This window comes from Narcine bancroftii, chromosome 13 (assembly GCF_036971445.1).
Source record: "Narcine bancroftii isolate sNarBan1 chromosome 13, sNarBan1.hap1, whole genome shotgun sequence".
Classification (NCBI taxonomy): domain Eukaryota; kingdom Metazoa; phylum Chordata; class Chondrichthyes; order Torpediniformes; family Narcinidae; genus Narcine; species Narcine bancroftii.
The window spans coordinates 26,083,649-26,372,006 of record NC_091481.1 but is presented as its reverse complement, the minus strand read 5'-3'; the positions used below and the strand labels follow the sequence as shown (position 1 = coordinate 26,372,006).

At 40.0% G+C, this 288,358-nt stretch overlaps 3 protein-coding genes and 2 long non-coding RNA genes across 13 annotated transcripts in view; 2 read left to right on the top strand and 3 right to left on the bottom strand.

Moving 5' to 3' along the window:
• Positions 1 to 18,747, top strand: part of LOC138749013 (regulator of DNA class I crossover intermediates 1) — a 37,769-nt gene extending 19,022 nt beyond the window's left edge. Inside the window, exons 6-10 of the mRNA XM_069910031.1 lie at positions 4,086 to 4,277; positions 5,822 to 5,940; positions 7,854 to 8,380; positions 12,868 to 12,953; positions 16,007 to 18,747. Of these exons, the coding sequence (XP_069766132.1) occupies positions 4,086 to 4,277; positions 5,822 to 5,940; positions 7,854 to 8,380; positions 12,868 to 12,953; positions 16,007 to 16,402 (1,320 nt within the window). The 3' untranslated portion in view covers positions 16,403 to 18,747. The remainder of the gene's footprint in view (positions 1 to 4,085; positions 4,278 to 5,821; positions 5,941 to 7,853; positions 8,381 to 12,867; positions 12,954 to 16,006) is intronic.
• Positions 18,687 to 98,874, bottom strand: LOC138749012 (proton myo-inositol cotransporter-like). Of its 6 annotated transcripts, XM_069910028.1 has the most exons (12): positions 98,272 to 98,874; positions 89,035 to 89,194; positions 62,284 to 62,492; positions 58,136 to 58,244; positions 41,003 to 41,166; positions 39,925 to 40,045; positions 35,894 to 36,019; positions 26,621 to 26,742; positions 23,294 to 23,446; positions 22,248 to 22,397; positions 21,927 to 21,983; positions 18,687 to 21,635 (listed from the first exon to the last, which is right to left on the bottom strand). In XM_069910028.1, exons 1-12 carry the CDS (start codon positions 98,789 to 98,791, stop codon positions 21,619 to 21,621), a joined length of 1,908 nt encoding a protein of 635 aa, XP_069766129.1. In that variant the 5' UTR covers positions 98,792 to 98,874; the 3' UTR covers positions 18,687 to 21,618. The 6 variants fall into 6 exon arrangements, 5 of the variants coding, with proteins under 5 accessions (XP_069766129.1, XP_069766127.1, XP_069766131.1 ...); XR_011348366.1 differs by having other exon boundaries at positions 21,927 to 22,397; XM_069910026.1 differs by having other exon boundaries at positions 18,687 to 21,983.
• Positions 66,677 to 82,094, bottom strand: LOC138749016 (uncharacterized). The gene is made up of 3 exons (XR_011348368.1): positions 82,053 to 82,094; positions 72,263 to 72,303; positions 66,677 to 71,313 (listed from the first exon to the last, which is right to left on the bottom strand). It is a non-coding gene; the product is annotated as an uncharacterized lncRNA (long non-coding RNA).
• A 23,635-nt stretch (positions 98,875 to 122,509) lies between the features above and the next one.
• On the top strand, positions 122,510 to 267,923 carry lrrk2 (leucine-rich repeat kinase 2). 4 transcript variants are annotated; one of them, XM_069910021.1, is made up of 52 exons: positions 122,510 to 123,189; positions 123,289 to 123,374; positions 125,991 to 126,100; positions 131,301 to 131,389; positions 133,746 to 133,880; positions 140,683 to 140,817; positions 141,069 to 141,200; positions 141,321 to 141,440; positions 142,991 to 143,100; positions 157,874 to 157,953; positions 158,068 to 158,174; positions 158,275 to 158,404; positions 162,201 to 162,325; positions 167,586 to 167,710; positions 170,154 to 170,295; positions 171,524 to 171,663; positions 179,721 to 179,837; positions 179,938 to 180,108; positions 184,658 to 184,916; positions 187,774 to 187,971; positions 188,514 to 188,605; positions 192,981 to 193,044; positions 193,609 to 193,826; positions 195,005 to 195,249; positions 196,468 to 196,616; positions 199,034 to 199,127; positions 204,521 to 204,707; positions 204,865 to 205,046; positions 208,917 to 209,009; positions 209,895 to 210,130; positions 212,607 to 212,734; positions 214,234 to 214,449; positions 217,369 to 217,570; positions 218,667 to 218,755; positions 219,691 to 219,878; positions 222,119 to 222,273; positions 223,907 to 224,059; positions 224,916 to 225,107; positions 238,855 to 239,001; positions 239,353 to 239,465; positions 243,440 to 243,630; positions 244,613 to 244,773; positions 245,944 to 246,114; positions 246,282 to 246,382; positions 247,278 to 247,472; positions 250,793 to 250,986; positions 254,069 to 254,141; positions 257,645 to 257,826; positions 260,308 to 260,457; positions 261,045 to 261,217; positions 261,968 to 262,048; positions 266,700 to 267,923. In XM_069910021.1, the coding sequence occupies exons 1-52, from the start codon at positions 123,054 to 123,056 to the stop codon at positions 266,819 to 266,821; spliced, it is 7,584 nt and encodes a 2,527-aa protein (XP_069766122.1). In that variant the 5' UTR covers positions 122,510 to 123,053; the 3' UTR covers positions 266,822 to 267,923. The 4 variants fall into 4 exon arrangements, with proteins under 4 accessions (XP_069766122.1, XP_069766125.1, XP_069766124.1 ...); XM_069910024.1 differs by lacking the exon at positions 187,774 to 187,971 and having other exon boundaries at positions 122,511 to 123,189; XM_069910023.1 differs by lacking the exon at positions 208,917 to 209,009 and having other exon boundaries at positions 122,511 to 123,189.
• Positions 184,189 to 189,974, bottom strand: LOC138749015 (uncharacterized). The gene is made up of 3 exons (XR_011348367.1): positions 189,818 to 189,974; positions 185,761 to 185,871; positions 184,189 to 184,573 (listed from the first exon to the last, which is right to left on the bottom strand). It is a non-coding gene; the product is annotated as an uncharacterized lncRNA (long non-coding RNA).
• Positions 267,924 to 288,358: the final 20,435 nt, after the last annotated feature.

Below are 288,358 nucleotides of genomic sequence, written 5' to 3'. Positions count from 1 at the left end.
TTAGGCCACAGCTCACGCCCCAGGCAACATGATGATATCACCGCCGTGCAGGGCAAAACTCCCACTGGCCTTAAAGGAGTGTGCATGAAATACAAATAAACAGTTCAACTGAAACCTCCACCGTGTCCTGCGGTGTGTTTCTGTATGTGTAGCAGCTGCTACATTGGTGACCCTGCAGAGCCCAGATGTTATCTTGTCTCCAACCATGGATTCATCGGCGATCAGCACTGTCTCCATGAATCTCCCCCCCCTCCCCCCCCACTTTGGACCCATCAATCTTGCACATGGTTCGGGCAGGCGGAGGCGCAGTTTCATCTTAGACAGATCATCTCTTACTCCTCGACGTGCCATGTGGTGAGAGCCTTTGATGAAGAAACCGCGGCCAGAGTGGACATGATCCACGATCCTCCAGAGGAAGGCAAGTATGTTGCCCTCAAAGCCCGCCTCCTCGGCACCTTCAGTCTCTCCCGTTGGCAGTGTGCGGCCAAGCTGATGCACCTCGATGGCCTGGGGGACCATGGTTGAAATGCTCGCACTGGCAGAAGGCCACAAACCCTGTCTGATGTTTGAGCAAGCCTTCCTGGAACAAATGCCGGAAGACATCCAGCTCCTACTAGCGGACAAGGACTTCTCCAACCCCTGGAAGGTCGCAGCCCACGCTGAAATGCTGTAGAGAACCAAATGGGAGAACAAGGCCGCCATGAATCAGGTCACTCGCCCTGGACCCCGCCGTCCACAGCCCGCCCCCAGGCAGAAACCGGAAGAGCACCAAACCACCTGGTGTTTCTACCACCAATGCTGGGTAGCCCAAGCCCGCAAATGCCGACATCCCTGCTCATACCAGGGAAATGATCAGGCCAGCCGCCGCTGTTGGCTACTGTGGCTGGCCACTCGAACAGCCTCTTGCACGTGGTCGACAAGACCAATGGACAGCGTTTCCTGGTGTACACTGGAGCGGAGTTAAAGCATGCTTCCCCTGACCACCCTCAAATCCCGCACAAGAGCATGAGCCTGACCCTGTGGGCAGCGAATAGCACTGACATCTGGAGCATTCAGGTACACCTCGGGCCAGACATGTACTGCTGGAAGTTCCTGCTAGCCACCAAGGCACTGCGCTGCTGGGAGCCGACTTCCTCTGGGCACATAGCCTGCTGGTCGACCTGAAAGGCAAGAGACTCGTACATGCCCGCACCTTCCAGACCCTCCAACTCGAGTCGACCAACACATGCGGCCCAGGGATAACCACCATCTGCACCCCCCAGAAATGAGTTCTCCACCATCCTACAGCCATAATTCATTGCCATCATGCCTCAGCCTGGCGTCCACCACCACATCGCCACACAGGGCCTTCCACACCAAGGCCAAACGACTGCTGCCGGAGAAGTTGCAGCTCACAAAAGAGTTCTTTCACCTCCAGGAACTCGGCATATCCGCAGGTCAGACAGTCCTTGGGCCTCTCCCCTGCACATGATCCCAAAGGACTCTGGGGGTTGGCGCCCATGTGGGGACTACCACTGGCTTAATGGCACAAACATGCCTGACCGATACCCCATCCCCCATATACAGAACTTCACGGCCAACCTGCATGGTGCCAGGGATTTTTCGAAGGTCGACTTGGTGAGGGGCTACCACCCTTACACCCAGATGATAGTGGCAAAACTGCCATCATCACCCCATTTGGCCTTTTCAAAATCCTGTGGATGCCTTTTGGCCTGAAGAATGCAGCCCAAACGTTCCAGCGGTTTATAGACACAGTGGATAGAGACCTGGACTTGGTGTTCATCTATCTCGACGATATTCTCATAACCAGTCGAGATCACAATGAGCACAAGACGTATCTCCGCACACTGTTCGCCCGCCTGGCAGAATTTGGCCTCATTGTCAATGTGGCCAAATGCCAGTTTGGGAAGGAGTCGCTACAGTTTCTGGGCTATACCATCACCTCGGATGGGGCAGCACCATCACAGGAAAGGTCAAGGCCATACAGCAGTTCCTCAAGCTGGACACCCTCTACCACTGCTTCATCCCAGGGGCCGCCTGTATAATGCGCCTACTGTTTGTCCTGATCTCAGTGAAACAAAAGACCCTCAAGTGGACGAAGGAGGCCGAAACAGCTTTCGCCCAAACCATAGCCACCCTCGCTAGCACCACTCTACTGACCTACCCACGGCCCGACACCCACACAGCACTCTTGGCGTCCGCCACAGCCATTGGGGGCGTCCTCGAGCAAGAAGTCAATGGACAGTGGCCCCCGCTAGCATTCTTCAGCCGGCACCTCCGACCTCCTGAGCTGAAATACAGTGCCTTCGACAGGGAGCTCCTGGCCCTATTCCTCTCTATCAGACACTTCTGCTACTTTCTGGAGGGCAGGTCTTTCACCACTTTCATGGACCATAAGCCACTCACTCAGGCCTTCGCCATGGCAAAGAACCCTTGGTCAGTGCGCCAGCAGCGGCACCTTTCCTACATCTCGGAGTTCACCACCGAGATTCGACACCAAGCGGGTAAGGACAATGTCGTTGCTGATGCGCTCTGCAGACCCACCATCCACAACTTGTCCTTTGGCCTGAACTACACCCAATTAACTCAGGCCCAGATGCAGGCCTTCTGAACTGCCATCACTGGCCTGTGCCTCGAGGACCTGAAGCTATCGGGCAGCCACAACATGATACTGTGCGACGTCTCGACTGGCTCGCCGTAGCCAGTAGTACACCCGCAATGGAGGCAGGAGGAATTCCAGATGGTTCACGACCTGGCCTACCCCTCCGTCAAGATCTCAGTACGTATGGTGGTGGAACGTTTCATCTGGCACGGATTGAAAAATCAAGTGGCCCCCATACAACATTTCGACATGCCAGCCAGAAGGTTCGACCATATCCACATCGACATAGTGGGCCCCCTACTGGTGTCCAGGGACACCCGCTACCTCCTGACTGTGGTCGACCGGATGATGAGGTGGTCGGAGCTATCCCCATCAGAAACACTTCTGCTGAGTCCTGCGCCAGACCCCTGCTCGCTAACTGAGTCGCCTGGTTTGGTGTCCAGCCCATATGACCAGCGACAGGGGCACCCAGTTCACCTCAGGCCTCTGGGCGCAACTGCCAAACTGCCTGGTGATCAAGTTCCACCACACCACAGCTTATCATCCCCAGGCGAACGGACTCATGGAATGCTTCCCTCGGCACATCAAGGCGGCTTTCATGGCATGGCTGAAAGGACCTAATTGGACAGACAAACTGCCATGGGTCCTGTTTGGCATTCGAACAGCTCCGAAGGAGGTCCTCCAGGTTTCATCTGTGGAACTCATCTACGGTGCACCATTGTCGCTGCCAGGAGAGTTCTTCGGGGCAGGTGCAGAATCCGAAGGTGAGAACCTCTGCAACAGGCTCGCCTTGCTGGCACTCCCATCACCAACCCACCATGGCAGACACCCAGCAAACATTCCCAAGGAGCTGGCCTCAGCGGAGTTCATGTTCGTCTGGCATGGCCTGCACCCTACCCCCCTGCAGTGCCCATACGAGGGCCCATACAAGGTCCTACACCGGTCGGGAAAGACTTTTACCCTGGACATTGGGGGCAGGGAGGAGTTATTCACGATCGACAGTCTGAAATCAGCGTACGTGGACTTAGATCAACCCGTGAGGACGGCCCAACTTAAGTGAAGGGGTCGGCCGCCCAAGTGGCGAGATGCGTAAGCCAGTTCTGGGGGGGTGAGGATTGTGTGCTGGCGCACATCTCTAGTAGCAAACCGGCCCCGCTTGTATCACCGCGCCGGCGGGGCTTACTGATTACCTCATTGCTTAGGCCACAGCTCGCGTCCTGGGCAACGTGATGACGTCACCGCCGTGCAGGGCGGAACCCCTATTGGCCTTAAAGGGGGATGCGCGCAAAATTCAAATAAACATTTCAACTGAAACTTCCACCGTGTCCTGTGGTGCGTTTCTATGTGTGTAGCAGCCGCAATAACACCATTTTTTCCAAACAGTATTTTGCCTCAATTCACATTTAGTAATTTATTTTTCTGATTGTATTTTTATTTGTCTTTTGAATGAGGTGATGAATATTCTTTTCCTTTTTTATCCTAGACTTCTCCTGTAATACATTCAAATTCTGTGGAATATGTTTCGAACAATTTGAATTCTTCAACAGATAAATTCAGTGGATTTCCATTGACAAATTCTTGGTCCTCTGCGAAAAACTGCCCTTTAGAAGAAAATCTACACACAAAATTCTTGACTGTGTGGGGGCCATCCAATGACAATCAGGAACTCTTTCAGGTTTTAAGGCCATTATAGATGCTTTTTTTGATATTTTTATTAATTGTCACTGATTTCAATATTCTAAGCATTTTCATTGTTAACAGGAAAGATAGCTACCCCATGTCATGAAAAGAAATGCTGTTGGAATAGAAATTCTAGATCTATGTAAATTAAACATTCAGATCAAAATGCTTGCTACTGTGCATTGAGATGCACATGGGATTAATCAGACCCAATTAATTGTCAGTAAAACACATTATTCAGAACCTTTATTTGTTTTCATTGCTCTCTTCTCCCATAAGCACTCATTCTTTGTAGGAACATTTCTTGAAGCTACTGCAAGTCTATGGACCACTTTTTACTGTAATGACAGTAACATTACAGTGGAACCCTATTATAATGCAATAGTTGGGGTCCAAAAAATCGCATCCCAATAAAGTGGGGTCGCGCTAAATCGGCATTGTTTACAATATATACATCGATTGTGGCAGCAACCCCAACCCCCCCCCCCCCCTTCCCCCCCCCACCCCTCCACCTTGTTCACCGTAGCACTCACCTTCCCTGTTCACAGCAGCACTCACTCCCCACCCTGCTCGTGGCAGTCTCAACCCCCTGTTCATGGCAGCACTCCAATTCGGGGCAGTACACACCACATCCCCACACCCTTCATCCATGCAATGAATTCCCCACCAAGATAAACATTATTTTATTTACCTTAATCATTAAGACATGCCATTTCTAAACATCCACTGCGCCGCAGGGTGGCCATCTCTGGTACTGCATCATTTAAATGGGCTCGCTTAACGTCCAATCTCAAAGAGAGGAACACAGACGTTAAGCGACACATACCATAATGACTCATCGCTTTATATCTGAATTTGTGTTTATTCTGGGCACTTTAAATCAGAGTGCAATAAAAAATGGGTGGTAAATGTTTATGAGTTAATTGGCCATGGAGGCAGGAATAATGCAGATTAATCCTGCCTTCAACTAACAAGTTGCTTCAATTCTCAAAAACAAAATAATAATGGTAGTCCTGTTCTGTTTCCTTCTGAACTCCGAGACGTGGAGGTCATTTGTAGTCATCTACCGGCATCTCATTTGTGACTAGACAAGGATGGAAAAAAAATGAATATTATTCTTTAGCTGAATACAAATTTTACTGAATAATTCTTCGAATTAATTGAGCGATAAAGTCACTTCATTGACTATTTCTTTTCCATTTGATGTAATTATTGCTCATCCTCATTCCCCTGCGAAGATGATAGGAGAAAAGTGGCTAATGATAACACTTTAGAGGAGACTAAAGTCATTCACAAAGAGACTAGAAGGCAACATTGATTAGACGCCAGGAATCTTAACATCTAATCCATGAAGGATTTCTATGAACTCAAGTATATGCCCAACTCTAGTAACTTTTATGGTCATTTTAATTTTCTATTTTTAGGCCTCAAAATATTGTGGCTCTCAAATAATGGACCTTATCAGTGTTGTAGGAAAATTTGTATTTGAAATTCAGAATATTCTAAAAGCAAAAAGACATTTTTGTATAAAATTTACAGGAACATTTTGTTCAAGATGGCATGACCCGAAGAACTAAGGTCAACGAACATGCTGGTCTTAACGACCATGAAAATTTGGTGACAAGTCGTACAAGTTTACCTGAAACATCGGATGCCAGGTCTGTATGAATAGTGATATGGAACAAGTCCTTGGAAGTCACACCATTATACATCAGTAGTCTACAGGCCAAACATATTGGAAAGTGTGAGAAACAGAAGTACCTTCACAGAATTTGCTCGAGACAAAAATTGAGAACAAAGAACTTTTATTATACAACAATGCAAAGTTGGGTGCTTCCCCTTACCCTGGGAATACACACAGATACTGGGGCTGACCCAACTTTTATACATTTCATTTCAGTACAGAGATACCTTCCCCCCAACATTCTTCTGCCTCCTGGATTGGTTTAGCATTAGGTAATTCTGCCCACGTGGATTCTAACTTCTTATCAGTTTATGTGTCTTCCTGCAAACTTGTTAGCCAGAGAAGTATCATGTCTTTGTTCTTCACTCATTAATCAATCCCTAAGACTTGCTAAAGCTATCTACTTGTTATCCTGTTTTGAAGATCCTTAGTCTATTACACTTTTACAACCCTTCCTCTCATTCCAGCATCCCTTCACCCTGATTTAACCCATAATACTTAATGTCTAATGAGCACTTGCTTGACTCCTCACATTCCAGTATCCCTTCACCTTAAATGAACCCATAATACTTAATCTCTAATGAGCACTTGCTTGACTCCTCACATTCCAGTATCCCTTCACCTTAAGTTAACCCATAATACTTTATTCTTAATTGGCACTTGCTTGACTCCTAACATTCCAGTATCCCTTCACCTTAAGTTAACCCATAATACTTTATTCTTAATTGGCACTTGCTTCCAGTATCTCTGGACTCCTAACATTCCAGTATCCCTCACAAAAGCTTGTTTTTTAACAAGCAAAATTTCAAAGGAAATTAGCTTTTCAATTAGAAGGGTATTTTTGGTGGTCATGATGTCTTCCATGAAAATGGTAACTTAGCCATAGGTAGCTGCATGATTGCTGTTTTTACAAGGGACTGAGATTGAAAACTAATTGAGTGACCCATATTGGCAACTGAGGAAGGAAAAGGATGTCTGCAAGTTGCCTATAAAAATGTGAATTGTTGGAGTTCCAGAGCATGGGAACAGGCCCTTCAATCCAACCTGTTCATGCTGACCAAGCTTGTCTCATTTGGCCCATATTCCTCTAACCTTGCCTATTCAAATATGAAAGTCTGCAGACGCTGTGATTATAGTAAAACGCCGAAATGCTGGGGGCACTCAGGAGGTCTTGCACCATCCATAGGAGGTAAAGGTATATGACCAGTGTTTTTGGCCTATCCTTTAAGATAGAATCTTGGCCACTTTTTTTTTCATATGTATCGGACAATATCCTTTGAATGTATCAGTGCTGATCACCTCAACCTCTGTCGTAGGAACAACTAAATGGGGTGTGCATGAAAGTGCTGGAGCCCGGAACTGCAATGCAAATTGAATGCCAATTTGGGTTTTTGTGTTTCCAAATTTCACAGAGCCATTATTGTGGAATGGCCCCCCCGCCCCGCCCCAGTAGAATAACAAGCATATTTGAAACCTGTACATTGTGAATCACAGAATGATACAACACAAAAAAAAAGTCACGCCAATGTTTTGCTGAGGAGTTTTCTTTCAACCCAATTCCTCTGCATTTTCCAGGCACTTTGAGAAAAATTTTCACCTTTATTTTTATCCATTTAGCTCTCAAAAGCGCAATACTTTCCTTCCTTATATGGTCTCTGGCTCTTTCTTCTGCCAAGCCCAAACAAATTTTAAATTATGGATTTGAATCAGTATTTTGGTGCTGAACATGTTTTCTATGGAGATTGCAGATTTTTGGAAATGAATGTAACTGGTGTCATTCGAAGATGTTAAGAAGTGGAAAAAATATAACAAATCTGTATTATTATAAATTATTATAAAGGGAGCCAGTATTTTAATGTCATTAATATTTTAATCCTTTAATTTTAGGATGTTGCAAAGTTCCTTGATAGAAAATGCAATTCATCATTTAAATAATGATGAAGAATATGTTTCCTTTTCTATGCAAGAGGCTGTTTCCTTACCACAGAACATTGCAACACAACTTGCAACTACCAGTAAGAAAATGACTTCTTATGGCAGAGATTTTCTTCCAGCTCAGTGCCACAGCATTGAGAGGATCCAACCAATGCATAGGTTTATCTGTCAGGAGAAATACATGCAAAGCCCTTTAATACCAATTAAAAGTGATTCTGATATAAATGTTCCTTGTAATAGAAAGGATATATCTCCAACATCAGATGAGAATAATCAGATTGTTGCTAAAGATACAATAAATGAATGTATTTTTACAAAGCCAAAATCCAGCTCATTTCAAGAAGCAATTGAGAAAGATTTTAGTGGAAATAATTTACTTGCTAAGCACTTTCAGGAAAACAGCTCAGAGGAGTTCAGCATTCAGAAAAATATTGTAGAGTCTGAGGAAACTTCAAGACACTTACACCACAGAAGAAAAGGTAGGCATTGTGAAGCACCATTTTGCAGACTTTTTTTTGAAGCTAGTTGCTTATACGTTCAGACCTCAATGGTTTTGTATTTCAAGGATGGTGCAGAGGTGTTGACCTTCCTGCCTACTGCACTTGGTTAAGTGTGGTAAACCACTGTATGTACATTTTTATCTGTTTGGGCACACCCATTGGCCAACTGTACCTGTGGCTCCTCCCACAGGCTCCAGAATAAAGGTGACTGTTCCACATCCCCCTCCCCAATGCAGAACAGTTGAGCAGCATGGATGTGCCTTTGTTTTAAAGCTAATAAAAGCCTATCATTTTTTGTAGTCAGTGATGGTGCATCAATTTTATTAGCTTTAGTTTTATAATGCAGCAGATCCTGAAGCCAGAGAAGCTGGAGATCAACCCTCAATCACATGAGGCATCGACCAACTTTGAACTCTGGCTACGCTGTGTCGAGTTATTCCACTGTGTGGTCAGAGTCCACCAAATTACAGGTACTGGACTCCTGGTGTACTCTATAATCAGGGACGTCATATCATTAGGCCATGGACATTCTAAAGGGTCAGTCCCTACGAAAGATTAACGGTCTCCATCTGGCATCTCCTAGTCACCCAAAAGCAGCGACCCGAGAGTCAAACGGCGAGTTCCTCCGGGCTTTGCAAACCCTCAGAAGGGCCTGTGAATGTAAGGCTGTGACGCTACAGAGTACACGGAAGACCTGATCAGGGATGCCTATGGTGCAGGGATCAGGTCGAACTACATTTGCCAAAGATTATTGGGTCAATGGGAGCTCAATCTGCTGAAAGCAGTTCAGCTGGCAGGTACACTGGAAATAGCCCTCCAGAATATGGAGGCCTACTCAACCAACAATGCGGCCATCTTGTGGTTGCCCCATGCACCACTATCTTGTGACCCACTACCACCCCCTCACCCTGCCTTCTATCACGACTGCCAGGTTCAGTCAATGACCCAACCATGGCCACTCTACTCCAGGAGCACCCGAAATACTATTTCTGCAGGTTGGCCAAGCACTCGAGGAAACACTGCCCAGTGAAAGACACGGTCTGCTCTAGCTGCAGGAAGAAGAGACACTACACTAAGGTGTGTAGACCTAAACCCCTTCCCAGCAGCGCCGCATGCAGATCATGAGGACTACCATCCTGGATGCCACCATCACTGGGAACTAGCAGTGCTACATGCGGGTCGCAGGGACTCCCATCTTGAGTGCAATCCTCGAGATTCATCAGCACTGTGCACGGACCGTGTTCTTTTGTCCATTGTGGCAGTGTAGCCTACAGTGTTTTTTATTGATCCACTCTTTTTATTCTTGCACTACCTGCCATACTACAATACATACTACAATACATACTGCCATACTACACTACAATACATCTTGGACACTGCTATCTTCCAAATCAGCACACCATCTGTCCACAGAAGCGACAAGCAAAGCTCCAACACTGGCCTCCATCACACTCGACCAAGACAGTCCACATCAACTCGCCAGGTCAATGATGGACATTCAGGTAAATGGCCATGTGATGAGTTTCATTCATCCCAACGCGGTGCAGCGCTACTCCCCCATGGTATGGCCAGTAAACCAAAAGGTCTCCTTGGCCTCAAGGTCACATACAGCATATGTCCATGGCTGCTGCGTCATGACTCTGACAGTGCAGGGTACAGAATATAAAGACTAAACTTTTGATGATGCTACAGCTCTGCGCTTCCATGCTACTAGGACTTGATTTTCAATATCACCTTAAAAGTGTGACAATGGAACTCGATGGACCCCATCCATCCCTCGAATCGCCCACTGTGCTCCACCCACCTTTCAGCCCCTCCCCATCGCACCCAGCCAGCAACCCAGTCGCTCATCATGCACGATCTGCAAACTCTCCATGCGCAAAATCACCCCTCCACCATTATTCACATTGCCACCAAAAGTAGGAGATACAGGGCCTTTGGGCGGAGGTGCAACAGATACTTAATGAGGGGATCATTGAGTGCAGCACCGTCCTTGAGAAATGGGGAGAAGAACAGGATGGTCATCGACAACAGTCAGACTATTAATAGGTACATACAAGTAGACGCATACCCCTCCCCCGAATATCCGATATGGTGAACCAAATTGCACAGTATCAGGTCTTTTCTACCATCAACGTGAAATCCGCATATCATCAGGTCCCTATCCGCCCAGAGGACCACCAATATACTTGGTTCGAGGTGAATGGCCACCTCTACAACTTCCTATGGGTCCCCTTGGGTGTCACCGATGATTCTCAGTCTTCCAGTGGGAGATGGACCACATGGTAGATCAGTACAAGCTGCAGGCCACATTCCCATATCTCGACAACACCACCATCTGTGGGCCATGACCTGCAGGACCACAACACCAACCTTCAAAAATTTATTGAAACTGCCAAACTCCTCAATCTCATGTACAATAAGGCCAAGTGCATATTTTGCACTACCCACCTTGCCATCCTTGGCTGTATCGATGAGAATGGTCATTGGTCCAGATCCTGGCCACATGAGCCTATTTCTGGAACTCCCACTCCCCCACAGCCTTAAGGCCCTAAAAAGGTGCCTGGGCATTTTCTCCTACTATGCTCAGTGGGTCTCTAACTATGCAGACAAGGTCCTCCCCCTTGTCAAATCCACCTCTTTCCCTCTGATACAAGAGGCCTGTGCAGCCTTCAGCCGCATCAAGGCAGATATTGCCAAGGCCACAATGCACACGCTGGACTAACCAGGCAGGCAGACCTGTTGCTTTCTTTTCCATTCCCTCCAGGGCCCCAAAATGCAACACTCCTCTGTCGAGAAGGAAGCCAAACCCATTGTCGAGGCACTATGGCACTAGAGACACAACCTGGCCGGTAAACGATTCACCCTGCTAACTGACCAATAGGCTGTTGCATTCATGTTCAATAATCAGAATGACAAGAAATTGAGGTGGAGAATCAAACTGTCCACATACAATGACAATATCCTGTTCCAGCCCAGGAAACTTAATGAGCCTTCTGACACCCTGTCTTGTGGAACCTGTGCCAGCAAACATATTGACCACTGCCACGAGGTTCTTCCACTTCATCAAAGCCCACAATCTGCCATACTCCATTGAAGATCAGGTCAATGACCAAAAACTCCCAGGTCTGCGCAGAGTGCAAACCACACTTCTACTGGCAAGAAAGAGCACAATTGATAAAGGCCACCCACCCCTTTGAATGCCAAAGTGTCAACTTCAAAGGACCCCTGCCTTTCATGGACTGCAATGTGTACTTCCTCAATGTTATTGATGAATACTCCTGTTTTCCATTTGCCATCCCCTGCTCTGACATGATAGCTTCCACAGCCATCAAGGCCCTGCACAGTCTCTTCACTCTCTTCGGCTTCCCCAGCTATATTCATAGTGATTAGGGGTCCTCTTTCATGAGCAACAAGTTGTGCCAGTACCTGCTGACCAGAGGCATTGCATGAGCCGAACCACCAGAGAATGGGCAAATAGGAGGAGATAATGCCATGGTCTGGAAGGCCATCCTCCTAGCCCTACATTCTAGGGGCCTTCCAATCTCCCTCTGGGAGGAGGACCTCCCAGAGGCGCTCCACTTTATCAGGTCTCTCCTATGTACTGCTTTGAATGCCACACTGCATGAACGTATGTTTTCATTTCCCAGGAAGTCTGTGACTGGGACCATGCTGCTGGGGCCAGTGCTACTCCGGAAATGTGAGGAGCCATAAGTCAAAAGGGTCCACCTCCTCCACACCAACCCCCAAAATGCCTACATGACGTACCCTGATGGGCATGAGGACACTTGTCTCTGTGATTTGGTGCCCTCAGCGGCTCTGGAGACTTTTACTGATTACTCCACACCATGATGCACAAGGGATATGGCACATTATCTCACCCCAACAGAGGAAATGCCAGACTCATTGCTGCATACCCAGCAGCCCAACGCCGATGATGACACAGGCCTCCCAGACTGCCCAGGACCGTGCAAACACAGCCTTAAAAAATCAAGGGTGAATGTGGTAAAAGCACTGCTTGTCTATATATGTTTGGGCACCCCCTTTGGCCGACTGTACCCGTGGCTCTTCCCACAGGCTCCAGAATAAAGATGACTGTTCCACACCCCCCTCCCAAGTCGAGCAGCATGGATGTGCCTTTGTTCCAAAGCTAATAAAAGCCTTCCGGTTTGTTCAACTTCAGTTTTTTGGAGTCATTGTTGGTGGACCAATAAGAAATCCCTGAACTTGTGTGTTGAATTGCTTCACGGTTGCAAGTTTTGCAGAAAACTTGCAGAAATGAGGTCTTGGAGACAAGAAACATTAATGTGAAAATGTGTGTGGAATGTGGGTATATGGGACTTGTTCTGAAGCTGAATGGGTTTTCACATCCTTTATTAATTCAAGCAGTGATTAACAGTAAACAAGCAATCCTTACTAATCAGAACACAATTCATTATTAATCAATTGATCATTTATTTTTGCAGTGTTCAATGATTCACTTGAAAGCAGTCAATCTCCCAGTTATTCTCCAAAAGAAACAGAGAGTTGCTGTAGTGCATTTTCTGATTTGGTGCGTATGTAGAAGTATCATCTGTTGTTAATTGACAATTATTTTCATCTAATCATAGTGATAGTCCACTGTGTTATGTAAAAAAAACAATGGCTAGGTGCAATATTCATGTTATTGAATTGTTTATTGTTAAATATACCAAGATACAGTGAAAGACTGTTTTGTGTGTGAGCTAAACAAGTCTACTTCTGTATTGCACAGCAAATAGTGAAGAATAATAAGTGTGACATTTTAAAAAAAGTATAGCCTACATTGGACAAAATAATAGTGTAATTTTGAAATGTTAGCTAACAGTGCAAGGCATCATCTTTTTGTAATGGGAAGTCCATTCAAAGATCTGACAACAAAAGATAAACAGTCCTTTAATCTGCATGCATCAAACTCGTGTACCTTCTGCTTGAATGTAAAGGGGTAGAAGAGTATGTGATTAAGATGGGATGTGTCTTTTAATATGTTGGCTGCTTCCTAAGGCAGCAGGAGGTGATGGCAATTTATGTGAGGTCTTGGGCTGTGTTCACCTCGCTGCAGTTTCTTGCAGTCTTGTGTTGAGCAGTTCCCATACTAAGTTTTGTTGCATCTAGATAGCATAATTTCTGTGGTGCATCTATAAAAAAATGTTAAAGGACATTGCGACACTGAATTTTCATAAATGCTTTTGAGAAAGTACAAATGTCGGAGTGCTTTCTTAACCATCGCATGGACCAGGACAGGTTATTTGTGATATTTAGTCTAAAAAAATTTAGTTTTTTTGGACTAAAAAACTCCATTGAGGATATCTACAAGTTGGTGTCTTAAAAAAGCAGCCTCTATCCTCAAGGACCCCCACCACCCAGGCCATGCCCTCTTCACTCTGCCACAATTGGGAGAAAGGTACAGGGGACTAAATACGAGCACTCGTCGGCACAAGGACAGCTTCTTCCCCACTGCCATCCGATTTCTGAATAATTAATGAGAAGAGACACTGCCTTACTTTAAGTGCACTACTATTTTTATTTTATTGTTGTAAGGTGGTTCATAATATGAATATTTGCACAATAATGCTGCCGCAAAACACCTAATTTCAGGACTTGTCCATGCCAAAAAAATTCTGATTCTGGTTAGTTGTCCACCATCCATCCACACTTCAGCACTGTTCATAGACAGGGGAATGTGCTCCACACTGGTTTCTGAAGTCAATGACCAGTTCCTTCATTGAGGGAGAGGTTGTTATCCTAATTCTCTTATCATATTCTATCTCTATCCCATACTCCATCTCACATTATTTGAGATATTCTTCAACAATTGTGTCATCTGAAAACTTTTAGATGGAGTTGAAGCAGTATTTGTCACAGTAATTCTCACATCGAGACCAATGAATGGTGATTTGAAAAGACATTCATAAGAGTACAAGAAAACGAGTAGAAACAGGAGTTGGCAATTTGGTCTCTCATGCCTGTTCCACCATTTATTGATTGTGGCTGATCTTTTACCCAATTGCTTGCTAGACCTGCATGTTAAGGGCAGCATGGTTTACACGAGTACAGATCCAGAAACTCAAGGTTCGAATTTGCACATTCTCCCCTTGATCTGTGAGTTTTTATTAAAAAAAGGTGCTCTGGTTTCCTCTCACCAAAATGTTTGGGGTTGGTGAGTTAATTTGGTGTAACAGGGCCTTCTACCGCGCTGTAATCATTGAAATTTTTAAAAATCCATCTTTCAATCATTGATGTGCAAAGACGTGAAGGAAACTGAACATCATTTTTCAATCACTTCCCATTTAAAAGAAAATATATTTTTAATCAAATGGATTATCTGTTTATTCCATTTGTAAATTCTTGCACACTCATTTAGCCAGCTAAACTACTCCTGAAGCCTTTTGGCACCCTCCTAACAGCCAACACTGTTCACAAAATTGAATAGATCATACTTAATCTCTTCATTCCATATCAATATATTGATCGTGCACATTTGAGTCACAAGGAGACAGCTTCTCAACCTGTAAACTTACCTACCAGTATTTATTAATTTTTGGTCATTTATAAAATACTGTACATCTAATTTTGTTAAATGTCTTATGCAGATAGATTAATAATGAAAGATCTGCATTGAGAAATTCCTATGACTGTAAGATTAAAAAAAACCCCAAGAACCTGATATCCTGCACCTTAGAGTTCTGAAGTTGTGAATGAATGGACAGCTTCCAAATGTCATTTTCTGTATTTTATTAAAGCTCCTTTTAAAATCTAAATATACCAGATCTACATCTTTCACCTTTATCTATTTTGATGATTACCAAAATTTATGAAACATTATTTCCTTTCATAAAGCAGTGTTTATCCTGCCAAACTACACCATTACCCCTTAATGATAGTGGAAAATACTGAAATTGATCTGGTTAACTGTTCAATGGCTCTTGTTTTCTTTCTACAATCAATTTTCAAATCTGTGGAAATAATTTTGACATTTTGGAGGATGACAGATTGAGTAGCCTCAAATGTTCAGTTTCCATCCTTGATACTGTGCAGCCTTCTCGAAAAGCAACATTATAAAGATATTAATCTATTTGCACACATACGAGGAAGGCTGATGACATGATCAGTGATGGTTATGAGTGAGAGCAGGGTGAAAAAAAGAGCATTCACAGTTGCTTTACAGAATGTGCATTGCAGATTTTTGATTTTGGAGATTGGCACACAACACAATGAATTATTGTTATTAGAACAATTGTTTCACACTAGAGGGAAGGAAGAATGTGGTGCTAACATTTATGACAATTTATTGGAATTATGGAAGTTATCCCCTCGTCAAGGACAGGAATTCTCAACTCCAAGAATTTATGTCCTAAAGTCTTCAATAAATTGTGGGAAAATGTATGTCATAAGTAAAAAAAAAAGATGCTGATTTATTCGATTTCACTGTGCTTGATCTCACATGGGGATATTGGCAGTTGTCAGTCATCATCTTCCAGAAACTTAACCATAAAATTCTTTACCATGATGCAGCATTTGACATTGTTTGTCGATTACAATCAAAAGGAATCATGTGATTTTGATTAATTAGTTTTCTTTTTCCAGTCCGAATTAGATGGTCAAAATGTGCAATTATATGCTTCAGTTATCAACAAAGATTGTGTACAGAAAAAACTTCTTGGTGACAAGCCTGTTGGAGAAAACTTTAAAGTCCAAAGTGTACCATTTAATGAAAGCTCCAGAGAAAACAGTACAAGGAAGTCAAGTATAGTTGATGATGAACAGAAGGAAAATCAATGTGTATCATCTTCAATGCATTACCTATCAGAGACTTGTGACTTTCAGCAAGATATTGTGCAAACTAAACCATTTCAGGGTCAAGATGCTTGGACGCAGACTGAATCTTCAGTGACAGATGTTGGATGGTCAGATGTTGCGATACAGTGCAACTTTGCAAATGCTGCAGAGGGTAGTTTTTTAAGCAAATCAGTGTGGAATTGAACCAAAATGATCTTGTGCAAACCACTAGGGGTCACTCCAGCCCATTAAATAAATAAAGACATTTACTGTTGGGAGAGAACCCCATTGAAGATTTGAATTTTGCCTATCAGATGGAAAAATGACACAAAATATTAAAGCCAAATGTGAAAACAGTAGTGGTTTGATCTTGATCTGAGTAGTTGCAGTACTTTGGAAATGCAAAATCCAGACTTTCAACAGATAAAGGAAATATTGTGATCTGAAAATTAAATTTGCAACTTTCTTGGCATTCAGAGTGCAATAAGACAACAGAAGATTTAACAAGTAATATCTCAAATAAATAAAATTTTACCTTTCAAGACAGACCCAAGGGACAGAAATTGTTCAATTTCACTATGCTCATTGGTACTTTGGGAGATGACAATTCTCTGTCCAAGTAATTTTCTTGAAGCTTTCAGCCACTAATGCACTTAAAAACTTAATGCTGCAAGTCATGAAGGTGGTTGTTTTGGTTTAACTTTTCCTGAGTTATTTTGATACAAAACAACTTGGTCACTGATAGCTTTGTGGGCAAACTGGTTGCCTTCTATAGCAGTTATACGGACCAGATAGATCCCAGTTTGAACCTTAGCCCAAATTAAATACAGAGTCAAATGTTAGTTAATTTCAGTTTTATCCATATCTGGTTAAAGTTTTCATGGATAAAAGGATTTTTCATGAATCGAAAACAAATTGCAAGGAGCACATTGGTCAGTGAGAAAAATAGTTCATATTTCGGGTCATCTAAATTGAAAAAGTAAACTGCAACTGTTAAGCTGCAGAGGAAGAGGTGCCAAGTCAGCACTTGGTCTATCCCCCTTCTTCAGAAACTTAATGCAGTTTTTCTCATTTTCCATCTGGTCATTGACCATGAATGTTGACTGTTTTTCCTCTCTATAGATCAAATTAAACCTGAACATTTCTGGCATTTTCAATATCTGTTTCAACTAGGCATCTAAAAGCTTTTTTAAAAAAAACGGAGTTATCTTGACAGGATCTTAATATGCTAGTGGAATCTAGATTTGGAATTGCTTGAGAAAGGGTGCTGATGTCTCTTAATGTATTATGAGCCTCTGCTTTCTGAAGCAAGGCGATTGGGAGAAAAATAAATGTATTTTCATCTGGTCTACATCATCCAGCTGCCATTTCTTTCCAGTAAATAGTTACTGCTTCCTTAACAGATAAATCTTATGTATATTGGCTACTTATGCTCTTAATTTCAGTTGGTGGAGAATGTTTTTTATATTCCTTTATTTTCACCCAATTGTTTTTAAACAATTACATAAAACCCTCTGTCAGGGCCTGCATTGCATGCGTTCATTGTTTTCAGCACGACACACTTGTTCACCTGCATCATTCTCAGACATTGATTTACTATATAATACTGTGTACAGTTCTTATGTGGTACCTCTCAGTGTAGCCTCCAAGTGCTGATCAGGTCTGCATGTGTCCCTTCAAACACCACTCATTCTTTGAACTTTGAGCATGATCTTTTTAAAGAAAAACTGAGTTTACAGTGCACTAAGGTAATACTAAGTTCTTAAAATGTAGGACTTCAGGGGATCATCACATGAACTGAGTTCAAAGAAAAATCTGCAGAAAGTTAGATCAACTAGATAGTAAAGATGTGGAATCTTTGTAATGCAATAGATACAGGTGGGCAGGAAAATGTCATTCATCAGTTATCATGCAGTTGCGTCAATGGTGTCTGATAGACTCTTGAAGCAGAAAGTAAATTTTAACACTGGAATCTAGAAGACAAATTAAATAGGTTGAATTTTGGAAGGAAGCAAAATTAGACTTACCTGGGTATTTCAATTGGTTACATGACTTCAAGAAAATCATACTTCCTGAAGTTTTGATGTTGCACCCATCTAAGCCAGTTACAGAAAAGGATGGTAAATTTCCAGGTGTCATCCAGGTGTTTTATTTGGTTTGAAGCCATTGCATCCAATAATACATATTAAATCTATTAGTAAATGGACTTGGTCTTTCTCATGAAGCAAATTGCACACCTGCTGGTTTTTGAATTGAAGTGAAATTTTCTAAATGGTGGATTTCACAGCAAAAATTCTCAAAATATTTCGTTTGGAGAGGAAATGTATAATCAACATGAATGTGAATATTGCAAACTTAGGAAAATTATTTTTCAACATATTTGCATTTGTCATTTCAAAAGTGTGGAATCTTATTCATCACAGTGCTGACATTGTGATGTTTGCATTGAAGTCTTCAGTACCAAATTAAATTTGAAGATAACACAAAGTGGCTGATCAATTAACATTTATTTTTTTTCCTTGACTGCTCATTTATTAGTCAACAATTTAATAACTAGACCTATATAATTTTATAGAAAGCATAACTATTAAAACATGTACAGTAACATTAACAAATCTGACATTAATATACAAATATTTCAGATTTTAATAAAGTTTAGATCTCCTGGACAATGTAGGTAACCCCCCCAATATCCACTTTAAAAATTGAATACTGTATCAGAATTGCCAAGGTATCTAAATATTGCATCTCATAATGATCTTTCACGTATATAAAATTTATACGTATTCTTTGAATTAATCCTTAGATTTGAATTAATTTGTTTTGAATGTTGCAAGTTTTTATAATGTAGTAAAATTCAAATTGTTTAATAAATAGTGAATCATTTCGGGTAATATCAACTAGAATATTAAAAGCAAGAAAAACAGAAAAATAGATCCTGATTTTGATTATTAATCAGCTTCACTGGCGCATTAGCTTTAGTGTTAAATTGTGCTATATAAATGTTTATAAATATCTTTATTACTTACTTTGTAAACATTACATTCATCATTTTTTTGTTGGTTATGATCACAATTCTTTTCAAAGCAGTTTTGGAACTTTGCAATGATTACCTTGGTAATCCCAATATATTCAATCACCGACACAAAGTACTCTTTCCAAAAATATTTACTGTTAGACATCCCTCATTTAAAAATGGTCCCCTCAGATACATTTTACATACTATTTAAAAACGATTGCAGCATTTTTGAAGTTATATTCTGAATTGGGAGATGTGCACAGCTCCTTATAGTGCATTAAAACAAATTTTAAAAATAAATTTAGTCCTAATTTATGATATATATATATATATATATATGTAATTCTGCATGAAAAATATACACTTAATTCTGGAATAGTCTCTTTCAGGTATCAATATTACAATTAGTCAATTTATATTAATAAAGTAAACAGAACAATCTGTCACATATAGAAATATACTGTTCCAACACAATTATTTCACAATTTTGATTTTTATGTAATGAGAGACAGTTGGAATACTACCGTGAAAATGAAACATTGACTGAATCTTAAAATATGAAAATTGAAACCATTGTAGTCATTCAATAAGCACACTTTGTTTAACTTTGTCAAATTACGGTCTCGTAAATCTGCAAGCAAATTTACTTCACCTGTTACTTTAAATAACTTGCTAATGCACACCTATTAGTTCATGTCTTCACTTATCGTGACAATGTCACTGATAAAACAATTCTTTTTCTATTTTCGGCAATTAGTGACCTGAGGCACTTTCTTAATAGCTATAGCAATATCGCAAAGTGTAACACTTTCCTTGGTACTTTCTTTGTTAATTTCAGGACACCTTGTCAGAATTTTAACTGACCTCCACAACTGAGAGAGAGAAAGAGAGAGTTTATGTGCACACATAGCAAATGAAAAAGTGGATGAATGTTGATATCACAGGGGAGAATCATTGGAGACACCCATTCCATTAGTCTGGGGCTCCAAGTTAGAGAGGGGTAAAGATCATCCCAATGTACCAAACTGTAACTCATAATTCTCATCAAGGTATTCATTATTATAAGGAATGACTGCAACCTGAAAGTAAGCATACTACATTTTAGGGACCAGAACGAAAACAAAATGAAGTTATTCTGACAGATGATGTGAAATAGTGTTTTTGCAATTTGTAACATTTATCAGTGTTTGTGTTCTTGTTTTATCTAACATGGACTTTTTATACATTGCAAACCACGGAGTTCTAGTACACATTATGTTCTGGGTGCATTATAAAACAATAACACATACATTGTTACTTCACACTGCAATGCATTTTTTTAAATGCTGCAGACAAACCATAATTTAGCAAATTAAGTAGGTGCGTACTGATGTACTGAAGTAACAGATTTAATATAAATTAAGTGGACGTTCAATTTGGTATGAATGTTTCCCTTCTGTGTTTAAGCACAGAAATCAAATAATATTTGGTTTTCATTGATATCTTTTAAACAAGTGCTGCATAATATTTTAGCGCACTAATTCAAACTTGATTCTTCTGCATGTTTTATTAAAAAAAACCCTTTGCCTCAAGATGTGGTGGCTACATTTTATTCCAAAAGAATGGACTTTTTTTCACATATACTTATTTATGGGGAAATAGTTTTCACCACAGGAGGGTCCAAACTCTCTTTGGTTACAATGATACTTATAGATGGCTCTCCACTATTTATATCAAAATAGGAATCTTTGAATTAGATTAGAGAAAATATTTGCCAAAAAATTCCCTTATCCAATTTTTTTCTGTTTTATCTTCTCCAGTTCCCACACAAAAAAATGATAACATGATCTATCATTAAAAACTGAAAATCAAAGACCATATGTTTGCCACTTAAAATTACAAATGGCCCCCCCACAAGCACATGTTAAAATAAACAAGGAAACTTGAAAAACAATTGTGCAACAAAGCCCCGTGTAGTATTCTTAAGTCAAAATTTATAATCCTGTGTTTTGGAATAAGTTAAATTGATTTGTGACTCAAAAGGTTGAAATGCATGTGACATGTGCATTATGTTTAATTGTTAAAGATTATACTTTGCAAGACTTGAGATGAACAGGATGCAGAGAAGTCTTGAAAGTTACTAAAAACAGTTCATAATGGGTGTCAAAATAATTATTCCACATGCAAATCCTTTTTTGAACTTTGTCAGTGGTGTTGGGTACCAGATAGAGATATATTTTCTATCCATAATTATTACCCTTTTAAACAATGCTTTTAATATTCCTTTCAAAGTTATTTCCCAAGAAATTTAGGCCTGATATAATTATCCAACATGCCAGTTAAGGAGGTTCCTCAAGAACTTTGTATCTGATAGCAAGAGTGTGTGCAAGATGGCAAAGAGTGATGTTGCTTGTGAGAATATTCAACTTCTTAGTTGATCTGAAGAAATAAAAATGTTTGCCACAAGACAAAATGAGTGGAAACATCCTGCATGATACAAACCATCTTGAATACACACCACCACCACACTACTTAGAATACTTTGTTAAGTATAACACATCAGAATACCAAAGCAGTTGTATTTTTTTTAAAAGATCATCGTTTTTGAATAAAAAGATAGGATAATGCCTATTTGCTACATCTTTTTATCTACATCACAATGACAGATGCAGAACAGACTCAGCAGTAAGTGCTGTCCGTAGGTGATTCAGAATACTTTTGATTGCCCACCTGTATACCATACAATGCCATCTTCATTTTCAGCTCTTTGAACAAGTGGACTAGAGGCTATAAAACAAAAATACAATGGTTTACAATGGCTACTGGACTTGGAGAAATTAAAAATTATGATTTAAAAAAAAAAATGAAGCAGCAGTATCCCAAGTGCAGAATCAGACACCAAGCAAGAAGCAGGGTAGATGGACACCAATAATCCTTGATTCTCAAGAGCAATCATAAAAGACACCACAGCTGATCATTCTACATCAGAAGTATCATTATCAGAAAGATGATAATTGCTTCCTTTCACCCGAATGTATTCAATGTGCCGACCTTCATCAGAATCCATGAGGCCACACGTGCATAGACGGTTCTCGAATAAGCTTTCAATTTCCTCTAGCTTTACTCCTTTAGTTTCTGGAAGGCAGCCATATATGAAAAACAAACCTACGCTAGCTAGTCCAGAATACAAGAAGAAAACACCTGCAATAGAAAAGTCAGAATATGTTTAGTCATTAACATGACCTTTCATAGGAAATTAGTGAATAGAGGCGAATTACAAAGAGTTTATTGAAATAATTTTACTCAGTGACAAAGAATCAATAAAAACACCTGACAGGGGTGAAAAGATTTCTACGTTCCAGTGAATCAAAAGCAAAAAAAAAGTTTAAGATGGAGAAATTTACTGAATTATTGAAATCTTAGTAAATTCTGAAGGTTTTCATGTTTTGTAAATGCATTAAATTTATATTAAACCCACACTGATACTGTAAATAAACAGCCTTTTAAGAATAACATTTTGCATTGATTACTCAGTTGATTAGGGTACAAAACACAAAAAAAATCTACTCTTTTGTTTAAAAAGAAATAAAATTTTATAATGATCAATTGGAGACTGCCGATTCAAATAATGCAAATTGGATCAAAACAAAAGCTCTGGGGTTAAGACTTTCTAGTAGTAAATAATCCTATTCAAATGACTTTACATCTGCTACCTAAATGGAAAAATAATTGGAACAGTTCTAATTAGGCTAAATCTTAGATTAAGGGAGAGATTATCACATACATTCCAACAATATATCATCTTCCAGTCGCATCAAAACACACTACATAGTAATTGAGCAGATTATATTCAAGCTCTGAATTTGCATTCTATTGAGTTCAATTAATTTCAGGCAGAATATCATGTGCTGACATACTGTATAAATGTGTTTAGTATCATCAATTATTGGTCGATGGTATCCTTGAAAATCCTGCCAACTTTCCTCTGCAACATTTGGTCCAGTGAACTTTAAATATGAAATTCTGTTAAAATTGTGCTCAAATTAAATTTCAACAATGATCAAATAAAAATTTTAAAAAGGAAATTAATCGCCTACCATAATATGAGAGATACTCTGCCAAATGTAAAAATGTCACTGATACAAGGACATTGAAAATCCAGTTGACTCCAGAAGACATTGCATTCCCTGTACTTCTTGCCCACATTGGATAAATTTCAGAATTTACTGTCCAAGGCATTGAACCCATTCCTAAAAAAGGTCCAAAATTAAGTTATTTTCAGATATGAATCTTCCCTTATAATGGATGATCATTTCTTGTCAAAATAATCCAAGGTGAAGGCTGCTCACAAGTATTCATGCAAATTCAACAGATTACTGATTTGCCATTAACTACGAGAATCTACAAGTTGCCTTTCACATAATGATGAAATTACACAGTGCTGGTTTGGCCATAACTGAATATCGACTTTGGAACCAGGCACCATACTTCAGGAGGACCGTGAAGACTTTAGAGGGTGTAGAAGATTTTTGTTGGAATAATTCCAAGGAAGTGAGGTTTTGGACAGGATGGAAAGGATTTGTTGATCTTCAAACTCAGATTCAAGCAAACCTGAAAGAGGTATTTTAAATCATGAACGATCTCGATAGAGTAAACCAAAAAAAGATTCCATTGTTAGTGCTGTCAAGAATCAAAAAACAATGAATGAAATTGACTGGCAAAAGACAAAAAGTCAGGAAAACATGTTTTTTTTAATATATATGTATACAAGTGGTTGGCACATGGTATGCAGTTTTGGAAGAGTAGATATAGATTAAATCATGATGTTCTAAAGATAACTAATTAAATACAAGAAAAATGTGTAACGATGGGAAAGTGGGAAGGATAACTGGAAATGGTAGGTTTTCCCTTGCATGGAGATTGCAGAGAATCAGTAGCCTAAATGGGTTCCCTCATGTTGAGGCCTTTAATTCTATGCTGACCATTTGCCACTCAAAAATAGTACTTCAATAATTCTTGAATGGAACAAATGCTGGGAAGTTTCTGTACCATTTTTAAATGACATAAAGTTAATTATTACCAAACAATCTCACTGGTATTGAGGCACAAACTATTTTAATTTGGGGGTAATTTTTGGAAATTTTTTTTCACCCATTTAATTTATTTTATTTGACTTTGATATTGTTATTCTAACTTGCTTGGTTCATACTTTATCCTCTTCCATTTATTATTGCTTCAGTCAGACTACATATTGCTCATTCTCTTATGCAAATCCCAAACCCTCTGCATAAATTGCTGAGGAGTGATTTCTCATCCCCCTTTCCCACTAAATAATTTTCAGTCCAAGCACTTCAGAAATTGTACAGGTGAAGGCAATTTGCATTATCTCTGAATGGCTCATAATTCATTAACTGGCTATTGGTTATTTTTGCTTGTTTCTCTAACGAAAGACATTGAAATCATGTGGCTTGGTCAACAAAGGTAAAAAAAAGCATCTTAAAAACAAGAGCAGAGCTAATCTCCATCAGTTAAAAATTGTCACGAAATAGCAAGCAAAATGCAGGACTCCAAAAGGCAATCTCTTTTATGTATTCTTTTCCCAAGAATCAAGCTTCATTGGCACAGAATTTGCGAAAAGAATAACTGATGCTATCAAAGTTCACTTTTATAACATAAAATTTGATAGCAAATTCTGGTGCAATGACACAGAAGTACAAAGACTGTTGACAAATATGTTGTTTTATCCAGAGCATTGCCACTGTCCCAGCTGATAAAGCCATCAAGAACAGTGAGAGTGTGAGAATCTAATCACCATCAAACAATATACCTAGTCTTCAATTTTTGATACATGCATGCTTTGATATTGGAAACTTAAAAATAAAATCTGCCTGCTTTCTCCACTTTTCAATCCTACCTGCCTTTCTCAATCTTTGTTTTCATTTTTTGTTTATTCAAATCTAATTTTTATTTTTTGATTTTGAGATTATTCCTGAATGGGGATTCCTCAAACTAATTGGTTGAAGGCGCATGCTGTACCCTGCAAAGGACTCAGTTTGATCAAATGCAAAACAAAGCTCGAAAAATAGCTCGAGATATTGTAAGCAAGTTGAATGGTGAGCACCACTTCTTTATGGTGAACTCCAAAGTCAGGGTCCTTTAGCTTGTAATCACACACATGCAAGGATCGACAATGAGATAGACAACAGACTCGCCAAGGCAAATAGCGCCTTTGGAAGACTACACAAAAGAGTCTGGAAAAACAACCAACTGAAAAACCTCACAAAGATAAGCGTATACAGAGCCGTTGTCATACCCACACTCCTGTTCGGCTCTGAATCATGGGTCCTCTACCGGCACCACCTACGGCTCCTAGAACGCTTCCACCAGCGTTGTCTCCGCTCCATCCTCAACATCCATTGGAGCGCTTACATCCCTAACGTCGAAGTACTCGAGATGGCAGAGGTCGACAGCATCGAGTCCATGCTGCTGAAGATCCAGCTGTGCTGGATGGGTCACGTCTCCAGAATGGAGGACCATCGCCTTCCCAAGATCGTGTTATATGGCGAGCTCTCCACTGGCCACCGTGACAGAGGTGCACCAAAGGTACAAGGACTGCCTAAAGAAATCTCTTGGTGCCTGCCACATTGACCACCGCCAGTGGGCTGATAACGCCTCAAACCGTGCATCTTGGCGCCTCACAGTTTGGCGGGCAGCAACCTCCTTTGAAGAAGACCGCAGAGCCCACCTCACTGACAAAAGGCAAAGGAGGAAAAACCCAACACCCAACCCCAACCAACCAATTTTCCCCTGCAACCGCTGCAACTGTGTCTGCTTGTCCCGCATCGGACTTGTCAGCCACAAACGAGCCTGCAGCTGACGTGGACTTTTTACCCCCTCCATAAATCTTCGTCCGCGAAGCCAAGCCAAAGAAAGACATACATCTTTACTTACCACTCTTTTCCTTATGCAAAAAAAAACTTTGGAAACAGGGTATACTCTTAAAAATTACATTTTTACTGTTTAAAACAAAGGCTACTTTGTAACCAATAAAATATATCAGTGACTAATAAGATCCACCCCACCCAGGGTGTGCACTTCTCTGCTGCTGTAATGAGGAGAGGAATAGGTGCCACAAGACATGGACCATCAGGTTCAGTTTCAATTACTTCTCCTTCACCATCAGACTACCAAACAATAAATTCACAGATTAATTTCAGCATTATCATTTTGGAGATTATCACTGAATATTTATCTTTTCTTGTTTTTTTTTTTGGTTAATTTCTTTCTTTTCTATACATGTCGCTTCTTTAGTACAGCTTCTTGCATAAGCGATGAGTAGAAATTCTGCCTGGACTGCCGGAAAAAGAATGTCAGGGTTGTATATGACGTCTGACAATAAATCTGAACTTTTAAATGTTTCATACCTGGTGCAAAAAAGATCAGATACAAGATAAGACCCAGTAATGCAGTCCAGGAATATTTTGTGGGGCAGAAGTTGAAGGCCCAGGACAAGCCTTCTTTCTTAAACTCCAACTCATTGCTGCACCTTCAAGACACAATAAGGATGGTTGCAATTGATAATGTAATATAATTACCAAAATAAACCTTGAAAAATATGTTAAAATGAGTCTTTCAGGCAAGACAAAGGGTATCGTTCCATTTCTACTTAAGATTTAGAAACATTTAAACCAGTAACAACCACAAATGCACTGCATCAGTTGAGACTGTGTGGATAGCCTTTAATGGAAGATTCTCAAATCTCAGCTGAATATGCACATGCGGAAATATTAATGGACATACTTTATTTCAAGGTATGAAAGAGAAAAATCTGTTTTTCTCCTATCAACAATTGTGGAAACGGAAATTGCCAAACCCTTTTTAGGTTTAAGTGAGACAACATCACAAGTTTTTTTTATAAACACAGAGTTGTGGTTGCCTGGAATGTCTTGCCACGGGTGGTGGTGGTGGCTGAAAAATTAGAGGCATCTAAGAGATTATTAGACAGGCATAGGGATGACAAAAAAATTGAGGCTTACAGTATGAGGTAGGAGAGATTTTGATAGGAATATAGTATAGTTCCAGATATCTGGAATTCAAGCAACTACAACATCAAGCAGTGTTAAAAAAAAAAATTGAGGAAACAAATTTAAAATTGATAAGAACAATAAAAATTTAAATAAAAGTTCTAAAAAAATAAACTGTTTACTCTTAATGCTAATGTTTCAGTTAGGCATTGTAAGGGTGTTTCAGGCAACCGGAAAATTCGCATATCTGGCATCCGCAATACCTGTGCTGTATACCGGGGGGGTTTTACTTTATGTTGGTTGGCACAATATCGAGGGCCAAAGGATCTGTACTGTGCTGTAGTGTTTTATGTTCCCTCTGATCTGAACATGCTTGACAAATTCTCTCCTTATTTCTTTCCTAAATTGCCTTGGTGATGATTTCAAGTGAAGAACCTCATCACTGAGTCCCCAACCAGAAACATTTCCTTTACCCATACAGTAACAGAACTCATAAACCAAATGTTTGGTTCAGATTTTGTGAAGTAAAACCTCTCTCATGCAGCTTCGTTACTTTACCATGTTAAAAGATGTCACATTAATGGTAGGTTATAGATTATTTTTTTGAATTCTCATAGCCATGACTCTTCTTTGAGAATAGATTTTTTCTTATTATTGGCACAGTTACAAGGAAGGATTAGTAAAGTTGAGTATAAAGCAAGAATACTTTCTGATCATTCACCACTTTTATCGTTATGTTCAACCGGAGAGGAAAAAATATACTTTAAAGGAGGTTTAATACTGCATTATTAAAAAGAGTAGATTTTTGTGGTTTTATATGAAAACATATAAAAAACATTTAAGAAGTGAATTTTAATTCAATAGATAATAAATGTATTATTTGGGATGCATTAAAAGCAGATACAAGAGGTCAAATAAATGACTCAGCTTAAATTAAAAAGAAATATATAAAAGAGACATCAATTAAAACAGGTCATAGGTAAATTAGAAAAAGATTTACAAAATAAATTCTTCTGAAGAAAAGAAAAAGTAATTAATTATTAAAATAAACTTCAATATAGCTCTATTCAGGCATATAGAACTGAAAAAAAAATTCAAAGAACTAAACAGAGATATTATGAATTAGGAGAAAGAGCATATAAAGTTTTAGCATGGCACCTAGATTGATTAATGCTGTTATAAACCACAAGAAATAAATGATGTATTCTGATTTATATCATTTGGAATTGGTATATAATGAAAATAAGATCTCAATTTACTTTACCTAGTCTGAAGGATAGGGAGCAGAAAGATTTGAATGCAGTAATTATGGCAAGGGAAATTAGTGAGGTAATGAGTTCATAATTTTATAAGAAAATTTATGGAGGTGTTAAATTATGCTGTGAGGATACACTCTCTGCTGGAATCCTTTTTAATTGCAATTATTATAGTAATTCCAAAAAAGATAGAGATCCAATTAAACCAGTATCTTATAGACCAGTTTCATGATTAAAAGTTGATTATAAAATATTAGCAAATAGATTGGCAAAGTATTTACTGAAATTAATACATATGGATATGTTAAGGGTCAGAAATCTGCAGATAATGTAGTGAGGGTTCTTAGTTTGATACAATGGATTCAAAAAAGTGGAGACCTGAGTATGGCAGTGACTTTGGATGTTGAAATGGCATTTGATAGATTAGAATGAGATGATCTCTTTAAAGTTTTAGAGAAATGTAGATTGGGTTACAATGTTGTATTAAAAAAACCTATTGCAAAAGTAGCGACAAATGGACAGATTTCAACATCTTTTGAACTAACGAGATTAAGTAAACAAGGTTGTCTATTGTCACCAGCCTTATTTGTTTTAGCAATAGAACTGTTAGCTGAATTAACAAGACAAGATTCAAAGACTGTGGGTATGAAGGTGAAGCAAGAAGAATACAAAATAAATTTATTTGCAGATCATGTTTTGATTTATTTAACAGATCCTTTAAATTCTTTGCAACAACTTAAAATTAGAATAAAAGAATATGGAGATATTTTGGGTTATAAAATTAATTGGGAGAAAACTGAAATTATGTCTTTAGTTAATGGAGATTATGAGAAATGTAAGGAAGTAATTGAATCTAGATGCCAGATCTTGGAATAAAATATTTATGTATTTGTGCGCAATCAGATTTGACAAAATTATTTAATTTAAATTATCTTAGAGGATTTAGAGAATTGGAATATGTAGATGGGTAGAGTAAATTGTGTTAAGATTAATGTTTTTAAAAAAAATCAAATTCAATACTTATTTCAATTGATTCCAATTTCAATTCCTCTAAATTTTTTAAGGAATTAAATGTGTTAGAAATTTTTTATGGAAAGGGAAAATGGCGAGGGTTTCTTTGGAGAAACTAATGTGGAAATATGATTTAGGAGGTTTACAGCTCCCCAATTTTATGAATTATTATAAAGCAGCACAATTGAGATTTACCAATGCATGTATGATTTAAAGAATGTTCCAGCATGGGTGACTATAGAACTTCATAAAATAGGAGAAACAGATTCACAACATTTTATTTATAAAAGCAGTGAAAGATTGTTAATAGCAAATAGAGAAACACCCATGCGGAAACATTTATTTGAACTTTTCAATAAAATTGATAAAGAGATTGGAGGAAAAGGTTTAATGTCTGGAAGAACACCTTTATTTCAAAACAGATATTCCATTTTCTATGGAAAATATATATATTTTTTAAATTGGCAAAATTGTAGTAGTATGAAAATTAAATATTGTTTTGAATCTGGGAAATGTATTACTTTTAGTAGAACTATTGAAAAATAGAACATTTTGTTATTAAGTGACTTTTTTGTGAAATGTTTGGTCAAGATTTAGTATTACCAGTAGAGACAGAAGTGGAATAATTATTATGTACTAGAGATGTAGAAATTTATTTCAGAGATGCATAATTATTACAAAATTAGGCTTAAAAAGGAGTTCATAAATCAAGACATAAATGGGAAGTAGATTTAAATAAGCAAACAGATGAACATAGATGGATTCAGGTATGTAGAGAGAGTATAAAAAGTACAATAAATGTGAGATATCAGTTAGTTCAATATAATTTTATATATCAGTTATATTAAATACCACAAAAATTACATAATATGAATTATATTTATTCAGATTTATGTTTTAGATGTGGACAAGAAGTTGGCACTTTTTTTTGCATTCAATTTGGCAGTGTTCCACAAATAAAACTTTTTGGTTTGAAATGGTTAATTTAGTAGAATGAATAACTGGAGTAAAATTCCCACAGGATCCAATGTTATTTTTACAGGGAAATATTGAAGGGATTAAAGCCAAATTAAAATTGAAAATGTATCAAGTAAAATTTGTTCAAATTGCCAAAGCAATAGCTAGAAAATGTATTGCTATAATTTGGAAGTCTGATATTGATTTGGGAATGGATAGATGGCATGCAGAAGTTCAGAATTGTATTCCACTTGAGAAAATTACTTATAATTTAAGAGATAAATATACATTTTGTAAAATATGGAGCCCATATTTACAAACTGTTGGTATTAAACATTCCCCTTCTCTTATAGGTCTCTGTAAATATTTATATATTTAAAAGTATCAGAAAGTGAATTATTCCTGTTGTGGTTTTCTTGTCCTCTTAGTTTGTAGGGAGTTGGGGATGGGTAGGTGATTAATAGGAGGTTTCTCTTTCTTTTGTATTTCTTTACTCTTTTTCTAAAATACCACATGTATTTGGATTAGGTTTGAAATATTGTAATATGTTTGCTGAGTGGTTTTATTTTAAATAAAGTTTTTAAAAAATGGTAGATTGTTTCCAGTGGAATCCAACGGGCCCAACACTGGTTCAAGTATAAATGGTTTATATTTTGATGAAAAAGCATTGTGACAAAAAGTTTGATGATGATAATAAAAATTAGCCATGTGGCAGATGACAAGTGGAAAGGTTAAGAAATCAGGAAGCAATCAGTGGACAAAAAAGTGGGAAAAGGAATTAATTCCAAAGAAGTAAAATACATTGCTGGAGAAACTCAGCTGATCAAACATTGTACTTTCTGAGTAAATATAAAGATATTTAACGAGTATTTTGGATTTGAGCACTTCATCAAAGTATAAAAAATATGTCAGCAGGAGCCTGAATAAAACGATAGTTGGTGTTTGGGGTAAAATTAATCAGCAGTAATGAATTGTTTTGAAAGGCTGGCGTTGAAGCATTATCTGCTCCTGCCAAAGCAGCAACATGAATCCGATCCAATTCACCTTGCGTTGCAACAGGTCTACGGTAGATGCCATCTCACTGGATCTAAACAAAGCTCTGGAACACCTGGACAGTGTCGATGAACACTGTACATCAGGATGCTCTCTCATCGACTACTGTTCGACATTTAACACCATCATCCTCTCAAAACTGATCAGTAAACTCCAAGACGTGGGACCCAACATCCCACTGTGTAACTTGATCCTTAATTTCCTCACCTACAAACCGCAATCATTGAGCTCTGGTAAGAACTCAATCTCCATCAGTTCTGGAGCACCGCAAACCTGCATTCTTAGCCCCCTGCCGTGCTTGCTTTACACCTATGACTGTGTGGCTCAGTACAATAACACCATCCACAAATTCACTGATGATATCTTGGTATTGGGTTGTATAAAAAGAGGCATTGAGTCAGCATAGAGGAGGGAGATTGAAAACTTGGCTGAATGGTGTGCCAACAATAGCCTCACACTCAATGTTGCCTTCAGGAAGAGAAAACTAGATGTGTACAATCCAGTGATCCTGGGGGGGGGGGGGTGGGGGAATAAGAGGTGGAAAGGGTGAGCAAATTTAAGTTCTTGGGAGTCACAGTGTCGGAGGATCTTTCCTGGAGCCAACACACCAATGGCATCATGACAAAGCATGACAGAGCTTCTACTTCCTCAGGAGTTTGCGGAGGTTTGGTATGACATTGGAAACCCTGGCAAATTTCCACAGATATGTAGCGGAAAGTATGCTCACTGACTGCAACACGGTCTGGTATGAGGACACCAATACGCCCGAGTGTAAACCCCTGCAGAAGATAGTGGACATAGCCCAAGATATCACAAACAAATCCCTTCCCACAATCGAGAACATCCACAGGGAACGCTGCCATTGGAGAGCAGCAGGAATCATCAAGGATCCACACCACCTAGCACATGCTCTGTTCTCACTGCTTCCATTAGGGAAGAGGTTTGGTGCCACAAGACTCGCACCACCTCAAAATTCAGGAACAGCTGCTTCTTCTCCACCATCAGACTCCTCAACAGCAAACTCAATCAGGGACTCATTTAAGGACTCTTACATTTGCACTTTGCTGTTTGCTCCCCCCCCCCCCCCCCACCCCCCTCTCTCTGTATTGCACAGTCAGTTGTTTACATGTGTACAGTTGTTTTTGCGCTACCAGTGATTCTGCCTGACCCTCCGGAAAAAAGAATCCCAGGGTTGTACTTGGTGTCATGTATGTACTCTGACATTAAGTCTGAAACCTGAAATCTTATCTTTGCTACATAAAGTACACTATTTGACCTGCTGAGTTTCTCCAGCATTTGTATTTTTACTTCCACCATGACTGTCTGCAGACTTTCATGTTTTACTTCATTCAAGAGAAGTGCTAGCAAGACCTTTGGGAAGAAGAAATAAGGCAAGCAACATGGGATCCTTGTCCCACCCCACCCACACTATCCTCTTTACACTGGCTTCTCTGCTATATCTCAACAGTCTCGATAAAGGGCTTCAGCTTGAAGTATCAACCATTCTTTTTTCTCCCACTGATGCTGAACTTCTGTGTTCTTGCTTCAGTGTGTGTTTAGCTTCAGGTTCCAGCATCTGCAGTCTCCTGTATGGCTCCACTTCATAGAACACTCATTAGGCCATATTGTGCACAATGTAGTGATGTAGCAGGAAAGAGAGGATTTGCAAGAGAACATACAGAAAGTTACGATACTTGGAAAATATTTCCTCATGATGAATTTTTTTTTGCTGATAAAAGGCTGAGAGGATATTAAATTAACATGCTTAAAATTATGAATGGACCTTGATCTAAAGTGAAGGATTAAAGAAGTGATGAGAAAATGTTAATTTTACCAGAGATGGTGGAGGTTTGAAACTGAGTGAAGGCAGAAATCCTCCACTCATAGCAAAAAACAAACTGCTGCAGAGATTCAGCAGGTCGCGCAGCATCTGTGAAAGGAAAAGAACTGTCAATGTTTCAGATCGAGACTCTCATCATTGCTGACAGTGAAAAGGGAAGGTCACTAGTATAGAGAGAAGTAAGTGTGAGTCAGATCCCTGTTGGTGGGTGAGGAATGATGGAGCCAGGTGGAAGGGAGAAAGTGAAATTTGGAGACATAGGCAGAGGGGTTACATGTGGTTACAAGGGTGACAAAGAGATGGGCAGATCAATCCAGGAAGGGTGGGAGTATAAAATTTCAAGAAGCCCTTAACAGTCTTCCCTTTCTACTTTCAATCCAGGCCCAATCTTCCCATTTTGTTCCCTTTCTCTTACCTTCCTTATTTATCAGCCTGTGTCACTGTTCATCACTCTCCAATCTCTGTCTGCATCTCCAGCCACCCTTCCACCTACCAAGCTCCATCTTTCACCTTTCCCTCACCACTTTATTCCTCTAACTTGCTTTCTTCGCAATAGTCCTGAGTTCATATTTGGAGTTGTTCTAAATTATTAACTTTTAATACGATCAACTCCTTCCAACATTGAACCACTCCTTTTAGTTTAATAGCCTGAATATGATTACGGGTCATTTTATATATAAATATGTTTTTCAAAGAGATAGATTGTGGGGGGGGGTTTAGTGTAGGTCACTTCAAAATCAGATACTTACACTTCACATCTCATTTAAAATGCAAGAGCTTTGCTGAAGCCAGACATTCAGGCACCAGTGGCTTTGCAAAAGTCAATGGAACTTCTTTGGAAGGAACTTCAGAAGTAGGTGCAAATGGAAGTGCCTGGGCTCGAGTGCTGATAAGGATCTTTCAAGGATTGGGTTTGGAGCCCTGTGAGAAGTCATTTGGTTTTTACAAGCAGAGAGAGGAAAAAACAAACAAACAGGTGATTTCTCTTTTGGGGGAAGAGAGATAAGTCAGTTCTGCAATTGAGGGTGCAACATGACCAGCTTGTTGAAAACCCCATCTTGAAGACGGGTTGTGAGTTCAGAGTTCAGCCTGTTCAAAAACCCTTGTAGTCCTTACAAGAGGAAATGGCTGGCTAGCGCGTTTCTCTTGAAATAAGGGAAACAAGAAGAACTCTTTGGTGACCTGGAAGAAGAGGTTATCATTTGGAAAATCCACGATGGGCCAGTTTCTTCGGCAAGACACTGAAGTGGCTGATCAGAGGAAATCAGTTTGTGTGTGTCCAATGAGCAACAAATCTCTCTCTGAAACCAACAAGAACGTTCCTGAGCAGTAACTATTTAACTTTAAGCACCAGAGCCTGGCGAAAATTCACAAATATTAAATTTTGTGCACAGTATAAGAATTGCCTGATACCGGTGAACTTGGAGAAGTGAATGATTGGACTATTAATGCAAAGAACTTTCCAGAACATATACACATTACATATACATGCACTTAGAATTAGAAGGGGGTTAAGTTAGGTTAAGTTAATAGTAAGAAGTTAAAGTATGATCCTGTTTCTTTTAATGTTTAAAGAAATTTAAAAGCAATTTTTGTTAAAGTAACCATTGTCTTGGTGAATTTCTATTGCTACTGGGTTTTGGGGTCCTCTGGGCTTGTAACAATAAGCATGAGATTGTCTGATCTCTAAAGCTAAGCAGGCTCAGGCCTGGACAGTTCTTGGAGGGGAAACCGCCTAGGAATATCAGGAGCTGTAGATTTCTGTGAGGGGCACTGGACAAAGTGGCGACGCTCTGTCTACCTTAAGGTAGACAAAAGTCAAAGAATTTCAAGAATGTTACTTGAAGTGTAGTGTTACGTGACAATAATGGAACCTTCACCTTCTTCCAAGGCCTACGAGATCCAAGGCCCGAGATCCGCGCTGCCGCTGGGAGCCCGAGGTCTCCACTGCTGCTGGCAGCCCGACGTCCCTGTTGCCACTGGCAGTGTCCGGTCAGTTCAGCTCCGGAAAAATTTTGGATATACGAGGATTTCTGATTTTTTTCCAATATCCTCATTTATTTAAAATTTAAAAAATTTAATCGGATAAATGAGAATTTTGGAGAATCCAATTTCAGATAATTGGAGTTGTACTGTATTTTAAATGCAATTTAGATTTACGCTCATCACATGTGCAAGCTTTTCAAAAGCCAAAAGTCATCAGTTCGAACAGGTAATATTTTTCCAGGAGGTAGATTTAAAGTGATATATTTTGCTGATCAAATTGTGGAATGGCACAAATCTCAATATTTTTTTTAACTTCGAATGATGTTTTAAAAAATGTAAAAGAAATAGATTTTCTTCCCAATTTTAAACATAGACTAAAGTAACAGAAATTATTGCAAAATATTATTTTTGGATGTATATTCTTTATCAAATACCACTTATCTGAGCAGTTGTCTGAGATGACAGGATACCTTTTCCCTTTTTGTCCCAGCATGCAATCTAGCTTCTCTGTCACTCCACATTTCTGAATGTAAAAACATTGAAAATACACAACTTGAGTGTTATATCTACCTGCCCCAGGCAGCAAAGGTATCAGATCTGTTGCTCACAGGTACACAGGATGTTTCTGTAACATTAGTTTGTTGCATTTTAAAACAGAAGCCACAGTTTGGATCCAACATACAACTGTCACAAAATCTAAAAAAAAAATAACATTTATGTTAATTTTGATCATCTCTAAAGTTATACTTTCTCAGAAATAATCAAAATGAAATAACTACTTCTGATTGTACATTTTTCATATTGTAATTCAGCAATTAAGTTCTGTTTTTCTGACGAAGCATATGCTAGAAAAGAAGTAGTCTTTTACAATATCATATTTTCATTTTGAGTGAAGCAATTATCACACTTTTATTTCATTCCTTTCATCTCATGGTTATAGAGCCCATCATCATTAAATCTGATCACAGTGAGAATAGAAGCACCAAAGCAAACTGGGTGGGTTGATAACTCCATTAACAGTTGAATCAAATTAAAAGTTGAATGAGACTTAACTGTTGAGTCAGATTGACTACCAATTTCATACGAACACATTGCAAATTTAACATTGTCATGTCAGAAATTCCTTTAAATCTCTTTCTATTAAAAGTTTGACGTTTTTTAAACTATCAATTGTTGGAGGAACTCCGCAGTTCAGACTGCATCTGTGGGTAGAAATATTCAGTTCAGCCTCAATAAAGGCTGACCTTAAACAATGGTGAACCATTTTGACCCATGGATGCAGTCTGACCTGTTGAGTTCCTTCAGCAATTTTTTGTTTGCTCAAGAATCCTGCCTTTGGAATCTTTGTGTCTCCTTGGTAAGCTTTGATTTGTCAGATGGTTACTTCACTTTGGCCTGCTCTGCAATTCTTTGTATATTGATTGTAGCAAAATGTTATAAACATCTAACACGGTCAAACCAACGTGAACTGGCAATGAAAGGAAAAGTCACTGGGAGGAAAATGGATGGAAAACAGTGGGAACAAACAAATCTGCATGGAAATGTTCTGAGGTGCCAAGGTATTCACAATCTTTGTCAATAATTGCACAAAGCAACTGAGTGTATCATAATCTATAATGTTGATATTATGCAGGGTGGCAATATGGCTTGTGAGGATGCAAAATAGCTGAAAGGAAAAACTGGCAGGACAGATGAACAGGTAAGGATAGAACAAAATGTGAAAAATTGAGTAGTTTAGTGGAAAAAGAGTATTCTCATTATTTTTTAAATGGTGATAATCTGTAAGTTGTTGGGTGTTCAGAAAAATTTTATTCAGAGATCCTATGTAGCTGCAGCAAACATGTAAACAGAAATGTCCTTTATTGCAAGAAGATTTGAATAAAAGGGTTAAAAAAAAGTCTTATTGCAACAAATAGCGGTCCTGCCGAGGCCGCATCTCACGTGTAGAATGTTATATATCAGCCGTATCTCCCAAAGGATATACAGACAACAGAGGAAGTCAGTAAATGTTCAAAGAATTAATTCCTGCAAAAGGCATGGGAGAATGGGGGTAGGGGGTAGTGAGGAAAAGGAAAGTGAGGTTGCCTTATTGGGACAGATTAAGCAGAACTGCAGCATGTGCTCAATGATCTCAACAAAACAAACAATTGTTTTGGGGCTTGACAGGGTATAGAAGCAAAGATGATGTTTTGCTTGGGTTGGAAGGAGTAGGGTGTGGTTAAGGGCCTGAATTCACAGTTTGGAAATTAACAAAATTCTGGTAAAAATCATGTCTCAACAATCAACCACAGATGAAAGAGTCCCAAATTTCCTTTCATCTCACAATGACGGCGATGACGCCGTCAGCCCGCAATCCATCTCCCTTCTCTCTCCCACCCACTCACCCCTCTCCCTCCAAGACCCCCTCAAGGCAGGGGTGGCAGGGAGGCCGTCAGGGCAGGAACGGCCAATGGGGGCCATCAGGACAGGGAAGGCAGCGGGAAATATCAGGGCAGGGGTGGCCGATGGGGGCCATTGGGGGTGGCCAGTGCGTGTGCACTCCGGCACCTCACCGGGCCGCTTCAGCCTTCGGGCTGCTCGTCAGCAGCTCAAAACGCGGCAAAGCAATGGCCATCTTCCCTTCCCATAATCCAACACACTGCTGAAACTGTTGCTCTGCCATATATTTATGATGAGTGGTACCACAGCACCAGTTGCCCTTCCACCATCAGCTCCAGAGGGCGCTATGAGGTCCTGCTCAACATAAATGCAACAGAAGAGGAGCCTTTTAGGGCTGCTCCATGAAAGGTTTTTATATTTTTCCCTCCATGCTATAAGCGGAGGCTTGGCACGAAAGGGTCTACTGCCTCATATTTAATTATCTAAATCATAAGATCATAAGATAAAGGCCATTTGGTCCATCAAGTCTGCTCTGCAAATCCACCCTGAGCTAAACTGTTCTCACTTCTCGATCCAATTTCCTGCCTTTTCTCCATATCCCTTGATACCTTGACTAATTAGTGATAGGTATCCTTTAAAATCCCCCAATGACTGAGGATCCTCAGCCGTATGTGGCAACAAACTCCACAAATCCACAAACCTTTGGCTAAAGAAATTTCTCCTCATATCAGTTTCAAATGGTTACCTTCTAATTCTAAGACCATGCCCACTTGTCCTGGATTAACCCACCAAGGGAAACATCCTACTCACATCTACTCTATCCAATCCATTCGATATGTTTCTATGAGATCTCCTCTCATTCTTCTATATTCCAATGAATATAATCCAGCCTCTAAACATTCCTCATATGTTAGCCCCTGCATTCCAGGAACCATCTGTACTCTCTCCAACATTATTACATCTCTTCTAAGATAAGGGGCCCAAAACTGCACACAGTACTCCAAGTGAGGAACCATAGAGCCTCATCAACACCTCTTTACTCTTTTACACTATTCTTCTTGAATCACCAAAGGACATAAGGCTATGGACCAAGGGTGAGTAAATAGGATTAGTGAAGATGGGTACTTATGATTGTCATGGCCATCTTGGCCCAGAGTCTGTTTCTGTGCTGTACACCTAGGATTCAAGTTGCACATTATCCCAAGCAATAAAGTTGGGATGAAACTCAGGGTGACACAGTGGCTTCAATAACCTTGGTTCAATCCAGACCTTAGATATTGTCTATGTGGAGCTTCCATATTTTCCCAATGACTACATTGTTTTTACTGGAGCTCTCATTCCCTCCCAGGTCCCAAAGATGTTGATCGGTTAATTGGCCACTGCCAACTATCCCTAATGCAGATGAGTGGCAGAGGGTGGAGTTGATGGGCAACAGAACACAAGAAAATAAATCATAGAATTAATTTGATGGAGTTATTCAAAGGTCCAGCACAGGAGATAACCATTTGGTCCACCAAGTCTATGTCATAAGAAAAAAATAAAATGGGACCAAAGAGGCAAAATAGCTGCCATTTGTAATTGATATACTGATACTTCAATTTACTCAGCGGTCTTAATAATGACTTACAACATATCATCAGTCTCATTGTGGAATAGAATTCATTCTCAATTGCAATTGGAAATTCCCCCATTTTGTGGACATCAATTTGAGATACTATCCTTCTCAATCTTTACATCTCGAGAAGACGTGCTTTCTGAGTCCCTCAGTCTTATTGTAAGCTGGGCAATTTCCATGTTCCATTTGTTAGTTTGAAGTCCAATTATTAACTTTAAACAAATTAGTTCACGGCTTCAATTTGTAATATCTGCTTTGGAAGAAAATACATTTGTGTCCAAACATATTGTTGGGCTCCCTTTATTTTGGAGAACTTATGTCATTATATTCAGGTTTGTGCTGCATGGAGGAGGATATTATTAAGGACATAAGAACCAAGTGCAGGAGAAAGCTATGTGGCTCTTCAAACCTGCCACTTGTAATCACCATCATTCCTGCTCAATTGCTCTTTGCTGATTTACAAATCTGTTGAAGTCCACAGGTGTAGTTTATCTTGCTCTTCATGTTCTTTAACCAATAAGTAACAGTAACAACCTGGCAATAATGGACTGTTGTGTGCCAAGCAATGAAACTAGTAGCTTGAATAAACAAAAAAGAGAATACTTACTTGTACTTAACACAGCTGTCATTATATCCTGAAGGGTCTACAGGGTGGAGAGTTATGGGTGGTGATGTTTGAGCTGATAATAAAAATCCAACTGCCAATATCACAAGGCTTATCGTTGTTCCTGGGAAAAAAAAGTCAGAATAATTGATTTTTTTTTAAAGGAATGAAGGTAAAAACTGCATCTCAAGTTCTTTCCTTGAGTGAGATATTCAGTAATTTTGCTTTCAAAACATAACTATTGTTGCATTACTTCCTAACACCCCAAGTACCACCTAAACAAAAGCTTTTAGAAAGAACGAGGCCATCTTGTTCATAATAAATGGTTGAATTTGTTGGTCCTCTTCAGGACACCAAATAGAAAAATGAAGACCCCAGAACATTATTACTCATTCCTCAGATATGGAGAACACACCATTTTTGTTTGCCTGACATTAATTGATCTTAAATAAAATGTCCTGCTCAGTCACTTCAGCTGCTGGAGTAACCTCTGTACACGAAGCCTGAATAGACAAGAGTTTGCATCATTTGCAGTTTGCTTCAGATCTCCAGATTTAAAGTTATTCTATTTTTGTTCCTGATAATACTAAAAAATTATTGTTGAAATGCTTATAGGCCAATCTCTGACTAATTTAGGGAATGAGTTGTGACAGTGGCAGCATAATGGGAACAAAATGCAACACTCAGCCACCATTAAACAAAACAGGGAGCAATATGAACACTAGTTTTCCTTACTGTTATTAGCTCTTCTAATACATCTCATTGCTTTCAGTTCAATCACTTTCAATCAAATAATCAGACAAGTTGCTGCAAAAATTCAGTTTTATTTTTCTCTCAAAATGCAACACCAAGTTTCAATATTCTGAGGTATCCGTAGAATGTAAATTGTAAAATTAGGGACTGCGTCTGGATATTTTACCTCCTCATCTTTGCAGAAATATTTCTATTGAGCATCAATCTTACCCAACTCAGAAATACAACTCGTATCGAGTCACATTTTGTTCAGCTGTGGCAAGGAAATAAATGCCATGTTTGGTGAGCATTTTAAGCAATGAACCCTTGCAGTAATTTTGATGCTAACCTGCAAGACTTGATAGGGTGAGCTTTCTGCGTCCAACTTTCTCAACCAGCCAAACTCCAACCATTGTGAAAATGAAGTTTGTTCCTGCTGTGACTGCTGCCAACCATATTGCCAGTCTATCATCTTGGACTCCAGACATCTGTAATATTGTAGCACTATAATACCTGGTGTGAACAGAGAGAGAGAGAGAGAGAGATAATGTGTTGAATTGAACAACCGTGCTGTAGTTCAAACTTTGTTTGCTTTCACTGCACGAGGGATAACAATGATGGATCTTTCAGCGTTAATAAATGAAAGAAGAATTGTAGGGAAGTTAAGAATTGCCCTCTTTTCAGACGGAAATATTTGCAAACATCAAAATCCCTTTATTCAGGTAATGTAATTATAAAATACTGCTACAGTCAAACTTACTTGCACCACAATCAGTAATCCGGCAAAGAGGCATCTTCAATATAAGCCTTGAACTGAATGACATCGAACCATTCTTTATTGAACTTTTCTTTCTCTTGCTTCTGATAACCAAGAGAGATTGAAATTCTCTTACCCTTAAAAACAGGAGCAGGGGGCGCTTAACACGAACAATCTTGTACTGATTGTTAGAATTTTGACATTATTAGAATCCTGAGCCACTGGAGTTCCAGACGTGAATAATAACTCCCACTAATTGGTAACATCACTTTTTCCAAATGACCATTGCATCTGCTGGCAGACAGTAAAGTGCATTTTCTACGAGGTCCAAACATGGCCACTCAGTGCAACCACAAGAATTGTCAAAGAGGTTGGTATTATCATACTGTGGAATGTAGACTGCAGTTAAGTGGGGTGAACTGTATAAATTGAGGCAAATACAAAATAGAGTACTGCTGTTGCCGTCTCCTCTTGTCGCGGCAAGTAAGTACTTTACCTCAATGGCCTTGGACTTTGGTAATATTTTCAACATCTTGACATCAGCCTCAGTGATGGAAAGATGAACTGAAGGTACAAGAAAGTAATGTCACTGGCAGTCTGTTACAATCAAACCATAGAGTTATTCTGTGCCCAGTTGATGTTCCTCATTGACTATAATTGATCTCTATGGCGCTTGTATCATGAAGAATCTTAAGTGCAATTTGTGTGACTTCCACTGAATGTGGATGCGTTTTACCAGACACAGGTGTGGCACTACAGTAATTTCCACTTGAAATTCAATTCCATACCTTGCAAATATGGGTGAGCAAATACCACTGGATTCGGAGTGCATCCAGTTAAGTTGCATCTCCAAGCTAGGTGATCCCTGACATTACATCTCAACTGGACCTTTCTTAAACATTATGTTGTCATTGTCCTCTTCCGTCACCTACTGCAAAAGGTGCATCTTCATAAGAGAGCATACCCCTACAATACAGAGGAAGTTCCTAGACATCCATCCACAATGCAAACCCTTCCCCTACCCCCCACACCCCACTGAATCCCACAATATGCATGAAGTTTATCCTCAACAGAAATGTTCCTACAAATGTGCAATCTATAGGTAAGGAAAGTTTGATTCTATTGAAGGCAGGGTTGTTGTTTTAATGATCTGGAAGTTGATTTTTACATCATTTTCTAATGTACCATTGTACAGGTATCAAAATGAAGTACAAGAAGGTCTGACAACATCTGCAGAGGCAAAGAGTAGGCCGACATTTTAGGTAGACACCCTCCATCAGGAGTTTGGAGCACATCAGAAACCTGATCAAGATGAGGAACCAAGGAAGATGTGGTGATTCTTGCCTGGCCAACACCAGTACACCATCTGGCAGAGCAGCTGAAATATACAGCTGGACTCCCCAAAATGAGATCATTGGATCAGTGCCATTGATCAAGGATTTCCACATCGTGATTGTGGTGCTGGCACTTGAGATTCACATGGGACCCTTGATTCAGATAGTGAGCTCAGAGGTGTCGCAGTTGCGTATTTACCTTCGTCATTAGCAATAACTGGCTGAAAGAAACGAGAGAGTGTATTCTTTATTTGTTTGTAAGCTGCAGTAAATCAGTGCCGGTACAGAGGAACACATGCAATTTATCAATCTATAATCCCCTGGGGAAACCTGTGATCATCAAGTCAATGAGTCATCAACAACCTGATGATGGTGATCATGTCCCACACCCCTTACTCCAGATATAAAGTGAATGATATTGTGATAGCCAATATTTTGTTGAGTATAACATATTGTAATTAGGAGAGAATTTTAATGTGAACTCGCTGCTTCTGTAAATGTTTTTTTGAAGCCATCATCTGTACAACAAAAATATTAATCAAGATTAAAAAGGGACTTAAGCATCTCTTGCATTGGTGAATCAAAGATATTTTTTATCTGAATGGTCCACTCAAAAGTTGACAAGAACCCATAGAATACAGAGGCAATGCAGCAGTTTCAGAGAACTGTGTAATGAGCACAAGACTGCCCCAATGGCACACAATGATGAGCGCAAATCATTTCCCAGAGGGAATGCTGACCATTCGAAACACAAGGTTATTTCAATAGCAAGTTCAAGCAAAGGGTTATCCTAAAATAACCAGCCTCTTGGTTGTTACAACAGAATCCCACTACCAGACACATCTTCCCCTCTCTGCATGCCATAGGGACCGCTCGCTCCATAACTCCCTCGTGCATTCATCCCTCCCCACTATTCACTCCCCTGTGGTTGCAGAACGTGGCACATTTCCACTCGCACCTACACATCCTCCTTCACCACAGTCCAGGGCCCTAAACAGGCCTTCCAAATAAAGCCACACTTCATTTGTGTATCCACAGGATTAATTTACTCTATTTGGTGCTCCCTTTGTGGCCTTCTCTACATTGGAGAGACAGGTATAGACTGGGAGCTCGCTTTGCTGAGCACTTTCGCTCTGTCTGCATCAGTGACAACTGTAGCCAACCATTTCAGTTCTGCATCACTCCCATAATCATATGTCTGTCCATGGTCTCATATCTTATCCCACCCGTAAATTGGAGGAGCAACACCACATTTTCCACGTGGGCACTCTTCAGCTGTATGGCATTAGATTTCAAATTTATTGTCAGAGTACATACTTGACATCACATAAAACCCTTCATCCTGCAGGCGCAGCAGATTTACCACTAATTGGTAGTGCAAAAATAAACCGTAAACATGTAAACAAAAGAACTGTAAGGAGATAATGAATGTAAACAAACTGTGCAATACAGAGAGCAAAAAAAATCAATAAAATGCATAAGTAAGTCCTTAAATGTGTCTCTGATTGACTTTATTGCTGAGGATTCTGATGGTAGAGGTGTAGCATCTATTCCTGAACCCAGTAGTGCGAGTCTTGTGACACCTTTACCTCTAACCTGAAGGCAGCAACGAGAACAGAGTGTGTGCTAGGTGGTGTGGGTCTTTGATAAATGCTGCTGCCCTCCTGCAGATGTACGCAACATGTGGAAAGGGTTTTGCCTGTAATGTCCTGGGCTCTGTTCACTACCTTTTGGAAGGCTTTACGCTCAGGGATATTGGTGTCCACATACTTGATCATGATGCAGCCGGTCAGCAACTTTCCACTACACCTCTGTCGAAATTTGCCAGGGTTTTTGGTGTCACACCAAACCTTGGCAAACTCCTGAGGAAGTCGAGGTGCTGACGAAATTTCTTCATGATGCCATTCATGTGTTGGGTCCAGGGAAGATCCGCAAGAAGTGACTCCCTATTAACATCGAATTTTCTGGTTTATGCAAACCTGCTCCCCTCTCCCCTCCCTACCCCCTGTCAGCTCTCCACCCCCCCTTTCCTCTTAATTTATTTAACCATCCCTCCCTCCCTTCTCTATCTTATTATCTCCTGACTTTGCAACCATGCCTCCCCTTTTTCCCTTTCATTCCAATGCTTGCTGACATTTTTCCATATCTTGAAGGGCTCAAACCTGAATTGTCAGTTATGTAATTTTATCTTTGCTATATAGAGGGTGCTGTTTGACCTGCTGAGTTTCTGCAGTATTGTATTTTTACTTCAACCACGATGTCCGGATACTTCAATGTTTTACTCTTGTTTTGTTAGAATTATATACCTCGTTAGTTTCCTTACACTAAGGAAAGGCCATTGATCTGAAACAGTTCATCCAGTTTGAGGCCTAGTTCTTTACTTCTTATATTACTTAGAAGAAAGATCTCTGGATTTTTTGATATGTTGCTTTTTGTGATTTTATTTAATACCTGATTTAGATCTTCCCAAAACTTTTCCACTTTCTCACATGCCCAAATTGCATGTACTGTTGTTCCCATTTCCTTCTTGCAGCGAAAACATCTATCTGATAATGTTGGATCCCACTTTTTTTAACTTTTGGGGCGTGACATATAACCTGCATAACCAATTTTCCTCTATCATGCGTCACCTTGTGTTTATTATATTCTTCATAGTTCCAGAACATAACTTTTCCAATATTTCATTTTTTATCTTTATGTTTAAATCTTTTTCCCACTTTTGTTTTGTTTTTAGATTATTTCATCATTTTCCTTCTCTTGCAGCTTGATGTACATGTTAGTTATAAATCTTTTTTATTATCATTGCTTCTGTAATCACATATTCAAAGCTGCTTCCTTCTGGTAATCTCAGCCTGCTTCCCAATTTGTCCTTTAAGTCAGCTTTCAGTTGATGGTAATGTAAACATTGTACCATGAGTTATTCCATATTTGTACTTCATTTGTTCAAATGATAATAAATTATTTCCCAAAAAACAATTTTCTATTATTTTAATTCCTTTTCTCTCCCATTCTCTAAAGGAAAGGTTATCTATTGTAAAAGGGATTAGTTGATTTTGCGTCAATAATAATAATTGGTAGTTGGTAATTTGTTTTTTCCTTTCTAAGTGAATCTTTTTCCATATATTGAGTAAATGATGCAGTACTGGTGAGCTTTTATATTGCACTAGCTTTTCATCCCACTTATAAAGTATATGTTCCGGTACCTTCTCCCCTATTTTATCTATCTCTTTCTTAGTCCAATCTGGTTTTTCCCTTGTCTGATAAAAATCTGATAAATACCTTAATTGTGCTGCTCTGTAATAATTTTTAAAGTTTGGTAACTGCAAACCACCTTAGTTGTACCTCTCTGTTAATTTATCTAATGCTATCCTCAGTTTCTCCTCCCCCCCCCTTCTTTCCATAAAAATTTCCTTATTATTCTCTTTAGTTCATAAAAGAATGTCTGTTAAGGGAATTGGTAACGATTGAAATAAGTATTGCATCTTTGGAAAGACATTCATTTTAAGTTTCCCAAGTGTGATCTCTTTAGTAATAGCTATTACATCCAGGTCCTCACCTCCTATCACGTCTCTAATATCTGTCTTTGGCATGTTCAACGAGTCCTCCACTATGAATACTGACACAAAATTGGTATTCAAAGCCTCAGCCATTTTCTCCTTATCCAATATCAATCTCCCTTTCTCATCTTCCAAGGGTCAAACCTTCACTTTAGCCACCTTTTTGCATTTTATCTAATTATAAAAAATGTTGCTGCCTTTTTTATATTTTGTGCTAATTTTTTTCCTGTCGTCTATCTCCCCTTTCTTTATTGCTTGCTTTGTGGTTCTTTGTTGCTTCTTAGAGTTTTCCAAATCTTTTAGTTTCCCACTGCTCTTGGCAACTTTGAGCTTTAAGTTTCATGCCTTCCTTGATCTCCTGAGGCACCCAGGGCTGGCTGGTCCAGTCTTACTATCCTTATCTTTAACTGGAATATTCTCTTGTTGATCACCAGGAAAAATCTCTGAAAGTCCTCCACTGGTCGCCAACTGCCTCTGCATACAGCCTCCATTCCCAGTCTAGCCTAGCTAACTCCTTCCTCATCCCCATGTAGTTTCCCTCATTGAGGCATAACACACTTCTTTTAGACCATTTGTATTGATAAACTCAAACTCTGATAACTCTTTCCAAGAGGATGCCCAACTACAAGATTGCTAATTTTACTTGTCTCATTGCAAAGGTCAGATCCAAGATAGCATGTTGCTTTGTAGGTTCAATAACACGCTGTTCAAGAAAGCAATCACATATGCATCCTATGAAGTTCTCCCCAAGATCGCCTCGACCAACCTACTGCTAATTCACCCAATCTATGTGCATGTTAATGTCCCCAAAAATTGCTGTTCCAACCTTGCACGCCTCCAATATTTCTTGGTTTTTGCCTGTGCCACTAATATTCCTTGGCTTGGCTTCGTGGACGAAGATTTATGGAGGGGGTAAATGTCCACGTCAACTGCAGGCTCGTTTGTGGCTGACAAGTCTGATGCGGGACAGGCAGACACGGTTGCAGCGGTTGCAGGGGAAAATTGGTTGGTTGGGGTTGGGTGTTGGGTTTTTCCTCCTTTGCCTTTTGTGGCCTATCCCCCTAGTGATTTTCACCTTTAGTCTTTTTAGATTTTGCTCATTTATTCTTGCATCATCTCTCACTAATGCCCTGATCTCATCTTTAACTAAGAGCACTACCTCAGCTCCTTTACCTTCCTGCCTGTCCTTTCATATTACCGGATGGATATTAAATTCCCATTCCTCTCTTCCTGGCAACCATGTTCTATAATGGCCACTAAATCATACCCCTTTGTATTGATAGTGCCACCAATTCACTGACCTTGTTTTGAATACTATGGGCATTCAGATAAAGTGCCCTGAAACTCTTTGTGTTTTTAAAATCGGTTAATCTTAACCTCCTTTGCACTTGACTTTTTATCCCCTCAACTCTTACTTTTTTTCTTTTTCACCTTTGCTTTTAGTTTTTTCACACTTCTCTTTGACTTTATCCATTCCTCTCTAATCTGTTGAACTCACCCCCTACTATTTAGTTTAAAGCCCTGTCCACAGTCACCAGAATCCAGGTCCCATCATAGTTCAGATGGAGCCTGTTCCCTTTGAACAGTTCCTTCATTCCCCAAAACTGGTGCCAATTTCCCATGAATTGGAACTCACTTCTCCTACACCAATCCTTGATCCACGCATTTAACTCTCTAATCTTCTGGACCTTGTGCCAATTTGCATGAGGCTCAGGTAGTAATCCAGAGGTTACCACCTTTTTGGTTCTGCTTTTCAATTTACCCTCTAGCTCCTCAAATTCCCTTAGCATAAACTCTTTCATTGTTCTACCTTCATCGTTGCTGCCCACATTGACCAGGACAACTTGATCTTTTCCCAACCTCGTTATGAATGTTGCATAACGAGCAACAATTGTCAATGAACCAGACAGTGTTTAATTTTATTTCTAACTCAAACTATTGTCTTAACTTTTAAACTATCCTTAACACTAAATGTGTGTCTCTGCCTGTGTGTGCGTGTGCGTCTCTGCCTGTGTGTGCGTGTGCGTCTCTGCCTGTGTGTGCGCGTGCGTCTCTGCCTGTGTGTGCGTGTGCGTCTCTGCCTGTGTGTGCGTGTGCATCTCTGCCTGTGTGTGTGTGTGTGTCTCTGCCTGTGTGCGTGTGTGTGCGTGTCTCTGCCTGTGTGTGTGTGTCTCTGCCTGCGTGTGTGTCTCTGCCTGTGTGTGTGTGCGTGTGTCTGCCTGTGTCTGTGCGTGTCTGCGTGATAAGAAGACTGGAGTTGTCGCTGCTACAGACTCACATATTCTCCCTGCGTTGCCTTTGAAGAAATGTCCATTAACATGAGCTGTGCTCACAACACTCTTGGTCCTTTTGTGGGCAAAACATTAACTGGGTGGCCTCCACGAAGCTTCCAAGACCCTGACACCGGTCTCTCCAAGTAACTTCATTGCTAGTCACACTTAAAATGAAGCAGTCTCTCCAAATAACCTCCACCGTTAGTCACAATCTAAATGAAGCACTTTGCTTCCCAAAAAGACCCTCCTGGCACAGGTCAATCCACTGAAAAGACCCAATCATTCACAGACCATGCTTTGCTCTGAATTCCACAAAAATGGATGGTCACAAGAGCAGCTTCAAAAAGCTGCTTTCTCTCCAGCAGCCTTGAAAAATCAGTATCTTTGCAAATGTATTGAATTCTGGAATCGACTGTGACAAACCTTCCCTCAGTTCTTCCAAAGTATCGAATTATTGCTGGGCTGTGAGTTAAATGTTAACTAACCATTCAGTCTATACTATCCCTTAGTGATAATCCCATTTTACTAAAACGGGAGCTTGTAAGTAAGTTAAAGTACCCCGAAAACTATCCCCAATTACCACACTTCTCTTTTCTTCACCCTCTTGAATGGCTTTCTGAACCACTGTGAGGTTTCTCATCCTTCCTGCAGCCAACACAAGGAGCAACTTTCTCAGATGTGAGACAAGATTAAGGGCTGAGGCTCTTCCAGCACTGCCTCTTGGATCCCACTACTTGCCTCACTTGCACTAACTCCTTCTAAGGCATCTATCTATTCTAATGAGTGTGACTGCCTCCTGAAATAAAGTGCACAGGTACCTCTTCCTCTCCTTGATGTCTTGCAGTGATTGAACCTCAGATTCCAGATCAACACTTGCTGCAGATGTTGTCATCAGGAACCACAATGGGGTCCATTACTCCTACATCATGCAGCTATAACACATCACCTAATCCTCAATGCCTACTTTATTTAATTAGCTCCAATTTAGTGACTTTTATTCAACCACTACCAAAAGAAAAGCTTTACTTATTCCTCACCTAAACCTATTTCACCAAAGCCTCTCGAGCCAAAGCCTCAAAATCCCACTCCTTCATTGTGCCACTCAAACTTTCTGCTCCTTACTTAATTTAAATAGCTACAGGAACTCAGCATATGAAATTCAGTTTTTAAAAATGTGCAGGCAACCCCTATATTATTGCAATTCTAGTTATGGATGTTTCCCTAAACAGAATTCACAAATCACTGCAGTTCTTCAAAAATCAGACCAATCTTTTTAAAAAACTCATTTCTTGACGTGCATGCGAATTATGGAACTTTTTAAAAAATGGGGTAGGCTCGTTTTGTTGTTCAGCAGTCTTGCACCTTCCACCCATCCCAACAACATTTTTCATATTATTTATTCTCAAGATCTCCAAACAGGACCAATAAGTTTGTGGAAGCCGTGAACCTAAACCACAGAATGTGAAACTTGGTATTTTATCAAGGCTTGATGCTGGAGAATAACTGTACAATCGCTAAAGTTACAGGCTTACTCCAGCATCTGCAGGAAAGCATTTCCACTTCTAAGATGAGATTCAAATGGAAAATAGGATCAGATTTTGAAAAATAAATTGTAATGCAGGAAGTTTTCTGCGGAAATACCCCTTTTCACAATGTAGGTATTACCAGCATAAAAAGTTTTACTTTACATATAAAATTTAATTTGAAGCAATTTATTCCAATTGTAAATGGCACAGCAAAAACTTTGCCATGTACTGGGAGATAATTGGTGTAAGCTTATTTAGTAATAAACAGAACCAGGCACTTAATGCTGCAAGGAAGATTTCATTTCCTTCTTTATTCATCAGCACTTTTTTCTTGCTTGCCTACAAGTGTGTGGACTCATTTTACTTGCTCAACAGCAAGAACTGGATCACATGTAGTTTCAACCTCAGTTAAAAACTAACAATAAAATGAGGTTCCACTGAGCATAACCTGGAGTCACATAAAAGAGCATGAGATTGGGTCAGTGGTGGATTCATTGATAAGAATTAGTTTATGCAAATAATTATTTTACCAGATGTGGAATGGAGAGAACCTTTGAGGAGAAAAACTTTTGAGAAAGATTCTCCATTGTCTTTCTCAATTGAGTGAATTACATTTTTTTCTCAGATTATCAAAAACCAATGCTGTTCCTATTTTTCTTGGAGCTGTTGCGCAGATAAAGTCATGCCCATTGTATTATTTGACAATCTGCACAGTGACTTCAAGAAAAGCTCTTTGGCCAGGAGGAAGAGGTTTATGAGGGGTCTTGTACTGATTTTACAGCAGATAAAGAAAACCCTCTGAAGTTATCACAATCAGATTTGGCTCTTTCCTGAAAGTTGCGCAAAATTACCACAAATCTAGTGTCATCAAGACGGCTCAAGCATACAACTCTTTTTTTAGACTTAAGAAATTAAACTATAAGTTCATTTCAGTAGTCTTTCTTTGCTTAGGTGTGAAGTCAGACATTTTTCTCCAGTGGACATTTTCAGCAAATGTGAGATTATTCTGCCAGTTTTTGTTTAACAACAATTGTCTTTAAAATAACTATTTTCCTCCAAGCTTATGCCCACCATGTGCTAATAACACAGTATTGCTTATGCATTCCCTCAATATTGATAAAACAGATCAAATCTGATTATTTGCAGTTATCCTTTGACAAATATAATCAGGAGATACTTCAGAATTAATCAGAAATTTGACCGAACTTTTGAATTAAACATTACAAATAAATTCACCTCCACAGCAATTGAAACAAGTGAATCAAGGCTTCGGGAACATACAATAAAACTCTGATAGACTGGCATCTTTGGGACATTGGGAATGCAAGTCTAGGAGATTTTCTAGGCTATCGGATGCCTCTCCAATTAATACCTTAACACTTTTTGCTTCAATTTAAAAAAAAACACTAATATAATATAATAAATACATCAATGAACCTAGTGGAGTTTAAAGGGAGGGAATGGGAAATATAATTGCACAAGACCCTGGCTTCAGCTGCAAAACTTCATGTCCAATTCTAGTTCCATCCATGTTTGTTCAGTCACATTCACTTGCACTCTGAATGTCTGGATCACATTCTGTATGATTAAGTCCAGGGCCAGGCCATCAGGATTTCTAAACAACCTTTTGCAGGATTATGAGGTTTACTGTATTTTATAACAAAAGCCTTTTGACACCAAACTTCGATCGACTTTTGAAGAAACAGCCAATTGATCACGTCAACAGTATGTCCCCTACCTCTCACTACCAAATTTATAGAAAATAATAACAATTGTGAAAAATATAGTTGTCTTCCTTTAATGTAGTAAAACAAAATACAATTTAATATTTCAGCTATATATATGTAAAATATAATTTGATTACACTTAACATTTCTATTTAAAAAATAGAACAAAAGGTGGCCTGATGGAGAGCAGATAAATGTTAGAGGAATTAATGTGCAAACATTCTCCTGTTTTTGACAGACATCATTTCCTCTCCCTGCCCCTTGATTTGAGACAGTTAATAGATCAATGTGTCATTAAGTTAAAACATTAACTGTGTCCATATTTTATCCACAAGACTACTGATGATATTTTGCTCATTGTTCAAGATTCTCGCATCTGCAGTTTGAGTTTTCCTTACTGATATTTACTGTGATACCAGAGAACAAGCATACCAAAGGGTTGGAGAAAAAGAGAAGCTGCATGACTGACAGACAATTTTTATATTTTTTTCCCTCAATCTGTTGACAGTAAATTTGTCAATTGTATCACCACTGAAATATTTCAATATCAAAATCAAGTTGAATTCTAATATATCCTTCAACAATAGAGAAAAGATGCCATACACTACTTCACAAAACAGTTATCATATTTTAGTTGCATTTGTAAGTGGATAAGGGTTGGAGAGAAGCTATATGAAAGACCAACATATTTTTAACTAAAATAACAAAAAAAAAGCCAGTTTCCACAATTCTAACAATATTAACTCTGGTTATGTCTCAGTTCACCTGTTGAGGGAACCAATACTCATGAAGAAAAATAAAAGTGAGCAAAAGAATGAATAAGCAAGTTCCTTCCCATTTCCAGGAAACATTCTGGGAGATTTTTCCTGAAAACCATGCTAGATAAGGGGTATCATGCATGACATAAACTTCAGAAATTCAAATTTAATGTCACATGTACTGAAATGTAGCAATAGAGCTTGTATTGCAAGAAGACCAGCTAGACTTCTCACATATATGGGCGGCACGGTTGGCGTAGTGGTCAGCGCAACGCCATTTCAGTGCCAATGATCGGGACTGGACCTGGGTTCTAATCCCATGCCGTCTGTAAGGAGTTTGTACATTCTCCCCATAATGCATGGGTTTTCTCTGGGGGTGGGGGGGATCCAGTTTACTCCCACCCTTCAAAAATATAGATGTAGGTTAATGGGGTGTAATTTGGGTGGCATGGACCCTCAGGGCCGAATTGGCCTGTTACAGTGCTGCATGTCTAATTAAAAAAAAAATTAAACATCATATTACAAGACAGACACAGAACAAAAGCACAGAAACTGAGAGATCAGTTCATGTGCAGCAAAAGAAAGAAAATTTCTTTGCATCTTGTGTGTGTGATCTCACATTTGTGAATCTTCACCTTGACAGGAGACTAAATGCAACTGAAAGCCAGACAAACTAATACTGATTATCAGAGAGATGTTCCTTCTGTGTGACATGCAAAAATATTGAGCAATATTTAAAAAAATAAATTAGACTTTACGAAGTGCCTGTTGTTTCATGGTCCTCCTCCACATTCCCAGTTCTATCCATAGCAAACCTACCCCTGAATAAGGTACATCATTTGATGGACCTATTTAAGATAAAATTGATTATTCACAGACCAATAATCTAGTCCAGAAGAGGAAATAGGAACTGGGGCCAGGGGATGCTCCAGGGCTCAAGACTTCACCAGGTTGAAGGAGCAAAGACTCATTTCAACAAAGAAAATCCAGTTCACCTCAAGGATATAATGAAGCAAGCTAGGTTCCATGCTATGCACCAATTTCTGTTCCACCGTGTTCTGTTCCTTTGTTGTTCAATCCATGATTGTAGTGACTTCTGTCGAAAAGAAAGAGCCACTTTCTCCAAAGTAATCAGGCTAGCATCACAGTTGTAACCTTGTGACCTTCAAGAGTGCATGAAGAGTATCAGCAGAAACCATCGGAAGATATCGTGGAAGAGCACAATTCTTCTTTTCTTTTCTTTGGCTTGGCTTCGCGGACGAAGATTTATGGAGGGGCAAATGTCCACGTCAGCTGCAGGCTCGTTTGTGGCTGACAAGTCCGATGCGGGACAGGCAGACACGGTTGCAGGGGAAAATTGGTTGGTTGGGGTTGGGTGTTGGGTTACAGCTGCCACTATTCAGCACAATGGCACCACACAGCACTCAAGTGACATTTCTGGGGATGAGCATGCAAATTGGATCAACTCCATGCTTTCTCTGGCTGAATGCCAGTTACATAAAGAAAACTCATTGGCCAGACAAATGTGAAAAACAAGTATGACTGGCAAGCTGAAAGACTGGAATGTTTATACAAGTTTTTACCCCAAAGAGAATATGTTTTTTTCTATTCCCCCACCACAGACCAATGTGCTTTATCTGCCCTGTACAATGTGGCAATAGGCCAGCTACTGAATAATTGGCAATTCAAGAGCAGAAGACAAAAGGTAGACGCCCCGCTGGTGGGTGAGCCAAATGATGGGATCGAGCATAAGAGCTCATGGCAGAGGGTGTCTTTTGTTTTCTGCAGTTCTCAAATGAGGAACATGAATGAAAACTACACCTTGTCATTGTATCCTGACACCCAATTATTGCTGGTAACCAATGTAAAAGGTGCTTGGTTACATTTTATTGTACAAAAAACAAATGGATTGTGTAGCTCAGTATGATATTATACATTAATACAAAAACACAGTTGCATTGTGTGGCTTGGTAAGGCAACACCATGTACATATTTGCGGATGACACGATTGTGGGTTGTATAAAAAGGCGCGATGATTCAGTAGACAAGAGGGAGACTGAAAACTTGACTGAATGGTGTACTAACAACAACCTCGCACTCAATGTCATCAAAGCCAAGGAGTTAGTTGGGGATTTCAGGAAAGGAAAACCAGAGATCATTGGTGGAGAGGGTGAGTAAATTTAAATTCCTGGGAGTTATTATCTTGGAGGATCCTTCCTGGAGCCAACACACTCGCATCCTTGTGAAGAAAGCATGTCAGCACCTTATTTGGGGTGGTTTGGTATGACATCAACAACCGTGGCAAACTTCTACAGATGAGTGGTAGTAAGTGTGCTGACTGGCTGAATCATGGACTGACGTGGTGGGCACCAATATCTTCAAGCAGAAAGTCCTGCAGAAGGTAGTAGACACAGCCAAGTACACGACAAGCAGAACTCTCCCCACCGTCGAAAAAAATCTACATGGAATGCTGCTGTCAGACAGCAGTAGCAATGATCAGATTTGACAACTCTATTTTCCATGACCTTGATATAACTTTTATTGTCAGAAGGCAATATGTTCCAGTAACACATGGCCAATCCTCTCATTCAAAGAAGAATTTGATAGGGTCTTGCAGCTTATCATCTAAACATGAACAAGCATGATCCACAATGGAGTTTGGATCACCTCTCTTCTGGAGTCCAGCCACCAAAGATTAAATAGATTCCTATTAACTTTCAACATCAATTTCACTGCTGTGAGATGTTTAATGAAGTTAAGATTCAACATAAATGACAAAAAAAATTGGAAAACTAATTGTTGGGGCAAAGATGCAAACTTGTTCAATACCAATCTTCATTGAGATTGGTTCTGTTGTAGACATACCGGTTAGAACTATGGCACATATATTGTCTTGGAGCAATATATTAGATGGAGTCACTTCTGCAGACAGCATCTTATTACAGCAGTTGGATTTGTCTAATTTCTTGAAGCTAGTTACAATTAAAGCATCTCTATATGAGCTATTCAATGTAGCCTACTGAAATAAATGAGCACATTCATACTGGTGGTGCTTGCCCAAGAAAGAATGCAAGAATTAATTTGCAGTGAATTTGTGGTAATTTTCCATTGTTTTGAGATGCATGCAGTGCATGAGAATGAGTGATGGGAGGCTACTGTCATATTCTTTTGTACAGATGGACCAAAATTCTTACTTTCTGCAGTCAAACAAGTATGCAACATATACCAATTGCAATAATTGAATTACCACAATATACCAAGACAGAAAAAGAGATCATAAATATAAAAGAATAGGTAAGTAAATATTCATCATGGCAGCTAGTGCAAAAAAAAGTGACATTTCAACATTGCTTCTGGCCTGCAGTACTGGACTACTGCAGTACAAAAACCAGGACTGCCAGGCTGGGAAACAACTTCTTTCTGCAGGTGGTGAGACTGTTGAACAATCTGGCCAACCTGCAAATTATTTTTTATTTACATTTATTTTGGATCGCTATGGATGTATGGTGTTGGTGTATGGGGTGTACGGTTTACTGCGTGTGCACTATGGTCCAGAAATACACTGTTTTGTCAGGTTGTCTGTTCAATCAGATGACAATAAACTTGAACTTGAGTTTTTAGTGGTTCCTGACTACTTTATGCTTATGGTTAGGTTTGTACCCAAGATGCTGACAGCTTTTGTTCTGATTAGAGAGCCAATGAGGATTCAGTTGCAAAAGGACAAAACAACCCCTTTGTTGGGAGTCTACATTTTGCAGATATGAAGGTGTTGAATGCCAAGCTATAGTTAATAAACAACAGCCTGGGATAGGTGATCTACACAGAGTGGAGGGGCAGTGAGGTGGTATTTGGTGATTTGCTGTGACAATAGACTGAACCGGAGACAGGCATTGATTTGGTTCCTCACAATCTCATAATTGAAGACATGTGCCACTAGCCAATAGCTGTGAGAGGAATGGGAGAAGAGGGTGTGGACTTCAGAATGTAGTAGTGAGGGGTTCATAAGCATAGAGGAGGCCAGGGTTGACTGCTGTCCCATAAAACAAGAGGCTATTTTTTGCAATATTTTAGGTCTATTTTTAAATATACTTTTCTTAAAAAGAACAAAGACTGTGGGCATATCAAAGTCAAATTTCATCATCAATATCTTTCTGGGCTGAGAAATGCTTTGTATCTCAGGAATCACTTTTCAGTTAAGGCAATTTCTCATCTCAACAAACATTTTTTGCTCCAACCACATTCCACATCCATGCATATTCATAATTTGTGAGCAGAATATACTGAGCTCATTTCAAAAATATCTCCAGCTAAGATGGGCTCTTCAGCTCCATTCCTTAGCTGTGCCAGTCAAGATGCTGCAAAATGGACCCTGAACAGTCACAACATTTTTAACATTTAAATATTCACATAAGAAAGGCAAAGGAGGAGGGAAAGACAAGTAGAGGCAGAATGAAAGTGAATTTAAAATTTTAGTTGCTTTCACAACCTCGTGCATTTATTAGGCACATCTATTTTAAATTTGATTTGCATCTTTAAATACAAAAATTTTGCTTTCAACATAGGCACAGCTTAAAAAGGGAACCATTTTTGGTGAGTTGATTATGTTTAAATAAAGACAGTTAAATTCACCATTGCATTTTAGAAAGAACAAGAAATAAAGCCTGATATTTCTGACCTGTGGCAATGTTATCAAGTTAATTAACTATTTTTGTTTGAAACAGGAGACAAACTATATTTCTAAATGTTCTGAAAATATCAGACGGACAAAAGTAATTTGCAAGTATGTGGAAATATTAAACAGAAATAGTCATCAACTTCCCTGAGCAATTTGATCAATATATAATATGCAAAGTGACCTCAAGAGGGTTATCAAACTAAGCAGTTGCTTCAGATTGGCACAATATAGCAGGCCAAGGCTGAAGTTCATCACAACCTTTCTCAATGATGAACTTCGGCAGCGATCCCAACACCATTTCCTCAGATTAACATCTACAGAAATAGATTAAGTCACTGAAATGTGTTGCCAGCTTACTTTTAATTATTGATATTTTAAATCACATTTATAAAAAGACAAGACAAGACTTCATCACAAATTGAAGAGGACTTTCTAAGTTCTTTCAGAAGGCTGCTTAGAATGAAATATTCTGTCACGGAGAGGTTAACAGTACCATGGAGCGAGTGCACAATGAATATACTTGAAAGGAAAAGGGAGATGCTTGATAAACTAAATAGAATGTTGCTAAAATCTAAAAAAATTGAATATTTCAAATTCAATCCCTCAAAATATTTTTAAGATGATACTTCAGCAATTCAATTCCACAGCAAAATAATTGTGAACTCAATTGAACAGTTAAAATAATTGTATAATACAGGACATGAAAAATTTTGCAGTTTTTTCTTAAAATCAGTTGTGGCACATCCTTTAACCAGGTGTGAAAAAATTTAACCCCAAATTATTATTATTTTCAACATGAAAAAAATCCAAATAATTTTAAAATCAGTAGACCAACATTGTGGTCACAAGATTCCTGAAAGGAACTAGATACATACATGACTGTGTTGATACCACAAAGTTGCTGAAAGAGTTGCAGTCCACATCCAACTATTAAAGCTCTGAAGGTTGGTGGGTAGTTTAACATCTTGCACAGCACGGTACCATCTATGACAAAAGAAGAATTTACATAATTTATCTGCAGACATCAAACTCATTTGAGGGGACCGTGGCTCACGCATGCTCCCACCCACCCCCACTACCCCCCCATGACACCAACCCTGTGTGAACATCTACAAATGAGAGGATTCAATTGTACTTTAGATATCAATCATCATGACCATATAAAAACAGCTATAGAAACTCTTCCTTTGATCAGAAACTGAGCAGAGGCAAGAGTCTCCAGACTACATTATAATCACATTGGGAAATTTATACAGAACTTGCTGATCATGCAACTACTTGCTTTGGATCATTAAGAGCAAACTGGCCCCCACTATGGTGGAACTGCTGTACTTGAAGCATTCTGGGAAGTTAGGTCCACCATTGCTTTTTCACCATTGCCTTTATAAATTGTGCGCTATAGCACTACCACTTTTCCCACGCTGTTTAAAAATTGTCCACTATTGCTATTTATTGCCTTTCTCTCTCTCCTGCTGAGACTTTACCATGGCAAAGTTTAAACCTTAATTTTAATCTTTTCTTTAAGTTCCTGCACTTGCGCAAAAACTTGGGTCATTTCAATCCCACAAAGCAATTATCCATTTCACACTTGCCTGATTGCAACAATGGCATCTGCAGCGGGGATTGTTCATTCCCAGAATGCCATACAGCAGAGAAACCCCTCCATGTCGATCCCCGGCATGAAATGATGTTGTCTGACACTGGCGTTGAGCTGATTTTGCTTTTACACTAGGAATTTTAAAGGCCAATTGGCGGTTAATTCCTGTGATCACTTGCAAGTGTGAAAGAGGCTAGTACCTCTCATTCTATGTGAGCTCAAATTCTTGTTTAACCAAGGCTTTCTTCCAACAATAAATCAATTGCATTGTCCATGCACTCCTTTATCCTATTGTACATGAAATATGATGTTCTTCCTTAAATTGCAGGCATGTCTTTCTTTATTTTAGGGGACTTGCAAGTAACTAAAATGTTGAACAAACAATATGTAATATCCTGTGCTACTTTGCATTCTGGTAGGTTATTTCTAGAAATAAAGAGACAAGTATACTTACTTAATGTGAATTCGCTTTTACGAAGTGCTATGGACCTTAACTATTTTGTTTTTTGACTGAGGACCGGACTGAATTTACTGCTGTAGTAGCACTAAGCTACCACTAGGAAATTCTGACAGCTGTCAAAGCACCAGAAGCACGCACTAGAAGTCTGTGGGCTCACAGGAAAGCGAGCCTGCTATTGCTAACCTTTCCACCAATGGGGAGAGCTGGAGGCAGCACTGGGCAGTTTAAAAAGCCCAGTGTGATAATTTTGAGAGTGGTTAGTTGGTGAAGTGCGCAGGACTAACCAGTGCTTCTCTTCCAAAGAAGAGGACTCATATGCCAGAAGGGCATTTGTGAACCCAAAGGAAGGCTTTTGAGGGTCAAAGAAGAGGACTTGCGTGCTGGAAGGGCACCTGTGAACCCTAAAGCAGGCTTCGGAGGTGTGAACCTCAGTGACCAGGAGGAAGTAAAAGGCAGTGGTAGTCCCATTCAAACCCCAAGGCAGTCTTGTGTTCCCCTGACAGAGTTGACATGACTGACATGGGGGTTTTTGGCTTTGTGGTTTATTTTTGGGAATTTTCATGATTTTTGGGGCATTTCAGCCTGGACTGTAATGGTCTGCAATTTTTCCCCCACATACACTGTTGTTGATACTAATTGCCATTAAGACCTAAGTTGATGGAAGGAGAAGGAAAGAAAAGAATGGACTCAGTAGAATTTCTGGTGTAATTTTGTTGAATGACAACATTGTCTGACTGGCTTAATGCAACCTAGATTGTATACCTAAAATGGATGAGGGGGGAGGTGGGGGGGTGGTTTGGGAGGAAAGGGGGGGGGGGGGAGAAAAAGTCACTGTATATGTGTGAAAAAGAAATAGTGTATATCATGGCTAATGTGATTTATGGTGTGAAAAATTAAAAAAAAAATTAAAAAAAAAGGCTGGTGTTCAGGTGTTAAGTTTATTGAGTTAATTCTATTATTGTTAAGTTTAACACAAAATTTATTAACCAAATTAACTCATTCGTTTGTGTGCCTCCTATTTGCTGTTGGGAAGTGTAACAGAAGAAACCAGTGTTCGCTATCTGAAAGAAATTTGAATGGGTTTTCACTTTCACGAAAATAGTCTTTCATAATAGTGAAATGGGTCTTCACTTTATGCCAATTCGGTTTAACGATGCTTTCATTCCTACTCTACATTTCCTGCCGATCAGTCAATGCTCTACCCATGCTTGTATTCTTCCTGTAATTCCATGGGCTCTTATCTTGTTTAACAGCCATATGCATGCCCAAATTCACAACATCCATTGCATCTCCCGTCTACCCTACTTGTGATCTCTTCAAAAAATTGCATTAGGTTTGTCAGGCATGATTTTCCCTGAAGGAAACCACGATGACTTGAGCCCATCTTTTCAGTCATTTCCAGGTATTCTGTAACCTTACCCTTGACAATTGACTCCAACAGCTTCCTCATCAGGCTAATAGGTCTAAAATTTCCCTTCTGCTGCTTCACTCCTTTCTTAAACAGTAGGGTGACATTTGCAATCCTCCAGTCCACCAGATTCATGCTAGGAACCATCGATTTCTGGGTGATCATTACCAATGCCTCCATAATCTCTCCAGCTACCTCTTTCAGACAAGGAGGGTGCATTCTATCCAGTCCAGGGTACTTATCCACCCTGAGACCATTTAGCTTCCAAAGAACCTTCTCTCTTGTGATCTTGTCTGCACTCATTTCTCTTCCCAGACACCCAAAAGAGTCCGATATGCTACTAATGTCTTCCACAGTGAAGACTGATCCAAAATATTCCACTGTATAATTGGATCATGGATTTCCTCACCTCCATACCACAATCAGTGAAAATTGGTAAGGACTTCTCCTCCACAATCTCTATCAGCACCAGAGGGCTGTATTCTTAGTCCCCTACTCTACTCACTTTACACTATTATTTGCTAACCTCCTTTCATAATTCATATTTTCCTTCTTAATTGTCTTCTCTAATTTTTTTTAAAGTTTTCCAGTCCTCTATCTTCACCCTTATTTTTGCTTTCTTAAATGCCCTCTCAGTCATAATAGTCTTATTTTTCCCCATTCACAAATTTATTTCTTTTTTGTTTGTAGCTATCCTGCACTTTCTTAATTTTTTGCCGAAACTCCAGCCATTGCTGATCTGCTGTCTTTCTTGTTTGTGCTTTTCCAATGGACTTTGGCCAGTTCCTCTCTCATGTGACTGTAATTCCCTTTACTCCACTAAAATACTGACACATCCGACTTTAGCCTTTCCTTTTCAAAGTTCAAAGTGAACTCAATCATATTGTGATCACTGCCTCCTAAATGTTCCTTTACCTTAACCCCTCTAATCACCTCTTGTTCATTACACATCAGCCAGTCCAGAACAGCCAATCCCCTAGCGGCCTCATCAACAAGCTGCTCTAAAAAGCCATCCTTAGGCTTTGCACAAAGTCTCTGTCTGGAAATCTTGTACTGATCTGACATTCCCAATCAACTTTCATGTTAAAATCCCCCAGGATTATCGTAACACAGTCCTTCTGACCAGTTGTATTTTGTAGTCCACATCCCAGCTACTGTTTGGAGGCCTGTATATAACTGTCACTAGTGTCCTTTTATTTTTAACCATTTTGTAACTTGACCCACAATGCGATTCTACTTTTCCTGATCGTATGCTCCTTCTTTCCAATGATTTAATATTGTTGCTTACCAGCCACCGTCTCTGCCTACCTGGCTATCCTTCTGATGCACTGTGTTTCCTTGGATAGTCAGTTTCCTATAACTTCCATCCTTTAGCCATGACTCAGTAATGGTCAGAACATCATACTCTACAAGTTGCAGCTGTATAGCAAGATTGTCCGACTTGTTTCTCATGCTGTGTGCATTGAAGCATAATACATTCAGAGCAGTTTTTGTATTCACTGTGTCGCTGTCATCCGTCCAGCTATTATTTTGTCTCACGAATAAGGAAATAGTTTACCTCCTCCTGCTTCTCGCTCTTCTTCCTCAATGCTATTTTTGATGGACTCATATTCATCATCAATATTTTGGGTGTTACGAATCCAAATCAGTGCTCTGCGTGCACTTTGAGTCTTGCCTTTCTGCATTAACCATCGTGGACTTTCTGGAAGGAAAAGGAATCCCACGAACTGAATAATACCTGGAATAGCTGAAAGCCCAAGCATATATCTGGAACAAAAATTACAATAAGACTAAATTAACATGTTAGCTTCTTAAAAGTAATCAGAAAAAGTGATAACTGTTATAAAACATGCTTTAATGTGTTGGACAAAAAACAATTTCAGCAGACAATACAAAAGCACCAAACCAACAGTAATGAACATAACTTTAAAAAAAAATCTTCGGCATTCATTTACCACATTGAGCAGAGGCCATGGTATTGATGGATTAATTACATGGAAAAAATATTGCTTACATTTTAGGTGGTTAGAATGAAGCCACTGATAGATTTGGGAATCAGATTTTGAATTGTGATGACGAGGACCTAAGTGAAGAGAGGAACAGGTCCTTTTGGCCCACTGACCTCCACCTCCGTATATTTTGGGAGGAAACCAGAACCCCTGTAGAAAACTCATGCAGAAAAACTCCTAACAGACAGCGCGGAATTCGAACCATGGTCCAGATTGCTGGCACTGTAAAAGTGTTGCGCTAACTGGTATGCCCACTGTGCCGCCCTTTTACAGGACACTCCCTTTTAGGGAGGAACAGGATTCCAGTTGGCACATAAGATAAAATTCACATAATTCTGTAGCCTGAAGAATTAATCACTGTAATCTGTGTTAATACAGAACCTGAAATATCGTAAGTCTCATTGTTACTGATGGATCGGCAAAACATGTTTCAGAGAAAGGAACAGACACGGACTCTCAACAATAAAAAAAGTTGAGGAAGAACCAGAGTGATAACTGAAACAAAGTGGATAGTTATTTTGGTCAGAGCAACAAATAATCTAGTTTTATTAAACTACACAATATTCTGGTTCATTCAGAATTTAATTGGACAGCATCATTAGTTGCAAGGAGTCAAAATAAAACTGGCTATAATTCACCATACATACAAGTTGGCTTTACGTCCAACAATAAGCTACTGTGGAATAGCAAGCAAGGTTCTGGATACAATAAAATGGTGGAGAAACTCAGCTTGTTAGACGTCGGTGACTAAACATCTTGTCATGGATATTCTTACAATAAAACAATCTCTAACTATATTAGTTTATGTCACAAAGTCACAGCCTTTAACGTACTTTTCTAACTACCTATGCAAACAAGATAACCTTATTCAATGCAAATTATGTTAGATAAACTGACATTGCCAGTAAAATTACTTAAGCCTCTTCATTGTAATGTTAAATACATACACTTTACAACTCCTCCATCTTGAATGTCATGTCATGGAAAAAGATAAAATTCAACATGGGGAAGATGGACAATGATTCAAATATTATCCATTAATGAAAACTGCTTGAGCAGCCATTCTTCTTTTGTTCCTGGTGACTTTTCCATTCACTCCCGATCCACGTTGATAATTTAAAATGACTCATCATGAATGATAATGTATTTTGGTTAGACCATGTTCTAGACGCTTGAAGCACATCAAATACAAAGAAATGTTGGAGGAACACAGCGGGTCAGACAGCATTCATAAGTAGAAATGGTCAATCAACATCTCAAGTCAGGGGCCCCTCATCAAGACTTGACTGACTGACCATTTCTACCCATGGATGCTGTTTAACTTGCTGAGTTCCTCCAACAATTCTTTGCTTGTTCAAGATTGCAGCATCTGCTACTTTTATATTCTTAAGGATTTTGGATAACCAGTTTGATGCTTCTGAAGAAGATCTGTTATTCTATAGAGCTGGAGACACCAATGAAAGTAAAGTTGGGATCATCGAGGTAATACATATCAATAATGTAATCAAGGAAGCAATAGTTAAATCTATTAAACCTCTCAGAGAATCAAGGTGGTACAATCAAAAGATGTAATTTACAATTTTTTTTTTCTCTGAAATAAGGGTTATGAACATCAAATGAAGGGAGTTTAATTCAACAAGACAGAATGCAAGTTGGAGGCTGCAAATTTGAAAGTCGGTAGGGAGAACCTGAGGGAGGGTCCTGTTGAGTGAGCTAACTGACAGCTCCAATATTCAAATGAACATGCAGGATTGGTCAAAAATCTCTGCAGTTTTGTAATCCAGGAGGTGAGATGACAGTAAGATTCAGAACATTTGGAATAACAAGGGCATTTAAACATAAACCATAAAGCCTGCCCTCTAAGATCTTGTGATTGTGGAGGATTACAGATCCTGAATCCCAGCAAACGAAACAAGCTCTTAATTTTCTTTGAAAAACTTTAATATCCAAACTCACTCCAATTCCAACCACTTCCCAAAATAAATTGCATGAAGATAAAAGACTGCATTCAATTAATGACTGACAAGTTATTTTAATTTGCAATCTTAAACTAGGGCAAGATTTGCATGATGAATGGCAAGGGCCTGGGGATTATTGTGTAACAAAAGGGCTTGGAATATACATGTACATAGTTACCTAATAATGGTGAGTTGCTGTGGACTGTGTGAAGAGGGAGTTAAGGCTCCTTGTTCATCTTGATCAGCAGTGTTACAGAGAACTCTCTCATTTACAGGTTGCTCCCAGGGACACACACAAAGACAGATTTCCAGTGTTGCTGGAAGTTCATCAACTCAGTGAAGGACTCTCTTTGGACTACCCAAAACATTGGTCTTGGGCACAGTGTGATGTCAGTGAAGAAATATTACAGATTGGCTCTTTCCAGGTGTAGGAATGAGTATTGATGGATACACTGAAGTTTGGTGCAGTCAATGCAAAGGCTCTGTGGAGAAGGACAATGTTTCTTCCCCTGCTGGGTATTGAGGGGCTGAGACTTGTAGCCCAGTGCTTTAAACAACTTCAGAGGAGTAACCCCAGCAGGCCACATTAGGAGTAGTGGAGCTAAGTAGTAGAATTAAAACTGCAAGGTACATTAACAAAATGCATATCAGCCTATGATAGGAAGAACGTAAGACTGCACTGTTAACATTTTTTTTTTACTGTGAATAAAAGTTAATTTTTAGAAATAAATGTTCTATTTCAATAATCATCACCTTGCATTGACTTCACCTTCAACAATGTCTATATACATTATGGACATGTCCAGATCTTGCTGCAATTGCATCCTGCAGAACTGTCAGCTAAAATTATTCCTGTTTACTTTTCCTACAAATCTGAATCATAAAAATTGCTTTCTTCAAGTTTTTATCTTGTCTTGCATACGTGTACACCAAAATGCATTTCATAGGTCAGGTAAATAAGAATATCTATTCATAGTATTCAGATAGAAATGCCTATTGCAGATGTGATCACACCAAATATGTTTGTCTACAACCTTTTCTCCCCAACACCAGTCAAATTTTTTAAACATACAATTGTTCTATCAATGGAACACATCACTGAGGCAACTATTCAAAAGAACTGTTCATTTGTCCGCATCTGCAGACAACAATGTATTCAATTTAAAATACATTTTTTTCCCCTTGTCGCTCAACCTAAAATCTTTCGCACTTCAGGCAAGATCATTTTTATTAAAATTTTGGACTTTAAAATCATAATTCTTGACAATATTGCATATGACCTCTCTCATGGGAATGGATGGTTACAATCAGATGTGGAAGAATAATGGCATCAAAACTGTTCATATTTCTCAAAGATGAAGAAAATATTCCGTTAGAGTAGAACAGTAAGCTTTATTCTTAGCAAGACACTTGCAGGAGATTAACAAAAAGGAAAGACAAAAATCTCTTCAAAAATAAATAACATGCTCTCTGCATTCAAATCAGCCATTAATAATACACCTGAGTGGCTAATTTTAAATATTCTCCATGACAATATGGTACAAAGTCAAAAATAATTCTGTGTCCCATCATTAGTTGCACAAGGTTAAATCTTCATGACTTGCACGTGGGGTTATTTTTCAGCTACCAAACATCAGCCTTGCCTCAGTGGCATTACCTTAAGCTCGTATTTAAGAACAGGTATCCTGATATCCTGGCCAACATTTGTCCATCAACCACAATCATTTCTTCAATATGGAACTTGGCTGTGTACAATAACCACCGTTTTTCACTCTATAACCACACTGACGTGCTATATTGGATATGAACCATTTCAGTCATTTATATTTGGAAACAAGTAGTAACATTGCAAGTGAGTTGAAATAAAAAAAAATTAGATATAGAAAGAAAGAAGAAAATACCTTATTGACATGTAAATAATACACAAAATGTCAACTTTTGCTTGCTTTAAAGACACTTAAAGAAGCACCACAAGCCCCGCAGCGCGCCCCCCCCCCCACCCCCTAACCAATATGGAGAAAGGTGAGCAAAACAGACTTCCTTTAAAAACATTGAGTCTGTGTGGATTTGCCTCCATCAGCGAATGTCCATGGTTTCCCTTTTATGCTCCCGCAACCTCAGCAGTTCCATGGCCAGTTCGATCCCGTAGTGAATTCAAACTTCTAATTCTGAAATTCCAATTTTATTCAAGAAGCTGTGAACACCAAAGGCCCTTCAGGAGCCCTGCTCAACATCAGCACCTGCACGACTCATGATCCCAATACCTGGTTGTCACGATCCAGTATCCAGCAGCCTGTTGCTTCAGGCTCCTCACCCTTTGCTGGTCCACTGCTGTAGTCACCTTCCATGCAGGGTCTTCCTCCAGACTACTCCTTCTCAGCAACAGGGTGCTCTCTCATTCTGGTGCTCTGCACCAGACCACTGCTTCCCCCAGAGCCTGCAACTCTGCTAAGAGTGGGTGTCACCATCTTCAACACGGACCACCGTGGGCTTATTGATGTTAAAACTTGCACAAGGCTATCAGTGTAACAATAGTCTCCTATTTGGCTCTTCATATGCTGGAACCTTCCTGCACTCAACCCACATCCCTCAATTTCCAAATACTGAAACTCTTAAAGTAATCGAATAACCTTTTGACCAAAATTAATGCACAGATTGCAATTCACCCACAATGACAACATAAAAACATTTTTAACTTGCAATATATTGATCCTAATACATTAAAATTGCTGTTTTAATTCATTAAACACATAGTGACGTGTAACTAGAAACTATATTCAGCTGCTCAGTTATTGCTTTGTTCTTGAGTTAGCACAGAATGGAACACCATAAAGGCAGGTCCTTCATTGTTTTCTATCCTTCACCCTAGTCACTGCCCATTAAATTTCAGATCTCTGCATAGCGTTCCAAGTTGCTACCTTCCATCACAACCATCTCCGCTATCCAACCACATCAGTCTCTTGATCCTGTCGTCAGCCCTAGGTGTCGCTTTACTTAATGCTACAGTTTTCAGAAAGTTCCTAAAACATTTAGGATGTATTTATTTCAGAAGTCATTGGATATTAATGGTCCAAAAAGAGAAGCTATTGTAGCAGTGACATATGCATCCATATATTCAACATTTTGGAAATTAGGAATTCTAGTTGGGTTGGAAAATGTGTTACAAGGTATGAATAGAGAACTCATTGCAATAATAAGCAAAATTTAAATGTATTATAAAAAATTTGCTTCCAAAATTCACCTTTAATAAGCTACATCAAATATTAATGTTAAAACAATTAAAAACTTTAGTTCACATAAAATTGGAAAACAAAATATAATCAGAAATACAGATCAAGAATGTGAGATTTGGAAAGATATTCCTGCACTTATTTAAGGAGTATTGCATCTATTCCAATGCAAGGAAAGGTGTCTAAATCAGGATTTAGCAGCTGCTACAACAAATACACATCTAACTGCTAATATTTGGAATAATTAAATTAGGTTAATCCAAATCTTCGTCCTCTGCCACATTGTGTTATTGTAGTGGAAATGCTCAGTCCCTCCAGGAAAAAGATTAAGCATTTAGAGTGCATAATGTATTGAGCAAAATAGTTCTGAGAAAAAACAGTTGTCCCAGATCAGGAATAAACAGTTCCAAAACTACTTTATCCAGAGTGCACAGAATCATAAAACTGTTACAGTATGTAATAAGGTCAGCAGCAAAGTTGGTGTGACTGAAAGCAAACAGAAGTAATGGAAATCCAAAGAAGGCAGTATAATGATTTGCAAAATCATGCAACAGACAAAACATTTTCTACCTGTGAAGAATAATCAATTCTGTGAGAAATTATTTTCACCAAGAGTCTTCCTGAAGGGAAAAGGAATATGGAGTAACTGGATGGCAATTAACCATTGCACAACACCGAAACAAACCCTTTGTCTCAACTTCCTAACCAACCATGTTGGCTATGCGAGCTAATCCCATTGGCCCACATGAGGGGCAATGTAACGGATTTGTGCTAATCTTTCGTTATAAAATTTAGATTTCTTAGGTTAATTTGTGGGCTAGATATAGGGTCACACACAGGTTACATTACATTTACAGAAACTCAGAGTTCATTTTCCGAGTCGATGCGTCTGGAAAAACAAAGCCATAAAGCTGAAGTAGTTTCTTAATTGAAAACACGAGTACGACATGTGGCTCCTAAAAGCATTTTTGTGTACATTCAGCATTATGCTGGCAGCCATTTCAAAATTCAAGTACCATTGGAATGACCTGTGTAGATTTCATGGAGTCACATAACCACAAACAGAGAGGAGGTCAGACGTTTGTGGATGTGAAGTAATAAGTTGTGTTTTGGACAGATATGAATCTGAAACAGTGGTGATGTTGTGTCACACGATTCCAGAGAAACATAAATGAAGACAGAGAGAGACATTTTGAAACCAGTTGGAAGAAACTGACTCTCCTGTGAAAGACACAGGATAAAATAGTAGTTTCTGGAGTGAGGAGATGCTGTTTTGTATTGTATTATCCTCATCATAGGAGATGCACAAAAAAAAAATCAGTGACTACAAAAAGAGTCACTTCACTGTCTCTTTGAATAAGGGGGACAGTTTCAGAATTGAAGATACAGTAACCAGAAAAGGTACTGTTGTGTTACTCCTGGAAAAAGGGAACACAAAACAAATGGTTGTAAATTAAGAAAGACCAGTTTGCTCTTGATTAAGAATGAATTCAGTGGAATACAGACTCCATAACAATTAGGCAAGAGGGAGTTTGTGAAATCACTTGGAGGAAGAAATACAACTTAAAAGACTCGCGAGTTTAAAGAGATCTAAAGACAATGTTTAAAAGTGCTCCATAATTAGTTCTGAACTGTAATTTAAAAATCTTCAAGCAAAACAAAAGATGCTCGATGCTGAAGTTTAAAATTGACTTTTCAGACTCAAGATTAAACTGTAATGTTTTGAATTTTGACACACATACCTACATTTGCACATAGTGGGAATTAAGTTTAGAGTTAAGAGCCCAGAGGACCCATAAACCCAACAGCAATAGATATTCACCAAGACAAATTGGTACTTAAAAGTTGCTTTTAATTATTTTAAACATGAAAACTGATTCATATTTTAACTTATCACTATTGATTTAACTAACCTAACTTGACCCCTTTCTATTTCTAAGCACATGTGTGTGTAAGTTCACAGTCCAATCTCACTTCTCATTCTTCCAAGTTTACTGGTTACAGGCAATTCTTATACTGTGCACAGAACTTAACATTTATGAAGTTCACCAGGTTTTGGTGCTTGAAAGGTAAATGGTTACCACTCAAGAAGGTTCTTGTCAGTTTTCAGAAAGAGATTTGTTGTTCCTTTTTAATCAGCCACTCTAGTGTCTTGCTGACAAAACTTGCCCCCTCAGGGTTCTCCAGATGATAATCTCTTTATTTCAGGTCACCACAGAGTTCCTCGTTTCTCTTATTCCAAGTGATACATTAGACAGCTAGACCTCTCCTCTTGTATGGACCACAAAAGCTTTGATCAGGCTGAATAAAGAACTCACAACCAGTCTTCCAAATGGGGCTTTCCACAAGCTTGCCAGCTTGTCCTGTTCCAGTCCCAGCTGCTTTTGCTGACTGTAACACTGTAGAAGTGGTGTGTGTGTGTGTGTGTGTGTGTGTGTGTGTGTGTGTGTGTGTGTGTGTGTGTGTGTGTGTGTGTGTGTGTGTGTGTGTGTGTGTGTGTGTGTGTGTGTGTGTGCCCGAGAGAAAGGCTGTTTGACTCTCTCTGCTTGCAACACCACATGGCCCTCTTAGAACAGCTCTAGACAATCGGCAACTCTGACAAGATCTTTCTTCTGTTTCCTTTTTGTAAACAATAATCCATTAGTGAAGTCTCTTGGGCATTATACAAGAGCCCCAGTATTTCAAATAAGATCTGTTTTAAAGTGTTTGTGTGTGACCAACTCAAACAAACCTTTCACAATTTATCTCCCAAAAACATTTTTATATACTTTGTCACATAAGTAAGAAATGTTATGTAATAATAGATTATTAAAAACTATTAATTTGAATTTTTCATTGTCTGGTGAATTTTTCATTGCTGTACCTTGGTTGGTACTAATAAAATGTTATTAGTTTTTAACAGGCATAGATAAGGTCATAGTCTGTTTTCCTAGAATAAGAGAGTCTAAAATTAAAGGGCACAAGTTTAGGATGAGGGAGAAAGATTTAAAATTAGACCTGATGGGTAATTTTTTTTGCACAGAGGTCTGTGTGCATATGCAACAAACTGCCAGAGGAAGTAGCAGAGGCAAGTAAAATGACAACATTTAAAAAGACTTTTGGACAGGTATAGGTAAATTACATGAGCTCAGATGGACAACTTGGGTTAAAAAGCCTATTTCCATGCTGTATTTCTCTAGGAATATGACTAAAATACATAATAACAAGTTTTGCTAAGCCAATATAATGTTCACACTTGAAATATTCAACTTACTTTGGTCTCTGGGGTTTTGGGTTGTGGAACAAGTACATGTTTACTCGAATGTGATTTAATATATGGAATTCAAGTTGCAATCAGAGACCCTTATTTGCATTATGAACTGGTATTTACAATAGGGCAAGTTGATGCAGCCTGTAGAACAAAATTGATTCCATTAAATGATGAGAATTTCTGAATGGGACCATCTTGCTTCGTATGAAGTAGTTCTACCCACAGAGGTAGTAGAAAAATAGAACTCATGCCCATAAAAGCAATTAATGGGAGGTAATATCCAAGTTTTAAATGTGGCACAAAATTTTGTAAGCAAGGACCTAATAGAAAAATCAGAAAAAGTGAAACAACTTTTACAGATCAACATGATCTCACTGAATACTAAAATTAGTTTATTGTGAAACCTTATACTTGCTTCTTTCCCTGCAGACTGAATAAAAGCAGCCAAATCTTGTTTAAGGATTCAAAAAAATGTTCAGATTTGCAACTTGCACAGAAAATTACAAAATATCATTACAGTTAGCCATCAAAAATCAGTAATATCAACCATGGTTGTTGGACAAATCTTTTGCCACCAGGTTATAAAATTCTATTTGCAAGAACAACCTTCTAAATAGTTTGTGCAACATTTTCGATTTATCTATGGAAAGTTAAGCCCCAGATAATTATTGATGTAACTTCAGTGAAATGATGGGAACGTCAGATCAAGAAAAATATGATCAACTTGAACAAACATGAAAAATAAGGCAAAAAGAAAACTCCAATAATGAGCATGCAGAAATTCAGCCAAAAAAGTTATTGAAAAGGTCTTGAAAAGCATCATTTCGCATTGAAAGTCATATATTCAAACTTCTTCAAAACTTTTCAATGGTATTTGCAACTGCTCCATTTTGATTAGAAAATAGGAATTCAGAACTGTATCTGCAGAAATCCAAATCTTCAAGAAACAACAAGTAATTAATTAGTTTGCTATAGGCAGTGAAATTGAATTCATTTTATTCTTTGTTGCATATACAACAATTAAGCCATTCATTTCTGCGTGGATCCTAGCAGCTAGCATTCTGGAAGAGGTCACGAACTGGTTCCCTACCTGCTCTCAGCCCATGTACATTTCATGGCAAAGAAGGAGACCTTAAAAAAAGGTAAAACAGAACAGAGTTTATACAGTAGCCAAATGAAATGCAAAACCAAAACAATGAATTGCACTTTCAATGTTGACAAGTTTCTATTAGCAGGAAAAATATTGTTGAATGATAACAGATGCCAGTCAGATTTCACAGTTAACAAATAAAAGAGCAACTGATAATTATCTCGAACTTAAATTGATACCATTCTAGGATCTATAAAGTCTTCTCCTATTCTCCTCTCCTTGCACACACCCCATTTTTCTTCTTCATTAGTATTGTGATCACTGGCCAATATTTTGGACTTTCTCCACGTTTAATTTTCTTGCTGAATCTTATCATCTTAAGTTTCATTTTTATCTATTTAGCATGTACAATGAAGGAAAATATTCAATAGAGCCTCAGGTATAGAAGCCAAAATAAAGTGGCACAGTCAACAATGAAATATTAGAAAGGGGCAACCAAATAATGTTTGATGAAATGCATTTTGAGCCATTATTAAATGCTGTAGGTTTGAGTTGAGACATGCTGCGGATTGCTGGAGACTGGCTTGAGACTGAAGGAGTACTAGGTTTCAGAACCGAGATGTGAGAAGGTGCCGAGGTCAGGAGGGACTCCTGGGGGCCTGGGATGCTGAAGGCTTCCTGACGAGGTTTGGATCTGGAGCGTGGGTTTCCAATGGTTTGAACTGAACTCTGTATAGCTGCAGAGACTACGGAAGTGCTGGAAGCAAATCCTCGGACAGTGATTCTGAAGGGACTCTCTTTTGCTTCTCTTTTTCTAATTGTAAGAGATGCTGGGCAATTTCTGCTGACGGCCAATTTTTATCTGCTTTACGTATTTTATTACATGACGATAAAAGAATCTTGAACACTCAGTGCTGAAAGAAGTGAACAGAGTTCATGCTGGAGAAATATTTCAAGAAGGAATGTTTGTAAAACTGTTGTCAGCTCCAGAGTTGGAGATGTGGAGAGGAAAGACTCCACAAATACTGTGAATGAGATTAAATTGGAGGGTTATTTTCTTGGAAGAAAACATGACCATGTCTTTGAGATACTCTGAAATTTAGACACGTGGAAAATGGAAGTATGGTCAGGAACCCAGCATGTTAAAAACTGAGAAAGACACCCAAGTCTGTGGTGGATGAATGAAATGAGAGGTCTCAGATGAGTGAAAATAGCAGCTCAATGCAGAATGGCCAGATTAAGCAAAAAGCCAAGGCTGTGCACCATCTTAGTCAATCAGAAGCAACAGGTGGGGCAGAGAATAATGAAAATGATGGGAATGTTATCACAGGCAATGCAGAGCCACAGAAAATAGGAATAGGTGCTGACTGAATATCTATTTTGATATTCTTTTTCTACTTTCAACCCCCATATCATTAGAAGCGACAAAATACAATTAATCCAAGATAAAAATCAGATCAGCAGAGGGACTGACATGATCAAGGGAAGTAGAGAACTGCAGAGATGAGATTTTAAAAAAAAAGCAGGCAACACTCTTCTCGAAAATTTTACCTATTGCCAGAGTTGAGAACTTTTCATTTCTTTCATCTTTTCCAAAACAACTTCTCCACTCCAACCCTTCCACAATTTATCAAATTCATGGCAGTCAATTCAGTTGAGACTTATCTGTTTTGATTCAGAACTCCATTCTACTATGGAAATCTCAGCTGCACATAATGTTAGTGGTTTACAGCCACTTTTTGAACTAACAATTGTTCCTAGGAACTGCTAAACTCTTGCCATGCAAATAAAGAGGATTCACACCATTTGTTTCAGCAAATAACCTTGTGTCATTTATTTGCCATTTTCTTCCATAACCTTCCAACTCCCAGTCTGCCCTTCTCTACCATCTCACATCCTGCATGATTCGCTCCTTCACCTCAGGTGACTGCAATGTTGCCCTTGATCCTATTGTTGGCCCACGCATGTGCGTTTTCGCACTTGAGCACCACCTCTATTGCGCCACCAGCAGTGACAAGCCCTATGCAAGGCCCACATTTGCGTGTGGCCACAATAGCATCCCCAGCTCCAAATAATGCGAGGGGGTGACTGTCTGGCTCTGTAGTGCCACATAATGGACTGGTGGATTGACTGTCTGGACTGATCTAGTCTGGCACTGAAGAGTTGACAAGTTGCGCTGAGGCCTTGTGCCTTCTCTAGTTTAGTGGGGTTGTAGTCAGTTGGTTCTTGACCTATGCTGGTTTTAAACAGTGAACAGATACAGTGTCAGTCTTTTCATTCCAATGGATCATGAAATTTTTGGGCTGGCACTGGATGACTTGGTAAGGGTCATCATAAACCTTCTGAAGTGGATAGTGAACAATGTCATGTTCAACCAAGACATGTGCAACGTCGTAGGTTGGCTAGAATGTTGACCATGGTGGCTGCTTGCTGTGTTGGTCTGATTGATTGCATGAATTGCCACTGACAGTTGACACAATTGGCAGGGCCTACTGGTCTAATTTTAGGAACAAGGTCGAGAAATTCCCCGGGAAGTATTTGGGTGGTGCCATAGACTATTTCCACTGTTGAACAACCTCAGTCTGCTTATATGTCTGTATGAATGCTGAGCAGGTCTCTGGGCAACCATTTGCTCCACTGGGATGCATTACCCCCAGCTAACAATGCTGTTTTTAGCTGATGGTGGAAACATTCGATGTGCCTGTGGACTGTAAGATCTTTACAGGCGAGCAAATAGGATTACCATCTTGATAGTGGGAGTGGATGTTCAAATGAGAATCTGGGACAAGAAAATCACTGTGTGTGATCTTAGTGGACCTTGGAAAACTGACAAGTAGGTCTCTGCCCATAGTGCTTAATATGTGGCCAGGTGAAACGTTCAGTAACCAGCTTGATTATCACTTTCTTGCTTAGATGAGAGAGGCTGTACAATGCATTGGACTTCCCAACACATCATTGCTGGCACAAAGGCTCTTGGCTTCTTGGTGAACATATTGTCCCACCTGAGTCGCCAATATACAAGTCTTCCAGTTTGAGACCTGTGTCATTCTGGCTGCACTGACTGAGCTTGGGATCAGTGCGTTGTGCCAAAGACATTGCATTGATATCAATAGTTGATGTGGTGTGCAAAGCCTTCACTTCCAGTATGGTTAGAGCATCAGCCATTAGATTTGATTTCCCTCAGATGTGCCTGATGTTACTGGAGAATAGCAGGACGAAATCCAAGTGGCATATTTCCCACGGTGAATGGAGCTGCGTGCTTCTGGAAAAGGTATGTGTAAGTGGCTGGTGGTCTGTTCGATAGGGAAGGGGTGATCTTCCAACAAATGGCAGAAATGCTTAATGGCAAGGTAGTTGGCCAGGAGTTCTCATCCGAACATTCTACATCTCATCTTAGAGGGCTCAGCTGAAAAAAAATGCCAGATCTCCAACCTGCCATTGACTCATTGCTCCAAAACGGCTCCCACCGTGTTGATAAGAGGCATCTGTGGTGAGTGAGAAGGCGCCATTGGGCTTTTGGTGGACAGTGTAAACTGTCTTCAGATTATTGAAAGCCTAAAGCACATCTCCACTTAAACACAAAGGTTTCTTGAAAGTTGATTTTTCTGGTTCTTTGATGGAAGTTGATTTTTCTGGTCCTTTGAGGAGGAAGAGGGACATGGCAGCATTGGGTAGAAATTCACAAAACAAACAAAATTAAAGAGTCAATAAAATACCAAAAGAAAACTACACGTTGTTACACCTTTCCTTCCTTTGGAAGAATCAACACATTATCAAATTCTACACTATTGTTTATAAATACAAAATTACACAGTGTGATCCTTAAAAGAAAAGTAGAAATCAGAAACAAAGAAAAAAAGAAAGACCTCCCTCCCCAAAGTAAAATGAATAAAGAGGTAATTCTCCCATATAATCTGATAAAATCATCTGCTTTCCAAAAGCATCGACATCCAGATGAAACATTGTGATTCATCCAGATCTTAACATGGACATCACTTGAGATAGTGGTATTGGAGACTGGAGTTGGTGGTGGGTGGGGGTGAAGGATAGAAATTTATCATCCCAAGAAAAAAAATCCCATAACTAGGTGAACTAAATGGGCATAGGGTAGTTTTGAATTTCCTGCACCTTTGGTGAGATGCTGTTCTTCATAACACAATGCCCCCAAAAAAGGAGCATTCACTGCCATTAAAAAAACATTTTTTTTTTCAGGTTGATTACAAACCCATACAGTACTTGTTGAGTCACTGGAACAGAGTCATGAAATGGTTCCTGAGCTCTGCTTTGTTCATGCTTGCCACCAGAATATCATTAATGTAAATATATTTGAAAGAGAGGTCGTAGGGTATGTGGTTCATAAATCACTGGAACAATTGAGCGGAGTTTCTCAAACCAAAATGCATCTGTAGGAATTCAAATGTACCAAAAAGTGTAATCATTGTTTTGGGAACATCTGCAGGCTCAACAAGGATTTGGTAATAGTCAGGTACAAAGACGATTCTCGTTACATCAGCTTGTTGAAGATTCACCAAGAAATCCTGCAAATTTAGGATGCTGTTCTGGTACGGGCTCATTCTGTTTATTCCCAGAAAAAGGGCTCAGGCTTGAAACGTCGGCAATAAATCTTTGCTTTTTAAGGACCGACTGAATTCCTCCAGCATTTTGGGTGAGTTTTTACTACAATCACAGCATCTGCAGACTTCCCTATTTCATATAATTAGCATTCCCATCAGTAGCTTCCCTCCACCAATTCTGAATTGAAGATATTTGCTGATGTCCAGAGTTTCAATTTCATTTGCATCTCCTCAGAAAATTAGTTGTCTGTGCCTTCATACAGCAGCAACTGGTAAATTATTCATAAGCTTCAATTGATACCATACAGTTGCCAGCCAATGACCATCTCCAAAAGAGATGGCTCAACCATTTCAATATGATTGATTGAATTTCTATTGCAAAGTCCCCATTATCAACATCTTTGAGATTATCACTGGAATTTAATTTGAAAAGGGCGGACAAATAATACGGTTTGCCTGTGACAAATAATTCATCCCTCCAAACCTTTTCTCAGCAAAGAGCGTCAGCAATCCTTTGTAATTCTATCCATATCTCAAGAGTGCAGTTCCAACAAAGTTCAAGAAGTTTTAACGCCATACTGGAGAAAATAGTATGCTTGTTTAGCATCTCTACCATCAGTTTGTTTGCTACTGGAGCCAGTGCAGTTACTTGCCAAAGCTGCTTCAACAGCACAGATTTTGTTTTTTCAACAGATACATTATCAACAGGTGGAAAGGAATACTAACAACTCCAATATTTCCTCAGTTATAAATATACATACTTTTTATTAAAAGAATTCCATAGCTAACAGCATTGGAGGAGTTGCTTCCACACAGACTGAAGCTATTCAAGTGAGGCAGCTCAGCAGAAACTTGGTGGATGAGGGAAAAAGCACCAATGCTGACCTTGCTCGAGAATCCAAGAATAGGATCATGGCGAGTTTAAAGGAATCATAGGATACAGACACCTGGTGAATCAGATGCCAATCACTGAAAGTTCCAACATTAGGATAGTTAAAGTTTTTTTTTAAATGGCATCAATTCATATGTCTTGTTACAGTGTGTTTTTGGATAAAGGGCTCAAGGTTTTGTCTCTTTCCCTTTTTTTCTGCAATGGCTAATTGCTTTTATGTTTTGATATGGTGTTGTTTCCTGACAGACTCTGGTCATCATTGTCTATTTTGCCAATCTGCTTTACTTTGCCTTTTCTTCTCAACATTCCCTTGACCAGAATCCTGTGTCAGACAACCCATGGGACTGTGGCCATGGAGGACCAGTGAGGGGGTTCTGTGGTCAGCTGCTGGCGACTTGACATGAGGAACCCACAGAAGTTGCGGGCTGCTGTTGGGAGACTCACGCTGGGCTGTGGATTGCTGGAGACTGGTTCGAACTGGTGGGAGGGGTATCAGGTATTGGAACATGGATACAAGGTCTTAAGGGTGCCAAAGGGTCCCTCACTGTGTCGGAGGTTTGGATCCGGAGCTCAGGTTGCCAATGGTTTGGACTGGACTTTGTGGCTGCAAAAGCACTGGAGGTGAATCTGCAGACACTCTGTGACTCTGGGGGCCTCTCTTTTGCTTCTATTTCTGATTGAAAGGAATGTAGGCAGTGCCTAGGCAATTCTTGCCAGTGCCAAATCTGTCTGCCTCGCAGCAGGGAAAAGGAAATTTCATGTGAAGGACACTGCTTTATTATTATAACAATAAATTGAATCTCATCTACAATTATTTAGTTCAACCACCAGTATCCACTAGGATACTGTCCCAATCCCAATTCAAGTGAAGCCTGCCCAATGGAACTAGCTCATTCTTTTTTCATTATTAGTCGCTTTCAGGTGGCCAGAATATCCGAATGTAAAGCTGCCTAAAGTACCCAAATGAGGCTGTTGGGAGGCCATCTGAAAGTGGAGAATCCAGCCCCGAGGAGCACTTACCTAACCCTCCTCAGGGAGGTATATTCTCCGCATCGGAGTGCTCCCCCTAGGCACCTGAAAGCAGCAAGGCAAAGTGGCTAGCAGCTTTCAGGTGCCTAGCAAGGGGCAGGCTGATGATAGTCAGCTGGCGACCCGCTGACAGCTACCCTCCACGCTGCCGACAGCCCCCCAGTGCGGGACTACGGGGCTGGAGTGACTGATGCTCCAGCCCCGTAGTCCCGCGCCAGCCACTCCAGCCCCGTAGTCCCATGCTGGGGGAAGGGGAGCTGTCAGGCAGCGGGGAGGGGAGCTGTCAGGCAGCGGGGAGGGGAGCTGTCAGGCAGCGGGGAGGGGAGCTGTCAGGCAGCGGGGAGGGGAGCTGTCAGGCGGCTGCCCCTGCCCCGACTCAGGAGCCAGCGTTTGCTCCGCAGTAATTTCCCCGCTGCAGACCTTTCAGGTGGCAGAACAGCACCTTCAGCGCTGCCACCTGAACGTCCCTTCGCAGGCACCCGCAGCCACTCCGGAGCCGCATTCTCCCGGCGATTCCACCTGAAAGTGGCTATTGATACTAGTGTCTCCTGAATTGAAACCTATTTCTCTTACTCCAATCTTTGAACCACACATTCAACTCTATTGACCAGATGCCAATTCACAGTTGTCTATAATAGTCCAGAAGTGATTACACTTTTGGGGGTGCTACTTTTTAAATTTGAATCCTCACTGAGAATATTCCTTCAATAGAACTTCTTTTCTTTTTAAATATTTTGAGAATTTTCAATCAACATGCAGTCAAAATGAAAAATAATCAAAAAGAAAAGCATCAATAATAAGAACAAAATAATACAAATTTCAATCCATATTTTGATATTAAAGAAAGAAAAAGTCAACATATGATTCATTTATCATAAAGAAAAATTACAATACTACAAAAACGCAAATTCAATGTCCATGATGAACCAAACAATAATAAAAAGATAATAGACAGAAAGAAGAACTAAATAATACAAACCTTCCCACCTGACAAAGTAACAAGAAGAAAAGAGAAAGAATAAGAAGGGATTGACTTCACCTAGGATAAACCTCACTCCCATAAAGGGACAATAATCTGACTTATCTAGGGTCCTCGGCATTTGAGGACTACAGGGAAGAGACAGAAGGGGTGAAATTTACCCTGATATACCTTAGGTATGAATTCCATATTCTTGAAAATACATCTTGCATGTTTCTGAGGTTATAGGTGATGTTCTCCAGGGGGGGCTAAACCTAATTAGGAATCAGATTTCCAAGTAACTGCTATGCATTTCCTGGTCTCTGCTAAAGCATGCATAACAAATTTTAATTGGTATTTTGACAGCCTCATTTTAGGTCTTACGACTTCTAAATTTCCCAATAAAAATAATTCCGGTACCTGAGGGTATTGAATTCCAGCAATTTTTTTTCCAGGAGAATTACCCACATCTTCCCAGAAAGGCCTCACTTTAGGGCACGTCTAGGTTGAATGCAAGAAAGTACCCGTTTCTCAAAATGGGGACAAGAGAGCAAGGGGTCCTTTCACCTAAAACATCCCTGACTCAAAATATGTTAATTCCATTAATGATTGATAATAAAATCCTGAACTCTTGGTCCCAGAAAGGAGTCAAGTGTATTGAGGATTGTTAAGAGCAGGGACAATTTATAACATTTGAGCAAGTTAGGAATAAATATGGAGTTTTAAATAAATCTTTTTTTCTGCTATCTTCACTCAAGATCTTATTTAAGGGACAAATTAGATCTAGTTCTAACCTTACCATAGTGTAATGAAATAGAGACTGGTTTGAAAAGGGAACACAAAAAAAATTATTTCAAAAATATATTCCTTACTACAGGTGGGAACCCCTAAACAAGGGCTTGATAAATCAAGACAAAAGGTGGGAATCAGATTTGGGTATAGAAATTGATATATTTTGCTTGTCTGACTTGTGTCGGGGAAGCATGATTAACACAATTAATATAAGGAATCGGCTGGTGTATTATAACTTCTTGCACCAACTGTACCCTACTCCACAAAAATTACACAAATTGAAATAAGAGATATCAGACCAATGTTTTCGGAAAAGAACTTCTTTTCTTGATTCTCACATCTATCTCATGCAGTTTTAAATATACTCAATAGCTGAGCATCCATAGCCCCAGATAGAAAATTCCAATCGGAATGCCTAAGTGTCATGCTTCCAGAAACTCTAGTTGGAGCAAGCCCCCTCCCAGAGTGTGACTGGGGCAGGAATCCAGACTGTGGGCCAGGTGTACAGCTGGAGCCAAGTGTGGGGCCCACAACACCAACAAGGTGGATCGGTTTGCAAATGCAGCCTTGGTATATTTCCTGTTCCCTTTAAATTAATGGGGACATTACAGTACTCTGCACAATGCAAAAAAAAAAACATAAAAGAATGTATGGGTATAAATAAGAGTACCATCCTATAGTCCAGAAAATATGTTGACCCAATACCCCGAGAGTGGTTAATTGTCAGAATATTACCCGTGCTGCCCAATTATGTACTGAGGATTATAGTGCAATTGACCTAACTTTTGAACAGTGGGTGAAACTGGTGGCTGGCATTGTAAGTATTGCGCTAACAAAAATCAGAATTGTCATGAGCAAGTCATGAAATTCAATGTTTTGCTGCAGCATCATTGTGCAAACATACATATAACCATCTTATATTACTATAAAAAATAAAATAATAATAGTACACAAAAAGTAAGGCAGTGTCTTTGCTTCATTGATTGCAGCGGGGAAGAAATAGTCCTTGTGCTGTTGAGTGTTCGTCTTTAGGTTCCTGTATCCTTTCCACAATGGTAGCAGTGTGAAGAGGGCATGGCCTGCGTAGTTTGGGGGGGTCTTTGAGGATAGAGGCTGCTTTTTTTTTTTAAAAAAAAACATCATGTACATATCCTCGATGGAGTGAAGTCTGGTGCCTGTAATGTTGCAGGCTGAGTTAACACCCCTTTGGAGTTAACCCACTACGCTAACCTAATTTTTGGCAATGTTCTGAACTTGTAAGGTTATACTATCCCAAATCTTTATTATCTGCCACATGTCGTTGTTTTCTTGTTCTATTTCATAATGGAATGTATATTCATTTTGAATATTTTGTCAAATATTACTTTTCTTGTTTAAATGGCAAACTTTATCCTATCCTAATGAGCCCATGCTTCTTAACATCTGCTTAATTAACCATGCTTAATTATCAAGTTGTAAACTGATTCAGATTTTCACAAATTGAAAACAAAACTCATTATTGCTTTTCCCTCAAAGACCTAACAATGAGACTTTTTGTGAACTTACCTCATTATCCCTAAAAAAAGGTGAAAAATAGATAGATCTGTAGTCGGCTCTAAGGCAATATATTCCTGCAAAGCAGGATGTCATAGTCTGCAGTCCATAAAGATCGCTGGCTGATTGCTCCTTTTAAACAGTTGCTCCATCAGAAATAGTGCACAAAATGAACCAACAACTGAAAGAGGAAATTTTAAGAACAAATGGTCATCTTAAAATCCACTGAAATCTATCATAATTACCTCTCTGCTCCTCCGCACTGCAATTCAATCCATCTCCCGGCAGAACAAAATTTTTTGAGCTTTTATTCTGAAGCTTTACAGCTGTTTTGAGACTCTTGCACGTTTTGTTCAACTGGTGTTAATGGTCAACTATTTCATAATTTTTGTTTCCATTAGATCCTATCCATTTTATAAGTTAGTTCCCATCATTAATTCTGCACATCCCATTTTTCTTTACAATTTTCCACCAAAGTAGCAGGCTTTCACTAACCCCCTCTCAACATTTTCTATTTTAAAATCTTAAATTTCTAGTCATACCCAATAATTCCAATATCAGGAATGACTACACTCTATATTCAAGCATAAAAAATGTTTTAAATGCACATGATTAATCCATTTTTTAATGACAACCTTTCTTGTTTAAAATCAGTTAGAAATAATGCCACCCATTATATTAATTGCAACCAGCCAGTTAGTAATATAGTAAAACACCTGGTATCCAGCACCTATGGGGATTGGCAGATGCCGGATAAGTGAATTTTCCAGTTGCTTGAGATTGCGTGTTCAGCATACTAATGTCGAGGCCCGCCAATTTTAAATTTCCGTATTTATTTTTTGCAATTATTTTGCCGGTTGCTTGAGGCTGCTGGTTGCTTGAATTTCTGATAATGGAGTTTTACTGTACAGGTGCTTCAACTTTTACCCCAAATACAAAAAACTGAACATTTTTTTCCATGGATGTCATCTATTCACTAAAGCTTGCATTTGTCACCAAACACGAGCCGATGTGACTCACACTCAACTTACGCGTGAATATTCCGTGTTGGTCCACATCGGTAATTAGTGGAATCCGAGGAAATCCTTACTTTATAAGCCTCCCCTCAGAGACTTTCAAAACAGGATGAGACTGTTTGATTGTTAAACAAGAAGGAACTACTTTTATGCACGTCATGATTTAATGTTCGTGATGATGACGGGGTGGAGGTTTGGCGTGTACCTTACCTTGCTTCTAGCCCTGGAGCAGTTATTTGTCGGTCGCAGGTCTGAACTCCCACGGGGCCCTCTCCTTCCATTCCCTTGGAGAGCATATGACCGAGTCAGAGATTACACTGCTGTCACTGGTAGTTCAGTCCCTCCGATTCCAGGGACAAGATGTCATGCCGACTGGAGCACATGGATGGCATGGAGTTGTGACGTTCCACACATCAAAAGTTATTTTTTTTTCTTTCTTTTCTTTGGCTTGGCTTCGCGGACGAAGATTTATGGAGGGGGTAAAAAGTCCACGTCAGCTGCAGGCTCGTCTGTGGCTGACAAGTCCGATGCGGGACAGGCAGACACGATTGCAGCGGTTGCAGGGGAAAATTGGTTGGTTGGGGTTGGGTGTTGGGTTTTTCCTCCTTTGCCTTTTGTCAGTGAGGTAGGCTCTGCGGTCTTCTTCAAAGGAGGTTGCTGCCCGCCAAACTGTGAGGCGCCAAGATGCACGGTTTGAGGCGATATCAGCCCATTGGCGGTGGTCAATGTGGCAGGCACCAAGAGATTTCTTTAGGCAGTCCTTGTACCTTTTCTTTGGTGCACCTCTGTCACGGTGGCCAGTGGAGAGCTCGCCATATAACACGATCTTGGGAAGGCGATGGTCCTCCATTCTGGAGACGTGACCCATCCAGCGCAGCTGGATCTTCAGCAGCGTGGACTCGATGCTGTCGACCTCTGCCATCTCGAGTACTTCGACGTTAGGGATGTAAGCGCTCCAATGGATGTTGAGGATGGAGCGGAGACAACGCTGGTGGAAGCGTTCTAGGAGCCGTAGGTGGTGCCGGTAGAGGACCCATGATTCGGAGCCGAACAGGAGTGTGGGTATGACAACGGCTCTGTATACGCTTATCTTTGTGAGGTTTTTCAGTTGGTTGTTTTTCCAGACTCTTTTGTGTAGTCTTCCAAAGGCGCTATTTGCCTTGGCGAGTCTGTTGTCTATCTCATTGTCGATCCTTGCATCTGATGAAATGGTGCAGCCGAGATAGGTAAACTGGTTGACCGTTTTGAGTTTTGTGTGCCCGATGGAGATGTGGTGGGGCTGGTAATCATGGTGGGGAGCTGGCTGATGGAGGACCTCAGTTTTCTTCAGGCTGACTTCCAGGCCAAACATTTTGGCAGTTTCCGCAAAGCAGGACGTCAAGCGCTGAAGAGCTGGCTCTGAATGGGCAACTAAAGCGGCATCGTCTGCCAAGAGTAGTTCACGGACAAGTTTCTCTTGTGTCTTGGTGTGACCTTGCAGGCGCCTCAGATTGAAGAGACTGCCATCCGTGCGGTACCGGATGTAAACAGCGTCTTCATTGTTGGGGTCTTTCATGGCTTGGTTCAGCATCATGCTGAAGAAGATTGAAAAGAGGGTTGGTGCCAGAACACAGCCTTGCTTCACGCCATTGTTAATGGAGAAGGGTTCAGAGAGCTCATTGCTGTATCTGACCCGACCTTGTTGGTTTTCGTGCAGTTGGATAATCATGTTGAGGAACTTTGGGGGACATCCGATGCGCTCTAGTATTTGCCAAAGCCCTTTCCTGCTCACGGTGTCGAAGGCTTTGGTGAGGTCAACAAAGGTGATGTAGAGTCCTTTGTTTTGTTCTCTGCATTTTTCTTGGAGCTGTCTGAGGGCAAAGACCATGTCAGTAGTTCCTCTGTTTGCGCGAAAGCCGCACTGTGATTCTGGGAGAATATTCTCGGCGACACTAGGTATTATTCTATTTAGTAGAATCCTAGCGAAGATTTTGCCTGCAATGGAGAGCAACGTGATTCCCCTGTAGTTTGAGCAGTCTGATTTCTCGCCTTTGTTTTTGTACAGGGTGATGATGGTGGCATCACGAAGATCCTGAGGCAGTTTACCTTGGTCCCAACAAAGCTTGAAAAACTCATGCAGTTTGGCATGCAGAGTTTTGCCGCCAGCCTTCCAGACTTCTGGGGGGATTCCATCCATACCTGCTGCTTTGCCACTTTTCAGTTGTTCGATTGCCTTATATGTCTCATCCAGGGTGGGAACCTCATCCAGCTCTAGCCTTAGGGGCTGTTGAGGGAGCTGGAGCAGGGCGGAATCTTGGACTGAGCGGTTGGCACTGAAAAGAGATTGGAAGTGTTCTGACCATCGGTTGAGGATGGAGATCTTGTCGCTGAGATCTTGTCGCAAAGTCCTCCTCAGCAAAAGTTATTATCTTACTTTCAAACGCACCTTCCACAGTGCAGAGCATGCCTCCGTATTTTTGCTGGGGGGTTTTGAGCTGTAGTACTCAGCCTGGCAGATAATCTTCCTTGTTCCAGTTTCTCTTTTCATCAGCCACGCTTTCCAGACAGGAACAACTCAAACTTGTCCAGTACTTCCACAAGATTGAAGACCACAACCAGCAGCTGACTGACAAGCTGAAAGTGCACAAGATGGGGGAGGGGGTGGGGGGGCAGCCACCTGGGCAGTAGAGGAAGCCAGAGTCAGCTAACTGCAGGAGGAGCTGAAGGCAGTACACTGCAGGTTAACGAGCTGAGCGGCAAGGTGATAAAATTGCAGTATGAAAATCACATGCTCATCTCCAACGTGGAGTGCTATGATCTGGCCTTGCACCTGGGCATGCGTATGGCCAGACCATATGAAAGAAATGCCAACAGTAACTTGGGCAAGAAGGAGAGTGATGGTGAGGACGGGCAGTCCTCAGTCCCTCAGCCCAAGAGGGAAGGCAACATTGGGGGAGTGAGAGATTCCGAAGAGATCTACAAAAATATGGCACATTGCAGCTTGGAGCTTCAGAGAAAGAAGGACAGCATCAAGCTCTTTGAAGAAAAGAGAAGAGGAAGCTGACAGCTCTACAAAGATAAGAATGCTACTATTTATGGTCCATCTTTATCTCACTCCCCCTGTCTAGCGCCACCGCGATCCCCTTCTCTCCGGAGACTCTTTGTTTTGCGTGAATCTGAAACAGTGCAATTACTTAAAAGTAAAATTATTCTATTATCTGAAAATTCCAAATTCCATGAAGTGTCTGGTCCCAGAGATTTTGGATAAAAGATTATGAACCTGTATAACATGTGGCAAACAAACTAATACTGCTACTATTTATTTCTGAAGATTGTAAACTGTATGAACGAAGCTGTCAAAGTTGGAACAAATTGTTAAAAAAGACATTGGATTAAAATCTCAGTGCACAACAATCATGATTTTCAGAGCAACGGCACAACTTGTACTAAAAAGATAAATGTAGCTCAATTGACCACATGGATGCAACGAAGTTGCATTCTTACTCTCGGCTCTCATTTTCCTTCATGTATGTTGTAGTTGTTCATTACAAGTTTACCAATAAGAACACCACTTTTTCCTCAGCAAGGAAATTAACAGATATGTTAAGTATTATAATCAGATCAAATTCGACCTACCATATATTTTGGCAAACAAGGGTTTTAAGGTATATCCAACATACAAGTCAACCCCAATTTTCTGACTGTTTGAGGTGCACTGTTGACTGGCGTACAAATTGACCACCAAAGCTCACAATGCCCAAGATGGTCTGTTGACTGGCGTATATATTGAACCCCATAGATAGCACGGATTGATCTACTGAGTGCTGGCTGGATGTGATTGGTATCGATGGAGGGTCCATTGACACAACGCGGCACGCATTGAAAATATGAAGCGAGCTTTAAATTGAAAGTGATAGAAAAAGAGAACCAACAACTGCACTACTGCAAAAAAATTTGATGTGCAAGAAAAGTTGGTAAGAGATTGGATGAAAAAAGATACTTTAAGAAACATACCAAAAAGGCAATGTTCTTTGAGAAAAGGAATCACTCGTCAGCCAGAGTTAGAAAATCTTGTTGTAGAATGGATATAGGAACAGAGGTAAGATTGCTACGTAGTCACCCAAAATAAAATAAGAACATTTGCACTGCAGTGGGCCAAGTCACACCCAGACCTCAGTGATGATTTGGAGGCTACAGTCGGCTGGTGCGATTGTTTCATGAACAGGAATAATTTGGCATTATGCCAAAAGGCAAAAAATGCACAGAAACTACCAAATGATTTTGATCATAAAGATGTAAGGTTTCACCAGTTTATTATACTGAACCGGCAGAAACACCAGTTTGCATTGGCAAATATCGGAAACATGAACAAGACCCCCATGAATTTTGACAAAATAGGCAATAGAACAATGGAATGGAAAGGTATTAAAACTGTGCAATCCAGAAGTACAGGCTATGAAAGGACCAGGTTAACTGTGGTGTTATCATACATGGACAAAGTTGAAACCCATGGTAATCTTCAAATGCAAAATTAAACCAAAAATGAAATTCCCTGCAGGTATTTTGTACATTTTCATGAGAAAGGCTGGATGAATGAAAATGATGTAAAACTATGTGTAAACAATATGTGGAACAGGCAGCCAGGCGGTTTACGCAAAGAACAGAGTTTGCTGGTCTGGGTTATGTTTCGTAGCCACTTAACTGAGAACACTAGAAGTAGATTAGCACTACATAATTCTTGCATGGCAGTTATCCCAGGTGGTTTGACACCTATATTGCAACCTCTCAATGTCTGCTTGAGCAAGCCATTCAAAGACCACATGTGCACGGAATGGAATACATGGATGTCGAGTGCAGAAATGTCATTTACAAAAGGCGGGGCTGTGTAATTTCGTGCTCAAGGCATGGGACAAAGTTAAACTAGAGACTATGATAAAATCATTTAAAAAGTGTGGTAAATCCTGTGCAATTGATAGTATGGAAGATGATTTATTGTCAAACACTGACAACGAAGCTGAAACCACCTCATTAGATACAAACTGGGGCCCACGTGATGACTGTTTAAACAGTGAGAGTATGGATGTGCTTGGTGCCATTTTTGCTTCAGATGATAACAAGAGTGATTTTGAAGGGTTCTAATTGTGTTGTTTTCAATAAAAATCTGCTGTAGTTGGTTTTTCGAGGGTAAACTTCTACGTTGGATCAGCGTGGATTGGATTTTGAGCTAAATTTAAGATCTCAAAAGTATATCCAGCGTACAAGTCGACCCCCATTTTTTGAGAGATTTTTTTGGTTTTACAACTGAATTTGTACAGTAATTGTACAAACCCTTGGTTTTGTGTTCAGCTCTGTCAAAGTACAGTCAGGTAAAGTCTACTTCACAACAATGTGATTGGGCACTTTTTGCAATTATGAGGACAGAAAGGCTTTTGCATTAATCAATTTAATATTAGATTTCAAATATATTAAGAGTACAAGTACTTAGAAATTAAATATTAATGATGCTTATTTTTAATGACAAAGTATTAAACAAATGTTATAAAATGCAATTCTCCCAAGACACTTTTAGTTAACAAATTGCATACAAACACTTAATAAAAATCAAATACTTGATAGCATAACATAATCATAATAATTGAAATCAACTCAAAATGCATTGCTGTCAGGAAACATTATGGTTTACAACTCAGGTTGAAAAATTAATATCAATTCACTCAACAGCTATGTGTATTCTTTCATTACAACTTAAACTGTAACAATTTTTCTTTCAGATTTAGGAGGATATTTGTCTGCTTAGGTTGGATTTTCAATCGTGTTCTTTTGATATGATTTTGGGTGTTTCAATTGACATTTATCTGAACACAATTGACATTTATCTGAAATGCAAATATTCAACCTTAAAATTATGAAACATTTTGTTTTTTTTCTTGCATGTACATTGGATAAGAAACTTTTTAAGAGCATGTGAAAAAAATACTGTTTAATTGAGCACTACATACCTCCAGCCATTTGTTTCAAGGTAACTAAATGCTCCATCAATAATACTTGCAAAACATTGTCCTCCAGTTATGAAAAGTGTGTTAATGGTAACTAATCTTCCTCTCATATGGAAAGGTGCAGCCTCTGCAATATATACTGTTACTGTCATGGAGGCCAGTCCTGGAAAAAAAAACGAACAAGCAGAACTGAACACATCTTATTTTTCAGTTTGCCGAAGTCATCTGAAGTAGAAAATAAGACGCTGTAGCAATGTACAGGGAAAACATATCCACCTGACAGTATAGTCTGTCAACTAAAAATGCACACTTAAATGCAGAAATCAGGAAACTTCAAACCAAAGACTTCGTATTTATCACTTTAACCTATTATTGAACACTGTAAAGTTAGTATGTTTAGCTCCTAGCGACAGAGTAAATAACTGAAGAACTTGGAACTCATCTATTCCAGTCTAAGTATCCCTTAAGCAGAATGATTTGCCTCAAGTATTACCAGATTGACATTTTCCAGGTTAGGCTCCATGTTGTTGATTAACAGTTATTCAGTTAAGATTTGTTCACAGATCATGGGAATGAACGTTATTCATAAATGCCTCCAATTCCAAACCCAATACGCTCGTGCATCCAAATACATCAATCATTTTGACAGATTCTACCAATTGAAGTGGTGAATACATTTTTATTTCACTTGATTCTGCATGGAGTCCAACAAGGAAATACAAATTTACTAATATTTCTCAGCACTGTTGGTGAAATTAGAGGATTCTAAATCAGGTGAAATTAGGGTGGCCATTTCAAACTTATCAAAATGAAGGATATGCAGGGTCAACGTCAGAAATTCTCTCAGCAGGGCTCGTCGAAAGAACCAAAGACTTGTTGATCCAAACCAAGGCTTTTATTAGCAAAAGACAGGAGCTCTTCACAGGTGGCCGACCAGTCCGGAATGATCCGACCTGGCTAGGGACACAACCCTTTAAGGCCCAGCCAATAGGCATGGCCTAGCTCTCAGCCAATCGCTGTAAGCACAGTCTAGATACAGTAACTATATACACTATGTACATTGGTGATAGATCTGTACTATCACACTGTATATGCCCTTCATTTTGATAAGTTCACTATCTGTGCTTCTCATACCTCTTAAAATCTATCTCCATTGGTCAATGCCTTTCTCATGAATCAGGTGCAAATTTAATTTACCACACACACACACACACACACACACACACACACACACACACACACACACACACACACACACACACACACACACACACACAAAAGATACGAGACATGCACTGACCAGCAACTTTAAAATGTAATGGAAGCAACCTACATCCAACAATATTCTTATGGTTATCACTGCAAGCCTATTCAATTTTTTAAAAATCTGTGAAAGGAGAGTAGACAACATATGACATACATAGCATGCTATTGTATGAAGAACAATCTCTCTAGTACAACAGTAAACAGTGAAGTGAAGTAAAAGTCCAAGGCAGAAGCAAAGTCAAAATGACGGTGACCTTTACCTGTCCAGGAACAGATGCATTTCTGAAAAAGTATCCATATAAAAGTTGCAGGGGCTAAAAGATAAAATTACTATATTACTGTAGTATATTTATGGTACTGTTGGTTTTGAATTTTTACTGTATTCTGTGAAGGTCATGGATTGGGACAGTTTTGAGAATCTGAAACAGGTGGGGTCAGTTTTCACTGTGGATCAAGCCAGAAGTCTTGGTTGATGGTGATAAGAAAATGCTTTGATAATGTTTTGTTGACCTCAAGCTATCACAAGCTAGCAAATAATTTCAATGAAGTACAATTATTAACAGATTAAATTTGTTTTTATGTTTCTACCACTGGAGAAATTGTATTCCATCAAGTATGAAATTCAACAATTTGAAATTGTATCTACACTAATAAACAACATTAAACTAAACTTATTGGTGGATAACATTTATGGAATTGAGAAGCATCAATGAACTAAGATAAGCATTTGGACATTTGAAGAGAATAGATAAAGAACTGAGGACTTTATTGTAGTCAGTAGAATTGATTTCAACAAAGGTGATACATCTATGTCATCACTAATTTTGTAAACCTCATCAAAATTGCACTTCTGTCTCTGGATCAGTTTACCCTGCACCTATTTATGAAGCACCTCCAAATATATTATAAGATAGTAAAAAAAATTGTTGCATCTGGCATATTTCTATATGCACATCAATGTATATCCCAATCATTGAACATTTAAAATGAAAGAGCCAAAATAAAGGACCCAGCCAGCTAACACGAGACATTAGTGCAATCCGGTCACAAGTTATTACACCATTCCATGATGCTGCAACGATAATTGCAAACTAAATTCGATATTTATCTTCAACTTCACTATATAGTGAACAAAAACTTTTTCAACAAATTCTTCAAAGAGTAGGGATTTCACCAAGTGTGATAAATCATATGTCCCATCTTAGATTAATCCATTAGTGTACAACTCTGAGGAAAGTTAACCATTTATGCACCTTACCATGCATGAAACCGGTTATCACGAGAAAACGTTGAGGTGTTTTGTAGCAAGATTCAATTTGCCATTAGGAACACTTCAGAAATATTCAAGGGGAAAGCAAGCAAATATTGCATATCACAAGATACTAAACTGTACATACATGCACAAGAATATTAACTTCTCCATGTAGCCCCCAATGCAATCAAATCAATTCCCTTGATCAAAAAAAACTAATTAGATAATTTCAATAAGCAAACAACACCTCTGTAAAAATAGATATATTATCAACAATATTTATACTCAGATTTCACATTAAGTGCCTCTGAAGTCATCTTTAGTCACACATGCCTGAACAACTTTTCTGATCCAACCTTTAGGAAATTGTCTTCCTTTGACCAACAATGAGTAACATCCAAAAAGAGTTATTAAAAAAATACTGAGCTACCAAACAAAAATACTCACTATAATTGACAGTGGACATCAATCAGCCTTCACAACAAAGTCTAATATTCAACTGCAAGGAGGAGATTATTTATACCATGCTGTACTACATAGGCCATTTCAGTTTAAACTTGTCGGCATGTGTGAGAAGCTAATATCAATGTCTGGGGATCCAATTGTAGTTGTTCTACATGTGTTCCATAATGAGAAACTGCACATATTAACAAAAAAATGTGCTTGAGTGCACATCTAAATATTCTAAAGTTTTAAATAATGGATGCAACAAACCCATCACTAAACTATTAAAATATCCCCAAAAATCTTAACCAACAAAATTACATTTTCCAAAATAAATGAAATTCTAATTTTGTTTTTTTCTGTCAATCTATGCGCTTGTAAAATAAGCACATTTTATGCCCAAGTTCAACTAGAGCTCCACAACAGATAAAAAGTACATGCCCTGCATGCAATTTTCCGCCAATGACACCAGCGCGGCTTTTCTGCAGTTAAACTGTCAAAAAAAAAATTTTACATCAGGGAGAGGAAGGAGAGAAAAGAAGAATTTAACAAGTCCATTTTCACAGGAAATGTCAACTGGCGAAATTCTGGGCAAAGGGCATTTCACTGATTTAAAAAAAACATTAATACTCTTATCTCTGATGTCAGAGAAAATCCTGCCAACTACTCGAATAAAAAAAGAATCTTTCCATATGCCTGCATTGACTCGATCTCCTCTCATACTAAATGTCAATCGAGTTACAAGGAGGCAAAAAAAGGAGCTGGATACCATTACAGTTCATTTGAAACCTAACACCATGCTTTCACATAATTCTTAAGCTTATGTTGACAGATCAGGAATAGAATGAACCAATCATAATTCAAGATGGTCACAAGGCAAGAGTACTGCAGAAGGAGGAAGAATGATAGCAAGCAAGAGCTTGACAATTGAGGGATGTTGGAGGAGAATAATGTGGTAAGCTTAAAGATTACATACTAATGATTGATAAAGTTAGTGAATCCACTGAGGCCACAATCAAATATGCTATTTTCTCATGACAAATTTGGACACAGAATTGGGAGATCCAGACAGGATTCACACAAACACGCCAGTGCCTCTACTTCTTCAGGAGTCTGCGCAGCTTTGTTATTATATTGGAAACGTTGGTAAATTTCTACAAATGTGTGGTGGAAGTTTGCTCACCAGCTGCACCACAGTCTGGTATGGAAACATCAATATCCTCAAATGTTAAGCTCTGAGAAAGGCATTGGATAGAACCAGGGACATCAATGGCAAAACCCTCCCAACCATCAATGTCTAGAGGGACTGCGACTTCTGCCATCAGGAAAGAGGTATAGCTGAGCAAGACTTACACCTCCAGGTTCAGGAAAAGCTTACCCCTACACCATCTGACTCAATCAGGGACTCATTTAAGGACAGTTACTTATGCACTTTATTGTTGGATTGTTTTTTTTCCTGTCAAATTTACGTGTACAATTTTTTTTGCACTACTATTAATTTTGCCTTGCTCGCCGGAAAACAAATCTCAGGGTTGTATGTGATCTCATGATCTCTGACAATAAACCTGAAATCTAAAATTCAAAGTTCAAATTGTTAATTGTATAACATGGAAGAATATAGAGCAAATTTCAATTTGAAACAAGCTCAATGTGTAACATTAGTTCAATGATTCCTAATCATTTCTTTAACTGAGTTTTCCTTTCCCTTGCATCTGTGCATCTTAAATGAAAATATCATGATAATTGTGACAAGATTATTAAGATCATCTTATTGAGCAGTTGGAATTTTAAACGTTGTATTCAATATTTAGAATCCCAACCACAAACATCTAGAAGTACTGTACAAGTTTCAGTGTATACTAAACTTAAACCAAGTCATTGGGAAAACAAATCCATCTTAATACAATATTTGAAAGATTTTCAAAGGACAACACCCAAATGAACATTCAAATCCAAAAGAAATTTTATGAAGTGCTTTGAATCAATTTATAATCAAACCCTAAAGTAATAATAAGTGAAGATCATGCTTTTCATATTTAGTATTAGGGAAAGAGAAAACACGTTTTTCAAATAATGCCACAGGATCTTGTTTTGCATTTGGCTTGGTTTGAAATTTCAACATCAAAATTACACTCCCTTATTTCTGCTCTAAATTAAGTACTCAACCAAAAGAAAGCAACACAAAGGTCTTGATTCAAAAGGAGGGAAAGCAATGTATTGCAAGATTTGGATAATATAGATAAAATTCCCTACTGAGAAGGGAATTTCCTAACGATACCACAGTAGTAGGTTGCATAAAGGAAGGGGATGAGTCAGCGTACATGGAGATTGAAAACTTGGCTGAATGATGCACCAACAACAATCTTGCACTCAATGTCACTAAAACTAAGGAGCTGATTGTTGACTTCAGGAAAGCCACAGGTATACAATCCAGTGATCATTGGGGGAGCAAATTTAGGTTCTTGGAAGTCACTATCCCAGAGGATCTTTCTTGGACCCAACACATCAATGACCTTGTCAGCACATCTTCTTCCTCTGAGTTTGTAGAGGTTTGGTATGACACCAGAAACCCTGGCAAATTCTACAGGTGTGTGGTGTAAAGTGTGCTGACCGGCTGCATCATAGTCTGGTATGGGAACACCAATACCCCCAAGCTTAAAGCTCTCTAAAAAGTTGTGGACACTGTCCAGGACATCACAGGCAAAACGTTCCCCACTATTGAATACGTCTACAGGGAATGCTGCTGTCAGAGGGCAGCAGCAATCATCAAAGACCCACACCAACCTGCACACACTGTTCTCACTGCTGCCATCAGGAAAGAGGTATAGGTGCCATAAGACTCACAACACCAGATTCAGGAACAGCTGCTACCCTTCCACCATCAGACTCCTTAACGACAAACTAAGAGACTCATTGAAGGACTCTTAATTGTGCACTTTATTGATTTTCTTTTGTTCTCTCTGCATCGCAAAGTTTGTTTACATTCATTATCTGTTTACATGTTTACGCTGTGTACATTTTTTTGTACTACTAATTAGTGGTAATTCTGCCATACCTGCTGGAAAAAAAAGGAATCTCAGGATTGTATGTGATGTCATGTACGTACTCTCACAATAAACCTGAAATGTGAAAAGCAAGTTTCTGATTTCAGCTGCAAGGATATACTGAGCAGAATAACAGTGAAGTTAGAATGGGAGGAACTGCTAAATTATTTTTCCCCCCCACCAAATTCACAATTCTAGAAAGTAAGTTTTAGAAGGAAATCACATTGATGTGGTGCCTGAGCAGCACAACATACTGACCTGCTGTTATTTTCTGACAGCATACTTGGAAGAGTGAAGTACATCTTTATTAATTTGGTTCACAAAGTGGTGAGCATTAAGGGGATAAAAGTATGATCGCATCACTACATTTGTAGCTATAGTGTGTGACAATCAAATAGACTGTTTCTTCCAGGATGTAATTATGCACCTTGAGAAGAATTGGAGCTCAACCAGCCAGACAAGTGGAGGGTATTTTCAGCTCTCTTGTGTCTTGTACCTTTCTGGTGCATGCTGGACTACACTAAATAAGCATTGAAGTTTGGCACAGAGAACATAGGGCCTGTACTTGGTGATCTTCGCCGTATGATGCTGAGTCGACCTAGAAATAACTCCCCACAAAGAAACTAAACTTTCCCTACCAAATAGACCTCTATTTTTGTTTCATCCATGTGCCTGTCTAAAAGACTCTTAAATGCACCTATTGTTCCAGCCTCCACCACCACCCCTAGCAATGCATTCCAAGCAACAACTCTGGTTAAAAAGGCTTGCCCATGTTTTCTCCCTGAACTTTCACAGATCTTCTGGTGTTTGTTACTCCCACCCTTACATTATGTATGTCTCTCATAATCTTGCAGATCCTTGTTAAATCACTTCTCATCCTTCTTCATTCCAAAAAGGACAACCCTAGCTCTGCTAACCTTGCCTCATCAGACATTTTCCAATCTAGGCAACATCCTGGTAAATCTTCTTTGGACCTTCTCCATAGCTTCCATATCTTTCCTGTAATGAGGTGACCAGATCTGAACACAATGTTCCAAGTGTAGTCTCATCAGAGATTTGTAGAGCTGCAATATGACCTCATCACACCCAAATTCAATCCCCTGACTTAATGAAGCCCAGTATACCATAGGCCTAGTTAACTATCCTATCAACCTGTACCCATTTGAACTTGGACGGGTCAGAAATATTGACTGTCCTCTTGTGGCATGGTTAGCGCAACACCTTTACAGTGACAACATCTGGGACTGAGGTTCACATCCCGTGCTCTCTGGAAGGAGTTTGTACATTCTCCCCATGTCTGCATGGGTTTTCCCGTCCTCTCACTATTCAAAATGTACCCGGGTTATAGGTCAATTGGATAGCACGGCTTGTGGGCCAAAAGTGGCCGTTACCATGTTGTATGTCTAAATTCCCATGAACACTCTGTGACCTGCCTAGTTTCCTCAGCACTTGTGTGCACTGCATTAGACCCCAGCATCTGCAGATTTTCTTCTTTAGCTCCTGGAATCATAATTATTCAAGCACCAGGATTCACTTATTCATGAGGAAAATAATTTCCACAACTGTATTGAGGCCTACACAGTATTTGTCATCAGGACAGTTTTAAATCTGAAGAACCATCCTTGAAATATGCAACTTCATTTTAAATCAAATTACAGAGATGCTGGAGAAACTCAGCAGGTCTTGCAGTATCCATACGAGGTAAAGATAGATTACAGACGTTTCGGGCCCGAACCCTTCAAGATATGGCAAAAAGCAGGCAGTGCCTGAATACAAGAAGTGGTCAAGGGAGAATTAGAAACCAACAAATAAATGGTAATAATTGGATATTGAGAGGAAAGGTGAGAATTGATTTTTGGAGGGGGAAAAAAAAGGGGTTCTGTAAATGCAGAACTGAGGTAAAGGAGACAGAGGGGAAAAGGAAGAGAGAGGGACAAAGCTACACAAAAGGTGATGGGGGTTGGGTGGCCAACAGAAACCTGAGAAGTAAATGTTAATGCCATCAGTTGTAGGTTGCCAAGACAGACTATGAGGTGTTGTTCCTCTAATTTGTGGGGGATCTCAAAAAGAGACCATGGACAGACATATCAGCAAGGGAATGAAGCAGTAAATTGAAATGGGTGGCCACTGGGAGATCCACACTATTGCGGTGGATGGAGCTGAGGTGCTCAGCCAATTTTTGTCCAATCTCTCCAATGTAGAAAAAACACAAAATGCTGGAGAAGCTCATCATGTCAAATAGTTTGATATTTTTATGTCAAATATTTCCTATTTGTAGCAAAGGTAAAAATACATAACCGATGGTTTGGGCTCGAGCCCTTTATCAAGGTATGAGACAATGCTGGCAGGTGACCGAACAAAAAGGTAGTGGGTGGGTGGTTGCTGCAAAAGCAGGTGATCGATAAATGAGGGGGAAGGAGGGATGGGTGGGGAGAAAAGGCAAGCAAGTTTAGCAGAAAGTAGAGAAGTCAATGTTGATGCCACCTGGTTGGAGAGTGCCCCGATGGAAAATCAGGTGTCCTTCCTCCAATCTGCAGGTGGCCAGGCTGGGATAGTACATGAGGCAATGATCAGACATGCGTGTCTGGGAACATGTCTTCAGAATTGAAATGGTGGTGGATTCATCTCATGGTTCTGACGCCTGCCCCATTCCCTCAAACCTTGATGAGGCTCAAGTCTGTGGTGAATTTTTTTGTTTTACCTTTGCTACATCATGGAGATTGTTTGACCTGCTGAGCTTCCCCAGCATTTTGTGTTTTTAGGTCAACCTGGTTTACCTTTTCAACCTCTCCGATGCACAGGATTCCACAACCATCAGATTTAGTCAAGGGTCTCTTCCCCACCTTCGAGAAACCTTTCTCTGATTCAGATGCTACCCGTTTATGCCCATTCCTTGAAGAGCTCATGTTCTCCACCTTGGAAGGAAGCTGGCTGGAGTGAGCCCCCGTGTTCTGACAACCACCACAGACTTTTGGGTCTCAAGACCATCTTTTAAAGCGACGTGAAGGGGAATTTAAAGATCCCGCAAGGTCATGGCGTCTTTCATCGCCTTTACATGAATGGAGATGCCGCTCACCCAGGCCGGCGAAGAGGATGGAGAATCCCCCCCCCCCCAAAACCTGGCTGGCACCAGTCTCTTCCCATCCCGTGCCACAGTCGGATCGGCTGAGGAGAAGCGACCCCCCCCCCCCCCCACCCACCCACCCAACCGCGCGCCGCGCGCGGGCGCCTTACCGATGCCGAAGCCCACGACGATCCGCCCGGCCAGCAAGGTGTAGCGGTCGTCGGCGGCCGTCATCATCAGGGCCCCCACCGTGAAGAGGCAGCTCGCCAAGAGGATGCAGGGTTTGCGGCCGAAGCAGCCGTTGAACACGCCGCCACTGAGCGCCGAGATGGCTGCTGCCCCCACCGTGGCCGAAACCACCAGTTCCTGCCACAGCTCGTTGAGGGCGAACTCCTTCTTGAGCAACAACAGGGCCCCGGACACGACGCCGGTGTCGTAGCCGAACAAGAAGCCGCCCAAAGCCGCGAAGGCGGACAGGATGTAGACGAACTTGGCGGTGTCGTCGCCTGCGAACTGGGGGGGGGCGGCCGCCCGCTCGGGGTCGCCCCCGGCCCCGGTTGCCATGGCCGCCGAGTGCCGACTGTTGCGACCGGGGTCGGGCGGTTTAATTCGACTGCGTTCGCCCACGACTTCCTCTCGACCACTCAGATCGCGCAGGATGTACTCGTTGTCGCTCGATTTGCGGGACATCAGGAACCCGGAGTCCCCGGCGACACCTAGTGTCGGCGAAATAGACAAGGGGATTTCTCCCCCTCCCCTTCCCCCTCCCGCTCCCCCTCCCGCCGCCGCCGCCGCAATGGGCCGGACCCCCCGCTCCTCGACTCGCTTCGGCAGCCCCACAGGGAAGGAGGCGCGTCACGTGCAGCTCGCCAAGTAAAGAAGGAGGTGAGCGTCCCCCCCCCCCCCACTCTCTCCCAAATATTGTCATCACCCCGCCTCCTTTTAAATGTCCACGTGTTTTCTCCCTCCATGTCAGCTGGAAAACTACTGGAAGCGGCTGTTTTTGAGTGAGGGGTGGCAAAGGTGGGATTGTTGACCGCAGACCTTGGCTTCGGGAGAGATCGGTCGCTTGTCAGCTTTTCCATCTTTCTTCCCCCGCCACCCGGCATTAATGAGCCGTGTATGTGCTGACAAAGCCCCAGATTTTGTGTGTGCAAAGACGTGTCGTTTTACGCCACAGCTGGCTTACAACAGTAAAGGGGGGGGGGGGGGGGGGGGGGGGAACCTGGGCCAGACATCAGGAAGCACTCAAGGAATTAAAATAAACATTGAATGTTCAATTTATCTTAAAAACTCTCAACCCCACCGAGAGAAATTAGATCCAACCAATTACAAACATCCTCCAATTTACGCCCCCTTTTCGCCCAGGGGTTTGGACTGAAAACAAGAGAGAGAGAAATACTGCCTCCTTGTTTCTTCTAAATTGACACAGACCCTGTATTTATGGTTAACGTTAGATTTAAAGTGTTACTACTTTCAGAATTAATGAGATCCATTATGGCTTCCGAACAATAAAATCTCCAAAACAAAACCCCACAATTTTATTTTGAAAAGCTGCATCTGCTTTTGAAACAGCCAAAATATTCCTAATCTTGATGTTGTAGCGGGGGCTCCCGACGGGTTGAACTCGGAGAGCAGACGAGTTTATTGCAGGCTGCTGGGGCTGCCCTTGTACACCCAGCCCGGACTTGGCTGAGAACCGCGCTGGAGGGTGCTGATGTCACCCAGGCAGGCTTCTGAGCTCTGTGCTGGGAGGAAGGGAAAACACCCGACGGCGTCATTTTGGCCGGCTGCCCCCCCCCACCCCTCCTCACTTCTTGCTCTGGGCTACGACCATGGGCTCGGTTGGATCGAGGTGCGCTGGCTTCAGCCTGTCCACGGTAAACAGTTCCCACCTGCCACCAATGTTAACGTGAAGCCAGATCGCTGTACAACCCTGTACGGCCCCTCGTACAGTCGGTGCAGGGGTGCCACTGTCGGGCCCCGCCGAATGAAAATGTACTTCGCGGAAAGCAGTTGGCCAGGAATGTGAGACGGGAGGGTGCCATGCCTGGGTGGTGGTGGGGGTTCAAACAAGTCCAAGAGTGCCCTGAGGTGAAGAAGTAGTTCATGTGGTGACCGCTGAGGATTGTGAGGTGCGGTGACGAACTCACCAGGTAGTGCGAGCTCAGCTGATGACGCCTGCAGATCTTCCTTGGGAGTGGAGTGGATGCCCAGGAGCACCCAAGGCAGTTCGTCCGCCCAGTCAGGAAAGGTGAGGCGGGCCACGAGTGTCGACTTAAGGTGGTGGTGCAGACGTTCGACCAGTCCATTGGCCTGCGGGTGGTAGGCCGTGGTGCAGTGTAGCTGTATCCCCAACCTGTTGGTGAGCTGTGCCCAGATATGAATTGGGCACACCGATCGCTGGTGAGGTGACCCGGGACGCCGAACCGGGCGACCCAACCATGCAACAGTGCTCGGGAGCAGGAGTCGGTGGAGGCGTCTGGTATCGGGATCGCTTCGGGCCAGCGAGTGGTGCGGTCCACCATCGTAAACAGGTAACGGTTACCCCAGGAATGGGTAAGGGCCAAACGATGTCCATGTGAATGTGGTTGAACCATTCTCGGACATGCTCAAACTCCTGTACGGGAGCCCTGGTGTGCCTGTGCACATTGGACATCTGGCAATAGGTGAATATTCTAGCCCACCCTCGATCTGCTTCTGCAACCCATGCCATATGAACCGTTCTGCCACCATCCGGACCGTGGACTTGATGTACAGATGTGAAAGGTTGTGGATGTGATGCAAGACCTGCCTGCGCAACGGCTGGGAGACCACTGGTCGTGGGGTGCCCATGGAGATATTGCACAGGATGGTGCCTTCACTGCTCGGGGTCGGGAGATCTTGGAACCATAGGCCGGTGATGGCGGTCTTGAAGGCCCTCATCTCCTCGTCAGACTACTGGTCCTGAGCGAGTTGGTCGATGTCAAGGCCAGGCGTCAGCGCGCAGATGGCCAGTTGTGAGAATGCATCAGTAACCACATTGTCCTTCCCCGCCTTGTGCCGAATGTCGGTGGTAAACTCTGACACGAAGGAGAGGTGATGCTGCTGGTGGGCTGACCAGTGATCCTTTGCCATCGTGAGCGCCTGGGTGAGGGGTTTGTGGTCGGTGAAGATGGTAAAAGTCCTCCCCTCCAAAAAATACTGGAAATGCCGCACCGCCAGGTACATGCCCAGTAACTTGTGGTCGAAGGCACTATACTTGCGTTCCGGCGGGTGGAGCAGGCGGCTGAAGAATGCCAACGGCTTCCAATGTCCATTCACCTGCTTCTCCAGGACGGCACCAATGGCTGTGGCAGAGGCATCGACCGAGAATGCCATTTGCAGGTTGGTGTGCATGTGGGCGAGCATGGTGGCCTTCGCGAGGGTGTCCTTGGTGGCCTCGAATGCGGTTCAGGATTCTGAGTTCCAAACGAGCATTTTGTGTTTGGCTGCAATGAAGGCGAATAGCGACTGCATGATGCGCGCAGCTCCCAGGATGAAGCGTTTGTAAAAGTTGACCATACCCGAAAACTGCTTTAGCCCCTTGAGGCTGTCCGGATGTGGGAAGTCCCTGATAGCGGCAACCTTCGGAGCGGCGGGCTTGGCTCCTTCAGCCTTGATGGTATGGCCTAGGAACTGCATGGACTCTTTCCTGAACTGGGACTTGGCCGGGTTGATGGTAAGGCTGAAATCAACCAGCCGGGATAAAAGGGCGTGTAGGTGGGTCTTTTGTTGCGCCTTGTCCTTGCTGGCGATGAGGATGTCATCCAAATAAATAAAGACGAAATCCAAGTCCCTGCCCACAGAGTCCATGAGGCGCTGGAAGGTCTGAGCGGCGTTCTTGAGCCCGAACGGCATGCTCAGGAATTCGAAGAAGCAAAGGGGGTGATGATGGCCGTCTTGGGTATGTCCTCAGGGTGCACCGGGATCTGGTGATATCCACGCACCAGGTCAACCTTGGAGAAAACCTTTGCACTGTGCAGGTTGGCCGTAAAGTCTTGGATGTGAGGAATGGGGTAATGGTCAGGAACTGTTGTCTCGTTGAGCCGTTGATAGTCCCCGCAGGGACACCAGCCGCCGAGGCTTTCAGGACCAGGTGGGGCGGCGAGGCCCACGGGCTGTCAGACCGCTGAATGATCCCCAGTTCAAAAGGTGCGAAAACTCCTCCTTCGCCACCTGGAGCTTGTCAGGCGGGAGCCAGCGTGCCTTGGCATGAACTGGTGGATCCTGGGTAGGGATCTGGTGGAACACTCCGTGGCGCAGCGAGGCAATAGAGAACTGTGGCTTGAGGAGTGTTGGGAATTCATCCAGGACTCGTTGGAACTCGTCTCTGGGCGCGCTGATCGTGACCATCTGTGGTTGCTCTGAGCGGGAGGCGTTGAGGCGAATGGCCTGGAAGGTATGGGTGTCCACCAGGCATCTACCTCGAATGTCTACCAGAAGCCCATGTGTGAGGAGGAAGTCTGCACCCTGGATGGCAGTCAGGAGGGACGAGATGGTGAACCTCCACGCGAAATTTCATTGGCCGATCTGGAAGTGAACTGTCTTGTCTCCATATGTCTGGGTTTTTTGTTGCATTGGGCGCATGGAGGGGAGGTCCACGAGATCGTTTCCTGGACTCAACAGCCATGGCTGGAATGGCGCATAACTGGGCTCCAGTGTCAATGAGGAACTGCCGGCCGCTGACTGAGTCCCGCAGGTAGAGGAGGCTGTGCCGTTGGCCAGCCGCTGCAGCCATTAACAGCGGCCGGCCTGGTCGTTTCCCTGGAATAAGCAGGGCTGACAACACTTCCGAGCCTGGGCTCCCCAGCGCTGGTGGTAGAAGCAGAGGCCTGGACCGGATGCTATGGCCTTGGTTATGCTCCTGAGGGCCCCTGCAGGAACCGGGTGCTCTACCGCAGCACTAGGGGCGGGCTTGGTGTGGTCGTGCCCTTGCCCGTGTCTCATGACCTGCTGGACCACTGAGCCTTTCGAGAATTGTGCAAGCCATAGCTCTTGGGCCTTCTGGGCAACCTTCCTCGGGTCAGTGAAGTTCTCCTGAACCAGCAGCGGGCGGATGTCCCCCGGCATATATTCAAGGAAGATGCGCTCAAAAAGTGGCCAGTTGGTGTGCTCACCCATGAGCGCGAGCATCTCGTCCATCAGCTCCATCGGGGACCTGTACCCCAGGACGTCGAGGTGCAGCATTCGAGTGGCACATTGGTGTCTGGATAGTCCGAGGGACCCGGTAAGCACTCGCTTGATGGTCTCATATTTGTCTTCGGCAGGTGGGTGCTGAACAAGGTGCAGTACGTGTCTGGTGGTGGCCTGGTCCGGGGCAGCGACCACATGGTAGAATTTGGTCATGTCAGACGAAATATGGCACAGGTGAAACTGAGCTTCCGCGTGGGCGAACCAGGTCTCCGGCTCCTGAACCCAGAATTCAAGCAGTTTCATGGCTATAGCGCTGATCCCAGGCTCACTCATGATGGGTTCAAAGATGTTTCAACCAGTTGGGGTCACCAATTGTGGTGGCAGCTCCACTGCTCCTGCAATAACACAGCAACCAGATGGGTTGAGCTCATTGAGCAGACTAGTTTATTGCAGGCTGCTGGGCCGCACTTGTACTCTCAGCCCGGACCTGGCTAAGAACCGCGCTGGAGGGCGCTGACTTCACCCAGGCGTCACGTGATCCCCCAGCGCGGGCTTCTGAGCCCTATGCTGGAAGGAAGAGAAAACCCCCGATGGCGCCATTTTGGCCGGCTGCCTCGCCGCATGGCTTACAAGCAGGGCCAGTTCGCCTGCCTAGTGGTGAGCCGCCACAATGTATGCAAATGTTAAAAGTTGTCATGTAACAAAGATTATTATTCAATTTCACAGCTGTGTGGTGTGATGAACCATTTACGATGCAAGAACTCAACCGAAGTAATATCTTTAACTGTAATCTGTGAGAAATGCTTAAAAAAATATAGCCTCATTCAAGGCATATGAGCCAAATGTTCTGATTATTACCATTGTTGATCAGAGTTTTAGTTTCTCAAAATCATGCTTTACTTTCTAGGTTTATTGTAGACAGCTGGAATAGTTAAATATCTTGTACTGTTGTGTGACTTAAAATGGTTTAATAATTATTTAATGAAGTTCTGTTCATTTGTAACTCCTAAGTGATGGGGATTATCCTTTATGATTAACTTGATAGCCTCTTCTATTATCTCAGTGGGAAAAATAAGTCAACTGTTCCTATTTTTATATGTTAGAATTAGGGGCAGGACATAACTTGAAATTTGCTACCTTTTGGAATGGCATCGTATTCCAGAGTCAAATGATCCCCAGAAATGATTACAATCACAGAATTGTATCATTGAACTAAATCTTTGGCTTGGCTTCGCGGACGAAGATTTATGGAGGGGGTAAAAAGTCCACGTCAGCTGCAGGCTCGTTTGTGGCTGACCAGTCCGATGCGGGACAGGCAGACACGATTGCAGCGGTTGCAAGGGAAAATTGGTTGGTTGGGGTTGGGTGTTGGGTTTTTCCTCCTTTGCCTTTTGTCAGTGAGGTGGGCTCTGCGGTCTTCTTCAAAGGAGGCTGCTGCCCGCCAAACTGTGAGGCGCCAAGATGCACGGTTTGAGGCGTTATCAGCCCACTGGCGGTGGTCAATGTGGCAGGCACCAAGAGATTTCTTTAGGCAGTCCTTGTACCTTTTCTTTGGTGCACCTCTGTCACGGTGGCCAGTGGAGAGCTCGCCATATAATACGATCTTGGGAAGGCGATGGTCCTCCATTCTGGAGACGTGACCCATCCAGCGCAGCTGGATCTTCAGCAGCGTGGACTCGATGCTGTCGACCTCTGCCATCTCGAGTACCACGACGTTAGGGGTGTGAGCGCTCCAATGGATGTTGAGGATGGAGCGGAGACAACGCTGGTGGAAGCGTTCTAGGAGCCGTAGGTGGACCCATCTATCTCTCTTCTTGAAAAAAAATCAATATGAGTTGAGACACAGTGTATAACACAGCCATTCTCAATCTTTTTTTTTGTTATAGCCCTGTTTGGACTCTGCTCAAAGTTTATGAGCCCCGTTTCCCTGTGAAGCATACTTCTTTGACCAAAAATAAATCAGACTGCCTCCCTGTTCTTAAATGTGCTGTGGCCCCCATTGAGTGTGGCTGGTATAAAGCTGGAATCAGAATATGTAGTCATGAAATTTGGTGTTTTGTGACACCATCATAGTGTAAGCATTCATATTATAACCATCCTAAGACGTTATTATATAAAATAAAAATAATAGTGCACAAAAAGTAAGGCCGTGTCTTTGGTTCATTGATTATTCAGGAATCTGTTGGCAGTGGGGAAGAAGCTGCCCTTGAGTGCTTGTCCTGAGGTTCCTGTACTTTTATTTCCCATGGTAACGTTGTGAAGAGGGCATGGCCTAGGTGGTGAAGATCTTTGAGGATAGAGGTAAAACACAGGATTCCGTTGAGTGAAAAAGCATACAAATGCTGGAGAAAATGGTTAAGTGAAAAAAAACCATACAAATGCTGGAGAAACTCAGCAGGTCAAACAGTGCCCTTTATGTAGCAAAAGTAAAGATATATCACCAACGTTTCGGGCTTGTGTCCTTCATCAAGGTGTGGGGGAACATGAGAGATGTCCGAACAAAAGGGGAAGGGGGAAGTTGGTGAGGGTGGGAGGTGATAGGTGGAGGGGGGACCCTGCGGTGGGTGAGGGGGGGAGGAGTCTAGGCTAGGTGGAGAGAGAAGTGAAGTTGGAACTGGAATAACTAGTTCAAGTTGGGGGGGGAAAAGGAGGAAAAAAGCAAGCTGGGAGCGAGGCTGGGGTTGGAGAGTACCCAGATGAAAAATGAGGTGTTGTTCCTCCAATCTCCAGGTGGTCAAGGTGGGGTAGTGTGAAAGGCCATGAACAGACATGTAAGGTTGAAAGTGTGACTTAGAATTGAAATGGTTGGCTAGGGGGAGGTCGTTTGTGTTGCGGATGGAGAGGAGGTGCTGGGAAAAGCAATCTCCTAATCTGCAACCGGACTCTCCGATGAAGAGAAGGCCACAGAGGGTGCACCGGATCTGTAAATGAGTTCTTAAGAGGTACAGGTGAAGTGTCTGGTGGTGGGGTCCTATAGTAAGTACCAGAAATTCCAGTGGATAATGTTTTGGATATAGAGGCTGGTGGGGTGCTTTTTTTACACCACCTTATGTAGATGTCCTCGATGGAGTGAAGAGTGGTGACTCTGATGTCATAGGCTGAAATAACAACCTTCTGGAGTTTATTCTTGTCCTGAGAGTTGGCACCTCCATACCAGGCAGTGAGGCACCAGCCAGAATGCTCTCCACGGTCCACCTGTGGAAGTGTATGAGAGTCTTCTCGGAGGGAGTGCCTCTGAAAATTCTCAGAATTAACTGCAGGTTGCCACATATTGCCCTCCCTTATCATTTAATTCTGGAAAAGGGCGGCATGGTTTAGTGCAGCGGTTAGTGCAATGCTGTTACAACTCCAGCGATCGGGCAGGTTTTGAATCCCTCGCTATATAACCATAAACAGCACAGAACAGGCCAGTTTGGCCCTACTAGTCCATGCCGGAACAAATCCCCACCTTCCTAGTCCCACTGACCAGCACCCCTCCAATCCTCTCCCCTCCATGTAATTATCCAGTCTTTCCTTAAATGTAAATAACGTCCCTGCTTCAACCACCTCCACCAGAAGCTTATTCCACATCCCTACCACCCTTTCCGTGAAGAAAATTTCCTCTCATTGTTCCTCTTATAATTTTCCCCCTTCAATCTCAAACCATGGCCTCTGGTTTGAATATCCTCCACTCTTAATTGAAAAAGCCTATCCACGTTGACTCTCTCTGTCCCTTTTAAAATCTTGAACACCTCCATCAAATCCCCCCTCAATCTTCTACGCTCCAGAGAAAAAAGCCCAGGCTGCTCAACCTTTCTCTGTAACTCAAACCCTGACATCCTGTCAACATTCTCGTGAACCTTCTCCGCACTCTCTCTATTTTGTTTATATCCTTCCTATAATTTGGTGACCAAAACGGCGCACAGTATTCCAAATTTGGCCTCACCAATGCTTTGTACAATTTCATCATAACATCCCAACTCTTGAATTCAATACTCCAATTTATGAAGGCCAACATTCCAAATGCCTTCTTCACCACTCTATCGACCTGAGTATCAACTTTGAGGGTACTATTTACCATAATTCCTAAATCCATTTGTTGCTCTGCATTCCTCAATTGTCTACCATTCAATGTACATGACCAATTTAGATTTGCCTTTCCAAAATGCAACACTTCACACTTATCCGTATTAAATTCCATCAGCCATTTCTCAGCCCACTCCTCGAACTTTCCTATATCTCTTTTTAAGCTACGGTAATCTTCCTCACTGTCCACAATACCACCAAACTTACTTATCTAATTCACCACCCCTTCTTCCAGATCGTTAATATATATAACAAACAATAGTGGATCCAGGAACGATATCCCTGAGGAACTCCACTAGTCACCGGCCTCCATTTTGACAAACAATTTTCTACCACTACTCTCTGACACCTCCCATCCAACCATTGCTGAATCCATTTCACTACCTCCTTATTTATACCTAATGCCTCCACCTTTTTTCCTAACCTCCTGTGGGGAACTTTGTCAAAAGCTTTACCAAAGTCTAAATAGACAATATCTGTAAGGATTCTCCCCATGTCTAAATAGGTTTTCCTCAGGGGCTCCGGTTTACTTCCACTATTCAATATGGTCCATTGGGTGTAATTTGGTGGCACGGGCTCATAGGCTGAATGTCCATGCTGTATGTCTAAATGTATTTTTTTTTTAAATTCTCTTTGTTGAACAGCAAATGAAGTGTTGAATGTGGAGGGGAACTTCAGTATCCATCAAGAGCAGGTTGTCAGTATCAATGGAAGAATAAAAAAATTGATAACTGCAAGCTGGGCCAATGGGAGATTGTGATCCAAAACAAGGGAAACTTGCTTAAACTCTCGTGTTAATTAACCTCTCTGCTCTTGACTGCATTGATAGGAATAAGAGATGCCTAGTCCTCATGGGTGAATTCAGATTGAGTTAAGGACATCCTTAATGATATGTTGCAATGTCCATGCTAAATGGAATACATTTACACAAGTAGTAACTCAAAATATCAATCCATAAGATTTTGACTCTCATTAGCAGCTGAATCTATCTCATTGTTTGACTTTGTAGCTCATTGTATTTCTTAATCCATGGGATTAAATGTGGTTCTAAGTGGTGTACAGAGATTTCAGCAAGAGCATCAATAGATTGCAATAACTTTAGAGATACCTGGTAAAGCAACAAAGATGCAAAGCACATGTTGGAACTCAATGAGCTATAGTTCTGCAGTCCTATCATCCTAAATTGTAGGTGGTGGCAGGCAATAAAACAACATATGTTCATTGAGGTGGTAAGCTTTGGGGCACAGTGGAAGGGTCCATTCATATCTCTATTTTATTATAACAAGAGCCCAACATAAGTGAAGAGACAAAAATGATGTGTTTGCAGCCATCTTTAATCATTGATTGATTTTTCATATACCCCTGAGACAGTCAATATTTTAAAGTCAGTCTTTCATTGGTTCATATTGTATTTATTTTTTTAAAAAAGTATGAATTCGCTCAATGTAGAATTCCTAACATCTGGGCTATGTGCTGACGATGTTATCCAGAATTGGCCACACCATTTATTGACCTGTTAAAATACTGCTGCAATACTATCATCCATCAACACTTTTTTTGCCTCAGTAACTGGATTTGGATATTTAATTTGGAGATATAGCACACAAGCATGGTCTTTTCGGGCCACGAGCCTGTGCTGCCAAATACATCCATGTGGCCAATTAACCTACCAAACTATATGTCATTGAACTTGTGAAGAAACCGAATTATCGGTTTTGAATCTGAGTCACTGGCATTGTAATAGTGTTGCACAGCCACTACGCAACCGTGCCACCTTCATGTCAACTACAGTTCGGCATTTAACACCATCATCCCCTCAAAACTGATTAGTATATCCTGGGATTCAACACCCCACTGTGTAACTGGATCCTTGATTTTATCACCTACAGACCACAATCAGATAGGATTGATAAGAACATCTCCACAATCTTCATCAGTAGCAAGTACCACTCGCTTTACACCTATGACTGTGTGGTTTGTTATGACAATGACACCATCTACAAATTCACTTATGATACCACAGTAATGGTTTGATAAAAAGAGGTGATGTGTCAGCATACAGGAGGGAGATTGAAAACTTGGCTGACTGGTGCACCAACAATAATCTCACACTCATTGTCACCAAAACCAAGGAACTGATTGTTGACTTCAGGAAGAGAAGATCAGAGGTGTATGATCCAGTGATCAATCAGAAGAGAGGGTGAGCACATTTAAGTTCTCAGGAGTCACTATCTCAGAGAATCTTTCCTGGACCCAACACACTAAAGGCATTGTGAAGAAAGCACATCAGCCTCTACTTCCTCAGGAGTTTGAGGAGGTTTGGTATGATATTGGAAACCCTGGAAAATTTCTACAGACATGTGGTGGAAAGTGTGCTGACTGGCTGCATCATGGCCTTGTATGAGGACACCAGTGACCCTGAGAGTAAAGCTCTGCTAAAGGTGCCCACGACATCTTGGGTAAAACTGTTACGAGCCCAGAGGACCCCAAAACCCAGCAGCAATAGATATTCACCAAGACAAATGGTTACTTAAACAAACGTTGCTTTAAACTATCTTTAAACATGAAAACAGAATCACACTTTAACTTATCACGATTGACTTAACTAACCTAATTTAACTCCCTTCTAATTCTAAGCACACATGTAGGTAATGTGTGTGTAAGTTTAGAAACGTTCTTTGATTCACAGTCCAATCTCACTTCTCATTTCTCCAAGTTCACTGATTGCAGGCAATTCTTATACTGTACACAGAAGTTAACATTTATAAAGTCCACCAGGCTTTGGTGATTGAAAGGTAAATGCTCAGGAAGATTCTTGTCAGATAAGAGAGAAATTTGTCGATCCAGGACATCCACAACTGATTCCTTTTTAATCAGCCACTCCAGTGTCTTGCTGACAAAACTTGCCCCCTCCAGGGTTCTCCAGATGATAACCTCCTTCTTTCAGGTCACCACAGAGTGCCGTTTTGTTTCTCTTATTCCAAATGAAACATTAGACAGCCAGTCCTCTCCTCTTGCATGAACCGCAAGGGCTTTGACCAGGCTGAACAAACCACTTACAAACCCATCTTCCAAATGGGCTTTCCACAAGCTTCCCAGCTTGTCCTGTTCCAGTCCCAGCTGCTGTTACTGACTGTAACACTGTAGAAGTGATCTGTGTGTGTGTGTGTGTCTCTCTCTCACACAGACACAAAGAAAAAAAACTGTTTGACTCTCTCTGCTTGCCAAACCACATGACCCTCCAAGAACAGCACCAGACAATCTGTGGCTCTGATAAGATCTTGCATCTCTTGCCTTTTTGTAAACAACAATCCATTAGTGAAGTCTTTTGGGGACTCTCTTGCAAAAGCTGTGGAGCTGATATGTCTAGCATTAGCAGAGCTCCAGTATTTTAAATAAGATCTGTTTTAAAGTGTTTGTATGTGACCTACTCTAACAAACCTTTCCCCAATGTACCTCTCAAAAAAAAATCTATATACTCTGTCACACCACCATTGAGAACATCTACAGGGATGCTACCGTCAGAGAGCAGCAGCAATCATCAACAAGCCACATTACCCAGCACATGCTCTGTTTTTGCTGCTACCATCAGGAAAGAGGTATAGATGCCTCAAGACTCGCACCACCAGGCTCAGGAACAGCTGCTACTCCTCCACCATTAGACTCCTCAACGACCAACTCAATCATGGACTCATTTAAGGAGTTTTTCTTGTGCACTTTCTTTGTATTGCAGTCAATTGTTTACACTGTACAGTTTTTTTTGCACTACTAATAAGTTGTCATTCTAGCTGGCCTGCAGGAAAAAGAATCCCAAGTTGTTTGTGATGTCATGTATGTACTCTGGCAATAAATCTGAAAAAACAAAATATTTATTGCCAGTGCCCTTGAAATGCAGCTTAGCCTTAAGAGTCAACAATATCGCTGCGATCGAGAGTAACATTATATGAAATCTCTCTCTTTACTCAATTTGTCAAATTGCAAATACCTAGTAGTTTCAGGGTTATTATTACTTAATTAACTTTCTATTCCAACGTTGAATTGAATTCCTCAACTGTGTGGAAAGTTTGGCTTGTATCACTGGATCATCAGACATGCCTCAGGATTATCAAACACTATTTTTACTTCAATACAACCATAAAATTGTATGAGCCCAATCAAAAATCCAAACCAACTAATGGCCATGCCAGTTCCTCATTCTTGACCATCACCAATAATAGAAGGCGCCAACTGCTTATCTTCCGACTAGGCACCCTCCAACCGGATGGCATTAATATCAACTTCTCTGGCTTTCGTTAACACCGCCTTCCTCCATCGTTTCTCTATTCCCTGTCTCCTTTCGCACAGACATGATAAATTCTACCTAGTCCCTTATCCAATTAACACTTGTTGGTCTGGATTCCTCCCCCATTGTTTGAATTCTGAAACTTTCTGATACATCCTGCTTCTGCGCTTTCTGATTTTTCTTGAAGAAGGGCTCAGGCCTGAAATGTTGGCAATATATCTTTGTCTCCTATAGAGGCTGAAAATACCAGCTGAGTTCCTCCAGCATTTCAGTGTGTTTACTACAATCACATTGTCTGCAGCCTATTGTGTTTTGCTCATCCTTGGCCAACTCCTAAAAATTATTTTTGTTTCTGCCAGGCATTTAAGTACAGAAATTCAAAACACAACACAAGGAGCAGGAACAACCAATGAAAAGGCATCTCCAGAGCGAAGTGGAGATTCTGGATGAAAATAGAAACAACAAACAATACCCGAGAGTTCCAGCAAGGCCTAAATGATATAACCTGTTTCAAAACCAAATCTGGTGCAGTGGCAGACTGCAAAGCTTCACTCCCAGATTAACTCAATGCCTTCTAAGTTCGATTTGTCCACCAGAACAAGGAGAACCACTGTGCACCCCCCTGTCCCAATGATCCTCTACCATCAGTATCCGAGGATAACATGTGGCCTGCCTTCAGGAGAGTTATCCAAGGAATGTATCTGGTCTGGATGGAGTACCCAGCTCACCAGCTTGCCAATGCATATATAAATATCTTCAACATCTCACTCCAGCAGTGTGTGGTACCCACCCGTTTCAAACAGGTCTCAATTGTACCGGTACCCAAAAAAGGTGTATTAACCTGCCTAAAGTACCAATGGCACTGACATCCACAGTTATTAAGTGTTTTGAGAGGCTGATGTTGAAGCACATCAGCTCTTGTCTGAGCAGTGACATGGATCCATTCTAATTTGCCTACTGCAGCAATAAGCCTACAATAGATGCCATCTCCCTGGCTCTAACAAAGCCCTGGAAAGCTGGACAGCAAATGTGCATATATCTGGATGCTCTTTATAAATTACAGTTCAGCATTCAACACCATCATCCCCTCAAATCTGGTCAACAAACTACAAAACCTGGGCCTCAATACACCACTGTGTAATTGGATCCTCGATTTCCTCACTTCAAGACCACAATCATTTAGGATTGGTAAGATGTAGTATCTGGCCAAGTATTAAAATTTTGTGCTAACTTGCCAATGTATTAATGTATGTTTTGAAGATCTCACTCCGGCAGGGCATTGTACCGTCTTGTTTTAAACAGGCATCAATTGTACTGGTGCCCAAGAGGAGTTCATTAATCTGCCTAAATGACTAATGACTACTGACCAGTGGCATCAACAGTGTTTTAAAAGGCAGGTATTAAAGCACATCAATTCCTGCCTGAGCAGCAACACAAATCCATTCCAACTCTAATCCAAATTTTGACTTGAATATCCTCAACCCTGGAATTATTAGAGTCAATCTTCAGTACCAGTATTTTCATATCCTTCCTAACTATGGTGGTTAGAAATGGAAATACAATTTTAATCTGTGGTCCAATACTTCATATAGGTTTGATATAATTTAATTTTTGGTACTTTTTGAACACATTTACCTCACCAAAATCTTTTCATTCTGAATCTGGCAATATGAGAGATCCGTGCAGACATGCATGTAATTAGAACATATGTTAAACTCAATGAGTCGTCTAAATTCAGTGCAGTTGGAATTCAGATTTCAGATTTATTGTCAGCACATACATTACATCACATACAACCCTGAGATTCTTTTTTGGCAGTGCAAAAAAAACTGACTTATCATACACCGTACACATGTAAACAAATAAAGAAATGTAAACAAACTGTGCAATATAGAGAAAGAGAAATAAAAATCAATAATGTCCAAAAGTAAGAGTCCTTTACTAAGTCTCTGAGTTTGTTGTTGAGGAATTTGATGGTGGAGGGATAGCAACTGTTCCTGAACCCTGGTTGTGCGAGTCTTGTGGCACTTGTACCTCTTTCCTGATGGTAGCAATGAGAATAGAGTGTGCACTGGCGTGGACCTTTATAATTGCTGCTGCTCTCTGATGGCAGTGTTCCCTGTAGATGTTCTCAACATTGGAAAGGGTTTTACCCATGTTGATCTGGATTATGTCCACTCATTTTAGCAGGGCTTTATGCTCAGGGGCTTTCCAGGGCTTCATCCTCATTCCAGACTGTGATGCATCCAGTCAGAACATTTTCCACCACACTTTTGCTGAAATTTTCTAGGGTTTCTGATATCATACCAACCTTCCACTAACTGCTGAGCAAATAGAGATGTTGATGTGCTTACTTCATGGTGCCATTTGTGTCTTGAGTCCAGAAAAGATCTTCCAAGATAGTGACTCCCAAGAACTTAAAATTTGCCCACGCTCTCCACCTCTGATTCCCCAATAATCACTGCATTGTATATCTGTGGTCTTCCTTTCCTGAGATCAACAATTAGCACCTTGGATTTGGTGACATTGAGTGCGAGGTTGTTGTTGGTGCACAATTCAGCCAAGTTTTCAGACTCCCTCCTGTCTGCTGACTCATCACCCCTTTTCATACAACCCACTACCATGGTATCATCAGCTAATTTGTAAATGGTGATGTTGTTGTAACAAGTCACACAATCATAGGTGTATAGCAAATAGAGCTGGGGGCTAAGAATGCAGCCTGTGATGCTCTGGTACTGATGGAGATTGTGGAGACATTATTACCTATTCTCACTGATTGTGGTCTGTAGGTGAGGAAATTCAGGATCCAATTATACAGTGGGGTACTGAGTCCTAGGTCTTGGAGTTTGCTGATCAGTTTTGAGGGGATGATGGTGTTAAATGCTGAATGGTAGTCAAAACCATCTGATGTATGTATCTTTGCTGTCCAGGTGTTCCAAGTCTTGGTGTTGAGCCAGTGAGTTGGCATCCACTATAGACCTGTTGCTACTGTTACGAGTCCAGAGGACCCCAAAACCCAGCAGCAACAGATATGCACCACGACAAAGGGTTACTTAAACAAAAGTTGCTTTAAATTATATTTGAACATGAAAATAGAATCAAACTTTAACTTATCTCTATTGACTCACTTAACCTACTTAACCCCCTTCTAATTCTAAGCTCATGTGTGTGTAATGTGTGGAAGTTCAGCAAAGTTCTTTGGTTTACAGTCCAATCTTACTGGTTGCAGGCAATGTTTAGACTGTGAACAGAAGTTAACATTAATAAAGTTAACCGGGCTTTGGTGCTTAACAGGTAAATGGTTACCACTCAGAAGGGTTCTTGTTGATTGTCAAAGGGAGAGTTTTTCTTGTTCCAGGACATCCACAGCTGATTTCTTTTTAATCAGCCACTCCAGTGTCTTGCTGACGAAACTTTCCCCCTTCAGGGTTCTCCAGATGATAACTTCTTTCTTTCAGGTCACCACAGAGTTACTTTCTGCTTCTCTATTTCAAGGGGAACACCGGACAGCCAATCCTCTCCTTTCACCAGGCCGTCTTCCAAAACTTGCCAGCTTGTCCCTCTGGAATCGATGTCTGTGTCTCTCCTCTTTCTTTCTCTCACACTCCCTCCAACTCTTTTTTTGTAGCTTCCTTACTTTTTTTTAAAACTTTATTTAAAGATTTTATCACAGGAATAAAAAGAAAAATTACATTTAAAGAAAAAATATAAAATAAAATAATATAATTACAGTACAACATTAATAACCTAACTTAATTCAACCTAACCCCCCTACATATATAAAAACTAAAAAAAATCTATATATAAAAAAACCCACCCTTCCCCTCCCCAAAATAAAGAGTGAAGAATTAGTAAAATTAATAATATCATATATTAAAAAAAACACAAAAAAATGACAAATAAGAATAATAAAAAAAAAGGATTTATCAAATCTAAAATATTACATCTAGGAACATACTTAAATCAAACTTAATTGCATATACTTAACAAATGGAGTCCACTTCAACTTATAAAAAGATATCTTATCTTGAATTGAAAAAGATATCCTTTCCATAATTAAACAAGATCTCTTTCATCTCCAAATACCACCTATCCAAGGTTAGTATATTTCTCTCTTTCCTATACATTTCTTGGCCACTGCTAAAGCTAAATAGATAAAAGAAATCTGATAATCATTTAATCCTAAATCAATTAACTCTCTCCAACTCTGCAAGCAAAGCTTTTTCTGTTCTCTGCCTGCAAAGATCACCTGTCCTTCCAGACAGTAAATGTTCTTTTCCAGACAAAGCTGCTACTGCCTGTTGTTACATTTGTTACCTTTTGCAATTAACACTCCATCATGAGTCTCTGAGTACTCTTGCAAAATCTCCTGCAAAAATTCTGTGTTTTAAAGTGTTTGTGTGTGACCTGCTCTAACAAAGCTTTCCCAATTTATCTTCCAAACACCTCTATGTACTCTGTCATGAGAGTATACTACGTAGGCGAATTGGAATGGATTTGTGTTGCTTCTCAAGCAGGAACTGATGTGCTTTAATACCTGTCTTTTAAAACACTGTTGATGCCACTGGTCAGTAGTCATTAGTCATTTAGGCAGTCTGATTTCTCGCCTTTGTTTTTGTACAGGGTGATGATGATGGCATCACGAAGGTCCTGAGGCAGTTTTCCTTGGTCCCATCAAAGCTTGAAAAACTCATGCAGTTTGACATGCAGAGTTTTGCCGCCAGCCTTCCAGACCTCTGGGGGGATTCCATCCATACCTGCTGCTTTGCCACTTTTCAGTTGTTCAATTGCCTTATATGTCTCATCCCGGGTGAGGACCTCATCCAGCTCTAGCCTTAGGGGCTGTTGAGGGAGCTGGAGCAGGGCGGAATCTTGGACTGAGCGGTTGGCACTGAAAAGAGATTGGAAGTGTTCTGACCATCGGTTGAGGATGGAGATCTTGTCGCTGAGGAGGACTTTGCCATCTGAGCTGCGCAGCAGGCTTTGGACTTGGGGTGAGGGGCCGTACACAGCCTTTAGAGCCTCATAAAATCCCCTGAAGTCGCCAATGTCCGCGCTGAGCTGGGTTCGCTTGGCAAGGCTAGTCCACCACTCATTTTGGACCTCCCGGAGTTTGCGCTGAAGATGGCTGCATGCGCGACGGAAGGCTTGTTTCTTCTCTGGACAGGACGGCTTTGTAAGGTGAGCCTGGTGGGCAGCTCGCTTCTTTGCCAGCAGCTCCTGGATTTCCTGGCTGTTATCGTCGAACCAGTCCTTGTTTTTCCTGGAGGAGAAGCCCAGTACCTCTTCAGTGGATTGCAGTATGGTAGTCTTCAGCTGATCCAGAGGGTTTCAGGGGATGAGTCCGTGAGGCGGATTGCATCCTCAAGCTTTGCTTTGAGGTTTTCCTGGAAGTTTCCTCTCACTTCGTCTGACTGCAGGTTTCCAACATTGAACCTCTTTCTGGGGGCTTTACTGTTCCTGGACTTTGGCTTGAAGTGAAGGTTGAGCTTGCAGCGAACCAGCCGGTGGTCAGTGTGGCATTCCGCGCTGGGCATGACCCTGATGTGGAGCACATCTTGTTTGTCTCTTTCTCGCACCAGGACGTAGTCCAGGAGGTGCCAGTGTTTGGATCGGGGATGCATCCAGGTAATCTTCAGGCTGTCCCTCTGCTGAAAAAGGGTGTTTGTAATGACAAGCCGCTGTTCTGCGCAGAGCTCCAACAGGAGGCGCCCATTGTCGTTGCACTTGCCGACACCATGCTTGCCCAGGGTTCCTGGCCAGGTTTCTGAGTCTTTGCCGACGCGAACGTTGAAGTCGTCAAGGATGACAACCTTGTCGCCTGTAGGGGTGCGTTGAATGAGGTTGCGCAGGTCAGTGTAGAACTTGTCCTTTTCTGCTGGTTCCGGTTGGAGGGTTGGAGCATAGACACTGATCAGGGTGATGCGATGCTTGTTTTGAAGGGGGAGTCGCATGGACATGATCCGGTCCGAGTGGCCTGTCGGGAGGTTTTCGAGTTTGGAGGCAATGGAGTTCTTGACCATGAAGCCTACACCAGGTAGGCGTCGTTCATCCAAAGGCTTGCCAGACCAGTAGAGTGTGTAGCCCGCGCCGCGTTCTTGGAGGCTGCCTACATCTGCCAGGCAGACTTCACTGAGAGCGGCTATATCGATGTCAAGTCTGAGGAGTTCATGTGCAATGAGGGCAGACCGACGTTCAGGTCGGTGGCTGTCAGCCTTGTCTAGAATGGTTCTGATGTTCCAGCATGCTAGCTTGAGTTTGTGAGCATCTTTTGAGGGGGAGGACGTGGAGGGGGAGGACGTGGACCTGTCCTCGGGCCTCCACAAAGGAGCTTTTAGGTGGAGTTCAGTGCGCGCAGTACTGGCCCCACCCTTTACACCCATGGTTCGTGTGCCGTGGCCAAGCAAGCTGGGACGTGGCAGCGAGGTCCTTGGGTCATAGGTTTTATATCGGAGTGGCCTTCTCCTATGCAGGTTTCTTACCCGGGCTAGAGGGGTCTGCCTCCCCTCCTAGGTCGGTCCATACTGCCCGGACCGGGGCCAAGGCCGCCGCTGCTTTCCCTGTGCCCGGACTGGGGCTGCCGCCTCCAATTTTCTGCCCGGACCGGAGCCTCCGCCTGCCTCACTCGACCGAGGCCGCCGCCTCCCATTTGCTCTTATATCATATTATATCAAGAAACAATAATCTGCTGGAGGAATTCAGTGGGTGGAGCAGCATCACTGGAGAAAAGGAGTGGGGTACACGTCGGGCCTGAATGATCCAGATCAAAACGGACATTCTTTTTCTCATACTGATGGTGCTTGTCCTAAAAAAAGCCATCTGTTTTTTACTCCAGATTCCAGCTTTGCATTTTACTGTATGATCAGAAGAGATAAGCCAAGAAAGGGACTAAGAAATTTCTGTCCAAGATCAATTATCTTGTCGGTGAAATTTCAGGAACCAAAAATTGTAATGTAACATGATATAATTAATCAAAACATTTTAATTTTATATTGATAAAGATAATTAATAATTTTGTCCTTGAGATGCTTGTGTATATACCAAGCAAGTAGCAAAATTTTAAGTTCCTAGATTCTTCAAAGTGTTTTTATGTATTTTCAAATTTTATTTCAGATTTGGAGCATCTGTTTTTTTTTGGTATTCAAGAAGCAAATGTATGTTATAAGAACCCTATTATAGGAACTATGTGGAGGAGAAAAATCTCTCAGAGGATTCATGAGGAACTTGGTTTGTAAAATTGAAATCCATGTGTTTAAAGGGAAGCATTGAGAGAGAATTAGCTTTAAGACAAAACCACAAAAGTGATAAATGATTATTTAGACTGGCCAATAGTATTCAACAGTGGTCAGTCATAAGACCACTTTTTCTGGTACTTACTGAAATCTGTAAATAAGTTGAAAATTATTTGGAGGATGGCTTTTTAAAAATATGCATCTGGATGCATTGCTAACATTCTGATCTTGATAACTGAGATCATCATGGAATGGAAGGATCTTAATTTGAACAGTTTACCTGTAGATGAATTCCAGTCAGGTGGTAAGATTGTTGGAGCTGAGATGTGGTGTTATGGCAACAAAGGTTGAAAAGATATTGGACCAATATTGTTTGCCAACAAGTAAAGACACAATGCTGGAGAAACTAAGCAGGTCAAACAGTGTATTTTATATAGCAAGAATAAAGATACATAACCAATGTTTCGGGCTTGAGCCCTTCATCAAGTTATGGATAATTGTCAGGGAGATTTTGCAGTAGCCAGACTTGCCTTGCAGTTTCCATACTTTAATGAAGGGCTCAAGCCTGAAACGTTGGATATGTATCTTTATCTTTCCTATAAAGTTTGACCTGTTGAGTTTCTCCAGCATTGTGTCTTTACTCCAACCATGGTGTCTGCAGACTTTCGTGTTTTACTTCTTGTTTACCAAACATCTACTCGAAAGCCAGATCTGTTTTGGACTCCTTGATTAAGATGGAGACTTGCATCTCATCCTGTGTTTGACACAGGATGAAGCCACATTCTTACAGCATACATATAGGTTAGACAAAGGAGGAGTTGATCTCGTGGCAAGGTCTGAAGACAACTAATAACAAGAATATGATTTGTAAGCATAAACATTTTATACAAGAAAAGTTAGAATTAACCTATTGTTGGAAATGTTGACTGTGTGGCGGCTCACCACAAGGCAGGTGAAACAGCCCCGCTTGTAAGCCATGCGGCGGGGCAGCCAGCCAAAATGGTGCCGTCGGTGGTTTCCCTTCCTTCCAGCTCAGGGCTCAGAAACCTACGCTGGGGGACCACGTGATGCCCAGGTGACGTCAGCGCCCTCCAGCGCGGTTCGGGCTGGGAGTATAAGTGCAGCCCAGCAGCCTGCAATAAACTAGTCTGCTCACTGAGTTAAACCCATCTGGTTGTGTGTGTGTTATTGCAGGAGCAGTGTAGCTGACACTATAATTGGTGACCCCGACTGGTTCAAACATCTTTGAACCCATCATGAGCAAGCCTGGGATCAGCGCTATAGCCGTGAAACTGCCTGAATTCTGGGTTCAGGAGCCGGAGACCTGATTCGGCCACGCAGAGGCTCAGTTTCACTTCCGCCACATTTCATCCGACATGACCAAATTCTACCATGTGGTCACTGCCCTGGACCAGGCCACCACCAGACGCCTGCTGCACCTTGTTCAGCACCCACCTGCTGAGGACAAATACAAGACCATCAAGCGAGTGCTTACCAGATCCCTCGGACTATCCAGACACCAGCGAGCTGCTCGGATGCTGCACCTCGACACCCTGGGGGACAGGTCCCCGATGGAGCTAATGGACGAGATGCTCGCGCTCATGGGTGAGCACACCAACTGCCCACTCTTCGAGCGCATCTTCCTCGACCATTTGCCCAGGGACATCCAGCCTCTGCTATTCCAGGAGAGTTTCACCGACCCGAGGAAGGTCGCCCAGAAGGCCCAAGAGCTATGGCTCACACGAATCCCGGAGGGCTCAGTGGTCCAGCAGGTCATGAGACATAGGCACGAACACGCCAAGCCCACCCCTAGTGCTGCGGTAGAGCACCAGTCCCTGCAGGGGCTAACGGCATATCCTCCTCTACCTGCGGTACTCAGTCAGCGGCCGGCGGTTCCTCTTTGACACTGGAGCCCAGATCAGCATCATCCTGGCCATGGCTGTTGAGTCCAGGAACCAATCTCATGGACCTCCACTCCGTGTGGCCAACGCAACGGCAATCGGACGTATGGAGACTTCCTCCTCGCACATGCACTTCTGGTGGACATTCGAGGTAGGCGCCGGGTGAATACCCGTACCTTCCAGACTGTTCACCTCGACGCCTCCCGCTTGGAGTAACTGCAGATGGCCACAATCAGCATGCCCAGAGACGAGTACCTGTGAATCCTGGACGAGTTCCTGATACTTTGCAAGCCACAGTTTTCCGCTGCCTTGCCATGCCAGGCGGTGTTCCACCACATCCCCACCCAGGGCCCACTGGTTCACACCAAGGCACGCTGGCTTCTGCCTGACAAGCTCCAAGTAGCAAAGTTTTCGCACCCGTTGGAGCTGGGTATCATTCGGCAGTCCGACAGCCCGTGGGCCTCGCCACTCCACCTGGTCCCGAAAGCCTCCGGCAGCTTGCATCCCTGCAGAGACTATTGGCGGCTCAATGAGCAACCGTTCCTGACCGTTACCTCATCCCTCACTTCCAAGACTTTACGGCCAACCTGCACAGGGTTTTCTCCAAGGTTGACCTGGTGCACCCTGAGGACATACCCAAGATGGCCATCATCACCCCCTTTGGCTTGTTTGAATTCCTGTGCATGCCGTTCGGGCTCAAGAACGCTGCTCAGACCTTCCAGCACCTTATAGACTCTGTGGGCAGGGCCCTTGATTTTGTCTTTATTTATTTGGACGACATCCTCGTCGCCAGCAAAGACCAGGCGCAACACAAAGCCCACCTACGCGCCCTTTTCTCCTGGCTGGCCGATTTCGGCCTTACCGTAAACCTGGCTAAGTGCCAGTTCGGGAAAGAGTCCATGTAGTTCCTGGGCCATACCATCAAGGCCGAAGGAGCCAAGCCTGCCACTGTGAAGGTCGCCGCTATCAGGGACTGCCCACGCCCGGACAGCCTCAAGGGGCTACAGGAGTTCGCGAGTATGGTCAACTTTTACAACTGCTTCATCCTGGGAGCTACGCGCATCATGCAGACGCTATTCGACCTCATCGTGGACAAACACAAGACTCTCGCTTGGAACTCAGAAGCCTGTGCTGCATTTGAGGACACCGAGGATGCCCTCGTGAAGGCCACCACGATCGCCCACCCACACACTGACAAGCATATGGTACTCTCTGTCGATGCCGCTGCCACAGCCCACCCCTCCAGGTGCCATCCTGGAGCAGCAGGTGAATGGACATTGGAAGCCGCTGACATTCTTCAGCTGCCTCCTCCGCCCACTGGAACACAAGTAGAGTGCCTTCGACGTGAATTACTGGGCATGTACCTCCAGTGTAGTTCTCAGCCAGATCCCGGCTGGGAGTATAAGTGCAGCCCAGCAGCCTGCAATAAACTAGTCTGGTCACTGAGCTCAACCCGTCTGGTTGTGTGTGTGTGTTATTGCAGGAGCAGGGTAGCTGCTTCTACACCCGGTCGTATTTTAAGTTAATCGCCAAAGGGCAGATAAGTGTTTTGCTCACACCTTGATGGAAGCTCAAGCCCAAAACGTTGGTTATGCATCTTTATTTTAGTTCTTTCAAGTCTGCTTTTTGACCTGCTGAGTTTCTCCAACATCGTGTTCCTACCAATGGCAGTTTGCGAACTTCCGAACAACCACCTCTTGGTGTTTATTGGGGGACAGGGCGACGTCAAGCAGCAGAATGTAATTAACGATTGGTTCATGACAGAGTCAATTCAGAAATGCTCTTGCCTGAAACTGAAACCATCCCAAATAAAAAGACAACTCTTGTGTCTGACCGAATGAATTTTGCAAATCATAGACTGAAATAGCAAAATGGCAAGAAGTGAAGTCGAGGGAACTTCCGTTATTTATCACGTTGCTGTCAACACTTGGTGATTTGCCAGTTTTCCTTTCGTCTCTGGAGTTGCTTGCCTGACTCGGGTCGGACGGCTGAGTTCAATGTCGATTTCAACTTTGGAGACCAATTGACGGGAGTCGCGCTGTTGAGTGGCGCATTTCAAAACCCACGGGCGTGGCTCCGTTTTTCAATCCCAGCAGAATGAAAGCGGAACGCGGTGGCGTTGGCAAGTCTCCGGTCGGAAATCCCTTGTCGTTGGGACGGAAACTTTAATTCTGGGTATCGACTCTGCTCGATGAGGGCCCAGAGGGTCCCTCACCAAACCATTCTGACCTTGAACGAGCCGCACACCGAATGATTTTTGTTGATGTTGCCTCCGTACAAACATCAGGGGTGTCCAATCATCAGATAATTGACGGACTATGGCGGACTTCGAGCAACTGGAAGAAAAGCTCAAGAAGCTTATCGTTCGGCTCCAAAACTTTGATCAGGGAAAACAACTCAATGCCCTGCTTCAGATTTTGGATGATTTGATTAATCTTACCACTGTTGAAAACGGTAACCGGACTGAGAATTTCTGCATAAATGTCATTATTGTTGGACGAGAGGTTAGATTTATCTGCTCAACTTTGGGTTTTTTTTAAATATTTTAAACAGCCTCAAGTTTGTTCGAAAATAAGAACGTCCATATTCCGCTATTGGTGGTTCTGGAATCTTTTGCGAATGTATCCAGTATTCAACAGGTTGGCTGTGATCTCTTGTTTTCAATCGTGTTTCTTAGATATTTAAATACAGTGATGGTGCCAATGCGCAATATTTGTTTTGTTTCATTGCCAATTCTGAGTTTTAAAATTTCCTCTATTACGGAAGCAAAATTTTCTCAGTTTTGTGTGATTTGTACCATTTCAAATGAAATACAGAATATCCTTCGATTGGTGTTGCAGTGTGAGAGTTAGGAGCCCAGTGGACCCCAAATCCCCCAGCAGTAGATATTCACCAAGACAAATGGTTACTTAAACAAGAGTTGTTTTTAATTAACTTTAAACATGAAAATAGAATCAAACTTTAACATGGTCATGACCAGTCTCATAGTTGTTAGTAAAGAAATGTTGGACCTCGATTAAAGGTAACAATTCACTGAGTATCACTCGTAAATGGAAAATCCAAATTGCCACCATCAGTAGACATGTTTCCTGATTTTTGCTCTTTAAGTCTGATCCTTAACACATTAATTTTGGGCATGACTCATTTGTCCTCGACATTCCAACCCGTAGAAATAGTTTCTTGTACTGAAGATCTTGAAAGCTTATCATCAATTCATCTTTTAAATTTGAATGAAGGTCTCAATTCCATGATTTAAGCTTTGGAGTAGACGTGTAATTCAATCTGAGTTGTCAGAAAATTGGTTAAAACTACATTGTGGGGTATATAATTATCAGAAAGCTAATAGCAGTCCTTTGCTTCATGAATTACATGGTGGGGGGTGGAGATATCATAATTGGAAAGATTTCCGGTGATATCAAGGTAAAATCAATAAATTCTTCTTGGAAGGAATGAATTTAAAAGAAACATGCTATTAATTTTGCCACACTTGCACTAATATCCACCCCTGCAAATCACTTGACGCAAATGGGCTAAAAGTTCTCTATAGCATTTACTCCGACCAAAATATTTGCTTTGATTGTCAATTGTCTGTGAGTGCAACAATTTTAAAAATTATATTTTTTTTAAAAGTTAGGGTTTGTATCAGAATTAATCTTGGATGACTTTCTGGGGTTGATGTTTGGAGGTGAGATGAACAATCTCCTCTCCTAGTTTTCGACATTAATGGCTTAGAATACTTGTATCTACTTTCTTAGTGTGAGAATTAAAATCTATTTTAATTTTTCCACAAAATTTGAAAACATGGTTCCATAGCATCTTTAAGATCCTGAATTGACAGATGGCCAATTCCATTATCATAAGACAGGACCTGGCCAAATGTAGACTGGGAGGAGCATCTGACAGATTTTTACAAGAGAAATAGTGAGAGTTCATTGGTATTGCATTTCTGCACAAATATTTGGTAAGGGACAGCTGGATGTTGAGAGGTATTGAAGGCTAAAAGAAAATTAGGGAAGCACCTGAGAGGTGTTTTAAAAAAAAAAACAGGGAAGGCCTTTCAAAATCATGAAGATGCTTAAGAAATTAAGAGGTCAGAAAATGTAAGAGGTATGATTAGAACATTCACAGACAACATTATAGAATATAGATAGTGTTGGATTGCAGCACAAGTTGATGTTGAGGCCACAGAGCAGCTGTTGATGGAGTTTAATTCAAAGTAATGCACTTTACAAGGGGATTTATAAGGTTAAGACCTACACAATTAATGATAAGGGTCCAAGGAGCTTGACATTTAGTTTATGATTTCAAGGATTCTGAAGATAGCGCAGCATAGATGGATGAGGTTTTGAAGAAGGCTGAAGGGAAATTAGTCTTTATCAGTGGGCATAGATTATTACGCAGGGAGGTTATAAAACATGGCTTAAGCCAGACCTGTGCCGCGTTATAGGAAGGATGCATTTCCATTGGAGAGAGTGCATAAGGATATGGTCAGGGACTACAGCCACAGTCCACAAGAGCCAGCATTCACTTGGATGCAGCTCTCTGTTTGCATGTTCAGGTGACAGAAAGGCGTCTTCTCCACAGCCACCTGAATGTCCCAGCTGCACTCTCCCAGCCGCATCTGCTGGCGCATTATCTGTGTCCGAGCACCTGAAAGCTGCTAGGGATGGAGTGTTTAAGTTAAGTGGAGAGGCTGGATTTGTTTTTGTTTGATCTTAAAGAAATTCTGATTGAGATGTACAAAATCACGAAGGGCACAGACGATAGGAAACTCGTGCTGCAGGAGAGGTCTCTAGAACTAGGGGACGTAGATTTTGGGTAATGGTTAAGAGATTTTATGGTGATTCAAGGAAGAATATTTTTAATCCAGAATGTGTTTGAAATTGTGAATGCACAGCCTAAGGAGATGGAGGAGGGAAGTTCCTTCACAACATCCAAGTGCTTGAATTGGCAAGGCCAAATGCTGCAGACAAAGTGCTAGTAAACAGGGTTAGTGTAGATGGGTATTTGATCATTGGCATGGATCTGGTGGATTGAGGGGCCTGTTTCTGTGACCTTATGATTCTATGACACTGTGAACATCATTATGAAGTTTTCTCTCTTCCCCAATTACACATAATATTGTGATTTATGTATTTTAATGAGACTAAGGTTTAAATTATTTTGCAAAAAAAAGTAGACTGAACTGAACAATGTGGATGACCTGTTTTTGTTGCAATGTATTTGACTGGATGTGTTATTTTTATTTTGACCAGACAGGTTGGTCTTTATTCTGTAAACTGGTTGAACTCTTCCCAGAGATAATTCACAAATTAGCTGCACTCCAAGAGGTGGGGAAGGAATGGCATGTACTTGGTGTGCACCAGTGAGTACTCTCTCCATTCCCAATTACAGGATGAAATGTGTGTAAAATAACAGTCCATTATTGAAATTCATTTTTGTGTTCTAATGAAAGTGAAATATGCCAGATATTATATTTCTAAGTTCATAGTAATAGTTTCGGTTCCTCTTTAAGTAGTATTTTAAGAATGTTAGATTTGGTAATTACAAAGTGAAATCAAAATATAATCTCTGCAGTGGCTACACAGACCATTGAAGTAAATTTATGCACTTTGGCATAATCAGATTTGTCAATAACAGTTTAAGAACAAATATATTTTTGTTTTCCTTAATATTGTGCCATCTTCCACATGTGACAGGGGACAATACAGAATATCCTTCAATTGGTGTTGCAGTGTGAGAGTTAGGAGCCCAGAGGACCCCAAAACCCAGCAGCAGTAGATATTCACCAAGACAAATGGTTACTTAAACAAGAGTTGTTTTTAATTAACTTTAAACATGAAAAGAGAATCAAACTTTAACATCAGTATTGATTTACTTAACCTAACTTAACCCCCTTCTAATTCTAAGTGCACATGTATGTAATGTGTTTGTAAGTTCTTTGGTTCACAGTCCAATCTCACTTCTCATTCCTCTAAGTTCACTGGTTCCAGGCAATTTTTATACTGTGCACAGAATTTAACATTTATGGAGTTCACCAGGCTTTGATGCTTGAAAGGTAAATGGTTACCGCTCAGGAAGGTTCTTGTCGGTTTTCAGAGAGAGATTTGTTATTCCAGGACATCCACAACTAATGTACTTCCATCAGCCACTCGAGTGTCTTGCTGATGAAACTTGCCCCTTCAGTGTTCTCCAGATGATAACATCTTTCTTTCAGGTCATCACAGAGTTCCTTTCTGTTTTTCTTATTCCAAGTGAAACATTAAACAGCCAGTCCTCTTCTCTTGCATGAACCACAAGGGCTTTGACCAGGCTGAACTAAGCACTCGCAACCTGTCTTCCAAATGGGATTTTCCACAAGCTTGCTAGCTTGTCCTGTTCCAGTCCCAGCTGCTGCTGTTGACTGCAGAACTGATCTCTGTCTCTTTCTCTAAGAGAAGAAAACCTGTTTGACTCTCTTTGCTTGCAAAACCACATGACCCTCTTAGAGTCTGCGGCTCAGACAAGTTCTTCCATCTGTTGCCTTTTTGTAAACAGCAATCTATTAGTGAAGTCTCGTAGGCACTCTCCAAAGGTTTTGGAAAGGCTCTGGGGCTGACATGTCTAGTATGAACCACAAGGGCTTTGGCAAGGCCGTCTTTGGAGAGGAGTCACGTGATGGAGTTGTGGCCGGTAGGGTAATACCAGCCCTCTCCAGAAAAGAAGAAAAAAAAGTGAAGAAAAGACAAAGTTCAATAAATACAAAATATAAGAAATAAAAGATAAAGTTGTAGAGAAAAGAAAGAAAATGGCACCCAAGAAGGAAAAAGTAAAAACAATGGGAACAAAAGAAGAAAAGATGTTGGAAAAGAAAGGAGAAGGCCTTACCTGCATGAAGAAACAGGGGGCCGTGGTGGAGAAGAGCACCGATCTCCAAGGTTGGTGACGGCCCCCCCCCCCCCCCCCGATCGCTGGACTGCAAAAATGGCTCTCTGAGCCAAACAAAAGGGCACAACTACATATGCGTGAGAAGTCGCACCTGCGCAGTGTGCAAACTAAGGAGAACACTGACGGGAGGGGTCTCAGCTGAGGAGCGGGCAACCACAGCGCGACCAGTTGAGGGATGCCCGACACGAGGGCTCTCAGCTGGAAGAAGAGGAAATTGGCAGAGAGGGAGTGAAAGGAAAGAAGAGCAGCAGCAGGAGGCTCAACAGATGAGCAGCTCAGAAGAAGAGGACCAACAGCAAGAGGCCAAGCAAGAAGAAGCCCAGCAAAGTGAGACAAGCAACTCATCAGGAAAGTCAGAAGAGATACAGATACAAAGAAGAGAAGAAGATTACACAAACACAGGTTACGTCACAGAAGAAGAGGAAGAAGAAGACCAAGATCTTCACAAAGAAATAGAAGGTAAAACAGATGGACAGACTTATAGATAAAGCTTTTTTTTCCAACAACAAATGAGAGCATTAAAAGAATGGTTGTCATTAGAATTTAGTGCAATTAAAAGAAAAATGAAAAGAACAGAAGATAAAGTGCAAAGATTAGAGCTAGTCATGACAGAAATAGGGAAAGAGTAGAAAATGTGGAAGAATGAGAAATGGCTGTAGAAATGGAAGTAAATGACTTAAGAAGAAAATTGGAAGAAAGTGATTTTAAAAAAATTAAAGCGTCACAAGAATTGTGAGCTCAGAAAATTGATATGTTGGAAAATTATAATTGGCAAAACAACATAAAAATAGTGGGCCTGAAGGAAGATGAAGAAGGCACAGATATGAAGGAATTTAATGGATCCCAAAAGTCCTGGGAACGACAGAAATGCAGGAAGGAATAGAAATAGAAAGGGCACACAGAACACTAGCTCCGAAACCACAGACACATCGAAAATCAAGATCCATTTTAGTAAAATTTTTGAAATATACGACAAGAGAAAATATACTGAAGCGGGCAAGGAATAAAATTAGAGAAGACCATAAACCATTGGAATACAAGGGTCAAAAAATACTTTTTTACCCAGACATAAGTTTTGAACTCTTCAAGAAGAGGAAGGAGTTTAATACAGCAAAATCGATCCGATGGAAAAAAGGTTATAAATTTATGTTAAGACATCCAGCTGTGCTTAAAACATTTATCCCTGGGGAGCAAAATAGACTGTTCTCGGATCCGGAGGAAGCACAATAATTTGTAGAATGCTTGCAGGACAGAAGGAGAGATGAAGAGATGTAACAAGAATGAAGAATGACGATAAAACATATATAAAGATGTAAAAACAATGTATAAGTAAAGAACTGAAGAATGGAAAGAGAAGGGAAGAAACTATTTTCTGGTTGTGGGGAGAGAATAACCGTCACTGCGAAATCAGTTGACGCTTACGAGCAGGTTCACAATCCAAATGGAAAGGGGAGTTGTGGTTGCCCGACAAGGGATAAGGGGCAACTCAGAGAGGGGGCGGTATATTTGGGGTGAAGGGAATATTAGATGTGGGAGTTGTTAGAGTATTTTATGTTTTAAATGTGTTATCATACATTGAATTTAAAAAGGAAAAACTGAGAGATGAAAATGGGGAAAAGGGGGTTGGTGGTGGTGAGGAAGTGGAAATGAGGTGTAAACAGGATATGAGATGGCCATGTTGAACTATATGACTATAAACATTAATGGAATACATAACCAAATTAAAAGGAAGAGGCTATTAAATTTACTGAAAAAAGAAAAAGTGGATATAACATTTGTGCAGGAAACGCATTTCACTGAAGTGGAATATAATACCCAGTCTCTGGGTAGGGCACGTAGCGGCAGCATCATATAATTCAAAAGCTAATGTATTCCATTGGAAAAAATAACATATAATTTAAAAAATAAAGTCACATTACTTTGAACAAATTTGGAAGCCATACATGGAACATAACAGAGAGGGCTTGCCTCTGACCTCCACCCCCTAAAATGATAAGAAGACAAAATGACTTGATCCAGTGTGTAAAAGTAGATGACACAATTTTCTTGTTTATTTTTCATTGTGTGATGACATTATTTAATGGTTTTATTGTATGGAATATGTTGAAAACTTATTGGTTTTGGAAGGGTTGGGAAGGGGGGGAGGGAAGGTAGGGAGGCAAAAAAGTCAGAAAATACCACTGTATATTTAATGAGAAACGTTTGTAAATATTTTGGTTGATAAAATTCATAGTATGAAAAATAAAAACATTTTAAAAAATTTAAAGCCTTCTTACAAATTAGGGCATTCCACAAGCTTGAGTGTGCCCTGTTCAAGACCCAGCTGCTGGTTGTAACACTGCAGAACTCTCTCTCTCTCTCCCTCTCCTCTCCTCTCCTCTCCTCTCCTCTCCTCTCTCTCTCTCTCTCTTCCCCCTCTCCTCCTTGCAAAACCACATGACTCTCGGAACACCAAGCACTCTTCCTGACGGAAGCACCTCCGAAATTTTCATGTTGCCTTTAGTAAACAACAAACCATTAGTGAAGTCTGTTGAGCACTCATCAAAGCTCTTGCAAAAGCTCTGAGGCCCTGATCTGTGTAGCATGGGGCAGAGCTCCAGTATTTCAAATAAGATCTATTTTAAAGTGTTTGTATGTAACCTATAAACCTTTCCCAATTTTTCTCCCAAAAACTCTGTCAAAGTAAAATTCGATTATTAACAAAATTGGAATGTATTTTTTAATTTGAATGTTTAAGTGCTATATAAAATGAAATTTAATTTGTTATCTGACATTTGAATAATTCCATTTAATTTTTTTCTGCTTTTGCAGTTTTTAATATTCAGGAGTTTTTGTTTGGTCCATGTGAGTTCTTGCTCATGAGTTATTCCAATCTCAATTAGTTTGTACATTTTCTATTCTTCTGGGTCATAACTTGATTCTTTTAATTTTTCATTTTTTTTTTCATTTTGTTTCACAACTACCAATATTAACCCATTTTATATCTGTTGATCGTGTATTGTACCAATATCCTCTGGTAAATTTCCAATGGGAATATCTTTTCCATTTGAGTTTGGATGGTGAATTATTCTTCAGAACATATTACAACCAAACCTGTCAATGAATTTTGATAGGAATTTAAAAAAAAATACCTTCAATAGTAATTTGACCACCTCGCTTGTGTGGAAATAAAATAATCCCAAAGTACAATTTTGAAGATGAGCAAAGGAGGTGACTTTGGTCTTCATATCCACATTGATACACAAAAGTTTGGTCATTTAAGACTGTCTTGTAGAATGGTTCCGACCGGAAACATTGACCATTCTTTTTCTCCCACAGATGCTACTTGACCTTCTGAGTGTCTCTAGCAGATTGATGGTTGTTCCAGATTCAAACATTTTCAATCTCTGTGTGCCTCCAGTTTTTATTTTCCCTTCCTAGCCTGTGGGTTGTGAAAGTGTTTGGCTAACTGATATATTCTGGTAATAAAATACCAGAATAATTCTGGTTCTCCCTTCAGCTATTAGGGTAATTTCAGAGGTTCAATTCTATTGAAAAATAAGATACAGGTACATTTGAAAGAAATGTTGAATAGAAAAAGCAAAATCTTTTTTCATTGCTGTATTTACTATTATTTTCTTCCCTTGTTAATATTTTAGACAGATCCTGAATTTGTTGTCAAATTACAGTTTCAATCCCACCATACTGCTGCTTGGCCTTGAGGTATTACTACTTCTTATTCAATCAGGTATAGTAATCTAATTAAATTCTGAAATTTAAGCCCAATACAACATTTATTGTCCAGCTTTAATACTCTTTCAAATCAGTATGATTATGGTTATATGATTTTAATCCAATGTAACTATCTCACATTTGGCAACTATTTAGTTAAAGGAAAATGTATAAATAAACGACAGAGATTTGTTCAGAAATTGGAAGTTGGGAAATTATGCAGAATGGTTATGATCTGTGAACACAGACAGAGATGTTATTTGTTGTTTTAGTCAGAAATTGGTATATAGATTTAGAACAATCATTCCCAAAGTGGGCGGCAGCACTGCAAAGATCAAAGGAGCTGTGAGGAAAAAGGGGGTGGTCAGGGGACGGTGAGAAAAAAGGGGGCAGTCTGAATGTTCCTGGCAAAATCTACCCGCAATACTCATTGTGTGCTATCCGTCAGGTGAGGAGGAGGAGGAGAGGGGGTGGGGGTGACAGCTGGGGTAGTGGTATATAGCAAATAAATTAGTTCACTAAGTTTTATTTGTGAAATACATGCACTTATTTATAGTGTTAGATTAGTTTGTTTTAAATTTGCTGTAGATCTAATACCAAGAAAGAGGTGTGTGCTTGTTGTATGTGTGTGTTTTTTTTGGGGGGAGGCACGAGGGATGTGGCCTGGGAGCCAAGGAGGTGGTAGCACAAAAAAGTTTGGGAACCACTGGTTTACAATATAAATTTTATAACACATTCGGCTATTCTTTACTCATCATATTGTCATTGAATGACTGTTCATATTAATGCACCCAGCTATGAATTATGTTCAAGGAGGTCATCAATCCTTGATGTGGTTTTAATCATTAAATGTCATTGGTATCAATAAAGATGATTTCTTTCTCTTTCAATCTTTTTTATTAGTTTTTATAATAAATACAGTACAGTAAAGGGAACAAAATTGAAAATACAAAATGATTTCTTTCTGCAAAGTTATAAAAGTTGATTAAGTTGCAATTTAATATTTTCTTTCTGATGATCAGTAGGTAGTTGTGTTTAGTCACAGACCAAACAATTTCAGATTGACTTTGTTTAATTTTCTTGTATCCCATTTTATGTGTGATCACTTAATCTCATAGGCTTTGCCAATTAAAAAGTCACTATTCTCACTTTATAAATCCGGATCATCTCAAAGCTATATTGTCATTCAATGAAATCGTTATTGATCCAGACATCAAATCTGTTTTTTTGATCCTTATTCGTGTATGTTCAATGCTGATCATTGCCTTGGAATTTTCAGATGACTCAGCATTCACACTTTAATTCTATCTGAGGTTCATTTTGGAATAAGATCAAGGGATCAGCATTTAACCTAATTAATTGGGAAAATCACATAGAACACAAATTAATGTTTGGAACGAGTGGTTATTTACTGAACAATTGCTGCCTATTTAACAACTGGCATTATCATTATGAAACAGTACACGAGCACCAATGTTCATACTTCCTCACACCATAGAGGAAACCTATTCAATCTCTTGAGTTTCTGTCAGCTCTAAAAGTAATCTAATCATTTTTTCCCCCATTTTCATCCCTCATATATTCAATAAGAGTCCTGCACCCACTGACACAATAATTAATTTACAGTGGGTAATTCATCTAATGATCAGAGTAGCTTTCAAATGTGGAAGGAAACCAGTGCATCCAAAGATCAGAAATGATTTCAAGTTCATGGAATCACTTCTTGGGATTCAGATGATTGTTAGAATGCAGCTGATTATTTTTCCACTCTCTGATGTCTTTTAACTCTCATTAATCCTGGATTAGATTTTCATTCTTGGATTAGCACAGTTTTGGTCTTATTACTGTCATCAGTAGAGGTGAATTTCTCCTTGGGTATTGTATGATGTTTAAGATGCATGGTCATCATTTGGATGTGGAAGTCAAAATAATATCTATAAACCAGTTATTTTGCTGATAGGTTAGATTTGGATCATAAATAGTTCTGTTTAGTGTCACATAATGTGGTGGTTAATATTTACGGAGGTACAAAGGATAACTGGAAACTTGAATTAAGTATACAAGCACAAAATTGACAAAAGGGTAGAAATTGGATGGGGCCTTTCTTTTGAAATCCAGTTAATAGATTTGTGTCAATGTTTTTTGCCCCAAATGCTGACCATTCCATGAGTGAAGAAAGTTTCTTAACCTCATTTACACATAATGGAGTGAATGATTAATGGGTTGGCCCTTGTTCATGGATGATTATTTTCAAATGATTAAATATTTGTCTATTTAGCTCTGCTTTTTTAAATGTTATATTGATGTAGAGTTGTGATTTGGATGACGTACAAACATCTGAAAAGAATGCTGCTTTGATATTCAAACTGCAGATGACATTTCGTTATTAATTCAAGATGAAGAAATTGATGTTTTTTCTGTGGTTATTGATGGGATGCGAAGATTTGCTGAACACTGTGAAACCCAGATGCATGGATGTCAAGTGTTGTATGGACTTCTAGAGAAAGGTATTACAATGGAAGAATTATTCAAGAGGAATTTGAAATAAAATAATTTGTTGTGCAAGTGGAAATGTTGGCATCTATATTTCTTGGTGAATTGTTATTTTTTCTAAATATTTCTGTTGAACAATTTTATCTTGGTAATTTTTTCTGCATTTTGATTGTTTAATACAGAAACTAAAGCTATTTTTTAAAAATGTGTAGAACTGTAAAGACAATGAATTTCAATAACCCATCCATTCCAATGATGGGAAGGCATATACATGCAATTCTGTTCAGATTAATTCCTAAATATGTACATTCATATCCTTTCCTATTTCCTTGATATCTTGTCAAATATTAAAACATAATGGATTTATTTCCTCTCTTACTGTAATTTTTAATTGCTGTTTCTGCATTTTTTCCTTTCATTTTGTGATCTTTGAATGTAGTGGTTAAAAATATTGAAATCTTCAAGTGTAGAGTTCAAATGTTGGCTTTGCTTTCATTATGCAAGTGACAGAAAATAATAGTCTGTGGCAGCTCACCACAAGGCAGGCGAACCGGCCCCACTTGAAAGCCACGTGGCGGGGCAGCCAGCCAAAATGGCGCCATCTGGGGATTCCCTTCCTTCCAGCTCGGGGCTCAGAAACCTGAGGATCATGTGATGCCCGGGTGACATCAGCGCCCTCCAGTGCGGTTCTCAGCCAGGTCTGGGCTGGGAGTATAAGTGCAGCCCAGCAGCCTGCAATAAACTAGTCTACTCACTGAGCTCAACCCATCTGGTTGCATGTGTTATTGGAGGAGCAGTGTAGCCGCCGCTACAATTGGTGACCCCGAATGGTTCAAACCTATTTGAATTCATCATGAGTGAGCCTGGGATCACCGCTATAGCTGTGAAACTGCCTGAATTCTGGGTTCAGGAGCCGGAGACATGGTTCAGCCACGCGGAGGCCCAGTTTCAGCTCCACCAGATTTCGTCCGACATGACCAAATTCTACCATGTGGTCACTGCCCCAGACCAGGCCATCGGCAGACGCGTGCTGCACTTGTTCAGCACCCACCCGCCGAAGACAAATATGAGACCATCAAGCAAGTGCTTACCCTTGGACTATCCAGATACCAGTGTGCCGCTCGGGTGCTGCACCTCGACGTCCTGGGGGACAGGTCCCCGATGGAGCTGATGGACAAGATGCTCATGCTCATGGGTGAGCACATCAACTGCCCACTTATCGAGCGCACCTTCCTCAAACATATGCCCGGGGACATCCGCCCGCTGCTGGTTCAGGAGAGGTTCACTGATCCGAGGAATGTCACCCAGAAGGCCCAAGAGCTATGGCTCGGAAGGCTCAGTGGTCCAGCAGGTCACGAGACATGGGCATGACCATGCCAAGCCCGCCCCTAGCGCTATGGTAGAGCACCTGGCCCCTGCAGGGGCTCCCAAGTGCATAACCAAGGCCACAGCATCCGCTTCAGGCCTCTGCTTCTACCACCAGCGCTGGTGAGCCAAGGCTCGGAAGAGTCGTCAGCCCTGCTTGTTCCAGGAAAATGACCAGGCTGTCCGCTGTTAATGGTTGTGGCGGCTGGCCTAAGACACAGTCTTCTCTACCTGCGGGACTCATTTAGCGGCCGGCGGTTCCTCGTTGACACTGGAGCCCAGATCAGCGTCATCCTGGCCACAGCCATCGAATCCAGGAACTGACCTTATGGACCTCCCCTCTTTGCGGCCAACGCAATGGAAATCTGGACGTATGGAGAAAAGACAGTCCACTTCCAGATTGGCCAACGTAATTTCACATGGAGGTTCACTGTCTCGTCCCTCCTGACTGCCATCCTGGGTGCAGACTTCTTCTTTGCACATGGGCTTCTGGTGTACATTTGAGGTAGGCGACTGGCGGCCGTTTGTCTCGAGGCCTCCCACTCGGAGCAACCGCAGATGGCCACGATCAGCACACTTAGAGACGAGTTCCAGCAGATCCTGAAAGAGTTCCCGACACTCCTCAAGCCACATTTCTCCATTGCCTTGCCACGCTGTTCCACCACAACCCCACCCAGGGCCCGCCAGTTCACACCAAGGAACACCGGCTCCCGCCTGACAAGCTCCAGGTAGAGAAGGAGGAGTTTTTGCACCTGTTGGAGCTGGGGATCATTCGGCGGTCTGACAGCTCGTGGGCCTCACCGCGCAACTTGGTCCCGAATGCCTCCAGTGGCTTGCGTCCCTACAGAGACTATAACAGCTCAATGAGGCAACCGTTCCTGACCGTTACCCCATCCCTCACATTCAAGACTTTACGGCCAAACTGGATGGTGCAAGGGTTTTCACCAAGGTTGACCTGGTGCATGGATATCACCAGATCCCAGTGCACCCTGAGGACATACCCAAGACGGCCATCATCACCCCCTTTGGCTTGTTCTAATTCCTGCGCATGCCATTCAGTCTCAAGAACGCCGCTTAGACCTTCCAGCGCCTCATGGACTCAGTGGGCAGGGACCTGGATTTCGTTTTCATTTACTTAGACGACATCCTCGTTGCCAGCAGAGATCAGGCGCAACTCAAGGCCCAACTACATTCCCTTTTCTCCCGGCTGGCCGACTTTGGCCTTACCATCAACCCGGCCAAGTGCCAGTTCGGGAAAGAGTCCATGAAGTTCCTGGGCCATACCATCACGGCCAAAGGAGCCACGACCTCCGCTCCGAAGGTCGCCGCCATCAGGGAGTTCCCACGCCAGACAGCCTCAAGGGGCTGCAGGAGTTTTCGGGTATGGTCAACTTTTACAACCGCTTCATCCCGGGAACTACGTGCATCATTCAGCCGCTGTTCGCCCTCATTGGAGCAAAGCACAAGATGCTCGCTTGGAACCCAGAAGCCTGCACCACTTTCGAGGCCACCAAGGATGCCCTCGTGAAGGCCGCCATGCTCGCCCACCTGCACACTGACCTTGATATGGCACTCTCTGTCGATGCCTCTGCCACAGCCATCGGTGCCATCCTGGAGCAGCAAGTGAATGGGCATTGGAAGCCGCTAGCATTCTTCAGCCGCCTGCTCCTCCTGCCGGAACTCGTATAGCGAGTTACTGGGCATGTACCTGGTGGTGCGGCATTTCCGCTATATTTTGGAGGGGAGAACTTTTACCATCTTCACCGACCACAAACCCCTCACCCAGGCGCTTGCTATGGCAAAGGAATCCTGGTCGACCCGCCACCAGCGTCACCTCCTCTTTGTGTTGGAGTTTACCACCGACATTCGGCATGAGGTGGTGAAGGACAATGTGGTTGCCAATGCACTCTCGCGACCGGCCATCTGCGAGCTGACGCTCGACTTCGACTAGCTCGACCAGGACCAGAAGTCTGATGAGGAGACGAGGGCCTTCAAGACTGCCATCACCGGCCTGCAGTTCTGAGACTTCCCGACTCTGAGCGGCGAAGGCACCATCCTGTGCGATATCTTCTTGGGCACCCCGCGGCCAGTGGTTCCGCAGCAGTGGCGCAGGCAGGTCTTCCGTAACATCCACGACCTTTCATATCCGTCCATCAAGTCCACGGTCCGGATGGTGGCAGAATGGTTCGTATGCCATGGGCTGCGGAAGCAGATCACGGGCTGGGCCAGAACATGCACCCATTGCCAGACGTCCAAGGTGCACAGGCACACCAGGGCACCCATACAGGAATTCGAGCATGTCGGGAACGGTTCAGCCACATTCACGTGGTCATCGTCGGGCCCTTGCCCTTTTCCTGGGGCAACTGTTACCTGTTTACGGTGGTGGACTGCACCACTCGCTGGCCCGAGGCAATCCCGATGCCAGATGCCTCCATCGACTCCTTCTCTCAAGGCCTGTTGCATGGTTGGGTCGCCCAGTTCGGCGTCCCAGCTCACCTCACCAGCGATCGAGTTGCCCAGTTCACATCTGTGCTCTGGGCACAGCTCACCAACAGGTTGGGGATACAGCTACACTGCACCACGGCCTACCACCCGCAGGCCAATGGACTGGTCGAACATTTGCACCACCACCTTAAGTCGGCGCTCATGGCCCGCCTCACTGGTTCCGACTGGATGGACGAACTGCCTTGGATGCTCCTGGGCATCCGCTCCACTCCCAAGGAAGATCTGCAGGCGTCATCAGCTGAGCTGGTCTACGGTGCACCGCTGGCACTACCTGGTGAGTTCGTCAACACACCTCACAATCCCCAGCGGTTGCTGCCCGAACTACTTCCTCACCTCGGGGCATGCTTGGACTTGTTTGAACCTCCACCGCCACCCAGGCATGGCACCCGCCTGTCTCATGTTCCTGCGAGCTGCTTTCCGTGGAGTTTGTTTTTGTTCAGTGGGGCCTGACTGCGGCACTTCTGCAGCGACTGTACAAGGGGCCGTACTGGGTTATACAGTATTCCGGCTCGACGTTAACGCTGGACTTGGGCGGCAGGCATGAACTGTTTACCATGGACAGGCTGAAGCCAGCGTACCTTGATCCCACTGAGCCCGTGATTGTTGCCCAGCCCAATAAGTGAGGCTGCTCGGCAAAAAAGAACATTGGTGCCGGTTCTGGGGTGGGGGTGGGTTATGTGGCAGCTCACCATAAGGCAGGTGAACCGGCCCCGCTTGTAAGCTACGTGGCGGGGCAGCCAGCCAAAATGGCGCAATCAGGGGGTTTCCCTTCCTTCCAGCTCAGAGCTCAGAAACCTGCACTTGGGGACCACATGACGTCTGGGGTGACGTCAGTGCCCTCCAGCGTGGTTCTCAGCCAGGTCCGGTCTGGGAGTATAAGTGCAGCCCAGCAGCCTGCAATAAACTAGTCTGCTCACTGTGCTCAACCCGTCTGGTTGCGAGTTTTATTGCAGGAGCAGTGTAGCCGCCATTACAAGTCCTTATTTTCATTATTTTCTTTAAATCTGTACATACCCATGCAATAATTGATCCTGTGTAATAGTGGACCCTGCCCTTTTTTGGCCCAAATGTAGCATATTTTCCATATGACTCACCAACCCATCCAAGATCATGGCTCCTTGACCATGAGCCCTTGCCTCAGCCCCCCACCCATCCAAGCTCCTGACTCCCCACCCATATGAATTCCCGATGCACCAACTGTGGATCCTCACTCTGGCTGCGCAACCACTGGAGGTCCAGTCTGCAGATTCACGCCATGGTCACCCGCCCACTGGAGCTTTTGATGCCCAACTGCTGATCTTCACTGTGGCTGCCCACCCACTGGAGCTCCCAATGCCCCAGCTTCAGATCCTCAACCTGATTATCTGCCTGCCTAGCGGAATTCCTGATGCCCCAAACGTTGATCCTCTCCCCGTCTGCCCACCCACCGGAGCTCATGATGACCCCACCTACCTGCCCACCAGAGCTTCCGAAGCCACAGACTCTCTCCTAGGCCCCAGCCCCCCCACCCATCCATGCTCCTGACACCCTGAACACAGACAGCACCTGGTTCTGGCCATGGTCAAAAATATGTGTGTAAAAGTCAAACCCTGAAAATTTGACTCAAAAAACTCAAGTGTTACACGAGGGTATATGGTATATTTCAATATACGTCCATAGATTGTGGCATGAGCAACAGCACCTGCAGTTTCATGGAACTATGGAATAATACAACACAAAAGAAGCCTTTGTGTTGACTCCTTGAATGAACTATCCAGTTGATTATGGTCTCTTGTTTCTTTTCCAGACCTCTGAATATTTTTTATTTCAAAAAATGATCCATATATCCCTTGATCCACTTTTACCACCTTGTGTAGATAATAATTTATGATGAGCTTGCTTTGTGAATATTTGTTGTGTCATTTCTGCTTTTTCTTAATTTATGTTACATATTATCTTACATTGGATGGGAGGCCATTTGGCCCATCAAGTCATTGCTGGCTCAGGGCATTTCCATCTGTTCCATTGCTCTGCAACCTTTTTCCTCTCTTTTCCCCATCAATTTGATACAGTACTTTCAATGGGAGAATGTGATACATAGGTTTTAATATGTCTCAGTTTTATTTTTTTAGTGGATATAATTTTTCCAGGCAAGATGTTTCTTCCACATTCGAGATTTTAATTGATTTGCAAAATTGAAAATGAATATGCTGTGAACAGTTGGTCATTTTTGTGTGTATTTTTGATTTTCTTTTCAGCTTTCCAATTAAAAGGTGCTCCAATAGCCCCAATTAATTTCCCAGAAAATAGTGAGCAAGAAATCTCTTGTCTAAATTTATGATGTAAATATAGAAGAATTCATTTTTACCTATTATTATCCGAATCCAATTGTAATCATTGTTTTCTCTCTCTCTCTACTAACTTACTAATATTTTTTTCTGGAAACCTGTTCCTCTACTTGCTTCCCTACCTGGCCTAAAGTGGAAGTACATCATATATTTTCCTTGATTGTAACTTAATGGATTCAAACTTTGAATTCTCCAAGACATTAGTTGAGATTGTATTTTTGGTCTACATTGCTATCCACAAAGCCCACTAAAGCAATTTTTTAAGCTTAATTCTTGTACCCTTCCTGCTCTTTGAGCCAGATCTCTTAATGTTGTATCATGATCTAATTACTTGTGTCTGCAAGTTAAAATGATCACTGTAGTTGTATATGTTTCTTTAGCCTATCTCTTTTCAAATGTGATTTATTTCTCCTCTGCATTTTGAAGCTTCTTGTAGATATTTGACGGTGCCTCTTCCTTCCCTCATCCCTCTCCCCCACAATCCATCACCATTCCTGCACATTTCCATCCCTGCAAAATGTTTTGCAATTCCTCCTGTACAGAGAATTGTCCCAGCCTCATTGATGAAACCTGCCCCTCAATTAATTTTGATGCCTGTCATCTAATGTTTGATATTAAGTTTCAGATGAGCAAGTGCTTGAATTTGTGGAAGTGGAAGATCACTTAGTCATTCTGAAAGCCATAAAAAACTTCCCAGAGCATGAGGGTACGGTATTGAATGCTCTGAGGGCTCTACTTCCTTTGGCTGGTTCACGTAAGTTTTCTAGCTTGATAATTTCTTGTCTGAGCTTTATCAAGCAGTTAAAAATTATAACTTTTATAGTTGCCAATTTGCTATCCTTTAACTGACCTAATAATTGCCAAGGTATTGAAAATTTTAATTGTGGCATTGAATTTATCTCACTGCTCATTGTGACCGACAATGTAATGAATTTTCAAGAAAATTGTATGAAGGAGCTAAAATTTATTTATTTGGACATTGGGAATATATTTTCTTATTTTCAGAAAATAATGTAGAAATTCTGATGTCTGGAACTGAAAAATGTTACAGTCTGGTAATGGATGTAATGACAAGGTTTCCCAGTAGCGAGGCAATTCATGAAATTGGTTGCTGTTTATTGCAAAGGTTTGCACTTGGTGAGTTTAATTTCATTATCAACTTCACATTGCTAGTTAAATAAAACCAAGATATGTTGAAATTTATCTTCCTGAAGTGATATTAGAATTAATGAATGAAATTCATATTGTGTTTTTCAGATAATTTTTGTAGTATTTTGGTTACAAATGGAGCACACGAAATTGTAATTGAAGCACTTGAGAAATATCCGCTGAATGGTACTTTGCAAGCTGCAGCTTTGAGTAGTATCGCTCTTTTAAGTAAGAAGCATATTCAAAAATATTTGTAAAATAATTCAGTTGAAGCTTGTTCAGAGATGTGGAGCAGAAATTCGTGTCTTCCCAATGCTTTTCTTCATCCTTCAAAAGTCACCTCATTACTAAGGGTCCTATACTTGTATTAATTTTAGAGACCCTGTGAAAATAATTTGGAGACTCCCTATTTCATTCTCTTTTCTCATTTTTATTCATCAGGAAACGTCAGTCCTCCAATTTTCTTTCATAGAATGAAGAAAATTGGTATCTCAGCAGACAGGAAAGAATTTTCCCTTCCACCTCATGTTTAGATTGAAGCTTCACTGTGATTGATGAGCTGGATAATTTCTTCTAAGTTTAGATGAACTCCAAATGAATAGGATAGATGTACTAAACAGACACATCTCAGAAGCTTATTAAACATCTCCATTTAAATATCAGTCATATTTCAATTTTAAAAATCTGAATAAATCTGAGTTTTTAACATTTTAGTTATTTACCTGCTCAAGCTTTTGAATTGGCAGAGCCTGACTTCTTCCATTTGAGCTGAATTTTTCATCAAAAAATTCTGGGTTCGAGTCTTGCTCCAGAAAATTGAGCCCAAGTACTTTAGATGACTGTTCAATGCAAAAGTGTGGATGTATTGTACTCTCTGATTATTGCCCTTTGCTCTTTGTAAGAGGCTGCTATGTCATGTGATAAAGGTCCTCTTGATGTTCTGAAGACAATAAAGCCAAGGCAATTTTGCTTAGCTGGACAAGATCTTCCCCCCCCCCCCCAATCCACATATTCCCCATTGGCCCATATTTACTTGGGCTGGATCCCTTTGCTGATTTTTGCTAGCTGAAACTGTCTTGGAACAGAGTAGTATGGCTTTGAGTCATACAAAAGCTTGAGTAATGTGGTTGGGTCAGAACATGCATTGAACAGAATGAACACAGATCAATGCCTGCTGCTTTGCTTCATGTCAAACATCTAAAGACTTGTTTTAAAGAAAATGAAATGAATATTTTTAAATGAGTAAACATCAAAAACATTTAAAGATGCTTTTAAAACACTTTTTTTTTAAAAAAAAAGCAAATCTAAGTAACTTATGTTAAAATAACATACTTGTTACCTTTTCTTCCTCTTTGCCATGTAAACTAAAATAATAGGTTCCTAGAATGTATGCAATGCTAATCTTGGCATAGGATCAGAGAATAGATTCCCTAGCATCAGTGCTGGTGGATGCTAATAAGCTCCTGTTCCACTATTGTACCATGCAGAGACTGGTGACCTAGCAGGCACAAAATTATCAAGGTTTGGAATTTATTTTCTTTTTGCATTTTATTTTGAGTCCTGAACTTTCAGGTGGTTGCTTGGAAATATAACAGCAAAATCCTGGCTATAATTTTGCAAAGATCTTTCTTTTCAAGTGCAAAGCCTTTGTTGCCTTTCCACTAAAATCAAAGCATGAAATGCCAGTTTCCAAGTAGATCTGAGCAACAAATCATTTAGTATAGTTGGCGTATCCTCTTTGATATTATTTTCTGACGCTTCAATATTTATTTATAAAGCCAAAACAATATTCGCATACAAGGATCTTGGTAAGCAAAAAGATGATCTCTGCTGGTTGGAGGTTTGCTGCAAAGCACTGGAGTTGCACAAGGGAAATGCTAAGGTCCAGGTGAGAGATATTACTGTTCTTCTATTTGATTTGTTTTTTTTTCTTTATTCATGAAGTATTTATTGACGATTTACGAAGCTGAATAACGTGATTTTACTGCAATTCATATTGAAAATAGAATTTTTTTTTACAAAAGTGTAAATTTGACTTGGGGTTATGGAGTTGTGTAGCATTGAAACAGACCCTTTGGCTCACTGTGTCTAAACTCAGTCCATTAATTCCATTAGTACCTGTCTAGATGTATTTCAAATATTGTTTCTGTTTCTGCCAACACTCCCTTCTCTTGCAGCTCATTCGAGACACCAATCAGTGTGTGAATGTGTGTGTTTGGAAAAAAAAATTGACTCATTGGATTTCCTTTAAACTTTAAACCTGTGTTCTGCTTTAGACACCTTAACCACAGGACTCTGGCAATGCCTTGAATCTCTCCTCACAATTTAAGCTAGGTAATGTCCTTGTGCACACATAAGTATATCGCAAAATACTATCCAACTTCATCTCTATATTCACATTAGGCCAGATCTCAGACAAGACGAGGCATCATACTGAAAGGAGATAGTGTGGCAGCGCACTCTCATGGTGAACCAGCCCTGCGTGTAACGCCACGTGGTGGGGCAACCATGGGAAGATGGTGCTGTCAGGGTTTCTCCCTGCCTCAAGTCTCCTGCCCAGCATGCTCCTAGGGCAGTGATTATGACATCAAGGTGACTGAGCTCATGCTGCCCTTAAAGGGGTGCACGATGAATTTGAATAAAAGTCATTAACGACTTTCAATGTGGTGGCTGAGTTTTTCTTGGCTGTGTTCAGCACTACATTGGTGACCCCGTTGAGCCCAGATGCCTCTCTAGTCTCAACAACTTGGATCCGGCAGAGATCAATGCCATTACCATCAAACTGCCCCCCTTCTGGACCCATCGCCCGCATATGTGGTTCGGGTAGGCGGAAGCGCAGTTTCAACTGAGGAACATTTCTACCACGTCATGAGTGTGCTGGACGAAGAAACGGCAGCCAGGTTGGATGATCTAATACATAACCCACCAGCCTAGGGTAAATATCCTGCCCGCAAGAACCTGCTCCTTGGCATTTTTCGGGCTCTCCTCTCAGCAGCGTGGCTCCAGGCTCCTGTACCTGGACAGGCTTGGGGACTGCACACCATTGACCCTAATGGACGAGATGCTGGTGGAGGATCACAAACCTTGTTTCCTATTCCTTCAGATCTTCCTCAAGCAGATGCCTGAGGACATCCAACTACTCCTGGTGGATGAGGATTTCACTGATCCACGCTGAGTCCCAGTCCGAGCGGACACCCTCTGGCACACCAAGAGGGAGAATGAAGCAACCCTCAGTCAGGTTGCATGACCAAGAGCCAGCTGGCCGCAACATTCCCCCAAGCACAAACCGGAGGAGCACCATTCCACCTGGTGCTTTTACCATCAGCACTGGGGAGTGCAAACTTGTAAGTGCCGACAACCGTGTGACTACCAGGGGAAACAACCCGGCCAGCCACCGTTGATGGCTGCGACGGCTGGCCACCTGGACAGCCTCCTTCACGTTACCGACAAGTCAACCAGCTGGCATTTCCTGGTGGACACAGGAGCGGAGCTGAGCATCCTTTCCCCCCCACTGCCCTTGAGACACGCACCCAATCTCATGGTCCCACCCTGCGGGCAGCCAATGGTTCCGCCATCAAGACCTTCAGTACCTGCAGGGCACAGATCCAGATCAGGAAAGAGAAATTCCACTGGAAGTTCGTGTTATCCTCAGTGGGTACTGTGTTGTTGGGGGCCGACTTCCTGAGGGCACACGAACTGTTGGTCGACATAAAGGGCAAGAGGCTGGTCAATGCTCGCACTTTCCATTTGGTGCACCTGGACACCACAGACGCCTGCAAGCCTGAGATCACTGCCGTTGCCACTTCCAGGGGCGAGTATTCGAACGTACTCCATGAGTTCCCCGCCATCCTGCAACCACGATTCAGCACCACCTTAACCCACGGGGTATACCACCATATCTCCATGCAGGGCCCCCTGCTGTATGCCAAGCCCAGACGACTTCCCGAGAAGCTGCAGCTGGCAAAGGAAGAGTTTCCTGACTACAGGAGTTGGGGATCATCCGTCGCTCTGACAGTGCCTGGGCGTCCCCTCTCCACATGGTCCCCAAATCCTCTGGAGACCCTGTGGTGATTACCAGCGTTTGAATGATGCGACCACACCGGACAGGTACCCAGTTCCCCACATTGGGGACTTCTCGGCCAATCTCCATGGCGCACAAGGTCGATCTGGCGACGGCGATCATCACCCCCTTTGGCCTCTTTGAATTCCTGAGTATGCCTTTCGGCCTCAAGAATATGGCCCAGACTTTTCAGTGCCTCATGGACGCAGTGGTTAGGGATTTGGACTTTGTGTTTATCTACCTGAAATCCTTATCGCCAGCCACAACTGCGACAAACACAAGGCCCACCTCCATACCCTGTTTGCCGACTTGTGGAGTTTGGCTTCAAGGTCAACGTGGCCAAGTGCCAGTTCGGCAAGCAGATGCTGCAGTTCCTGGGGCACACCATCTTGGCAGCAGGTGCTGCCCCGGTGCCATAGAAGGTCGCTGCTGTCCAGCGGTTCCCCAAGTCACCCATCCTCAAGGGCCTCCAGGAGTTTGTGGGGATGGTGAATTTTTATTATCTGTTCATCCCTGGCTCCTCCTGCACCATGCGACTGCTGTTTGCGTTGATCGCTGCTAAGGAGAAGGTCCTGACCTGGTCGGAGGAGGCAGAGACCACTTTTGCCGCAAGAATGGAGGCCCTCGCCAACGCAACTCTTTTGGTGCACCCACGCCTGGAGGCACACATGGCGCTCTCGGTGGACGCCTCAGCCACGGCGGTAGGGAACGTACTCGAGCAGTGGCTCAACAGACAGTGACGCCTGCTGGCCGCCTTTAGCAAACAGCTGTGCCCACCGGAGCTCAATTACAGCACTTTCGACCAGGAACTTCTGGCGCTGTACCTGGTCATCTGGATCTTTCGATACTTTCTGGAGGGGAGGTTCTTCACGGTGTTCACGGACCACAAGGCCCTCACACAGGCACTTGCGTTGGCCAAAGATCTGTGGTTGGCTTGCCAGCAACGCCACTTCCCCTACGTGTCGGAGTTCACCACCGATATCCGGCACAGGGCAGGCAAAGACAACGTCATGGCGGATGTGCTCTCTCGTCTGGCAATCAACGCTCTCGCCCCCGGTCTTGACTAAACACAGTTGGCACAGGCCCAGAAGCTGGACACAGAGACACAGGTTCTCCAGACCACCATCTCTGGCCTCGAGCTCCAGGACATTCAGTTGTCCAACAGCCCGGACACTCTACTCTGCGACGTCTCCATTAGCTCGCCGCGCCCAGTTGTCCCACTGCAGTGAAGGTCAAGGGTTTTCAGCTTAGTCTACGAGCCAGCCCACCCCTCGGTGAAGACTTTGGTGGGAATGGTGGCAGAGTGGTTTGTGTGGCACGGGCTCAAAAAGGAGGTGGCCGAGATGGCGAGAAACTGCACCAGGTGCCAGGCCTCCAAGGTCCACCGGCATACGCAGGTCCCAATCCTACAATTCGACCCGGTGGTGTGGAGGTTTCAGCACATCCACGTTGACATCATAGGCCCTCTGCTGGTGTCCAGAGAACAATAGTCGAGGAGATGGCCAGAGACCATTCCCATCAAAGAGGCTTCCGCATAGACGTGCGCCAAAACCTAGTCAGTCATTGGAGTCCCAGCGCCCATCACCAGTGATAGGGGTGCCCAGTTCACTTCTGGGCTCAGCTGGCAAGCCTCTTGGGTGTTAAATTCCACCACACCACAGCCTACCACCCACAAGCAAATGGTTTGGTGGAGAGGTTGCAGTGAATTCCGCCCTCATGGCTCACTTCACCAGCCCAGGCTGGGCAGACGAACTGCCCTGGGTCCTCTGCATCAGAACAGCATCCAAGGAGGACCTCCAGACGTCTTCTGCGGAACTGGTCTATGGCGTGCTGCTCTCATTGCCCGGTGAGTTCTTTGGCCCGGAGCCCAATGTCAGAGCTGGACTCGGCAGAATTCGTATTTGTTCGGCGCAGCCCACATACGGCACCTTTACAATGCCTGTATAAAGTTCCATAAAACGTCCTCCAGCAGTCTGGCAGGAATTTCACTTTGGACATGGGGGTAAAGATCAACTTTTCACCATGGACTGTTTGAAGGTGATGCACTTAGACCTATCAGGGCTGGTGCAGACAGCCATGCCCAAACGCTGGGGCTGCCCGCCCAAGCAGTGGGACGCGTAACCAGTTCTGGGGGTGATTTGTGTGGTGGCCCCGTGTGTAAAGTCATGTGGCGGGGCAGCCATGAGAAGATGGTGCTGTCAGGGTTTCTCTCTGCCTCAAGTCTCCTGCCCAGCGCGCGCCTGCGGCAGTGTTTATGATGTCACAAAGCACGAAGCTCATGCCGCTCTTAAAGGGGCAAGCATTGAATTTGAATAAAAACAGTAATTAACGACTTTCAATGTGGTAGCTGAGTTTTTCTTGGCTGTGTCCAGCACCACAATAGTCTAATAGTTTGGTGTCCGGACAGCAACCTCTCCCTCAATGTCAGCAAGACCAGGGAGCTCATCATTGATTTCAGGAGGAAAAGTAAAGCTCACTCCCTGGTTTGCATTAAATGTGCTGAGCTGGAGATTGTAGATGGCATTAAGTTCCATATGGTAGTTCTCTCCAACAACTTTTTTTCAAAGTTCACATTTATTGTCAGAGTACATGACATCACGTACTAACCTGAGATTCTTTTTTCCTGTGAGCCTGCAATCTACTCAAGGAAAAAGAAATTTACCCAAAAAAGATAAATGAAAACAAAGAAAGAAATGTAAACAAACTGCAAATACAGAAAAAAATAATATTCAATAATGATAATCTGCAAAGTAAAAATCATTAAATGAGTCTGAATTAGTTGTTGAGTCTGAAGGTGGAGAGGTAGCAACTGTTCCTGAACTTGGTGGTATGAATCTTGTGGCACCTGTCACTCTTGCCTGATGGCAGCAGTGAGACAGAGCACGTCTTGGATGGTGTGGATCCTTATTAATCGCTGCTGCTCTCTGATGGCAGTGTTCCACATTGATGGGGAGCGTTTTGCCAATGATGTACTTGGCTGTGTCCACTACCTTTTGCAGGGCTTTTCACTCAGATGTATTGGTTTGTCCATACCAGACTGCAATGCAGTTGGCCAGCACACTTGCCACAACACATCTGCAGAAGTTTGCCAAGGATTCCAATATTATTTCAAACCTCTGCAAACTCCTGATGTGCATTCTACAAAATGACTTTAGTATGTTGGATCCAGGAAAGGGCTTCTGAGATAGTGACTCCCAGGGATTTAAATTTGCTCACCATCTCCATTTCTGATTTTCCCCAATGTTCACTGGATTGTACACCTCTGGTTTTTAAATTTAAATTTAGAGATAGAGCATGGTAACGGGCTCTTCTGGCCTATGAACCCGAGCCACCAAAGTACTCCAACGAACCTTCAACCCCTGTATGTTTTGAAGGGTGGAAGGAAACCAGAGTGCCTGGAAGAAATCCACATAGACACAGGGAGAACTTACAACCTCCTTGCGGACAGCACTGAATTCAAACTTGGGTTGCTGACGCTATCTGCAAGGAGATTGTACGTGGCACTAACCACCATTGCTAACCATGATGCCCTCTCTTTCTAAAGGCACAATCAGCCCCTTGGACATTGAGTGAGAGGTTGTTGTTAGTAGACCATTCAACTAAGATTTCAGTCCCTCGCTTGTATGAATGACTCATTACCTCTATTTTATACCGCCTGCTACTATGGTGTCATCTGCAAATTCATAGATGGTGGTGTCGTCGTACTAATCCAAATGAATAGGTGGAAAATGTGTATGGCAAGGGGCTAAATCCCCAGACCTGTGGTGTTCTACTGATGGAGATTGTGGAGGAGATGTCCTTGCCAATCTGCTCTGATTGGATTCTTGAGGTGAGGAAATCCAGGATCCCATTACACAGTGGGATATTGAGGCGCAAGTCTTAGTGTTTTTTTGGCTTATCAGTTTTGAAGAGGTGATGGTGTTGACAGCTGAACTGCAGTCACTAAAGAGTATCCTGATGTATGCATGCTGCCCAGGAGTTCCAGTGTTTTGAAAAGGGCCAGTGAGATGGCATCTGCCTTAGCCATTTTGCTGCTGTAGGCACATTGGAATGGATGCATGTACTACTCAGACAGGAGATAATATGTTTCAACACCTGCCTCTGAAAACATGTTATCACTGTGGATGTGGGTGCCATTGGTTAAATATCATTTAGGCAGGTCTCCACACTCTTCTTGGGCATCTGTACAATTGAGGCCTGTTTGAAACGGGTGGGTACTATGTTCTATTGGAGTGAGGTGTTGAAGATATCTATGAAAACATTGGCCAGTTGGTCAGCACAGGTTTTTAATACTTAGCTAGGTACTGCAACCACACTGATGCCAAGAAGCTACACTGACATTTTTACTTCCTACTGAGTTGGTAGAAATTTGGCATGTCCCTGGCATCCCTCAACAGCTTTTCTAGATGCACCATTGGGAGTATCCTGACAGATGTTATCATTGAGGTAAAAGAGCTGATTACTCAACAATAAATGTGAACTTGAGCATCCTTAGCCATGTACAATTGTAGGAAGGCATCCCTGTTTCTTCACATCATTTGCTGGCTCACGAACCTGCACTGTCATGTTTATTTTCATCAATGGGTATACAATTCTATTTAGGTTTCATTGCATTTACCCCAATCCCAATTCCTTACCTTTCAGGTAAGCCTATTTTCCTACTCTTTGCCACCAGGATGGATAATTTCACATCCACATTTTTCTGCATGTGCCATGCTGTTGCCAAAATGACAATGGAAGGTTTCTGCATCCTTCTCATGTGTGGAGACCTGCCTAAATGATATTTAACCAATGGCACCCACATCCACAGTGATAAAATGTTTTCAGAGGCAGGTGTTGAAACATATTATCTCCTGTCTGAGTAGTACATGCATCCATTCCAATGTGTTGTACGTAAAATTGGAGATAATGGTTTCAATTCTCGCATGTTGAAGCTCATAACCCTGAAATATCAAGGGTTGTTTCTTGCCACTTGGAATAGAATTCATTCATTCTGACTATTTATTTCCTTTCTACTAACCAATTCTCTGTCTCTGTCTATTATCCCCTGATCCCATTTGCTTTCGGATTTGACCATCTATTTTGTGGACCATGACAAAAACCCTCAAAATAAAAATATAACTCATTCACTGATTGTATATTTGTACAGTATTTATTTCTCTTTTGTAAATTCTTGTTGACTTTCACATATGCCATCAATTTATTTCCAAATGTTCAGCTGTTATATCTTTGACAATGGACAATTGCATTTTACCCATCATCAATATCAGGGTAACTGGTTTATAATTTCCTGTTAACTTGCTTGCTCCTTTTTCTTTGCAACTGTTTTAAATTAAAACAATTGGAAGAAACTGTTCCAGACTCTCAAAAGTATTTGAAAATGAGAACTGATGCATTCTTGGGTCACCTTCTTGGGTACTCTGAGATGAAAACGATTGGGATCTTTGGAATTATTCTTTTTCATTCCTGCTAATTTCCCTCTAGATTTTGTTTTACTTCTCTTCCTCCAAGATGGAGGTTTCCCAACATTTCTGGAAGATTATTTATGTCCTCTTTTATCTTCAGTTGGTCTGGACTTTCTTTATTCCCCATTGTCAATTTTCTTGTTTCTGGCAAAGGGACCTAAATTTATCTTCACTGCTTTTTTTTCCCCCATATACCCATTGAAGCTTTTATAGGTGGTGTTTATTTTCTCAGTCAAAATTTCATTCACTTTTCAGGTCCTAAACTGAAAAAATATAGATTTAAGGCGAGATACAAAAGATTTAAAAGGAACTCAAGAATCAACTTAATTACATGGGGCAGTGTGTCTGTGGAACAAACTGCCAAAGGAGGTGGTCGAGGAAGAAACAGTTATAGCATTTAAAAGACATTTAGACAGGGTACATGGGATTGGAAAAATTGAGAGGGAAATGGGCCAATTGTAGGCAAATTAGACCAGCTCAAGTCTTCCAAGTAAGCCATACCTAGCTATGTCTATTTACACAATTATTTATTTCATCTTATTGTGAATGTTCCATGCATTAATACACAAAACCATCAGGCTTGAGTTTTTAATATTGTTCGTTCCCTCAATGTAATCTTGCGCTGTGGGCCTTGTTTGTTTATTTTTTCTTTAATTTTTCTACCTTACACTTCAGGTTTTTACACATCCTGTATTTTATTTTTACTCTTGTTTCCCCTTCATTTGCATCTTTGAATATTCTCAACCACCTGTCATTTTAGTTTAACCTCTTTTTATAGCAATGGTGAACACACTGACGACTTAGTCCTGTCTAGATACATACCAATCAGCTTGAACTAGGCTCTCTAACCTCCTACCCCAACAAGAATGAATTTCAGTCTCCCAGGAATTTGAATCCTTTTTATTTTGGTTTTCTACCTGCATATTCACATGATTTATCTTTTTTTCTATTCTGACTATCATATGTTGCTGGTGTTAAATTACTCGTGTTATCTTTCTTTTCGTGTTCTTCCTCGCTTGCTCGATTCAGCTTGAAACAAATATTTTGGTGTGTTTTAACCTATATTGTTGGTATTGATGTGCATCAAAACTACTGGTTGTTAACCTTTTACACACAGGATGTTTCACAACTGCTCCAAGATGGAGGCAACATAACATCCATAGTCTTGTTTATAGTGCAGGCACCTCAAATTAAAATCTGTTATCTCTCTGGTACTGAAACTTTTTTTTTCTTCTCTCCTTTGCATCATGATGCCAAGAATTTGGTTGCTGCTGCCTTCCTCTGACAAGCCAACTCCCAAATGATATTTAATACCACAGTAGATTCCTGCACTATTGCTGCCTTGTACTCTGCCTGGCAATCAGACAGTCCTTCATTCTGTGCAATTTTTACTTGCAGTGTGAAAACCTCCCTGAATAACCAGGCATTCCATTTTCATTTGAGCATAGTCAATACTTCACAATGAATCCATCCATAGCTCTAGCTCTGTCAGCCATACATTTTGAAAGTAGAATGGAGGTTAGTATTAAAGCTGATTAAAAATGACAAGTTCTGAATGGTGCATGAAACACCAGCAATGCAGAAGGCAATGTGGTGGAGAAAGAGTTGGGGAGTGATGCAGACTAAATTTGAAACAAGGAATGCTCCATGTGACCAAAAAGAGTCAGTCGCTACTAGAGCATGTGCAAGTGCCATGGCTACCTCTTGAATTTGAAAGGAATCATAAGAGATGATGTTCAGGGCTAGGAGAAGCCAGGTAGAGGAGGGGAACTGATTTCTAGAAAGAAACAGGTCCCTGAGACTTTCTTGATGGGGAATGATGGTCTGGATGCAGAGTCTTGACCAAGAACAGCAACTTTCCCCTTGTTCAACAAGTACTTCTTGAGTTGTTGAGTTCTGAGAGCAGTGTGATTTAAAAAAAAAAAATTAATTGTTTGCATAATTACAGGAAAAAATGAATAAAACATTAATCAAATATCCATAAGCAATGATCCAAAAAAGTACTTTTATATTTTTCTCCCCATACCCCCTCCCACCCAAAAGTAAAAGGAAAGAAAAGAAACACCTACTATTTAATATACAATAATAGCTGAGACAATCATTAATTGTTTTTAAAAATTACTAATTAAGAGGAATGGATAAGATAGATGAAGTTGGCGACAAATTATCCATATATGGTTTCCAAATACTATATAAAAAAAAAAAAAAAAATTTCAACTCGATTCCTTAAACTATAGGTAATTTTTTCCAAAGGAATACAATTTTGCATCTCATTATACCATCCACTTAATCACACTTCTCGATCATCTTTCCATGATATCACTATACATTTCGCAGTTGCTGTTGCTAAACAAAAATTTTTCTTGGTATTTGTCCATTTAACACTCAGCACATGATCACAACTGAAACACTTGGCCCCTTATTTCCACTATTTTAAAACTCTCGGGAACTTTGTCCCTGTTCCTTTTAAATTCTCAAGGCCTCTATTCCCTCTGTTCTTGGACCCACTGGTTCCCTGATGTGACACTTTTGCACCCTCTTGGCTTTGTTGGCAGCTATTAATTAGTTACATTCATATTTTGATTAGCTATTTGTTTCGTGGACTGTTGCTGTGAAAATAAACCACTGAGTGAGGAAGGGAAGAAAATGTAAGGAAGTGAAATAAAAATTGGAGAATTAGAATCAGGGTTATACTTTCATTCTGAAATGCCCTATTTATATATGTATTGCTCAAGTAAAAACTTCTTGAAAATAAGAAATTGACCTGTTCGAGTATTTTTAGCCTTTTTCTCCATTGTTCATTAAACTCAGACCAGATTTGTTCTTTTCCTGTGGTAGCAAATTCAATAAAAGTGTTGTTGTCTATTTCACCTCTGTTCATTCTCAAAATTGTAAACTGAGATACAAATAGGATTCATAAAGGAATAGTTAAATTGATTTGATGTTTGATGCCAGACCTTCACACGAATATTGTATGCATTCTGTTAATTATTTGTGATTCATCGAATGATTTAATAAGGTAAGTATTTTTTTTTAAAAAGCCATACAGCATGGTTACAAGCCATTTCGGCCCACGAGTCTGCTCCATGCCACCCAATTTACACCCATTAACCTATGTTTTGAATGGTGGGAGGAAATCAGAGCCCCTGGGGAAAACCCACACTCTCATGGGGAGAACATACAAAGTCCTTGTAGACAATGCAGGACTCGTAAGGATCTGCACTATTCATTTGAGGTGCATTCACAACTCTCAAGACATTAGTGTATTAAACTTATCTATTCTTCAAGTGTTTCTTGATATGAATGTGTTTGCATGCTTTAGTTTAATACCATGGAATTTCAGTGAACCCTCTGTTGTGACAAAATGCAGTTGTCTTTCTGCGACATTCTGTCACAACTTGGTCACAAATTTAAACCTTTGTAGAATTTGCATTAATGTACCAGCTCCTTTCCTATGATTAGCAATTGAGATCGGTTTGGGGAGGGAGGTGGGATTTAGGATGTACTTGCTGGCATTCATGACACTATCTTGGGTTGAAGAAGGGATTGGATCGGTAGCAGCAATTTTATTGTTTTGGGTAGAGTTGGGGGTAATGCTGGACTATGTGAGGTGAAAAAGGGGAAATTGCTGAGTGTTTTGAGGGAGGGAGGGTGAGAGAGCATCAGTATTAGGAGCAAGAGATGATCAGGAGGCCAAGAAAAGCAGCTTTGAGAGTGTGGGGTATCCATGTGAGAAATGGGAATTAATAAGGTAGTATCGTGTGTTACGAGCCCAAAGGACCCCAAAACCCAGCAGCAATAGATATTCACCATGACAAATGGTTATTTAAACAAAAGTTGTTTTTAATTAACTTTAAATATGAAAATAGAATCAAACTTTAATTTATCTCTATTTACTTAACTAACCCAAATTAATCCCCTTCTACTTCTAAGCGCATTGTATGATGTGTGTGTGTATGTAAATTTAAGAAAAGTTATTTGGTTCACAGTTCAATCTCACTTCTCCTTCTTCCAAGTTCTCTAGTTGCAGGCAATTTTTATAGTGTGCACAGAATTTAACATGTATAAAGTTCACCAGGCTTTGGTGCTCGAAAGGTAAATGTTTACCACTCAGGAAGGTTCTTGTAGGGTTTGCAAAGAGAGATTTGTTATTCCAGGATTTCCACAACTGAGGTACCACCATTAGTCACCTCAAGGTCTCGTTGATGAAACTTGCCCTATCAGGGTTATCCAGATGATAACCTCTTTCTGTTCCCCTTATTCCAAGAGAAACATCAGACAGATAGCATTCCCAGCCATCCGCCACTCTGGAGCTTTCTGTTTCCAACAAGTTTCTCCTGGTTTGTTTCAGCCGTGACTGTTCAGTCTCTTTCAGTGTCACACACACACTGGCTGAAAGAGCTTGTTGAGCTTGTCTTCTCTCCTCAACTCCCAACTGCTAGAAAGCCCATGTGACTCTCTCACTTGCAAAAACCCCCACCTTCTTCAGCAAACAACAGGAGTTATCCTGCTCCCATCTGTTGTCTTAGATAAGCAAAACTTCTCATTGACCTTTGAGTTAGCACCTTATAGTTATTCAACCAGCCAGCCTGTCTCCAATCCAAGACAGTGGTCTATTCATTTTCTGACTCATTTCAATTAGCATCTACTTGTGATAAAATTCTCCATTGTTTCTGTAAAGTTCGCTGAATATGAATTCTTAAATGTTTGAAATAAGATCTGTTTCAAAATGTGTATGTATGTAACCTACTCTAATCTTTCCACATTCTCCCAATATTTATCCATTACACATGGTTGAAGAGAAGGGAGGAAGAAATGGAAACCAATGCCAAGATGTTGGTGTGGATGTGGAATGCTGAAAGCAGCAATAAAGTTTGAAATTGTGGAATAGGAAGCAGAAGACGAACAGATTCTTGGCTGAAGCAGCTGCAGTCAAAGCATAACATTCAAGATACTGTAATGTTACGAGCCCAGAGGACCCTAAAACCCAGCAGCAATAGATATTCACCAAGACAAATGATTACTTAAACAAAAGTTTCTTTTAATAATCTTTAAACATGAAAATAGAATCATACTTTAAATTATCTCTATTGACTTACTTAACCCCCTTCTAATTCTAAGTGCACATGTATGTAATGTGTGTTCAGAAAAGTTCTTTGATTCACAGTCCAATCTCACTTCTCATTCTTCCAAGTTCACTGGTTGCAGGCAATTCTTATACAGTGCACAGAATTTAACATTTATGGAGTTCACCAGGCTCTGGTGCTTGAAAGTTAAATGGTTACTGCTCAAGAAGGTTCTCGTCAGTTTTCGGAGAGAGATTTGTTGTTCCTGGACACAAACTGATCCCTTTTAATCAGCCACTTCAGTGTCTTGCTGAAGAAACTTGCCCCATCAGGGTTTTTCAGATGGTAACCTCTTTCTTTCAGGTCACCACAGAGTTCCTTTTTGTTTTCCTTATTTCAAGTGAAATATGAGGCAGGCAGTCCTCTCCTCTTGTATGAACCACTAGAGCTTTGACCAGGCTGAACTACACACTCACAAAATAGGGTTTTTCCACAAGCTTACCAGCTTGTCCTGTTCCAGTCCCAGCTGTTGCTGATGACTGTAAAACTGCAGAACTGATCTCTCTCTCTTTCTCGTTCTCTGAGAAAAACCTGTTTGACCCTTTCTGCTTGCAAAACCACATGACCCTCTTAGAACAGTAAGCAGCACTCCCAAACAGCCTGCGGTTCCAAACCCCCTCCTCTGAGTTCTTTCATCTGTTGCTTTTGAAAACAACAATCCATTCATGAAGTCTCTTGGGCACTCTTCAAAGTTTTTGTAAAGGCTCTTGGAGCTGGACTGGCTAGCTTGAGCAGAGCTCCAGTATTTTTAAATGAGATCTGTTTTGAAGTGTTTCTATGTGACCTACACTTTAAAAAAAAAAAAGACCTGCCCCAATTTAACTCCCAAAAACATATCTATAGTATATCACAGGAACCATTAATACAAGTGAGAACCAGGATTCATGAGCTATTTCATAATGTTGGTAACAAGTTAATATCTGTGTTATTAGTTGGCCACTGTAAATTGACCCTTATGTTAAGGTGAGTGGTAGAATCCAGGTGGAATCGATGTGAGTGCGAGGAGAACTTTTTAAAAGAAGCATGGGGATTAATTTGGGATTATTGTAAATGGGTGGCTGATAGTCATTGAGGACTTTGTGGGTCAAAGGGCCTGTTGTCATGCTGTATGATTCTGTGATTCTATCTGAGGTTTAGGCAGCTGAAAGTTCTGGGTTCTTCAGTGGGTTGGAGGCCGGTTCATCTTGCTGTTGGGTGTAAATGGAGCTCAGTTTTGCACATAATGTTAGACTTTCCAGGTCAGCCCTGTGATTGCTTTGGTAATGCCCAGTAATGGTTGGCTACGGGATAACAAGATATAGCTTTGATGACATTACTCCATGAAAGATGTGTCATGGTCATTGATTTCATTGTGTGTATCAGCTTTGGTAATGCCTAGTAATGGATGGCTACGGGATAACAAGATATAGCTTTGATGACATTACTCCATGAAAGATGTGTCATGGTCATTGATTTCATTGTGTGAATCAGCTTTGCAATGGTGATTTTTGGCAGATAGTAGTTGGTTGAATTATTTTACTCAAATACCATTCCCAACACTTTTTACTTTAGGTTAAATTAATTTTCTATCATGTGGAAACTGGAAAAGATCCAATTGGCAGGCAACATTTACAAATAATATGTGCAGTGTATATTTATTGAGAGTTAACCCTGAGAAAATAGTCTTTGAAATTGGCCTTCTGGCAGAGGGAAACAATGGAAGAAGGTGTATTATGTTTAATTTGCCTTTCTGAAGCCCAAAAGAAATTTTCTCAACAACTTACAGCTTTATTTTTCCTCTTTGTGTAGCAGTGGTAAAGGTCTGATTTTGGATATGACTTTTTTTTGGTCAATGAAAATCTTAAAACAACTGAAGCTATTGTTTCAAGAAATAAATAAAATGATCATTTATTGTTTTTGTTAACGAGGAAAATATTAAATCTTACTGCTTAAAACTCTATGATACTAATCTGTACAAAACCTATTGATCATTACAACTGTGATCATGTTTTTCAATACTTTTACTTTCAGGAGGCTGCATGTTGGGCTTTGAACAATCTCTTTGTATATCAGAAAAACCTTCATGTGAAGATTGGAGATGAAGAAGCATGGTAGAGCTTTTTGTTTCAAATAAGCTCAGCTCTGTCTTCTTTGTGACAAAAATATTTTGAAAAGTTTATTAATTTTGTATAAATCACTTTGTCTAATTTTATATTTGTATGCAGTTATCCAGTTCACAGACAGGTGATGACAGCCATGTTGTTGTATACTGCATCGAAGGAAGTATGTCAGGCAGCCTCAAGTACATTGGCAACCTTAGCAGACCAAAGCAGTAAGTTAAAAATTGTGGGTGGGGGTTAGATGGGCAAGCAGATGGAAAATTCTAACAAAACATGAACTCAAATAATGTTTTTTTTTCTTTTGTTTCAAAGTACAAATAAGGAAACGTCTGTTGGCAAAAGGAGTACATATGAACATCTTAGAACAAATGAGAAAACATTCAGACTCGAGCAATGTCTTGGAGAGTGCCTGCAGGTTACTTAATAAGCTTTATCTGGGAAGGTAAATATTATTGAATAATTAGGCTTCATCTTACCATTTTTTTTTCAAAAAAACTTGCATTTTATTTGTTCCAGCAATTGACCAATGCTGGCATCAGAGACAACAGGACATGCTTTTTATTCTTCATCTCAACTAGAAAATGAAGCAATACACAAAAGTAGTGGTGAAATTCAATTAATCATGCTGCATCTATAGAAAGTAATGGGTAGCCAATGTTTTAGGCTTGTCGGAACTGGATCTGGTATTGTAGTTGTGGGTCAGTAGCTTGGCCGATAGGTGATGTCATAATTGTAGGTGGAGAGTTCGATCCTCCACCAAGCAATCTTGTCATTCTTGGTTTTTTTGCCCTTTTTGATATTACTAAACATGAATGTGATCGAGCGCTGCTCAGTGAGAAACGTGAATCTTCAACCAGCCAGGTAATGTTTCCAGGGCCTTATGGCTTCTACAATGGCTTGAGCCTCCTTTTCCACTGATGGGTTACGGAGCTCATGGCCCTGTAGGGAAAAAAATGCAACCAGCCTGTCCGCTTGATTGAGGGCCAGGGCTACGGTCGAAGCGTTGCTTTCCACTCGTCCGCTGCATGCATGTTGGCTTTTGCTATGTGGTTTCGGAGGTAGTTAAAAGTCATTTGGGCTTCAGCCCAGAGGGGGAAATTAGTGACTTTTAAGAGGAGAACCTTTTCAGTGTATTGAGGGATCCACCGGATGTAATATGAGAAAAACCCCAGGCATCTCTTCAAAGCCTTTGTGATCCCAGGGATTGGGAGCTCTTAACAGGGGGTACATCCTATGGGGATCGGAGCCAATGATGCCATTCTCCACCACATAGCCAAGGATAGCCAGCCATTTAATCCTGAACACGCAGTTGTCCGAGTTATAAGTGAGGTTCAGGGCTCTTGCCACTTGGCGAAAGCTCTGGAGGTTGGTGTCATGGTCTTCCAAGGTGTGGCCACAGATGGGGACGTTATTGAGGTAGGGAAGGTAGCCTTCAACTCATTCTCGTCCACCCTTCTGTCCATCTGCCTCTGGAAGATAGAAACCCCATTAGTAATACCAAAAGGGACCCTCCGGAATGGATAGAGATGACCGTTGGCCTCAAATTGCCATATATGGATGGTTCTCGGAATGATTGGCAGCTGGTGATGAGCAGCTTTCAGGTCAATGGTCGAATAGACCTGATACTGTGCGATATTCACCATGTCCAAATATGAGGGAGGGGGGTATGCGTCCAAGAGTGTGTATCGATTAATGGTTTGGCTGTAGTCAGTTACTAGCCTGGACTTGTTTTCCCCCTTAACTACTACCATTTGCGCTCTCCACAGGCTGGTGGTCGGTTTGATGATACCCTCCTCCAGCAGACACTGAGTCTCTGACTTTAAAAACTCTCGGTCTGCTAAGATGTACCCCCTGTTCTGAGTAGCAACCGGTTTGGAGTCTGCAGACAGATTTGGGAAGAGAGGAGGTGGGTCGATATTCAGCATGGAGAGGCTGCATGTGGGTTCTGACTTTAGGGGCCCTCTGTTCTGAACTGTTATGGGGGGAGGCAACCAGAATACTCCAAGGTCATGCTTTTAAGGTGACACAGGAAGTCCAGTCCCAACAACACCGGAGCGCACAGTTCATCAAGAATATACAATCAAAATGTACAGAATTTCCCCCCACTTCGAATGACAGATGTCCACTACAATGTTTTTGTATGTGTAGAATGTGATTGAGATGCGACAAATATGCGGTAATTAGAAGGATAAATCTTCAGATTTTATTTTTGTATGGTCTGTAAGTCTATGAAACTCAGTAGAGCCCTTGTCAATTAGGCATCTAGTGGAATGTCCATTTACCTTTACAGTCACTATAGAGTTGCTGTGCAGGTGAGGTATGTCCTGGTCTTAGACCATTGAGGAAGCTCCCCAAAGACACCTCGCTCTTCACTCGAGTGGGCCCCACCGTCCTGGGTTGCCCTGTGTGGGTAAGATGGCGTCGACTTCATGGTGTGGCAAGATGGCCGTCCTCCTTCCTCCCATGATGACGACACTGAATTTGAATTCGGGTCATGGCAAGATGGCCACCAAGCCTTTTATGCCTTTTCCTCACTGCCACCCTCCATTGGTGTATCGTGCAGCAAGCAGGTTTGGGAGAATTCAGGGCAGATGGCTTGGGGCTGGAATCGGATCTGGGGGCAGTGCAGGCTCTGCACTTCTCCGGGCTTCCCCTTGCGTGGCAAACCCTTGCCCAATGTCCTTTCTTGCCACAGCTGGAACACACAAAGTCTTTTGCTGGGCATTGAGATCAGGGATGCTGGCTCTTGCCACAAAAAAGTACTCCCTGGCATGAGAAGCGGCACTGTTAGGGCAGAGGTAGCGATAGCGCAAGCAGCCATTCCTTGGAAGGGCTCACCTGGGTGGGCAAACTCGTTGACTTAGAGGTCGTCATTCTCGAGCTTGGCCAGCTGAAAGTGACTAGTCAGGTCCTTATTACCTGACTCGAGTAGTCACTGCCTTGTGTACCTCAAGCGGACCCCTGCAACTAGTGTCCTAGATCTGTTCTTCCTCATGAACGTGTCCTGTAGCCGTTTCATACCTGCAGTTCTTAGCAAGCGTCCACAGATTCAGCAGATAGTCGGCGATGGTCCTTCTTGGCCGCTGGCAAAGTAGAGAGAGTCGGTGCCTCGCTAGGACTTCATTTTGCAACTTCAGGTTCCTAGCCTTCAGCGCCTTGATGGCAGCGTCATATGTAGAGCAGATCCTGATGACTGCGTACCCTTTTTTTCCTACCCTGCATAGAAATGAGTGCGAACCTCCTGAGTTCATTGGAGTGGAAGACATCTCTGGTTGTGTTGAGGTAGTCCTGGAGGCAGTCTTGCCACTATGTGAACTGCTCAGCCATGTCGGGGGACAGAGGGCTTATTCGTAGCATACCAGGCTTGAGTAGCGCTTCCATTGTTAGGGAATAAGCTAATAAAATTGTAGCAGGAATAAAAGCTCTCATGACTGGAGGGAGAACAAACACTTTTATTAGCTTATAACTAAGGATAGGGTGCAACAGTAGTCTTCAGAAGGGTTCTGGGTTTAGGCGGGAAACCAGGGTTATATGTGGGTAGGAGGTGGGTCCAGCCATCAGCAGAACACCCTATCAGTGAATCGCAGTTCACTGCAGACTCTCAATTAGATGTACACTGTAATCTGTTCTTTTTGTAAGATAAAAGATCTTTACATCCACAGCTTCACAAATAGAGTTCCCAATCTATCAATATGTCTCCTGAGCACTTCTCTATAATTGTATCCCATAATCTATTGATACATTTGAATTTAAACTATGATTCTAGAGGTGACTATTTAATTAAATAACATACATATGGCTGGCATTTAAATAACATACGTATGCCTTTACAGTGTCAATAATCAGGACTGGATGTGGGTTTGAATCTCATGCTGTCTGTAAGGAGTTTGTACATTCTTCCCATGTCTGCGTGGGTTTTTTCTGGGAGTTCAAAAATAAAAGTACCAAGGTATAGATTAATAGGGTGTAAATTAGGTGGCACAGACTTTGAAGGTTGAATTGTACTGTTACAGTGCTATATGTTTAAATTTAAAAATATAATAAAATATATAATAAAAATATAATAATTGTACTATCCATTTGATGCACCATACTGTGTATTAGGATGAGGAATTTAGATATAATTCAATTTTTTTCTCTTGCAAACTTCAAATGACATAAAAGTGAAACTACAAATTTTATTTTGTTACTTTTAATGTTTTTGATTCTTGTGCTACAATTGTTTCATTTTATTTCAGTGATCTGAAACTGGATATCAAGAACCTAACTTTATCCAGATTAGTGAACATATTGAGGAATCATTCAAACAATTGTTTGATACAGCTTGAAGCCCTTCAAGTTATGTCACATATAACTTGTTCTGGTAAGTAAGAAATGCTGAACAACTGATGGTGTTATTGGAAAGAAAGGTTGTGTGTTATAAGAGCATCTTTTGTTTTATCAAGGAGTAGATGACCCTTATGGATTTCAGCATTTATCCTTAAACTCAAAATGGGCAACATTTATTTTGGTTTTTTGTTATTGTTTATCATTGGGATGATTCAAAAATTATTCTGTTTTCATATGGGGGTGTCAGTAGCATTGTGAATGCAAGAATATGTATGACGTAATGCGTACTAAGCAGACTGTTGTGTTTCCTTTATTGTTGGGGTTTTCACAACAAGCCAAAACCTAGCAGAATCAAAACACAGATTAAGTTGTATTTTTTTCATGATTACCTGCTATGTTCAACACTGAATGATAAGAACTTTATATGATACTGAGGATCATAGTTTTTTTTTACTTGTACATCCTATATTAAATATCTTTGTTTCAGAGGCTGTAATTATCTACGTGTTAATGTTATTATAAATGGATTAATTGATGTGCAATATGTAAATGAATTCAAAAAAGTAAATGCATTTCACATGATTAGATGCTTGCATTTTTGCAATATATTTCAAAACTTCAGGACGATCTCTTTGCACTTCAGTCTTTACTTATAATGCAGGAAAACACAGCAGTTTCTAGATCACGTTTCCAAAATACTAAAGAACCAAGACACTTGGGAGAGTTAATGATGGAAACTTTTGTTCAATCAGCTGGTCTTGATATAACATTTGTTGTGTTTGGATTGTATATAGATATGTTTTGGGAGATAAATTGGGGCAGGTTTTTTTAATGTAGGTTATATACAAACACTTTAAAATAGATCTTATTTAAAATACTGGTGCTCTGCTCATGCTGTACATGTTGGCCCCAGTGCCTTTCCAAAAGCTTTGGAGAGTGCCTAAGAGATTTCACTAATAGATTGTTGTTTACAAAAAGGCAACAGATGAAAGTAGTTGTCGAAGGTGCAGACTATCTGGAGTGGAGCTTGCTGTTCCTAGAGGGTCATGTGGTTTTGCAAGCAGAGAGAGTCAAACAGGTTTTTTCTCAGAGAGTGAGAGAGAGAGACATATACACAGAGACAGAGATCAGTTCTGCAGTTTTACTGTCAGTAGCAGCAGCTGGGAGTGGAACAGGACAAGCTAGCAAGCTTGTGGAAAAACCCATTTGGAAGACAGGTTGTGAGTGCTTAGTTCAGCCTGGTCAAAGCCCTTGTGGCTCATACAAGAGAAGAGGACTGACTGTCTAATGTTTCACTTGAAATAAGAGAAACAAAATTGAACTCTGTGGTGACCTGAAAGAAAGGTGTTATCATCTGGAGAATACTGATGGGGCAAGTTTCTTCAGCAAGACACTGAAGTGGCTGATTAAAAAAGGAATCAGTTGTGGGTGTCCAGTGTTATAATTCAAAACAAATCTCTCTCTGAAAACTGACAAGAACCTTCCTGAGCAGTAACCCTTTACCTTTCACGCACTAAAGTCTGGTGAACTTCATAATTGCTAAATTCTGCACACAGATATGAATTGCCTGCCACCCATGAACTTGGAAGAGTGAGAACTGAGATTGGATTGTGAATCAAAGATCTTTTCTGAACTTGTGTATGCACAATGCGCGCGCGCGCACACACACACACACACACACACACACACACACACACACACACACACACACACACACACACCATATTGCGCTTAGAATTAGAAGGGGGTGGTTAGGTTAATTGAGTAAATAGTGATAAGTTTGATTCTATTTTCATGTTTAAAGATAATTAAAAGCAACTTTTGTTTAAGTAACCATTTGTCTTGGTGAATATCTACTGCTCCTGGGTTTTGGGGTCCATTAGATCCAAGATACAATGCATACACTGTGTAAAATGCTCTCATTGTGGCATGGAAACAACAGTCTGTGTTGAAGTAACTGCAGGGAATTTGAATCTGCAACTGAAAAGACTGGTTCAAGCATATTGGATTCTTTGAATTTCTTCGTTTGTTCTATGTTTTCTTCTCCTTCTTGAGCTTTTTGTTCAGAATTAAGAATTGCTCCCATTCCATTTTTTTTTTGCATGTTTTGAGGAAATTGATGAAATTAATGCCACAGTCTCAATCACCTCAGTTGGGGCAGGATGTGTTCAAGGGTATGGCACATAGGCAGGTTATAAGGTGATATATTCCTTTTGCATTTGCATTGGGGGTTCTGTTTGCTCACAATGGATGGACTTGAGTTTCATAATTACCATCTGAAAAATTGCTCCCATGCATAAGAGAGAAAAGTTTCATTTTATTTTCCAAGAAAGATTTGAACATATCCTTGAATATCCTTTGAACATATCCTTGAATATCCTTTGAACATATCCTTGAATATTATTTTTCTCCTTGTAATATCATGGCTGACATTTTGTTACAATTTGTGATGCCTTTGATTCTCCAGATACTAGAACAAATATTGGGTTAATAAGCAAACGAGTTTTTAATATTCTGTGCTGACCAACAAACTTTAAATTCCAAAAGACAATTGCAAAAATACACATTGCTTTGCCATAACATGTATCTTAAATGTTTGTAAATTTCTTTGGAACTATAGATCATTACATCTCAGAAACAGGTTCCTTTGGCCCTTCTATTCTGTGCTGAACCATTTTTCTGCCTAGTCCACTGACTTTCACCCAGTCTATAGCCCTCCATACCTCTGCCATTCATGTACCTGTCCAAAATTCTTCTTAAATGTTAAAATTGAGTCAGCATTCACCATTTCACCTGGCAACTCATTCCACTGTCCCACCACTCTGAATGGAGAAGTTCCCTCTAAACATTTCCCTTTTCACCCTCAACCTACGTCCTCTGCTGGTTTGTATCTCTATCCTTGGTGGAAAAAAACCTACCTATATTTACTCCTTCTATCCCCCTCATAATTTTAAATACCTCTATTAAATCTCCCCTCATTGTTCCATGTTTCAGGGAATAAAGTCTTAACCTGTTTAACATTTCCCTTTAATTCAGCTCCTGAATCTGAATTTAAATCTGAACTCAATATTACTTATTAAAAAAAATGAAATATTATTGATTGCGAAGTAAATTTCTAGGTTGAAGAATAATTGAATATTTTCCAATGCTGAATCATCAAAAGTTCCTCTTAACGTCATCTTTATTGGGGATTATTTAGAAATTCAGTTTTTAATTTAAATACCATATTCATTCAGCACATATACCTTATGGTTGGCTTCCCACTTGTTGATTGTCCCATGCTAGATTATCAAATGGACTTAAATTCTGTGAATAGCAATCAATGGTTCTTGTGTTCAGAGCGGAGAAGCTCGCATTTTCCACATAAATTTATAAGATCCTCCCTTCATTTTTTTTTATTGACATTTTATGGTGTCAGAAGTGCAAATGTTGAACATTCTTGCTAAATGATTGATTTGTGAACTTTATCATAAAAGAACATTAACATTTGAGGAAAGTTTGAAAATAATGGAGAATGTCGATAGCTACTTTGGATCATACCGTCTCTTGCCTGTTTTGGGTTGTGACTATATAGTCTTATTTCAGTTAAATTTTCCAAATTGGTTTGCAGAGAAATCTGGGCTGCTTTGTATCTGAAGCTATTATTATAAACACAATAATGCAAACATGGAATATTGAATAAGCAATGAGTTAAATGGAATAAAATATTTATGTAAATTGTACAAAATAGTGCTACTACAATAAGCAGATTCAATAAACTAGAGTGAGATTGTTTCTTTTGTTAACTGGAGAATGTAGCCAAAATGACAATAATTATACAGGAAGCAAAACAAAAACAGAAAAGTCCAAAAATATTCAGGATACCAAGCAACAATTGTGGAGAAGGGAAAAAAAGTCAATGTTTTAGATTAATGACTCTACATCATAATTGGAAATGTGGGAAATTGGGTGGCACATTTGACGTAGCGGTTAGCACAACACCTTTACAATGCCAGTGATTTTGACTGGGGTTTGAATCACACGATATCTGTCAGGAGTTTGTATGTTCTCCCTTTGTCTGCATGGGTTTTCCCCAGAACCTCTGGTTTCTTCCCACTGTTCGAAACTTACCAGGGGTGTAGTTTAATTGGGTAGCATAGGCCTGTGGGTCAAATGGCCTGTTACCATGCTGTATATCTAAATTTAAAAAAAAATTAAATTAAAAAAACACAGCCATATTCAAATTGCTTTAAGGAGGTGTGGAGAGAACTGGGGATATTGCTTCAGGACTTGTGAGATTAGATTTAAGACAGGTGAGGATTGCTTCTCCCAGAGAGGAGTGAATCTTTGGAATTCTGTGTGCAATGAGGCACTAGAGGCAGGCTCGTAAATTTTTTTAAAAATTTAGAAATACAACACTTTAACAGGCCTTTCCAGCTCACAATCCCAATTAATATACTAATTAATGTACAAACTTCAAACATGTTTGGAGGGTGGGAGGAAATAGAGCACTCAGAAGAAACCCAAGCTGGCATTGGAAGAACGTACAAGCTTTTTACAGCACCAGATTCAAACCTGGGTGTTGGCACTGTGGTGCTGTTGCTCTAACCACACTGCCCTTTTATTTAAGAAGCACAATTCTTGAGTAGTAGGGGAATTGAGGATTATGGGGATTGTGTGATAAGTGGAGATGAGTCCGAGCAGGTTCAGAGAGCCAGATCGCCTACTCCTGGTCCAATTCCTCATGTCCTTCGAAAAGGGTATATTTGTGATTGTCCAGATAATAATTATTTTTGGTGTCAATAATTGGAGATGGAACAAAATAAAAGAATATCCTGGGCCTGAGATTCAGAGCAAATGTAAGATATCAGAAAAAGATGCTGGAAGTACTCACAAGATCACTTAACGTATGTGGAAAAATAAAAACGGACTCATTATTGAAGGTGGATTGCATTGAATTAAAGGTGCACAAAGTTGCTAAATTCAGCATTGAGTTCTGAGGGTTAAATTCTGCTAAGATAAAAGATGAGGTACTTTTTATGGAACATAAGTTGCATGTTATTGAAACAATGTTGGAAGTTGAGTGAGCTGAGAATTCACTGTGATAAATAATTGGAAGTGCAGGTTTTCCCAAATGAAGGTATTGTGCAAAGTTCTCATCCATTCTTGTCTTGGATTCTTCAAAATATCAGAGCAGCTAAAATGGGGGAATTAACAGTCTACCTGAAGGGTGATTTTTGAAGCCTCTTTTGTTTCTAAATTTTTTAAAATAAGTTTTTAGTTACTAACAATTGGTTACATTTGTTTTAATGTAGTATCCAAGAGCAGTCTGAAAGAGGATTCAATAAAAACAGATGAGTTGGAATCAATGCAGAAATTAATTCATAAGCAATGCTTTTTGGAGGGCTTGCATCAATTGGTTCTTGAAACTTTGAACAAGGTAATGAAAAATATTTTTTCATGTGCAAAGTTAAGTATATGCAATAAAATTGCTCAGAATGTTTACAAGTTCTGAAAAATAGCAAACGAATAATGAAGGAGATGCTTTCTTAGTCTGTTATATGGTGCTCCAAGTCTGGAAGATTGTTCGTGTGGTATATTTGTTTAAAATGGAAGAAAGCAATACTGTATATCATTAAGTGACCAGGTTTTTAATTTGTCTTTGCAAATTATTGGAAAAAGAGAGGAATAGTATAAAATTTGAGGTTTCAGAGTTGATATGGATGTGTTAAAAAGATTTTTTAAACTAAATTGCTTGGCTAGTTTGAACATTTATAAGGAAGGACAATAAGAGTTACACATTAGGTACATAGATTTTAGAAAGGTGTGTGAATAAGTTCCATGTGAAAACTGATTAGGAAAGTAAAAGGGATCCAAAAAAAAGTGGTAAAACATGATTGGAAGGCAATGGAATCTGGGCTCTATTAGATCATTTGCATTTTGTGGTGGCTATTAGTGATTTTTGACTTAAATATAAGGACCACGTTTAAGAAATTTTTATTATGCTAATAGTTAGGAAGAAAGCTAATGCAAAAGAAGAGTGGGCATGTTTTGATCATATGAAGTAAGAGTTAAGCCAAAGTTATACAGTAATACTGTTTGCTATTTTGTCAAGGTTGAGGTTATGGAGTACCTGGGGGTGCATGTCAAGATGGGCCAAATTTTCCTGGTTTCCTTGAGAGAAAATCTTGCCAAACGAGCCTATTGCAACTTTTTGAGAAAACCACAAGCAGGCTAGACAAATGAGATGCATTGGATGTTGGATTTAGACTTTCAAAAGGCCTTTGGCGATGTGCCACACAAGATGCTGCTTAACAAAATGAGAGCATTGGCTGAATTCACTGGCTGAGCATTGGCTGATCGGCAGGAAACAGAGTGGAAATAAAGGGATTCTGTTCTGGTTGGCTTCTGGTTACCAGTGGTGTTCCGCAAATGCTAGAGCTGGGGGCTGCTTTTTATGATGCTTGTTAACAATTTGGATTGTGGAATAAATGGTTTTGTGGCTAAATTTGCAGATCCTACCAAGTTAAGTAGAGGAGCAGGTTACCCATGAGGAAATGGACAGAGAGACTTGGATAGATTGAGAGAATGGGCAAAGAAGTGACATATTTAATGCAATATTGGAAAGTATGTGGTCATGCACTTGGGTAGAAGGAATAAAAGGGCACAATTATTTGGATAGGGAGAACAGTCAACATTTGGAGGTGCAAAGAGACTTGGGAATCCTTGTACAGAATACCCTAAAGGTTAAGTCGGAGGTAAAGAAAAATAATCTAACATTTATACCTAAAGAAATAGGATACAAGAGCAGGGATGTGATGTTGAGGCTTGATAAGGGTCCGGTGAGGCCTCACTTGGAATATAGGGTACAGTTTTGGGCTCTTTATTTAATAAAGAAAGTGTGACATTGTAGACGGTTCAGAGAAAATTCACAGAGTTATTCCTGAAATGAAGGGATTAGCATATGAGGACTGTACTTCTTGGAGTTCCGAAGAATGAAGGGGGATCTCATAGAAGCATTTTGAATGTTGAATAGACTGGACAGAGTAGATGTGGCAAAGTTGTTTTCCATGGTAGAGGAGTCGAGGACAAGACTGCACAACTTCAGCATCACAGGGCACCCATTTAAAGCCGATGCGGAGATTTTTTTTGCCAGAGAGTGGTGAAACCCTGGAATTTGCTACCAAGTCATTGGGTGTATCTAAGGCAAAGATTGTTAAGTATCTGAATAGTCAGGTTATCAAAGGTCATAGGGAGAAGGCAGGGGAGTGGGGCTGAATGGGAAAATGAATCACCTCGTGATGGAATAGCGGAGTGAGCTTGACGGGCCAAATTACTGACTTGTGTTCTGATATCTTCTGGTCCAATCACACTGCAGAAAGAATGTGATTTGTCTTTCTGTTTTTTTTTAGTGTCAATAATAATTGGTAGAATATTTAATTGGAGATTGATGGTACTAATTATTTCATTGAGAGTGAATTGGTTTGCCAAGGATGGAGGAGCAAGTTCATCTCACTGAAATATTATTTCATCTTATTTAAATGCGTTGTAATGTCACTTCCTTTAATTTCACTTAAATCAATGAAAAAGAACTGGTTGATTAACATTGGAAGCATACAGCCAACATGAAATGTGGGAATCATTGTTGAGATCTATGGGGCCAGTTTACAATTTGGCTTGTATGGGTGCAGTGGTATTTGTTAAGTATTTTCTGTGTTTCCTTATGAATAATAAAACTTAATTTTGCTGAATGGAAATAGCATTAAAATATATACTCATTAACTATTTGTCAAGAAGTAATTTGTGGTCATTCCAGTTTAATTATTTGTAGCTGTTAATGTTAAGTTCAATGATGCTAAAAAAACTTTGTTTCTTGTTTTCAGTTCATTCAGAATGCAGCAATCCAACACTATGGTCTTCAAGTGCTATATTCTATTTCTGATCCTTCAGATATGAAGGAACTGATAAAACATGGCGTTTTGGACACCATAATCCATGCTTTGCAATTGTTTCCACATAAACGAGGTAGGAAAGACATGCCACTGTCCTATATTTTGTGGTCGTCTCAAAAAAAAACATAAATTTTCCCCCTTCTGTTTCAAAAAGGAAAAATTCTATGATTAACAAGTATGTTTGTGATTTGATGGTAAATGATTTGATGACCCTCAAATGATGTGATTTGAGGGTAAATGATTTGCTGACCCTCAAATGATGCCAAATAAGAAAGAAAATGAAACTTCAATTTGAAACTAAGCTTTGAAAGCTAAGAAGGCAAAGAAAGAAAATGAATTGAGCTCCTGTGAATATAAATTATTTGTGTCAAAAAATAAAAGTTAATAAAGCTGTAAAAGCCCAATGATGGTTAAATTTGATGTAGATGCACCTGGAATATCTGCAAAACTCAAAAAAATAGTCATAACTTGTAGGTCCTTTTCATGGCTTTCAGGTATTTTAAACTTGTTCCTGTCAGCTAACTAAATTGTTTTGCAAGTAGTTGTGGTAGCCAATTTGTGCAGAGCAAAAGGGTTAAAAAAAATTATAATCTCTTAATGATGTTGTTTAAGAAATAACTGAGAGCAAGGCAAATGTTCCATGTTCTGTGAATGATGTTGTGGGACCCAACTATCATGAGATGCTAAATTTTCTGCAACAATTCTTGAAGGAAGGCTTAAACCTTGTCTGTATGCAAGCAAAGACCAAGATGAAATTCTGTTAGGGTTCATCTTGGATCAGTGGTTTTCAGACTTTTTCTTTTCACTCACAGACCACCTTAAGTAATCCCTAACTAATCAAAGACCGTCGATGGCATAGGGATTACTTAAGGTGGTCTGTGAGTGGAATGAAAAAGTCTGAAAGCCCCTGGTTTAGATAACCCCTGGTTAAGCAGTTCTATTGCTTAAATGTGCCTTTGAAATTTGAGCATTATTGGCAAGATTGCATTTATTGTTCATATCTAGGCTTCCTGAAAAAAAATGTTGAAGCCTTTTTAAGCTACTACATTATTTGGATTTATGGTTTTACTGAGCAAAATGAAGGAATGTTATATGGCACGAATACAATTGGTGGTGTGGAGTTATTGGACCTAATGTTCCCGTGCCAAGTCGTGAGATGAGGAGATGCAAAACAGATTGCAAATGGGATTTATAACAATAAAATTTATTTACAGTGTATCAATGAATATGGAAAATAATTGTTGCACAGGTATTGGACTTTTTTTTAAAGCACAGTAATAAGTTCCATCTGTCTTTTTCAGAAATTCAATGTCTGGGTCTGAAACTTCTGGTGGTTTTTGTACCTGAGATAGATTTGCCTCAAACATTTTTAGTATTATTGACAAATGTTTTGATGGGGACATTGCGCCGATATGAAGAGGACATAGAAGTGCAAATACTGGTAGGTTTTTGGATGTCTCATCTCAGAAAAACTAGAGGTAAAAGGGAAGGGAGAGTTTTCTTTTGAGATTTTTTTTATCGTCAGCTCAATATAGCTTATTTCGTTTCTGTAAAGAAAGGAGCACTGATTAGTTAAAACAAACTAGGAAATTTTATGTTCCTCCAAAGATTATGAAAATGAACCCATTTGTTTGTCTTGTGAATTGGTGTACTTCTCACCTTTTTCAGTGGTTTTAGTTTCAAATGCTGAGTATAGAGAATCTTGGACAAATTCACTGTGTGCGCGCATTTCTCATAATTACAGGACAGTGTCATTTAAACAGTTTTGATTTGGCTCTGAAATTTGCACACAGAATGGCAGTTGGGATTTGCTTTATTCAAATCAAGTGAAATGCAATTGGGGGGTTTAAAAAAAAGTATATGGCCAAGACAGATACGAATACTTTTGGACAAGAACCATTCATACCAAATCCTCATGTTACTCAATACTCAATTTGATAAATGAAAGCAACTTAACAATGAGTATGCAAACATGCAGATAGTGAGGGCTTCTGGTGACGGATTAGAAAGATTGAAGGAGCGCACTGACATGTGAAAGACTTATCAAAGGCAAATTTGCTTTGCTGAATTTTGTTTTGGTGCTGATATTGACAGTTTGCTTCCATTCAAAAATCTTGAGTTCATGCAATTTGGCAAACTGTAGAGCCTTCATGTTCCATGCACACAACAGTATGTGGCTGGTGACGTCAACCATCACGATATGCTGACTTGAAGCCAGCTTTACTAAATTTGCCCTTGATAATCGAGCTAGTTCCATTCATGAATGGGAAACCAGCCATTAAACAATTGCCCATTTGTTTTATTTTAAAAAAATTCATTGAATGACATATAGTTTTTTGTGAGTTCAAGTTGTTGGAGTGAAACTAGTGATTGATTTCCTAACATAACGTGACATTCAGAGGTTCTTCATTTGAGCCAGCAACAACATCAATAAAGGTTTTTCCTCATTTCTAGAAAATGGATCTCATCTACTTTAGGGGCACTGAGTTTAGCAGCACCACTAAATTGTGTATCTGTCAAAAAAAAAATACATGGCAGTAGTTTATAAAATACACACGCTGACCCATGTTCAGACTATTAATACCCAGAAGTGCTGAAATAGGATTTGCACCATTTTCAAGGGGCACAGTTGAATGCAATGGCTAGTACTTTGCTGAACAGCAATCACAGAAAGATGTTTGTCTCATCAAATTCAGGGGCACCTCATAAGTGGTTACCCTTGACGAGTTAGCGAGATGCCAATCTAGCTAGAGGCATAGACTACTGCTCCAGTCAGCAGAAGGCAACTGAGCTGGAGCAGTAAATGACAGCACTCACTGCACAAGGCAAAACTTTAACCACCCAATGGAATTACCCCCCATTTCTGGCCTAGTTGGAATCCTGTGGGTCGGGGACAAGGTAGAGATGTACTTGTTTAAAGCACTGGAAATTTAGTGCAACAGACTGGTCATTCCAGCCACCTTGCGACTTCTACAACCAGAAAACTACCCAGCAGTAGAGGCAACTGCTGCTCATGGGCAATTCAGCCACTGTCTTTTCCTCAAAGATCATCTCTTGGGGGTTCAATTTCTTGTGGATTCCGGTGTTGAAACTTCTGTAGTCCTTTCAGCTCCTGAAGAGCGCAGTTACCCTAACTTTCATATTCAGACATGTGGCTAGTGGTCACTCGTGCTGGATTTTGGTCTCAGCAGACCATCTTGATGCTTTCCACAGTTCCAAATGTAGCAAATTCTATCGTGGAGTAGGGGGTGGATTTTCTGTCACATTTTTCACTGTTGGTGGATTTGAAGAATTCCTGTGTTGTGAACTGCAGCACTTAGGGCTGCTTTTGTCATCGCTCAAATGTTGTCACCCACTTGATGAGTCTCCAACCTAGCTCCTGCCTGTTCTGAGCATTGCTCAAAAATTTCCCTCATTTAATAACCCCATCATATCACCATGGGGATATTAAACATGCAGTAACCCTCCACATGGAGTCCCGAAGTCCTCTGGATGCAGCGTGTGCTCATAGATTGCCCCTAGGTCATCTTAAAATTGCAAAAGCAGAATTTGAGCACATGCAGAGCTGGGAATAATATATAGATCTAAGAGCTGCTGAGTGTTTCTGTTGCATATGGTCCTGAAGAAGTCTCCCGGGGATTGGCAATGGTGTGGTGATTATCATGTGCTGAACAATTCCACCATTCCTGGCTAGTACAACATTCCCAATGTACAAGATTTCGAAGCGAACCTGCTTGACAAATGGGTATTTGCAAAAATGAACCTGGAGCATGCCTACTATCAGATTCCGGTGGAAACTTCCAATATTGCCAAAACTGCTATAATTACTCCTTTTGCCATGAATGAGTTTTTTTCGGATGCCATTAGATTTGGGGAATGAAGCTCAGACGTTTCAACGGTTTATGGACCATGTGCTCTCTGGCCTCTATTTTGTATTCATCTACATGGATGATATTCTTGTGACAAGCATGCATGAAGAAGAGCACAAGCACCATCTTATAACACTGTTCCAGAGTCGCGATGAATTTGGCATTGTAATCAATCCATCTAAATCCGTTTGTGGTGCCTCTGAACTTAGATTTTTGGGTCATTAAGTTACCAGACACAGTATCTTACCAGATGAAATGAAGATGCAAGAAATTTGAGATTTTCCTCCTCCCATTATGTTTGGCCAGTCATGGCATTTTTAGCGATGATAAATGCCAAATGCAGCAGCTTTCATCTTATCCGTTACCGACCAACTTATGTCAGCTCCTTTTTTTAAAAAAAAAATTGTTGGGGCAACGATGTCACTCATGCTTTCAACAATGTAAAGACTGCACTTGCGAATGCCATGATGCTTGTACATCAGAAGTTTAACCCCTTGTTCTCTTACAATGCGTACCTCTGTCGGTGCCATGGGATCAATGTGAGAACAAAGAGTGTGGGTGGTTGGAGTCTCTGGCATTCTTTTCAGCCAAGCTACCATCTGCTCAGGAGAAATACAGCACGTTTGGGCAAGAACCTCTAGTCATCTATTCACAGTGAAACATTTCCATTTTTGGATGGATGGTCAACATTTTTCCATTTATTACAGACAACCACCCAGTTTCTTCAGGTGCTTTGGGCACACCTCTGCCTACAACTCCCTCTCTTTTATTTTGTCTCCGCAATATATTGGGATAGGCCTTCTGCTTCTTTTCTCCCTAAAACATAAAGTGCCCTCTGTAATGTTTGGTCAAAGACACTTTTTTTCCTGGTGCTCCACAGTTTTCAATTTCTTATCAAACAATTCACATGTTTTTAACATGCACCTTTCAGATTTTATTCAAGGTTATTTGTATACATTTTGTTTGACCATGTGGAAATTACAGCACTTTTTATACATAGTCTCCCATTTCAGAGCACCATGATGTTTGGGACATTTGGCTTCACAGGTATTTGTGAGTATTCAGGTATGTTTAATTGCTTCATTAGTGCAGGTATAAGAGAACTAGTTTTGCCTCTAAACTTTCAATTGACTTTGGAGTCTGTAGTTGTCATTTTTCAACATGAGGACCAGAAAGTCAAAGAAGCCATTATGAGGCTGAAAAACAAGAATAAAACAGTAAGACAAATCACTTAAACCAAAGGATGACCAAAATCAACAGTTTGGAACATAATAAAGAAGAAAGAGTGGACTGGTGAGCTCAGTAATTGCAAAGAGACTGGTCTTCCAAGGAAGACCTCCACTAATGATGAAGAATTTTCATCATAATGAAGAAAAATCCCCAAATGCTGTCCGACACATCAGAAACACTCTTCAGGAGACAGTTGTGGATATGTCAGTTACAACTGTCTTTAGAGTACTTCATGGACAAAAATACAGAGGCTTCACTACATGATCTTGGGAAGTTCCTTTACACCTCCACACTTTGCTCTTGCCATCACTCTGATACATATTAATCATCTCATCTGTAATCTTGGTCTCATCTTTCCACAAGAAGTCCACAGGATCTGTTAAATACTTTTTGGCAAACTATAATCTGGCCATCGTTTCTTAGTTAACCAGTGGTTTGCATTTTCCAGTGTATCCTCTATATTTCTTTTCATGAAGTCTGTTGCGGACAGTAGTTATTGACATATGACACCTGTCTCCTGAAGAATGTTTCAGTCACACGTTTGAGGATTTTCCTTCAATATGAAAATAATTCTTCTGTTATCAGCAGTGGAGGTCTTCCTTGGAATACCATTCTCTTTACAATTACTGAGCTCACCAGTACGCTTTTCCTTCTTAATGATGTTCCAAAGTTGATTTTGGTAATCTGAAGACTGGACGATGTCTCTTATTGTTTTATTCTTGTTTTTCAGCCTCATAATGGCCTCTTTGACTTCCATTGGCACAACTCTGGTCCTCATGTTGAAAAATAGCAACTACAGACTCCAGGGTCATCAAAAGCTTTAAAGCTTTTGTATACCTGCACCAATGAAGCAATTAAACATACCTGAGTATTCACCAACACCTGTGAAGCCAAATGTCCCAAACATTATGGTCCCCTGAAATGAGGAGACTATGCACAAAAAGTGCTGTAATTTCTACATTGCGCAACCAAAATGTATACAAACAACCTGGAATAAAATCTGGATTGTGCTTTTAAATGTATGTGAATTGTTTGATACAAATTTCAATCTGTGGAGCACAAAGGCAAATAAAGGGGGGAAAAAAAGTTAATTTATACCAAACATCATGGAGAGCACTGTATCATAATAGAACAAGACAGAAGGCTAGAAGTGGAAATTCCAGGGAGAATGGTGTGAATTAGGAAACTCTGGACTGGAGGTCATGTCCATTAACTTGCAGGGCCGCTGACCATCAGAAGCACAGGTGGAGGCTGCATGCTATTTCCGGTTTATCTGCAGACTTATCCCGATCCAGTAAGAAGGTTGGTACCGCAAGGAACAAAACGAAGCTCCAAAGGAACAGAATATTGCTACTTGGAATGTCCTCATTGGATAGAAAGAAGCCCATGTGAATAGACTCCTTGAGTAACTTGCCTTTTGACAAGACATAAGCATGAGCAGCTAGGTGTTTCCCATGAATGGAGAGAAATTGTGAGTCATCACCAATGTCTCCTGTAGGAACAAAGTGATGGCATGTAGGGGTGACCAACCTTTTAAATTTTAATTTAGACACACAGCATGGTTACAGGCCATTTTGGCCCACCAGTCTGTGCCACCTAATTAATTTACACCCCCAGTACATACTCATAGAACGAAATCGCCTGTTATGCTGTATGTATAAATTTAAAATGAAAAAGTTGGCCATCCCTGAATTGGTGTATCTTCAGCTGGAACTTGCATGCCTTTGCACCTGTCTTCATTGACAGAGTCGTTTTCAACTTGCACAGAGAGCTGACTTAGAAAAGAGTGAAGGCAACAAGGACAAGACGCCTGTGATTTGGGCCAGCAATGTCATCTCTGTGTCTGCATGTTGAAATAGTAATGGTGTGCCAAAAATCTTCACACCATTGTTGACTCAGTTCTCTGAAAAGTTTTGGGTTCACATCATTGATGTCCTCACTTCATTGGACACCGATTTATCTTTCATCACATAACATGGCAACTTATGGTAACTTGAATTCTGTAGCCAGCCATCTGAGAGAGGTCTCACTATTACATCACTGCTCTTGTACAATATCAATCCAGAAATGAATGCCTGCATTGCATTTGCCTTTTTCGCCACTGAATCAACCTGGATGTCCACCCTTAGGGTATCTTGCATGAGGACTCCCAAGTCCCTTTGCACCTTGCAATTTTGAATTTTCTCTCCATCTAAGTATTTCTTTGCCCAAAGTGCATGACTGTACACTTTCCACCATTGCATTTCAACTGCCACCTCTTAGCCCATTCTCCTAATTATCCAAGTCTCTCTGTAACCTTTCAGTATCCTCAGCACCACCTCCCCAACCACTTATTTTGGTATTATTTCCAAATTTAGACACAAAGCCATCTATTCCATAGTCCAAATCAAGAAGGGGCCCTAACATCGACCCAAGCAGAGTGCATGGTAGCCAGTAGCCAACCAGAACAGGACCCCTTTATTCTGACTCTGTTTTCTGTCCACCAGCCAATTTTTAGCCATGCTAGTATCCTTCCTGTAATTCCATTGCTCGCGTCTTGTATAACAGCTTGCCATATAACAGCTATATGGCAGCTTGTTGAAGTCCTTTTGAAAGTCCAAATACACAACATCCATGGAAACACCCATCTATTTTACTTGTGAGCTATTCACAAAATTGGAATAGATTTGTCAGGCATGATTTTCCTTTATGTGAACCATGCTTACTTGGGCCTATCTTTTTATGCACCTCCAGGTTTTCCATAATGATGATCGACTCCAACAGCTTCCCAACCACCAATGTAAGGCTAATAGGTCTATAAGAAGGGAGCTGCCTTGCTCCCTTCTTAAATAGCGGAGTGACATTCTCAATTCTACAGTCCACTGGAACCATGCCAGACTCCATTGATTCTTGGAAGATTATTACCAATGCCTCCGCAATCTCTATAGTTACCTCCTTCAGAACCCAAGGATGCATTCTATCTGCTGGGAGACTCATCAACCCTTAGACTATTTAGCTTCCCAAGTTCCTTCTCTCTTGACCACACTGCTGGCTATACTAGAGAAGACAGAATCAATTGTAGCTTTAAAAGTGGACCTCAGTAAACATTTGAAAGGAATGAATTTGCAGGGGTTTGAGGAGAGGCAGGAGAATGGGACTCGCTGGATTTCCCTTACTGAGAGGGACTCAAAAATCAAATGACATACTCTTGTTCTGTTGTAATGTTAAGGCTTTTTAGTATTGCCTGCCTGGCAGATAGGTTACCTCTGACGCTTGGATGGTTAAATGCATGGCTGAAATTGTGGGATCACAAATGGTATTATATGAAGATACAATTTGGATAAAAACTTGAAAGTTTCCAGTATTTTGGGCAAGGAGAAATGGATACATTCCTAAAATGCTAGCACAAGTAAATAGTGAACCATTTGTGCTTTTGAGCATCAGGTTGTTGTGAGGAAGTGGGATTCCCACGTTAGTTTGGAAGTTCAGGTTTCTTTCCCAGTCCGTTGAGCACAAAAATCAAGGCTGACAATCCAGTGCAGTATTGTACAAGTGGAACATCTTGAATGAAATTCTAGATTTAAAATAAGTCGTTAGAAACTTTGACAAATTGTTAAGCCATGGCACTTCACTTTGTTGGCTGTCAAAGATGTTGAATATTTATGTATAATTCCTAAATTATTATTAATCCAATTTTAAAATAATTAACTAAAGCTAAATTATTTAAAATATCAAACTGACACTAAGAATCAATAAAGAGCATTTAAACAAGCTTCAATTAATTAAAGGATTATAAATAGCCCACTAGATTTGTTTCAAACTTTTCTTCTCCATTCAAATCGTTTTTGGCCCATTCATTTTACTAGGAAATTGCCACAATTTTATTCACTGCTACTGCAATATTACCATGATTGGAATGTGGTTGGTGAAAGGCTGTCATAAAACTTGTTTGTGATTTCTGTTTACACATGCATGTATATCAATGCCAGTTCTGACCTTGATGACACTGAGACAGGAAACTGAACTCTTGGCATCTGAGCACAACATCCAGTGCACATGAATGATGTGTCTTATATTGGCTTCTGGTTTTGGCATTGCCACAGAACTTGCAGTTTGCATACTTTTAAGGCAAGAAGACATGATGAAAACCAGAAAAAGTCACAAGCTACATTTGTTGGAATTTTTTTCTCTCTCTCTGGAAGAATTACGTCATTTGATCAAACTGTCTTTCCTTTTCAGCAATGAAAAGATAAAGCTTCACCATCTCAGCTTTGGTCATGACCTAAAATAGATAAAAGATTAATAATTGTGGTTTTAAAAGAAGTATGTTAATGCAGAGATGCTTGTAAAAGTTTCAAGGCTCAACTGATGGAAACTCAAAGTTTGCTAAAATAAATTTTTATTGTTTATTCCTTTCTAGAGTTGTCAAGCAGCTTTGTTATATTTTGAAACCATACCATCTATAACAGAAATGTTTTTCATGGAGTGCATTGACACGTTTATTTTTCATCAGATGGCAAAATGCAGAGACAGAGAGGTGATTTTTAATTGACTTTCAGACTTTTGAGAATTTGAGAAGCATTATTTTTAATTCTGACTTGTTAATTATTTCAAAACCACTATTTTGAAATGATTAGCTGCAGGATCTCCTCTTGAAGTGTTTAACGAAGTTGGCCATTGATCGTGGAATAAGAAATCAGATGCTTGAAAATGCTTGCTCAGAAAATAATATCATGATGGCAAAATACCTAATTATGTTGGAGGCTGATGTCAATCAGAAATGTAAAAATGAATCATTAATTTACCAGGTAAATATTTAAAAATTTTAAATCTATTTTCACCATTCGCAAAATCATCTTTTGCCATTTCCAAAGTTATTGTTATTTGAAAGCAATGTGAGGCTTTGGTACAGATGGTAAATTAAAATGTTAAAAGAATGAAATTTCAAATACATTACTGAAATGCATGAACTTTTATTATTAATATTCTCACTGGAGACAAGTTGTTCTGGACCCTGGACAATTTTATTTTGGGACCAGGAACAGGACTGAACTTACAGGGAAAATAAAGGATCATGCGCTGCTGTGAAGCGCTGATGTAGTGCTGGGAAAAACTGGCAGCTGCGTGTGAAGCCTAAAATATCGCTGGGACAGCTGTCAAAAGCGCGAGAATCACACACTGGAAGCTGGTGGGCTAGTGGAGAGTTCACCCGCTGGTGTCAACCTCTCTCCACTAATAGGGGGAGCTGAAAGCGCTTGCTGGCCTCTTCAACTGCCCCAGCTGAGTTTTTGAATGGGTTTTTCAGTTGGTAGGTTGGAGGGCAGACTGTCAGTATGCTTACCCAGTAGTTTCAGTGGGAGAAAGAAGACTGAGCAAGTTTGGGTGTCAGCACTTGTTGACCTGACAGCAGTTTGCACCACTCTGATACCCAGAGTGTGTGTGTGTGACTGACCTCGGCTTCCCCAGTCTGTTTCCAGAAGGAGGACTTCGGGTGACAAGAATCAGTTGACAACCCAAGACAAGGTGTTGAGAGGGGAAGACGTGTGACAGCATGTCACTTGTTAACCCTAAAGTGGGCTTTGGATGTGTGAAACTCGTGCAGTGACCTAAGAGGTCACTGGATGAAAATTCCCATCTGAAGAAATCAAAGGTTGGTGTTGTCACATTCGAAACTCAGGAAAGTTGTAAGTCTAGAGTGATCACGGCCATTTTTCTCCATATTCAACTGGAGGACCAGCGTGCAACCAAATCCAAACCCTGGAGACCACACTCTGCGAGCTGTTCCTTTTTGACTGATGGACTTGATGTGACTGACTTGAAGTTTTGTTTTGAAGTTTTCTTTTGGGGATTTTGAGCTTGGACAATAAATGGTCTTGTGGCGGCCCACCACTGCAGAGATCGAGCCGGCACATCGCGCGGCGTGCGCTGTAGTAAACAACAGCATAACACGTAACACGTCCATTAATAAAGCAAACCGGCGTGGTTGAAAGCTGGAGCATTACAAGATCAGCAGCCCCAAAATGGCACTGGCCAAGGTGCCCAGCTAACAGATCAATAACAGGCTGGGGAAGAAGGGTATTCACATGCAAGAATGTTCCCGCTCACTATTATTCATGCGGCTGATGTCAGCCAATCAAACAAACGGTGAGAACTTCCAACTATATAAAAGGAGCCTTTCCAGCCTCAAGGAGCTTAACCTTCCATACTGCGAGTTTGTGTGCATTTCTTTGTAGCAGTCAACTAGTCTGGGTTTTTTTTCCCCCACATCCACTTTGTTGCTGATGTCGAGTTCCCATAAAGGCTTATGTTCCGGGGGTTAAGTTTATTGATAATTTGTTAATAAATTTTGTGTTAAACTTAATTCATCTATTTCTGCATCTCTCAATTGCTGCTGGTGAGGCATAACATTTTTTTAAAGAGACTGTTTGTATTCTTACTGTGAATGCTTGGATTACCAAGCCTTGGGAAATATTTAAATAGCAATCTGAAAAAGTCTAGATTCATAAAGTGTCTTTACAAAACTTCAAATAGTTCTGAAACTGTTTCCTCCCAGATCCAGCAGGCTCACTTTATAAAATTTGCAGTGGAAAGGAAAGAATTATAAAATTATTCCTTGATTAAGAATTTGAAATGTTAGCAAGTGTTATTGTAGGTGATGTTCATGAATGAACTATCATTTATTTGCTTGTGGTTTGGTGTCACAGTGACAAAGAAATTCTTGATGCTTTTCCAGCAGAATCCTGGAAGGTTCGGAATTGGAAACATTAAAGGCCATTAATAAAATATAACCATCAATTTGTCAGGAAGCTGCAGATACCTATTATTAACTAACACTGTTATCTGAACCTCTGGTAGTTCTGTCATTCTTACAAGTTTTTTTTAAATTTTTTATTTTTCTCACTATGAACCATATTAGTCAAAATACATACAAACATTTCCCTCTTGAATATACACAGTGGCATTTTCTCCCCTTTTCCCCCCCTCCCTTCCCTCCCTCCTCCCCACCCCCCTCCAAACCCATTAAACGTTCAACATATACAATACAATAAACCCATTAAACAGTGTCATCACACAATGAAAATAAACAAGAAAATTGCATCATCTACTTTTACACATTGGATCAGTTCATTTCATTGTCTTCTCATTCTATCATTTTAGGGGGTGGATGTCCATGGTAAGCCCTCTCTGTTGTTCCATGTACGGTTCCCAAATTTGTTCAAATAATGTGACTTTATTTTTTAAATTTTATGTTATTTTTTCAAATGGAATACATTTATTCATTTCCATGTACCATTGCTGTACTCTCAGGCTCTCTTCTGATTTCCAAGTTGACATTATACAGTTTTTTGCTCCAGCTAAGGCTATCATAATAAATCTTTTTTGCGCTTCATCCAGTTTGAGGCCTAATTTCTTACTTCTTATATTATTTAGAAGAAAGATCTCTGGATTTTTTGATATGTTGCTTTTTGTGATTGTTATTTAATACCTGATTTAGATCTTCCCAAAACTTTTTCACTTTCTCACATGCCCAAATTGCATGTACTGTTGTTCCCATTTCCTTCTTACAGCGAAAACATCTATCTGATAATGTTGGATCCCATTTTTAAAAAACTTTTGGGGCATGATATATAGCCTGTGTAACCAATTATATTGTATCATGCGTAACCTTGTATTTACTATATTTCTCATAGTTCCGGAGCATTACTTTTCCCATATTTCATTTTTTATCTTTATGTTTAAATCTTTTTCCGACTTTTGTTTGGGTTTATAGCTTATTTCATCATTTTCTTTCTCTTGCAGCTTGATGTACATGTTCGTTATAAATCTTTTAATTATCATTGTGTCTGTAATCACATATTTAAAGCTGCTTCCTTTTGGTAATCTCAGTCTGCTTCCCAATTTGTCCTTTAAGTAGGTTTTCAGTTGGTGGTATGCAACCATGGTACCATGAGTTATTCCATATTTGTACTTCATTTGTTCAAATGATAATAAATTATTTCCCAAAAAACAATTTTCTATTCTTTTAATTCCTTTTCTCCCCCATTCTCTCAAGGAAAGTTTATCTATTGTAAAAGGGATTAGTTGATTTTGTGTCAATAATAATTTTGGTAGTTTCTACGTGAATCTTCTTCCATATAACCACTTAAAGCACAGAACAGGCCAGTTCGGCCCTACTAGTCCATCCCGTAGCAAATCCCTACCCTCCTAGTCCCACTGACCAGCACCCAGTCCATACCCCTCTAGTCCCCTCCTATCCATGTAACGATCCAGTCTTTCCTTAAATGTAACCAATGATCCCGCCTCGACCACTTCTGCCGGAAGCTCATTCCACATCCCCACCACCCTCTGCGTAAAGAAATTTCCCCTCATATTCCCCTTATAATTTTCCCCCTTCAATCTTAAACCATGTCCTCTAGTTTGAATCTCCCCCTTTCTTAATTGAAAAAGCCTATCCACATTTACTCTGTCTGTCCCTTTTAAAATCTTAAACACCTCTATCAAGTCCCCTCTCAATCTTCGCTCCAGAGAAAAAAGCCCCAGTCTGCACAACCTTTCCCTGTAGCTCAGACCCTGAAATCCTGTCAATCCATATGTTGAGTAAATAGTGCAATACTGGTGAACTTTTATATTGCACCAGCTTTTCAGCCCACTTATAAAGTATATGTTCTGGTACCTTCTCCCCTATTTTATCTAGCTCTATCTTGGTCCAATCTGGTTTTTCCCTTGTTTGATAAAAATCTGATAGATACCTTAATTGTGCTGCTCTATAATAATTTTTAAAGTTGAAGAAGCGGAGTACCAGCAGCTCCTTTGGTGTCCAATCTAAGTCAAGTAATGGATCACCCATTGGTTTAAAATTACTGTAGAAAGTAAATTGTGATTAAATCGACAAAGAACAAAACCTTTTGCACAATATGAAAAATAATACGCTGGTGAGTATTGGCATACATCACACAACTGGCCTGAGTTTCAATGATCCTCATTTGTTATTTTGTCTTCATCTTATTATAATTGGAAAGTTTGAGGTAACTAGGGGGAAAGACTGGAGTGTGACATTAAAATCAGTAATGCTTAAGCGCTGCTTCAGTTGAATAATTTGATGCTGCAATAATTCGATGTTGTCTCTTAAGCTTGCAGAAGTGGACTGGAGGAAGTTGCATATCACTCTTGTTTTTCCTTCTTTAATGCCCCATACCCTTGCCTATGCCTTCATAATTTATATTAAAATTCTGTCCATTTTGTGAGGAAAATCAGTTTACTTTTTCTTGGATTCTGTGAAGAAAAGAATATCCATTGCCAGTTAATTCAGTCAAATTGGTACATGAATTTTAACAGCTTTTTTCATGTTGTGTACAGGCTTGTCAGAAAAGGAGAAACCCCTTTTTAATAGAACTTTTGCTTAACAGTGGAGCACATGAGCAAGATATTCAGAAAGCATTGGATGTCAGTATTAAAATGGGGGATGACAAAATCATAAGCTTACTTTTAAGAAAGCTTGGGTTGGATCAAAACAATAAGGCTATTTGCTTGAGTGGACTTCATATGAGCAAAATTGAAGCTGCTTGGTTACGTCCTTTGTTTCCTAGTGAAAATGCTCCACATTCAAAAGAGACAAGTAAGTAAAAAATCAGATTATTTGTTTTGACTTCCATTGTTTAACTGTCAACATTTGCGAGGTGCATAATTAATATTTTATGAGGCTGTTTCCTTCTGTTTCTCCTCATGATTTTTTTTCTTCCCCACCCCCCCAATACTTCACTGTTTGCAATCCATAAGCTGCCAATCTACTCCATTAGAGATGAACTTATGACTTATGGTTGATCATGTTTTGTAATTAGATTTGTACTGGCAATAACCAAACCAGCAGTGCGAGTATACGGCAGCTTTAATAAACTAATACGTACACTAAGAGGTCCTAGTAGTGTAATTACATATCACCCCGATTAGTACCCACATTCGTATTTTTCATTCTTGGCATGAGGTCCCAAGCATGATTGTGTGAGATCAGTGCTTCCTTTTCCAGATGTTTTATCAGCCGTCAAAACTAAATAAATTTGATATCTAACATCATCAGATGTAAATTTGGGTAGCTCACTCTGTTCAGAGAAGCTTCAGTTTAGGTACTTGGGTGTCAAGCTGAGTAATGGGCTGGTTCGTTCCCTTTAGTTTACTATACATTGTTATTATTAATTCAATGATCATTTGTAAGTTTGTTCACTATATTTTAATTGTGGAAAATCTCAAAATGTAATATAATTACAAATGTCAAGTTATTCCACATTAAGTACTTATAATTATTTCATACATTAATTCTATGCATAAATAAAAATAGCAACTTTCAGAAAAAGTCTCTGACACACAGAGAGTCTTTGTCCACAGTAGGGGTGTCGCTAACCAGAGGACATGGGTTTATGGTGAGGGGGGGTGGGGGGTGGTTGGTAAGGGGGGAAGATATTCACCTGGAACCGGAGTGGTAACTTTTTTTTCATAGAGGGTGGTGAGTATATGGAACGGGTTGCTGGAGGAAGTCCCTTGCTGCTATGTTGATTCTGACTCTCTGATCTGTGTGCCTTAAAGGAAGGAAATAGCACATTTTGTAAAAAAAAGCATGACTCCATCAGATTATCAACAGTTCACAACCTCTTCTATTGGAGTGTCAAAGTGCTTTCCAACGTGCAACTAAATGTTCAACCCACAAAGTCGATAGAGCAAGCTATTAAGTCCCATTTTGCAAGTTTTTCCTGTATTTTTTTTGCCTCATGTAAATGAATGGACCTCCAATTCCCTTTTGAAAGCCCTGATGTATTCTGTCTCTGCCACCTTCGGATCATGAGTTCTAAGTTATCAGCAAAGCACACATTCTCCCAGTTGTTGCACCTTTTGCAAATGGAAGCACTGATTTCACTATTTATTCAATTAAAACAGAGTGTTATTTTTAAACCTCTATTAAATCATTTTAACTTCTTTATCACAAGGATATTAACCTCAGGTTCTCCAATCAAACTTCAGAACTGCTATTCCTCATCCCTGGAATTTTTATCATAAATCTTTTTTGCACCTTTTCTAAACCATAACATTTTCCCCAAAATATGGTAATCTCTAGTTGTGACTTAACAACTTTCATCAAGAGTTAACATACCCTCCCTACTTTTATCATCTATATCGATATCAATATTCTTTTCATCCCTTGTATTTTATTCAACATTTCCTCAACACCTTCTGCCCTTTTATTATTTTGGGAGCAATGCTTCCTGGTTTGACAGTAATTGGGATAATAAAATATTTAAACGAAGTACCCCCTTTGTAGCCATTTAAATATAAAAGTCTGCAGATGGTGGGATCGTAGTGCAAGGCACAAAAGTGCTGGAAGAACTCAGCAGGTCATGCAGCATCTAGAAGAAGTAAAAGATGACCAATGTTTCAGGCCTGAGCCCTTCATCCCGAAATGTTAGTTACCCTTCACTTCCTTTGGAGACTGTGCAACCTGCTGAGTTTCTCCAGCACTTTTGTGTCTTGCACCCTTTATACCATCAACTTCATTCCATGATTTCCATTGTTTTCAGAACTATTTTATTCACTCTTCATCCAAAGAGGAAACTGTTCTCTTATACCATTCTTTGGCATTCATGTTCTTTATGCACATAGAACCTTTTTATCCATAATTATCACAATCTGCCATTCTCGTCTTGCTAATGTCCCCCACCAACACCCTCCCCCACTATTTTCCCATGCCACCTTTCTTCCTACATTTCGATGTGGTCTATTTCATGGACTCTGTCATTGTTTTGGAGTGGAATATTGCTTTAGTTATCAGCATCAACATGCACATGCAATTTACTCTGGTAACTTGAACCTCCGTGTTCCCTGCACTTCACACAGTTGTGCAGGGAGGCTGCTCCTGTGTGCCTACTCCTATCATTTTCTCACCATCCAAAGACAGAATTGCTTCAAAGCAGCCCACAGCTTGACAGGTACTGTCACTTAAAGGGAAACCATCATTTAGGGATACCTAGGTTTTTAAGGTTCATGCTGCTTGTGTTACTCTGGTAACTAGAATCTCCGTGTTCCCTGCACTTACACAGTTGTGCAGGGAGACTGCTTCTGTGTGCCAGAGATTCTTTTTCCTGCAGGACAGGCAGAAATTCTATTTATCAGGTTAAAAGCCCTGAATTTGTGATTCATTCTCGATGTCAGGAAATCTGTGTCCGTTAACTCCCAGAGTGTTGTTTGCCTTGCACTTTTCCCTCTCATTAGTACTTTGTTTGATGACAATTTTGGGGGAGAGTTTATTGAATACTTTATTGCAAGTATTTCTGACCATGTAAATTGTGACATCAACATTTCACACCCTTTGCCATTGCCATTCTAAATGAGCAAGAAACACTTGCATCTTCATATGAATGTTAATTGGAGCATAATTTTAGTTTTATATTAACAAGCAATTGAGTATATTTTGTTTCTATCCTGCACAGGCACTGTAGGTTCATTTGGACTTTTGCAAAGTGGTTCATCAGACTTAGCATTATTGGTAATGAAGAATTCAAAACCTAATTATGAACTATGCAACTCTCAGGAAGTAGTGGATAAGAATAATGATTGTACTCAATTGTCAAAAATATCAGCAACTGATGGAAAAGAAAATAGTTTCTTTGATGACTTGGAGAGTGAAAGTGAGCCTCATTTCAATATTCAAACAAGTTTTGAATTTTGCTCTTTGTTTTTGTTCAGTTTGAGAGGACTTTTTGTCAACATTATAATAACTATTATAAGCTAGCCATACAAATAACTTCTTTTAAAAGCAAGAAAAATAAACAATTTGCTCTGTTCCATTGCATATTTAACTATTTTACTTGCACATCTTAAAAGGAACAATCAATTTTATGTTTAATTTTCCGTCATCAATATTTAGCACATGATTAGATCAAAAGAAAGATGTCAAAACTTAATAAATATCCACAACTTTGCTCTCCAACCACATTCCTGGCTGTTGTGCTAGAGATTTATTTTTTTGGTGGTGGTTGAAACCCACTGTATGAATTATATGCATGCATAATTGAATTAGATCAAATATAAAATGCAGGATATTTGTATTTTGAAATATTATGCTTCTGTAATGTTCTGTGTTGGTTGGTTTAATTGTGACTTACAGAGGAAATTCCCTCTATTTTCACTTTATATTGATTGAAATTATCCAACTTTTTTTTAAATTTAGAAAGTGATGCCCTGGTTCAGAATGAAAATGATAATTTCTGTGGTGGAACAAATGGTGAATCAACAGTTAAGTTGAGGCATTGCAGCTTTCAGGTATAGAAATTAAATGAACACGTAAATGAGATCTAATGCCAAGTAATATCAGTGTTCTATTTGGTATGGTGCTTTTTTTTCAAATAGGTTTAGTGGCTATGTTTCCTTTATGTCAATTATGTATGTACATTCTGTTTGACTGCATGACAAGAGTGGATTTAATGTTTCACACTTGATACTGAGAATTCACAACAAAATTTCTATTCCTGCAAAAGACAGAAGTAAATGGATGTGAATCAGTAAGCTCATTAATGATTAACTCTTCAAAAATGAAGGTGAAAGATTGAACCTGGTGTAATTCTGGGCAACCATGAGCAAATTTGAGAATAAAATTCTGAAAAAGTCACCAGTGTCCGTTGTAGATAATTTTAAAACCAATGTTTCTTGGGGCAGAATATGCCAAATCATTTTATTGTGGAATGTGATTTTGTCATTTGAAAAGATTTATTTGTGGCTTTGTTCCAGAGTACAACACTGCACAGCAGAGTAAACTAACATTGTAAATTGTGCTTTGGGGCAATTGGACCGAATTCACTGATGACCAAGCTCTCCCCTAAATTTACACTGGTGCCTCTGATGTTGTTTTGGATGTAATTTTTACAAATTTGAATGTTGGGAAAAAAAAATCAGTTAATGAAGTACATTTTGAGCATAACCAGTTTCGTTACAAATGAAGCATATATTTGTAAATGTGCACATCACTTGTAAAAAAAAAAGCCTAACAATGACCGTTCTGTTCTTCAGTCATGTTCATTGAAAGATGCATGTGATTCCCTTGCTCATCTTTAAAATACTACCTTGTCAATGGGCAATTTAATGTTTCATGGAAAGGCAGCCCTTCTGTCATTGTCGAATTCCTTTAAAACTGTGCAGGAAAATTGGTTTATGTTCACATATCTGAAACAGAATTTGAACTTGCTTCTGACCTCAAGACAAAACTACTTCAAAATGACTTGTGACCAACAGCTTCATTGTGGGTGTTGATGAATCCTATGCATTTAAGTTCTTGAGTTTTATGGACAAATTACAAATTATTAGCTTAAGTTGTTTGATTGGGTGTGTATATTTAATTCCCTAATTTTTGACTTTATGGACTTTGTCTAAGTATGTTCATATTCATTTATTTTTATGCACTATCTCTGGCATAGATAAAACCTGCTTGCATCACATTTTTAGGTCTATTTTATGATAAATTATTTTATGATAAATTACTTCAGTGCCAGCTGTTCTGCAGGAAAACCTGCTTTTGTGGTGGCGCACATCCTCATGGCAAACTGGCCCCGCTTGTATCACCATGTGGCGGGGCAGCCATGGGGAAATGGTGTCGTCAGAGGTTTCTCTCTGACTCCAGTGTCCCTTCCAGCACGATTCATGGGCAGCGATTATGATGTCACAATGCACCAGGTGACTGAGCTCATGCTGCTCTTAAAGGGGCCGCTGAATTTGAATAAAAACAGTCGTTAACGACCCTCAATGTGGTGGTTGTGTCTCTCTCACACTGCTCACACCGACGAGCCCAGATGAATTTCTGTACTCGTGAACACCATGGATTCGGCAGAGCTTAACGCTGTTCCTCCTTTTGGACCCACCAACCGAGAACGTGGTTCGGGCAGGCAGAAGCACAGTTTCAACTCCGCAACGATGTTTTACCACATCGTGAGCGCTCTGGACCAAGATAGGGTGGCAAGGTTGGACGACATCATCCACCACCCCCCTGGCTGTGGGCAAGTACACAGCCCTTAAAAATCTGCTGCTGGGAACTTTTGGGCTCACCCCCCAGCAACTGGCTACCAGGCTCCTACACTTGAATGGGCTTGGAGACCGTAGTCCTTCGGCACTGATGGATGAGATGCTGGCCCTGGCGGAAGACCACAAGCCTTGTTTTCTCTTCCGCCAAATATTCCTAGAGCAAATGCCGAAGGACATTCGGCTGCACCTTACGGACGAGGACTTCTCAGACCTGTGCAGATGCCCTCTGGCTCACGAAGAGGGAGAACGAGGCAGCCCTCAACTTGGTGGCACGTCCGGGAACTAGCAGACCGTCAAAAGCCCCCAAGACCAAGCCAGAGGAGGGCCAGTCACCCTGGTGCTTCTACCACCAGCGCTGGGGAACATAAGCCTGTAAATGCTGCCAACCTTGCGGGTTTGAGGGAAACGACCAAACCAGCCGCTGTTAATGGATGCAACGGCTGGCCACACAAACAGCCTCCTTCATGAGATGGACAGGTCCACCCGCCGCTGATTCCTGGTGGATACGGGTCAATCTGAGTGTCCTACCCCCCCCCCACCACATTAGAGACTTGCTCCCGATCTCGCGGTCCAAACCTGTGGGCAGCTAACGGCTCCACCATCAGGAGCTACGGCACCCGCAGGGCATAGATCCAGATAGGGAGGGAGAAGTTCCACTGGAGGTTCGTCCTACCCTCCGAGGGCACTGCACTGTTGGGGGCCGACTTCCTGAGGGCTCACGGTCTCCTGGTTGACATGAAGGGCAAGAGGCTGGTCAATGCCCGAACGTTCCACTCCACATGACTGGACACAGCAGACGCCTGCAGGCCCGAAATTGCCACCTTAGCTGCCGCCAGAGATGAATTCGCTGACATCCTCCGTGAGTTCCCCGCCATCCTAGAGCCACATTTCACACCGCAGTGCCCCAGCATGGGGTCTTCCACCACTTTGCTACTCAAGGCCCACGCTGCATGCTAGTCCCAGATGGCTGCCACCTGTGAAGCTCCAGCAAGCAAAGGAGGAGTTCTCTAGACTCCAAGAACTCGGAATCGTCCAGCGCTCAGACAGCCTGGGCATCACCACTCCATATGGTCCCGAAATTGTCGGGGGGTTGGAGACCATGCGGGGTCTACCGGCGGTTGAACGATGCAACCACCCCCGACAGTTACCCAGTGCCCCACATACAGGATTTCTCTGCCAACCTCCATGGTGCATGGATCTTCTCCAAGGTGGACCTCGTGCGGGGATACCATCAAATCCCGGTGCATCCAGACGACGTGGGTAAGACGTCCATTATCACCCCTTTCGGCCTCTTTGAGTTCCTGCATATGCCCTTCGACCTAAAGAATGTGGCTCAAATGTTCCAACACCTCATGGACGTGGTAGGGAGGGATTTGGAATTTGTGTTCATTTACCTGGACGATAAACTCATTGCCAGTCGCAGCCGCGATGAACACAAGGCCCATCTCCGCACCCTCTTTCTTCGCCTGGTGGATTTTGGCCTTACGGTCAACGTGGCCAAATGCCAGTTTGGCAAGGAGACCCTCCAGTTCTTGGGGTACACCATATCGGCGCCCGGGGCCACACCAGCACTGGAGAAGGTGGCGGCCATCCAGTTTCCCCAAACCCTCAACCCTAAACGGCCTTCAGGAGTTTGTGGGAATGGTGAATTTTTATCATCATTTCATCCCCGGAGCAGCTCGCACAATGCGCCCATTGTTCGCGCTGATGGCCACCAAAGAAAAGACTCTATCCTGGCTGGAAGAGGCGAATAAGGCTTTCGTCGAGACGAAGGAGGCCCTAGCCAATGCAACGCTACTAGTGCATCCATGGCACTCTCTGTGGACGCCTCAGCTACGGCAGTGGGGGGGTGGGGGGGGTCCTGGAACAGTGGCTCGACAGACACTGGCGCCCACTGGCCTTTTTCAGCAAGCAGTTACGCCCACCAGAACTCAAATATAGCACCTTTGACCATGAGCTCCTGGCCATCCACCACTTTCGATACTTCCTCGAGGGCAGGCCGTTCTCAGTCTTCACGAACCACAAGCCCCTCGCCCAGGCACTGGCGATGGCCAAGGATCCTTGAACCGCCAGACAACAGCGCCACCTCTCGTATGTGTTGGAGTTCACAACCGACATCTGACACAGGGCTTGTAAGGACAACGTGGTGGTGTTTGCACTCACATGACTCACCGTCCACACTCTCGCCCCGGCCTAGATTAAGCTCAACTGACCCTCCTCGGGATTAGGACGGCACCCAAGGAGGACCTATAAGCCTCAGTGGTGGAGATGGTGTAGGCGCACCGCTTTCCCTAGCGAACTGGCCCCGCTTGTATCACCACGTGGCGGGGTAGCCATGGGGAAATGGCGTCGTCAAAGGTTTCTCTCTGACTCCAGCATCCCTTCCAGTGCGCACCCTGGCAGCGATTATGATGTCACAATGCACCAGGTGACTGAGCTCTTGATAAAAACGGTCATTAATGACCCTCAACATGGTGGATGGTGCTCACACCCCCACACTTTCTAAAATAATCTAAGCAGTAAAATACCTGTGCATAAAAACTTAGATAAAATGTGGTTATTTTAATTAATGGTTACAATCTTGCGCCAATGTCTCTGATGTATTTTTTAAACTTTACGTTGATAGAATGAAGCTAACGCTGTCAAGCCTGCAGTTCACTCAAGTGGAAGAGTGATTTCTAAAAGATCAGGTAAAGAAATATTTAAATTTGTTTCATGATAGACCATTCCAAACTATTTGGGATGAGAAGGAACATCAAAATTGTAATCAAAAAGAAACCAAGAGACCTTTATTATGAAAATTATATAGATTTACTCGAGGTTTATTCTCTCATTATATCAATTTATTGATCATTCCTTGTATGAAAGGGAATCTTTAGCTACTTAAATACTTAATATTGGACATTAGTTTTGTTTCTTCAGCACATTTGAATTCATTAAAATTGTACTGGAATGAGCAATGAAACATTTTTATTTTTGCACTGAAATGCAATTCAACCCGAATTTTAACTATTATGTATTGTGTGATGGTAACTTGTAGAGCAAACCATCCAAAAACTTTTTATCAGTGAAAGAGAGCCAAATATTTAGAAATTGTCAAAATATATTTGAAGAGGTGGCTGCATTTATTTTTTGGGATGAGAATAATATTTTTTTCAAAGTATATTTAAATATTTAATTGGCTTTTTCTTTAAAATGATAAAAAAGTAATTTAGAAAATTGGTGGAACTTCAGTTGAACATATTTTGTTTCAGATTGTGCACCAAAAAGACCCTCTTTGGGAAGTGGTCAATATGATGGGCTGAACCTTGGCTGTGACCCAGAATTCATCAAGTCATTGGATCTTTCTGAGAATGAATTGGAGAATCTAAACTTCATCAGTGAAAAATGTATTGCTATGCAACTTGAACGACTGGAAAAATTGGATCTAAGACAAAATAGATTGACAAATTTCTCACAGGATTTGCATTCTGTAAGACCTTTATTACATTTTTTTCCCTAGATTATTTGCATACTTTAGTTTGCATGCAGTTTTAATAATTAAGAATTTAGTAAAATTGATATTTACTGCAACATCAAATGAAAAACACTTTTTGTGTTAATTAACAGGATATCAGACTTAACAATGCCATGGGAAATTTTGAAGGATAGAATTTAAAGAGCTGGTAAAAAAGAGCAGCAGAAGCAAAAAAAAATGTAGTATGAGAAAATGACCTTGTAATCACTCCTCAAAATGCACAGTTAATAAATGAGTTGGATTTTTTTTGTGCAAAATACTGATGCCAATGTAAATTAAAATCTTGTTGAATCTTTGAATATTCTTGAAGAAGTCAATAGGCTAAATGCAAAGTTGGAAGTTTGCCTGCCTAAGAAGTCCAAGCCACAGTGTCAGAATAAGGTGTAGGCTAGCAATGAGTGAGGTCAGAAGTTCACGTACGGAAAGGTGAATCTCCAGAGGATTATGAAGGATCAGCCAATAAGTTTGTTCAAATAGTGATTTTTTTTTGTTTATTAAGGGAGCTGTGCATGAAATTGGTTCAGGACCAAATGGCCATTCCCCCTTTTTTTGCTCTTGACCTCTTCTTTGGCTTGGCTTCGCGGACGAAGATTTATGGAGGGGGTAAAAAGTCCACGTCAGCTGCAGGCTCGTTTGTGGCTGACAAGTCCGATGCGGGACAGGCAGACACGGTTGCAGCGGTTGCAGGGGAAAATTGGTTGGTTGGGGTTGGGTGTTGGGTTTTTCCTCCTTTGCCTTTTGTCAGTGAGGTGGGCTCTGCGGTCTTCTTCAAAGGAGGTTGCTGCCCGCCGAACTGTGAGCCGCCAAGATGCACGGTTTGAGGCGATATCAGCCCACTGGCGGTGGTCAATGTGGCAGGCACCAAGAGATTTCTTTAGGCAGTCCTTGTACCTTTTCTTTGGTGCACCTCTGTCACGGTGGCCAGTGGAGACCTCGCCATATAACACGATCTTGGGAAGGCGATGGTCCTCCATTCTGGAGACGTGACCCATCCAGCGCAGCTGGATCTTCAGCAGCGTGGACTCGATGCTGTCGACCTAATCTTGACCTAATCAGAGTGGAATTGTGTAGACTTGCTTTGAAGTAAGATTTTCCATTTCTGTGAGGTGACACTATAATTTATTTTTCCTTAGATTCTGCGGTGTCTGACTGACATAGACTTGAGCAAAAACAAGCTTACCTCCTTTCCTTCCTGCATACTGGAAATACCCTCCATTAAATTCCTTGATATCTCCAGAAATTCTATTAGCCATTTTCTAAACTTGAACTGCAGATGCCCAACCCTGAAAATATTAAACTTGTCTCATAATCAGCTCTCCTCTGTCCCAGAATGTCTATCTGAAGCAACAGAAAATCTTGAAGAATTGTTACTTGAAGGGTAAGTTCTGAAAGTAAGTCTTGGACTTGCACAGTCCTGCTCAAAGTCAGGTGCTTAATATGATAGAGGCTTCTGCAGATCATACTGCCCACTGTGAAACAGAATATTGTAAGCTAGAAGCTTGTGCCTGGACACAGTGTCATCAACCTGAATCTTTCAATGGTGATTTACAACTTGTAATTATTTGATTTAAAACAAAATATTTGTAAGAATTTTAACTTTAAATAAGCATTTTCAACATTTAATTTTGTTTGTTAAAAGCTGCCCCTGTTAAGATCCATGAACAGAAATTTTCAATTCAGGACATACAATCCCGATAGAGAACTGTTACTTTCAAATTAGAAATTGCCAATTGAAATAGAATGAGGCTGGTACAACTTGAGTTCACTTTCCCTGAGTGTCATGCAAAACGATCAAATTTATCACTGAGGTCAGCTGCAACTGGTATGCTCTATTATTCACCTGCATCTGGTTTTAACAGACCATGTGGATGCTTTATGCAATATATAACGGTATAACCAAACTGTAAAGAACCTGAGAAAAAGAGCATTGTTAAGTTATTGAGGTTTTTCAAATGCTTGCTTCTGTGGTGAATCTCTTGAGGTTCTCATACTCATTTCCAACAAGATAAGCAGGCATTAAAGGGCAAGTATGAAATAATACAAAGCTTTCAAAACTCAGTTTTTTTAATATATTGCATCAAAAAAGGTAGTATTTGCATGTCTTCAACAATAATTTATTTCTTACACCTTTATCATGTGGAAGAAGGTTTATTCCAAGGGCAATGATGAACCGCCTCATAAAAATGGTGTATTTTTTCAATAATTTCAATAGCAAAATTATAAGAAAAGAATGTGTCTTCTCATTTCCCACTAAAGCTGTAAGTTTAGAATTCTCCTTCACAAGGCCTGGTGTTGTGCAGTTCCATCTATCATTCATCACGGTTAAATGGTTTGCATTTAGTGCCCTTGCAAGGAATTCTTAAAACTGATTGAAAATGGCATTCCTGAATTTTCAACACATGAAAACTTGTAAAGTTTATGATTGATAGTTGAATTTATGGTTGCATTTAATTGTTCAAAAGAAACTTCCAGAATTATCAGTGATCCATTTCAGTTATAACTGTATATAGTCTGTTAACAATTACAATGTGCATTTCTTGTGCTAATTAGTTTGAAAATAAAGTTAAACTTTTTTATTTAAAATTTTTATTTTTAGAAACAAAATTAGCACAGTTTTATCTTCATTATGTTTATTGGAACTTAATCTACTAGATCTTAGTCAAAACCAGATCTCCAGTATATTGGATGCATTTATAACACAGTGCCCAAAGCTCGAAACATTCAAAGCTTCAGAGAATCAACTCAGTAAGTATATGGGCAAATAGAGTAATTATTTAGTTTGAGATTAAAGTAAATTTACATTCTAAGGTGCCTGAAATAATTAGCCTTGAACTGTGGTTATTTAACCTCTTTGAGATGCTGGTAAGGACTCATTAACTCCAGCCACTCTTGACATGCACCAATTCACATTCCCATGGAACAGGTCTACTCAAGATTCTCTCTTCCTGGCCCTGCATTCAACTCTGGAACACCTGGATACCTGAGTATGAAAGCTATAAACAGATTCTGTCTGTAGAATGAATTATTTGAAACTAGTATTCCTGTTGATTATACATTTACAGAGCTTTGAATATGCTTCAAGCTTTCACGTGCAAGGCCTCACAACTTTTTCTCTGCTACATTGACAATTACTTTTGTGCTGCCTCATGCATCCATGATGAGCTCGTCGACTTTATCCACTTGCTGCCATCTTCCACCCTGACCTCAATTTCACTTGGTCCATCCCTAGCAATGTTCTCTCCTTCTCTATCTTTCTGTCTCCATCTTGGGAGACCTACACTCGACAGACATCTTCCAGAACTCCACAGCTCACTCAACTACACCTCTTCATGCTCTGTCCCCTGCAAAAATTCCATATCCTTTCAAACAATGTGGCTTTCCCTCTACCACCATCAACTTGGCCCTTACTCACATATCCTCCATTGCTCACACATCTGTCCTGGCCCCCTCTGCCTCCACACACAAGGACAGGATTCCCCTTCACCATCCTCCGTATCCAACATATCCTTTTCCATCACCTACATATCCCACCACCAAACATTCCGTTCTCGTCCCCTCTCCGCCTGCTCCCTCTTCACTGAACATCATTTGGGGACCCCAAACAGTCTTTCCAAATGAAGCAACACTTAGCTTGTGAATCTACAGGGGTCATCTACTGCATCCGGTGCTCCTGTTGTGGTCTTTATATGGGACAGACTGGGAGATTACTTTGTTGAGCACCTTGGCTCAGTCCCCTGCAATAGGTTGGATCTGCCATTCCCTTGATGACATGTCTGTCCCTGGTCTCGTGCACTGCCGGACTGAGCACCCTCTGGACACCCTCCAATCAGATGATGTTAACATCAACTTTTCTAGTCTCCTAATCTTCATTCCCCCTCTCTCCTTTCCTCTAGTTCTGGCTATTTCTATCCTCTATTTTGACCCTTTCTTTTCTTTCATAGAGTCAAAATCAATTCTCACTTTTCTTCTATCCAATTAACAGCTTTTGTTTGTAGGTTTGGACTCTTTTTCCCCCACCCACTCCTTCCCCTTTCTCTCCCAGTCTTTATTCAGACACCTGCCTGTTATACCTTGGAAAAGGGCTCAGGCCCGAAGCGACAATAATATATCTTTACCTCCAATGGATGCTGCGAGACCAGCTGAGTTCCTCTAGTATTTACTGAATGTTTTTACTACAATCACAGTGTCTGCAGATTTCCATGATTCACTTTGAAAGAACATTAGAAACCCTTAAGATTTTGCAAGTTTTAAAAAAAATTGGATACTGATAACTACCACAGATATTCTAGGAAATAGTCATCACTCATTTTTTCATTCTCCTTTATAATGGCTATTTGATTTGTAAAGTGTGAAAGAAACTTGAATACTTTTGGTTGACTGAAATTTGCACTTAAAGGTCACAATCCTTTATCCGGACATCTAAAATCCGGAAAGCTCCAAAAACCAGCAAGTGGGGAGAGAGACAGCAGCGCGAGTTGGGTGAGTGAGGGGGAGAGACCAGCAGCGTGAGTCGGGCGGCCGAGAGATCGGCAGCGCGAGTCGGACAGGCGAGGGGGAGAGACTGGCAGCGCGACTGGAAGGGGGTGGGGTGGATTCGGCAGCACAATTTGGGTGGGTTTAAATCTGGCTTTCCAAAATCTGGAAAAATCCGAAATTTGGAACACACTGTCCCCCAAGGGTTCTGGATAAAGGATTGTGTACCTGTACTTTATTCATTAACTGGAGGAAATGACAGATTTCTGGTATAGGTTATGTTGTGCAGTTCAATGTCCTGCTGATATATTACTCAATTTGGGTGGACCATAGGGGGAAAAAAATTTCAATTTGTGTCTATGTATTATTTTAAAACTAACATATGCCTTTTTATTTTTTTTAACAAATCAGAGTTTTGACTGAAATTGTATTGGTGAAAGTTCACAATGCATTTTGTTGCATCTTTGTGAAATAAATAACTCCCCGATTTTATTTCTTTGATTTTCAACAAATATATTTTCTCCATTTTGAATTTGGATTTTTTTTTTCAGTTTTGTTTTCTGCCCTTTCGTTGCTTGAATTTTTTATTGTACGAGTCAAAATTCTGCACTTAAGTGTCAAACAGTTAAAGATTTTATACTTTGGTTATATTTTGAGATGTGATTTTCTGACTTGTTTTACTTTCACAGGTCAGTTGTGCAGTTTGCCATCAAAAATTACTGCAGTTGATTTGGCCAGCAATAATTTTATTGAAGTTCCTGAAGCAGTTCTCAAGCTTCAACAGTATGTGGCATTGATGGTTAATTTTATTTGTTATCATTTTAGATGCCTTGAACAATTGCATGTCACTATCAGAAGTGGAAAACCATTGCTATATATGAAATGATTTGTCACCTTGTATTTACATCAAGTACTTTAATTGATTTATAATATGATCAGTATGCAAAAAAATAACTCAATTTACTCCAAAATCATGCCCATTTTCAAATTGCATTCCACATCCATCACCTGTGAGACATTTAGAAAATATGATTTCAAATAATGTCTTGTGTCATATTGACTGACCTCGACCAGAAACTGGATTTTAATTTTAGTGTGCAGAGAGGGGCATTTCATCAAATTTGCGCAGACTTCAGTTCTCAGAATTGGAGGAAGTATGTGTTTCGATCTCTATTGCACTCAATTGTTCAATGCTAACTTTCACAACTTAACATTATTTCATTCATTTTGTCATTTATATGCTCATTAACTGAAAATAAGCAAACATAGCTTCACAAAAAAACTGAAATTGAAAACATTTTCTACTTGGTAGAATACAGTCTTTAGATATGTTTCTTAACTCTGATATCTCTGATATTAAACCTAATTCTCTTAGGGTTGTTGTTTTTTTTTCGGACCTGGTCCATGCCAAGAGTCTCATCCTGCTTTTCATTATTTTTCTATTATCGTCTAGTGTAGTTTTCTCCCTCATCTATTTACCCGAACTTTCCTTTAATGTATCAGAGCTAATTGTCTCATCTATTTTGTACGGTAACTAGTTGATGATAATGAGAGTATTTTTCTCAAACACAACTAGATAAAACTTTTTCTTGCTGCAGCTACACTTGCATATTATATTACCACGAGAGGAAGGAAGCTAAGTTCCATATAAAATGTTTAAATAAGAATTCACAGTTGCAGGTTGTTTTTTTTTTAAGAAAAAAAAAGGTGTTATTGAAAGGGTGCAGATAGTTCTTTGCTCCTGGATTATTTAGGAAGGTAGAAGAAGGTTGAGAATCTTGTACATGTGGGGGTGGTGGGGGGGTGGAGAACTCTGCTTGAACCTAGTGGAATTCTCAAAATGATTCTGAATTCTTTATTGGATAAATCATTGACTGTCCCATATTTATGACTTCCAATTTTGAATATTATTACAAGTAATGACAATCATACTTCCAAAGACTTGCATTTAAATCTGGTCTTCCTAATGATGAGGCCTCCTAATATTTCTTGATGATTTTTGCTTAATGAACATATTTTAGTATTTCAAGATGTTTTGACTTCCTATTTGCCAAGGCATTTTTAAAATTTATTTTTGAACTTTGCGACAATCAGGCTGTTGTACTGGGACAACATGTTACATATTTGGCTTTTCCAATCCTCATCAGACTTGGTTGTAGTTCAACTTAATTACTTAATAAAGAGGCAAAGTGTTGATAGGTGAAGGGAATGTAGGATGCAGGAGTAGGTTAACAAGAAACATTAAAACAGACTGTAAGAACTTCTAGATATAAAAAGGAAAAGATGAGCAAAGGCTATTGTGGGTTTCTTGCAGACCAATCCAGGAAAAAAAAAAGAGATTGGAGAATGTAAAAAGTCAGAAAATTGAACAAATATTTTGTCATTGAGTAACTGAAAAATATTAGTTTTTAAAAGTTGTGTTGCTTAAATTAATACAATAATAGCCGAGGATGTGATGGCTTCCACCCTAGACTTTTGAAGGAGGTGGTTATTGGAAATAAAACACAGTGATGGAGAAACTCAGTCAAACAGTGTACTTTATGTAGCAAAGATAAAGATGCATAACCAACATTTTGGGCTTGGTCCCTTCATCAAGGTCTCCAACCTGAAATATTGGCTATGTATCTTTGCTACATAAAGTACACTGTTTGATCAGCTGAGTATTGTGTTTTTATTTGGTTATTGGAAATAATGCATCCTCAGGTTAACATCTTTCAAAATTACAAATTGAATGATTCCCACAGATGGAAAGATAGCAAATTTAAGTGAATTTTTTTAAAAGGAGGAAATGAGAGAGAAATCACACAGATACAGTACAACTCTGGTTATCTGAAATGGTCAGGACCAGGCCTATTTTGGATTGTTTTTTTGGTGTGATAGAGTATACAGAGTGTATAGAGTATATAGATATGTTTTTGGGAGATAAATTGGGAAAGGTTTGTTAGAGTAAGTTACATACAAACACTTTAAAACAGATCTTATTTTAAATACTGGAGCTCTGCCCCATGAGAGAGATATAGGCTCCAGAGCTTTTGTAAGAGCTTTGAAGAGTGCTCGAGACTTCACTAATGGATTGTTGTTTACAGAAGGCAACAGATGAAAGAGCATGTTGGAGCTGCTATGTCTGGAAGAGAGAGCTTGCTGTTATAAGAGAGTCATGTGGTTTTTTGCAAGCAGAGTCAAACAGGCTTTCTCTCAGAGGGACACACACACACACACACACCACACACACACACACACACACACACACACACACACACACACACACACACACACACACACACACACACACACACACACACACACACACACACACACACACGTGTTCTGCAGTGTTGCAGATAGCAGCTGGGTCTGGAACAGGGCAAACTCAAGCTTGTGGAATGCCCCAATTTGTAAGATGGCCTGGTCAAAGCCCTTGTGGTTCATGCAGCAGGAGAGGACGTTTCACTTGGAATAAGAGAAACAAAAAGGAGCTCTGTGGTGACCTGAAAGAAAAAGGTTATCATCTGGAGAACCCTGAAGGGGGCGTTTTGTCAGCAAGACACTTAAGTGGCTGACTTCCATCAGTTGTGGATGTCCTGGAACAACAATCTCTCTCTGAAAACTGACAAGAACCTTCTTGAGCAGTAACCATTTACCTTTCAAGCATCAAAACCTGGTGAACTTTATAAATGTTAAATTCTGTGTACAGTATAAGAATTGCCTGCAACCAGTGAACTTGGAGGAATGAGAACTGAGATTGGATTGTGAATCTAACAACTTTTCTGAACTTACACACACACACACACACACACATTACAAACACGTGCGCTTAGAATTAGAAGTGGGTTAAATTAGGTTTAGTAAGTCAATAGAGATAAGTTAAATTTTTATTCTATTTTCATGTTTAAAGATAAAAGCAACTTTTGTTTAACCATTTGTCTTGGTGAATATCTATTGCTGCTGGGTTTTGGGGTCCTCTGGGCTTGTAACATTGAAGAATTAGTCATGTTTTTTAAAAACAGCCCAGTAGCAACAGCAAATCACTTGTAACAGTGTTTAAACAACAACAAGGGAAGACTTTTTACGCATTAAAATAATGTTTAATTTTCACCAAAAATTGCTGGCAACCACCAGGGAGCCCGAGGTTCCTGATCCTGCTGCTGGCAGCCCGACGTACCCAGTCAGTTTAGCTCCAAAAAAAGTTTGGATAAATGATGATTTCTGATTTGTTTTGGATAAGCTCGTTTTTTTATAAAAAATTTCGATAACTGAAGATTTCAGAGAATCCGATTTCGGATTGGAGTTGTACTGTATATTTAGACTGACATCAATAGTAGAGAAAAAGCTGGAATTTCTTTAGAAAATCCTAATGTGGCACATGGGAAAATAATTATATAATTGAGTTGGTGGGGAGGGTGGGAGGGGTTTTAGTTTTTTTTGAAATCTTAGTTTTTAGCTTAGTTTTTAGTTAAAGTTTTTTTCTATATATAGTTTCAGCATATATTTCTTAGAATTCTATTGTAATTTGGTATATTATTCTCAATTATTTGATCTCATATATGTTGATTAAATAAAATATTTAAAAAAATTATTGAGCATTGTCAATGGCATGTGAGTGGGAAGGTAAGGTTAAGGACTACTGCTGTAGACCTAATTGTTATTGAAGTATTTTGCTTGAGAAAAATTGTCATTGGCCCATTTCCTTTGGAGTTATGAAACCGTGCAAGAACGACTCAATTAGGTATGATTAAAACAGTGGTTTTCAAATTTTCTTTCTACTCACATACCACCTTAAACAATCCCTGATTAATCATAGAGCACCTATGGCATTAGGATTGCTTAAGGTGGAATGTGAGTTCAGGGGGCAGTTTGAAAACTAACTGATTTAGAGCTCTGGTGACTGCTCATCTGATGTTATGTACAGGTCCGGTGACTCTACCTGAGAGGAAGACAGCAAATTTCGACCAAATTGATATCTGGCTTGTCATATGAGAAGGGATTAAGCTAGGCCTGTACCCAATGCAGTTTAGAAATGTATAAACTTTTAATGAACTAGATTGGGCAAATCTTGAATTGATGCTGCCCCTCCCACCCCCCCCCCCCCAAGCCCGGTTGCAGTGTGTGGAACATATGGTTCATCGTGAGATTTCTTCACTTGGATGGTAGTGTATCTTTGGAATTCAAGGCTGTAAGGCTCAGTTCTGCCATATATTCAATTCTGGGATTGATAGATTTTTAGAAATTGAGAAAATCCAAGGATTTCAGTTTAGAGTTGGAAAGTGAACCACATTCTTACTATAGGACAGAACTTTTTTTTTAATCTCCCGTTGATTTGTATACCAGGTACACTTTTAAGTGTCCATTTAATCTTTCCCTCGTGCATTTGTATAGGTATGACTTCTTTCTCCTCTAATTGGACCTTATCCCATCCCACTTCATTGTCTTAATTTTATCCCCAAACCCAAAACTTGCCTAGGGCTACCTAAATCAAGATGCAAGTTTTTGAATTGATATTAACTTGTCAGAAATTTCAGGTGTGCATAAAGTTCCCTGTTGTATGTAGATGCATGCAGGTCAAGTGATGTATGTTGATGGATTATGATACATTAGCTGTGAAACTGCTGAAACAGTAAATTTGGTGGGTAATGTTCTATTTGGTTGGTATTTACCATACATTACATGACAGTAAACCCAGCAGCTGCACTCTTGGTTCAACTAAAAGAAAGTTTAATGCCAAATATCATTTAAAACACTATTTGATTAAGAACATGAAGTACCAACCACCACAAAAAAAATTGTACAATTTTATCTTATTCAAATGATCAAATCAGTTAAACGAAAAGACATTTTCCCCTGTTCCAATGGTGTAAGTGAAGGAATTGATCTTGCTTCAGTACCTCAAAATTGTATAGTATACTCTTATTCCATGTTGATGTCTGTCCATTTATTTTACAATTATTCACTTCATTATCTATTTTATCATTCCAACAGTGCAGTTGGAATAGTATTTGTAAACTCTAAAATTGCACTAGTATATCATGTTGAAGCTGCTCAACCTGTTGAAAAATTTGGCATTGGAAATAAAAGCACATTAAATTCTGTGTATTGAAGAATTGCTCACATTTTACAAACTAATCACTTTTAACAATTTTCAACTAAAGATTTAATATATTTTCAATTTTTCTCTCCAGCTTAAGGAGTGTAAACCTTAGTCACAATAAAATATCAAAGCTTCCTCGGCCAGTTCATTGGGAGTCGTCAAGTCTAAGGGAGCTCATATTTGCCCATAATCAAATCAGTGCTTTGGATCTCAGTGAAGGAGTAAACAAATGGTCAAGAGTTGAAAAACTGAATTTTAATAATAACAAGTTGAAGGAGGTAAAATACTCAATTTCATAAAGTAGTTATTTTTGTATTTGAAACTAAGAAAATGACTAGTTGATAAATGTATGAGAAATGTAAGTTCTTTAAGCCTATAATACAAAAACAAAGTGCTGTTAGTGGTGGAAATCTGAAATGTTAATGTTGTTTTCAGTTACCTCCTCAGATTGGCCTGCTAAAAAACATGACCTCTTTACTTGTGGGTCATAACTCTGACTTGAGATCCTTGCCAAATGAAATGGGAAAGCTGCAAAAGTTATGGGAGTTTGAGTTGCATGGATTGTTCCTGGATTTGGATTTAAAACATGTTGGATGCAAAACGAAAGATATTATCAGGTGACTAACTTTATTTCACTTAAAATGTCACAATTTTCTCTAAATTCTGCGGATTATAAATATTTTTGTGCAGATATGGTCAATTAAAAATTCTTTGCATCTAGAATTTAAAAATGTCTGAATTGCTTGCAAGTGAGTTCCATTGACTGACTGACTTACCTAATTATCTACAGTGGTCAGTTTAAAGTTATCAGGGGAGCAAATTTGTGAAAACTGACTCCAAACAACATATTTCCATTTTCAGTGGAGGCAAGCGGTAAGTACTGTAGGCAATCTTTGTGTTTTCAGGAAGTGAGTTACTGCTCAAATCTTACAAAAAAAGAAATAGGGGGTTTCATTTATTTCAGATTTATTGTCAGAGTACATACATGACATCACATGCAACCCTGCGATTCTTTTTTTTCTGTGAGCCAGGCAGAATTAACCTTTATTGGAAGTGCAAAAAAATCTGGACACAATGTGCACATGTAAACAAATAAACTAATGTAAACAACTGCCTGTGCAATCGAGAGGAGGAAAAAAAATATGCATAGTAAGATTCCTTAAATGAGTTTGTTGTTGAGGAGTCTGATGGTGGAGGGGTAGCAGCTGTTCCTGAACCTAGTGGTGCAAGTCTTGTGGCACCTAGACCTCTTTCCTGATGGCGGCAGCGAGAACAGAGCTTGTGCTGGGTGCTCTGGATCCTTGATGATTGCTCCAACCGCAGCATTCCCCGTGGATGTTCTCGATGGTGAGAAAGGTTTTGCCTGTGCTGTGTCCACTACCTTTTGGAGTGCTTTACGCTCAGGGATATTGGTGTCCCTATACATCACGTTTTCCACAACACATCTGTAGAAATTTGCTAGTGATATCATACAAAACCTCCACAAATTTCTGAGGAAGTAGAGGCTTTGATGTGCTTTTTTCACTATGGCATCGGGTCCGGGAAAGATCCTCCAAGATGATGACCCCAAAAACTTAAATTTGCTCACCTTCTCCACCCCTGATCCCCCAATAATCACTGAATCGTACACATATGATTTTCCTTTCCTGAAGTAAAAAAATCAGCTCCTTGGTTTCGGTGACATTGAGTGTGAGGTTATTGTTGGTGGAGTAGAGATTAGATCAGAGGGCTAAGAATGCAGCCCTGTGGTGCTCTGGTACTGATGGAGATTGTGGAGGAGATGTTCTTCCCAATCCTCACTGTTTGTGGTCTGTAGATGAGGAAATCGAGAATCCAATTATACGGTGTTGAGTCCTAGGCCTTGGAGTTTTCTGATCAGTTTTGAGGGGGTGATAGTGTTAAATGCTGAACTGTAGTTGAACATTTTGATGTTTACATCTTTTCTGTCCAGGTGTTCCAGGGTTTGTGTAGAGGCAGTCAGATGGCATCCACCATTGACTTTATTTGCTATGATAGGCGAATTGGAACCAATCCATGTTGCTGTTCAAACACAACCTGATATGCTTCAAAACACTTCATTACTGTTGATGTGAGTGCCACTGGTTGAGTTATTAAGGCAGTTAACCACATTCTTCTTGGGCATTGGTACAATTGACATCTGTTTGAAACGGATGGGGACCTTGCCTTGCCGGAATGAGATGTTAAAGATATCAGTGAATAAGTTGGTCAGGACAGAGTTTGAAACTCAGCTGGGTACAGCTGCTCCCCTGATAGCTTTCCTCGGATTCCCTATCTGGAAGGGAGCTGCACGTCATCGTCAGATACAGAAAGGAGAGGATCATCGGGGGACATCGGGGCGCAGTAGTGATTCTTTATTGTTTTTGTGGTTGAATTGGGTGTAGAAGGCATTGAGTTCATCAGGGAGTGAAGCTTTGGCATTTCCTACTGCTCCAGATTTTGCTTTGTAGCAGGTTATATCATTTAGGCCCTACCACAGCTGTTGGGTATTCCCCGTGGTTTCCATTTTCATTTGGAAACTCCACTTCACCTGGGAGGTGGCTTTCCACCGTCATACCTGCTCCTTCTGTAGTGATATGGATCTTCAGACAAATGCCTATGATCTGGCTCCCAGCAGATACCTCACCCTCTATGCTAGAGGGTCCAGAGTGGAGCACCAATGACCAGATCAGATACTATGTATTGACATGTAATAAAATAGAAATGTAATATTACATGAAATTGCCTTTAGTCTGCATAATATAGTCAAAGGGAAGCAAAAGAGAGTCCCACCAAAATCACCAAGTATTTTTGGATTCACCTACATGACTCCCACACATCTACAGCCACGCAAGACTCCAGTTCAAACCATCGACAATCCAAGCCCAGATGCAAGCCTCTGACAGAATGAGGAACCTTCAGTGCCAAGGGGCCTTCTGGAACCCTTGTTGCCCTCCGCATCCTCTCAAATCCTATGGTTCTAATGAGCCAGTCTCCAGCGGCCTGCAATCTGGTGTGAGTCGTTTGGCTGCAGGCTGCTGGCAGCTTGAGGTCCATGTGGGTTCCTTGCCCGCAAGTCACCAACACACCTGTGAGTGTCCTTCAGCCACAGAACACTTCATTGATTTGTCACTGTTCTTAGTGTCATTTCCTCTGCTTCCCCTTCACAACATAACTGGTGCCGTGTGCCAGTCTGGTGCTCCCATGGGGTCTGCAACCCCTCAAGACTGCTGCCGAACACAGACACTGCAATCTTGGGCCCAGACCCCGAGGTCACAAGATTCTAAATAAAACACCGAATGCTACTTTATTGGGCCGTTTAAATCTTGTCAGGAGCTGTCGGCAGTCTGACTGGGCTGTAGAACCCTGCAAGGGAGTGCTGTGTCTCCGCTTCCCAATCTCTCCAGGTCCACATCAGAGGCAGCGCTGCCATTACAGCAGGTCCAGCAGCGCTGCTACTTATTTTTGAGCAGCAGTAGAATTAAAGTCGTTGTACAGTCTCTTCCACATCGGAGGAATTTAACACTGACTGGGACATTGTTTTGTTGAATACTTTCACTGTTCACTTCATCTGCTATTACATCAAGCACCTCTTATTGGCCAACTACTTTTAATTCCACACAGCATTGCCACACTGATGTGTCTGTCCATGGCCTCATGTTCTGCCATGTTGAAACCATCTGCAAATTGGTGGTGCAGTCTTACAAATCCATCTTGGCAGTCTTGAATCAGATGGCATTGATGCTGATTTCTCCAATTTCTGTTAATCCTCTCCCTGATCTCTCTCAAGTTCAATTTATTGACAGAGTACATACATACATGACATCACATGTGATTCTTTTTTTTCTGTGGGCCTGGCAGAATTTCTAATTGTAGTATAAACTATACTCAAGAAAAGGATGCATATACAAAAGAAATAAATATAGTCAAAGAAAGAAATGTAAACAAACTTGCTGTGCAAATACAGAAAAAATAATCCGTAATAAATAATGTGGAAAGTAAGAGTCCTAAAATAAGTCTCTGAGTCTGTTGATGAGGAGTCTGATGGTGGAGGGGTGACAATTGTTCCTGAACCTGGTGGTATGAGTCTTGTGGTACCTATACCTCTTTCCTGATGGTAGTTGTTTTTGCTCATCCATATGTTTCCATTTTCCAGCTCCCCAACCCCTTCCTTTCTATCAGATAGCTATCTTTCTTGGCACACTGCCCTCTCTATCTAATTCTCAGTTTCTTTCTCTTATACTCATCCACTTGAACCCCCCCCCCCCCCCAATTTTCTCTTACCTGTTAGACTGTGCTCCTCCCCAAATCTCCTACCATCTGCCTGATTTCTGGCACTCCTGATGCAGGGCTTGGCCCCAAAATGTTGATGCTGCTAAGTTTCTCCAGTACACTATGTCATGCATTAGACCCTGAGCATCTGCAGATATTCTTGATTATAAAGAAGGCCAAGATGCTTAAATATATTTGTTTGCATTTTTGTATACCAGATTATGCAAGAATTTTTCGCTGCAGCTCAACCCCTTGCTTCCTCAAGGTAAACCAACCCTCAGAATGCACTGGACAACAATATTTTTCAAAAGGTTTGCTTTCTGAAAAAAAAAGGATTATTATAGACCACTTAAAGATGAACACAAAGATAATTTCAGATTTTCCATATCACCCTGGAAGTTGGAGAAACATTAAATTAACTTTTATTAAATTAAGCATGTTTCATCGCATAATGATGGTGACATATTGCATTAGTTCAAATAACATAAAAATGTTTTGACCTTGATAGTTATTTGTACTCATATCTGATGCCCCTCAACAATAATCGGCCAGCATTGATGGATTCCTGATATCACTTTTGCATGTTTGCAATGTGCTGGTAAAATATTTCACCGTGTTCGTCACTGACAAAACCAAGATCAGCAGGGAAGAAATCCAAGTATGAATTCAGAAAATAAATATTCAATTATATATTGCATTTCATTGTTTTGCTTGGGTGAAGTAGACTTAAAACTGACAGGAAATCACAAAAATACATTGTATCTAAAAAAGAAAAAAGGCACATGATATGAAATTTTTAAGGTGATTTTCGTGACCAGCAGGCCAAAATGCATAAAATACACCCAAAAGTGTTTAGGAAGCAAAATCTTTGTTGCGTGGTGGTATCAAACTTGCTTGAAAGCCACTCCTTTGTTACTTCTCTCTGCCTATTCAGGTCTGGCAGGATTTTGGGCTAGGTACCTGTTTAACATTTAAAAATTCCTACAGATCAATTTTGCAGGTCATTTGCAAAACCTGTTTTTCCTGGTTACCCCAACTGTTTTCATTTCAGCCTCTTTGACCATACATGTAAATTTGAAGCATTTTATTTCATTACTTCACCCAAGATTGTTTATTGTCATGTACACAAGATAGACAAACATTTTTCCTTTTTCATACTTTATTTAAAAATTCTTATGTTAAACCTTTTGTTTTAGATTTCTGCATCAGCGCCTGAAGAAAGCTGTGCCTTATTACAGAATGAACCTTATGATAGTGGGAAATTCTGGAAGTGGTAAAACCACATTACTTCAGCAGCTGATGAAATGCAAGCAGCCCAATTCTGAACCAGAGAAATCAATAAGTGGAATTGATATTTGGGAATGGTCAGTTCATGTAAAAGGAAAAATAGGGAAGAAAAAGGATTATTTGCTGAATGTCTGGGATTTTGGAGGTAAATTGCTTGATTTGTTTTTAATCTTCAAAGTGACCTTGATGAGAATTTTACTTTTTTGTTCACTTATTCCAATTAATTTTATTAGCTCAAGATCCTAAATGTTTCACATTCATCATCATTTTAAAAAAAAAATGAAGACTGAAAATATTGCTTAATCCAGTTATATCCTGTCACTTTCCCAGCAGCGGGAATAGCTATTGTTTTCTGAAATTCTGTTTAAATTTATTAAAGGTATCTCAGCTTTAGAGGGAAGAAGTAAATGTCTGTCATCTGTCCTAAAATAATTGTGAAGAGTTGTCATTGTGGTCTAGTCAGTACATAATGATGTAGCCAGCATTGTCATACATTGAAGTGTCTTGGAGTCAGGCTAAAATCTTCTGACTCATTGGTCAAATTACTTTAACGGTGGGACACTCCACACCTACTTTCCTAATTGTGGAATTTTACAGGCAGATATTTTCGGTGCCTATTGGATGAAATTATTTTGGAATAGGATTCACACTGAATGGTTTTGGAAGTGATTACATTTAATTTACCTTGGTACATATAAATATAATTTTATGCGACTGTTGAACTTCAACTAAGTTCTAGATTTGATTGAGAAAAATGTTCATATTTCATAATGCAGGATAAGATTTATGTTCTGCAAAAGGTTGATATTGGGCCAAATGATATGGTTTTATTTTGAAACTTCAGTATAAACTGTTTCCTTCTCATGAAGATTACTAGAGAAGGACAAAATAATGAAATAACTAGTTAATTAAAAATGTAATTGACTTTAATAATGGATTCAAAGCAGCTAATTTTGTCAAACTCACAATGGTGCTTTAGTAGTATTTTGACTTCAGAACATTTTTTTTGTTTTTTTTTTAATTTTTTATTTTTCACACCATAAACCACATTAACCATGATACATACTTTTTCCTTTTCAAATATATACACTGCCATTTTCTCTCCCCCACCTCCCTTCTCCCATCCCACCCTCCCTACTTTCCCCCCCCCCCCCCCGTCCATTTAAAGTACAAAATCTAGGATACATTAAACCAGTCAAACAATGTTGTCATTCAATAAAAATAAACAAGAAATTCCACTGAGTCAATTCTTTTCATTTCCTTCTCCTTTCGTTAATTCTTCAGAACATTGTTGATGTTCTCCAGAGACCTAAGCATATAAACATCGTTCCATGGTTTGTAGAGAGTGGTTCATGTGGGTGGCCACAATATTGTTTAACTGGGATGTTCTGTTCACCGAAAGCACTAAGTTTTCACCTTGCAGAAAAGCCAGTAACATTTTAATAGCACAGTGGCTACCTGAAAGCTTTTGATGCTTTCAAGAAATTAGTTGATAATATCTCTTCAAATCAGAGAGGGAACCACAGATCCTGGTATTTATTACTTTCAATTTTATGCTACTGTTTTATTTGTATTTTTACACATCATGTTCTCTTAAGAATGCAAATTAAGATTGGAGTTTAGTGGATGTCAGGGAAGCTAAACTTATTAATTGGTCTTTTCCACAATTCTGCAACAGGCAGCCAAGAGGATAATATGGGTGGAATAAATTAACAATTTTTAGAGCAATGGGTAAATAATTACATATAGAATCATTATTGTAGTCTGTTCATAAAGATTGAAAATATGATTTGAGCTTTTGTTGCAACACGGGAAAATTATATGGGTCTTTTCTCTGGAATATGGCAGTATTTAGTAAATTTAATTTATCAATATACAGTTTGTTTCAATTTTGTGTTAGTGAAATGTAAAGGGCAATAGCACAAATCACATACAATAAAACTCCTGGTATCTAGCACCTGAGTGAATTTTTTTGGTTGCTTGAGATTGGGAGTTGCGTTATTGGAGAATTAATGGCAAGGCACACCAATTTTAAATTTACATATTTTTTATCTATTTATTTTCTGCATGTGTGTTTTTTTGCTTGAGGTTGCCGGTGGCTTGAATTCCAGGTAACAGGGGTTTTACTCTACAGATCATTTTGGCTATTAGAAGAAAATTTGGCAGGGTATCACAAATGTTTAACATATTGTTATTGAGAGTGAAATATTTTGATATGCATTGATGTATGCAAATGCTTTTCTTATGCAAGTTAAGTTTTGGTCTGTGGTAAAGCAAAATAAAGATAATCTCAAAGTGGAAAATGAACAGGTAAGATTAAACAACAAACAATTTTTTTCGCATTTTAAAATGTGATATTTGAGATGTCCAGAAAATAGAAAATGTTTCAAAATGCTAACCACAGTATATGCCGAGTATATTTCAATCCATATTTTTATTTAATGTGTTATTATTGATTTTTTAACTTCATACAAAAAAAATTAGAGCCTGTGTAAAAATATTTGACATGAGAAGAGCTTAGATGATTGTAATACTAAGCAGTAAGATATTATATTTTGCATAAAGCAAGATATGGTTAACACTTTATAAAAGCAAATAATGTAATGTTATCTTTTCAAAAGGCCAAGAAGGGGTTTTTAGCACATTTCCCCACTTTATGTCTCCACGAGCCTTGTACCTTGTTGTTTATGATCTGAGTAAAGGAGATGGTGAAATTGATGCTATCAAACATTGGCTTTTCAACATAAAGGTATGTGAGGTGGACTGTGTACATCATAGTATTTAGTAATGTTTGCAAAAGAAGATAAATCAATCCTTGCCAATTTTAATTTACAAAAATAAATAATGTTTCCATCCAGAAAGTGGAAAATGTACATTTCCTTCTATGCTCATAATCATATTTTTGCGAATAATTTTCCTGATCCACATTGTACTGTGTAGATCCAGTCGTACTGATAATGCACAGCAATTTTTTTCTTAATTCTTCAATAATTCTAACTGAAGTTGGGGATTGGTATAATTTCAAATTGCCCCCTAAGCAATACCTATGCCACATGCTCTGTGATTAGTAAGAGATTGATAAGGTGGTATGTGAATGGGAAGGGAAGGTTGAGAATCACTGCTCAAGCTCCAATTGTTAGTGAAATATTTTGCTTGAGAAAAATTGACATTGGCCCATTTCCTTTGGAGTTATGAAACCGTGCACATAACGAGTCAATGAGGTACGATTAAAACGGGTTTTCAAACCTTTTTCTTTCCACTCACATACCACCTTAAGCAATCCCTTACTAATCACAGAGCACCTGGCATAGGGATTGGTGGTCAGTTTGGTGGTCAGTTTGAAAACCACATTTAATGCATGAACAATGATAGAAGTACACTTAAATTTCTAAAACAGTGGTTCTCAACCTTTTTCTTTCCACTCACATGCCACTTTAAGTATTCCCTATGCCATTGGTGCTCAGTGATTAAAATTGTCTTCACTTTAAGTAAATTTTTAATTATGCAATACTAGGCAGTTTAAATAACAACTCTTTTTTAAACTTTATTTATAATATATAAAATACAAATATATATATAAAATACCCATAATAATATATCATTAATAGGATACCATACAAAACAATTATGAAACTACCCCCACCCAACCACCCCACTACAAGAAAATTCCCCAAACTACCCCTACTCCATCATAATAATGGAGCCTTTTACATAGATAAATATATGCCTCATTTTAGCATATATAAAAAATAGTGTATATTCATACCCATATACTTTAAATAACAACTCTGAAGTTAACTGGAAACGATTAAAATATTAAGCCAAAACAAAATAGTTACCAAAAATAAACATACCTGGTCTTTTTCTTTGATTCAAAATACAGATTCCAAGAAACCTCATTGAAATCAAATCATCAGGATATAATAGGTCATCAGCAGGAATCTCAGGAAGACTAGGCCCTGTAACATCTGACAGCTGAAAACATTTGCATGTTTAGGACTTCCATTTTTGACCACACATGCATAGCTGCCTGCAGCTTTAGGCAGTTTAGGCTAAACACTCTTGGTTTTGTTGCCATCTACTGGTGAATTGAGTTCAATGTGCCATGAATCTGGCCTTTGTGCACTGGAGAATTGTGTGAGGCATAAAATACAACTCATGATTGCATTTCTTAATGGTCCTCAATAATAATTTTGATCACTATTTTATACTGAAATTTGCAAATGTCTTTTTCCTATGTTTCAATAGGCCCATGTTCCATCTTGCCCTGTAATTCTTGTTGGAACTCACCTCGATGTAACTGATGAAAAGCATCGTCAAAGCCATGTATCCAGAATTAAGACAGAATTAATTCAGCATCATGATTTTCCATCTGTCCGTGATTTCCATATTGTGGCTACCGAAGAATTGGAATCTTTAGCAAAGTTGCGAAGAGCCATTATTCATGAAATACAAACATTTAAGGTGCTGTTTTGAAATAAAAGTACATTTGTGCAGTATTTAGGGTGGTTCCAGCCTGCCTGTGTGAGGGAAATGGGGGATGAAGAAGGAAAGGCAGAAAATAAAAGCCAATGAGGTTGTAATTGTGGCTGCCAGATTAATTTCTGCAGCAATTTGCTAGGACCTCATCGAGTGGGGAAAGGTGATGAACAATATTATTGATTTTTAAAAAAACAAGTGTAAATTTAAAAAATATATTTAAATAGTTGCCAATTGAATCTTACCTTGCATTGGATAATTTACTGAACGATACTTTTTTTCAGTAGCCAGTTATAAGTATGAAAAAGAGTGCAACATAGAAATATTGAGAAAAGGTTAATTTGTTATCGTCATTCATATCCTTAGCATATTATGCAATGTAAGGCTATTGAGACTGGTTTATCTCACCCTCCCACATACCCCACACATTCCCCCTTTCTCCCTTCCATACACACTAAACTTTCTGCTCCCCTCCACTGTTCCACTCCCTTCTGTTTAAACAGTTTCTTTCCACTTTGATGCACTTCTTTTCCAGGGACTCCCTTTCCCTATCAACCCCTCCAAAGTTCTCTTCCCTATCCCCACACTTTGTCCACTTCCCAAACAGTCTCCTGACTTACCACCTCCCTCTTTCTGTTATTTGGAATTGTTACGGGCCTAGAGGACCCAAAAACCCAACAGCATAGAAATTCACCAAGACAAATGGTTAAACAAAAGTTATTTAATTTTCTTTAAACATAAAAACAGGATTAAACTTTAACTTGTTATTGTTAACAACCTAACTTAAGCCCTTTCTAATTCTTAGCATAACTGTGCAAGGAATTCAACATTAATGAGTTTTCACCAGACTTGGTGGAGCTTAAAGTTGAATGGTTACCAATCAGGAAGGTTCTTGTTGGTTTCAGAGAGAGAGATTCGTTGCTCGTTGGACACAGACAAACTGATTTACTTCATTGTCTTGCCGAAGAAACTTACCCATCAGGGTTTTCAAATGTTTTCCCCTTCTTCCAGGTCACCGGAAAGCTCCTCTTGTTCCCCTTTTTTTTTCAGGAGAAACCCTCTCGCCAGCCATTTCCTCTTGTAAGGACCACAAGGCTGAATTCAGAACTCACAGCCCGTCTTCAAAATGGGTTTTCAACCAAGCTTGTCATGTTAAATACTCAAAAGCCACTGCAGAACTCCAACTGAATTCTTTCTCTTCCCTCTCTCTTAGAAAAAGCCTGTTTGGTCTTCTCTCTCTCTCTCTCTCTTCTCTCTCTCTCTCTCTCTCTCTCTCTCTCTCTCTCTCTCTCTGCGCTTGCAAAAAAAACACATGATCTTCTTGCAAGGGTCCAGACCCAGTTTCCGAAAGATCTCATCAGCATCTGAGCATGGACTGTTGCATTTGCAAAGCATTTCCAAAATAGTTTTTATTCCCTTTGCAAAGGCACTTGGTGCCTCCATGTCTCACTTTCAGCAAAACTCTTGCATTTTAAATGAGATGTGAAGTGTTTCGCTGTTTGAGGTGACCTACACTAACACCCCCTCCCCCCCATAATCTATCTCTTTTAAAAAAGATATATAATGTAAAACATGATATAACCTATCATAGAACAAATGGCCTGATGTGCAGAATACAATGAATAGGCATCTGCATATAACTCTGCATGTAGCTGAGTTATTCATTTTAGTTTGTTGTTTTCTTCAAAACAGGGGCCATGTTGTTTTATGTTCCTAACAGGGTGTTAGTCCTGCCTGGGGTGCAGGAGGTGGTGACAGTGCAAAGATGGGGGCAGAGAGAGGTTCTCCTGCATTATTGGCAGTTATTGGGAAAATCTTTTGCAGGGCCAGAATGCTGTTGAGTTGCCAACCTTGACAGGTCCAACACACTTTAAGGCCCTTAATAACTTACCCCACTCAGCCACCACAGTGAACCAAAGCATTTATGGGTAATTTATTTATTATAAAACAGCTCTTGGCACATTAGAATTATTTGACAAAGAAGTTACTTTAAAAAAAAAGCCAATCACTGTGAGAATATCTGACCAATAAAAATAACAATCTTGGATAAAGTAGTTTTTATTTGTCAGAAATCACAATCTGATGGAGTGAACTATTCTCTGTGGTTAAAGCTTTAAATATGTTTGGTGTGTCATAACAATAACCCCTTTCAAATTACTGCACCTGGGTAGCCCTCCTGGGAATCAGGTGCGATTACTGGGGCAAAGGTGCTGGAAGCTCCTTTCAAATTGCAGTGGGATCTTACCATTAAATCACCAACTTGGCGATTTAAGGGGATTCTGCCCCTGTGATGACCCGGAGAATGATGTGTCACGTGCTCACCGGAGGTACTGCCGGATGTTCAGATGCTGGGTACCCAGTGACACAAGTGCTGATGTCATCAGAATAAGCAGGTCGACTGTTTTTCTTTTCAAATAGGCCGTGGTCGTGACCTAGGTAAGTTTACCTGGGTTCCTTGACAACCTCTGAGGTTGCCCGGTTAACCCTATTTTACATGGCAGTTTGAAAGGGCCTATTGACTTTGTGATAAATCTTTGGAAATTGCTTATCAAACATGAGTGTATTTTAATTGTATATATACATTGCCCTTTTTCCATGAAACCAGGACATTAAATCTCCATTCTGCTTCACAAAGGAAAAAGTAATTTTGCTGTTAGTAGTAATGGCTAATGGCTATATTTTTATATCATGTGCCAAACTTTTAAGATTTGAAAATAGACTGAAAAATCGATGTTCAAATCATAGAAAATATTGGTGAAGTTTGACCATTATCTAAGTTTATTTTTAAATGCCAAATTACTATTTGCTTTGTTACTTATAACTTTTTTGGCATAGTTTTAGTTACAAGTAATTTGTTTTGATTTTGTTGAGAAAAAAACCTATTTTCAAATAATATCGTTACAGATTAAAGGCCAACCTGTAATGGGCCAGTTGATCCCCCAGGGATATATGGAGCTAGAGAAGCGGATTATACAAGAGCGAAAGAGTGTTCTGAGAGAATTTCCAGTAATTCATCAGCAAAGACTGTTGAAAATAGTTCAAGAGAATCAGTTGCAGTTGGATGAAAGTGAATTGCCCCATGCTATTAACTTTCTCAATGATTCTGGTATTTACTTAATGTTTACTATCTTTAAATGACTGCATCAACAATCAATAGAACTGTATTAATTTGTTATGAAGTCACTCATCTGTCAAACAGCACAAGAGTGAGAGAGAAAGAGATGGTGATGATTTTTATTATATATAACACTCATCAGTAAGACTTAATTGACCTGAAATGTCAACTCTGCTTCTCTTGCCACAAATGCTGTACAAGTTGCTCAGTATCTGTAGGGTTTTCATTTTCATTCCATGATACTGTGCAGCAAATGGACATTTGTCACATTAGGGGTCTAATCAGTCAAATTAAATGCATCTATTTTGTTTCATTTTACACTTTATATGTTACTTTCTGTCCTGTTTAAAAATGTTGTTTCCTGATTAAATTCGTCCAGGTGTGATAATGATCTGCACTCACATGTTCTTGTCAGGCATTATTGGGTACTTTTCACTCAAGATTGACATTGTTTTATTTCCAATTAATAAATTTTCAGCAGTTTTAATATCCCCTTTCTTTTCTGTAAAATTAACAAAATGCTGACCCTTGAATACAGATACTCTGTATATTTCCTCCTTTTTCCTCATTAATATTGCCCAAGGATGTAGATGTTTAAGCTCCCAGTCTCTGAAATTCTTTCTCCAGAAAGCCACCTCACCCTTTTTCGTACTAATATTGAGGTTTTGCTAACTTCTAAAATAATCTGAAATCTGAATCTGAAAATTTAATTATTCTGCTGATCAGCATCCACTTTTAATGAGTATCTCTGAAGCACCTTGATTTTTGCATTGATATTTTTGATCAACGCACCATCATCAAAAACAGGAATGCGGTTCAGTGCATTCATTTTCATTTTTATGACTCACATCAGTGTTAATTGCCCTTGGAGACTATTCGATCTAATGTATGCAGACATTCAAGGTTTATGTATTGATAGGATTACTACTTCATGAAATACTAGAAAGTAACTCTATTGGGAAAGAAAATATATTCAGTAATATGACCACAGAAATTAAGAAATATCTTCACCTTTCATAATAATTGAGTATTTTGGGTGGATGTTTAAAATTGTAAATTATTTTAAAGGTGACTTTGTTCATTGCAGGTGTGCTATTGCACTTTGATGACTCAACTCCTCAGTTACAGGATCTTTATTTTATCGATCCACAATGGCTCTGTAAAACAATTGCCCAGGTAACGTTTTCAGATTTTGCTTCAAAGTTATGTTATACAATAAATAGCAACCATCTTCAGTTCAGTGGAATGACTGTCTGCTCCTTCAACTAAAACACTTGCTAAAAGATGATTCAATAGATGTCATGCAACATTATCTGAATAAGGAAAAAAAATGATCAGAATAACTTTATTTCTTTTCTTCTTCTTTGGCTTGGCTTCGCGGACAAAGATTTATGGAGGGTAAATGTCCACGTCAGCTGCAGGCTCGTTTGTGGCTGACAAGTCTGATGCGGGACAGGCAGACACGGTTGCAGGGGAAAATTGGTGGGTTGGGGTTGGGTGTTGGGTTTTTCCTCCTTTGTCTTTTGTCAGTGAGGTGGGCTCTGCGGTCTTCTTCAAAGGAGGTTGCTGCCCACCGAACTGTGAGGCGCCAAGATGCACGGTTTGAGGCGATATCAGCCCACTGGCGGTGGTCAATGTGGCAGGCACCAAGAGATTTATTTAGGCAGTCCTTGTACCTCTTCTTTGGTGCACCTCTGTCGCTTATACCATGCTGAATGATTGTATATATAAAAGGAAGCTCACAATGCACTGGGTATTTGACTTGTATCTTTAATATTATTTATTTGCTTATTTCTCAATTTATTGGAGCAGTATTTTTTAAGCAAATTCTCATGCATGTTAATGTCTAAGGAAGTGGGGAGAAATAGTCATAGTGGATATCATTGAAGATTTCTAAATCTTAAAAGTCTGTACAAGTGTGATTTAGTGAATATTTCTTAAGATGTCAGTCAGAAGTTTGTTCTTTCATTTCACTGTGACGGATATTTTGAACACCTAAGAGGTTTGTAGTTTGATTAAGAATTGTATTTTATTTGAAAATTGAGACAAGATTTAATGTGGAAGTGCTACAAGATACAAGTGTCAACCCACTGTTTTTGTTTTAAAAATAGTTTGTGACTTTTAGAGCATCATATTTTTCAAAGCATCCTTCTTGCATTATTTGTCGATCTGATGTTGAGAAGTTTCTCATGCAAGAAAATGGATTTCCTCAAAATTATACACCACAGTGCATAAGACTTCTGGAAAAATTTCAAATTGTTTTGCCTTTAGGAGAGAAACAACTATTTATTCCAAACAGGTACTTCTCAATCCGATTATTTCTGATGAATTCATTTATATATGAAAGTATGTTAAACAATGAGCAATGTGAATTGTTCATGTGTATTTCAACATCAATTTTCTATTCAAATCAAGTGCAACTGAAAAATCATGGGAATTTTAAATTTCAAGCTCCTTTTTGTTAAACAGGTACTCTCAACTTGCGACCTATGCAACTTGCGTCCATCTGCATATGCAAGCAATTTTTTTAATATAAGAAAAAATATAAAATTTACGCAGTTATGTTGTATTTGACAAACTATAACAGGGATACAAGGCATTTAAGAACCAATATGTTCATACTTATCTTGTTAGTCTGCGTCCTAGATGGGCGTGGCCATCTTGATTCCTGTGCGCTAGACTTTGGTTTGGCTATGCACGATGTGTTCGTGTGTTGGAATTCAGTTGGCACATGCACAAGAGTTAAGGGCACAAAATTAATATCATCAGGGTGCTTAACTGGACCACATGTGCAAACCGAACTCCAATATGTGAACCCACCGTGCATGTGCCAACCAAAGCCTCGCGCATGCATGCAGGAATCAAGATGGCCACTCCCAGCCAACAGACCCAGGGATGCCGACTGAAAAGTAAGCATGGACCAGAATGTGGAAAGATTCACCAAGGTTGATCAACAAATTCAGGAAACATTTAAGTCGTTAATGTCAAATCTCCAATGCCAAAAAGATTTGATTAAAAAGTTTGCTTTACGGCTTTGGTACTGAAAGAAAAAACAAAAATGCCCTTGTTTCAGAACAGGTTAATTCCTTTAACTATGGACAACTTAATTCTACATACTTGGTTCTATAAAGGGATCAGATATGTGGAAAAATGTCATTTGAACAATTAAAAAATAAGTACAATATTTATAATAATGCAATCTTGTTACTTTCAATTAAGACCTTTCTCAGAGAAGAATTAGAACAACTATGATGTTACCAGACTGTAGTGAAATGGAAATTCTACATCAAAAGGGAACCTCAAAGAAATTCACATTAGTTATGTATTCTTTACTTCAATTGGGCACTCCTAAATGGGAATTGTATATATCAAAACAAAGATGGGAATCAGACTTGAATATTAGTTTTGATGATAAGACCTGGTTGAGTTTGTCATGACTAATATAATTAATGTAAGATATAAGCTGATGCAATATAATTTTTTTGCATTAGCAATGTCTTATCCTGCAAAAATTACATCAATTAAACTCTCACTTTTCTGACATATGTTTTAGATGCGGGTACATTCTAACTGATCATCTTCCAAATTGAAACCCGTTTGGGAAAATTTAAGAGTTTTACTAAATCAAACTATTAGGAAACAATTGCCTCCAAGTCCTTAGAATTGTTTCTCTTCGGAAATATTGTGGATGTAAGACTGAAAATGAGGCTGTCTAAGTAACCATTAGAATTCCTTAAAATTCCATTAGCAGTGGCCAAGGAGTGTATTGTGCTTACCTAGAAGTCTGATTTTCTCTTGGAAATAGCCTGTTGGAATACCGAAGTGTATGGTTGTGTTCCCCTGGAGAAAATTGCTTACAATTTAACGAATAAGTACATGTTTTTGCAGGTATGGGAACCTTTCCTGCAAAGTGTAGGGTTGAATACTTAATAAATAAAATATTTATTTTATTTATTTTTATTCCCTTCATTTTTCTTTCTTTTATTGATCTTTAGACAAAAAAAATAATTGGGCCCTTTTTTGTTGAATTGGATTCCAGATCTCAACAGCTCCTCTTCTCTTTTTTCCTTCTTTCTTTCCTTTTTTCTTCAGGGTTTTTGGGGGGGGAGGTGGATAGGGGTTATATTTGGAAATGTATCAATGATTAATTCACAATTAATATATTTATTTGTGATGGTAATTTTGGTACTGTTGTTGATAAAATCAAAATCAAATATTAATAGAAGACTTTGGTACTCCTCATGCACAGCCAAAATTCCGACATGTCCATTTTGAAATATGACTAATCCTTTGGTCCCAATTACGGTCGTAATTCAGGGAGTACCTGTATTGTGATATGAATGTATTTTTCATATGTAAGACTGAATTTGGATAAATGGCTAATTTACAGTAAACTCATTCTTGTGTCTTGGATTTTATGAAATTGTATTACATTTGTTAATTTGTTCAGTTAAATATTTCCTTTATCATGTGCTTCATTTTTTCAATGTAACCTCTGATTGATGGATCTCATCACATACCTGTTAATTTTTGTTGCAGCTTACCTGATCAGAGACCTGTAATTGAACTCCCACATCATGAGAACACTGAATTAATAGTGAGGCTTTACGAAATGCCTTATTTTCCAATGGGTTTCTGGTCCAGACTTATCCACAGGTTGCTCGAGGTTTCTAATCATCTGCTTTGCAGACAAGGTAATTGTAATTTATTTTTTGAATATATGCTCAGTTAATATATTTATGTGACTGTTCAGAGAGAGCACTGTTTACATCCTTTTCTTACACAAACTGTTCTTGGCTTGTCAACAAGCCATGTGCATTTAATGGACTAACCAAGTCAAACTGTTGCAGGTACTGTGGTTTTATATATTAAAAAAAGTCAGGATATTATCCAAAGAGAATTTCATGAGAGAAGTGTATGATTTGATAGTAAAGTTGTTCCATTACCTATTGCTCGCACTGCAAGTTCTGAGGCTGTTAGTAAATCTACAGTCACTGGAATGTATGTTTTGAGAGTTGCATCAGAGAATAGAAAAGAATTAATTCAGTGTTCATTTAAAAATAATAATTGTTTCTAATGTGAGCAATATTTGATACTGTAGCTAGCTGCTACAAGCTATTGCTCTGTGGAGTCTTTTGCGCAGGAGAGGTTATAGCTGTATGCAAGGTAGCTCAGACTGAACACGCTGTTCCCAGAAAGAACACGAACCCCAATTGAGTGAAGTTAACACTGAGCTTTATTGGGCTCACAGCTCTGCTTTTATTCTCAAGATGAGGGGCGTGGTCAAAGCGCCTTCAGCACTGATTAGTGCATTTGCAGTCTGCTTTCCTTGATAAGCCACTTAGGCTCCTTTAGTTGTGGCCAAGTGGAGCCTGCTGGATTGTCATGTTTGACTTTCATTTTGTGAGGCACCCCAAGGGGGGTACGAGGCGCTGTCTCAATACTAATATTTCTCCACATTGTAGTATTTCCTATCAAGGTTGGCAATTTTATTTGGATATTAATCCAGTTTGTTGATCACATTGGTCTGCTGTTAACGTTCCTTTTTTTCAATATTTTTATTGAAGATCCACATTGAAAAATACAGTACATAAGAATACATATTAATAGTAAAAAAAAACATAACACAGTTCATCCAAGGTACCCCGCACTGTCATTTAATCAAATTATATTACAGTTGTAGCCACGCGCTACTTGAAAGAAGACATGCACACTTAGTGTGGTCAGGTTAAGCTCTGAGTTTTATTAGGGCTCAGGCCCGACTTTTATACTTGCACTGTTCCTGCAGTGATCCCCCTTGGCTGATGTCACCATGCAGTTGTTTCCTGCATGCGGGTACTTTTCTCTGTAACAATTCCTTTCTTCCCCGCGTGTTGTCCCTGTCTGTTGGCTGCACAGCAAGGCCAGTGCCATTTTGGGGTTGTTGGCCCTTACGTTGCCCTTGCCGTTCACCCGCTGGTTCACTTGCTGGCCTTTGGTTATGTTTGCCACCCAGAGTACCAACTTGATTGCTACCGCAGCGGGCCACCACACAGTAATTTTTTTTAGTTGTTAACTTTACTACAATTCTCAAAGTATACGAATGCAAAGCCAAGCATTCTGGAATGTTTTAACCTTTCTCTGTAAAATTAGATTGCTAATCCAGAGGACTTTGGTTAATTAGGAAATGATGGGCCCACTTGTAATTGGTCAGTGGATTTAACAAGTAAAATGGACAAGTTTGGAAGGTTTGCATGGTGAATAGGGATAACTGATGTATCAGAGCATTATTTGTTCCATACTTAAAGTGAACTTAGTTTCAACGAAAAACAAATTATTGTGTTGCAGATAAAGAAAAGTCCCTACGTTCAAATAGGACATATTGGACAAATGGAATTTATCTGATCTGGTCACCAGAAGCCTATTGTCTGGTTGACTCAGCTGCATTGTGCAGTAAACCTGAGAAAATTCTGAAAATAACTGTTCCATGCTCCAAGAAAGGTAAGCAGCTATTTTTGAATTTTTACATTCAACTATATTATTATTTGTATCAAGGACCACAATATTGATCAAACACAATGCTGGAGAAACTTGGGAGGTCAAACAGTGTATTTTATATAGTGAAGATGAAGAAACATAACCAACATTTCAGGCTTGAGCCCTTCATCAAAATATGAACAAAATGTGGGCAGATGCCTAAACAAAATGGTTGGGGGGGAGGAGCACAGTCCCACAGACAGGAGCTAATAGGTGGATAAAATATGCATCAAATGAATAATAATAGGGATCAAACAGATCGAATAATCATTACCATGTTATTGGGTTGATAATCTTATGCTTCTGGGCTAATAATCCAAAAATGTTTAGGTCTATAAGTTTAAATCTTTCTATAGCTCCTGTTGAACAGAAAATGTAATTAATTCAAATTAATTACTTGCACCATCTGGTAATGTTGACTAATAAACAATCTGCTGGAGCATCAAGCAGCATCACTGGAGGGGGGAGTGGGGGGGAAACCCTTGCTTTGATGCATTTCCCTAAATATCACTTTCAACTGACCAAACATTTGATGTCTTTGTGAAATGAAAACTTTCCTGCTGACCCAGAATCATGCTTTTGTATATCTCTCTATACATTGCTTACCTTTAAAATCTAAGTAATTAAAACAATTTTGTAATTAAATAACTGAGGAATTTAATCTTGTCCAAATTGTCTTGCAAACGGTCCAAGTGAGATTTGAACGTCGGGTAAAGAAAATAAATAAGAAGCAAAATTACATTTAAAATTTATCAAATTGTTGGTTGATTACTGAGATGACAAATTGTTATTTTGCTTCTGTTACATTAAAAATGAGCAGGGTACATTCTGTTGGGCCAGATTGTGGATCACATTGATTCCCTGCTAGAAGAGTGGTATCCAAGCCTCCTGGAGACTGATGTAAATGGTGAAGGGGGAACTCTTTTGAAGAAATATGCCATGTATAGCTTTGAAAATGGTCAAGAATGCCATCAGATTCTACTGGATGACTTGTTGGAGGCAGCAGAAACAGGTATTCATTTCTATGTAACATCTGAATTGTGATAAGTAGGTCAATTACACTGGATACATTTTTTTCCCAAAAGAAAATTGGGGATTATGATGGACAGTATCAAGCTTTACACAAAGATAATTTCATATTTTCTGTCACATAGGAAGTTGGATAAACATGAAATGAACTTTTATTGAATTTAGCATGTTTCATCACATAATGATCCTGACATACTGTGTTAGTTCAACTGTCCTAAAAATGTTTTGCTGCAGATTTTCATTTGCACTCAACATCTCGTGTCAGTGTCCAATAATAGTTGATCAGGGTTAATGGATTCCAATTGCCCTGAATCCGCTTTTCCTTGGTCACGATATCGTGGTGAAACCTGTCACCATGTTTGCCACTGACTGCACCAAGATCAGCAGAGAAAAAGTCCAGATGCAAATGCAGAAAATGAATTTCCAATGACATGTTACACTTTATGGTTTTGTATGCTTGAAGTTGACTTAAAATATGATAAGAAATCACAAAAATATGTTAAATCTAAAAAATGGTATGCGATAGGAAAAGTTTAAGGTGATTTTCATGAGTAGTAACTCAAAATCCATAAAATATACCCAACTGTGTTCAGCAAGCAAAATCTTCATTGTTCAGTGATTGATCCTTCCAATCTGAATGTGTTTTGTGCTTGGAAATCAGTTTATGAATTTCTTTCCTGAGCTAGAACTGCCATCGATTGTAGTTATGAAAGCATCTGGAAATGGTAAATCAGAAGTGTGAGTCTGTTTTGATTTACGATGATGTATTTGGCACCTGCATTCAAGTTGCAGCATTTGTCTAGCAATTGGGAAATAACTAACTGACTTGGTTTCATGCACTAATATAATGTGGCAAACTTCAGTGGCATCTATAAAATATATAAAAAAATACACAATTATTCCACTATTGACATTCTGTTGTGATTTAATATCCAGAACTTTAAAGATACCATCATGTATTAACTGTCTTTTAAAAAGTATTTATGTATCAAGAAATAATTTTATTAGTTTCTGCGCTCAGATTTCTCCAATCATGAATCAAACTAAAGTTAAAAGAGTGAATACTAAAAAATAAGAAAGCTACAAAGATTCTACAACTGAATAGCCATTCAGTTCATTTTCCTTAATTACTTCTGCTGAACATTCTAATTTTCTTTCATGGGATCATCATTTCATAAGATGTGGAATGCTGCAAAGTTGCAGATTAGCCGGGAAATAGAAACCAAATTTGGACAGAGAAGTAATTGATGCTGGGATTGCAATGAAAAATTCTTGAAGATCAATGGGCTTGCAATTATTCTAGAGAGTTGTTTTAAATTGTGAAAAATGCTGTCAACCTGGACTGAGCTTGTGTGAGGGATGGCCAAATGGACATTTATGGAAATAATTACTGCACTTAATACAATGAACAAAAGTGCTGGAGAAATCCAGTAGGTCATGCAGCATCTATAGAAAGTAAAGGATAACCAATATTTTGGGTCAGAGCTCTTTGCAAAGGTGTGAACAAAAAGCAGACAGGCAACTGAATAAAAAGGTGGGGGGGGGGGAAAAGAGGAGAGGAGGGAAGAAGGTATAGTGTTACAGCCTAACAGGTAAGATGTCATTGGTGGACATGGGTGGAAGCACCAGCCTGCATTTTGCTCATGCCTTGATGAAGGGCTCAGGCCCTTCCTTTCAAAACTGTGTAACCTGTTGAGTTTCTTCAGCACATTTGCATATTGTGCTCAACTCCAGTATCTTCAGACTTCCTTGGTGAACTGCTAAATATTAAGATTGTTATATATTTTCATAGTTTTTTTATGACAAGGGTTTCTATAATATCTCAGTGAACTTATCAATTGGAACAATAGTTTAAATAAATAGTAAAACGAAAGAAGTGAAATACAAAAGTCTGTAAACGTTGATTCTTCTTTGGCTTGGCTTCGCGGACGAAGATTTATGGAGGGGGTAAAAAGTCCACGTCAGCTGCAGACTCGTTTGTGGCTGACAAGTCCGATGCGGGACAGGCAGACACGATTGCAGCGGTTGCAGGGGAAAATTGGTTGGTTGGGGATGGGTGTTGGGTTTTTCCTCCTTTGCCTTTTGTCAGTGAGGTAGGCTCTGCGGTCTTCTTCAAAGGAGGTTGCTGCCCGCCAAACTGTGAGGCGCCAAGATGCACGGTTTGAGGCGATATCAGCCCACTGGCGGTGGTCAATGTGGCAGGCACCAAGAGATTTCTTTAGGCAGTCCTTGTACCTCTTCTTTGGTGCACCTCTGTCACGGTGGCCAGTGGAGAGCTCGCCATATAACACGATCTTGGGAAGGCGATGGTCCTCCATTCTGGAGACGTGACCCATCCAGCGCAGCTGGATCTTCAGCAGCGTGGACTCGATGCTGTCGACCTCTGCCATCTCGAGTACTTCGACGTTAGGGATGTAAGCGCTCCAATGGATGTTGAGGATGGAGCGGAGACAACGCTGGTGGAAGCGTTCTAGGAGCCGTAGGTGGTGCCGGTAGAGGACCCATGATTCGGAGCCGAACAGGAGTGTGGGTATGACAACAGCTCTGTATACGCTTATCTTTGTGAGGTTTTTCAGTTGGTTGTTTTTCCAGACTCTTTTGTGTAGTCTTCCAAAGGCGCTATTTGCCTTGGCGAGTCTGTTGTCTATCTCATTGTCGATCCTTGCATCTGATGAAATGGTGCAGCCGAGATAGGTAAACTGGTTGACCGTTTTGAGTTTTGTGTGCCCGATGGAGATGTGGGGGGGCTGGTAATCATGGTGGGGAGCTGGCTGATGGAGGACCTCAGTTTTCTTCAGGCTGACTTCCAGGCCAAACATTTTGGCAGTTTCCGCAAAGCAGGACGTCAAGCGCTGAAGAGCTGGCTCTGAATGGGCAACTAAAGCGGCATCGTCTGCAAAGAGTAGTTCACGGACAAGTTTCTCTTGTGTCTTGGTGTGAGCTTGCAGGCGCCTCAGATTGAAGAGACTGCCATCCGTGCGGTACCGGATGTAAACAGCGTCTTCATTGTTGGGGTCTTTCATGGCTTGGTTCAGCATCATGCTGAAGAAGATTGAAAAGAGGGTTGGTGCCAGAACACAGCCTTGCTTCACGCCATTGTTAATGGAGAAGGGTTCAGAGAGCTCATTGCTGTATCTGACCCGACCTTGTTGGTTTTCGTGCAGTTGGATAATCATGTTGAGGAACTTTGGGGGACATCCGATGCGCTCTAGTATTTGCCAAAGCCCTTTCCTGCTCACGGTGTCGAAGGCTTTGGTGAGGTCAACAAAGGTGATGTAGAGTCCTTTGTTTTGTTCTCTGCATTTTTCTTGGAGCTGTCTGAGGGCAAAGACCATGTCAGTAGTTCCTCTGTTTGCACGAAAGCCGCACTGTGATTCTGGGAGAATATTCTCGGCGACACTAGGTATTATTCTATTTAGTAGAATCCTAGCGAAGATTTTGCCTGCAATGGAGAGCAACGTGATTCCCCTGTAGTTTGAGCAGTCTGATTTCTCGCCTTTGTTTTTGTACAGGGTGATGATGGTGGCATCACGAAGATCCTGAGGCAGTTTACCTTGGTCCCAACAAAGCTTGAAAAACTCATGCAGTTTGGCATGCAACGTTGATTGTAGTAAAAACAAAAATACGTGGAGGAACTCCGTAGGTCTTGCAGCGCCCATAGGAGTTAAAGATATATTATCTATGTTTCAAGCCTGAGCCCTCTTCCAGATCCAATCTCTCCTGACCGCATCTGTGATACTTCACATATCCTGCATCACTTCAATAACTTCTAGTTTCCTGAACTCAACCACCTCCTCTTTACCATGGATATCCAATCATTCCCCCATACCAAAGCCCTTTGTTTCTTTCTCAACAATGGACCCAACCTCTGCCACCACCCTCCTCTGGCTGGTAGAACTTGTTCTCACCCTCAATTACTTTTCTTTTGTCTCAATGGGGAGAATGGCTCAAGCCTGAATTGGTAATGTGCTGTATTCTTACCTCCAATGGATACTGCGTGACCTCCTGAGTTCCTCCAGCATTTCTATGTTTTTACTTGTAAAATGAATAGATAATTTAATATTTTGTTCGTCCAGTCATTTTATGCAATGGAATGACTGCCACTGTTATGTTTTTTTAAAATTTGTATTAATTCTCTTTGGCTTGGCTTCGCGGACGAAGATTTATGGAGGGGGTAAAAGTCCACGTCAGCTGCAGGCTCGTTTGTGGCTGACAAGTCCGATGCGGGACAAGCAGACACGGTTGCAGCGGCTGCAGGGGAAAATTGGTTGGTGTTGGGTTTTTCCTCCTTTGCCTTTTGTCATTGAGGTGGGCTCTGCGGTCTTCTTCAAAGGAGGTTGCTGCCCGCCAAACTGTGAGGCGCCAAGATGCACGGTTTGAGGCGATATCAGCCCACTGGCGGTGGTCAATGTGGCAGGCACCAAGAGATTTCTTTAGGCAGTCTTTGTACCTTTTCTTTGGTGCACCTCTGTCACGGTGGCCAGTGGAGAGCTCGCCATATAACACGATATTGGGAAGGCGATGGTCCTCCATTCTGGAGACGTGACCCATCCAGCGCAGCTGGATCTTCAGCAGCGTGGACTCGATGCTGTCGACCTCTGCCATCTCGAGTACTTCGACGTTAAGGATGAAAGCGCTCCAATGGATGTTGAGGATGGAGCGGAGACAACGCTGGTGGAAGCGTTCTAGGAGTCGTAGGTGATGCCGGTAGAGGACCCATGATTCGGAGCCGAACAGGAGTGTGGGTATGACAACGGCTCTGTATACGCTTATCTTTGTGAGGTTTTTCAGTTGGTTGTTTTTCCAGACTCTTTTGTGTAGTCTTCCAAAGGCGCTATTTGCCTTGGCGAGTCTGTTGTCTATCTCATTGTCGATCCTTGCATCTGATGAAATGGTGCAGCCGAGATAGGTAAACTGGTTGACCGTTTTGAGTTTTGTGTGCCCGATGGAGATGTGGGGGGGCTGGTAGTCATGGTGGGGAGCTGGCTGATGGAGGACCTCAGTTTTCTTCAGGCTGACTTCCAGGCCAAACATTTTGGCAGTTTCCGCAAAGCAGGACGTCAAGCGCTGAAGAGCTGGCTCTGAATGGGCAACTAAAGCGGCATCGTCTGCAAAGAGTAGTTCACGGACAAGTTTCTCTTGTGTCTTGGTGTGAGCTTGCAGGCGCCTCAGATTGAAGAGGCTGCCATCCGTGCGGTACTGGATGTAAACAGCGACTTCATTGTTGGGGTCTTTCATGGCTTGGTTCAGCATCATGCTGAAGAAGATTGAAAAGAGGGTTGGTGCGAGAACACAGCCTTGCTTCACGCCATTGTTAATGGAGAAGGGTTCAGAGAGCTCATTGCTGTATCTGACCTGACCTTGTTGGTTTTCGTGCAGTTGGTTAATCATGTTGAGGAACTTTGGGGGACATCCGATGCGCTCTAGTATTTGCCAAAGCCCTTTCCTGCTCACGGTGTCGAAGGCTTTGGTGAGGTCAACAAAGGTGATGTAGAGTCCTTTGCTTTGTTCTCTGTTTTTGGATGGTTGAAAAACAAGCTTTTGGGACCATGTATCAACAGCATGAAAGAGGGCCCAGTGGTTTGGAATTCTTTGCAGGGCCACTTCACTCATCTAAGCTGGGCGATTGGAAATTATCGATCACTATGCTTTTCAGACACAATTTACAAGTAAATGGCAATCAAGCACACAGGGGTGAGCAAAGCTGCAAATCAAACTGGGAATACAAAGGAAGCTTCAGATCCATGAGGGTGGTATCACTGTTTTCCACAGAGAATAGTTTGGGCATCTTGTACAGAAGCACTTAAGAACACAAGAGAGAAGAGCTTATATAAAAGCTTATACTGAGAGTCAGATGAAGAATGAAAGAAATTGAACATGCTCATTGGGTGGAGTAACCAATCTCTCTAATTGAATTTGATAGATGACCAAGCTTTCTGATTTTATTTTTATTTATTACTGGGACAACCTCCTCTTTGAACAGATTATTGCAGGCAGATTTCATGCACAATGAATTCAGGCAAGAGGAAGAATCAGGGCAACCTGGTCCAATATATGCTTTGTCTCTCTCAGTGGTTCAAATCATGCCTGCCCTCAGTCATTAACCGCCAGCTATCTGTCATTTCCTGTTCAACTTGTCATCAATTTCCACACCTCATTGTGAAATAGTGAAGTCAGTGATGTGCTGGAGCTTGCACGCTGTTGCATCTGATCTGGTGACTCTCACATCAGAACACCAATTTTCAGGTAAAAACTCAACTAGTCAAACAGTGTCTTTTAGATAGCAAAGGTAAAAATACATAACGTACATTTCGAGCTTGATCCCTTCCATCAAGGTATGGAAAAATGTTGGCAGGCATCCGATCAAAAGAGTTAAAGGGGAGGTGATCACAAAGGCAGGAGGTGATAGGTGGAGAAGGGAGGAGGGGACAGCAGCAATCAGTGGGGAAAAAGGATGGCTAGGTGAAGGGAGGGAAGAACTGGAAAGGGGAGGGGGAAAGAGGAGAGCAAGTTAGCAGAAACTGGAAAAGTTTATGGTAATGCCATCTGGTTGGATAGTGCCCAGACAGAAAACCAGGTGTTGTTCTTCCAATTTGTGGGTGGTCTTGATGGGATTGTACATAAGTACATAAACTTTTAGGACTGAATGCCAAAGGCATCTGACCAACATGTAATGGTTTGGAGACTGAAGTTCACAATTTGCACTTGAGACTGAGTTGTTATTGTTTCTTTCTCAGATTAGTTCTTGGGTACAGTGTTCTATCTTGCTGGGCTCTCCCTCTTTAAACAGGTTATTACCAGTAGACTAGTGTACAATGAATTTGAAAAGTAGGAAGGATCACAACAAATGTGCCAAATATCTGCTTATGTCTCACCTGCTTATGTTTATCAGGTTGGATTTTTTGTCTCTTTTTTTAAATGGGATAAAAGATGTTTGATCAGAATTGGAATTTATTGTCATGAACAAGTCATGAAATTGGATGCAAATATTCACATAAACCACCTTACAGTGAATAAATTAAAATAGTGCACAAAAAGTCAAAGGCAATGTCTTTGGTTCATTGATCAATCAGAAATCTGATGGCAGCAGGCAAGAAGCTGTCCTGTGCCACTGAGTGCTTCTCTTCAGGCTCCTGTTCCTTTTGCCTGATGGTAGCAGAGTGAAGAGGGCTTGGCCTGGGTGGTGGGGGTCCTTGAAGATAGAGTATGCTTTCTTAAGACACTGCCTCTTGTAGACATCCTCAATGATCCTCAGTGATGTCACAGACTAAGTTAACAACCCTCTGGAGTTTTTCTTGTCCTGAGCATTGGCATCTCCATACCAGAAAGTGAAACAACCAGCCAGAATTCTCTCCACTGTACACCCGTAGAAGTTTTCGAGAGTCTTCGGTGACAGACCGAATCTCCTTCAATGCCGGTAGTTAGATTATAGGCCTGTCAGAAAGTTGTTGTCTAGGGAACAAACAGGCCAGTTGTAGCAAGTTTAAGAAATTGGTTCCACACAGAAAAGAGCTGTAGTGAATGATTGCTTTTGTGGTGAATACTGGGATCACTTTAAAAAAAAAAAAAAAAATCTTCTTAATTTGTACTGGGAAATGTCTCAAAACTTGCACGTGACACAAAACATGGTTGGGACAGTGAGCGGGACAGCAATTGACTTTAAATGTACTTCATGTATTTTGATGACTCTTACAAGATAGCCATTGGGATGGAGCATTGGAGACTTTGCTCACTCTCTTAACAAAGTTATAATTTTTATGTTAAGATGTTTCAAATTGATTTCTTCATTAGCTCTTGAAGCAAATCTGATATTGTCATTAGGAGTGATTCCCAGGACGAGGAGCAATTGTGGCACTTAAGGAATGAAACTGTGATTTTTCTCTTAGGGCAGAAGATGTGATGGAGGGATTAAAATAGGAAGACAATATAGAGAGAATCTGTTCCTCTTGATGGGGTAGGGGTTGAGAAACAGAAGGGAATAGATTTCAGGTGAACAAAAGAACAAGAGTAAAAGTGACATGACAGAGACTTTGCTCAGGAGATTACAATACCAGGGACATTGCTCTGAGTAAAATGTTGGAGTTTCAGACTTGTGTCTCCAGGTCGTGATGGATTTCAGCCAAGTGTCATGAAAGAATTCACAGAATTTTCAAAAAATCTCAAAGTTCCTTGAATGTCCCATTAGATTAAAAATTTGCAAATTTACCTGCTTATTTAAAAACAAATGGATCTACAAGCCAGATAGATTAACATATATAATTAGGTTATTATTAAAGGAAGCATAGTGAGACATTTAAAAAAGAAATTAGGCAAGGTCAGTATTATTTTGTGAAAGATAAATTATGGCCCTGTTGTGATGGCTACTCTGCTTACTGAATAACTCCACAACCAAATGGGTTGAGTTCAATGAGCAAAACAGATTTATTGTGGTCTGCCTGGCTGTTCTTGTACTCCCAGCCCGGACCTAGCTGAGAACAGCGCTGTGGGCCTGGACACCATCTAAGCCTGGAGCCGAGGTCAGGAAGAAACCCCCGACGGCTCCATTTTGGCCAGCTGCCCTGCCACATGCATGACATGCAGGGCCAGTTCGCCTGCCTAATGGCATGCCGCCACACAAACGCCCCCAGAACCGGCGTCAATGTCCTTCTTTGCTGGGTGGCCTCGCTTCTTGGGCTGGACCGCAACCACTGGCTCATTGGGGTCGAGGCGTGCTGGCTTTAATCTGTCCATAGTAAACAGTTCCTTCTTACCACAGATATCCAGTGTGAAGGTGGATTCTGAACGCTGGATGACTCTGTTCGGTCCTTTGATGCTGTGGACAGGCCTTGCCTGATTAAAGACATATTCTGTGGAGTACAGCTCGCTGGGGATGTAGGAGGCCCGTGTGCCATGTCTTGGTGGTGGTGGGGGTGTGAAGGAGTCCAACTGGGCCCGAAGGCGGGGGAAATAAACTGTGCGGTGTCTGTTGAGGGCTGTGAGGGGCATTGATAAACTCACCAGGCAGGGCTAGCGGTGCACTAAACCAGCTTGGCCGATGACACCTGCAGGTCTTCTTTGGGTGTTGAGCAGATGCCCAGGCAGCTCATCCACCCAGTCGGGGCCGGTGAGGCGGGGCATAAGTGCTGACTTAAGGTGGCGGTGCAATCGCTTGACCAGTCCATTGGCCTGTGGGTGATAGGCCGTTGTGTTGCAGTTCGATTCCCAGCCTGTGCCGAGCTGTGCCCAGAGCATGGAGGTGAACTGCGCACCTCGGTTAACCCAACTGGTCAAAAGTGCTCGGGAGCAGGAGTCCATGGAGGCATCTGGCATCGGAATCGCCTCGGGCCAGTGAGTGGTGCGATCCACCACCGTGAAAAGGTAACGGTCACCTCGGGAAATGGGTAAAGGGCCGACACTGTCCACATGTATGTGGCTAAACCGTTCTCAGATGTGCTCAAAATCCTGTACGGGCGCTCTTGGTGTGCTTGTGTATCTTGGAAAGTTGGCAATGGGTGCAGGTCTGCAATCTGCTTTCAAAGCCCGTGCCAGACGAAGCCTTCTGCCACCATATGAACCATGGACCTGATGGAAGGGTGGGAAAGGTCGTGGATATAGTGGAAGACTTGCCTGCACCACTGCTGGGGAACCACATTGCAGAGGTCAGTATAGTCACCGAGAGGAGTCGGGAGGTCCTGGAACCGCAGGCCCGTGATGGCAGTCCTGAAGGTCTGCGCCTCTTTGTTAGACTTCTGGTACCGGGCAAGCTGGTTGTAGTCTAACCCAGGTGTCAGCAAGCAAATGGCTGGTCAGGAGAGCACGTCAGTGACCACGTTGTCTTTCCCTGCCTTGTGCCAAATATCGGTGGTGAACTCCGACACAGAGGACAGGAGACGCTGTTGGCGGGCCGACCAGGGATCTCTTAGCCATAGCGAGTGCCTGAGTGAGGGGTTTGTGGTCGGTAAAAATGGTGAAAGGCCTCCTCTCCAAGAAATAGTGAAAATGATGCACAGCAAGGTACATGCCCAGCAACTCACGGTCGAAAGCACTATACTTGCGCTCTGGCGGACGAAGAAGTCGGCTGAAGAATGCCAGTGGTTTCCACTGTCTGTTAACCTGCTGCTTCTGGACAGCACTGACGGCGGTGGCGGAGGCATTGACAGAGAGCACCGTATGAAGGTTGGTCCGAGGGTGGACAAGCATGGTAGCCTACGCGAGGGCACCCTTCGTAGCTTCGAATGCCCTGCTGGCCTCTGGAGTCCAGGTGAGCGTCTTGCCATTGGCCACAATGAGGGTGAAGAGCGGCTGCATGATGCATGCAGTGCCTGGAATAAATCAGTTGTAGAAGTTGACCATACCCGCAAACTCTTGTAGCCCTTTGAGGTTGTCTAGGCACAGGAACTCCCTGATTGTGGTGACCTTTGTAGCAACTGGCGTAGCTCCTTCGGCTCTGATGGTATGGTCCAGGAACTGCACGGACTCTTTCCTGAACTGGCATTTGGCCGGGTTGATCGTTAGGCTGGTCGGCCAGTCGGGAGAAGAGAGTGCGCAGGTGGGACTTGTGTTGTGCCCGGTCTCTGCTAGCAACAAGAATATCATCCAGATAAATGAACACAAAGTTCAAATCTCTGCCCACCATGTCCATGAGGTGCTGGAAGGTCTGGGCTGCATTCTTGAGCCTGAAAGGCATTCGTAGAAATTTGAACAAACCAAAGGGGGTCATGATGGCAGTTTTGGGGACATCTTGGGGTGCACCGGGATTTGATGATACCTGCAGACCAGGTCGACCTTGGAGAACACCCTCGTGCCATGCAGGTTGACCGTAAAGTCTTGAATGTGAGAGATTGGATAACAGTCAGGTACTGTCGCGTCATTAAGCCGTCGATAATCTCCGCAGGGGCGCCAGCCACCAGAAGCTTTCGGGACCAGGCAAGGCCCAAGGACTGTCAGAGCGTTGCATGATCCCTAGATCCTGCAGATGTGAGAACGCCTCTTTCGCTATCTGGAGCTTATCCGGCGGGATCCAGCGTGCTTGGCATGGACAGGTGGGCCTTGGGTGGGAATATGATGAAACATCCTATGGCATGGTGATGCAGCAGAGAACTGCGGCTTGAGGAGGGATGGAAACTCGTCCAGGATGCGCTGGAACTTGTCCTTGGGTGCGCTGACCGTGGCCGTCTGCAGCTGCTCTGTGCGGGAGGCATTGAGGCGAACGGACTAGATGGTATGGGCATCGACAAGTTGCCTACCTTGTGAGGTCGACCAGGAGCCCATGGGCGAGGAGGAAGTTGACACCCAGGATGGAGGTTCGGAGGGATGAAATTGTGAACCTCCACGAGAACTTCCGCTGGCCGAGCTGGAAGTGGACAGTCTTGTTACCATACATTCAGATCTCCGTAGAGTTGGTTGCACAGAGATGAGATCCTCGAGGCCGGATCCGGGACTTGATGTCTGTGGCCACAATGATGCTGATCTGGGTCCCGGTGTCGACGAGGAAGCATTGGCCGCTGATTGCATCTCGCAGGTAGAGAAGGCTGTGTTCTTGGCCAGCCGCTGCAGCCATCAACAGCAGCTGGCCTGCTTGTTTCCCTGGAACGAGCAGGGCTGACAGCACTTCTGAGCTTTGGCTCCCCAGCGCTGGTGGAAGAAGCAGAGGCCTGAAGTGGATGACTTGCTTCTGGCTATTCTCTTTGAGGCCCCTGCAGGGGCCGAGTGTTCCTCCGCAGCGCTAGAGGAAGGCTTGGCATGGTCGTGCCCGGGGCTCATAACCCACCGGGAATCGTTTGAGCTTTTTAAGCGACCATCCTGGGATCATCAAAGCTCTCCTGGGACAGTAATGGCCGGTTGTCTTCAGGCATATGGTTGAGGAAGATGTGCTTGAAGAATGGGTAGTTGGTGTGATCGCCATGAGTACAAACATCTCCTCTTTACATCCGAGTGGCATGCTGGCACCTGGAGAGGCTGAGGGAGCTGGTGAGCACCCGCTTGATGGTCCTGTACTTATCTTCCGTGGGAGGGTGCAGCACTCGTTTGGCAGTGGCCTGGTCCAGGGTGGCGACCACATGATAAAACTTGGTCGTATCTGATGAAATCTGGCGGAGGTGTAACCCGAGCCTCTGCGTGGCTGAACCAGGTCTCAGGTTCCCGAACCCAGAAGTTAGCAAGCTTGATGGCTATAGCGTTGATCGAAGAGTAGTTCATATCGGATTCAAAGGTGTTTGAACCTGTCGGGGTCACCAATGTAGCGACGGCTACTCTGCTTACTGAATAACTCCACAACCAAATGGGTTGAGTTCAGTGAGCAAAACAGATTTATTGAGGTCTGCCTGGCAGTTCTTATAGCCCAGACCTGGCTGAGAACCGCGCTGTGAGCCTGGACAGCATCAGGGCAACATGTGGGCCGCAGAGCAAGGGCTTCTAAGCCTGGTGCCAAGGTCGGGAAGAAACCCCCGACGGCGCCATTTTGGCCAGCTGCCCCGCCGACATAAATTGGAGTTCTTTGAAGCACTGTCTTGAAGGAGAACCTGTAGATGAGTTATTTTTAGCTTCCCATGATATACTGCATCAAAGGTTATTGCAGAAAATTATAGTTCATAGCATTGGAGGGAGTTAAGATGTGAAGAGAATATGAGATAGCTACAAAAGGATATAATGTTTAAATAAATGATTAAAATCATGAGAAATGCACAAAAATGTGAGAAAATGAACAATTTTGGCAGGGAATCAAAATGATGCATGCTATTTTGAAGTTTTCTGTGATGAAGTAATTGCAGTTTGTCTTGACTTGGCACACTTCAGGGAAACTCGCATCCACAAAATTTGACAAACTCACTGATATGTGATTGTCGTGGCAGCCATTTTTCTTTCTGTTTTCAGTTTTCCAGTCTTTTTATTATGAGTCTGATTCTAATAATTTCCATGATGTCTTCTGGAAGAATTTCAACCATCAACTGCTATATATAAACATTTTAAGCACTATTTTATTTTGAAACTATCGCACTTTTTTCATTGAAAATCAATGAAATGATGCCAATCCTGGTTTAGTAAGAAATGTAAAAAATCTTAACGGGAGGTGCTCCAGTTCACTAATTGAATTAAATGAAGTTATGGTACAAAATGAACCATCTTCAAACGAAACAAGAGTTTTATTGAAAGATCTTAACGGACTAAGAGCCAACTACTTTAGGACCTGTAGATCATTCAAGCACCTTGGTCCTCCCACAAAACCCTGTAAACACCAGTGGAGAACAGTCACACAAGAAGTTTCAATGAAGATGAGTATCCATGGCCAAGGTGGCATCTGGAAGACAAAGCTGATTGCTAATCATAGATGCTAAATGAATACCCCCAACCTCTTCTAAACTCCCTATTGTCATACATGTACACACTTGACTAATTTGGGTAATTTACTCATGAATTTGAAAATCTTTGAACACAACATATGGTTCTTAAATTGTATTATGGGTCGAATCTACAGAAGTAAATAAGATCTTGAGACTGGATTAAACTTTTAAATCCTTTGGTTAAATTGCAGTACTTTTAACACTGGCATTTATTAAAAATGGATTTTTCAAATGGAAACAAAACCACTTTGATAAATTTATGCAGGTGTTTTCTTAAAAATAATGTGACTATCTAATTTGCATCCTATCCATACAAAAGTTAATGCAGATAACAAAGACTGCAGGTGCCATTTCAACTGCTGAGCTGTCATATTTGCCTGTTCAAAAAGCACTCTATTTTATTTTCTACAGAAGATTTTTTGACTTGTCCCACTGATAGAAGCAACAAAATTTCAATTTCTCAAATTGCCCCAGACCTTGTACTGGTTGATATACCCCAGAATGTTGTCCTGGATATTAACCAGCTTGAACTTGAACAATCATCTGATTTTCTCTTGGGTAAGACTTTATAATTTTATTCCTTTCAGTCAAATTGAATATGAAATCTGGGTTTAATATCGATACACAAATATTAAGACCTTGTTGAAAATATTTGCACAGCAAGATAACTAGTCTCTGCCACTTTGACAGCTTTGCAGAAGGCTGATTTAACAGTTAAATGTGGTTTAAAAAGAACATTTCCTAAATATGGAGCAGTTTCTAATCAATTCAGACGTTTAGCATCAGCCCATCTACTGTATTTATGATTTTTAATAATTTGATTATTAAATTCCAATGTAAAATTTATTTGCAAACTTTGCCAGTTTCATTGAAAAAATGCTTCTTCAGCTTTCTTGTTTTTATTTGAAGGTTATGGGGGATTTGGATCTGTCTATCATGCAACTTACAGGCGCAAGGAAGTGGCTGTTAAAATATTTAACAAGCATGTTTCGCAGATGTTCCTACATCGCCTTTTGAGACAAGTATGTTGTAAAAGCATATTTTACATTTTTAACACTTGTCACAGATGTAATTGCATTGCCTTTTGAAACCAGTATATAGAAAAAACATGATTTGGACTGCCTCATCAAGACTTTAGCGGTATAGTACTTTATAAATATTGATTATCTCCAAATACTATGCTTTAATTTCTGGAGATGATTCTTTCTGCAGTATGCTTTTGTGATTAGTTATGCAATGTGTAGAAAGTACTAACTACCACAAATCCCAAGGTCTTATCTTTGCTGGTCCTTGTACCACTCTAGAAATCCTTGCAGTACTACTTTGGAACATTGATGTGATATGCTACTTTTAAAAATAATAGGGTTTACAGCATCATGGATTAATATTGCGTTTTCTAATGATTAATCATCAAGAGGAAAAGTTTGTGCAGCCATATTTGATCAGATCATAAGGTGCTGTTTGATTTAATCTTAAATTTGTAATAACCTTGAACAACTAATTAAATCTTCAATTTTCCACTTGTAGAGGAAGTACTTTGGGCAAATTACTAAAAACCATTGACTGTTGACTATTAAAGGATGAAAGGGACTTAACTCTTTAACTGTGAGATAAATGTCAATACTGATTCACAACCTGCCTGCAGTTAATGATGTAGAATGTCATCCTTTTTTTGTTTTTGGTTGTTGGTCAATTATTAAAAAAGATCTGATTTATTTTTGCTTTGTTTTTCTTATTTCCGCCTTCCCCTAATTGAACCTTTCCCCAATCTGCTTCTCTTTGTATATCTGACATGATATTATGCTCTCTGTCCTTATTCACATTTCTTGGCTAGTCCTCTGATGTGCCAGAATAAATCAGCCTAAATTGAAAAAAAGGCAGCACTTCCGTAATGGCAGTGCTGCTGTTGGTCGAGACCCAGGAAGAGTGGGGAGTGGAGACAGCACTTCTCTGCAGGGTCCAATCGCCCAGTCCTAATGCTGACAGTTCTGTAAAGTCTTTAAATGGCTGTTAAGAGACGATGGTGTTTTTATTTAAAATCCTGCAATTGCGGGGTCTGTGCCCAAGATGGTGGTGCCTGTGCTGGCAGCAGTTTCGAGGGGTTGCAGACCACCAGGGAAGCAGTAGACCGGAACAGCACCAGAAATGGAGAGAAATACTCCCCTTTGAGGAGAATCATAAGAAACAACCCAACAAAGCACTGAGTTTCATGACTTGTTAATGACAATAAATTCTGATTCTGATCAAATCAGAGATTTGGACCTGGAACTCAGTTGGCCAATGGATCAAACAGAGAATTGTGTGGCTGCAGAGGCTGTGGGAGTGCTGGAGGTGAATTTAGGGACACTCACTAAATCTGGAGACTGTCTTTTGCTTCTATTTCTCTTACCATGGGGGATGTTGTGCAATACTAACGAAAAACTAAAGGAAATTTTGAGTACTACTACATTTTCTGTTTTATTGCATAACGATAATCTTAAATCTTGACCGAATTGCAATGTGACCTATCCTTTCAACTCAGATCCCAGAGGCCAATAAAGGGAGCCATAGTATTTTCATGGCAAGGTCTTGTGAAATTAAAGGTCATGGATAGTATTACTTTCTGCACATCTGTGTGATGAATGCTAATATCTATCCTGTTATCCCGATTATCAGTGGTAAGGTATCACTCATTTAAGCAGGGTTTCACTTGTTGGCATTAATGTTAAAAAAAAAGCAAACGCTCCAGTTACTTTATATCCCTTGTACAACAACATTAATTTATTTTTATGTTTATATTCTCTTCTTCAAGAACTGAGGAAATTATTAAGTATTTTGTCTTATTCAGTGGGCACACATCTCTGTGCAACAATCTCAGTGAAATGTGGGCATTCAGGAAATTTGGAATGTTTCTGTCAGGTTACCAAAAGCAGATGTTCTATTCCTCACTGTTGTCAGCTGAAATGGATTTCAAATTTGACAAATTTTAATTTATGTAAGCTAAATACTCATGACTTTAAAATATATTGTTACGAGCCCAGAGGACCCCAAAACCCAGCAGCAACAGAAATTCACCAAGACAAATGGTTACTTAAACAAAAGTTGCTTTTAATTATCTGTAAACATGAAAACAAGATAAAATATCTTATTACTATTACTTAAGCTAACTTAACCCCCTTCTAATTCTAAGCGCATGTGTATGTAATGTGTGAGTAAGTTTCAAAATGTTCTTTGGTTCACATTCCAATCTCACTTCTCAAGTTCACTGGTTGCAGGCAATTCTTAGACTGTGCACAGAATTTAACATTTATGAATTTCACCAGGCTTTGGTGCTTGAAAGTTAAATGGTTACTGCTCAGGAAGGTTCTTGTTGGTTTTCAGAGAGAGATTTGTTGTTCACTGGACACCAACTTTTAATTAGCCACATCAGTGTCTTGCCAAAGAAACTTGCTCCATCAGGGTTTTCCAGATGATAACCTCTTTTTTCAGGTCACCACAGAGTTCCTTTTTGTTTCTCTTATTTCAAGTGAAACATTAGGCAGCTAGTCCTCTCCTCTTGCATGAACCACAAGGACTTTGACCAGGCTGAACTGAGCACTCACAACCCGTCTTTAAAATGGGGTTTTCCCACAAGCTTGCCAGCTTGTCCTGTTCCAGTTCCAGCTGCTGCTGCTAATTGTAGAACTGAATTCTCTCTCTCTCTCTCACAGAGAAAAGCCTGTTTGACTTCCTCTGCTTGCAAAACCACATGATCCTCTTAGAACAGCAAACTGCAGTCAGACAGCCTGCAGCTCCGAACCTAATCCTCCGAGTTCTTTCATCTGTTGCTTTTCAAAGCAACAATCCATTATTGAAGTCTCTAGAGGCACTCCCCAAAGCTTTTGCAAAGGCCTTTGGAGCTGACCTGTCTCGTTTGAGTAGAGCTCCAGTATTTTAAATGAGATCTGTTCTGAAATGTTTGTGTATGACCTACACTAAAACCCTGCCCCAATTTATCCTTTAAAACATATCTATGTACAATATAAAAAACAACATAATCTGTCACAATATACTTTTTCATTCTGTTCTGTGACTGCTCATAAAACAAAACCTTCACTTTGGAATTTTTTTTATCAACAAAGCTGAAGATTGATAGCTGCAAACTATTGATATTTATTACAAAAATTCATTTAACTCCATTGGATATTGCATTTCTTGTATTAACCAAATGAGGTTACACTTTTTTGGTGTATTGTTTATTTTTTTTATTGTTGAGCTGCTTATTTTATTTTTTTCACTTGTTTGTAACCCTGCAACTCTCACGAATTTACCACTTGGAAAATTATCAAGAGACTCAAATAGCAGAGTTTATTCACTTTGTATGTAGGTTGTATGATAATTCTGGAATAATGCCTCAAGCTGGAAGTGCAAAATTGCATGAAATTGATCAAGATATTGGTAATGATGCCTGGAATTTTAAGGGAAAATTATAATCACTGGAAGATAGGAAAGCCACTAATCTTCCCTGTAGAACAATTAAGTTTCTGTGAATTGCATCCAATGTGTGTCAATTGGGTAGTCAAAATTAAACTCCGTCATTTGCAAGGACACAAAAGGGCAAGTTTTAAGTATGTATATTTTTAAAAATTATCCAGAAAATTGGCTTTAACATTAGTGTAATTAACAAATTGTTACAAATATTATTTTAAAAATATTTTTGGCTTTCAAAATTGCATTTTTCATGAAAAAGCTTTGTGAAATGATTTTTTTTGTTGTAATAATCAAACCAGACCATATTACTTCTATTAAATACATGCATGCACAGGCATTTTAAATAAACATTTTGTTTTAAAATGTTGCTTAAAGTTAATCAATAAATTCCAATGAGTTTGAGTGGAATCTTGGAAAACAAACCCCTTCAAACATGAAGCAATTTGTGTTCAATTTGGGTTGTATCTAAGGCAGAAGTTTCAATTTATATATATTAAAAAAAAAATCTGTCATGCCTAACCCCCATGTTCAATTGTATAATATTCAGGAACTTTCAGTTCTCACCCAGTTGCTTCATCCGAGTTTGATATCATTATTTGCGGCCACCTTTCGGCCTCGGATGTTGGTCATGGAATTGGCACCAGAAGGGTCACTAGATCACTTGCTAAACCATGAAAAAGAACAACTTAATCGAAAACTTCAACATCGGATTGCTCTTCATGTGGCAGATGGCTTAAGGTATCTATTACACAGTACACTGTGGGTCAGTATAATTAACAATTATATATTTTGGATAATAATTCTAAACAATTGCCTGTAGTGGTAGATATAATTTTAAGCCTGTCAACATAGGACACTTAATGTTAGCCTCACCTGTGATGCAAGATTGTTATAAATTGTCATACATTGATCAAACAGACAAAAAGAAAATCATCAAACTGATTTATACTTTTCATAGTTTATTTTTAAATTGCAAAAATCTATCTTTGAACTCTATCTGCTCTGTAAAAAAAAAAAAAAAATTGCAAAACCATACATCAGTGTAATATTTTACTTGCATTTGAGAAAAGTGAGACAGAATTAACATTTCAGGTCAAAGACCCTTGGTCACAACTGGGAAAAAGAAAAGCAAATTAGTTTTAAATTGCAAAGAAAGTTGTAAAAAGTTTAAAGTAATTTTATGTAATCTTGTTCGAGTAAAGATGGTTGGTGGGTAGGTTCTACCAGTGTTCCTCTTCTTGGCCAATCCCACAGGGCTGAGAATGCCTGGAGGGCAGAGCAGGATCGGCATATTTTATTGTGCATGATGTATGTTTCTTCCACAACATTTTTCTCTCAAAAACAAACTTTTTAGAATATCCTTGAATCTTTTCCTTTGCCCATCTGGTAGCTTCTAGTGACATAATTTAAATGTAATTGGGGAGTCTAGTATCAAGCATAATTTTTATTAGCCTGCCCAAAGAAGTGGTCTATCTTCATTATTCCTTCAGACATTAGATATAATAATACCCTGAAAACAAATAGCTGAAACTTAATCATGTTGTGATTTTTGTACTTTCTTTTAATCTTAACCTAAGGATCAGTTGATGAAGTAAACCCAGTTGTTTTGTAATACAGTATGTGATTGCACCTGAATCCACCAGTTTACCTTATTTTTATGTATTTCTTTCAACCATAGTCTTTTAAGTGTTTAGTTTGGCTGCTTTTACCTTTTTAACAGATACCTACATTCATCAATGATAATATATCGAGATATGAAGCCTCATAATGTGCTACTATTTAACCTGAACCCTAATTCTACAATAATTGCCAAAATTGCTGATTACGGCATTGCTCAATATTGCTGTAGAATAGGAATCAAGAACTCTGAGGGGACACCAGGTAAAATCTTGAAAATTTTGAAAGTAGAAATTGCTAACATGTATTAGAAAACAATTCGTATTTCATATTTAGTTACGATGTTTCCATTCTCTTAAATGCATTTTTTTTTTGCCATTCACGTGCGCTTCTACTGAGAAGAGCTATTTCTGCGTTGGATGACATAGAAATAATATTTAAAGGAAGTTAATTGAAAAGGAACAAATAAAGTCCAAATTTGTCTCGTTCTGGTTTGATTTGACACTGAGAGCTATTCACAACTAACTTCCCATATAATCATGCAGCTTTTTGCATGGGAGGGGAGTAGAGGAGGAAGAAATATTACATTGTCCATCTCTTTGAAAATTTGCAATAATTACATATTTTGAAGATTTATTTGCATTAGTTATTGTGCATAACTGCATTATTTTGTTGTGCTTTTAATAAAATTCTTGAAGCATGAATAGGCTTTTAGTACACTCACTTCCTTTAATTATTCCATATATTTCGATGCTTTCTTCGAAAAGAAACCCCAACCGTCTTACTTCTCTTGTTGTTTTTCTCATCTGTTAATAACTTCTACTCATTTAGAGGCCATCCTTGCCTTGTGCATTTTCCATTCATTGCATTGTATTGGAAATAGCAAATTCATTCAACCCTGCAGTTATATGCACAATTATGGATATGATTTACAATTTATGTATGTTCGTGATATACAGAATATCTTATTTAGTTTATGTAACTGCCCATATTATCTTATTGAATTGTACCCTTTTTGTCTGTCTAAAGTTCTTTATTAAAATCAATAAAAATATTTTAAAAAGAAAGAAAAAGTCAATGAATAATGAAACTTTGAATGGTTATATTAAATTAAGTCTTTTTATTTGTTTGTTTGTTTATTATTACCACCTGATGGTTTAAGTACAACTGAATGAAACAACATTCTTCAGTCCTCTTTTATTTCACTTTTTTCATTTTATTTTATTTCATTGAGATGTTAAAACAAAGGTAGACAGTGATGTGGGAAGTGTAGAAGTTGTGGAGACAAATTGAAATAAGATTGGGGGGAAAAAAATGATGTCATAATTATTGACCAAATCTATTTCCTACTTTTGCTCAACAGGATTAAAGGAGAAGTAAATATTATATTTTGATTAGAAATGTTTTTTAATGTTAATAATTATTTTGTATTAGGGTTTCGAGCACCAGAAGTTGCAAAAGGAAATGCCATCTACAATCACCAGGCTGACATTTATTCCTTTGGATTACTTTCATATGATATACTTACTAATGGTAAAAGAATCTCTGATGGAATAAAATTTCCAAATGACTTTGATGAGATGGCCATTCAGGGGAGATTGCCAGGTAATTTTTCAATCAAAATTATTGTGATTCAATGTGTCTTCACACATTGTTGCACAACATACCCTGTAATAAGAAATGTTTGACCTATGAAATTTAAATTCACTTTGCCTTCCTCCACTGTAAATGGTTCATTCACATTTAATGGTGAATTCACAACCTTTTTATAGATCCAGTCAAAGAATTAAACTGTTCACCGTGGCCAGATTTTCAGAATTTAATTGGCCATTGCCTGAAGCAAAATGCTGAGGACAGGCCTACAGCTTCTCAGGTAAGGTTGAAACCTAAATATTAAAAAAAATATCTGCACAAGAACAATAATGTATAATGATCAGCAAGGGGAAGTCCAATAACTTTTTTTCTGGTGCAGATAAATTCATGCCATGTACCGTTCACTTTATCTGATGTTATAGCAATTGCTGTGAGTCTGTTGGCTTCACAACTCCTTTGTGCAGATTATGAATTGTACTTCCATTTACAGAAAGGAGTTTTGCACATGAGCACGGACTTGTACTTTTCTCCACTTTGGATGATTCAGCAGATATTAAGAATGCTTGATTGTATTTGGGATAGGATGGACTTAAAGCATAAAATACATTATTTTGAATTGAGACATAATGCTGTTAAATTGTTCATAAAATAAGGCCAATAGTGAGAAACAGAAACAAATATGATTTGGTGATAAACTAATGAAATTATCTGAACAGTTTAAAACACATGAGATGCCCATTTCTAAAGTCAAACTTTTACACATTCACAGACAATACCAACTTTATTTGCATTAAAATTTTCCAGATTATTTGCTTGTTCATCTCTAAATACCTGTGTAACTTCCAGTTGCCTTTCCATTTTTCTCATTGAGTAGAGTTAAAATGGTTTGTTTCTGCTTCTATTATCAACTGCTAACTGACTGCTCAGTTCTTTGTACTAGTCAAGCACTACTGTTATTAAACAGTTTGTTGAGTGATATTATTTGCCTTATCCACAATTACATTTCATTAATGTGTAGTATTTGCATGAAAATTACTACTGACAGCTTGAAAAAAATATGGAAATTGGTGGGGTGAAAAAATGATATGCCAAAAATAATTTTGAGCTTCAATATTCACAACTAAAGCTAAAAAGATTAAATAATGCCTAATATCCTTGTACATTTTGTTCTACAGGTGTATGAGAGTTTGAATTCTGTGCAACTACTTTGCTTGAAGAGAATAATTACAATACCCAGTAACCTTCCAGCGGAGTGTATGGTGGCTACTAACCCAATTTGCGGAAAGCCAAATATCTGGATCGGCAGTGGAAGAAGGGATAAGGCACAACTTTCCTCGCTCGAGCTGGATCCTGAGGGCTATTCTCTTATCGTAAGTATAAAATTGAACATTTCTTGTTTCCCTTGCATCTCCAGGAATGATTGCACAAAGATGAAAAAGTCATATAAGCTAAAAAGAAAATTAAGCAAAGAAGTTAAGAATTTAACTATATCATTATCAAAACTGCTTTGAGATTGCCAAACATTGAGATGACTCAAAATCTAAGAGACAAAAAAAACCTATCCTGTTCTGCATATTTGAAGTAGCTTTACTCAAAGTTTTGTTTTGCTGGAGATGTTGGGATGGAGATGGTAATAATTACTTATTACAACGCAGAAGGAAGCCATTCAGTCTCTGGTCCATGAAACTCCCAGTAGAGCAATCCTTTTAGGCTCTTTATTCCTCCTTATCTCACACATCATCTTGTTTATTACTTCAGCTATTGATGAACATTAACAGATAATTTACAGTAGTCAATTAACATAGAAAATTGGAGGGATTTGATTTTGAATCCAGAAATTTTATGGTGCCCAAAGGATGGGATGTGGCCAAGATCAAATAGGTTGCCTACTTCTTGAATTCTTCATCCCATTCTGACCCATCTGTTTAAGATCTGCAGCTGCTACAATAAGGTATAATGCAGTAATACTATCTTTTGTCTTGACATTTTTCAGCCGCCTTGACTAAATATTGAATTCTCCCCTGTTAAAAGAGCTTGCTCTTTCTGTGTCTGAACTGTCTGTTTACCCCCTGTGATTATCCATCTGTGATTTTGGTTCAGTTTCCTGCTGGTCATATTCCACAGTCCTGCTATTAGCAACAAATAACACTAACAAAGAAACCTAGTGTGCCTTTAACTGCCATTTAATCTTACCTTCCAAGATTTTCTCTTTGTTCTTCCAATCCCTCCTCAACCTTTCTGCAGCTGAAAACTTTTTTTTCCCTCTTTCCTGGTTCTGACAATGAATCTGAAACATTAACTGCATTTCTCTTTACACAAATGCTGCCTAACCAGTTGAGTATTTACAGCATCCTTTCTGTTTTCATTTCAGATTTATTGTCAAAGTACATACATGACATCACATAACCCTGAGATTCTTTTTCCTATGGGTGAGGCAGAATTACCACTTATTTGTTGAGCAACAAAAAAACTGTACTCAACATACATATATAAACAAATAAAGGAATATAAACAAACTGACTGTTAATACAGAGAGAAAAAGATCAGTAAAGTGTAAAACTAAGCATCCTTAATTAAGTCCCTGATTGCATTTGTTGTTGAGTCTGATGGTGAAAGGGTAGCAGCTGTTCCTGAACCAGGTCGTGCAAGTCTACTGGCACCTAGACCTCCTTCCTGATGGTAGCAGTGAAAACAGAGCATGTGCTGGGTGATATGGATCCTTGATGATTGCTGCTGCTCTCCAACTACTGCGTTCCCTGTAGATATTCTTAATGTTGGGAAGGGTTTTACCTGTGATGTCCAGGGCTGTGTTCACTACCTTTTGGTGGCTTTCGCTCAGAGTATTGGTGACCCCAGACCAGACTGTGATGCAGCCAGTCAGTATACTTTCCACCACACATCTGTAGAAATTTGTCAGGGTTCCTGATGTCATACCAACCCTCTGCAAATTCGTGTATTCATATGTTTTTCAAACATTTAAAATATCCCTTCTCCCATCCTCAAAACCTCCTCAAGTTCCTTGATATGGTCTCTTGCATATCTTCAAATTTAATTGCTATATTATCACAGGTTTTGATTTCAGATAGCCCTTGAACTCTCTCCTTAAAGCTTGCCTTTATTCTCTCTCTTTAATTTTAAGATATCCTTTAAAGCTTATTTTGACCAAGCATAGTGTCAAACATCATTGTTTTTGTCTGTTAAGCTCCTTGGGGTTTGATATATTGAAGGCATTCTCTAATACTTGTCAAACATCCAATATTCAAGGAGCTGGGGTATTTCTTGTGGTTGTGTATGAGAAAGACTGAAGGGGAAAGAATTATTCACTACCTCAAGTTCCATTATGGAAATTGACATGGATTATTGAACAATGTTGTTGAGCAGGAGATGAGCATTGTCTGACTCCACCCCTATCTCACATCATCTACTTGTTGAGCCCTTGTAGTTGTTTCTTTTAAATTCAGTAATCCAAGGCCAGGGGCTCAGTTTGAAAATAAGAAACCCTTTGGGACTGAGATGAGGATACATTTCTTCACTGGTCTTGAAAATATATGAACAAAGAACCCTGAGTGTCCAGAGGAGAGACGGCCAGCAGAATGAGAAAAAGGTCGGAGGGAATGGACAGTGGCCAGTAGAGCTTGGTGAAATACGGAGGGGTAAAAGATGATGGATGAGGTGAAGGACAGATTGGATCAGATGGAACCGAAGTAGAGAGGGGACATGTTTGTGAAATGTGGGTAGAAGAAGATGGAACCAGAAGTAGGAGGGGATGAGAATGGGTAGGAAATTTAGGAGAAGGGAGGCACTGAGGAGGGGAAAGGGGAAGACTGAGGTGGATCAGAAGAAGATAGAGGAGGCTCATAATCTGAAATGATGGAGGATGATGTGCTGGATGCAGAGACTAGTAGGATGAAAGGTGACAATTGGGGATTCCTATCCCTGTTCTGTTTGGAGGGAGTGAAGAAGGTCACTTAGCTGTAGTATTGAGTCTTGGTAAGAACATAGTCAAAGAATCAGAGCATCAGAAGCTTCTCTCATAGAGCAGTGAGAAAGGGATTAATTGAAGAGAGAGGAATGCTTCTTCAATGTTGACCTGTCTTGAAGAGATTTTGCGGTGGAATAATAAACTGGAGACAAATGATTGCAGATGCTAAAATCAGCTGAAAATATAGAATGTTGTCTAAGATATTCACTAATATTATAGTCATTATTAGTCTGAATAAATTTGGGAAACAAGGGGAAAGAAAATTGAAAAATAATATTATTGCACATATACTTTATTTTGTATTTTTTCTGTACGTGAATTACTTACTTTCTTCATATGTTAAAATTAATAATTAAAGTTTCAAAAAAAAAAAATTATTGCACATGGAAATAACAGATAATGGGAGAGGAAGAAAATGGCAAGGAACCACAAAAGGGTCAAATTCAAATGTGACCAGGTTTTAAGGAATCTGGAAAATACAAATTGTTCCATTAAATGCTCCCTTGTAATGTTATGGCAAGAGCAGTTTATGTCAAAATGCTTTATCCCTCATACCATGTGCAGACAACACTCTGTAAACTTAAAATGCCATTTGGGGGAAGAATGATAAATGTTTTCATTAGAATCATTGAATGACAATTTAAAAAGAGTCAAATCACCACTCATTTAAAATGCATTTATTACTGATTTTAAAAAATTCTTTTCCAGGATATTAACGACAACTGCATTTTGTGTCTTGCATTCGTAAGTGTGATTGGTGAACAAGTTAACTGGGTTGTTGCTGGCACACAATATGGACGTTTGTGGGTAGTCAGCACAGAAGATGTACCGTCTATTCATCAGCTTCGGAAGATGTCTGATTCTATTACTTGTTTGTTCTGCACCAATCATTCAAAGAATAGGTTGGTATGATTTGAAGCAGGAGTAACATTTCTATTTCGAGAAACTTTCTAATCAGCTTGTGTGATATTGATTACACAAGTGCAGATGCTATGTCTATGAAAATCCAGTGTATCTAAGCCAAAATCAGACTCATTAAAATGCAGCTGATTTCTTTGAATCAAGTTTTTGATTGATTGATTCATATTGCTATGATAACCACAAAATAGTGATAGATATAGATATAGATATAGTTTGCTGAAACTTCTTTGGGTGTGAGTAAAGACGCTCCATCTGAAAGAGAGTGAAGCTGGACCAGAACATAATCCCTTGACTTATTTTTACAATTAAAATATTTTTGTGAAATCTGTAAAATTATTTTCTGATCCTGTAAAATCATGCAGCCAGTAATGAAATACCAATGTATATACTTGTACAATTGGGCAGCTCCATAAAATAATACCAAATAACTCATATTATAATTGATGGAAATTGCCACAGCCTCACATCATTCGCATGGAAGTTTCTGAGGAGTATAGGATTTGCGCACTTTTGGAAAGGTATGGCCAGATGAGGGATAATCAGCATGGCCTTTTGAGAGGCATGTTGCATATTATTTAATTTTGAGGTTTTTTTTTAAGCAGGTGATGAAGATGGTTGTGAGGCTAATGATAAATAGGTGTTTTCTGGTTAGAGGTTCATGACCAGTGGTGTTCTGCAGGCACTGGTATTGGGACCTTTGCTATTTGTCTAATCTATTTATGGTGTATAAATAAGTTGAATTAAGATATAAGTGGATGAATTAATAAGTTTGGAGATAACGCAAAGATTGGTAGCGTTGTAGTATATGGAGAGGGCTATCAAAGAAGAGAGCAAGACATGATCAGTTAAAGATGTGGGCAGAGAAATGGCAGATGGAATTTAATCTAGTCAAATACAAGGGGTGTGATAGTATATAGATATGCTTTTGGGCAATAAATTGGGGCAGGTTTGTTAGTGTACGTCATATACAAAAACCTTAAAATAGATCTAATTTAAAATACTGGAGCATGCCAATGCTAGACATATTGGCTCCAGAGCCTTTAAAAAATTTAGAGGGTGCCCAAGAGACTTCACTAATGGATTGTTGCTTACAAAAAGGCAACAAATGAAAGAACTTGTCGGAGCCACAGATTGTCTGGAGGGTCATGTGGTTTTGCAAGCAGAGAGTGTCAAACACGTTTTCTCTCAGAGAGAGCGAGAGAGAGAATTCAGTTTTGCAGTACAACAGTCAGCAGCAGCAGCTGGGACTGGAACAGGACAAGCTGGCAAGCTTGTGGAAAACCCCATTTGGAAGGCAGGTTGCGAGTGCTTAGTTCAGCCTGGTCAAAGCCCTTGTGGTTCATGTAAGAGGAGAGGATTGGCTGTCTAATGTTTCACGAAATAAGAGAAACAAAAAGGAACTCTGTGGTGACCTAAAAGAAAGAGGTTATCATCTGGAGAACCCTGAGGGGGCAACTTTCTTCGGCAAGACACTGAAGTGGCTGATTAAAAAGGAATCAGTTGTGGGTGTCCAGCGTACAACAAATTTCTCTCTTAAAACCAATAAGAACCTTCCTGAGCAGTAACCATTTAACTTTCAAGCACCAAAGCCTGGTGAACTTTACAAACGTTAAATTCTGTGCACAGTCTAAGAATTGCCTGCAACCAGTGAACTTGGAGGAATGAGAAGTGAGATTGGACTGTGAACCAAATAACTTTTCTGAACTTACACACACAATACATACACGTGCGCTTAGAATTAGAAGGGGGTTAAGTCAATAGTGATAAGTTAAAGTGTGATTCTGTTTTCATGTTTAAAGATAACTGAAAGCAACTTTTGTTTAAGTAACCATTTGTCCTGGTGAATTTGTCCTGGAATCCTCTGGGCTTGTAACAGGGGAAAATATTCAGTTAATGGCAAGACACTTAATAGCATTGATGTGGAGAGGGATCAATGGATCCAAGCTTACAGAAAATGTCTATGAAAGCAGATGTGGTAAAGAAGGCATATGGCATGTATGCCCTCATTGGTTGGGGCCTATGGTTTAAGAATTAAGCTGATTTTGCAGCTGCAAAACTTTGGCTTGGTCACATTTGGAATTCGATTTGGCCCGATACAGCAAATATGTAGTGGCTTTGGAAAGGATCGGATGCTGCCTGGATTTAGGGTGTGAGCTATCAGTAGAGATTGGCAAATGTGGGTTTTTTTCTCTGGAGCATGGAAGCTAAGGGAGACCTGACAGCATTTTTTAAATGATGAGAGAAATTTTATTTCAGGGTAGGTGAAGAGGAGCACTTTAAAGGTGTGTAGGGCAAATTCATTTTACACAGAGAGTGGTGGGTGCATGTAGTTAAAGCAGATGTGATAGAATTTATGAAGCTTCTTAGAAGATGCATCAAATGCAAGCAATCGAGTTTTAGATTTATTTGGCATCATGCTTAATGCAGGCATTGTGGGCTGACAGGCCCCTTGTGTTTTATAGTTCTATGTCTTCAGATAGTTAGCACATTTGGATTACTGTATTTAGATTGACCATCTTTTGTGAAATCTTCTACTGCATTTGACTCATGATTCCCTTTGAAATAGCCCAGCAAATGAATTAACGTGCCGCTTAAAAGATATTCAGTTTTGAAATGCTGTCAATAATTGGAGTTATTGAAGTAACAGATTTGGGAAAATACAACAGGGTTTTCAGCTGGAAGAGCTGGAATCAAAGATTTAGGTTCTAATCACATTCCAAATGTTTGAACGCAAGTTAAGGCTGGTACTGTGCATCAAGAGGTGTGATATTTGAGGGGGTGTGATCATATCAATATGTTACCTTGAGACTAATGAGACTAAAATCAGGTTGTTCACTGTTTCAGGGTGATGTAAAAGATAATTTGCCACTATATTGAAGAAGGGCTGTCCTGGCCACCGTGTAAACCTCAAAAACATATCATTGCAGTGCTGTAACTGGGAGTTCTCCGCTGCCAATTTTTCCTCATCACTATATGATGACCATTTTAAATTTAATTTTTGACCTTGAAGTTGTAAGGGATAATGAAATTCCTTCCATCATTATGCTGTTGTATCGTCCCTAGCAAAGAAGACAACTTGCTTTTGGTGGGGACAGCAGATGGGAAGCTTGCTGTGTTTAAAGACACTACAGTCAAGGTAAGCTTATCTTGAAAATGGTTGGAGCTATTTGTAAATGCTTGCAAAGTATACCATGAATTCAACACATGAAATGTCCCTCCTCCCAGTATTCATTCTGAACTCTTTTATGAAATCCATTTTGCACTATTTGCCTCAGTCCCACCAAATGTCTGACCATGTGACCTCTGTTATGATTTATTTATAAGAATCTGACCATCAAGTAATCCCCTCTGTCAAATTCATTTGAATATCCAACCAAACTTTTCAAAAAACCTAATTAATCTCAAATCTGTCATTGGTCTTCAAAGTTTTGAAATAGACAGTCTTAGAAGGCAAAAACTTTTCATTCCTATAATTTCACAATGAAGTGTCTGCTTCTGCCACACCACTGAAATGACTCTTATTAAAGACCCAAATATTTTGTGGTCATGTATATGGCTTGGGGAATGATTCCTCATTATTCCACATAATCAGTTCCTAACCATTGATGCAAGTGAATAAATTGTTCTCTCCTGTGGCTTTCCTTAGTTTTCTCATTGAATGTGATTTACTCTCGTCTGGTTTTAATCCTACTTTACAGACTTGATTGAATCATATACATTTAGTTTTCTTTATCAATATTCCTCACTTCCTGAAGATCCAACCATTGGGCACTTTCTAATTATTTTCTGTTGCCTAACAATGACAGTATATGGGGAAAAAAAAGTCTGAAATTTTTGATACGATGGTGACTTTGTGACCATATGATGGAACTTAATGCACATGCAATTAAATGCGAATATCCAGAAATATCCTCCTCTGCAACGGCCAGAACTCTTGAAATCCTTTTCACTGGCTTCACTTCATATTCAGGTTCTGGATCTCAGAGCAACCCCTCATCAAACTTCTTGCCTCACATTTGTCTCTTCTATCTTCATCAACTCTCTTTTTGAAGCGAAGCACAATCTGCTGGAGGAGATCAGTGAGTCAAACAACCGCGAGGGGTAACTTGTAGTCCAAATTAACCCACCCTTGTGTCCTTTGGAATGTGGGGGGAAACCAGAGCACAAGCCGAAAACCTACCTGGTCTAGCATTCAAAGACCACCCTTTGATCAGGTTCTAGCCTAGGTTCTCACAGATGTGAGACAGCAGCACTAAATGGCACACCACCACTCTGCACGTTTGCCTTCTCTGTCTTTGTTGTTTTGATCGTGCTCTTTTTGGTATGGGCAAAAAGCATATCTCAACAAAGGGATCAAGCCTGAAATGTTGGTTACCCTTTGCTGCATGATCCGATGAGTTTCTACAGGGCTTCTGTGTATTGCCCTTTCTCAAATGCAAGTTCATCATTCCTTACATACAAAGATTTTAAAAAAACTAATGCAGTGCTCCAGATGTGATTTCACTGATAAAGAGTTGTCAAACTTTTCCCACTTTTAGACCTTGCACTGTTGGCATTAAACATCAATAGCCAATTGACTTTTCTAATCACTGAATCTGGACACCAACTTTTTTTGTCCTTTTGTAATCATACTACATTTAAATTTTAATTCGTCTTTCATTCTTCCAAAATGAATAATCTCGCATCCAGCAACATCTTTCCCACTCACTTAGCCTTTCTATATTCTTTTTGAGGCTCTTTGCATCTTCCTTGCAACTTATTAACCCATCTGTGTTTGTATCGTCAGCAAGTATGGTTATAGCACTGTCCTTTCCACCAAGTCTTGTAAATCTTTAGTACAAAACACTAGATCTTAAATATTATGCTCATTCATTTGTTTTCTCAAACTCATGCTTCAAATAACTATCGTATATACCTAGCTGCCCATTCATCTGAGCTCCTGGTGCCCCGAATGCCTGCACATCCAAGCTCCCAATGCCCCAACTGCCCACCCATCAGTGGTACCAATGCCCTGACTATGGATCCTCCCTCTGGCCACTCACCCCATCCCCCCCACCATCCAAACAGCAGATGCCCCAACCGTGGATCCTCGCCCCAGCTGCCCATCTCCTATCCCAAGCCCCAACTGCCCACCCATCCAAGCTCCTGATGCCCTGACCGTGTATCCTCTCCCCAACCCCTTGCTATTCTGAACTCCTGAGGCTCTGACTGCCTGCTCATCTGGTCTCTGACCGCAGATCTTTGCCCCTGTTGTACACCCATCTAAGATCCCAATGCCCCAAATGCCCACCCATCTGAGCTCCTGGCACCCCAACCACTTACAATCTGAGCTCCTGATGCCCTGACCGTGGATCATTGCCCCTGCTGCCAGCCTACTGGAACTCCCGATGCCCTGGTTGCCTGCCCATCCAAGCTCCTGATGCCCCAGCATTGAAAGACTTGGGTACTTATAGTGGTCAAAAGTATGACCCGTGTAAAAGTTGACCCCCCCCCACAAATTTGACCCAAAAATTGCTCCAAAAAGTTAAACAATTACGTGTGTGTGTGTGTGTGTGTGTGTGTGTGTGTGTGTGTGTGTGTGTGATATATATATTTATATATAAAAATCTTGTATGTGTTTTATGTCCTCATAGCTATTGTTAACAATTAATATGATCCTAAAATCAGCCTACAGGTTACTGTTAATTCTTGATTTAGTCTTGACTTATACTTGATTTATAGCTATGTTTGAGAAGAGTGAGGGGAGGATGGTTGGAAGGTTACAATACACTACTCCCACCCAGGCTTCCTTGCCATACTATTTTCCCATCTCCTTTTAACTGATAGGATATCTTGAAATTATGAAGCAATGTCATTCTTCAGAATACATCCTTTATAAAGAAAACCACTTCTTCTCCTTTTCCTTTTTGCTTCTCCTTTGTAAATATCAAATCTGCCTGAATAATCTGTCCCGAACCTTAAGAAATGGAACCTGAGAAATAGGTTTTTTGAAGGGGGAGGAACCTGCAGATGCTGCGACTGTTAAATGTTTTCAAAGAATGTGACTGGAAATAAAGTAAAATGCATTGATTAACGTATTTATACAAGTGAAATTTGTTCAGTGTAGGTTCAATATACTATTTTTGTCTTGTAAACTGTTTATTCTTAATGCAGGAATATTAAGCACTGTAGGAGTAAATCTCAAGCAACCAATACTGCACCTACCAATCCCCATATGTGCCAGATACTGGGGTCTTACTTCATTACTTTCCACACTATCCTCACAACACTCGATTCCTCCAATAGTTAAAAATCTGTTGACCTGGGTATTTAATTAATGCAACAACTGCATCTCATTAGCTGACAGGTTGAAGAATTCAAACATTTACCATTCTGAGTGAAGAAATTTTCCTAATTTCAGTCTTAAATGGCCGATCCAAAATTCTGAATCTGTGCCCTCTCATCCAGGGAATACGTCTTTCTTCCTTCTGGCCTGTCTGAAACTATTGCTTTTTTTTACTGCAAGCAATGTTGTTTTATTTGGCTTTGAATTTTTGCAGGTGTTTTAGCAGTGTGTGTTGATCTCAGCAAATGTAAAAAGAAGAATTCTAACTAATTATTGTATATTTTACATGGTTTGTGGTTGATTGTGATCCAAAGTATCAAGATGGTGCACCACTGAAAGTTGTGGATATAGGTGACATCAGTACTCCTTTGATGTGTTTGAGTACATTAAATGAATCTGGACAGATGACCTTCTGGGCTGGCTGTGGAACAAAGGTTATATCACTGAACTGTGATTTTACAGTTCAGAAGATGATAGAGACAAAAACTAAACCACTGTAAGTTATTAGATTTTTTGTTTAAAGATGGATTCTTTAATTTTGTTGTGTGAACTTTAAAATTCTCAAATAATGTTGTGCCATCTATGTAAACATACTCCTCAATAATCTAATCCTTTCCTTCCTCACACCCATCACCTCTATTTCTTACATCCATGTGTATATATGAGTTTTAAATGTCCTTCATGTACTAGCCTCCATCACCACTCCTGACGATGCATTCCAGCCACCCCAATATTTGTTTTTTTAAAATAAAGTAGCTCTGTCCTTTCCCCAAAACTTTCCTCCATTGGCCTTAAACAGATGTCCTGTGGTATTTGCTATTGTCTCCCCAGGGAAAAGGTGTTCGCTATTCACCTCTCATAATATTGTAATCCTCTATTGTTATCTCTCATCCTTTGTCACTTCAGAAAAAAAACATTGCACTGTCAACCTCGCTCCATAAGGCATGTTTTCCAATCTAGGCAACAACTTTACAAATCTCCTCTGCACTCTTTCTCAAGCTTCCATATCTATTCTGTAATGAAGTGACCAAAACTCTCATGTGTGGTCTGACCAGAGTTTTGTAGAGCTGCAACATTACCTCATGCACTTGAACTCAATCCCTTGAATAATGAGTGGCAGCATACCATAACCACTCTTATCAACTTACATAACATCCTTGAGAGATCTAAAGTCCTAGACCCCAAGATCCCTCTGAATTACAATTTAACAGGCAAAACTCATTACCAATTCTACATCCTTTGAAGTCTATGAAAATGTTCTGGACCTCCTGCTCTTTGACGAGGAGAATGAAATAATAAATACGGTACAATTAAAAATGTTTGCTTAAATAGATCTTTAATTTTTAGAATAATTGAGTTACCAAAATTGGCCCATCAGCTCAACTTAGTAACCTTGACTTCCTGAGCTTTAGCATTGCTATGGAAAAGGATAAAAACAGACAACATGGTAAAATATTTAATTAAGGAAAGGTTAATTATGAAGGGATGAAGCGGGAACAAGAAAGAGTTAATTAAGAACAGGTGTTCTCAGGCGAAAGCACAGAAGTAATGTGGAAGATGTTTAGGCACCACTTGCTTAGGGTTCTAGAAAGGTTTGTCCCACAGAGATAGGAATAAGATGGTAGGAAAAGACAAAACCGGTGAGGCAGCTGGTTATGAGAAGCATACATTAGATATAGGAAGCAAAGTACAGGAAGGGCTCATGAAAATTATATGTTAGCCATGAATGAACTTAAGAAAGCATTTAGGAGATCTAGAAAAGGAGCTTGGCAAGTAGCATTCTATGCTTGAGTCATGGTGAGGTCAGAATTGAACAAGGTTCTTGATGAAACACATTGAAATTAAGAAAGAGGAAGTGCTAGATCTTCTTTAAAACATTAAGACTGATAAGTCCTTGGGACCAGATGGGATGTACCCCATATTGCTATGGGAAGGGAGGGAAGAGATTGCTCAGACATTGGTGATGAACTTTGCATCCTTCTTGGCCACAGGAGATGCTGAAGGATTGGAGAATGGCAAAGATGGTCCCCGTTTTTTGTTAAGATAATAGGGAGAATCTATGGAATTATAGATCAATGAGTCTTACATCAGTGGTGTACAAACAATTGGAGAAGATTCTTAAGGATTTATGAGCATTTGGAGAAGTTCACTCTTCTCAGTGATAGTCAGCACTGCTTTATAAAGGGAGCATATCCCTCACATATACCACCCTCCATGTGAAAAAGTTGCTCCTCAATTCTCTTTTAAATCTTTCCCCTCGCCTCTTGCATCTGTGCCCTCTGGGAGAAAAAAATTGATTTTTTCCAATGGATGTCACCCATCATTTTGTATACCTCAAAAACATTCTCCTCAGTCTCTCTGATACTCCAACAAAAACTCCCAGCCTCTCTCTGTTACTCAGAAACCTTGTCTTGATTTATTTTTCTGCATCTTTTCCAACGTAATAGTATCTTTCCAATTGTCGGGTAACCACAACTGCAGACAATGCTCAATGTGTGGTCTCAGTGCATTAATGAAGCCTCTGGCAAAATCAGATTTTTTTTTTTAAGATGAACAAAACTCTGGTATTCAACACCTCTGATGTGTACAGTTATATTTACAACAATGTCATATAAACTGTCAGATCATATGGCACGTACTGTTTCTGTAAAATATTTCCAAAAAAAAACTATCAAGCAAACCTCCGCTTTTTTTTTAAAAAAAACCATTCAGGTTTGACTGTTTGGAAGAGGATGGACAGTCTCCCATGTAGAAATCTCATAAAACGCTTGTTTCCATATAACCATATAACCATTTACGGAGCAGAAACCGGCCATGTTGGCCTTTCGAGTCCGCACTGGTTCACTGATTTTGTGCGCCCTCTTCAGGCATTGGTCCCGGTAGATCTTCATTTTCATAGAGAAAAATTTCTTGAATTGTCACTGTTACAAACCACAGAACGTAATTGAAAATATATCACTGTTATTTTTTTTTGCAGAACACAACATAAATATAATAATGGAAATATTGTCACAATGGTGATTGATAATTATATTTATCTAGTGAAGAAGGGCAGCCATATTGTTGAACTGTGGAACAAAACTGTAGACAAAATTAATTTATCTATTGACTGCGCTTCAATTCTTAAGTAAGTATTTAGTCAACTTCAGAAAGCTTTGGAATATTAATAATTTTATGATCTTGTCTTACAACTCACTAATTATTCATAGAGATTAGGTGTATATTATCTGATTATTTATCCCATGTAACTGTTTTAGATCATACTTATTGGCAGTTGGTTACTGAGTGATGTTGATAGAAACCAGTCTTTTACTTGGACTTGGGCCTCCAAAGTTATCACTGTGGAATTAAATTCATGATATCCTCCAATGGTCACCCACAGAACCATGTAGGCAATGTGCGAAAAATGTTTGAAGACTGAACTTGCTGCCCTGGGGACCAAATCATCTCAGTGTTGGAAATGTGACTTGCATCATAAATAGACAGGTGATATTGTATGATGGAGATGATTTGAAAAGGAAATATACACAGGGCTAAATTGATTTTTGGCATTACGTTACTGAAATAAAACATGCCATCCAATACAAATTAACATGATGACTTTTATTTTCACACCTTAATGAAGCCATTTTCTGTTCATTAATGTTATGTTGAATGAAAAAAATAAATTATTCAAATGTACATAAATATTTATCATGAAAATAATTTCCTTAGAAATGACCCTTTCTCTGCTCGAGTGAAAGCTCTTCATCTTCAAAAGCCAGCCACCCTTTGGATTGGAACAGGAGGGGGTGACATCATATTGTTTGACCTTTCTACTCAGCAACCCATTTGTATAATGGATAAATTTTGCCACTCAATTAGAAGTATGGTGGCAACACAAATTGGTAAGATCTTGAGAGTCAAAAGTTTTTATTTGAAAATCAAGTGTTCTCTAATGGGTAGGCTTCGTGGGGTTGTGATTGGAATAATTTCTGAAGGCAGCTGATATAGTTGTTTATAAACAGACTATCCAAATTTTGGCATGGAAAGATTTAGTTTTGACCCTTATTTTAAAATAGCAGAATTTGTGAAACACAGTGTGTGCAAATGTATGATTGAAATATGTACAATTGAAGAGTTCCTCAGAATTTTCTGAATGGATTCTATTCCCAACTGATTGATGGATGGTACATGATGGAGGTGTCACAGAATACTTGGTACTATGACATTACAAATAGTTATTCATTTAACTCTATATTTAAAATGCTACTTTAAACGAATACATGCCTCTTTGAGACCCTATATCTGAAATGAATACAGTTATTTTGGGATCAAGCAGGTGGTCCCTGACGAGGTGAGGTGGGATTGATAAAGAATACTGTATATGGGTGGTTGATGATTGGTGTCAACTTGGTGGGCTTTCGGGCCTGTTACTGTATAGAATAACTATTATGACAATAAGATGGCATCCATTTATAAATATGAATATTTAATAGTAAATTATGTGGTTTATTCAAATAGACACTTAATAGATATTCCTCATGTAGAACAGTCTTCATCTTCACCATTTCTGCATTGTCTTCATTATGGAGTTAAGATTATTTATTTTTCAATACATTTTTTATTGAAGCTTGATATCTAATTCTTTGTTTTAGGAAAAGAATCCCATTGCACTGTCCTACTGATTCTAGGAAATGTCAATAAAGAATATTTTGAAAACAACAAATGGCAGAGAGGTATGGTCTGTTTTCTGATGACTTGAAATTGTGAAGTGAACAGAATTAGGCTCAAGTACCACCATTCTTGCCTCTGAATCAGAAGGTTGTAGATTGATATTCCATTCCAAAGACTTCAGTCCAGAAGTCTGGGTCTACTCTACACCCATTCAACTCTACACCCATGATTGTGTTGCTAGGCAAAAACCCAATGCTATCAACAAATTTTCCAAAAAAAAATGTCACTGAGATGAACACTTGTATATATAATTTCTGATATGGTTCATGGTGCAATAAACAAAAAAATTACGACAAATTTGCTGATGACCATGGTTGTCGGCAGAATCACAAATGAAAATGAGGAAGTGAACAAGAAAGAATTAGATCTGTTAGTTGAGTGGTGTCACACCAACAACCAAGGAGCAAAACCAAGGAGATGATTGTGGACTTCAGGAGGAAGTCAGGAGAACACAAATCAGTCCTCCTCAAGGCCTCAGGAGTGGAGAGGGTCAAACGCTTTAAATTTCTGGGTGTTAACATTTTTGAAGATCTGTCCTGGAGCCTCCATGTCGAAGCAAACATGAAGGCTTGTCAGCGGCTGTACTTTGTGAGGAGTTCGAGGAGATTTGGTATCATCACCAAAGACTTTTGAAAACTTCTGGAGGTGTACCGTGGAAAACATTCTGGCTGGTATCTGGTATGCTCAGGACAAGAAAATACTGAGGGTTGTTAACTCAGGCTGGGAGATCACAGGCACCAGTCTTAACTCCATTGAGGGCATCTACAAGAGGAAGCATCTCTTAAGAAAGCAGTCTATATCATCAAGGATCCCCACCACCCAGGTCACACCCTCTTCACTCTGCTACCATCGGAAAAAAGGTACAGGAGCCTGAAAATACTCAGTGGCTCAAAGGTAGCTTCTTCCCTTCTGCCATCAGATTCTGAATGGACATAAACCACAGTCAGTGCCTTACTTTGATTTTTTTTCTTGCACTATTTTAATTTATTTTGTAAAGTGGTTTACATAAATGTTTGCACTGTGATGTTGCCACAAAATGATGAATTTCGTGTCATGTTCATGACAATAAATTTTGATTCTGAAATCCTGATTCTGTGCAAATCTGATAAATTATTTTTGCCATCAGAGTTGCTTCCTTTTAGATGAGATGCTATATTTGCCATGTGTGTAGCACTAATTGGAAAAAAAAGCAAAAGAGTTTATATCTGATATCCTTATTAGTATTTCTCATTTGTAGACAGTCCCTTGAGAGGAAGAATGACTTAGTTTCTCTCTGTACTGTTGATTCTGTGGTAGCTCAGAAAATCCATGTGTGAATTGCAGAAATTACACAAATGGGCAGGGTGTTACCTGATAGGGTGAGCAGGTGGGTAGTTTCTTGGATAGTCTGCGTCTTTCATTTTTTTTCAAAGCTTCTGTGAGTTCCTCATCCACACTCCAGACTTCTCACTATCATTCTGAATGTTCCTTCTTCACTTTGAAAGGTCATGGGCTTGATGTTCCCAAGAATTAGTTGGGATTGTTACATTTCTTCATGAAGACTTCAAGGATATCTTTTCACTGGACTTGGTATTTCTTCCAATAACAGAATTCAGAATAGAACTCTGTTTTGAGAGTCTCAAGCCATGCATGTGAATTATTTGAATTTGGAGTGTTTTATATGGAGAGTTTTGGTGTTCTATAGAGAGACTTTGAAATGTCAGTTCCAGATGGTCCATTTTTCAGTATCATATTGATGGGTAGGGATCATTCTACTCACTTGGCTGTCTGAAATGTTGACCTTCAAATTAAGGCTGTGCTGTCCCATTGAAGCCAATATTAAATTCCACCTTTGTCTGACTTCACCTAGAGGTGTCTACTGAGAATGGGAAGTGGTTCAAAATTTCCAGACTCATGCCATGAACTTTGCTGATTGTGGGGAATGATGGGTGGGGGGGGGGGGAGAGAATGATGTAATGGAACAAGATGATATAGGACCTTTGTCTTGCAGATGTTGAATGTAAGAGTCAACTTGTGTGTTTCAGTGAACATGTGAAGCACAGATCTTAGAATGCAGAAATGCAAGTGCTGTCTGCATACAGGTACATGATCCTTTATCTGGAACCCTTGGGGGACAGAGTGTTCCGAATTTTGGATTTTTCGAGATTTCAGAAAGCCCACCCGAATTGTGCTGCTGTATCCACCCCCATCCCCCCTCGCCCTGCCGTCTCCCCCCACCCCACCTCGCCCGCCTGACTCCCCCTGCCGGTCCCTCACCCGACTCGCGCTGCCGGTCTCCCCCTCGCCCGCCAGACTCGCGCTGCCAGTCCCCCCTCGTCCACCCAACTCGCACTGCCAGTCTCTCAGCTACCCGATTTGTGCTGCTGCCTCTCTCCCCAATTGCCAGATTTTGGAGCTTTCCGGATTTTAGATGTCCGGATGAAGGATCGTGTACCTGTATCATTACTTGATTGCTGAGGGTCAAGATTATTGACGCATATATCAAGATACAGTGAGAATATTTATTTGGATCACGTTATTTCTGGATTGTGGGTGCCTCAGGTTGACTAATATCCCATTAGCTTAACTCTCACAGGAAGTGTTTTAGAGGTGATCTGCAAAATTGCAGCAAGATAAATTTAAAAAGATTTGCAGCCCTGAGTTTATTATCATTTAAGTAACTATAATATAAACTTCTTACTTGCTGCACGCATACATTTTCCTGAGATACACAAATAACAATAGAATAAGTTAAAGCAATGTGCCATGGGACAAAAAGATAAAAGGATAGTTTTTTTAAAAAATTATATTTCAAAAATGTAGACAGATTTTTTAATGGTCCTGGAGTAGTTTATGGTTAGGGTAGTATAGGAAATAAAGTTCATAAGCTGGAAACCTGTTGGTGGAAAAAACTTCTGTTCTTGCACTTGAGGTGCCAGACCTCGGGCTTCTATACCTTCTACCTGAAGGTAACGGTGAAGAATTCAGACCATGGTTATGGGGATTCTTTGATATTTGCTGCTTTCATGTGGTAGTGCCTTACATAGATGTCTTCAATGGATATGTCTGTGATGGACTTTCGACAGCCGTCTGCATTTCTGGACACTTAAGTTACCAAACCAGGTTTTGATTCAATTGGTCAGAGTACTTTACACAGGATACTTATGAAGTTTGATAGTCCATTCAATGCCATGCCAAATTTCCTCAGACTTTCTTAGAAAGTAAAGGCATTGATGTGGGTTTTTCATGGTTACTTTGATCATTCATTATCATCTGACTAAACATATCCAACCAGAAAAAAAGCTCCACAAAGTAAATCGTAATCATATTATGTATATTATATATCTCACACACACACACACACACACACACACACACACACACACACACACACACACACACACACACATACTATTCATAAATCTCACAGCCTGCAGGAATAAGCTATTTCTCAGCCTGGCAGTTCTGATTTTGATGCTCCTGCACCATCTAGGGTCTTCTATAATTCTTTGAGTCCTATTTAAGCAATGGTGTCAGTGGTGGTGATCAATAGAGGAAAGGGATCCTCTCAGTTGCTTCGATGACCCTCTGCATTGACTTCCAGTCTGATGCTTTGTAGCTACCAGACCATGCAATGATGCAGGCAGACAGGACTCTCGATTGCACTCCCGTAAAATATTTTCAAGATGGGGGCTTGTGGCCTTATCCTCCTTAGGAAATGTTGGCACTGCTGTGCCTTCATGGAGGTGTTGTAGGTCCAGTATAGGTCATACTGTATGTACACACCAAGGAACTTTGTGTTCTCCAGGAAAGAATCATTAATGTGTAATGGAGAAAGGTCGACCTTTGTCTTCCTAAAGTCAATAATCTTCTCCTTTGACTTGACCTTGTTGAGACTCGGGTGTTGTTCTCACACCATCTTATGAGCCGCTCCAACCTTATCTCTGTTGCTGATGAGGCCTGTGGTAGCTTCAGGAGAGGCCCCCTAATAGGTGGATGCTGAGGAACTTTAACTCACCCTCTTCAACCTTGTTCCACCAGTGAAGAAAGATGCTTGGTCTCTCTGTCACCCTTTTCTAAAATCTTGAAAGATGTACTCATTTAACCTTATTTGCAGTGAGTTTCAGTCACAAGGCTACAGCATATCATTTTCTGAATTCATGACTTTTATCAGTAAACGAGATGTCCAACTGTGATAACTGCAGAGGACTTTCCCTGTTGTGTGTCACAAGAAATGTGTCATTGCCAAAATATTTTGCCTCTCCCAGAGGCCAAAGAGCTGCTCCCCGATTCACGGTGTGGATCATTCACCATGTGACAACTATCAGAAAATTTAAGTGACTGGCAGAGTCTGCCATTAATGGCTTTGTGTCCATCAATCAGGAGGAACCTTGAATACCCCCTCATTTTCAGCTGACCAGTGAAATTTATCCACAATTTCCCCATTCCCCAAAGTCAAGAACCATTCTCACTTAATATTTATACTTCATGAACATTACAAAAATTAGTTACATGATTGCCTGACTGCTGTTGATCTGAACTCATTTTGCACAGTCTCCTTGTTTCCTATTTTATAACAATAATTAGACTCTTAGTGTGAAGATTGAACATTAACAATAAGTGATTCAAACTCTATTTCTTGATGTTTCATCAACTTGTAATTTAATATTTCAGAAGTACAGTCGCAGCTGTTTGTCTGGGATACGAGCCTTCCTTATGAGGTCCAGGACTTGAAGAAGCACAATGAGATGAGAAAAGAAATGACCAAGAACATGAGGACTGGATCATTGGAATAATTTCACAGAAGCAAATACATATGAATATATATTTAAATTAACAATGTTTTTGTATGTATTGAGAACTTGAAGTGATATATCTAATATTTTGTTGTTCTAATTAAACCAGAAAAAACAGCTTTAGTATTAAAGTCAAATGCGAACTATTGCACATAGAACCTGAATGTCTCACTTGCTTGTCCTGTTATGCAAACCATCTTCTCCAGAATTTGCAACTCAACATTTGAGTAAGAGTGCTTTTCTCCTTGACAAGCTTCTCATGTCAGTTTAAATCTTTGGATTTATTTATAAATGCACGTGCCTTTCAAATACTGCCCGACCTGCATGATTTATAAGCACAAAATAATGCAGAAACAGAGGGAATTTGAGGGTTCCATTATCAATGTTGGAAGTTTCACTGTAAAGGGTGAAAGGAGACCACTGAATTTCACTGGACACTGAGCAAAAAAGTCCAGGACGTGCCAATTAAATTTGGCTTATCAAAATCCGAGAAATCTAAATATTTAGCGAAACGTGTTCAGCTATGAATGTTCCTGATCTGTTATACTTTGAGCTTGCTCAAGAGGTAACAATAGTAACCTTCTAACTGTCCTCTTGGGATTTGGGATAATTGCTTATATATATATAATTTCTAAAACATGTTTGAACTGCATAGAGCATTTTGGGTCACTGATCACTGATTTCATTCAATACTGCGTTGAGAAAAAAAATTCAGAGGTCTCAAATTAGTGGGATAATTTTATTATTGGAATATTCTTGTCACTTCTATTTTCTTCTCAATGAGTTCTTCCAACTGCTCTTGAATTTCCTCTGTTGCAAAGATGTCCCCAATTTTCTTGTCCCATTCCCACTTGTTTCCCATCCTATCCTGTTCTCCCTGGTCCATCCATTTACCATGTAATTTTCTACATCTCCACATTTTTCTCTTTTCCCCATCTGCATTCAAGTACCATACCAAGATGTCTACAAAAGCGTACAGGTTTTGCCATCACTTAATATTAGTTTGGTTTGTCTCATCACTTCTCCCAAGCATCTTTTGAATGGAGGCACATAAAACCAACAAATAAAAAAAATGGTGAAATAAAGTTTAGATTTGAAAATAGTCTCAAATTCGTGAACCTTATTTCTCTTGGCCTTTATTTTGAGGAGGCTGCACCTGATTATTTTTTGCCAGCAGATTTGAGAGCTTTTAATGTCATCGAAATCTGTCGTGCATAGTTGAGAGTTTGCAGAATATCTATTTTGGTCAGTTTTAATCTTGTTATGGAATGAAAAGCAAGATTGATGATTTAACGTGGAAACCTTTTATGTTGACATGTTGGAGCAATCCCATGTAACATTGATCAGTGAATATTTCTAAATTGAAAGAAATAGTTGGTGTTTTGGATCTTGTTCCTCAAATAATGTTTCTGTGGTGAGCAATATTAAAACAAGAAAGGTAACTTCTTTGCTTTGTGTTCTCCTAAGCATTGACTACTGGGTAAATAGTAACAGTGTTTGAAAAGGTTGAAATGAATCCTTGTTGAGAAGATCAGGAAACACAAAGCTTCCTGATAATATCCATATCCTGTTGGTTTGTGTTCAAATCATGAGCATTTGAACCAAGTTATTCTTAGTTGGTGTCAAAGCAACTGCCGCAAAGCAAGCAAACATTAATTATTGTGAGAGCTGACAATGTTGTTTAATAAGTTATTAGAATACAATATTTTCTATTACAACCATACCTGAATTGTATCCTATTACTGCTTACAATGTACCTAATCAATGTAAACAGATAATTTGCTTATGAAGGTTTATAGCCACAGCCCAAATGAATATCAGTGCCTCAAGGCGTTGGATCAATGTGTTTTGCATAATTTTTAAAAATCTCTATACACTTCAAGAAGAAAAACTCTGTGATCCTTGATATACTGCTGAGTAGGCTCCAGATTCCTTCCACATTTCAAAGACCTAAGTAAATTATTCCCCCTACTGTTAGGGTTAAGGGTACAATCTGGGGAAGTTGATGGGAAAACGGGGAGGATTAAGTGTAAAGGGGTGTTTGAAGGCTGGCATGGACTCTGAGCTATTTCTGTGCTGTATGATTTCCATCTCCATTATGTTACCCATCTCCCTGGCCCCAATCCACCAGCTGCTGAAGCTTCATCTGTATTCTCATTGCTTAGAAAATCAATTATTCCCAAGGAGTTTGGGCTGGTGTCTTGCCTTTCATTCTGTCTACACCTGGCATATTTAATCTCATTCTTGCATGTGGTTAAAATCAATATTTAAAGAAAATGGTAAATGTATTTTTTTTAATTTTAATCTATTCATTAAGTCTCTTGTGTTTGGAGAAGAACTCAATAAATTTAGAACTTATTAGGCTCAGATTTTCATGGCAAGTAGTGGCTGATGCTTTTTCATATTGCATCTTGCAATACATTTCTCAATGAGAAGGGAATTTGTCTCCCTGTACAGAACAGCAAACAATTGCACAAGCATATTTTGTTCAGACAGTGGATTTACTGAAGGTCAAGAATAAAATGCAAATATGTGGCATTAATCTTTCCACTGATGAACACCAAGCTATTCTTTAATGCAAATTATCACATGCAATGGTATAACTAGCACAAAATACCACATGAAAACAAACACTCGCTCACAAACTCTTAACTACTCTCATTATGTTTTTTCTACATAATCTACTGCCATCAACCTGCTCTTTCCTCCTACCACCCTCCAATACAGGACCACTTTACAGATAATATTTGGCAAGTGGAAAGAAATTGGAACACCCAGGGAAAATCAACAGTCACATGAAAAGTTTTGCACAGCAAAGATCCAACTTCAGGATCACATCTGAGTTCCAGAGCTAAAATGTAGCAGTGATGTTTAATGCCACTCTTCATATTCAGTGCTATATATCTTAAAAGTTTAAGATTTATTTTGAGATCCTGTCATATTTATAACACATTGCCCTTGGGGGATGAAGGCTACAGATTCTAAACTCTTGCAAGTGTTGCAGAATACAGTTACTGACATGAGATCACCCAGAAAATCATAAATACAACTTTTGGAGTTTACAGAGATATTTATACCTGGAATAAATTAAAATGAGGGTCTTCAACCTGAAATGCTAACATGCTCTCTTTTCACAGGTGCTGCCTTACCTGCTGAATTCTTTCAGCAGTTTTTACTTGCCATTTCCAGTACTCCGGTTATTTGATTTTCATTTCAACTTCTTTAGTTAGTAGAAGAAGCAAGTTGGTGGCAATGAGAAGAGGCCATCTTTGGGTACAGAGTGGCCCAGTTGCTCTGCTGACCACTGCAAAAATGAGGCAATTGGTGCTTGCATCCATCAAGACTTTGACAGCAATTGTTTTTTAGTATTTTCTTTTAAAAAAATTCCATTCATGTAAATAATAAAACAAATAAGAATTTAAATTTAAGAGTTTCAATCATTGCATGATGATTATAACCCCTCCCCTTCCCTCCCTCCCTAAACCTCCCACCCCTAAAGAAATATATATATATAAATAAAGAGATGTATAATATAAAGAGAAATAGTTGGTGTTTTGAATCTTGTTCTTCAAATAATGTTTATGTGTGATGAGCAATATTAAAACAAGAAAGGTAACTGCTTTGTGTTCTCCTAAGCATTGACTACTGGGTAAATAGTAACAGTGTTTGAAAAGGTTGAAATTAATCCTTGTTGAGAAGGTCTCTCTTCATCTGATTTCATTCTATTCAATTTTTGTGGTGTCAAATATAGCTGATATAAAAAGTTACATTGAACTAATCTATACCTTACATTAATAGTATTTGTCATACAATCTCGACATACATCTGACCATCTTTGCTCATCAATTGCAATATTCAAATCCAGCTCCCATCTCGGTCTAGATTTATGGACTCCATGTTTAGAAGTTCCTGTTTGTAATAAAAGGTACATTGCAGAAGTAAACTTCAAAGTATTTCCCTTCCTAATAAGAATTTTCACTTCACTACAAGTAGATGACAGCATCATTGGACCTAACTTTTCCCCTAAATATTCTCAATTGAAAATAACAAAAACAGCATTATTAATTATTCCATATTTATTGTTTAATTGATGCCAATTTGGCCTTGTTCATAACAATCTTCAATATTTTAATGCCTTTACAAAACCAGTTAAAAATTTATTATCATTTGAAAAATGTACAAGATAATTTTGAATGAGAGGCATCATGGACGATATACTTTTATTCCAATTTTGTCATTTATCTTGTTCCAAACAGTAATTGCATGTTTCAACAATGGTGTTTCTTTGACACCAATCGTTGATTTTGAATCTCATTTGTATATAAATTCCTCTGCTGATCTCTCTCCTATTTTATTCAATTCTATTTTAATTATGCTCCTTCAAAAAAAGTGAGAAATCTCATTTGAGCCGCTTGATAATAACAATTGTTTGTGTACATTTATCTTCAAAACTTCTCCTTTGAAGATCTTTTTCCAAAGCCATTATTGCTTGTTCTAATTGATCTATCTCTTTCATATACTCCTTCCTAATTTTAGAAGTAAAACTATTAATTTGACCTCTCAAACTTGCTTTTAAAGCATTTCATATTACAAACTTTATCATTCACAGTGTCACAGAATAATTGAATTTGTCTCCTAATAAAATCACAAAAATATGTTCTTTTTAATAATAATTCAATCTCCATCTGTAAACTTATTTCTCTTTAACGGGCTTTACAATTGCTTCTTAAATCCTTCCTTGTATTTGTGCTGAAATTAAAAATAAATCATTTCTAGAATAAGAATCATATCTATTTGAATAGAAAGAATAATCCCTTTCTCTTGGATGAATTCTCCTCCATGCATCTATTAAGTTCAGATCTCTCATTAATTCCAATGTAGTCTTTGCTGCTCTTATCATTCCTCTCATAGATCTATCTAAAAATAGATCTAAACAAAAATTAAAATCTATTAGAATATTCTCAGGGGCCTCTGCTAAGTTGAGAATGTTTCTTGTATAAATTTCTCATCATTCACATTTGGTGCATACACATTTAGAAGGGTTCATAATCCTGAATATATTTGACAAGGTACCATCACATATCTCCCTGAAAGATCTGTTACTACATTTTGGATTTTAATTGAATTGTTTTTTCATCAGAATTGCCACACCTCTAGCCTTAGAATTAAACAAAAAGGCTCCCAGCCCACTTTGTAAAGGTTAAAACCGTGTGTTTTAATTCTTAGTTAATTTTGTGCCTGTCTTTTTAAGAGCTATTATTTGTAGTATTACCATAGTGACTATGATGTAATATATTGTAATATCTGTTGACCCACTAATGGCCTGCTCATTATTCATTCAAATGTAAAGGAAGCATGAGCACCAGAAATTTTTCTTTGAATTTTTATATTTATTTAAGTGCCATTGTGTATCTCTTTATAAGCTTTTTATATCATTGTATCTTCATGTACAGTAAGTGCTTTGTTATTCATCATTATGAAAGTCTTAATGTGAAGCTACGCAAAATGTTTGTCTGTTTTATCAACAAATTAAAGCTACATGAAGTAACAGCCACAGAGTTTGATTTGTCAGATTAAAGAGATCTAAATTCAGAGTTTGAATTGTTGGATTAAAGAGATCTACATTCAGGATATCGCAGCTCACACTTTGGAAGATTATACTTTGAAATTAGGATATTAGAATAAGAAAAGTGTTGTCTATATGCTTAATCCAATAACATTAAAATTTACAAATTTCACTGTATTTCTCATCTTAATGAACCATTACTTCCTCCACTTCCACCTGCAAACACTCCTCCCTCAACTCCATTGGTCAATATCCGATGTGTCAGTGCACACTTCCTCCAGCAAATCAAGTAGAAAAAAGAAAATAAGTTTACAATTAAGAAATACTTATTCCCACATTTTAAACTACACATAAACAGAATTCCACCCCCCCCCCCCAAACTAGTGTTGTTTAAATAATACACAACACCACCTCTGTATTTTATGGGTTGCAACCAGTCACAAATGCCCACATGATCTAGTTGGAGTTAGAAACTCCCCTCCCCAATCCCCTGGTACGTTTACCATTTAATCTTTAATCATTTAATTCGTACATAAAGAATTTTCCAAAGATCAACCAAAAAAATAGATATTATTCTGAATTATTCAGTCCTACAAAAATTGTTAAATATATTTAGTCTGTCTAGGACACACAGCAGTAGCTGATTATCTAATTCTTCAATCCACCTGAGCTCTTGGAAAATTCGCACAATCTCTTCTACTTGTATAAAATTTTAAAAAAAAAGAATTTATTGTCACCTCTGGGTAGAAAAAATCTTCAAGATTGCAGTATGACGTAATATAAATCACTATCCTTTTTCCCCCAAAGAGTCTTCTTAACTGGGTTAAATTCTCTTTTTAAAAATCTGCACTTATCTAAGGTTAAAGTAAAACTTTACCCCTTCATACTTAAGTGGGCCTTTTCTTACTCTTGCCCCTTTTGCCACCAGAGTCAAAATCTTCTCTCTATCTTGATATTGAATGAACTTAATTAGCCCAGAGCATGGCTTCTGATTTGGAAGTGGTTATCCTCTAAGACCTTTGTATGCTCTTTCAATCTCAATAGGGTGTTCAAAATTTTCACCTCCCAATACTTCAGGAATCTATTTCTGGAAAAAAAAAGCCAATTAGATCCTGCCCCTCCACTCCTTCTTTAAGATCCACTATTTTAATATTTTTTCTTCTAAAATGTTCCATTATATCAATTTTCTGCTGGAACTTTTGATTTTCCATAGTTAAAACAGTAGTGGTGTCTTCCACTCATGTCACTCCATGATCAACATGCTGCATTTCTTCATTTTCCCCTCTAACCTTTTTAATTTTCTCTTCATTTTATTAACTGCCTCCAATACTTTATTTATTTTCCCTTTCAATTCCCTTTTCATTCCATGAAATTCTCTTTCTAGTAAATCAATATTGGTTATATCTGGTCTTCTTCCTCTTTGATGCTGATGGCTTTTGAGCCCAGTTCCTCCTCTTCCAACGGTGTCACTGAAGGCCCTGGCTTTTCACACATGCGCTGTTCACTTCCAGGTTCTTCCCCGACGCCATCTCTCCGGCACTGTGGGAGAGCGATATTGGCAGATGATCCCTCCACAGAGTCACTCACCCAGGGAGCAGCTCAAACGCTAGCTTCCTGCTTCAAACTTGCAGTAGGCCTCATATGTCTTCTGGCCTTCTCTTCATGTCAAGTTCCAGGTAGAGCTGCAGCAGTTTTTTCTTTCTTCGGAGGCATTTCTAAAATGTCATTTGAGTGTTTAAATGTACTTCAAATATTTTAATTAGTTTAGAACATTACTTATTTAATACTTTTTTTATTAGTTTACCAGGAGGGTCAGGTTCCTACATCCTAACCCATGGCATCATGTAACCCCCCCCCCCCCCCGCCTCCCACCCCACCTTTGACAACAATTATTGAGATGAAAAGTGACAAGTTACCATGACACCATAGAAGTCTCCAGCAATCAGCAACTCCTATTGCATGTTTCTTCACTCAGTATATTGAAGCTGCCCAACTTTCAGCAAGTGAAGTTTTCTTGTGCAATTAGGGGTTCAGATAAGCTAGCTGAATTCCCAATATTTACTGATGATTACAATTAGAGTCCTCCATTTCATCTTGTCATATTGTACTAACAAGCAACAACTTGGTAATTCCATTGATCAGGGTGAATACTTTTGAAGATTCAAAAGTATTTCAGTGACTTCATGCTCTACTATATGTAATTTGGTTCCTGACTACAGCGGTTTTATGAGAAATGTATTCAACTTGTCTGAATGCTGTTGCAAAAATACTAAAGAAAGCTTAAATTTCATAATCACAAAATAAACTGCTCCAGTGTCACCTTTATAAACTTGCTCTGGTAACCTGATATCTGAAAATCATGAAGGATTCTTTTTGTAGAGTTTATATTTTGCATGATTCTTCACTCAGTATATTGAAGCTGCCCAACTTTCAGCAAGTGAAGTTTTCATGTAGCAGATCAGGAAGATAGTTTCTTGATCATGTGCAGTTCGGGGTTCTGATAACCTAGCTGAATTCCCAATATTTACTGATGATTACAATTAAAGAGTTCAAATCTCCAGTCATAAAATTATTTTATCATCTCTCTATGGCTAATCATCTCAGGACCTATTTGAGCATGTATAACAAATTCATGCAAATATATACACCAAACAATTTTGTGCATCTGGTCAGTCACAAATTTTTGCACTCATTGATCAACTTGCATCAAGCCTTGTGTTTATCGAGGAAGTCACATGATGGAGTAGTGACCGGTAAGAAAATACCAGCCCTCTCCAGTAAAGTTTTAAAAAAGTAAAGAAAAAACAAAGCTACAAACACAGAAACCATAACAAATTTAAAAAAGTGTGGAGAAAATGGCAGCAAAGAAAGAAAAATCAAAAACAATGGGAAGAAAAGAAGAAGAGAAAGGTGAAGGCCTTACCTGTATGAGGAGTCCCGCCGTGGAGAGAGAAGCCCGCTCCCTGAGGTCAGTGGAAACCTCGAACTCAGGACTACAAAGATGGCTCACGGAGCCAAACAAAAGTGCGCGATGCACAAGACAAAAACAACACCGACGGGAGGGGGGACCAGCTGAGGAGTAAATCTCCACAGCCGAAACAGACAAGTATAACACGACAGCAAGACTCTCAACAGGAAAACATAGAAAATAACGGGAACAAGAAGGAAGAAAATAAAAATAGGAAATCAGAGAAACAGCAGATGACCAACCCAGAGGAAGAAGATCAACACCAAGACACCTCTAATAAAAATAATAAAATCAAAAATACCAACAAGATAAAATAAACAACCCAACAAGGAAATCAGAAGAGACAGAGGTAAATGACACAGATCCTGGAGTGGACTCAGAAGAAGAGGAGAGAGAACATCAAACTCTACACAGAGAAATAGAAGATGAAGGGAAGGGACAGTACATGGATATATTTTTTTTAAAGAATATATGGAAACATTAAAAGAATGGCAGACACAAGAATTCAGTGAAATAAAAAGAAGAAGAAAAGGTACAGAAGAAAAAGTGAATAGATTAGAAATGATCATGACAGAAATAGGAAAAAGAGTAGACAAGGTGGAAGGACGAGAAACAGCCATAGAAATGGAGGTAGATGACTTAAAAAAGAAATTAGAAGAATCTGATAAAAAAATTAAAGAAACACAGGAGCTGTTAGCTCAGAAGATAGATATAATGGAAAATTATAATAGAAGAAACAATATAAAGATAGTGGGCCTTAAGGAAGATGAAGAAGGCAAAAATATGAAAGAATTTATAAAAGAATGGATCCCCAGGGTCCTAGGAAGGCCAGAATTACAGGAAGGAATGGAAATAGAAAGGGCACACAGAACATTAGCCCCTAAACCACAACCACAACAAAAACCAAGATCCATTCTAGTAAAATTCCTAAGATATACAACAAGAGAAAATATATTGGAGAAGGCAATGAAAAAAATAAGAGAAGACAAAAAGCCACTGGAATACAAGGGTCAAAAATTTTTTTTCTATCCAGATATAAGTTTTGAACTCCTGAAGAAGAGGAAGGAGTTTAATGCAGCAAAAATGACCCTATGGAAAAAAGGTTATAAATTTATGTTAAAATATCCAGCGGTCCTTAAAATAGTTATCCCGGGGCAGCAAAGCAAACTGTTCTCGGATCCGGAAAAAGCACGAAAATTTGCAGAACACCTACAAAACAGACAGAGAGATGAAGAGATATAACAAGAACAAAAATGACAACAAAAATGAAGAAGAATAAAGTATAAGTAAGAACTAAGAAGAGAAAGAAAGGGAAGAAAGGAAGTAAGGAGGGAATTAAGAGAGTGAGCTTTGTTATATATGAGGATTAAAATCTCAGCTGGGTGGGGAAGAATAACAGTCACTGCGAAATCAGTTGATGCTTGCGAGCAGGTTCGCAAATCCAAATGAAGAGGGTAGGTGTGGTTGCCAGACAAGGGACAAAGGGCAACTCAGAGAGGGGAGGGACTATTGGGGTTAAAAGAATTTTAGATATGGGAATAGTGGAAATATTTTATGTTTTAGAAATGTTGTCTTACAATGTGTTTTAAAAAATAAAACAGAAATGGATAAGAAGGGAAGGTGGTGATGAGGAAACGGAAAGGAAAGATAAACAAAGTATGAAATGGCCATGTTGAACTATATGACTTTAAATATTAATGGAATACATAACCAAATCAAAAGGAAGAAACTGTTAAATTTACTGAAGAAAGAAAAAATTGATATAGCGTTCATGCAAGAAACACATTTAACTGAAGTGGAACACAAGAAATTAAAGAGAGATTGGATAGGACATGTAACAGCAGCATCATATAATTCAAAAGCCAGAGGAGTAGCTATATTAATCAATAAAAATGTACCAATCAAAATAGAAGAGGAAATATTAGATCCAGTAGGGAGGTATGTAATGATAAAATGTCAGATATATTCAGAATTTTGGAATTTACTCAATGTATACTCACCTAATGAAGAAGATCAAAAATTTATGCAAGATATCTTTTTGAAGATCGCAGATACACAAGGGAATATACTAATAAGAGGGGATTTTAACCTTAATTTGGACTCAAACATGGATAAACTGGAAAAAAGACTAACAGAAAGAACAAAGTAATCAAATTTATAATTAAATCAATGCAGGAAATGCAACTTTTGGATATAAGGAGGAAACAACACCCAAAGGAAAAGGAATATCCATATTATTCGAGTAGACATAAAACATATGCAAGGATAGACCTATTCCTGTTATCAGCCCACATTCAAGGAAGGGTTAAGAAAATGGAATATAAAGCTAGATTGTTAGCAGATCGCTCACCCCTGTTATTTAAAAGACGGGATTTTAGAGAATTCATTGAGCGACAAATTACAATGTACTTTGAAATAAAAATGGAATCATTGAAAAATAAATTTATACTATGGGATGCAATGAAAGCATTCATCAGAGCACAGATAATAAGTTATGTAACTAAGATGAAGAAGGACTACAATCGAGAAATAGAATTGGAAAGGGAAATAACAAATACAGAAAAAGAATTAGCAATAAAGGAAGATACAACTAAAAGAAGAGAATTGACAGACAAGAAAATGAAATATGAAACACTACAAACATATAAGGTGGAGAAGAACATAATGAAGACAAAACAGAAATATTATGAGCCAAGAGAAAAAACGCACAAAATACTAGCGTGACAGCTTAAGACAGAACAAACTAAAAGAATGGTATTGGCATCAAGGAAAAAGGACAAACAAATTGCATATAACCCAATGGAGATCAACGAAAACTTCAGGGAATTCTACGAACAATTATATCAAACTGAAAACGAAGGGAAAGAAAACAAAATAGATGAATTTCTAACTAAAATTGAACTACCGAAATTACAAACAGAGGAGCAAAATAAATTAATAAAGCAATTTGAAATAGAAGAAATACAGGAGATATTAAAAAAAAACTACTGAACAATAAAACACCGGGAGAGGATGGACTCCCAATAGAATTCTATAAAACATTCAAAGACTTATTAATTCCTCCTCTCCTGGAAAAAACACAAAACATACCAGATTCATGCAAAACAGCAATAATTACAGTAATACCAAAGATGGGGAAAGATCCACTAACACCAGCATTGTATAGACCAATATCTCTACTTAACACAGATTATAAGATAATAGCTAAACTATTAGCAAACAGATTGGCCGACTGTGTACCAAAAATAGTAAAACTAGACCAAACTGGATTTATTAAAAAAATACGAACAATGGACAATATCTGTAAATTCATTAACTTAATCCATGCAGTACAAGGAAACAAAACTCCAACAGTAGCGGTTGTTTTAGACACAGAGAAAGTCTTTGACAGAGTAGAATGGAATTATTTATTCAAAGTACTACAAAAATTCAACCTATCAGAGAAATATATTAATTGGATTAAAGCATTAATAAGAGGGACCATTGGCGAAAGTGACAGTAAATGGATATATATCAAACCAATTTAAATTAAGCAGATCAACAAGCCAGGGATGTCCACTATCTCCCTCACTGTTCGCGTTAGCTATAGAACCACTAGCAGAACTGATAAGCGCAGAAAATAAAATACGAGGGATAAAAATAAAAGAGAAGGAATATAAAATCAGTCTATTTGCAGATGATGTTATAATATACTTAACAGAACCAGAAATATCAATAAAAGAATTACATAAGAAATTGAAGGAATATGGAGAAGCATCAGGGTACAAGATCAACATAAAAAAAAAGTGAGGCAATGCCAATGAATAATGCGGATTTCACAAAGTTTAAGGAAAAATCAACATTTAGATGGCAAACACAAGCAATTCAATACCTAGGTATACAACTAAATAATAATCTCGGCCATCTATATAAACTAAACTATCAGCCATTAATGAAAAAATTACAAGACGACTTAGAGCACTGGAAAGACTTACCACTAACACTGATAAGAAGGATAAACTGTATTAAAATGAACATCTTCCCAAGGATACAATACCTATTTCAATCATTACCAATTCACCTAACAGAGAAATTCTTCAAGGAGCTAAAGAAAATAATAAGGAAATTCTTATGGAAAGGGGGGAAACTGAGGATAGCACTAGATAAATTAACAGAATGGTACAAACAAGGAGGCTTACAACTACCAAACTTTAAGAATTATTATAGAGCAGCACAATTAAGATACCTATCAGATTTTTATCAAACAAGGGAAAAACCACATTGGACCAGATTAGAGCTAGATAAAATAGGGGAGAAGATACCTGAGCATATACTCTATAAGTGGGATGAAAAATTGGTGCAACGTAGGAATGCACCAGTATTACACCATCTGCTCAATATTTGGAAGAAGATTCATGTAGAAAGGAATAAAGTAAATTATCAACTACCAAAATTAATATTGACACAAAATCAACTAATCCTTTTCACAATAAATAACCTTTCCTTCAGAGAATGGGAGAGAAAAGGGATCAAAAGAATAGAAAATTGTTTTTTGGGAAATAAATTATTATTTTTTGAACAAATGAAGGATAAATATAATATAACTCATGATACAAGGTTTGCATACCACCAACTGAAAACCTACTTGAAGGACAAATTGGGAAACAGTCTGAGGTTACCAGAAGGAAGCAATTTTGAATATGTGATTACAGACATAATGATAATTAAAAAAATTATAACATACATGTACATCAAACTGCAAGAAAAGGAGAACGAGGAAACAAACTGTAAACCTAAACAAAAATGGGAACAAGATCTAAACATAAAGATAAAGAATGAAACATGGGAAAAGCTATGCTCCGGAACTATGAGAAATACAATAAACACGAGGTTACGCATGATACAATATAACTGGATACACAGGCTATATATTACACCTCAAAAGTTAAATAAATGGGACCCAACAGTATCAGACAGATGTTTTCGCTGTAAAAAGGAAACGGGAACAACAATACATGCAATTTGGACATGTGGGAAAGTGGAAAAATTTTGGGAAGATCTAAACCAGATATTAAATAAAATCACAAAAAGCAATGTACCAAAAAACCCCAGAGATCTTCCTTCTAAGTAATATAAGAAATAAAGAATTTGGACTCGATTTGGATGGAGCACAAAAAAAAGATTTGTTACGATAGCCCTAGTTGTAGCAAAAAAATGTATTATGTCAACCTCGAAATTAGAAGACAACTTGAGAATACAACAATGGTACATAGAAATGAATAAATGTATTCCATTAGAAAAAATAACATATAATTTAAGAAATAACATCACAATATTCAAACAAATATGGGAACCATACATGAAATACAATAGAGAAATTCTACCATGAACCTCCACCACCTAAAATGACAGAAGGAGAAGACAACAAAATGAACTGACTCAGTATATAAAAGTAAAAGATAAAAATTTCTTGTTTATTTTATTAAGTGACGACATTGTTTAACGGATTTAATGTATCTTATAGATTGAACTTTGAATAAATGGGAAGGGGGGAGAGGGAGGGAGGGAAGGGAGGGGGGAAAAGGGGAGCAAATGACACTATATATTCAAGAGAAAAATGTCTGTATGTATTTTGGTCAATATGGTTTATTGTGTAAAAAATAAAAAAAATTTAAAAAAAGCCTTGTGTTTATCTTTGGGAAGCCTTTGTCTTCTCTTTGTCTACTGCTTCTTCAGACATTGCACCAAAGCTTGTGTTGAGTTGTTTTCTTTCAATGAAAGTCCAGGTGGCCGTGAAGGATGACCATAAGTGTCTCTTTCCCTGGAGGAACTGGTTTCTAACAGCCCTGTCTAAATGTCGGTATCTTTTTCCCTAATGGTGGAAGAGTGAAGAAGGTATGACCTGAGGTGGGGTTCTTTGATAGAGAGTGCTTTTTTAAGACACTCCCTCATGTAGGTGTCCTTGATGGAGTGATGTCTGGTGTCTCTGATGTTAACAACCCTCTGGAGCTTTTTCTTGTCCTGAGATTTGATGCCTCCATACCAGTGATGCATACAGCTAGAATGCTCTCCATGGTACACCTTTATAAGTTTTTGAGTCTTGGGTGACATACCAAATCTCCTCAAACACCCCACAAAGTATAGTCATTGGTGAGCCTTCTTCGTAATTGAGATGTTGACACCCAGGAATTTGAAGTTGTTGACATCCATCAATTTGAAGTACTTGACCCTCTCCACCACTGAGCTCTCAATGAGGACAGGGTCGTGTCCCCCTGACTTCTTCCTGAAGTCCTCATATGTTTAGTTTTGCTACTATGCGCAAGTTTGTTGGTGTGACACCATTCAATGAGCTGATCTATCTCCCTGCTGCACACTTCCTCATTGCTTTTTGTGATTCTGTCAACAACTGTGGTTCAGTCAGCAAATTTGTAGATAGCAGTGGAATTGTGCCTTTGGAATCTGGCACTGAATCATCTTAGATTTGGCCCTTGAGCTAAAAGAAGCCCATAAATTTTTTTTAAAACTTGTGTATTAATGACCATTTATAGGCATCATTTATGCCAATAATTTATGTGATGTGAAAATGTAGGGATTGTACATGGAAGCCTTGGAGCAAAAAAACTGCATGTTCACAAACTAGAGAATGACTTTTTTTTATAAATATCCAATTCATTGCAGTGTTAGACAATAAAATTATGACCATTCTGCATAATCCATAAAATCTGCCATAATTTTAAAGACTGCTAACAGACAAAGCTGTGAATATGAAGTTATCAAATCGGATCCTCTTTTTTCAAGTGATAGCATGGCAGTTGGACACTTGGGAAATTATGATCATTCCAGTGAGGATAAAGTTACATGAAAGATAAATATACCCCCTTAAATGGAAATTCACCCTTATGGAATTAACAAATCATGACTATGGTTGGCATAGTGGTTAGTGCAATGCCTTTGCAGCGCCAGCAATCGAGACCAGGGTTCAAAACCTGTGCTGTCTGTAAGGGGTTTATAGATTCTCCCTATGTCTACATGGATTTCCCTGGGTGCTCCAGTTACCTCCCACAGATCAAAATGTATTTGGGGTGTAAGTTAATTTGGTGTAAATTAGGTGTCATGGACTTGTGGGCCAAAATGGACTGTATGTCTAAATTTAAAAAAAAATGAAATGTGGAATAAAAACTTCTCTAACCGAATTTCCATGAAAATTACCAAAAACAAAATGCAAAAAAAAGGTTTTGCCAAGGGTTTGTGGTATGGAATACATGCAGTTTTCTAGGTGCATGATATGAGCCCAGAGAACCCTAAAACTCAGCAGCAATAGAAATTCACCAAGACAAATGGTTACTTAAACAAAAGTTATTTTAATTATCTTTAAACATGACTATTAACTTAACTCCCTTCTAAGTGCACGTGTATGTAATGTGTGTGTAAGTTCAGAAAAGTTCATAGTCATAATTCATAGTCCAAACTCACTTCTCACTCCTCCAAGTTCAATGGTATCAGGCAATTCTTATACTGTGCACAGAATTTAACATTTATGAATTTCACCAGGCTTTGCTGCTTGAAAGGCAAATGGTTACCGCTCAGGAAGGTTCTTGCTGGTTTTCAGAGAGAGATTTGTTGCTCATTGGACATCCATAACTGATCCCTTCTGATCAGCCACTTCAGTGTCTTGCTAAAGAAACTTGCCCCATCAGGGTTTTCCAGATGATAACCTCTTTCTTTCAGGTCACCACAGAATTCCTCTTTGTTTCTGTTATTTCAAGTGACCACAAGGAATTTGACCAGGCTGAATTAAGAACTCACAACCCATCTTCAAAATGAGGTTTTACCACAAGCTTGCCAGATCATCATGTTCCAATCTCAGCTGCTGCTGCTGAACTGTAGAACTCAGTTTAGAGAAAACCACATGACCCTCTTAGAACAGCCAACTGCACTCAGACTGCAGCAGCGGATCCGATCTTCTGAGTTAATTTATCTGTCACTTTCCAAAACAATAACCCATTACTCCACAGTATGTCCAATTAATACCTACTTGTGAAGTCCTTATAGGCATTCTTCAACGTTTTTGCAAAGGCACTTGGAGCCTGAACTGTCTGGCTTGAGCAGAGCTCTGGGATTTTAACCGAGATCTGTTTTGAAATGTTTGTATCTGTGTGTGATCTACATTAAAAAAAAACTGCCACACTTTATCTTCTTTAAAACATATCTCTATACAATATAAAATATAACATAATCTGTCACAGAGCATAACCCCCCTGAAACATAGGTGTGTGCTGAATTGGTTAATAGAGATCTGCATTAATAATGTAGAAATTATATATGGTGTATTTGGGCACCTTGGGCTTGTGGGCCAGAAGGGCCTGTTATTGTATTGTATAGCTAAAAATTTTTTTAAAATTAAATAAAGATGAAAATTTCCTTAAAATGCTTGAGGAAATAGGAGAAAATAACTATCATCTGGGGATGTGGTTCAGTTACTAACAGGAATATTTTAATTATTGTAACATAACCAGAAGCATTTCTCATGAATTTCAAAAGATTCAACACTAGTTCACTTTTGGATCCATTTGCAAGATAATGAATCATCACTGAAAAAATAATTGATCATTACCAAACAATCCTCACAAGTATTAACATAGAATGATGAATTAAATACTGACTGGACATGATGTTTTACATTCTATAAAATGATGGCATCAACCTCTAATTTCCTGATTCCCATGGATTTTTGATGCTACTTTGTGGAAATGATGTGTTCAGGAGCAGAGTATTACTTGAAGGTGATTCATTCAACTATTTTACCAAGTAATAGGACAGAAAATGTCAATTAAAAAAAAAACCTGCTGATACTTGAAATCTGAAAAACAGGACGTGCTGTGAAAATCCAGCAGGTCGTGCAATATCTGTGGAAGAATAAACAATGATGTCTCAAGGCTATACACCCTTAATGAGAACATCCTGTTCTGATGAAGGATCTTCAACTTGAAATGTTAACTGTCCCTCTTTACACAAATCTTGCTTGATTTGAGTTTTTCCTGCTTATTCTGTTTTCATTTCAATTAATAGGTCAGCTCTGATCACTGGAACCAACTTTGAAGCTTCCTAAAATTGATAACAGGCATATATAATAATTTCCCTTTTATCTATGGTAACACTGGACTGCTTACTGAACACTGTTGGGTGTATTTTATGGATTTTGGACTGCTAATCACGGAAATCACCTTAAACCTTTCAAAATATAACCTATTTTTGCAATGTTCTGTCATATTTTATGTCTATTAGTATATTGCCCACAAAGCAAGCAGTTTTGGTCAGTTCAAGCATGCCTAGGCACATGTACTCAGTGCAGGTACTAAGCAAATGTTATCTTAGGAGAAAATAGCATGGAAAGCATTTAAAGATGTTGTTGAAAATTTTCTTTGCAACTACAGAACACCTAACTACATTCAGCTGAATGACAACATGCTACAAGCATATAAAACCTTGAAGTGCAATGTCATTGAAAATTCATTTTCTGCATTCGCACTTGGACTTCTTCAGTACTGATCTTGGTGCAGTCGGTGACAACATGGTGAAAGGTTTCACCAGCACATTGTGACCATGGAAAAGAGAAATCAGGGCAACTGGAATCCATCAATATTGGCCAAATATTGTTGGGCACGGACACAAGTAGGCATCAGATGCTGAATACAAACGAAAATGAGTTGCAAAACAATTTTAGGTCAGTTGAACTCACACAATGTGTCAGCTTCATTATGCAATTAAACATGCTAAATTCAATTAAAAATAATTTAATGTTTCTCCAACTTTCTACATGATACAGAAAATCTGAAATTATCTTTGTGTTCAGCTTGAAGTTGTCATAATCACAATCCCCATTTGCTTTCAGGAAGAAAACATCTTGAAAAAAATTGTCAAGCGTAATCACACAGACGGTCATAAATAAAACACTTATCTACTTTGCATCAAATACAAGCTCAAAGGGTAAATGAATAACATGAAATACTTCATTTATGGAACTAATCTGCATAACTATGATGTGGATCTATAAGATAGAAATTGAAATTTTACCAAGATATTAAGGTATTTTTGTGAAGCTAACGTTATATAAATCTCTGCAATGCTCAGGTAAATTCTGCTTACTAAAATAAATTGTTAAATAAAGATAAATTGAATATTCATAAAGTGAAAATAATAGAATTTTGTTGAGTGATGGTATTAAAGAAAATAAAACCAAGGCAGATAATTGCATTAAAATACATTTGAGAAATTATCTCATTGAATAGTGGGATAGAGTTGAAACCAGCATTCAATAAGATAGGATCAGATACTTTACTCAGAGCCATTTTCTTGCACTAATCCCAGAGTTGCTATTTTCTTCAGACAAAGGGGCCCCTTTGGTCCATTAAGACAATGCCAGTTTAACAGCAATCTCATTCATTCCATTATTCCTATTTATTTATAACCCTTCTTTTTCAATGATAATTTCCACCATGATTCACTGACTACTCACCCATACCCTGCACACAGGATATTTTATAGTCACTAATTTATCAATCAACCAGTATATATTTGAGCTGTGGGTGGAAACCAGAGCAATTGGGATAAACTCACATGATTGTATGGAAAATAGAGGTATGCAAACTCTGCAAAGACTGCACCAGAGATCAGGATAAAAACCAAGTCATTGTTGCTGTTAAACACCTGCTGCATTTGCTGTGTCACCATGTCAGTTCTATCCCTTGGTTTCCTTCCTATTAACTTCTGCTTTAAATATATTAAGTCACTAATTCTCCACAGCACTCTTGGGTTGAGAATTCACTCCCCTATGATTCTTCATCTGACCTGAATGACTGAGACTCTGGTTACAGATAACTCAGCCAAGGGAAACATCATCCTGCATTCACTCTCTTAAGCCTTGTAAATAAAGAAAATGCATGTTTCAATAAGATCAGCTCTATTTGTTTTTACTCAAAAGGCTATTGGTCCTGTCTGCTTAAAATCTTTTTTCATAAAGCTAACTCATTATCCCAGGAATCATCTAAGCTGAATTTACTCTGTTAGGGATATGTCTTCCCTTAATTTGGGAGGTCAAACCTGTGCACAGTATTCCACATGTAATCTCAGCAGGATCTTTTATAATCTCAGTATTCTCAAACTCAATTGCTTTTGCAAAAAGGGCAATTTGCCTTCTTAAATGTTTGCTGTAGCAAACAAACACAGTATCTTTGTGGATTAAAAAGCTGTAATCCAACTTCTGTTTAATAATGTTTTGGACAAAAGTACTCATTTCTCCTTGAAGGAATATTCACAACAAATAAAAGAATGTTGCCTGGAAATTCATTCCTGGTAAGAGTGTTAAAAGTTAATCAACATTTTCAGGTAAAAATAATACCAAACAAGATAAAATTAAGATAAAAATGAATAAATTATAGGGTTTAAATGTCTTAAATTACTTTTTTCTTTTTCTTTGGCTTGGCTTCGCGGACGAAGATTTATGGAGGGGGTAAAAAGTCCACGTCAGCTGCAGGCTCGTTTGTGGCTGACAAGTCCGATGCGGGACAGGCAGACACGATTGCAGCGGTTGCAAGGGAAAATTGGTTGGTTGGGGTTGGGTGTTGGGTTTTTCCTCCTTTGCCTTTTGTCAGTGAGGTGGGCTCTGCGGTCTTCTTCAAAGGAGGTTGCTGCCCGCCAAACTGTGAGGCGCCAAGATGCACGGTTTGAGGCGTTATCAGCCCACTGGCGGTGGTCAATGTGGCAGGCACCAAGAGATTTCTTTAGGCAGTCCTTGTACCTTTTCTTTGGTGCACCTCTGTCACGGTGGCCAGTGGAGAGCTCGCCATATAACACGATCTTGGGAAGGCGATGGTCCTCCATTCTGGAGACGTGAATTAAATTACTTAATGTGCAGTTAATGACATATCCAGCCAAATAACCATTCTGTACACTGGCCACCGTGACAGAGGTGCACCAAAGAAAAGGTACAAGGACTGCCTAAAGAAATCTCTTGGTGCCTGCCACATTGACCACCGCCAGTGGGCTGATATCGCCTCAAACCGTGCATCTTGGCGCCTCACAGTTTGGCGGGCAGCAACCTCCTTTGAAGAAGACCGCAGAGCCCACCTCACTGACAAAAGGCAAAGGAGGAAAAACCCAACACCCAACCCCAACCAACCAATTTTCCCCTGCAGCCGCTGCAACCGTGTCTGCCTGTCCCGCATCGGACTTGTCAGCCACAAACGAGCCTGCAGCTGACGTGGACTTTTTACCCCCTCCTTAAATCTTCGTCCGCGAAGCCAAGTCAAAGAAATTGTTATATGCACTTCCCTTTTTTTTTGATTTCTGATATCTTGCTTTTTCTTTAATCACTTCTTGCGATTCCACAAGTGACAGTGATAATAAATGATTTTTTCTGCAAGTCTTGGAAAGGTAGAATTATCTTTATTTTTAACATTTTGATCTGGATATAATTAACTGTTAAATTAAACATTAAAAGTATGATATTCCACTTGTATTTCTTCACAATTAGCTGTTTACATTTACATTTTCTTGAATTTGAACAATTCTGTTTCTCAACATCCCATTTAGTAGAAAGTCAACATTCCCTATATCATTTGTCAGTGGCCAGCATTTGTATTTGAGGCATCAGGTTACATGTAGATTATAGAACATGGATTTTCACGTACCAGATGGATGATGATGTGAATTCTGTTTTGGATATTTCTTTGAGAGCTTAGTGTTCCAGTGTAAGTGACATGAGGCTGTTTTAGGAATTCCACTGCCCCATTAACACTTGACTGCTGTAGTGTAAATCAGTTGTCTTGTAATTAATATCATTTTGCTCCATGGATAAATTACTTTTGAGACTTCCAAATGGGTGAATCCATGTCAATCTTCCATCTCTGACATTCCTTGCATTTCTTTTAATATGTAATAATTAAAATCTTTCTGAACCTATTTGACTTGTTAGTTGTCTCCCTCAAAGTTTATCACTTTGATCACCAGTTCTATTCTTTTCTTA

Bases quoted from the DNA above. Each gene is read 5' to 3' on its own strand.
- lrrk2 (XM_069910021.1), top strand. From the start codon at position 123,054: ATGGCGGACTTCGAGCAACTGGAAGAAAAGCTCAAGAAGCTTATCGTT. The intron at 140,818-141,068 runs GTAAGTTTTCTA...TCTTATTTTCAG, and splicing joins ACTTCCTTTGGCTGGTTCAC to AAAATAATGTAGAAATTCTG. The intron at 243,631-244,612 runs GTATCTATTACA...CCTTTTTAACAG, and splicing joins CATGTGGCAGATGGCTTAAG to ATACCTACATTCATCAATGA.
- LOC138749012 (XM_069910026.1), bottom strand. From the start codon at position 98,791: ATGTCCCGCAAATCGAGCGACAACGAGTACATCCTGCGCGATCTGAGT. The intron at 36,020-39,924 runs GTAAGTATTCTC...TTTTTTTTTTAG, and splicing joins GACAGCTGTGTTAAGTACAA to ATTTTGTGACAGTTGTATGT. The intron at 21,984-22,247 runs GTCGGCACATTG...TTTGTTTTATAG, and splicing joins CCTCATGGATTCTGATGAAG to CCTCTAGTCCACTTGTTCAA.